Raw genomic sequence first — 288,358 nt, 5'->3', positions numbered from 1 at the left:
AAAACTGAGGGTTTTGTTTGATTTTTCTTAGGAACAAAACTGAACTCTGGGGGAAAAAAAAAAAAAAACTTCCTGTAAAATACTCTAATTTAAATCATATTTTTCATCGGAAATAAACTAAAAGTGTACTCAGAAATCCAGATTTTTTAATTTGTTTAATTAAAAGACAACCTCACAGGTGGTGCCATAAATCTTAAGAAATGAACCTTGAAATATTCTTTAATTTTTTTATCCTTGGTTTTGTAGTAGTTCATTACTGTATTTGCCTCGATGTTATTGTGGATTTTCTGTACACATCCTGTTTCTGAAATCTTGCTTCTCACTGGGGAAATTTTTTACAGGTTTTCCTTGATCTTCCACCGTACTACATGTAAATACCATTTAGTCAAGAGAAAGCATAGTTCTTGATGACTTTTGTCAAGATTTTTCTTACCATGCATTGATAACTTTCTGCTTAGAGACAGAGTTATGTGAAGCTCCCAATATGTTTTTTTTTCACTGAAAGATAATAAATCTGTAAAATCTTTACTGTAAAGTTGAAACTTGTTAATTATCTTATGTCACTTATTCTATGTTAAATCTTTTGCAGAAGCAATAAGAATATGTTTGAATTACTTGCGCTTCGCCAAACCATTGAAGGACTGCAAGGAATAGAACATCCACAAGGCTTTCTTGTCACCATAAACGCCAAAGCAATTCTACATAATTTGGGAGTGGCATAAATGCCTAGCAGTATCTTTCAATCAAATTGTTGTTCTGGGTGAGGTATGCCAACTCTCTTTTGTTCTTGAAAAAGTGTTTATTTGTTTTAGTGTTTTCAATAAATTTGTTGACCAAACCCTCTGTATTCTGTAAGTTACTTTGTATCATGTAGAATCGTACTGGTATTTCCCTCATTCACGAATAGGTGTGGTGGTTTTACCGTGCTGGGCAGCTAAACCCCACAACTGCTCTCTCACCCCCCCCCTCCTTTAGATGAGGAGGGGGAGAAGTAAAGCAAAGAACAACTCACAGGTTGAGATAAGGATAATTTAATTAAAGGGAAATAATAATTAAATAAAGATTATTATGAACTAAACAATTTAACTAAGGGGAAATAAAAAGGGAAAGGGGAAAAGGGAGGGGGAAAGGGAAAAATAAAAAGAAGGGAGGAAAACAAACAAATAAAATAAATGAAGGCTATGTGGAAGTGCAGAGGAAAGAAATTACTCTCTGCTTCCCACAAATGAGCCATGATTGACCACGTCCTTGAAGCAAGGCCTCAGCGCACGCAGCCGGTGTTCAAGAGGAGGACCGACGTTTTCCCAAGGAGAGCCCACCCCTCCCCTCTTCTTCCTGTTTCCACCTTTTATTGCTGAGTGTGACGTGATATGGAATATCCCTTTGATTGGTTTAGGTCAGCTGCCCTAGTGATGTTTTTCTCCTCACTTTTTGCCCGCCCCCTAGGAGAGTTAGAGTAAGGCCCAATGCTGTGCCACTGCTGCTCAGCAGTAGACACGACACTGGTGTGATAACACTGCTGTTCCAGCTACGAGTACAGAGTACGGCACTGTATGGGCTGCTGCCGGGAAAGTTAACATTCCAGCCAGACCCAGTACAACCTCCACCCCTTATTCCATAACATTTGTGTCACACTCAGATCCCCATATTTTAGCATACAAGCATTCTCATCATTATTCCTGGTCCTTTAACAGGACAGGAATAATAGGCAGGCGAATCTTTTCATTCCATAGGTCTTTCCTGGAAAATGTTCATAAGAACTGTTGATGATTAGGTCTTCATCTGCCAAAGTGGCCACTCAAGGCAGGTGGAGTTGGATGTCTGGACGCCAGCACCAGCTTAGCTCAAGTCCTTGTTGCACTGCCCGGCTCCTTGCAACGTTGACCTGTCGTTGATCCTACAGCATCTTCCTACAACATATAACTTAGATTACAGATTAGTTTTCTCTCAGTGTCAAATCTCCTTGAGGCACACACTTGATATCCCCATTCTTTTGCATGACCCACCAGGTGTACCCTGGTCCTTGGGCGAAGACAATCCCACGAGTGGGTTTGCCTTTTCCCGAGGCAGGAGCAACCCCCACTGCCTTCCCCATCCACCTTCCTACATGCACTACGGGAACTTTAGCTCCTTTCACAGTGTGTAGGGGTTTTGTTTCGGCAGGACCAGCACGGCTGTCAGACCCCCTATTGTTAACTAGCCAAGTGGCTTCTGGTAGATTTGTGTCCCATTGTTTCCATGTCCCAGCACCTAATGCTCGTAACATAGTCTTTAACAGTCCATTGTACCTCTCAACCTTCCCAGAGGCTTGTGGGTGATAAGGGATGTGGTACACCCACTCAATACCATGCCTGTTTGCCCAGGAGGTAACAAGATTGTTTTGGAAATGACTCCCATTGTCAGACTCAATTCTCTCTGGTGTACCATGACGCCACAATACTTGTCTTTCCAGGCCCAAGATAGTGTTTCGGGCCGTGGCATGGTTTACAGGGTATGTTTCCAGCCACCCAGTAGTTGCTTCTACCATGGTGAGTATGTACCGTTTGCCTTGGCGGGTTTTTGGAAGTGGTCCAATATAGCCAATTTGCCAGGCCTCACCATATTGAAACCCTAGCCATCTCCCCCTGTTCCAGGGAGATTTTACCTTCATGGCTTTCTTGATTGCAGCACAGGTCTCACACTCATGGGTAACCTGTGTGATAGCTTCAATGGTCAAGTCCACCCCTCGATCACGAGCCCATCTCTAAGTGGCATCCCTCCCCAGATGTCCTGATGTTTCATGGGCCCATCGAGCTACAAACAGCTCACCCTTACGTTCCCAGTCTAGGTCCACCTGAGCCACTTCAATTTTCGAAGCTCGATCCACTTCTTCGTTGTTCCGATGTTCTACAGTAGCGCGACTCTTGGGCATGTGGGCATCTACATGACGTACTTTAACATCCAGGTTTCCTACCCGGGCAGCAATATCTTTCCACAGGGTAGCAGCCCAGATAGGTTTACCTCTGCGCTGCCAGTTGCTCTCTTTCCATTGCTGCAGCCACCCCCACAGAGCATTTGCCACCATCCATGACTCAGTATAAAGATACTATACTGGCCAATTTTCTCTTTCGGCGATATCTAGGGCTAGTTGTATGGCTTTTACTTCTGCATGCTGACTCGACTCACCTTCCCCTTCCATGGCCTCCACAACTCGTCGTATGGGATTCCACACAGCAGCTTTCCATTTCCGATGACTCCCTATCACACGGCAGGATCCGTCAGTAAACAACGCATACCGCTTTCTGTCTTCTGGCAACTCATTGTATGGTGGTGCCTCTTCAGCACGGGTTACCTCTTCTGTTGGTACTCCGAAATCTCTGCCTTCCGGCCAGTCCATAATCTCTTCCAGGATTCCTGGGCGATTGGGTTTTCCCATTCGAGCCCGCTGTGTAATTAGCGCTATCCACTTACTCCATGTAGCATCAGTTGCATGGTGTGTAGTGGGAATTTTCTCTTTGAACATCCAATGGAACACAGGTAACCGCGGTGCCAAGAGGAGCTGTGCCTCTGTACCCACAACTTCTGAAGCAGCTCGAACACCCTCATATGCTGTGATTATTTCTTTTTCAGTTGGGGTGTAATTGGCTTCTGATCCTCGATAGCCCCGACTCCAGAAGCCCAGAGGTCGGCCTCGAGTTTCTTCTGGGGTTTTCTGCCAAAGGCTCCAGGTGAGGCCATGCTCCCCAGCTGCAGTGTACAGTATATTTTGCACAGCTGGTCCAGTACGGACAGGCCCAAGGGCTACTGCACGAGCTATTTCTTGTTTGATTTTTTCAAATGCCTGCTGTTGCTCAGGGCCCCACTCGAAATAGTTTCTCTTTCGAGTCACTCGATACAGAGGACTCACAAGCTGACTATAGCCTGGCACATGCATTCTCCAGAATCCCACGAGGCCTAGGAAAGCTTGCGTTTCTTTTTTGCTAGTTGGAGGAGACATTGCTGTTATTTTATTGATCACATCCATTGGAATATGGCGACGTCCATCCTGCCATTTTACCCCCAAGAACTGGATTTCCTGTGCAGGCCCCTTGACCTTGCTCTGTTTAATGGCAAAACCAGCTTTCAGGAGAATTTGGATTATTTTCTTCCCTTTCTCGAAAACTTCTTCTGCTGTGTTGCCCCACACGAGGATGTCGTCAATGTACTGAAGGTGCTCAGGGGCTCCCCCTTGCTCCAGTGCAGACTGGATCAGTCCATGGCAAATGGTAGGGCTGTGTTTCCACCCCTGGGGCAGCCGATTCCAGGTGTATTGGATGCCCCTCCAAGTGAAAGCAAACTGCGGCCTGCATGCTGCTGCCAAAGGGATGGAGAAAAATGCATTAGCAATATCAATTGTGGCATACCACTTGGCTGCCTTTGACTCTAGTTCGTACTGAAGTTCTAGCATGTCCAGCACTGCAGCACTCAGTGGTGGCGTGACTTCATTCAGGCCGCGGTAGTCCACTGTTAGCCTCCACTCGCCATTAGACTTTCGTACTGGCCATATAGGACTATTAAAGGGTGAGCGAGTCTTGCTGATTACTCCCTGACTCTCCAGTCGGTGAATCAACTCATGGATGGGAATCAGGGAGTCTCGGTTGGTGCGATATTGCCGTCGGTGCACCGTTGTAGTAGCAATTGGTACCTGTTGTTTTTCAACCTTCAGCAATCCTACAACAGAAGGGTCTTCTGAAAGGCCAGGCAAGGTAGACAGCTGCCTAATCTTCTCTGTGCTCAAAGCAGCTATGCCAAAAGCCCACCGGTATCCTTTTGGATCCTTGAAGTACCCTCTCTTGAGATAGTCTATGCCAAGGATACATGGAGCCTCTGGGCCAGTCACAATGGGATGCTTTTGCCACTCATTCCCAGTTAGACTCACTTCAGCTTCCAGTACAGATAGTTGTTGGGATCCCCCTGTCACTCCAGAGATACAGGTGAGTTCTGTCCCTTGCTAGCCTGATGGCATTAAGGTACATTGTGCGCCAGTGTCCACTAGAGCTTGGTATTCTTGTGGTTCTGATGTGCCAGGCCATCGGATCCACACAGTCCAATAAATCCGGTTATCCCTCTCCTCTACCTGGCCAGAGGCAGGGCCCCTCTAGTCCTGGCTGGAGTGTCTGCCACTTAATTCTTGCAAATGAGAGGCAGAGGTCCCTTCATCAGGGTCAAGAATAACATCAGCTCTTCTACTGCCTCTGGGGTACTGCCCAATAGAAACCGGAGCAGCATTTCTCTTAGGAGCCCCTCTTCTTGCTGCTGTATTTCCTTTCAGTTCACGTACCCGAGCAGCTAGGGTTGAAGTAGGTACACCATCCCATTTCCTCATATCTTCCCCATGGTCACACAGATAAAACCACAAGGTGCCACATGGTGTACGTCTTGGGTACTCTCTCTCTTGAGCAGGCAAATGCTGATTCTTAGTGGCTGAAGTATCACTCTGTCTAAATGAGGGGGAATATACTTGTTCCACGAGCTGGTCAAGTCCTTTAGACAGTTTCTCCACAGCTGAGACACAGGACTGTAGCGGAGCAGAGAGATTGTCTTCATATTTTTGAAGCTGGCAGGACAGACAGATCATACATTCTTGGTCCCATCCCCTCATCCCAGTTAATTACTGCCAGGGTACTGGCATGTGCTGGTGGTGCACTCCGCACAAATTTATGCCACATGGATGTTGTGCACTGGACTTCATCGGGGTCTTGATGTGTCTGGGCATTGTCCGAATCACTATACATCATCTCCCGCACAGCTAATTCCCGCAGATGCTGGAGACCTTTATCCATAGTGGTCCACTTGCCTACGTGATTATACAATATCTTCCTTATGGGGATATCTTTCTCTCACAGCTGCCAGGAGTCGTCTCCAGAGCCTGAGGGCCTGTGCTCGTCTCCCGATTACCTTGTCAATTACCCTTTCTCTAGAGAGAGATCCCAGCTCTTAAAAACGAAAGATTCACTTTCTTTTTTATTTGCCAGGTTTACAGGTTTCTCATCATCTGCTGGTAAACTCTGCCCTATATGAATGTTGCCTGTGGTGGAATCTCGCTTCACATCAGCTGATGGAGCTGGTACTTCTTTAATGGCAGGGACTAAATCGGTAGAGCTGGTAACTTCATCGTCCTGAGAAGTTGAATAAAGAGTAAATTAATTAAAAAATCAGCAACAACTTACCTGTTAACGGAGCTTCATGAAGATTTTGTGCTCTCTGATAGCTCTCTGACCTAGAGTCTGCTCCATAGCTTTCACCAGGCCAGCGATGAGATGATACATTCCAGTTGGAATTATTGCGTTGCATTTTTTGCATCTCATTCTATTAAGACAGTGTTTCAATTAAGAGAATGTAACTGCATATACAGGCATTTGTAGAAGAAAGCATAAGGAGCAATACCTACACTAATTACAATCGTGTTCAAGCTCTGAAAAAAAAATCAAGAGGTGGCTGCTGGAATAACCCAAGATCTGTTTATGCTATACAATATGCTGGGAGTGTTTCCTAAAGCCAGAAACAAAAATCCCAGAACCAACTGGATGATACCCAAGCTGATGAGAAAAGAACTTTCTGCACACACAGTCCTTGGAAGGTTTGCCTCCATACCCCTGACTGAGTCCCAAATCGGGGTTTTTAGGCAACAAGTGCACTCATTTTGCACTCATTTTAGGTAGATGTTTACCGAAGATATTGTCACTGAGTTACGTGGTGGCCTAGCAAGCAAGCATTAGTTCATGCTAGGATCACTGAGTCCGAACAGCATCCCACCAGGCTCTTTGCTTTTCAGTATAGAGCTGTTTGCACACTGGCAACGGTAAGAACTGAGGCTGATGTGCACTGTAGAGAGCGTTAAACTTCTCTTGCAATTTTAAGTTGCTAGTGAATACCACTCCAAGCAGAAATACCTATTTTTGTAAAATTAAAAGATAAACAAATAAAAGGTATTAGATAATAAAAACTCTTAAACTGCATAGTACATCTAAGAACTGGGAAAATTTACTTACTGCAAGATCTAACAGGCAAATGGATTCAGGAGCATCTGTCTCTAGTCTTGATGTTTCTTGGGGCAAGTGAAAAATTTGTTTTAGCCATCTGCGCACTGGGGGGAATGCTGACATCAAGATCCACTGCAAACAAAGCCACACGAGGTGCTGGAGACTACCATTGTGCATTCGAACGGCACCTATGCAAAAACAAAGTTGTAGGAAGTTAATACCTGCATCCTAGTTGGGAAGACTTGTATCTGATCGAAGCCAGATTTCGTTAAATGAAAAGTAGAGTTTTAGTATATATATCACACTGAAGGAGCTTCCTAGCAGTCTCTTCCCATCTTTTTGCCTCCATCTAAGCTGGAAATAAGCATTTTAAAAATAAGACATAGCACAAAGTGATTTCAGCATCTATTTATATTATATAAATATCTTCTGAAGAAGCAGCATCCACTTCATGGAGTGCACAAGCTAAGTGTATTATGGAGATAACATTTCCACTGAAATGCATAAGGATTTTAAATTTTAGCCTCTTCATTTCGAGGCAGCAGATTAAACTAATGTATTAAACCGGAGTACTGCAGTTTTTCTAGTTCTGTAATGCTCGTGAAATCTCTGTCTTCAGCAAAGTTAAAATAACTTGAACACAGTTTCTAACTTAAAGCCAGACTTTTTTTTGGCAATTATGTTTTTGCACTTATTTCCTTATCAGGGAAGATCTGCAGAGGCTGCATGCAATACACACAGACTTTCGTTGTTTTAAAACACATAACAAAAAATACCATAAATAAACTGCTTATGAGAGGTTGTGGTAGTATAAGCTTTTAGTTATTTAAGATAAAGGACTGTAAGCCTTATTGTCTAAAATTACCTAAGAGAGTTAGGTAGTATGCACAACAGATTTAACAGCCTAAAAGTTTCTAAAAATTATCAGCCAGGTAAAAAACTACTAGTACTCTAACCTTATTACACCAAAATTCAAAGCCAGACTTCATCATCAAGTCAAGTTCCAAAAAGGAGAAGTTTTTACTAGTTTGCAACTCCTCCTAAAGTTACTTTTTTTGTGTGCTCATAAGCCTGTATTCATAGGTCGCATAGGAAGACAGACCTGCCTTCCCATTGACGCTTACCGATGTCCAAACACAAAGAGCTAAACAGGCAGCAGCAAATGAAAATGGATCAGAACAGACTAGAGAACACAGAAAGGATAGAAGTAGGGAAGTATGTGACAGATTCTTAAGAACCAAGCATAACAATACTGCTTCTCAGCAACATGTTACAGCATAAATTGGAACTCCTTACATATTCACTCCTCTTTTGGAGTGATTAGGGCCATACTAGCTGTTCAGTGTTGCTATCTGTCTTCTTACTGCAATACGAAGTATTTCTAGAAGAACCTCTGGTACAGACAGTCATGTTTATGCTGAGTTTCAGAGAGTAACACCTCTTACCAACATCATATTTATGAAGTTCCGCTAGCGCTGGTGCTTGCGTACTGACATTTCCGATATCCTCTGTACCAAGGAAAGACCTCTCTCTGGAAACTCCACTCTTGAAGAGATGATCAAACAGTGCAGATGAACCACTTTTGTTTGCCAAAGATTCCACTACCTTTGTCAGGAAGTCTTCCTTGCCGTGGCTCAATTTCAGCAGCATATGACCTAGAAAACAGAAACATCACATAGATAAAGAGTGAACTTCACTAAGGAAAGTAATATTTGATACAGTGGGCTGTATCAAATATTACTTTCAGAAATTCAGAAATTACTTACAGAAATACCTATTTTATCACTGAGTCCTTACTATAACAAAAAGATGAGCTGATCTGCATTGAACGTGGCGACAAAGTTGTTTACCTTTAAAGCTTCCACTTGCTGACAGATCATTTGGAGTAGAGATCTCTGATCTTCCGCCCACTGAGGGGGAGTTTTAGGAGAAAACTGGGGAGTGGAAGAAAAGTTCATTTAATCTTTTGAATTTTTATTCAAATCTAACACTTCCCTAAAATAATATCTGGCTAATGTACCTTGTAGCTCTTAGTCGGTGAGACAGAGAACTTATCAGACAACGGAGTGGAATGTTTCACTTCTGATACTACAGCTGGTGACAGATCGTTTCTGAAGGCAAGACTTCCCTCTTCATCATTCTCTCCGAGTTCCTGACTCACTGCATCCAACATTTCCCTCACGGTTTCAACAGATACCGGCAGCTAGAAAGTTATTTGAAAGGCAAGTCATGATTGCATTCTTCCTCAGAGGAGGAGACTACGTTTTGATCTCTGGTTGAACAATTCACAAGGTTTTCATTACAGAAACACTGTTTTCTCAGCAAAGCTCTAAATTTTTTCGGGATTTCGGAATGGATGCCTCAGCTCTGCCCCCTTCTTACTTGTCCTGGTTTCGGTTAGAACAGAATTAATTTTCTTCCTAGTAGCTGGTGGAATGCTGTGTTTTGGCTTAGGATGAGAAGAGTGCTGATAACACCCCGATGCTTTAATTGTTGCAGAGCAGTGCTTATACTAAGCCAAGGACATCTCAGCCTTTTGCTCTGTCCTGCCAACGGGCAGGCTGGGGGTGCAGTAAGAGCTGGGAGGGGACAGACCCAGGACAGGTGACCCAAACTAGCCAAAGGGGTATTCCATACCATCTGACGTCATGCTAAACAATATATAGGGGTGGCTAGCCGGGGGGAGGGGGCCGGACTGCTCGGGGTGAGGCTGGGCATCGGTCAGCGAGTGGTGAGCAATTGCATTGTGCATCACTTGTTTGTACATATTATTATTATTTCCCTATTATCACCATTGTATTATTATTGTTATTATTGTTATTATTATTTTGTTATTATTATTTTCCTGTCTTATTAAACTGTCTTTATCTCAACTCACGGGCTTCACTTTCCATTTCTCTCTCCCGTCCCAGAGAGGGAGGGGGGAGGGTGAGCGAATGGTGTTTAACTGCCGGCCGGGTTAAACCACGACAGTCTTTTTGGCGCCCAACGTGGGGCCCGAAAGGTTGAGATAACGGCAGATCTGACCAGAGTGTGTTAAACTAAAACTGGTGTAAGGATTAGACCTGCATAATAGTCACTTGTCATAATGCTGATTGCTTTAATCTCAACTCTGCTGCGCCTGTTTTCCAAATTGAGTATTATAGTACATTATTTTCCATATTTGCTCTCTGTCGTGTTGTTTATCCTCTCCGGGCCCTGGTTTCAGATCATTATGGTACTGTGTGTTGTAGCAATGGCTTATGAGACGATGAAATATGTGGTCATGACTCTAACTTGTTATTTGTATTCAGTAACATCGTCGACTCTGTACTTTGGAAACTGTATCTTGGAAACTATTAGCAATTATTCCTATTGTTTTTTTCCATTAGGGAGTCAATCTGTGGAGGGGAAAGGGGAGGATATTTTTCCTTACTTGCTTACTCTCCCTTTCTCCTTCACCACCCCTGTATCCTCCTGGATCACTTTGCCTTCCTCCTTCACCACCCTCTTATCCCCTGAGCTTGTCACAATAGCTCTCCAAGATACTGAATATTCTTGGGATACTCAGACCACCATAGTCTTGTTGTTCTGCCTCCTGAATGCACTTCAGGTTCTGCTTAAAGTTAAACAATTACTTAGGAAGCTCATCCGGAGATCTGCCCGGAGGCAGTATAGTTGTGGGTGGCAGGGAGTATGGGTGGATATGGGCAGGCATCTAGAGCAGTTGGCACCCCCAGTGTGTTGGAAATTCACCCCTGAACAATGGCAAAATCCTCAAAAACTGGCAGAATGCTTGAAAAAAAGGTGTCATGATTCTGGCAGTTCCAAAGTAACACAAATCATTGTAACGTGCTGGGGCCTGGCTCATGCCTATCGAGCTGCCATTGATACTGCTATCAACTTAGTGACAGACCCTGCGGCCACTCCAATCCCTGTGACAGATCCAATGGCCACTGTGACCCCTACGGTGGACTCTGCAGCCGCTCCAGTCCCAGTTCCTGCAGCCACTCCAGTCCCAGCTCCTGCAGCCGCTCCAGTCCCAGCTCCTGCAGCCGCTCCAGTTCCAGCTCCGGCTGCTACTCCAGTCCCAGTTCCTGCAACTGCTCCAGTTCCAGCTCCTGCAGCCGCTCCAGTCCCAGTTCCTGCAACTGCTCCAGCTCCAGCTCCTGAAGCCGCTCCAGCTCCAGCTCCTGCAACTGCTCCAGCTACAGCTCCTGAAGCCGCTACAGCTCCTGTGGCCGTGTCAGAGAAACGAGCTGTAGCAGTGCAAGTTGACCCTGCAGAGGGTATTCCAACCTCTGTGGCAGACCCTGTAACAAAGTCAGAGAAACGAGCAGTAGCAGTGCAAGCTGCCCCTGTAGAGAAGGTGAAAAAATGGTATAGAGAGTCAGGTCGTTTAGAACGCAGAGAGTCTTCTGCCAATCCAGGTGAGGCTTCTGCCAAAACTAGGTATAGAGATGACGAAGATGACGACGATGCTGGGCCATCAAGGATTCAGGAGGAGGAAGATGAGGATGTCGAAAAATCAACAGTAACTACCCGAAGCCTAAAAGAGCGCGAGCTACGAGATGTGCGAAAAGATTTTGGTCGCTGTATAGGTGAGCAGCTTGTCACCTGGCTGCTCCGGTGCTGGGACTCTGGAGCCAATTGTGTGGAATTAGACGGCAGGGAAGCCAAGCGGCTGGGATCCCTTGCTCGAGACGCCGGCATTGACAAAGCAATTGCAGATGGAGCACAATCCACCAGCCTCTGGAGGCGTCTCCTCTCAGCTGTGAGGGAAAGGTATCCCTTCAAGGAAGAACTTTTATGTCTACCAGGCAAGTGGACCACTATGGAGAAGGGAATCCAGTACCTGAGGGAATTAGCCGTACGGGAAGTGATTTATGAGGATCCAGACCTCAGACAAACATCCAAAGACCCAGATGAAGTCAAGTGTACACGACCCATGTGGCGGAAGTTTGTACGGAGTGCACCATCATCATATGCCAGCTCATTGGCAATAATGGCCTGGAAAGAGGATGAGGAACCCACAGTGGATGAAGTGGCTAAACAACTCCGGCAGTACGAAGAAAGTCTCTCCTCTTCCTTACAGGCCTGCGTCTCAGCTGTGGAGAAACTTTCTGAAAAGGTTCACCAACTTGAAGAGAATCTATCTTCCTCCCCACCTGAACCAACCAGTGTCCAACGACCGAAAGAGAACACCTGGGAGAAAACACTTTCTGAAAAGGTTCACCAACTTGAAGAGAGATTATTCTCCTCTGTACCTGTACAGAGCAGTGTCTCAGCTATCAGGGGTAGGCGTTCATCTACACAAGGAAGACAATATGGTGGGTACTCACCCCGTGCCACCCTGTGGTTTTACTTACGAGACCATGGAGAGGACATGAGAAAATGGGATGGAAATTCTACCGCGACCCTAGAGGCACGGGTACGTGAGTTGCAAAAGAAAACAATCAGGAAAAAGGGATTCTCTGAAAAGTTTGCTGCTCCAACTTCCAGCAGACAGTCCTTCAAACACAGAAACGAAGAAGATTCTGACCAGGATTAGGGGGGCCCTGCCTCCAGCCAGGGGGAGGAAAGGGACAATCGAGTTTATTGGACTGTGTGGATTCGATGGCCTGGCACGTCACACGCACAGAAGTATAAGGCTTTAGTAGACACCGGTGCACAATGTACTATAATGCCATCAAGCTATAAAGGACCAGAGCCCATCTATATTTGTGGAGTGACAGGGGGATCTCAGCAATTGACTGTATTGGAGGCTGAAGTAAGTCTGACTGGGAATGAGTGGGAAAAGCACCGCATTGTGACTGGCCCGGAGGCTCCATGTATCCTTGGCATAGACTATCTTAGAAGAGGATATTGCAAGGACCCAAAAGGGTTCCGGTGGGCTTTTGGTATAGCTGCCTTAGAGACAGAGGGCATTAAACAATTATCTACCTTGCCTGGTCTCTCAGAGGACCCTTCTGTTGTGGGGTTGCTGAGGGTCGAAGAACAGCAAATGCCAATCGCTACCACAACTGTGCACCGGCGGCAATATCGCACTAACCGAGACTCCCTGATTCCCATCCATAAGCTAATTCGTCAATTGGAGAGCCAAGGAGTGATCAGCAAGACCCATTCACCTTTCAATAGTCCCATATGGCCAGTGCGAAAGTCTAATGGCGAGTGGAGACTAACAGTGGACTATCGTGGCCTGAACGAAGTCACACCACCACTGAGTGCTGCAGTGCCGGACATGCTGGAACTTCAGTACGAACTTGAGTCGAAGGCAGCCAAGTGGTACGCCACAATTAATATCGCTAATGCATTTTTCTCCATCCCTCTAGCAGCAGAGTGCAGGCCACAATTTGCCTTCACTTGGAGGGGAGTCCAATATACTTGGAATCGGCTGCCCCAGGGGTGGAAACACAGCCCTATCATTTGCCATGGGCTGATCCAGTCTGCGCTAGAGCAGGGGGAAGCTCCTGAACACCTGCAGTACATCGATGACATTATTGTGTGGGGTGACACAGCAGAAGAAGTTTTCGAGAAAGGGAAGAAAATAATCCAAATTCTCCTGAAAGCTGGTTTTGCCATTAAACAGAGCAAGGTCAAGGGGCCTGCACGAGAGATCCAGTTTTTAGGAATAAAACGGCAAGATGGACGTCGTCAAATCCCAATGGATGTGATCAACAAAATAACAGCTATGTCTCCACCAACTAACAAAAAAGAAACACAGACTTTTCTAGGTGTTGTGGGGTTTTGGAGAATGCACATCCCAAATTACAGTCTGATTGTAAACCCGCTCTACCAAGTAACCCGTAAGAAGAATGAGTTTGAATGGGGCCCTGAACAACGACAAGCCTTTGAACAAATCAAGCAGGAAATAGTCCATGCAGTAGCCCTTGGGCCAGTTCGAACAGGACCAGATGTAAAGAATGTGCTCTACACTGCAGCTGGGGAGAATGGCCCCACCTGGAGCCTCTGGCAGAAAGAACCTGGGGAAACTCGAGGTCGGCCTCTGGGGTTTTGGAGTCGGGGATACAGAGGATCTGAGGCCCGCTATACTCCAACTGAAAAGGAGATATTGGCAGCATATGAAGGAGTTCGATCTGCTTCGGAGGTGGTCGGTACTGAAGCGCAGCTCCTCCTAGCACCCCGATTGCCAGTACTAGGCTGGATGTTCAAGGGAAGGGTCCCCTCTACGCATCATGCAACTGATGCTACATGGAGCAAGTGGGTTGCACTGATTACTCAGCGGGCTCGAATAGGAAACCCCAGTCGCCCAGGAATATTGGAAGTGATCATGGACTGGCCAGAAGGCAAATACTTTGGGATATCATCAGAGGAGGAGGTGGGTCGTGCTGAAGAAGCCCCGCTGTACAACCAGTTACCAGAGAATGAAAAGAAATATGCCCTGTTCACTGATGGGTCCTGTCGTATTGTGGGGAAGCATCGGAGATGGAAGGCTGCTGTATGGAGTCCTACGCGACGAGTTGCAGAAGCTGCTGAGGGAGAAGGTGAATCGAGTCAGTTTGCAGAAGTGAAAGCCATTCAGCTGGCTTTAGACATTGCTGAACGAGAAAAATGGCCAGTTCTCTATCTCTACACTGATTCATGGATGGTAGCAAATGCCCTGTGGGGATGGTTACAGCAATGGAAGCAAAACAACTGGCAGCGTAGGGGCAAACCCATCTGGGCTGCTGCATTGTGGCAAGATATTGCTGCTCGGGTAGAGAACCTGGCTGTGAAAGTACGCCACGTAGATGCTCATGTGCCCAAGAATCGGGCTACTGAAGAACATCAAAACAACCAGCAGGTGGATCAGGCTGCTAAGATTGAAGTAGCTCAGGTGGACCTGGATTGGCAGCATAAAGGTGAGTTATTTATAGCCCGATGGGCCCATGACACCTCAGGCCATCAAGGTAGAGATGCAACATACAGATGGGCTCGTGATCAAGGGGTGGACCTGACCATGGACGCTATAGCACAGGTTATTCATGACTATGAAACATGTGCTGCAGTCAAGCAAGCCAAACGGTCAAAGCCTCTTTGGTATGGAGGACGGTGGCTGAAATATAAATATGGAGAGGCCTGGCAGATTGATTACATCACACTCCCTCAAACTCGCAATGGCAAGCACCACGTACTTACAATGGTGGAAGCAACCACCGGATGGCTGGAAACATATCCTGTGCCTCATGCCACCGCCCGGAACACCATCCTGGGCCTTGAAAAGCAAGTCCTATGGCGACATGGCACCCCAGAAAGAATAGAGTCAGACAATGGGACTCACTTCCGAAACAACCTTATAGACACTTGGGCCAAAGAACATGGTATTGAATGGGTGTATCACATCCCCTATCATGCACCAGCCTCCGGGAAAGTTGAACGATACAATGGCCTGTTAAAGACTACCTTGAAAGCAATGGGCGCTGGGACGTTCAAAAACTGGGATACGCATTTGGCAAAGGCCACCTGGTTAGTCAATACTAGGGGATCTACCAACCGAGCTGGACCTGCCCAATCAAACCTGTTACGTACTGTAGATGGGGATAAAGTGCCTGTAGTGCATGTAAAAAATATGCTGGGTAAAACAGTCTGGGCTACTCCTGCCTCAGGAAAAGGCAAACCTATTCGTGGAATTGTTTTCGCTCAGGGACCGGGATACACTTGGTGGGTGATGCAAAAGAACGGAGAGGTCCGGTGTGTACCTCAAGGAGATATAATACTGGGTGAGAATAGCCCATGAACTGAATTGTACCATGTTAATTAGTATATTATACTGTATGTTATCACTACCATGATTACTATAGGTGACTAATTAGAATGTATGGAAAAGAGTGTAACCTGAGCATGACATAAATGGTATGGAATAAGGGGTGGATAGATGTCCTGGTTTCAGTTAGCACAGAATTAATTTTCTTCCTAGTAGCTGGTGGAATGCTGTGTTTTGGCTTAGGATGAGAAGAGTGCTGATAACACCCCGATGCTTTAATTGTTGCAGAGCAGTGCTTATACTAAGCCAAGGACATCTCAGCCTTTTGCTCTGTCCTGCCAACGGGCAGGCTGGGGGTGCAGTAAGAGCTGGGAGGGGACAGACCCAGGACAGGTGACCCAAACTAGCCAAAGGGGTATTCCATACCATCTGACGTCATGCTAAACAATATATAGGGGTGGCTAGCCGGGGGGAGGGGGCCGGACTGCTCGGGGTGAGGCTGGGCATTGGTCAGCGAGTGGTGAGCAATTGCATTGTGCATCACTTGTTTGTACATATTATTATTATTTCCCTATTATCACCATTGTATTATTATTGTTATTATTATTTTGTTATTATTATTTTCCTGTCTTATTAAACTGTCTTTATCTCAACTCACGGGCTTCACTTTCCATTTCTCTCCCCCGTCCCAGAGAGGGAGGGGGGAGGGTGAGCGAACGGCTGCGTGGTGTTTAACTGCCGGCCGGGTTAAACCACGACATTACTTTTACACTGTGAGTGTAAATATATGTGGTTTGATCCTGCTAGGATCTATTTCTTTAGTCATCCTCAAGAACTGAGTTCACAAGTCATCAGAATTCCTTATAACATACACCTGATTGTTTTATACCATTGAGTTCTGTTCATGCACACCTGTTTTATTTTTCCCTTTTCTATTGAAAATGCAGTTGCTCAGGAATTCCTGATGGTACTGTGTTACCAACTACACGTGTTTGTTTTTTCCTTTTTATACTAGTGACTTACACAGATTTTATGTAATTACATCATAGCAAGCAAAATTTCCTTTCCTGTTTATGGAAAACTGGTTGCTTCAAAACATCTTTCCAGTGTCATCAATAAAGGCTATGTTATTAAGACTTGTATCAGCTCTCTTCAATGAGTGTTTGAGATGGATGGAAAAGCAGCAAGGCAGCCTTTCTTCCCTATGCTTCTACCTGTGCCTATGTAAATACTTCCTTATCCTGATTTAAAGGAGACACACACCTAACCTATGTATGCACTTTAGTTATTAGGTTTAAGACAGAAACTGCAGTTTGCTTCGTAATGAACAACTTGGTTCTTCTGGCTGTTTTCTGAATCGGCACAGTCAGGAGGTTTTCCTAAAGAAAATACCTTGTCTGAGTTTAAAATGCGTACCTTCCTACCACATCTTTCTCTCTTGTTTTCAATGTAATGCGGCTTTCACCTCAAGCCTATAGTTTAGTGCTAGGTAAGGTCTTTTTGATTGTTATTATTTGTTATTATTGTATGTAGTTATTCAGTGCAGTAACAGTTCAGTAGCTGAATGCAGTCCTTACTGTGTTCATGACGAGAAGCCCTCTTCCCCCCCAAAAAAAAGTTTATATAACTAGCCTGATAACACCGTTGGGATTTCGGACTGTGCCATGGGTTCGGGAGACCACTCTCAGCAATACTTCCTTTAAATTGTAATTCAGTTCTTCTAGTTTTTTCATGCTCCGCTGACCGTATGCGCAGCCCTACTGTGGGTGGAAACAGCCCCTGACCCCAAGGGGTATGGCCTGCCTTGTGTGGTTATATCCCAGAACGTGGCAGCCTCGTTTGCACCTCCTCCAGGCTCCGCAGTAACCCTGTGGCCCGAACTCCATGGTTTTTGCTGTGTTTCCACGTTCTTGATCATGAAGACTGCGCTATCGTGCAGTAGCACCAAGGTGGTGGTCTCTGTGTCATTAACAGGAGTGTAAGTGTTTCAGACCCCACTACGTAGCACTAAGAGCATCCAAGGGTTCCGGGGTTCAAAGCCTGCTCCGTCACAGAAATATTTCAGAAGGATGGGGCTGCTACAGGCCAGGTAGTCCAAACATTTGCTCAAGGCAGGTCTACCTTCAAAGCTGCCCCAACAGCAAAAGTCATACCCAGCCAAGTTTTGAGTATCTCCAAGGGAGATCTCACAAGCCTCTGTAGGCAATATGTCACAGTGTTCAATCACCCTCCAGGTGTTGGTGGTTTGTTTTTTTTTTCTGTATTCTTATTATTGCAGTCCTGTCTCCAGTGGTGGGTTGCCCAAATTCACACTGCTCCCTCGGGAGTTGTCTTCAGAGTGGACTATCATTGAAATAATACCCATGGAGTTTGTCATCAAGGGCATTATGAAAAGCAGCGCAAAACAGGGAGGGAGCTAGCAATTAGACAATTAACCTGGACAATTGCCGGTCTAGTGTTGAAGCTGACTTCCTGGCCTGTCAGCATTATAAATATTTCACCTAGCTGGACATGCTTTCTTTAAAGAGGCTGAGTTTATTATTGTTGTTTGAACCGTGACCCCTACTAGGTCTCTCAAAGAAGGCTGTGGGCCTGGGATTTCGGAATGGATGCCTCAGCTTTGCCCCCTTCTTACTGCATGGGATCAATCATGCACGAGGAAGAGAGATTCCTTTTGAAGCTCCTGCTTAGAATAACAGTAGGGAGCGCTTCAGAAAGCCCAATGGATGTAGCTGTAGGGGGAAGGAGCTGAGCCTAAAGCCTTCCTGCCTCCAGCAGCGGCAAATCCTGAGCTCAGTTCCCACCAAGGTATCAAAACATGTAGTGAGCTAAGCTGAGTGTGGTCTGGTTGTAAGGTTAGCAATGAATATGGTCAACTGCTGTCCTGCCGGGCGGGCTACCCTCCTGGTGCTGCAACCACTGGGGACAACACGGTGCCAGTTCCACAGAGATGCTGACCAGCGTCAAGGCGCTTGACCTGGTCTGCATGAAGGCAATTTCACATCACGAAAAGCAAAGATTTCCTCCAGTGACTCCCGAGCCAGCTCTCAGGTTCTCCTCTGCACCAGCGCTAAGACTTTTAATCCTCAGCCTGGCAGGTGTTGACAAACTTTGTAATCCTCATCATTTAAAAAGAAGAGGGGAAAAAAATGCTGTTTCTTCTTATGGAATTAAAGCCAATGTGTAAAGAAATCCCCATTAATAGGGCAAATAATAAAACAGAGGGTTAACTCCGGCAGGGTGTCAGGTGGCTGCTGCTTACAGAAATAAGGTGGATACTTTATTATTATTTTTTTTTTTTATAAAGGCGGGAGGAGTTGTGGAGATGTGGGTAGTGCTTAGGTCCAGCAGGAAACTTGTGCATGTCAGTGGGACGCTAGAGACTGAGGAGGGGATGAATTTTTAACGCAGCCTGTCCACAGAGATATCACACCATTTGGGGACAGCCCAGTGGCCTCCATTTGAGCAAAGTGCCTGGAACTTGCAGAAAAGCGAGAGGGGCACACCTCCAGCAAGCCGCGGGGCAACCGCCTTACGGCTTACAAAATTAAATCAATCAATCCAAAAGAATAAGTTACAGCTCGTGTCTCAAACTCTGCAGCCTGCGCGTCTTCAGGGCTGCTCCCAGCTACTTTCTGAGGGACCCTTTGCAAACTCAGTTCCTAAAGCCCTGTCAGGGAGCCCCAGCGGCCGCCCCGCGCATGCGTCACAGCCTCGCCCCTCCCCTCCCCGCACTGTGGCAACGGCTCCTGCGCATTCAGCGGGGGTGTGCGCAGTGTGCGCAGTGTGCGTAGCGCGCTGCGTGCGCGGCGTTCCTAGGGCGCGGCCTGTGCCCCGCCTGGAGCTGTTTGTTTGTGCCGCTGCGGCGGCGCGGCGCGGCACGGGAGCGGAGCGGAGCGGAGCGGAGCCCGGCCGGGCTCGGCGCTGCTGCGGTCGCCATGTTGAGGCGCAGCAAGGCCGAGGTGGAGCGCTGTGTCGCCTCCGTGCAGGCCTCTGCGGCTTCTCGGAGAGAGGTGAGCGAGGCCTCGCCGCTTCCCTTGGCCGGCGGGGGGGGAGGCGGAGGGGGTCCCGATGGGGTCCCGGTGGGGTCCCGGTGGGGTCCCGGGTGGGGTGGGGGGCTAGGGGGGTGGCCGGCGTCGTGAGGGGAGGGTTGGGGCTGCCCCTGCCCCTGCCCCTGCCCCTGCCCCTGCCCCGCGGCGCCTCACGGACAGGAGGGGTTTTATAGCAGGGCTTTCCTCGGGGCCGGAGCGAGGGAGAGGTACTTTCCTTCACAAACGAAGCACCGCGCCGCCTTCAAGTTTCAGTGTCCTTTCCGTGCGGCGCCGTGGAGGTTTCTGGCCGGCCGCTCGCTGAAGCGACAGCGCCGAGCGAGGGGGGCTGGGGGCGCACAGCTCCGCTCCCTGTCAGCCAGCGGGCCCGGGGGTGACAAACGCCACCCGTGCCCATTTTAGCTGGGAAACGCTCAGCCGCCTGATGCGATTCAGCGGGCCCTAATCCTGAAAGATCCCGGCCTGCCGCTCGGAGTTGCTTTGAAGCGGCGTGAATGTGCCCGAGCTAAGCGTGATCCGGTAGGGACTGCGTGCAGGGGCTGTGCCTTTGGTTGGTGCCTTTCCCAGCAGCAGCAGCAGCAGCAAAGCTGTCCTGTGACTTTGTGGGTTCGACTTGGGCACTGCTTGGGCTAGACAGCGTCAAGTGCATCGCCGCCAGGTGCACAGATACGTTCCCACAGTGTTGATACTCCCCGGTGGCCTCGACACAAAATATTTCCTCTCCTCTTCTTGTGCTCAAGGCCACCGGACGCGTTTAGTTTTGACTTTCGAGCGATGCTTACAGCTGACTGTGTAGCACAGTCCACCGAGGGAATAGTTACTGGTTTCCTTGTTGTGTTGATTTCGGAGGGAAGGGTCTGCCAAGGCTGCAAGCGTTTCTTTTGAGGTTGCTTTTCATCCCTGTCCGCAAGGTGTCAAGCGTGAGTCCGCTCTGGCGTGTCAGTGATACCTGAAAAGATGGACCGAAAACGCGGAGGCCTGTTTTCATTAAAATTCACTTAAAGTTTTACATAGATCACTTGGGGGTGGGGGAGGGGTGGGGAGTAGCAATTTGAGTGTATTTCGAATGCAGACCGTTGATTCATGTTTTGCGTCGTTGGGCCTAACTACCTCCAGTAGTTTGGAGTTCACAGACCTGCTTTTTGATCCGATGTTGGGAGCTCGGATTTTAAATACATATTTAAAAATAGCTTCTACCTTGAAGTTTTTGCTTGTGACTTTGTAGTTCTCTAGCTCTTTCCTTTGACTCATTTCCTCCTGCCCGTGCTTCTCCCATCTTGCCCTCTTGCTTGCTCAGTTTTCTGTTTTGCTTTTTCTCGCTTTCGTTTCCTTGTTTTATTCCTCCTTAAATACCTTTCGTCTTTCATCCCCAGAACAAGTGTGTTCAAGCTATCTCAGACTGATGACATCAGAAATAAATTACTGTATTGATGCATTTTGTATATAAACTGAGAGTAGGTGGGATTTCTTAGGTGGGAAGAAAACATTTTACCTATATTGAAACAGTTGTGAGTGATATGTACTAGACCAGGACTAAGTACCATCTTTTTTGTTTACTCTGTCAGATTTTAGGGGTTCTTTTTGCAACATTGTTACATTGGGGGAAAAAAACAGGCTGTACTTTAAATGTAGCAGACTCTCTTCTACTTCTTCTACACTCTTCAGTAAGAAGTGGTTGTGAAATGTCACAAGTATTAAGGCTTGTTGCTTGCTTCACCAGTAACCTCAATTTCACGTTTGTAGCCTTGGCCAGTTACAGGAAAAACATTGTTTTCCAAATCCCACATCTTTCAAAAACAAAACTTTGGTTATGAGGAGCGGACTGGAGCTGATAACTAGTTATCAAATTCAGTCTCTCAAAAAGTATCAGAAGGGTCTTCCTATGCAATTACTTTGAAAGTGTTGTACATCTAAAATGTGCTTGTTGTGTGTTTTCCATTCAGAAATCGTTGAAAGGATTCCAGTTCGCTAAGCTGTATTTTGAAATAAAGGAATATGAACTTGCTAAAAGGTAATACGCGTTGCTGTATTCTGCTATTCTGTTCTCTAAAGTACTTTAGAAAAGCTAAGTGAATATGAAGTAGACTGGAGAAATCAAGATCGCTATCATGCTGCTTTACAGTAGCAGTAGATGTGGGTATCAAGTGCTGTTTAAATCTTTATAAAACAGCAACTTAGATAATTAGTTACGTGATATTGAAAAACTTGCTGTTTGAAATGGCTTTTATTCCATTGTATTATGAAGCAATTACAGTTACAGTTTCTTTCTCTTTTTTTTTTTTTTTTTTTTTTTTTAATAAATACCAATACTTGGTGGCAAATAAGTAGCGTCTGTACATGTAAAAATAATGTTCTGTACTTTAAGGTCCAGACCAGGTATCTGGAACCAACCATGACTGCATTTCCTGTATCACATGTTAAATTCCTGCCCCGCTTCCGTGGACACTGGGGGGGGGCGGGGGAGGACAGAGGGACTCGTATTATTGAGGAATATTGATCCTTTTTTTCCTGCTCCATAGGTATATATTTACATACCTCAGTGTGCAAAAGAGAGATGCGAGAGCACACAGATTTCTTGGACAAATTTATGAAGCTGAGGACAACATAGAAGAAGCTTTTGGATGTTACAGGGTAAGTACTCCACCGACCTCCGATGTCCTGCTTTAATCCATTGTAAAGGGACTTTTAAAATCATTCTGTTCTGGACTTTTCTTAAATGCATAGAAGAAAACATGTTTGTGGAAAAAGTGTAATATGTATGCTTTCTGTTGCCAAAGGTGTATATGACGTACTGCAGAGGGGATTCTTCATTTGATGTGTTTTGCTTCATCAGTATTTTTTTTTTAAGATGATTCTTTTGTGACCTAGACTGGGTCTTTGTGCTAGCTGCTACTAAATTCTTTCCATATCTTACATTGCCCTTTGGATTAGGGAATTTGACAGCAGTGACAGATTCTTAGCAAGGGCTCAGGTGACAGCAGTAATCTAGTTGCTACTGGAAGACTAGACCTAGGGTGTTTTCTAGTTGTTCGTATTTATTGCTTTTTTGGGGGGTTTTGTTTGGGGGGGTGTGAGATGGGGCAGGGCGAACATAATTGACATTTATTTATATGATTGCCCAATGAAAAATTCACCATCAGAATGCCTTTGTTCAGGTTTTGGGGAGGGAGAGGATGTGCTCAAAAGTTTTGCTGCCAATACATCCCAGCTTGTCGTAGGGTGTGACTTAATTATATATTTCTTCAAAAATGTCTATATGGAGTTAGACTAAAGGTACGTAAGAGTCCAGCTGCCTGCGTATAGCTGGTGGTGGGGGCAGAGTAGCTGGCTTCTGCGTTTTTTCCCTTGGAAATTCTTTCTTTTCTGAATTTTTGCTCTTTTGAGTTGCAGCAGATGTATCTGGGTGCTGTAGACTAGTGATGCATTTAGCAACTGAGGTCTTTCTTAACTCATTCAAAAAGTATTTACTAATAGATCTGTCTAATTTGAATACCTGTGTCTTTTCAATGACTGTTATAATTTTCTTTCCCATTCTGTGTGGATTGCAAGATCAAGTTACCTTTTTTTTCCTGCCTTTTTTTCCGGTGTGCGTGCATGGGGAAAACTAGCGTTCTGTGGAGTTGAACCCAATGCAGAAAGATCTAGTACTGAAGATAGCGGAGTTACTGTGCAATAATGCCGTCACTGATGAAAGAGCAAAATACTGGGTTGAAAAATCTGCTAAGTTGTTTCCTGGAAGCCCTGCTGTTTACAAGTTGAAGGTAAATGCCAATTTCCAACCTCTGTTCTGTGACGTTCAGAAGCTTCTAGCGTCTGACTGGAGGAGCACTTTTCCCGTGTCATCTTCTGTAAAACTTCCTGGCTAAATTATTTTAGAATCTTGAGTATTAAATCTAATGGAATTAATATTCTTTAGATGTAATTCTTCTAGAATTTATTCTATTTTTCTAGATTTCCTATTCTTCTATTTAAAGAAATGTTAATTTCTCTGCCATTTGACACTTCGGTCTAGCTTTCAAGAAAACTGCAACTGCAGGCTTTCGTACACTTGTCAAGGTTTCAGGGTTGACAGTCTTCAAAAATGCAGGAAAATCATGCTAGTAGTCACATCCAAGAAGTTAAGACTAGGTAGGCAGTTCTCTATTTATTGTGTGACTGGCAGGAAGGTATCAGGCCTGAGAACTCAGACTTCCTTGCCCTCTATGCTGCTTGTTTGTTTTCTAAATTTGGATTAAATAGAGCAGAAAGTAAGGAATGCTCTAACTCTCGATGGCTGCGTAAAAGCCTTCAGTCGCACAGTCTGACTTTTGCACAGGTATTAGTTTTGTGTAACACAGCAGCAATGACACTTAGTCTTAAGATGTTTGTTTTAGACAGGCTATTCTGTGGCAGGGTATGCTGCCTTTGAACCAAATGGTTTCACAAGCTGAACATGCCATCCATAAGAGACAAATTCTGATTTTTTTTCCCTATTTTAAATGTTTGAGTGTTTCATTAAGCTTCGTAATAACTGGAAGCTTTTCAGCTTTAATAGTGTAAGTAATGTAGTTTGTGTGGTGGAGGCAAGAGTTGTCTGTTAATGTAGTTGTTGAAAAGGCCCACATGCAAGATGAAATATTAATGCGTTGCCTTCATGTTCAATAGGAGCAGTTGCTGGATTGTAAAGCACCATCGCTAGCGGAACTTCATAAATATGATGTTGGTAAGAGGCGTTACTCTCTGAAACTCAGCATAAACATGACTGTCTGTACCAGAGGTTCTTCTAGAAATACTTCGTATTGCAGTAAGAAGACAGATAGCAACACTGAACAGCTAGTATGGCCCTAATCACTCCAAAAGAGGAGTGAATATGTAAGGAGTTTCAATTTATGCTGTAACATGTTGCTGAGAAGCAGTATTGTTATGCTTGGTTCTTAAGAATCTGTCACATACTTCCCTACTTCTATCCTTTCTGTGTTCTCTAGTCTGTTCTGATCCGTTTTCATTTGCTGCTGCCTGTTTAGCTCTTTGTGTTTGGACATCGGTAAGCGTCAATGGGAAGGCAGGTCTGTCTTCCTATGTGACCTATGAATACAGGCTCCGAATATGTTTCTAACCATCTAAGAATGAATTCAGCTCTGTAATAATGGCAGTGTCGGACTAATACTGGTTTGGAACAATGGGCAGTAATGTTTGTGTTATCGTCATTTGTGCCAAAGATGTACACTTGGGTCTTCAAGACAGAACAAGGGAGGACCAGGAATGACAAAAAGGAATTTGCATTGGGGCTATATGGGTGCTCATGCTCATTGCTAATGTAGTCGGTTAGGTAGGACTAAATATTCGAGCAAGAGGCGTATCTATTAGTATTTTTAGAGTCGAGTGTGAGGCAGCCTTTATCAGAAATGAAAGTGCTCAGGTTCCCTAAATGGTGGACTGGCTTCTCTTTATTCTAAACTAAATTCTTAACAGAGAAACTGTGACTATTGTACATCAACTCTCATTGTATACAACTAAATTCCTCTTAATTTACTCAGTAGCAATTTGTTAAATTGCAGTTCTGAAGTGTTTCACTCAACGGGAAATAGGAGAGGTCCGGGTCTATTCAGCAGTTAATCACTTTCCTGAAGCCATAACAAAAAGGAAACTTTGGCTACCTCATGTTTCAGTCCGTGCATAGATTGATTCAAACAAGTCATGGAACAAAACTTTGAGCATTTCTCCGTAATTCTTTAGGAGATTACTTTTTCATTTCAATATGTCTTGCTTTATGCTGGTCGCTGTAAACGCTTAAAATACACTTTCGCTGGTTTGGATAAGCAGTCTTTATTTATTTAAGACTATATTTTTAATGTAAAGTGTGTTCTTTTTCTCCACAGATAACACCTTACCATCCCATTTAGGTAAAAGTCAGAGTAATAGCGAACTGCAAGTCGCCCGTCAGAATCTCCAGGTAGGAACTGTAATGGCCTCAGACATTTTGTAATGATCAGTAATGTTACAAAGATTCTCACTTTTGACAGAGAATTCAGAAATTACTAACTATATCACTGTCATCATCCACCTCTTCCCCTAAATTAGTTCACTGACTTGGTAATGACATGGGTAGTGGTTAGATCAGATATTTGCTCTGCTGAAGGGAGTTTGAACACAGTGCTATTATTCCAAGAGTTGTGTCTTGTGATGCGGTGTTGGCATGGAGAGAAACACCTGCAAGCACTGCTTTTCCTGACAGCACCTGAAACTATGCTCTTCACTCTGGGCATTCAAGAGCACTTGCCCTCTTGACTTGATCTTCTGTGAAGACCATCCCTTCTGCCTTTACTTTTCTGCTGCTGGTGACTCCCAATAGTTTATCCACCAGCAGGCTTGGGCCACTAACTAAAGAGCTCCCAAACCTGCATTGGTTTTATTCTGTAACAGCTTCTGTGCTTCTGCTAGATTTCCTGCTGGGACTGTCTTTTGCACCATCCAAGATCAAAAGAATTGTGCGTATCTTTTTTCTCACCACTTTCCTAGAGGTGCTTTCCACTAACTGAAGAAACAATACAGCAATCTAGTGTTTAGGGCACTGGACTCTTTTGTCTTACAGATAATAGCATTATCCAAAACTTCTGGAAACAAAATCCTACTTTTAATTGTCTATGCTGTTACTTGAACAGCCATGCAGAGTTGAATTCTGCATTTTGGAAGGCCAAGCAGTCCTGCCGCAAATCCAATTGAATGTAGATGGCCATTAGGATACTTCTAATTAGTCAGCTATTGTGTAACACTATAATTAAAAACAAAACCTAAGCATATCTGCAGAGGAAAGAATTCTAGTTCACTATAAATCGGTAATTTCATGTGTTTCGAAGGCGTTTCAACATTTTTTTTCCTTGGTATAGAGGGAGCGTTCAGCACAGGAGAAATATGCACTGGAACTTGAGAGACGAGAACGTGCTCTAGTTGAGCGAGAAGAATTGCTTCACAGATGTGAAGCAGCTTTCGCTGCAATAAAAGATGCTGATGAAGACGTTTAGGCAGTACTTGGAACTATGAAAAAAGTACAATAACTTACTTAGTGATTCTTATTGCTCCCCATACATTTTAACTTGCTTGTAGTTTTCTTAAGCCATCATATGTTTGCTGGATATAATGCTTATTTCTTTAAAGTGTTTGAAACCCCCAAATGAAAGATTTAGCATAAAAAGTGCCAAACTGTTGTTAGTGAGTTTGGTGTGGTTTCCAGTTCAGAATGGTGCAATGAATTGTGGGATGTGTAGGTACAGATTACTGTTGAAATTTGGGAAAACTAGATTAAAATGAAGCAGTTAACCACTGGGTTAGAGAGGTCAGTAAGACTGGTGCTTCCAGTATTTGCAGGTCTTCGGAACAGACTAGACAAACATTTGGCAGGAATGAAGTGATGCACTTTATTATGATACAGATGGTACCCGATTTGATAATGGAATTGGATGGTTTAGACATCCTGGCACCACCTACAACAGCCCTGTGGTCTGTGAAATTATTGCCAAATCCCTGAAGAACTGTGAAATTATTGTCAAAACCCCAAATATGCAAGCCTTATAAAGCATTGTGTAATGTGGTTTGGAGAAATTGAGAATATTAATTCTTTTTTATTTCCTCTCAAAACCTTTCACTTATAATTCTGCTGTCCCTGACTGTTTTGAAACTTTATGGTCAATTTCAAGCCACCTTGCTCCTGTTCCATCCCAAGCTGGGCAAGCTTTTCCTAGGCTTGGTTAACTCTAAAGGTTTGGCCTTTTCAATGGAAGTAATTGAGCACTCCGTTTGGAGCCTATCTGTAGCATTTTCTTTGTTGATGAGATCATTTCTATATTTACCGCTTAAGTCCTTTTTGCAGCATGATAACAGTCTGAGAGTGAGGCTTAAGAAAATGTAGTGGATGGTTCAATTCCTAGTGCAGAAGACAACACTTCTGAACAAAAAGCTATTTTCACATAGAAGATTCTCACGGTTTCTGAGAAATGGAATGTTACTTTCTGAAAACATTTGTTTTATACTCGGCTTCAAAGCCTCAGTGTTGGTTTTTTTTTCAGAATCTGCTGGAAAATATTTAATTATATTTCAAATTTCCAGTGAAGGGGAAAAAAGACACATTCCTTGGTTTCTTTTTCAAGGCACGCAGGTTTTTGACTGTTACAAGTAATTGTCGCTTCAATTTTCCTTTGTTGCAGTTTCTTTTGTCTGTTTTTGCTTATATTTTAATGGTATGTACTGGTATTAAATTATATTGTGGACTAATAATAACAACAAATATTAAAAGATTACTATCTTGAGTTTCACAATTATTTTTTTCCAATTCGATGAAATGTAGCACGTATTGGATACATTCCTGGACATTGCAGGACAGGTGTTTAAGTACAGGTGAACTAAAGCGTCTTAACTATCAGCAGTGAATAGTTAGAATATTTGAAAGATTCAAAAAAGGGAGAATTGGGCATATTTGTGGTTAAAATGGATGCTAAAAAAAAAAAAAAGAGCTAAGTGTAAACAAAAGCTTTGACATTTGTTTTCATTCACAATTCTTTCCCACACCTGACTTAACTGAGGAATGTACAAGAGGATCAATGAGAAGATCTAGGTATTTTCTGGAAAAAAAAAAAAAGATCCATAGGCTGTACACCATGGCTCCCATTTTCTTTATATTTCTTCTTAATATGTGGTGTGGATGTTGCTTTCTTCACTACTGGTGGTATGTGCAGATTGGACCATGAAGAATTACAAATTTGATCTTTGAAAGTTTGTCCTGTTTTTTAACACTGAAATGGAACTTAGTTGAGAATTATTTCTAAAAAGACTCTCTTGTTAATCACGTTTTAAAATTTGATATTTCTCTAGCAGCATGAGACAAAAATGAGCCAACTGAGAGAAACCTTGAGAAAAATGACTGATGAAAATAACGAACTGAGGTCATCGCTTAACTCTCTGAGGGAAAATAACGAATTGCTAAAAACCCAGGCAAGATTAATTATTTCCTGTTACTAGCTTTACGAGTTACAGTCAAGTAGTCAAGCAGTACAGTCAAGTTTATAAGTAGCTTTGCAAGTTACAGTCAACAATTTTAAATGTTTGAACAAGTTGTTTGCAAAATTGCTGATTTTGTTTCTTTAAGACAAGAATTGTGTGAATGGTTGTAAATACTTTCTGCTTCGTTTTCTAGTACATGAAATTTAGTCTCTCAGAGCTTTTGCAGTATTAAAGACTTTAGAGTTAGTTATTTTTGAAAGTGTTAATTAAAGGAGTATTTTCTCTGTTCTTAAAGGCACGCTGAGACAGTGGTTCACAAGAATACAACGTTAAAGTTTTCTTCTCACTTGACTTAAATCTGACCTAAATGCTGACAAGCAAATTGCTGCCTAAACTCTTTTGACCGTTGCTCCTTCAGTGAATTGCAGTTCTGATGCTCTTGAGTATGATTAAAATCATCTGCTTCCTAGTCTCAGTAAAATCTTTCTTTCTCTTTCTCTTTTGTGCAAACTGAAGTATTCATAGAGGACTTACATGATGATCAGGATGCTTGTTGTATCCATAGAGTATGCTACTTATATTTAAATGGCGGTTATAGTTTGCCCCATATTGTTTTCTCACAGGTCATGCTCAGTAACAGTGTTATTTTCTGAAAACATTGTTTTATACTCAGCTTCAAAGCCTCAGTGTTGTTTTTTTTTTCAGAATCTGCTGGAAAATATTTAATTATATTTCAAATTTCCAGTGAAGGGGAAAAAAGACACATTCCTTGGTTTCTTTTTCAAGGCACGCAGGTTTTTGACTGTTACAAGTAATTGTCGCTTCAATTTTCCTTTGTTGCAGTTTCTTTTGTCTGTTTTTGCTTATATTTTAATGGTATGTACTGGTATTAAATTATATTGTGGACTAATAATAACAACAAATATTAAAAGATTACTATCTTGAGTTTCACAATTACTTTTTTCCAATTCGATGAAATGTAGCACGTATTGGATACATTGCTGGACATTGCAGGACAGGTGCTTAAGTACAGGTGAACTAAAGCGTCTTAACTATCAGCAGTGAATAGTTAGAATATTTGAAAGATTCAAAAAAGGGAGAATTGGGCATATTTGTGGTTAAAATGGATGCTAAAAAAAAAAAAGAGCTAAGTGTAAACAAAAGCTTTGACATTTGTTTTCATTCACAATTCTTTCCCACACCTGACTTAACTGAGGAATGTACAAGAGGATCAATGAGAAGATCTAGGTATTTTCTGGAAAAAAAAAAAAAAAAAAAAGATCCATAGACTGTACACCATGGCTCCCATTTTCTTTATATTTCTTCTTAATATGTGGTGTGGATGTTGCTTTCTTCACTACTGGTGGTATGTGCAGATTGGACCATGAAGAATTACAAATTTGATCTTTGAAAGTTTGTCCTGTTTTTTAACACTGAAATGGAACTTAGTTGAGAATTATTTCTAAAAAGCCTCTCTTGTTAATCACGTTTTAAAATTTGATATTTCTCTAGCAGCATGAGACAAAAATGAGCCAACTGAGAGAAACCTTGAGAAAAATGACTGATGAAAATAAGCAGCATGAGACAAAAATGAGCCAACTGAGAGAAACCTTGAGAAAAATGACTGATGAAAATAACGAACTGAGGTCATCGCTTAACTCTCTGAGGGAAAATAACGAATTGCTAAAAACCCAGGCAAGATTAATTATTTCCTGTTACTAGCTTTACGAGTTACAGTCAAGTAGTCAAGCAGTACAGTCAAGTTTATAAGTAGCTTTGCAAGTTACAGTCAACAATTTTAAATGTTTGAACAAGTTGTTTGCAAAATTGCTGATTTTGTTTCTTTAAGACAAGAATTGTGTGAATGGTTGTAAATACTTTCTGCTTCGTTTTCTAGTACATGAAATTTAGTCTCTCAGAGCTTTTGCAGTATTAAAGACTTCAGAGTTAGTTATTTTTGAAAGTGTTAATTAAAGGAGTATTTTCTCTGTTCTTAAAGGCACGCTGAGACAGTGGTTCACAAGAATACAAAGTTAAAGTTTTCTTCTCACTTGACTTAAATCTGACCTAAATGCTGACAAGCAAATTGCTGCCTAAACTCTTTTGACCGTTGCTCCTTCAGTGAATTGCAGTTCTGATGCTCTTGAGTATGATTAAAATCATCTGCTTCCTAGTCTCAGTAAAATCTTTCTTTCTCTTTCTCTTTTGTGCAAACTGAAGTATTCATAGAGGACTTACATGATGATCAGGATGCTTGTTGTATCCATAGAGTATGCTACTTATATTTAAATGGCGGTTATAGTTTGCCCCATATTGTTTTCTCACAGGTCATGCTCAGTAACAGTGTTATTTTCTGAAAACATTTGTTTTACACTCAGCTTCAAAGCCTCAGTGTTGTTTTTTTTTTCAGAATCTGCTGGAAAATATTTAATTATATTTCAAATTTCCAGTGAAGGGGAAAAAAGACACATTCCTTGGTTTCTTTTTCAAGGCACGCAGGTTTTTGACTGTTACAAGTAATTGTCGCTTCAATTTTCCTTTGTTGCAGTTTCTTTTGTCTGTTTTTGCTTATATTTTAATGGTATGTACTGGTATTAAATTATATTATGGACTAATAATAACAACAAATATTAAAAGATTACTATCTTGAGTTTCACAATTAATTTTTTCCAATTCGATGAAATGTAGCACGTATTGGATACATTGCTGGACATTGCAGGACAGGTGTTTAAGTACAGGTGAACTAAAGCGTCTTAACTATCAGCAGTGAATAGTTAGAATATTTGAAAGATTCAAAAAAGGGAGAATTGGGCATATTTGTGGTTAAAATGGATGCTAAAAAAAAAAAAAGAGCTAAGTGTAAACAAAAGCTTTGACATTTGTTTTCATTCACAATTCTTTCCCACACCTGACTTAACTGAGGAATGTACAAGAGGATCAATGAGAAGATCTAGGTATTTTCTGGAAAAAAAAAAAAAAAAGATCCATAGGCTGTACACCATGGCTCCCATTTTCTTTATATTTCTTCTTAATATGTGGTGTGGATGTTGCTTTCTTCACTACTGGTGGTATGTGCAGATTGGACCATGAAGAATTACAAATTTGATCTTTGAAAGTTTGTCCTGTTTTTTAACACTGAAATGGAACTTAGTTGAGAATTATTTCTAAAAAGACTCTCTTGTTAATCACGTTTTAAAATTTGATATTTCTCTAGCAGCATGAGACAAAAATGAGCCAACTGAGAGAAACCTTGAGAAAAATGACTGATGAAAATAAGCAGCATGAGACAAAAATGAGCCAACTGAGAGAAACCTTGAGAAAAATGACTGATGAAAATAACGAACTGAGGTCATCGCTTAACTCTCTGAGGGAAAATAACGAATTGCTAAAAACCCAGGCAAGATTAATTATTTCCTGTTACTAGCTTTACGAGTTACAGTCAAGTAGTCAAGCAGTACAGTCAAGTTTATAAGTAGCTTTGCAAGTTACAGTCAACAATTTTAAATGTTTGAACAAGTTGTTTGCAAAATTGCTGATTTTGTTTCTTTAAGACAAGAATTGTGTGAATGGTTGTAAATACTTTCTGCTTCGTTTTCTAGTACATGAAATTTAGTCTCTCAGAGCTTTTGCAGTATTAAAGACTTCAGAGTTAGTTATTTTTGAAAGTGTTAATTAAAGGAGTATTTTCTCTGTTCTTAAAGGCACGCTGAGACAGTGGTTCACAAGAATACAAAGTTAAAGTTTTCTTCTCACTTGACTTAAATCTGACCTAAATGCTGACAAGCAAATTGCTGCCTAAACTCTTTTGACCGTTGCTCCTTCAGTGAATTGCAGTTCTGATGCTCTTGAGTATGATTAAAATCATCTGCTTCCTAGTCTCAGTAAAATCTTTCTTTCTCTTTCTCTTTTGTGCAAACTGAAGTATTCATAGAGGACTTACATGATGATCAGGATGCTTGTTGTATCCATAGAGTATGCTACTTATATCTAAATGGCGGTTATAGTTTGCCCCATATTGTTTTCTCACAGGTCATGCTCAGTAACAGTGTTATTTTCTGAAAACATTTGTTTTACACTCAGCTTCAAAGCCTCAGTGTTGTTTTTTTTTTCAGAATCTGCTGGAAAATATTTAATTATATTTCAAATTTCCAGTGAAGGGGAAAAAAGACACATTCCTTGGTTTCTTTTTCAAGGCACGCAGGTTTTTGACTGTTACAAGTAATTGTCGCTTCAATTTTCCTTTGTTGCAGTTTCTTTTGTCTGTTTTTGCTTATATTTTAATGGTATGTACTGGTATTAAATTATATTATGGACTAATAATAACAACAAATATTAAAAGATTACTATCTTGAGTTTCACAATTAATTTTTTCCAATTCGATGAAATGTAGCACGTATTGGATACATTGCTGGACATTGCAGGACAGGTGTTTAAGTACAGGTGAACTAAAGCGTCTTAACTATCAGCAGTGAATAGTTAGAATATTTGAAAGATTCAAAAAAGGGAGAATTGGGCATATTTGTGGTTAAAATGGATGCTAAAAAAAAAAAAGAGCTAAGTGTAAACAAAAGCTTTGACATTTGTTTTCATTCACAATTCTTTCCCACACCTGACTTAACTGAGGAATGTACAAGAGGATCAATGAGAAGATCTAGGTATTTTCTGGAAAAAAAAAAAAAAAAAGATCCATAGGCTGTACACCATGGCTCCCATTTTCTTTATATTTCTTCTTAATATGTGGTGTGGATGTTGCTTTCTTCACTACTGGTGGTATGTGCAGATTGGACCATGAAGAATTACAAATTTGATCTTTGAAAGTTTGTCCTGTTTTTTAACACTGAAATGGAACTTAGTTGAGAATTATTTCTAAAAAGACTCTCTTGTTAATCACGTTTTAAAATTTGATATTTCTCTAGCAGCATGAGACAAAAATGAGCCAACTGAGAGAAACCTTGAGAAAAATGACTGATGAAAATAAGCAGCATGAGACAAAAATGAGCCAACTGAGAGAAACCTTGAGAAAAATGACTGATGAAAATAACGAACTGAGGTCATCGCTTAACTCTCTGAGGGAAAATAACGAATTGCTAAAAACCCAGGCAAGATTAATTATTTCCTGTTACTAGCTTTACGAGTTACAGTCAAGTAGTCAAGCAGTACAGTCAAGTTTATAAGTAGCTTTGCAAGTTACAGTCAACAATTTTAAATGTTTGAACAAGTTGTTTGCAAAATTGCTGATTTTGTTTCTTTAAGACAAGAATTGTGTGAATGGTTGTAAATACTTTCTGCTTCGTTTTCTAGTACATGAAATTTAGTCTCTCAGAGCTTTTGCAGTATTAAAGACTTTCGAGTTAGTTATTTTTGAAAGTGTTAATTAAAGGAGTATTTTCTCTGTTCTTAAAGGCACGCTGAGACAGTGGTTCACAAGAATACAAAGTTAAAGTTTTCTTCTCACTTGACTTAAATCTGACCTAAGTGCTGACAAGCAAATTGCTGCCTAAACTCTTTTGACCGTTGCTCCTTCAGTGAATTGCAGTTCTGATGCTCTTGAGTATGATTAAAATCATCTGCTTCCTAGTCTCAGTAAAATCTTTCTTTCTCTTTCTCTTTTGTGCAAACTGAAGTATTCATAGAGGACTTACATGATGATCAGGATGCTTGTTGTATCCATAGAGTATGCTACTTATATCTAAATGGCGGTTATAGTTTGCCCCATATTGTTTTCTCACAGGTTATGCTCAGTAACAGTGTTATTTTCTGAAAACATTTTTTTTATACTCAGCTTCAAAGCCTCAGTGTTGTTTTTTTTTTCAGAATCTGCTGGAAAATATTTAATTATATTTCAAATTTCCAGTGAAGGGGAAAAAAGACATATTCCTTGGTTTCTTTTTCAAGGCACGCAGGTTTTTGACTGTTACAAGTAATTGTCGCTTCAATTTTCCTTTGTTGCAGTTTCTTTTGTCTGTTTTTGCTTATATTTTAATGGTATGTACTGGTATTAAATTATATTGTGGACTAATAATAACAACAAATATTAAAAGATTACTATCTTGAGTTTCACAATTATTTTTTTCCAATTCAATGAAATGTAGCACGTATTGGATACATTGCTGGACACTGCAGGACAGGTGTTTAAGTACAGGTGAACTAAAGCATCTTAACTATCAGCAGTGAATAGTTAGAATATTTGAAAGATTCAAAAAAGGGAGAATTGGGCATATTTGTGGTTAAAATGGATGCTAAAAAAAAAAAAGAGCTAAGTGTAAACAAAAGCTTTGACATTTGTTTTCATTCACAATTCTTTCCCACACCTGACTTAACTGAGGAATGTACAAGAGGATCAATGAGAAGATCTAGGTATTTTCTGGAAAAAAAAAAAAAAGATCCATAGGCTGTACACCATGGCTCCCATTTTCTTTATTTCTTCTTAATATGTGGTGTGGATGTTGCTTTCTTCACTACTGGTGGTATGTGCAGATTGGACCATGAAGAATTACAAATTTGATCTTTGAAAGTTTGTCCTGTTTTTTAACACTGAAATGGAACTTAGTTGGGAATTATTTCTAAAAAGACTCTCTTGTTAATCACGTTTTAAAATTTGATATTTCTCTAGCAGCATGGGACAAAAAGGAGCCAACTGAGACAACCCTTTAGAAAAATGACTGATGAAAATAATGAACTGAGGTCATCGCTTAACTCTCTGAGGGAAAATAACGAATTGCTAAAAACCCAGGCAAGATTAATTATTTCCTGTTACTAGCTTTACGAGTTACAGTCAAGTAGTCAAGCAGTACAGTCAAGTTTATAAGTAGCTTTGCAAGTTACAGTCAACAATTTTAAATGTTTGAACAAGTTGTTTGCAAAATTGCTGATTTTGTTTCTTTAAGACAAGAATTGTGTGAATGGTTGTAAATACTTTCTGCTTCGTTTTCTAGTACATGAAATTTAGTCTCTCAGAGCTTTTGCAGTATTAAAGACTTTAGAGTTAGTTATTTTTGAAAGTGTTAATTAAAGGAGTATTTTCTCTGTTCTTAAAGGCACGCTGAGACAGTGGTTCACAAGAATACAAAGTTAAAGTTTTCTTCTCACTTGACTTAAATCTGACCTAAATGCTGACAAGCAAATTGCTGCCTAAACTCTTTTGACCGTTGCTCCTTCAGTGAATTGCAGTTCTGATGCTCTTGAGTATGATTAAAATCATCTGCTTCCTAGTCTCAGTAAAATCTTTCTTTCTCTTTCTCTTTTGTGCAAACTGAAGTATTCATAGAGGACTTACATGATGATCAGGATGCTTGTTGTATCCATAGAGTATGCTACTTATATCTAAATGGCGGTTATAGTTTGCCCCATATTGTTTTCTCACAGGTTATGCTCAGTAACAGTGTTATTTTCTGAAAACATTTTTTTTATACTCAGCTTCAAAGCCTCAGTGTTGTTTTTTTTTTCAGAATCTGCTGGAAAATATTTAATTATATTTCAAATTTCCAGTGAAGGGGAAAAAAGACACATTCCTTGGTTTCTTTTTCAAGGCACGCAGGTTTTTGACTGTTACAAGTAATTGTCGCTTCAATTTTCCTTTGTTGCAGTTTCTTTTGTCTGTTTTTGCTTATATTTTAATGGTATGTACTGGTATTAAATTATATTGTGGACTAATAATAACAACAAATATTAAAAGATTACTATCTTGAGTTTCACAATTTTTTTCCAATTCGATGAAATATAGCACGTATTGGATACATTGCTGGACATTGCAGGACAGGTGTTTAAGTACAGGTGAACTAAAGCGTCTTAACTATCAGCAGTGAATAGTTAGAATATTTGAAAGATTCAAAAAAGGGAGAATTGGGCATATTTGTGGTTAAAATGGATGCTAAAAGAAAAAAGAGCTAAGTGTAAACAAAAGCTTTGACATTTGTTTTCATTCACAATTCTTTCCCACACCTGACTTAACTGAGGAATGTACAAGAGGATCAATGAGAAGATCTAGGTATTTTCTGGAAAAAAAAAAAAAAGATCCATAGGCTGTACACCATGGCTCCCATTTTCTTTATATTTCTTCTTAATATGTGGTGTGGATGTTGCTTTCTTCACTACTGGTGGTATGTGCAGATTGGACCATGAAGAATTACAAATTTGATCTTTGAAAGTTTGTCCTGTTTTTTAACACTGAAATGGAACTTAGTTGAGAATTATTTCTAAAAAGCCTCTCTTGTTAATCACGTTTTAAAATTTGATATTTCTCTAGCAGCATGAGACAAAAATGAGCCAACTGAGAGAAACCTTGAGAAAAATGACTGATGAAAATAAGCAGCATGAGACAAAAATGAGCCAACTGAGAGAAACCTTGAGAAAAATGACTGATGAAAATAACGAACTGAGGTCATCGCTTAACTCTCTGAGGGAAAATAACGAATTGCTAAAAACCCAGGCAAGATTAATTATTTCCTGTTACTAGCTTTACGAGTTACAGTCAAGTAGTCAAGCAGTACAGTCAAGTTTATAAGTAGCTTTGCAAGTTGATTCAAAGATCGAAGCTGAAATTCCTTTAAGTGGTATATTCTTTATTGCAGCGCTGGATGCACGGGGGATCTCTCCACCTATCGTGCATACCCAAAGCGGAAAGCAGTCTTGAATTTATACAATCAATCTATCAATATTCTACAAGCGCCTATACATATGCATTACCTATCCCCGCCTTCCCTCGCTTCTCATGCTAATTAGCCTTTTGGCACCTTGCGCCTGCGTAGAGCCTCCCAAGAATTGTGGGCAGGGGTCTTTGGGACGTGGGCAGGGCTCTTTGGGAGGAAGACCCCGAGTCTTCCTCACAGTGTACTTTTCACCTTTGGTCAGGAATCTGCTGAATTGGCACGTTTCTTAATTGCGAGAGCTGGTTGTTGCCAATTCTTCCGTTTGTTGTATCTTTATAATGAATTCCAATGTCCAATTTTGAGATTTATAGTCCTTACATTTGTTTCTCTGTCCGTCTGCCGCTTCCTTATCATGAGTTCCAGTGTCTTGTTTTGAGATATACTGTCCATGTCTGGGGATTGTCCTTGCCTCCCCAATGCCTCCCCAATACCTCCTTAATCAATCCCCCCTTTTCTTTTCCCATGCAAATTCTTTTGCATCAGATACTTTCATTATTTACAGTAACACAATAAAGCAGGCATCTAAACAACATGCACACAAATATTCCTAACACTACTAATGTGATAAGAGCAATGAACACTTGTTCCAACCATTGGAAGTTGGGCAACCAGGAGGTTAACTTATTCCATATTTCACTAAAACTCCATGAAAGATCATCTTTACTGATCTCATGTAGGACCCTTGTCTGCTTCCATATTTCTTCCAGGTCGGTAGAGATCCTTCCACTCTGATCTACATACATACAACAACTTGTATTTATTACTGTACAGACTCCCCCTTGAGCGGCCAGTAACAAGTCTAGGGCCATCCGATTTTGTAATACTACCTGTGATAAACTAGATATCTCTTCTTGTTGAGCCTTTATAGCATCCAGAGTTTTGTTTTCTAACTTCTCTATAATTGCAGAAATATTAACTATTGCCTTTTCCAATTCATTCACTCCTAACCATGGGATAAACCATCGAACAAAACTATGAAAAGCGGTGTGTCTCTCTATCAATGGATTGTTAATTTTTCGTCTAATTCTCCAGATATGATTTCTCAAGTAACCTCGAGGCACTACATCATGTACTGTCATACTGGGGACTACTGCTCCAAGAGTGCAAGTTCCCTTCCAGTTCTCGGGCAAGACCTTACGAGCTGTATCATTGCATAGCCAATACCACCCTTTTCCTTCTGGAACTGGCCAGCTGGTTGAATTTGCCCAACTGCTAGTTGTACTAATATCAATTGTTTGATTACAAGATGTCTGATTTCCCACATAAGTAGTACCCGTATTTATACAATCCTGTTTTCCCATACCCTTAGGCGGGTTACACCTTTGTACACATACATAGTAAGATTCCAATGGCACGAAGCTACTAACTTCTAGTTCCAAAACTTCTTCATATTTTTGACCCCAAGATGTGTTTTCCCACAAATTAGTCCAAGGTAAGTTTGCAGGCAAGGGAATCCTGATTAACGATACACCCTTATTCCCATGCTGTGGCAGATGGGTGCATACCCAACAGTTCGTCTTATTAATTACTTGAGAAATTGTTTGTATCAGGGACAGGTGTAAGTTCTCATCCCAAACTGCCCACCCCGAATCTGAGAACCACACCCCTGCAATCATTAGGATCTGGAAAACCATAATTTTGTTGGTCCAATTGGAGTGGTGGTCCATATCCTTGCCAGGGCCTTCTTCACCCTTGAATCGTGGATCCAAGCTGCTTGCTCCTTAATCTTAATGGCGGTGCGTGTTGTCAGTAATACCTGGTATGGTCCCGTCCACTTTCCTTCCGTTTTTCCTCTAGGGGTTGTCCTGAAAAAGTCTTTATATATATAATCCCTGAGCTTAAAAGGGTGGATTGGTTGATCCAACCATCTAGCCCAGGTCCTGAGAACAAATTTATGTACTTTATTTAATTATTTCTGAAGTTCAGTTATATATGCATATAAATATTCTAATCCTAGCTGCATTAGATCCTCTCCACTAAATATAAAATGATATGGCCTTCCATATAAAATTTCAAAGGGACTCAAATTCCCTTATATTCTAGGTTTAACTCAAATTCTAAGTAATGCTAAAGGGAGGGATTGAGGTCATGACAAATTAGATTCTTGTCCGATTTTAGCTATTTGTTGTTTAATTAAATGTTTCATTTTTTCTACCTGTCCACTTGCCTGCGGTCTATAAAGAGTATGCAGTTGTCTTTAGAATATCTTTAGAATCTTATTTATCTGTTGTACCACTTGCACACAAAAATGTGAAACTCTATCAGAAGACATTGCTACTAGAATCCCAAAGCATGGTATTATTTCATTTAACAAGACTTTAACCACTTCTTCTTGCTTTGTTTGTTTGACAGGGAAAGGCTTCAGGCCTTCCTGAAATCATGTCAGTCAGAACCAGTAAATAACAATACGCCCCTTTTCTAGGGAGTTCTGAAAAATCAATTTGCCACAGTTGCCCCGAATAATTCCCTTTATCAATGACACCAAATGTCACCCTATTTCCTGTATTGGGATTATGACGCATACAGGTGTCACATTGTTGGGTTACCTGCCTTATTGTGGTATACAGATTTCTTGCTACCAATACTCGATTTAATAGTTTATACAGGGCATCGGCTCCCCAGTGGGTTTTGTTGTGTTCCCCCAAAACCATAGGCCACACCAAATTAGAGGGCATAACAACCCTGTTGTCCTTCAAATGAGCCCACCCATCAACATTCAGCTTCCCTTTTAGATCCTCGATCAACTTTAAATCTTCTTTTGAATATTTAGGAGCCTGTCCTTTCTCTAATGTCTGAATTTTACTGTCTGGTATTAAAGCAAGCACTTCCACTTGACCTCTTTCCGGCTCCCTTCTTGCCTCTTTATCAGCCAATCTGTTCCCAATCTCGAAGTCAGTGGATCCTCTTTGATGCCCTCGGCAATGCATAATAGCCACTTTTTCTGGTTGTTTTACAGCCTCTAACAATTTTAAAATTTCTTCAGCATGTTTTATCTGTTTTCCCTGAGCAGTCAGTAATCCACGTTCTTTCCAAATCGCTCCATGAGCATGTACCATGCCGAATGCATATTTAGAATCTGTCCAAATATTTACCCTTCTTTTTCCAGCTGCCAGTTCCAATGCTCTCGTGAGAGCAACTATCTCCGCCTTTTGAGCTGATGTTCCAGGGGGTAAAGGCTTAGACTCAATTACCTGCTGAGTAGTTGTTATAGCATATCCAGCTTTACGTTGTCCTTGTGTAACAAAACTGCTCCCATCCGTGAACCAAGTTTCTTCTGCATCTTCCATGGGCTCCTCCTTAAGGTCTGGTTGGCTGGAATACACAGTCTCCATAGTTTCTAAACAATCGTGAATCACAGGTTCCGCCGGAGCATCACTAAGAAAAGAGGCTGGATTCACAATATTAGTTATCACAATTTCCACATCGTCCTGTTCTACCAATATTGCTTGATATTTCAAAAATCTCTGAGGAGATAACCAATGAGCCCCCTTTTGTTCTAAAACTGCTGACACAGTGTGTGAGACAAACACTGTTATCTTCTGCCCCATTGTAAATTTCCGGGCTTCTTGTATATTCATAATTACGGCTGCCACTGCTCGCAGGCAGCCTGGCCATCCTTTACTTACTTCATCCAATTGTTTAGAGAAATAAGCCACTGCCCTTTTGTAAGGTCCCAACTTTTGTGCTAGTACCCCTAAGGCCATACCCTGTCTTTCATAGGAGTATAACCAAAAGGGTTTAGACAAATCTGGTAAACCAAGAGCTGGGGCTCGCATCAACTCCATCTTAAACTTCTTAAAGGCTGCTCGGGCTTCTCCTGTCCATATTAGTCTTATGCAGTTATCTTTAATTAAATCATACAAAGGCCTTACAATTAATCCATAATTGTTGATCCATAATCTGCACCAACCTGTCATTCCTAGGAAAGTTCGTAATTCTTTAACAGTCTGTGGTTCTGGGGTACGACAGATTGCTTCCTTGCGTTCCGTCCCCAATTCACGTTGTCCTCCTGAGATCTCAAATCCTAGGTATGTCACGTGGGTTTGAACCAATTGTGCCTTCTGTTGTGAAACCCGGTATCCATTCATTCCTAGGAAATTAAGGAGGCTCACCGTCCACTGTATGCAGCTTCCCCTGTCTTCGGTAGCAATCAAGAGATCATCAACATATTGCAGCAGGACCCCTGCAGAATTGGGGGCTTCCCAGGATTCAAGTTCCTTTGCAAGTTGATTACCAAAAATCGTAGGGCTATTTTTAAACCCCTGAGGAAGCACTGTCCATGTCAACTGGACTTTTCGTCCTGAGTCAGGATTTTCCCATTCAAAGGCAAAGAGGTTTCGGCTTTCTGGGGCCAAGGTTAAACAAAAGAAGGCATCCTTTAAATCCAGTACGGTAAACCAGACCAACTTGTCCCTTAACTTGGTCAATAGCGTATAAGGGTTTGCTACCACAGGGTGTATGTCTTCAGTGATCCTGTTTATTGCTCTCAAGTCCTGTACTAACCTATAACTCTTCCCATCCGGTTTCTTAATTGGTAAGATGGGAGTATTATATTCTGATTCACACTCGACCAGTAACCCATATTTCAAAAACTTATCTATTGTATCTTTTATTCCTCTTCTATCTTCTATTCTAAGGGGGTACTGCTTAACCTTTACTGGCTTCTCTCCTGGTTTTAATTTTACCATTATTGGTGCAGCATTCTTTGCTTTCCCAGGGACATCAGATTCCCACACCCCTGGATAAACCTGATCCTGGATTTCCGGAAGGGTTTCATTAAAAGAATCAGTTTGGATCAATACCAAACTTAGTGCACTTATAAGTCGGTCTTCTTTTACTCTTAACTCTACCCTTCCCTTTTCAAAAACAATTTCAGCTTCTAATTGCTCTAATAAATCCCGTCCCAATAAAGATCTAGGAGATCCCGGCAAATACAAAAACCTATGTATTCCCATTTGCTTCCCCAATTCATATTCTAATGGCTTTAAAAAGAAAGCTTTTTCGTGTCTACCCATTGCCCCCACCACTGTCACAAAATCTTTATCTTCTGGCATCAACTTCTGATTTAACACTGAATATGTAGCTCCTGTATCTACTAAAAATTCTACTTCCCGACCCAATTTCCCTAGCTTAATTTTAACCAGTGGATCTGCTAGGGTAGAGTCCCCCGGTCTCCTTCATTGTTTTGTAGCCATTAATAGCTTATTTTCCTCTTGCCGCTTCGGGCATTCCCTTTTCCAGTGTCCTATCTCTTTACAGTAGGCACACTGTTCAGCCCGCAAGGGGAGTCGAATTACCTTCCCCCCCCCTTCTCCTGCCTCGAAAAGATTCTTCCTGCTTTCGCAGGGCTGCCACAGTGGCTGCTGCAATCGTCTCACCTAACTTTTGCCTTTCATTCCCCTCACGATTTCTAAACACTCTCCAGGCTTCTTCTACTAATCTTTCCAAATCCCTTACGTCTGGTTCTTTCATTTTCTGAAGTTTTCGTCTAATATCTTCCGCCGATTGACCCAAAAATAGAGATACTAATTGAAGTCTACCCCCCCTCAGAGGAAGGGTCTATAGTGGTAAACTTCTGCATTGCTGCCCTCACCCTTTCAAGAAATTCGGATGGGGTTTCTTTTAGACCTTGTTGGAAGCATATTCTCAATTCCCAATTCATCCAGATTTTAGTATTTACTTAGCCGTTCATAATTTTAGGGATGATTAGGGTCTCAGTGGGGTCGGTCAGGGGAATGCAGTTGTCCACAGTTCCCTGAGCGGTCCCATCGGTAATCTGAGCTCGCACATGAACTCAGGTTGTTTTAAGAGTTAACTGTTTTTCTGTTTCCATAACAACTCTCTCTCGGACCCATCATGATCCATTTGCCCCAAAGGGCTAACACCCATGATTTTAAGATCTCTGCCTAGAGCAGAGACAGAACTATTAACATTCCTACATCCTCTTTCCCTGCTCATTCAACTTCAAACACCTTTAACACTTTCAACAACCCTTTTAACACTTCCTTTATCTTTCTCCAGCCTGTACTTCTCTAATGCCAACATCAAAGGCTCAGTCAGGGGCCAACTTAATTCCGTACCTTTTCCCACCAAGATGCTGAAACAACATCAGTATACAACATTTCATCCTATTCTCCTTCTCAAAACCAACATTAACTGTAGCAAAACATTAGAGTTTAAAGTTCCATTTAGGGGCCACTTTTCTCCACATTCCAGCTTATAAAGCGGCCACCATTGATTACAATATTTTATCAATGTTTTCCTGTTCACACTTCCACCGGCAGATCCTCCAATATCCTTCCAGTGACTCAAAACACATCCTAACGCACTTTTCTTAGGAATTTCACTGCTTACTCGCCCCCCCATTTTCCAGTTTACACTTTCAGAATACACGTGTTACTTACAAAAGTGTATCACAAAAACGTATCACTCACAAAATTACAGGCATGCAATATCTTTCAGTAGCGATGTCACAAAGCTACTATTACCAGCAATATTGCTAAAATCACAATAACAATAGTCAGAGTCAAATTCCACATGCGATAAGTCAGAAAACCGAACTGTGTAACACCATAACGATATCTTTCTTATAACAATGCCACGAACCTACTATTACCACCAGAAAAATAGCCAAAATCACAGTAACAATAACCAGAGTTAAATACCGTACTCCATGAGTCAGAAAACCGAAATAAACAACACAATTCCAGATGGACCTTAAAGCGAGCTCTTTCCTTAAGGTCCCCAAATATACTTATGGTGCTTACCACAAAGTATATACCAAACACTGCCTCGCAGAAGATCACCTTCTGACTTACAGACAGTTCCAGATACAGATGGACCTCAGGTCCCCAGATATACTTGTGGTACTAACCACAAAGTATATACCAAATACTGTCCTGCAGAAGTCACCTTCCGACTTACTGGACAGTCCCAGATGACCGGTCTACCAGAAAACCAAACCAGAATAAAGAATATACTCACTTACAATGATGGGGTCCTTGTCTGCCTCCGCAGTGATCCGGTGAGTCGAGGAGTCCCTCCAGGAAATCCCGGGGGTACCCTAGGGAGTCCTGTCCCCAGCGGGTCCTGCGGACCGGCAGAGAGGTAGTCCCATCTGGGGTGCCAGATTGATTCAAAGATCGAAGCTGAAATTCCTTTAAGTGGTATATTCTTTATTGCAGCGCTGGATGCACGGGGGATCTCTCCACCTATCGTGCATACCCAAAGCGGAAAGCAGTCTTGAATTTATACAATCAATCTATCAATATTCTACAAGCGCCTATACATATGCATTACCTATCCCCGCCTTCCCTCGCTTCTCATGCTAATTAGCCTTTTGGCACCTTGCGCCTGCGTAGAGCCTCCCAAGAATTGTGGGCAGGGGTCTTTGGGAGGAAGACCCCGAGTCTTCCTCACAGTGTACTTTTCACCTTTGGTCAGGAATCTGCTGAATTGGCACGTTTCTTAATTGCGAGAGCTGGTTGTTGCCAATTCTTCCGTTTGTTGTATCTTTATAATGAATTCCAATGTCCAATTTTGAGATTTATAGTCCTTACATTTGTTTCTCTGTCCATCTGCCGCTTCCTTATCATGAGTTCCAGTGTCTTGTTTTGAGATATACTGTCCATGTCTGGGGATTGTCCTTGCCTCCCCAATACCTCCCCAATACCTCCTTAATCAAAGTTACAGTCAACAATTTTAAATGTTTGAACAAATTGTTTGCAAAATTGCTGATTTTGTTTCTTTAAGACAAGAATTGTGTGAATGGTTGTAAATACTTTCTGCTTCGTTTTCTAGTACATGAAATTTAGTCTCTCAGAGCTTTTGCAGTATTAAAGACTTTAGAGTTAGTTATTTTTGAAAGTGTTAATTAAAGGAGTATTTTCTCTGTTCTTAAAGGCACGCTGAGACAGTGGTTCACAAGAATACAAAGTTAAAGTTTTCTTCTCACTTGACTTAAATCTGACCTAAATGCTGACAAGCAAATTGCTGCCTAAACTCTTTTGACCGTTGCTCCTTCAGTGAATTGCAGTTCTGATGCTCTTGAGTATGATTAAAATCATCTGCTTCCTAGTCTCAGTAAAATCCTTCTTTCTCTTTCTCTTTTGTGCAAACTGAAGTATTCATAGAGGACTTACATGATGATCAGGATGCTTGTTGTATCCATAGAGTATGCTACTTATATTTAAATGGCGGTTATAGTTTGCCCCATATTGTTTTCTCACAGGTCATGCTCAGTAACAGTGTTATTTTCTGAAAACATTTGTTTTATGCTCAGCTTCAAAGCCTCAGTGTTGGTTTTTTTTTCAGAATCTGCTGGAAAATATTTAATTATATTACAAATTTCCAGTGAAGGGGAAAAAAGACACATTCCTTTGGTTCTTTTTCAAGGCACGCAGGTTTTTGACTGTTACAAGTAATTGTCGCTTCAATTTTCCTTTGTTGCAGTTTCTTTTGTCTGTTTTTGCTTATATTTTAATGGTATGTACTGGTATTAAATTATATTATGGACTAATAATAACAACAAATATTAAAAGATTACTATCTTGAGTTTCACAATTATTTTTTTCCAATTCAATGAAATGTAGCACGTATTGGATACATTCCTGGACATTGCAGGACAGGTGTTTAAGTACAGGTGAACTAAAGCGTCTTAACTATCAGCAGTGAATAGTTAGAATATTTGAAAGATTCAAAAAAGGGAGAATTGGGCATATTTGTGGTTAAAATGGATGCTAAAAAAAAAAAAAAGAGCTAAGTGTAAACAAAAGCTTTGACATTTGTTTTCATTCACAATTCTTTCCCACAACTGACTTAACTGAGGAATGTACAAGAGGATCAATGAGAAGATCTAGGTATTTTCTGGAAAAAAAAAAAAGATCGATAGGCTGTACACCATGGCTCCCATTTTCTTTATATTTCTTCTTAATATGTGGTGTGGATGTTGCTTTCTTCACTACTGGTGGTATGTGCAGATTGGACCATGAAGAATTACAAATTTGATCTTTGAAAGTTTGTCCTATTTTTTAACACTGAAATGGAACTTAGTTGAGAATTATTTCTAAAAAGACTCTCTTGTTAATCACGTTTTAAAATTTGATATTTCTCTAGCAGCATGAGACAAAAATGAGCCAACTGAGAGAAACCTTGAGAAAAATGACTGATGAAAATAAGCAGCATGAGACAAAAATGAGCCAACTGAGAGAAACCTTGAGAAAAATGACTGATGAAAATAACGAACTGAGGTCATCGCTTAACTCTCTGAGGGAAAATATCGAATTGCTAAAAACCCAGGCAAGATTAATTATTTCCTGTTACTAGCTTTACGAGTTACAGTCAAGTAGTCAAGCAGTACAGTCAAGTTTATAAGTAGCTTTGCAAGTTACAGTCAACAATTTTAAATGTTTGAACAAGTTGTTTGCAAAATTGCTGATTTTGTTTCCTTAAGACAAGAATTGTGTGAATGGTTGTAAATACTTTCTGCTTCGTTTTCTAGTACATGAAATTTAGTCTCTCAGAGCTTTTGCAGTATTAAAGACTTTAGAGTTAGTTATTTTTGAAAGTGTTAATTAAAGGAGTATTTTCTCTGTTCTTAAAGGCACGCTGAGACAGTGGTTCACAAGAATACAAAGTTAAAGTTTTCTTCTCACTTGACTTAAATCTGACCTAAATGCTGACAAGCAAATTGCTGCCTAAACTCTTTTGACCGTTGCTCCTTCAGTGAATTGCAGTTCTGATGCTCTTGAGTATGATTAAAATCATCTGCTTCCTAGTCTCAGTAAAATCCTTCTTTCTCTTTCTCTTTTGTGCAAACTGAAGTATTCATAGAGGACTTACATGATGATCAGGATGCTTGTTGTATCCATAGAGTATGCTACTTATATTTAAATGGCGGTTATAGTTTGCCCCATATTGTTTTCTCACAGGTCATGCTCAGTAACAGTGTTATTTTCTGAAAACATTTGTTTTATGCTCAGCTTCAAAGCCTCAGTGTTGTTTTTTTTTTCAGAATCTGCTGGAAAATATTTAATTATATTACAAATTTCCAGTGAAGGGGAAAAAAGACACATTCCTTTGGTTCTTTTTCAAGGCACGCAGGTTTTTGACTGTTACAAGTAATTGTCGCTTCAATTTTCCTTTGTTGCAGTTTCTTTTGTCTGTTTTTGCTTATATTTTAATGGTATGTACTGGTATTAAATTATATTATGGACTAATAATAACAACAAATATTAAAAGATTACTATCTTGAGTTTCACAATTATTTTTTTCCAATTCAATGAAATGTAGCACGTATTGGATACATTGCTGGACATTGCAGGACAGGTGTTTAAGTACAGGTGAACTAAAGCGTCTTAACTATCAGCAGTGAATAGTTAGAATATTTGAAAGATTCAAAAAAGGGAGAATTGGGCATATTTGTGGTTAAAATGGATGCTAAAAAAAAAAAAAGAGCTAAGTGTAAACAAAAGCTTTGACATTTGTTTTCATTCACAATTCTTTCCCACACCTGACTTAACTGAGGAATGTACAAGAGGATCAATGAGAAGATCTAGGTATTTTCTGGAAAAAAAAAAAAGATCGATAGGCTGTACACCATGGCTCCCATTTTCTTTATATTTCTTCTTAATATGTGGTGTGGATGTTGCTTTCTTCACTACTGGTGGTATGTGCAGATTGGACCATAAAGAATTACAAATTTGATCTTTGAAAGTTTGTCCTATTTTTTAACACTGAAATGGAACTTAGTTGAGAATTATTTCTAAAAAGACTCTCTTGTTAATCACGTTTTAAAATTTGATATTTCTCTAGCAGCATAAGACAAAAATGAGCCAACTGAGAGAAACCTTGAGAAAAATGACTGATGAAACTAACGAACTGAGGTCATCGCTTAACTCTCTGAGGGAAAATATCGAATTGCTAAAAACCCAGGCAAGATTAATTATTTCCTGTTACTAGCTTTACGAGTTACAGTCAAGTAGTCAAGCAGTACAGTCAAGTTTATAAGTAGCTTTGCAAGTTACAGTCAACAATTTTAAATGTTTGAACAAGTTGTTTGCAAAATTGCTGATTTTGTTTCCTTAAGACAAGAATTGTGTGAATGGTTGTAAATACTTTCTGCTTCGTTTTCTAGTACATGAAATTTAGTCTCTCAGAGCTTTTGCAGTATTAAAGACTTTAGAGTTAGTTATTTTTGAAAGTGTTAATTAAAGGAGTATTTTCTCTGTTCTTAAAGGCACGCTGAGACAGTGGTTCACAAGAATACAAAGTTAAAGTTTTCTTCTCACTTGACTTAAATCTGACCTAAATGCTGACAAGCAAATTGCTGCCTAAACTCTTTTGACCATTGCTCCTTCAGTGAATTGCAGTTCTGATGCTCTTGAGTATGATTAAAATCATCTGCTTCCTAGTCTCAGTAAAATCCTTCTTTCTCTTTCTCTTTTGTGCAAACTGAAGTATTCATAGAGGACTTACATGATGATCAGGATGCTTGTTGTATCCATAGAGTATGCTACTTATATTTAAATGGCGGTTATAGTTTGCCCCATATTGTTTTCTCACAGATCATGCTCAGTAACAGTGTTATTTTCTGAAAACATTTGTTTTATGCTCAGCTTCAAAGCCTCAGTGTTGGCTTTTTTTTTCAGAATCTGCTGGAAAATATTTAATTATATTACAAATTTCCAGTGAAGGGGAAAAAAGACACGTTCCTTTGGTTCTTTTTCAAGGCACGCAGGTTTTTGACTGTTACAAGTAATTGTCGCTTCAATTTTCCTTTGTTGCAGTTTCTTTTGTCCGTTTTTGCTTATATTTCAATGGTATGTACTGGTATTAAATTATATTGTGGACTAATAATAATAACAAATATTAAAAGATTACTATCTTGAGTTTCACAATTATTTTTTTCCAATTCAATGAAATGTAGCACGTATTGGATACATTGCTGGACATTGCAGGACAGGTGTTTAAGTACAGGTGAACTAAAGCGTCTTAACTATCAGCAGTGAATAGTTAGAATATTTGAAAGATTCAAAAAAGGGAGAATTGGGCATATTTGTGGTTAAAATGGATGCTAAAAAAAAAAAAAGAGCTAAGTGTAAACAAAAGCTTTGACATTTGTTTTCATTCACAATTCTTTCCCACACCTGACTTAACTGAGGAATGTACAAGAGGATCAATGAGAAGATCTAGGTATTTTCTGGAAAAAAAAAAAAAGATCCATAGGCTGTACACCATGGCTCCCATTTTCTTTATATTTCTTCTTAATATGTGGTGTGGATGTTGCTTTCTTCACTACTGGTGGTATGTGCAGATTGGACCATGAAGAATTACAAATTTGATCTTTGAAAGTTTGTCCTGTTTTTTAACACTGAAATGGAACTTAGTTGAGAATTATTTCTAAAAAGACTCTCTTGTTAATCACGTTTTAAAATTTGATATTTCTCTAGCAGCATGAGACAAAAATGAGCCAACTGAGAGAAACCTTGAGAAAAATGACTGATGAAAATAAGCAGCATGAGACAAAAATGAGCCAACTGAGAGAAACCTTGAGAAAAATGACTGATGAAAATAACGAACTGAGGTCATCGCTTAACTCTCTGAGGGAAAATAACGAATTGCTAAAAACCCAGGCAAGATTAATTATTTCCTGTTACTAGCTTTACGAGTTACAGTCAAGTAGTCAAGCAGTACAGTCAAGTTTATAAGTAGCTTTGCAAGTTACAGTCAACAATTTTAAATGTTTGAACAAGTTGTTTGCAAAATTGCTGATTTTGTTTCTTTAAGACAAGAATTGTGTGAATGGTTGTAAATACTTTCTGCTTCGTTTTCTAGTACATGAAATTTAGTCTCTCAGAGCTTTTGCAGTATTAAAGACTTTAGAGTTAGTTATTTTTGAAAGTGTTAATTAAAGGAGTATTTTCTCTGTTCTTAAAGGCACGCTGAGACAGTGGTTCACAAGAATACAACGTTAAAGTTTTCTTCTCACTTGACTTAAATCTGACCTAAGTGCTGACAAGCAAATTGCTGCCTAAACTCTTTTGACCGTTGCTCCTTCGGTGAATTGCAGTTCTGATGCTCTTGAGTATGATTAAAATCATCTGCTTCCTAGTCTCAGTAAAATCTTTCTTTCTCTTTCTCTTTTGTGCAAACTGAAGTATTCATAGAGGACTTACATGATGATCAGGATGCTTGTTGTATCCATAGAGTATGCTACTTATATTTAAATGGTGGTTATAGTTTGCCCCATATTCTTTTCTCACAGTCGCAAGTGATATATGAGCAGTATCAGTAGTTAGAATTCTGAGTGAAGAGAAGAACAGTTGTCTGAAGGTAGATACAAGAAAACTTGTGAAGGTTTTAGAGAGATGTTCGTGTAGTTTGTCTTCAGGAACGTCTGGATACCTTTCACAGAGCTTTTCTGTACAGTTGTAGCAGAGGGACAGAATGACAATTTCACGAAATCTTTATTCTTCCAACAATGCTAGTTACACAGTTAAAATTTAGCCTAAGTAGATTGTATGAAATAAAGCAAAGGAGTGTATTAAATGTATTAAAATGAGGATCATGCACAGATCATTAAATATTTTCTTTCTCCTATGATCCATTTAGTTAGAATTATAAAATAGAGTGATTTTGTATGTGAAAATCTCTTCCCAAGGCTTTCATAAACATTTGTTTAAGCACAAAATAAAGCATGTGCGTATTACTAATGTACTCGTATATTTTAGTCTATTGGTATTGTGGTTTAGAAAATCATAGACTTGAAAACTGAAATAACTGATGTTGTGGATGTGTTACAGTTACTACGGATTTCAAAAGTTTACGACCCCTTAACTATTCTTATGGACTGGATCTCAGACCAACACCTTAGCAAAATAGAAATACAAGAAGAGAGAGAGGGCAGTGAGAAAGCTCAGTGTGCTAAAGAAAACTACACTCTAGAAAATTGTATGAAGGTAAAGGCATTTGAATTTGTTTAGGTTGAAATGTTAAGATTCTTTGTATTATTTCTGAGTGTAACAGGTCTGCCTGTTTTACACACGCTTTGAATACATGAATTAAAAGAAAACAGCAGTTAATCCTTCAGTATTAATTCCAACAGTGAGATGTAATAGATAATTTTTCATACAGATATTTATACAGATCATTTTTAAGGAAATGTGTAGTGTGCAGTCTGACCTTGAGATTCCACCTGTCTTTCTATTTTAAGTCACTTTTCTCAGCTGATAATTTATCTCGTGTTTTATCTGTAATACTGTATGTAATTCCTTTTTCCTAAGGAGATACACACGTCTAATTTAAAGTATTTTAGTGCTGATACTAGGTATTAAAAGTTCAAGTTATGTCTTATAAAAGATGATACCGTGCTATACTTGTAACGCTTTTTTGGGATACCGAGGCTTGGAAATCAGTGAAGCGTTCAGGAAATCTGCTTTTTCTGTTTGTTTGTTTGTTTGTTTAATTATTATTCTATCTAAAATTTGTAGCCCTTGGTATTAGACTTCAGAGCTTGAGCTCACACAATGTCTTTCCACTTTTTGTGTAAACCTGTGTAAAATGTAAATTCAGTATATAATTCTGTTACCTGTACCAGATCTGCCCAGTGAGTATTTGTACATGTAGTCTGTTAAACTCCGGGAATACGTTGATTTTAGTTTGGTTTAGTTTTGCTTAGTTTGCTTTTTACTTGTGGTTAGCTTGTACTGTAAGTTCGTATACTGCACGTAACTTTGCCATTCTGTATTTTTACAGCTTTTGCCTATGGTCACTGGACAGCTCCAGTGGATGCCATTTGTGGATCCTAAACTACATATGTCTGTGATTCAATTTATCTACTGGTCTCTAAGGCAGATAGACACTGGTAGTCAGGTAAATTCCCAAGAGATATTTTGCATTATAAATGAGTATGAAAAGTAGATATTTTCAGGGAGTATATATAAAAGAAACTTTGCTGTCTTTGCAAAGCATAAATGCCTACCACAGATACATAGCAAATGAAAAACTAATTCTCACCAAATTAACTTTCTCACATTCGTTGTAATATTTTGCACCGTGTCTGTAAACATATTTTTGCACACATATGTGATCTTTGTTGCAGTAGTGTGTAGCATCTCAGAAATGGTATTTTCCATATGTGCTTACAAAACGTGTGAACTAGGAAAAGAAATATATTTTTGTTCGCTTTATGCATGAGATTTGTTGAAATTGATGGCAACGTGTGGCAAAGTAGCAAAGGTATTTTGATTTCTTTGTTCTCTACTCAGTGTCTAACTGAATAGAACTAAGCTGGTGGTTCCAGTGCTAATGAGAAGGTATTTTAAATGAGCTTGTTATTAAGTTTGATTCTGAAGTAATATTTCTGCACCGGTTTTTGAAAAGTCCAATACATCTTACCTGTACAGTATTCTTAAGGGTCATGTTTAGACCTTAGTTCTGTAAACGCTTTTGTAGGACCTAGCTTCAGGCATCTTCACAAAAGAGGGTAGTGTAGTAGGCAGCACTGATTAAAGCTGAGTTTGAACTGACTTTATTCTGGAACCAGAGGCAAATTAAATAATGTCAGCATATCAGGGGCCCTGACTACCTTGTTTCTTTGTGAAGTGTGTGTTGACTAGGCCCTGTGCTAATGTTGTTCAACTGCTTGTGGAACGCAAAGTAGTATCCCATGTACAGACTATATTGCAATACACGGTCACGACATCTGCTATTTAATATTTAATCCTTAGGGGAACATACGTACTTAGCAGACAGGATTTTCATGTATTTTAATGTTTACGCTAAATGTGCACGTTGTTTGAAACAGGATGCAAGCATGACAGCAACAATGGAGAGACTTGCAGAAGTTATTCTCAAAGGCGCAGTACAAAAGGGAAGCATGCAAAAATGGACTAAAAAGTCTACACGGAGTAAACCAAAAGCTGCACATTTCTTTAAAAGCTCCTCTATGCCTTTGAGGTTTCTGTCAACTTTAGTTGTGCTTAGAACAGCAAAACGAAGTAAGTTCTGGTTTTTATTATGTCTTTTTTAAATTATCTTTTTCTTTTTCTTTTTTTTTTTTTTTTTAAATCTTATTTTCAGGTATGTGCCCAGACAAAAAAACAAATGTACAAAATGCAGCAGTTCAATGATACTGTAGCATCTGTAATGCTTTAGTAGTAAAGGATGTTTTATTTGAATTTTACCACCTGATGAAGCATAATATAGGGAAGCAAGTATGAACCTTGCTATTATTCATGTCATAATTTGTGTGGTCATTTTAATATGCTTTATTTATGTCAGTGAGATCAACGTATTTTGTGACAAAGGGGAAAAGAGATGTTGGTAATTCTCTCAAGCAATCACCGTAGCAGTGATTTGTTTGTCAAGATCTGCACTGCATATAATGGTACAGCTAATTGCTCCTCAGTAAACTGAAATCAGTAGCAAATTCAGAACAGTTCTAGAATTTCATTGCTTTGTCAAAGTTTAATGTAAAGCTCATACTCTATCTAGCTCTTACCTCTCTGCTATCTCCCCTTTTCTCCTACCAAGTCTGTCACTGCAAGTGGCTACCCATAAACATTATCAGCATTGAAGAATGCTACCATATGCTGATGCAGTATAGTAATGTATTTTGTTAACAGGCAAAAGCAAATGAGGTCGTACTTGTCTGGAGATATCGCAGTTCTTAGTGACTTTTGCTTCAGTTCATGAGAGTTACTCCGCTTGTGCAATTTCCAGGATGCCGTAGTATCTCTTCTCAGCAGCAGTTTCTTTAAAAACAAACAGGGCCTGAAAAGACAAAAAACGTTTTCTTTGAAGTGATGACAAAAATACTGACCTGTGCAGTATTTATACTGGTAGTACTTAGAATAAGTAGGATTTAAACATTCTGGAAGACCACCCTGTCACCATTAATAAACAAATACAGTATTTCAGCTGTTGGAGGGAAGAATCAGTGTATTTTCAATTTCAGTATCATATAGTTTCAGTCAGAATATTTTGGTGAAGCATGATTACCCTGAAATTGAAACTCACATTTCTAGAAATGTTTGATGAAAATGATGCAAATGAATTACAATACAAAAAAAGTACTTATTGCAGAGATTAACTATAAGCAGATGAAAGCTGTTGATCAGAATGAATCAGTTTAGCTTCTCATGGTCGGTTTTTACTGCGAGCCTATAGAACATGGAAAAAAATTACCTGTTAAATTTATGTTGAAACTTACCGTGTATGAATTTTCATCACTGACCACATGTCTAATGATCTAGCGATGACAAAGCAGCACATTCAGTTTAAACATATATATCCTGTTCCCTTCAAGATGCTAATATCCAGCAGATGGCACTGTAATTAAACTTTTGCTATGTGATAAATTTTTCCCTTACTCTTAATTTTCTGTGCTCCAGATGATCAATGCTATTCCAAGATATTGAGGAAGATTTGACATCATGAAATTAAGAAAACTGAATTGATTCACTTAATCTAAATTCTCTGAATAATTTAGTGTTCTCCAAAATGGATGCATATATAACGTGGATGCATATATAACGTGGATGCATATATAACTTAAACTACAGCTTTTTATGGAAAGGAATGTGAATAGTTGCTGTCATGGCAGTAATTGCAGTTATTCAGATGAATGAGCCTTTTACTCCTTTATTAGAGGCTTCCCAGATGTTGAAACCAATATAGTCCCAAACTATGCAGCTTGTGATTTCTTTTCTCTCTTAAGGAAGAGATTAGAAAGGTGTTATATTGGCAAATATATTTTGCTCAATTTGTGAGTTGTAACTTGTCTTTTTTTCCACTCACAACAATTTTTGTAAGGAATAAAAATAGGCAGAAGATGCATTTAAACAAATAAGTCAATTAATATTTTCAGCCATTTAATTTTTTTTTTTAATTAGTATATATCTGCAACAGTAACTCTTAGGATAAATATTCATGTATTTGTGATCATCTAATGGAACTGTGATTACATAATTTTTATTCCCTGTTTTCTGTTATCTTTCAGTGGATTACCTGACTCAGGCATTTCATTCCCTTTGCGTGGACTTGAAGACAGATGAAGGAAAGATCTTATTTTTGCAATACCGATGTGTGCCTATCATACTAAGCCACTTAACTATATCCAAAAAATGTCTCCTTTTTATTGCACTTAATGCATTAGTTGAGATGGCCATGAACAACGATAAAAGTGAGTAATTGAAAAAAATACATACAAAGTTATGATGAAAGTAGGTGAGGTAAGCATAAATAGCAAATCAAAAATAACGTGCTGCTTCTCTATAAATAACCTGATCTAGCATTAGCATTCATTTGTGTCATTTAAATTCATTAGAGATATAAAGTATGTTTCTGAATTGTCCGTCTCTTCTCACTGTCAGCATCCAAGCTTTACATCTTGTCCTGGTTGCTTTCTTAGTGGTGTGATTTTTTTTGATGTTTAGTTTAGCTTTTCTGTTTATTCCACTGGTTTACCTTGCTGATGTTTTGCCAATGAGTAATTTTCTTTTGAAGTAAGGCTGTGCCAGGGCAGCCATTTCATGAAATCCTGTTAGCAGGTGGAGATAAAATAAATAAATAAATAAATAAACTTTTATCTTTTTTTACCCCCCTAATGTGAACAGCTCACCCCTAGCCATTTTTCACTTTAAAGTAATTGGAAATGGCACATCTGTAAGGGATGGTTATGTTTCAATGAGTTGTACTGTGGTGTGGTCCTATAAAAGGGTTAATAGTCTCCTTCACAGTGGTTTTCCAGGTGACACAGGCAAAGAATCAGTTGATAACAATCTGGATGAACACACAAGTAGTGAGCCATTCCAGTGTCATGTGGAACAATCCTTGTTAATTTTCTTAAAATAAAAAGTATTCATTGTTTTTTGGAACAGAAAAGGGAAGGAGAAGGGACTGCTGCTATTTGTGAAATGTATATTGTTGGCTTGGGGTATTTTGTTACCATGTACTATAGGGGCAAAAACAGAAAGCGTGTTTGACTTGGGATGGAACAACGTTGAGTTAGAAGGCATTTTGTAGTGAGATAAGTGGCAGAAAGATTTACCTGATGTTGTTTTCATCCTTTTTAAGACCGTGTGGTTAGTTTATCTATTTATTTTTTTTACACTAAAGTATTTCTAATCATCATAATTTTGATCGGTATAGTAACTGGGAAAGAAAAACCTAAGCAGGGTTGATGGTATCTGACATTACTTTGAAGAAAAATTCCACTAACAGTACATGTTCTGTTATCTAGTAGTAGTCATTTCGATCTGCTGGATGCCTAGATTTGGAAGAATAATGGAGATAAATTGTGACAAGTTCACATTTTGCCATGTTGCTTGTAACCTTGTTGCATGTCAAATGTAACCGTTCAGGTATTGGTACCATCTGTTTCCTATCTATACGTAGTATCTTAATGACAAATTAGAATTAATAGTCTTATTGCTGTTCATCTTTACTGGCACGCAGCTTTTCATGTACCACATCCCTGTTTGGTTCAGGTGTTTCACATCCAGAATCCTGTCAATCTGTCTTGTTATAAAGGTAGTTCCTGGCTTCCAAGGTGTAGGTTTTTGTTCTGGTCTTTTCTGATCTTTGTAAACTTCTGTTCAGTCCAACTTACTTCTGTGACATAAGGAATCCTGTTCTGTTTTTAACCTTTTTTATTGCTTTTTTTTGTGTGTGTATGTTTGTGATGGTCATTTAAGAATGATGGTGGCCTCCCGTACATCCTGTGTCATAGCTGCGTGAAGGTCTTGCACATCTAGGAAGCTGAAGAACAATTGATACCATCCTGAGGTCAACATGTACTGGGTGATGGGCTGGACCTGTCCTTGGGCTCTCTTAACTCGGGGTCACCCACGAAGGCATCCACACTCGAGGGGCCTTGCACTGACTGTTACCTCGCCTGCCCTCCGTTGTGCTATAACCACTGGCTCTTACCAGGCCCAGCTGTTGACGACGAGAATCAGTTAAACTCAGCAAATGGTTCCAATCTTGCCAGTGACTGTGTAAGAGACAGCAGCTCATCAGCAAGCTGTTCAGTGTAGTTACTGGTTCTTTTTCTGTGGTCCTTATGTAACTTTTCCACGAGCTAACTCTCCATCACTCTGTTGGGTTGGTCCGCTCTCCTGGCAGATCCACATGCAATTAGAAACGAGGCAAAACCGTAATGGTTAATTTGTTAAAACATGAACTTCAAGCTGGTGTTCCTGACAGTCTTCATTTTCTGAGGTGACAGAGCTTTAGCTATAAAACAGAAATTTCTGAATGACAATAGCTGGTGAGACTTGATGCTGTGAGTGACTGATCACTTTGAGGGTAAATTTCAGATGAGTTCTGTCAACAGTGATAAATTGCTCATTGTTCATTACAGTCTACCAATGAAGTTAAGTTAATGTAACTACCAAATGCTGCAATTTTTTATGGCTCCTATGGGAGGCTTTTGCAGATTATTTAAAATTGTGTCAAATCCTGACCGGATAGATTCCAAGTTAGTTTTTCTACAGTAGTTAATAAAAACAAAATCTGTGCAGAGATGATGCAGAAAAATATGTAAAAATACACAGTTTTTATTCTTCTAGTTCATCAGATAGACAGGCATTTAAATTATATGCTTATTTTGTACATTTGTGATGATTTAAAATCTATTCTGCAAAAGCTTATTTGAAATGAATATATAAAATGAATAGATAAACAATGTAGGAAAAATCTCTTTAAATGCATGTCTTTATCAGTTTGCTTTCATGTGATTGAACTTTGTGAAACTTGAGGTATTATTTCCACTTTGGCTCTTCTGCTTTATGGTAAAATTCCCTCAGCGTATTTTTTATATTGTTTTATAAACCTCACAGTTAAAACATTTTACAGTGTATCTGTATGTATATGTGTGTGTATATATATTAATAAAGTTTTTTTAAGATACCTTAAGACCGGTATTTTTAATAATAAAATAATACAGTATTATTGAGACCAGTAAGAACAAGCCAGCAAAGAAATGCCCAAGTAAGCAGAATATGGTATTTGTTTACACCTACAAAAAGGAATTTAAGGCATTTTTAGATATTTAAGGATATTTATAGGAATAAATTGTAGGACCTCCTTCTTCTACAGTAAAAGTAGAATAATATTACAATAACTATTAATTTAATGGCATATTCGAAGTAACTATATCCTGGGGCATACCAAGTGTGTTTATACGCTAAGGGCAGAGTGCAGTGAATAGTGACTTGTTTTGTTGGATTCCTAACAAATGTGTTCAGTTCTGTGACCTATTAAATCGGTACTTATGTTCTTTATGGTGTTGCTCTAAATCAGTCTGTACTATTAGAATCAAGAGTGAAATAACACAAGGGAACAGATTTTACTTTATTCTGAATTGACTAAGTTTTGGGGAGCAGGATAAATAGAAAAGATTATACTATATGGCCATGTTTAAAAATTATCCAGCATTTTACAGGAATTGTTTTGATATTCAGGTGTTCTTATCCAACTCTGACCTCTCAATTACGATTCTGCCTGTCTTGAAACGGTACGGTGACAGTTTTGATAATGAAAAGCTGTCTAGTCATCAGTGTCTACATGTACTATTTCCGTACGTCATTTTGCAGCAGCTTAAAATATTTCCTTGTCAGTTTTTTTAGCATAGCTTAGTGTTCTCCTCATGTCATCATAAGAAAAGGAGCATTGAATAAACATGTTGAAGATGAGATTTTTTTATCTGAGTTTAAAATTGCTCAGTGTCCTGTTTTCCTTTGTTCTCAAGGGAATAGGCCTTGTTTTAATACCACAAGTGCTGGTAATATCAGAATTCTTAGGAACTTGGGTGAGTTTTGTTCGCGGTTTTACCTGATTTTTGCATCACATGCCTAGAATATACCCAGTTAGTACATTGTTCTCATGGTTGCACAGCATGAGGCGCATATAAAACCCTCAAAAGCTATAAATCAATGATTTAGTTTTCCATGAGCCAAGTGCTGTGATTAAACTTTTTAACTATTTTCTTTTACAGTTTACTTAAAGATTTTCCTGGAAGACTGCAGTAATGAACGCTTTTTCCATACTTTGGCTGCATTGCTTCAGAATCGCGAGCTAGACATTTCGATTTTGGAAAGGATTTGTTTTATATTACAGAAAGTCTCTGAAATAAAGTAATCCTTTACTACCGTTTTTCTGTTAATTGCCATTAGATCACTGAACTTGGGGACCTTTCTCTTTTTTTAAAAGCGCATCTCTGTTTTGACGTTCATTTGCTCCAATACAAATAATGCTGGACTTTCATTGTTAGCAATTATGTTTAAAATGTTTGTCACAGATATGTAAGATGAATCTCTCAATTTGCCTATATATCTGTGTAGTTCAGAATATGAACTAAAAAATAACTAGCCTAAAGAACATATATTCCTCATTTATTTAGATGACGAGAATGCTTAGAAGAAAACCCTTCTTTTCTTCCCCCGACCTTCGGTTTTACTGAGTTACTTGGTAAAAATGTCCTCTGAAAATTGTTTTGTATGTGACTTAAATTTCAGTTTTGTCAATTTTCATCTCTATCAAAACAAACAAACAAAACAAACAAAAAAACAACACACGGTTTAAAGTCTTGAGCCATTTAAGACTTTGGGGGAATGTTAACCTTTACAGAATAGGTTTCTGTTGCTTACTGGTTACTAATTTATTATAACAAAGACCTTCAGCATGTCAGTGGTAGAATGCTGCTGAGTTCCGTTGATGTGCATTATTTAATGGGATTGTTTCATTTATAAAAGCAGGTATTTACACTAAACTGTTGCTTACATTAGAGTTAGTTATTTACAAAACTGAGGGTTTTGTTTGATTTTTCTTAGGAACAAAATTGAACTCTGGGGGAAAAAAAAAAAAAACTTCCTGTAAAATACTCTAATTTAAATCATATTTTTCATCGGAAATAAACTAAAAGTGTACTCAGAAATCCAGATTTTTTAATTTGTTTAATTAAAAGACAACCTCACAGGTGGTGCCATAAATCTTAAGAAATGAACCTTGAAATATTCTTTAATTTTTTTATCCTTGGTTTTGTAGTAGTTCATTACTGTATTTGCCTCGATGTTATTGTGGATTTTCTGTACACATCCTGTTTCTGAAATCTTGCTTCTCACTGGGGAAATCCTTTTACAGGTTTTCCTTGATCTTCCACTGTACTACATGTAAATACCATTTAGTCAAGAGAAAGCATAGTTCTTGATGTGAGGAATGTTTTAAGAACTCCAATTCGTGTCCATAAATTCGTGTCCATAAAGAATAATTCTGTTTGAATCCTGTCTGCCTCTGGGCCCTGCACTGGCAATTTAGTTCTTGAACCACAGATGAGTGTGTCCCAGTCTCCCCCTCATTCTAGTCAATTTATCACGTCTTCAGAAAACACTCCTTAAATTTGTGAACCTGTTTGCTTTTGTTATTCCTGACTTCTAGTTCTAACAGTTACGGGTTTTTTTTCTGTCTTCTTCGAGATTGATTTAACACTGCTATAGATGTTATGTAGATGACTGTAAATAGCTGGGAAAGAATGTTTTAATTGCTCGTGAGTCGTCAACCTGTTTGGGAGTTTCAGAACAACTGATAATAACTGGTGACTGCTGGTGACTGTTATGAGATCCTTGGTATCTGGCCAGGGGGGCCAAGAGATTAAGAGGAAGAGAAAAGAAGCTGAAGGACGGTTGGGAGACAAGACCTGTGGAGAGTGTACAGAGAGTGTTCCATAAACTTGGAATAGTGCCGAGTAAGTACAAAGGGTGAGAGGAAGACTACAAGCCTTCAGCATGAAAGACCCCTAGAGACCCCCAGAGGAGACTGATGCGCATGCTCCAGTAGGAGGAACTGGACCCCGGAAGCTAATTATAATAATCTATTTTTTTTTAGAAGTAGTAATGAATATGTATTAGTCTAGGCGCATGAAAATCAGCTGCTTGATGTAACTGGTGTGCGTCCTGGTGGAGCAGAGACTCCCGGTGCACCCAGCGCTGTTTGCTTACCTCTATTCCTTTATATTCTTTTAATAAATCCTATTTTTTTATTTAATCCTAATTTGAATCCTGAGCCATTTATAACAATTTGGGGGCTCGTCCGGGATGGTTATAGTTCCTGAATTCTGATTTAATCTAGGAGAGGTGCCCCACCATTTGGTGGCTCCTGTTTGAGTCAGATCGGGACTAATGCCATCCTGAACCTGAATAAAGGTAAGCAAAGAATTTGATTTTTTTTGAGCTCCCTTGTTGCCGGCTATTTTTTGCCCGTAATTCTGCGCGCGAAGATTCGGACGAAGACGACAGAGTCGTTTGGATACCGTTCGGTTGGATTCCGGTGCCCGGAATCGAACCGGATGAAGACGACAGTCGTTTGGATACCGTCTGGTTCGATCCCAGACGAAGACAGCAGAGACGCTGGTGGATACCGTCCGATTGGAGTCTGGACGAAGACGACTGATTCGTAAGATACCGTCCGGTTGGGTAAGGGTACGGTTGCCAGTTTTTGTGTGTGAGAGTGTAACTGAGACTTCTAAAGTCAGCGTGGAGGTCTTTTTGTTTTCTCACTGGTTCTAATCTCCTGTCGGGGGGGCTGGACTGGTGAGAAGAGGGATACGTGGGTGGGTGATAGGTCCTAAACCCCCTGCAAGACACTCTCACTGGGCAACCAAGGGCTGTGCCACTAGTAAAATTCCCGGATGGGTCAGATAAAATCGAAGACCAAGGACCAGAAAGGGAGCAAATTACCAGATATATGACCAAAAAGTCCAATATGAATAATGATTAGAAATTGGAACAATAGGGGCCCCAGAAAATTAAAGAGTAAATTAAAAATGATCCAGTATTTTATGACAGAATGACCAAAAGAACCCTTAAGACCCCCTGTATTTTGATCCATGGAGGACGGGGTCTGTCAGGCTTTGAACATTAATAGTAGAATACCCGTGGATCCAGAAAAGAGCAAGCTGAAACATTGGAATTAGAAATTAGAGAGCAATTGATTAAGAATGAATATGTGCTCCATTTGTGCCTGTGCTGCGCTTATACCACCAGATAACAGGAGCCTCTCGGACCCCGAGAACCAGATCAAAAACAACCTCATGGTTCAGACTTTAACCAAGGGGCCTAAGATAAGGAGGAGTGTTCACAAAGGGACAGGTTATGTGTGTGTATAGGAATGTTTATGTATATGTAACTTTTTACTAAAGCAACGTTAGGCCTGCACGACTTTGGGGGGGACTACCCGCCCCGTGCTGCACAGCACTGAGTAAACATACCTACTTTACAATCCTACTGATTGTGGAGTCAGCTTTCTGAGAGTCATTTTGGTGAGCCAGGCAGGAGACACTCTGCTCGGCTGCGGGATCGGCTGCAGCATGGACGCCCCTAGGTGCACCCTGAGTGTTTTTGCTCGGAGGGGACTCCACTCTCAGCTGCTCACCGCAGGAGCAGAGATCTCCTGAAACTGCAGACAAACGGTATGTTTTCGGCTGCTGGAGGGATACTAACTGGAGTGTTAATAATTGTATGTGTTTTTATGTATGTATTTTGTGTTGAAAGTATTTGTGTAAATGTAAGGGTTTGAAACTGATTCAAAGATCGAAGCCGAAATTCCTTTAAGTGGTATATTCTTTATTGCAGCGCTGGATGCACGGGGGATCTCTCCACCTATCGTGCATACCCAAAGCGGAAAGCAGTCTTGAATTTATACAATCAATCTATCAATATTCTACAAGCGCCTATACATATGCATTACCTATCCCCGCCTTCCCTCGCTTCTCATGCTAATTAGCCTTTTGGCACCTTGCACCTGCGTAGAGCCTCCCAAGAATTGTGGGCAGGGGTCTTTGGGACGTGGGCAGGGGTCTTTGGGAGGAAGACCCCGAGTCTTCCTCACAGTGTACTTTTCACCTTTGGTCAGGAATCTGCTGAATTGGCACGTTTCTTAATTGCGAGAGCTGGTTGTTGCCAATTCTTCCGTTTGTTGTATCTTTATAATGAATTCCAATGTCCAATTTTGAGATTTATAGTCCTTACATTTGTTTCTCTGTCCGTCTGCCGCTTCCTTATCATGAGTTCCAGTGTCTTGTTTTGAGATATACAGTCCATGTCTGGGGATTGTCCTTGCCTCCCCAATGCCTCCCCAATACCTCCTTAATCAAAACAAAGTGTTACAAGTCACTTCACGAAGAACACAGTCAGAGACAATACTTGTTTGGTTGGTTATCATTCTAAATTATATTCCTGTGGTATGAATGAGATGTGCTGGAGGCCTCCATGTGCGATTGTGCTGTGTGAGTGAGACGCAGCGTTGCTGCAAAGCGAGTGCAGAGTTCCGATCTGTTGTTCCGTACTCTCCGCAAGGGGAGTGGGCAGAGACGAACGAAGTGCTTGACAGACTGAAAAGAAGTGCTGTTTTATCCAAGTTTTGAGTGGTGGTGCCTAATATATGGGCCCGGTGTATCTTGTGTATCCTATTTTTGCTCTTAAATGTTTTGACTGTGACAAGAAAAAGGCAGGAGCATGACATGACATGCTTCCTGCAACATATGAGGCCCGCACAGGGCGAGACCTGGACTCGCTGAGACCTGAACAGGCCGAGACCAGAGCAGTGCTGGGAGACCCGAGACACTACGGAGGGACTACCGCTGGACGGAGAGAGCCCTGAGAGACGCTGCGGAGCCACAGATGGCTCTGAGAGACACAGAATAGACCTGACAGAAGCTGCAAAACGCGGGGAAATTGAAGTAATTGCGGAACATCCGAGATCGAGTTGCTATGGGAGACCAGAGGCGTCAGTGGACACCGGTAGCTGACCCTCACCGTGTGGCGAGTCGGCACAGAGCAGAGGGGCGGACATCAGGACCCTGCAGCCTGTCTGACATAACCATGGAGGCAGCGGCAGCAGCGGCTGTGCTGCTTCACTCTAGCATTCTTTTTATATAAGGTTTATCTTGCAATGCAAAAAAGACTATTCGTCCCCAGATCGGTGTTATAACTATTGCTAATGACGACTTAGCTCTATTGCAGGGCAGGAGTGCAGAGACGCAGATTACACTGCCAAATGACCACCGGCAGGCTCTTTCACAAACCTAAGGTTGCAGCTGGCACTGCCTGCAGCCGTATAGCAGACGTTCCACTCTCTTTCCTAACTAGTAATCATGTGTCTCATCCATTTGTGGTGAATGGTCAGTGGCAAAAAGAAAAGGAGGATGCCACTGACACTAACAGCATGGGTAATAGGAGTAGTATAAGTGACACAGGTGACGGTGCGGGGTGCTGGGTGCTCTGCCTGCTGCTCGCCTTCGCCTGACTGTGCACTGCTGCCGACGGTGCTAGAGTAAAATGTGAAGACTGCTCAGATGGCAGTGATGAGAGTGCTTGTGTGAAGAAGATGTGTACTGAATCTGACTTTGTGTGCATAGATATCAATAAAGTGTGTAACCAACAGAGAGACTGCAAGGACTGGGGTGATGAGCCCCTGAAGGAATGCAACAAAAATGAATGTGACTGTCCAGCTGGGAAACTGTGGAGATAGTGATGAATGCCAAAACCCTGGTATCTGTAGTCAAATCTGTATCAACCTGAAAGGCTATCAGATGAATCCTGCTACAGGAACCTGGAAAGGGCCATACGGCAAAGCAAATTAGATAACTGTTATTTAACTTGTCAGAAGATAAAAAAGAAAGTGTTTCAACAAGCAGCCACGGGAGGGAAGAATCACTGAACCCTCGGTGTGAGGGACTGTACCTTGTTTTACTGACTACTGAAACAGCTGTGAGAACCGCAGAAAGGGACCCATGCATCCAGAATAAAAGGACCAGTAACTACTGAAACTTGGAGGGTTGAGTCTGCTCCTGGGAAACTGAAACTCAAGCTAAGGAAGAACTAATATTCTGGCAACGAGGCTCTGCAGGCTCTGCATGAATTAAGGATGCCAAATAAAGGGGACAAGCCTGAAGGGAGGAAAGGGAGAAGGCAAGACCAGGGCAGGACCCTCCACTGTGGTGTGTATGGTCTACCGAGGGAGGCAACCCCTATGGGTATTGACTGCCGAGTGAGAGGGCCTCGACTGGACTTCTCCCACACTAAGGTCAGGTTGTCCTGAGAAAATAACATAAGAACCTTTTTTTTAACCTATATAAAATTGTGATTAATTTTCCAGGAGCTGGATCACCCTGACAGGCCGAACGGTAACACAAGCCTGAATCAACCCTGAAGGTGTTTGCCTATTATGATCCAGATACGTGGGCAGAAGACAGATCGTGGGACTATAGGACCCCAGTATATATACTTAATAGAATAATTAGGTTATTAGCTGTAATAGAAATAGTTATAAATGATGAGAACTGCTTTGTATCAAAATTGCCTAGCTTTGGATTATTTACTAGCACAAGAAGGAGAAGTCTGTGGAAAATTTAGCTTTAGTAATTGCTGTTTAAAGATTGATAAAAAGGGTGTTTCTTCCTAGTAGCTGATAGAATGTTATGTTCTGGTTTAGGATGAGAAGAATGTTAATAATATGCTGATGTTTTAATTGTTTTTAATTGTTACAGAGCAGTGCTTACACCAAGCCAAGGACCAAGCCAAATTCAGCTTCTCACTGTCCTGCCAGCAGGCAGGCTGGGAGGAGGGCCGGACTGCTCGGGGTTGGGTTGGGCATCGGACAGCAGGTGGTGAGCAGTTGCATTGTGCATCACTTGTTTCGTATACATTATTACTAGTAGTAATATTATCATCATTATTATTGTTATTATTATTATTATTATTTTCTTGTTAACTCATAGGCTTCACTTTCCCATTTCTCTCTCCCATCCCAGAGAAGGAGAGGGGGGAGGTGAACGAGCAAACACAAACCTGGAAGGATATGGAATGGGATTTATTTTCATGGCTGCCTGGTGGACCATGGGTTAAAAGAGTGTTATTTTTATTGTTATGTGGTGTAATGACGTTATTATTTGTACCTTGTATGATACCTTGTTTTACATTATCAATACGCCGGGTGATAAATAGTACATTGGTAATAACTTCATTAAAAAAGGAAGGGAATATGTCAATTATGATGCTTAAGGATTGGACCCTCCAAGAACAAACTGATGAAATCCAATTATTAATAACAGAAGAGACACGAATTGGGGATAGTAAAAAGAAGATAAGGGATTGTGAGGAATGTTTTAACAATTCCAATTCGTGTCCATAAATTCGTGTCCATAAATTTGTGTCCAGAAAGAACAATTCTGTTTGAATCCTGTCTGCCTCTGGGCCCTGCACTGGCAGTTTAATTCTTGAACCACAGATGCAGTGTGTCCCAGTCTCCCCCTCATTCCAGTCAATTTATCACGTCTTCAGAAAACACTCCTTAAATTTGTGAACCTGTTTGCTTTTGTTATTCCGGACTTCTATTTCTAACAGTTACAGCCTTTTTTCCTGTCTTCTTCGAGATTAACTTAACACTGCTATAGATGTGTCTGTGAATGGCTGGGGAAGAATGTTTTAATTACTCGTGAAGCGTCAAATAAGAAAGCTGTTTGTGTTTGATGTCTGGGAGTTTCAGAACAACTGATAACAACTAGTGACTGTTATGAGATCCTTGGTATCTGGCCAGGGGGTCCAAGAGATTAAGAGGAAGAAAAAAGAAGCTGAAGGACGGTTGGGAGACAAGACCTGTGGAGAGTGTACAGAGAGTGTTCCATAAACTTGGAATAGTGCCGAGTAAGTACAAAGGGTGAGAGGAAGACTACGAGCCTTCAGCATGAAAGACCCCTAGAGACCCCCAGAGGAGACTGGTGCGCATGCTCCAGTAGGAGGAACTGGACCCCGGAAGCTAATTATAATAATCTATTTTTTTTAGAAGTAGTAATGAATATGTATTAGTCTAGGTGCATAAAAATCAGCTGCTTGATGTAACTGGTGTGCGTCCTGGTGGAGCAGAGACTCCCGGTGCACCCAGCGCTGTTTGCTTACCTCTATTCCTTTATATTCTTTTAATAAATCCTATTTTTTTATTTAATCCTAATTTGAATCCTGAGCCATTTATAACAATATTTTCTGCTTTTTAAAAGAAAGTTGCTTGCATAGAACTCTCCTCAAGTTTTCTGTTGATCAATAGCACAAAAGACAGATCTATCAGCTCCTCCAAAGGGGAAAAAAAAAAAAAAAAACGCATCAGATTTTGAAGGACAGGTTTTGGTCAGGAAAAAAGGTGTTCCTGAAGCCAAACGCTATTCCTCTTCAAAGAGAAGTTACCTTCTGTCCTGTATTTCAGTTATTTACAAACTGATTTTTTTTTTTTTTAAATAAATGCCTTTAGAGGTTGATGGTACTTTACATTCAGACGTCTGGTGCTTAGCTTAACAGCTGCATGCAGAAACATCCTCAAGTCTGTTTCCTGTGGCAGCCAGCACCTTCTGTTCTCCCTAGATCAGCAGGAGCTAGAGGCCTGCAGCACTTACAGAATCAGATCTTTAAGATAGCAGGGACTAACAGTCATAATTAGAACACGCAATCTATTATGTCAAACAATAAAAAAGGATCAGGAAGCAAATCATTGATACATCACTACAATATGGCAGTTAAACCTTAGTCATTTAGTGAGAATTAGAAGTTAAAAGCAAGTGTCACCCAGTAACACCTTCAAGTGTGGATGTTTACACCCATTTTCCAACTGGCAGGGTTTGTGGCTGGTAAAGTGCTGAACAATTTCCAATTAGCAATTCAGTAGTATTGCCTTACCCTGATGCTTTAATGCATTCTTCTCCATGGCTCATACAATTTGTATACAAGGGAAAATGCAAAGGAAAATTTTACAAAAAACAAACAATAAAAACCAGACTTTATAAAGAACAAATCGAGATGCTAAGTTCCCACTCTTACCTTTTGTACAAGACTACACCGGTTATCAAAATCACATTCTTCTTTGCAAAAGAAGCCCTTAGGGGAAAAAACAAACACACAGAGTTTTACCTTTGCTGATGGTAGGTATGTGGTACCAGCAGGTAAGGCGGTTTGACCTCTGATACAGTAATGCCCTGTACGATCAGTAGATATAAGACTCCAAATATGTGGCAGCTCTAGGGAGAGAACCCACGGGGAGAACAAGGCCCTGCAAACCCCTAACGAAATAGTCAAGCAAAAAATAGCAGCAGCTCCTGTGTGCTCCTCCATGGAGCGCCACCCAGTTCCTACAGTCCAGGTATCAGCAGAAGCTGAAAACTTGTAGATGATGGACCACCTAAGGAACATTTCCATTCTGGTATCTATACTGAAAATATTTGCTCTTCCTTATGATTTTGTCTGTCTCGTTGCATCATGCCACATTTTGCACAGTTACGTAGTTAAGTATTAAAACAAAACAAAACAAAACAAAACAAAACAAAAAAAACTTTCTAAAAAGCAGCAGTATTAAAAAACAGGTATGTGAATGAATGACAGATACCGGTATCTTTACAGATTAAAGCTTTAGAAACACATCCCACTGGTGACAACTGCCAATCACCCAATCACAGGATACTGGCATGGGATCAGATCCAATTTTTTCAAATACCACACTACCCCCATGACATTTTGGGTGAATTACAAATAATACATTTGTATTTGTAATTTGGGGTGAAATACAATAATTCCACTTAAACATTTTTAACTTATGATATAACGTAAGTTTAAGTAACTTGTCTTTAAGTAACTTTATGTTTGTGACCAAACCTAAAGTAGTGATAGAATAAAACACGTAAACCTGTTTCAGTTCCTTGCTCTGACCATTATAATGCCTCTTGAAAGAAGTAAAAGCTGCTCAGTAAAGAAAACAAAGCGAGCTCCCTACAGTACAGACAGCTCCGCACTTGCCCTAAGATTCTCCATGTAGTTATGTACAAACTACTATGTGTTGATCACAGAAGACAGCTTTGTGATCTTGGTTCTGTTCAAGGAGATGCATTGCTGCCCTTACCAATGTAGAGAGACATTACTTTGAGATAAAGTACATGCATTCCAGATTTCCTGACACTTACTAAAGCTACTGAAGGGTCCAAATTCATGATCTTCATTCTATGTGGGGCTTCCTGGCAGTGGAAACTCTCATCGTCAACCGTGCCATTTTCTTCTGAATCTACAAAGCTTTGAGTGGTGTGAGGGTCCAGATAGATCAGCTCATTGCCTGGATGGGTAAAAGCCATATGTTAAAAATAAGCAAGTGACATTAATAAGCACTTGGTCCAGAACTGTAAAATAGAAATTAGATTGCCATCGCAGTCAGTATAATCTAGACTTTCCAGCTAGGGATTCTTTAAGAGAATCGGAAGGTTTAGACACAACGTTTCCCACAGGGTATTTAGTATAACTTCCTATTGTGACCTATTACTGTAATTTTTTGGTTGGTTATGTTCTATCTTTGTCACATACTTTTATTTTTCCATGTGAGATCCAGTACTTTTTTTTTTTTTTTTTTTTTTAAATCTCAAGTGTTGTAAACACTAACATTTGACAGATTAAAAGGTACAGGATGTTCACAGATGCAATCTGTAATCCCATTAGGCATTCATTCAGAAATTGGAACAAAAAAGCCTAACTAAAACAGGTTAGGTTTTACAAAAGGACAAAATAGGGTTGCAAAATTTTGGCCCAAAGTGGGGTGAAATCTGAAGGAATGCATTTTAAATTAATTAGAGCAATACTTAATAACAGAAGGTATGCAAAAGGTGAAAAAGATACTGCTATCAGAAACAGTTTTGAAATACAAGAAAATAAAAGTGACATTTGACCAATACACTTGTCAAATGCTATCAGCTATTCTTAGTATGCTGCTCTTGTTGATGTCATCACTTATTTTTACACCTAGCTTTGCTGTTAACTTTCTGCTCCTGTTAAGGATCATCTCATACTGTTTCTAAACTCTTTTAGATATGCTTCTTCATTTATTTTATTCTATTCTCATCTTTCTTTACTTCTAGAGGTTCACGCTTAGACTCCTTACTATTTCCCCTTCAAAAAATGTTCTCTTTTGATCATCTGCACATTTGGAATAAGTTTCTTTTTTCCTTACCTAAAAATCCTATGGAATAATAGGCATTCTTTGGTTTCCCTCCTAATGCTCCCAAAGACTGTGGCATCTTAAAGCATTCCTAGGAGTTCAAAAGGAATAAAGGAAATTGTAATTCATTTCTTTACTGACATCACAGATACCCAAACTTATTTGACAGTAACGAGCAATGAATCGAAAGAAAACCTTACTTTAAATGCATCAATATATACGGGATTTATGTGATTTATCCCTAGTCGTAGAGGTATAATAAGCAAGAGGGGTTTCCAGCCTGTGCAGAGTCCTCCTGCGTTCTTGCTTCGGCCAAGAGCACTTCCGTGCAAATGTGCACTGCTGTGGGACGCGCTGCTGCTCTGAGGAGGGCACCAGCACATTTTTTCTGCGGGAATAAAACTAGAAATCAGTCAACGCACAGAGGAACACAAAGCAGATCTTCCTCTCAGTAGTGAATTAAGCTAGTTTGCCTGGGATCTTTATAGGGCACCCAAGACAAAACGAGCCGGGCATGGCAATTACAGCTATTTAGTAGAAGTGATTCTAGCAGACAGTATGTGCTGGCACGTCCAAGTGAGACGTTAGATAAATGATTGGGGGATGACAATTTAAGACTGCAGTGACATGTACTATTAATGTTATTAATAGTGTCAAGCTTTGCCTATAAAACGGCAGAGAAATGAAATGGCAGCAATGATGACAGTAGAAATTCTTCAAGGAGCTCTTCACATCCAGTGATGTGAGCACGAAGTTGGCATCAGGGATCAAAAAAACACAACTGAGTTTGTATGTCCTTCTTCCCTCTTCTTACCCTTGCAAGACAGAGCCATGGCCCCCCAAGTATTTGTTCATGTTTAGATACATGCTGGCAAATGGAGTCAAATCAGAAACTGTTACCAGAAAACTGATGAGGTGTCACTTCCTGATGTCTTCAATGACCACCGTATTGCCCATAGATACATAAACTGCTAATGAATTCCATTCATCAAATAAAGCAAGCTTCCTAGAAAACATTAAGGTACTAATTAATATAAACTAGTTGGATCAAAAGGGTAGCTTTACACTCAGAACCATTTGATTTATTTATTTTTTTTTCTTAAAAAAAAATTTCTTTCTGCATTTTTTAAAGTCTCCATGTAAGAAAAAGAAAACTTTAAACATTAAATGTTTAATATCTTTAGAAAAATAGGTACTGAGTGGTACCAGGAAAAACATATGCGCTGCACCATGTGCAAACTGTTTTGTCTTACTGCTAAGTGCAGTGACAGTAACAGTCCAACCACATCAAGTTTATTACTTTTTATTGCACTCGACAGTCTCTGCAATGGGTTCTTGCCCAGTTGTGTCTTTTCTCATCTGGAAAAGAAAAAAATTCCTATGCCAGTTTTGCAGATTACTTTTTGCTTAAGAAATTCCACTGAATTCAGTGGAATTACTTCTGCCTGAGCCTGCGTGCACAGCAGAAATGGGGCATTAAAAGCTAAATCAGCTAAGGGTTTGGGGCACCAAAACTTCAGTGGGAGACAGCAGCACACAGTTTTATGTCCACTTCTGCAAAATCCAAACCTTTGGGGAAGGGAGCTACACTCTTAAGCTGCACTGGCAGAATTAGCTGTTTCAAATAAGCCAGAAAGAAATGGGGGTGAGCGTTTCACCATGAAAAACTTGGCCATGAAAGATCTGGAGTCCAGGGCATGCTTCAGCTCCCCTCCCTCTTCAGATCATGTGCCTGTTCCAGGGTGTCAAAGACTTGCTGCTGAGCTCGCAGGACCTGTAGCCTAGCCCCTGCCTGAGGTAAGACACCTCCACGTACCCCTGGAGAACTGAGCAGCCTCAGTTCCTTTAAGTGTGGCTCCCAGACTATGAGGAGCTGCCCATCTTTATCCAGTAGCCTTGCTGGCAGAACTGCTGCTCAGAAAGGGAGGAATTGCAGCTCAGTTCCCTCCTCAGCCGAGATGGCTTCTCTCTGATGTTTCACACCACCACTCCGACCTACACGGTGGCACTCTCGACCTGCCAGAGCTGTGCCACTGTGCAGAAAGGAATATACATCTGTGGTGTGACTGGTGAGGGCATGCAGACGGCATAGCAGGAGACTTTCCTGCAGTTTCTTCTCCTCAGGCTCTTCCTTTATTAAAATTTAGAGGTCACCCATTCCCAACTCAGTACCTGCACACCGAGCTGTGGCATGACATTCCATGCTGCACTTGTAAATAGATGGCAAGTACATTCCTGACTGTGGGACAGGGGGAGATGCAGCCTTCAAAACTCTGCCTGGGCCTTCTCTTGGCTGCCCCAGGGGAGTACGTTCTGAATGAGACTGGTATGATCTCACTTACTTTAGTACTTGAGCAACTGTATTTGGTCCAAACCATTCTCCAATTGACTTCCCCTCTCCAACACACACCTGTGCTGTTTTCACAATGAAAAAAAGACACACGTACACAAAATCAAAGAAAAATGAGACCATAAAGAATGTGGGAACAATATACAGTAAATACCGTGACTGTCAAACATTCTAGAGTAACTGCAATCTGTATTTAGCAATAACAATTATTTTCTCAATCTATGCTCTTTTCAAAACTTAGGGAGTGCCAGTTTCTTTAATAAACAAAAGGCTTCTAAACTATAATGAGAATTACAAGTTAACAAATGTTAGTGCCCCTTATTACAAATTACAGCAATAAGCTACAAGACTGTCTATTCTAGCATTACTGACTCTGGTACCCAAGGCTTACAGAGTTTATCAAGAGCTAGATTCTAGTACATGGCTTTATTTAGGTCTCAGGGAATGTTTCTGTACTACTAGTCTTTGCGCCCATCTGCATACCTTTTTATTTTTGTATAAGCATACACATTGTCTTCACATCCACTTCTTAAAATTATGAATTAACATACTGCAAATTAGTGATTCAACACAGTAGAAATTTCAGTGGAAAAAACCTGAAAGTTTATGTTTGTTCTTACCCATCTGGTGGATTGAATAACAGCAAGCCTTCCTGTCGAGAAAGCATCGTAGGATTCTGTGATATTCTTCTGGTTGTTTTTTGTGTTTTTCCCATTGCCAATCTGAAAGGAAAAATTGATATAGAATAAAAAATGGTGACGTTTTCATTACACTGATCAAATGTCTAGACAGCAGAAAGCTTTATAATGAGATGTTAAAAGACATTTCAATTCATCTCGAATATTTACATTTTGTGTAGAGCTCCTAGAATTCCAAGCTTGTTATTTATCATCAAGCTGCACTTTATCATCATAGGCTAGATTGTAAAAACAGGGAAAATAAAACAAAACAAAAACATCAACTGCAAACATATTCTGACGGATCATGCTGCGTGTTGATAGCCATTCCAGTATCTCTGAGCTTCCAAGATTATTTAAAACTACAGGCTGTGTTTAGACCTTGTTGGATTTCTAAGCACCCATTAAATAACAACATAAGATCCATACAGAAAGTCCAAACACTCCACTGGCAGCATCCTGGGATGTGACATGCATGCTTAAGAGCTTGCACCAGGGGGGTTTGGACCTCGTGCTGCTGACAAGTGAGTAGTGAAGAGAAGGGTAAGAGCACTGTCCCACGGTGGCAGGTTTTCCCTTGGCCTCAACTTGGGTGTTACACTAAAAGGTTTATAAAATAATGGCGACAGGATTCCCCATTTGTTCTCCTTCTATGCCTATTTCTCTGCTTCAGGCTGGGATGATTACACCCAGCTGAATATGAATCGATTCATTAGGAACTGTTACCAGGGCATCAAAGAAAGTCTCACTAATAAATTCAGGGTTTGTGCTTTTAATGGAGTACTTACGAAGAAGCGTCTGCAGACAATACCGAAGTTCCCTCAGGACCAGCACTCACCTCTCCCTAAGTGTCTGCAGATCAGTGCTTGGGCCAGCATCATCTGCCCGCATCGCAGCATACATCCCCAGCCAGCGTCCGACGAAGGACCCGTGCCTCCTGTTAGGAAAGTTCAGCACAATCAGTGCAGGCTTTCAACTGGGTGCAGCACCACAGAGGACATTTCAGAGTGCTAGAAAACAGATAGGGCTGCTGAAGCCTCCATGAACTGTCCTACAGATAAAAGGCACACAGCAAGACTTTGGTTCCATGCTGTTGGTCTAATTCTAATCTCTGCATTGCACAAATGAACAAAATTCATTTATTCCTTGTGGAGCTGACTTACTCTTTTCATTCTTCAAGCAGCATTCACAAACCATTTACTGCATGCTATACAACATGATCACCTGTTTACATACAGACCTAAATAAACACTGATTTTAATAATCTTCATGTTTGCATAAACAGTTAAAATGATGCTCAAAATGCGCTAATACTCTAGAAATATTTTCCCAGCCTACGATGCCATCACTTATCTTGCTATTTAATTTAGAACAATGCAGCAAATCTGCAGTATACTCACCAATAGGCGAAAACTTTCTTCTATACGTAAACCACACGTAAACCACAGTAAACCACACGTGAACACACCTTGGCTTATTGTCTGACTTTGGCTTATGGTGCGTCTGTTGCTGTGTCCAGCACAGTGCAGCCCCTAAATTGCTACCAAAACCTTGCCACAAACCTCAATCCCCCTGTTAAAAGAGACCCTCTTGTTTGTTGCCCTTCTTTCGACACTCTCTAACAGTTTTATGTCTTCATACATAAATATACAACAAAACATCAAAGAGCTCAGCAAGGTCCACCAAGAAGAGGAAGCAATGCAGGAGAAAGAAGACAGGACAACAGGGAGAATGGGCAGCATAAGGGAGGAGGCAGCCAGTGGCCTTAAAAACAAAGCCTAAAAAATAACTTCCACTAGTGGGACATAGTGAATTGGAGCTCTGGGGTCTGCATCTAGAGATGTCTTTTCTATTTATCGTGTTGTTGCGGAGATGGGTCCTCTGGCTTTGGTTGTGTTTTTTCATGTTGGGCAATTATCTCCCAAGAAGAACCCCCTGTTGGACAGAAAGGTAGAGGTGTGCTCCAGAAACACAGTGATGGCAAGGAGTCCTCCACTTCATTCTGGCATTTTTTTCCAGCTGGAAGCATTCCCAGTTGTCAACGGAATTGGTTTTGAGGAGTAGGAAAGACAGCATTGCTGGATTTCTGCTTTCTCCTCCATCCTATCAGACCACATCATGAGAGTTGTCTTTGTTTGATGTTCTTATGTCGCGTTCTGTTATTCTATATTTTTTTCTCTCCTATGTGATTTTATGTTCTTCTGTTATGTTATGTTCTTATGTTCACAACAGGACTCCTTGCCAACACCGCCTCACAGACACCTGGGCCAAAGAGCAGGGCCTTGAGCGGCTAGCTCACCATGACAGAGCTCATTTCCTTCCCAGTAGCTGACAGGTGCCCTCTGGGGGCATTTCGGGGCTACAGCATGGGAAGACTTCCTTGGGGTGGGAAGCCATTGGGCTAGGAAATGGGCAATGTTCCCTAGGAAGGAAATCCCTGGGAAGCAAAAGCCTTGGGATGGGAAGTCTTGAATGGGGTGGGTACCATTCCCTGGGGAAGGAAGTGCTTGGAGAAGTCCTCCAAGAGAGAGGACTCTCTTTGGGACGAGGTCTCTTTGGCTGAAGAAACGCTTCGTGTTGATGGGGCAGATTTCGTCTGGGTTGCTGGGAATGTGCCATGCGGTGAAATGGCAAGGATGGGCACTGCCGCTGAGGCCGAGAAGCTGGTCCTGGGCTGGGCAAGCCTTGGGCCGGGCAAGTGGTGGTGTGGAAGCGTCCTGGGCATGGCAAGTGCTGCGTGGGAGGGAAAGCCTGCTGGGGATGGCCAAGTCTTGCGCTGGGCAGCCTGCTTGGCTCCAAAGCCTGCAGTCCTCCCCAAGATGTCGGCGAGGGGCTGGTCAGCCGTTGGGACGGAACCCCCGTTGCCCGCGTTCCCCAAGCAACCGCCCCACTCTCCAGCCACCATGGCAGGTCCAGCAGCCGGCTCCCGCTCCTCCCGGGGCTGCGGCCCTGCTGGCGAGCCCAGCGCCCCAGAGCTCAGCCCAGCGCCCTTTTTCCCACAGAGGGTTTCCCCAGACGGCTTCTGCGGGTTGCGCAGACGCAAAACTCCCCCTTCGTCGTCCCAGCCGTGCCGCCAACGGTGGCTGCCTGGCTGCTTCCCTCCCTCCCCGGAGCGATGGCGCTGCCCTTGCAGCCCCCCCAGGTACCCACCCTCCCCTCCGCACTGCCCCAGGCCACCGTCTGGCACGTGGTGCCGGGGGTCCAGGGGCAGGTGCTGCAGCTCCCCGCCAGGGTGCAGCTGCCACCTGGGGGGCACCTCCCAGCCCAGGGGCACCACCTGCAGCTTAGGCAGCTCCCCGCCGCCGCCGTGGGGCAGCTCCCTGCTGTGGGGCAGCTCCCCCACAGCGCTCCTGTGGGTGCCCCCAGTGTCTCCCAGCCCCTGCTGATGTGGACGGGGACGCTGGTGCCCCAGGATGGTGCTCCCCTCTGCTTGGGGCCCAGGGCCGTGCTCCATGGGGAGCTCCTGCACCCCGCAGGCACCTGCCTGCTGCAGGCCCCTGCCTACTCCGGCCCCCCACCACTCCTCATGACAGGGCCTCCGCTGCGGGGGCAGGCGCTCCCCGCGCCCCGCACCCTCAGCAGCAGCCGGGGGCAGCTGCCGGAGCCCTGCTTGCATGCCGTGGGGCTCAGCGAGGACCAGGGGCCCCCGCTGCCCGGCCCCACTCCCCCCGAGCCTGCCCAGGCTCCAGCGACTGCCAGCACCCAGACGGCGACGCCCGACGGTGAGTTTGGGGCTGGCCCAGCCGGCCGCTGGGCGCCCCACACCCAGGAGCCATGGCAAAGCTGGCAGCGGGGGATGCTTGGGGGATTGCATTGGCTTGCTTTTTCCTCAGCGGCGACACTTGCAGAGGTGCCTGAGGAGCCCCTGGAGCTGCTGGAGCTGGGCCCCGATGCCTTCGCCGAGGCCTTTCCCCAGCTGGCAGGGGACAGCCAGCAGCTGCAGCACCTGCAGGACCAGCTCCCGGCCGACCTGGACAGCTCCGGCTTGGAGGAGCTGCTCAGCTGCCTCGATGCCGTGGATGCCTTCGCCGCTGTCCCCAGCAGTCCTGTCCTCAAGCACTTCCTCTCACAGCTGCCCGACCTCTGCGAGGACATCGAGGAGCCCAGCACACAGGGACTGGCAGCCACCAGAGCGCTGGGTGAGGTCCCCTCAAGCCCTGGGCTGCACCCCGACAAGGTGCAGGCTGGGCGGGCGCTGCAGCCCCCTGCAGCTGCTGTGCCGCCACTCAGCTCCCCCCTCAAGCCTGCAGCCCGGCCCCAGCTCAGGAGAGCCCTGCCCAAAAGGCCCCCCCAGCAGGAATTCATCCCTGCCCGCAGGAGAACCCTGCCCCAGCCTCCCTTGGCTCCCCTCAAGAGGCGCCCCGACCCTGACTGCCTCCCTGCCCGCAAGAGACCCCTGCCCCAGCCTCCCCAGGCTCCCGTCCAGAGCCCCCCCGACCCTGATTTCCTCACTGCCCTCAGGAGAGCCCTGCCCAAGCCTCGCCTGAGTCCCCTCCAGAGCCCCCCCGACCCTGCCCGCAGGAGACCCATGCCCAAGCCTCTCCCCAAAAGGCCCCCCCAGCAGGAATTCATCCCTGCCCACAAGAGAACCCTGCCCCAGCCTCCCTTGGCTCCCCTCAAGAGGCCTCAACTTCTCCCAGCCCTCAGGAGAGCCCTGCCCAGTCCCCCTCGCAGTCCCCTCCAGAGCCCCCCGCTCTGGAGGGGACTGCCCACGGCTCTGCCCACGCAGCCGCGCACGCTGCAGCGTCCGGCGCAGCCCCGCGGGGACTACGTGCCCTGCGTGGGGCCCTGGGCGGGCGGCGACGCAGCGCCCACACCGCTGGAGGAGCAGGAGTCGTCGGTGCCCATCACGCCGCAGCAGCGTCCCGAGCGGGAGCGCCTCAAGAAGCTGGCCCAGGAGGAGCGGCAGCGGGCGACCCACCACATGAGGATCGGCCCCGGGCAATTCTTCGAGCAGCGGCAGAAGGACCACGCCAGAGCCTACTCTTACGGCTACCCGTGACCGACCTCGGGCTTCTCCTCGACGGCCCCCGCAGCACCCAGGCAGGCACAGAGACCTCTGCAGGCGCCTGCTCCAGCTTCAGCCACGCTCCTCAGCCCTTGCCCCTCTCGCTTGCCCTCTCCCCTCTCTCGTGCTGGACCTACGCACTGCTTGCCACTCTCAGGGATGGGCAACGGCAAATGCCAATGGCAAATGCGCGCGCGCCTCACCCAGGAAGGTGGCAATGGCAAGCTGGGGGGATGCTGGCAGCAGCTGGGCTGGGAAAGCTTGCCCATGGCAACTGCTGCTTGGGACACCAAAGGGCTGAGAGACAAGACTTAGCTCTTTTTTCGGGGCATTGCTCTTCTTTGCTGCCTTCTGGATTACATTCCTCTCCTTAGGTGCTCACTCAGCAAGGCCTCTGCCTGCAGCTCTTCTTGCACTGGGACACCGAGGGGATCAGAACTGGGACGTTGTTGGGATAGGAAATGATCAGTGGGATGGGAAGTGATGATGGGGATAGGAACTCATTGGCACGGGAAAAATGGGTTTTATTTGTATTAAATTTACATTTTTAAATTTTATTTAATTTACTGGGTTTTATTTGTATTAAATTTACATTTTTAAATTTTATTTAAATTACTGAGTTTTATTTTTATTAAATTTACATTTTTAAATTTTATTTAATTTACTGAGTTTTATTTTTATTAAATTTACATTTTAAAATTTTATTTAATTTACTGGTTGTATTATTTATTTCATTAAATCCACTTTATTGACTGTGTTGTACAGTATGGCATTGTTTCATTATTAGAAAATGATAAGTATTTACTATTATTAATTAAACAATATTTACATATTTTATACATTATAAATTATCAATATTCTCATTTCTAATTTTGTTTGTTTTTATTCCTTTTCTACCCTATTAAACTCTCTTTATCCCAGTGCACTGCTTTGGACTTTAGTTTTCCTTCCGAGTCGTTGTGGATTCACTCCGGATGGGGGGACATTAGTGAATGCCTGTGTGCTTCAGATCCAAGGTCACCTTTGCCCTCAACTCAAGATCCATGTTTGCATCTGTTGTCATGAAGCAATGTTAACAACAGCAACAATTAAGTTACCTTATTTATTATTTCATGTTATTTCATAATTTCATGTTCAGTTATTTCATGCAGCCCGCTTCCGCTGCCCATGCTCAGGCCGGGCATGGATGTGGGCATGGCCAGCACGGACGGCAGAAAATGGGTGCATGGCTGGATGGATGGCTGGGTGGGAGTTGGGAATTCAGCCTTGGGATCAGAACTGGGAGGTTATTGGGATAGGAAATGATCAGTGGGATGGGAAGTGATGATGGGGATAGGAACTCATTGGGATGGGAAAAATGGGTTTTATTTGTATTAAATTTACATTTTTAAATTTTATTTAATTTCCTGGGTTTTATTATTTATTTAATTAAATCCACTTTATTGACTGTGTTGTACAGTATGGCATTGTTTCATTATTATAAAATGATAAGTATTTAATATTATTAATTAAACAATATTTATATATTTTATACTCGTAAGGGGGTGTCGAGAGGCAGGAGACCTTTTCTCCATTAACACCAGCGACAGGACCCACGGGAACGGGGTTAAGCTGAGGCAGGGGAAATTTAGGCTTGACATCAGGAGGGGGTTCTTCACAGAGAGGGTGGTTGCACACTGGAACGGGCTCCCCAGGGAAGTGGTCACTGCACCGAGCCTGTCTGAATTTAAGAAGAGATTGGACTGTGCACTTAGTCACATGGGCTGAACTTTTGGGTAGACCTGTGCGGTGTCAAGAGTTGGACTTGATGATCCTTAAGGGTCCCTTCCAACTCAGGATATTCTATGCTTCTATGATTCTATGATACATTATAAATTATCAATATTCTCATTTCTTATTTTGTTTGTTTTTATTCCTTTTGTACCCTATTAAACTCTCTTTATCACAGTGCACTGGTTTGTTCTTATACTTTTTCTTATACTGTGGAGCCCAAAACTGCACTCAGTACTCAGTACATGGAATAACAAGACAGACTGCCTGTCATTTTCTCTTCTCTGCAGAAGCTCTGTTGCTAACACTGTCCAGAAATCACCACTGTCACAGACAGTAGTAGCATTCCCTCCTCCCACAGTTGGTTCTTCCCCCCCAAGACTTAGACACCATCCAGAAAAATAAGAAGAATAATAGTAATAAAGTAAATAAAATAATAAAATAAAATAAAATAAAATAAAATAAAATAAAATAAAATAAAATAAAATAAAATAAAATAAAATAAAATAAAATAAAATAAAATAAAATAAAATAAAATAATAAAATTAATTAAAATAGTCAAAAGCCGTCAGGAAGGCAGTGGTGCAGACTGTGGAGAGCCTGGCTTCAAATCCTTCTTCTGTGAGGCTCTGAACCTATGTCTCTGCTAATTTATGGCAGGGAAAGGAGGAAGAAAGAACATATCTCCTGCACTTTCCATTTATTGTTGACTGACAATTCTGTAGAGTTATAAAGCCTCAATCAGTGAGATACAGGGTTCTTCTCACATTGTCTCACTGTGCCCTAAGCGGAACAGCTCTCATTTAATAGATGCTTCACCACAAAATCATGAGTCATCTGCAGTTTTGAACTTTTCTGGGATCAAGTCCCTTCAGATGGTTGAGGAATCTGCTCCAGCACCTATGTAAACTGGTGCTCTACTAAGCTAGTGAGTGAACAAGAGAGAAATCCTCTGCTAGATGACTTTACAAATTGGGTCTGAAAATAGTGTTGAGGCAGAATAGTCCACGATTTTTGCCTTGGGTGCACAGAGGGATTGGGTGTTGTAGACTTCTTTTATTCTTCATTAAGATAAACATTTTCAAAAATGTGCTTGTTCAACCTTGCTCCCACTGTGTGCATGGGAGGGAGATAACTGAAGGTGGGGAGCGTTGCTTGGATCCTGCAAGTGGCTGAGGTCCAGTGGGGTTGGAGGCTTTCTTCCTCCTTTTGGAAATGCAAAGCAACCCTGCACCTCCCCTGCACTTGCAGGAGGATCATGACAGCCCAAAGCACAGCGGCTTTGTAATTGCTGCATACACTTCGATCGGATTTACGTGGCAAGGGTTTGGTAGCAGGGGCCTGCAGGGATGGCGTCTGTGAGAACAGTCCAGACAACAGCCAGCTCCAGATAGCTCCAAAAGGGCCCCGGCGCCCTTTTGTTCTGTCTGTCTGTCTGTCTGTCTCTCTTTCTCTGGGAGAAAAGCTCTTTTTTCTTTAGGAAGGCTGGGTTTCACTAGAACATTACTAGCCTGTAAGCCTCATGGCATCACCTTCCATCTTGACTGCTAAACCTCCTTGCTCCCTACTATGTTCTTTGCCAAGATACAGCTGTCCACGTTTACTTTTCCTACTTGGCTGGACTGAATATAAGAAGCGATCTTGCAACTCTTCCTCTTGTTGGACACTTAATCATCACACCAAATGAAAACTATTTGCCTTTCACCTCTTTATTTCAGGCCTTCTTTCCTAGTGGTCATGCAAAACTGGGAAAAAAATAGTCTACCAAGTCGGGTTTTTTTTGGATTTGATAATAAACCTGCAGACTGTTAAGTCATCAAGCACTTCAAGACTGTTTGAAATAATCTCTACATTAATAGAAAAGGAGTACTCCAAACTTCTGCTCAGGAAGAAAATCACGGAAAATGTAAACTTTGATTTTAGATGTTGAATTTGTTGCAGATACATCTTCCTCATCGCATGATTCTATTTGGATTTAAACCATAGTATCTATGGACAGACCAAGAGTAGGACAAGAACAGCACAGAGTTCAGCATGAAGCCCATCAGGAGCTCAAGTTTGTATTCTTTGTATTCAAGTTGATCCTTCTCTTGCTGGAAGGACCTGCTTTTTGACTCTCCTTCTCTTCACTAGGAGCATGTTCCCTCTTGCTTTGGTAATGCTCTTTCTCAGTGTTTTTAGTCTTGTCCTTTCTACCTTGGCATCTCTCTGCAATAGATGAGGAGGAAAGCTTTTTAGAGCTACATTCAGTGTCACACTTGAGAGAGGAAGTTTGCCGCAATTTCTCACCAGGCTCAGAAGACTCTTTGCCGTACAAAACGTTTTCTTTTGAAATGAGGTCACCTTCTTTTGATCTTCTTGGTTTCTCCTTGTCTCCACCGTCATCAAATCGGTACTCTGCGAGGTATTCATCATTCCCAGTAGATTTCAGAGGGTCCGTGACACTGCACAAAATAAAATCACATTTCTCACTTCTGCTGAAGGACGTGAAGATTAACAGTAAAACCTTCCAAAGGCAAACAAACAAACAAAAACCTCCGGACTACAGGAACACTCGCAAAGAAAGATATGCCATGTAGAAACCTCTCCTGCGATTAGGACACCTTCTCCAGCTCCCAGAGAAAGTGTTTTTTCCCCTCTTGCTTCTGAAGCCATTGCACTAAAAAAGCAAACGCATCTGTCTCCCTCCACATGCTGCTGCTCTGAATAAGAGCCAGAAGATTCAAAACCACCCTATTTGGTCTCCCAACATAGCCGAAAAAGACACCAGTTGAAACAGAGTTTTCTACCTCTCTCCCAAGAATTTACATTCACATATCCTGTGACTGCAAAAATAGAAGGCGGGGCTCAGGAAGAACAGCCAGTGTTGGAAATGAAAAAAAGCAGCCTCTTTCTTCAGAGTCTTAAGCCTATGCTACTAGGAAAACAGAACAAAACAAAACAAGAGGAGAGGAGAACAACAGCGGGAAATTTACCTATTCTCCAGGTGTTCAATTGCAAAGCCTCCTCTGGAGGATCAACAGCTGTGAATTCAGCGTGCTTAGGAGAAATCAGATCTACGTCTGAACCACAACTATTTCAGTAGCATCACTAACTTATGTTACTCTGAAGAAGCAGTCAGCACCGTTTCTATGTTAGGAAATAGCTGAACACAGTCTGTTATTCACAGGAATTATTCAGGCAGGCTTCTTTAGGAAGGCTGGGTTTCACTAGAACATTACTAGCCTGTAAGCCTCATGGCATCACCTTCCATCTTGACTGCTAAACCTCCTTGCTCCCTACTATGTTCTTTGCCAAGATACAGCTGTCCACGTTTACTTTTCCTACTTGGCTGGACTGAATATAAGAAGCGATCTTGCAACTCTTCCTCTTGTTGGACACTTAATCATCACACCAAATGAAAACTATTTGCCTTTCACCTCTTTATTTCAGGCCTTCTTTCCTAGTGGTCATGCAAAACTGGGAAAAAAATAGTCTACCAAGTCGGGTTTTTTTTGGATTTGATAATAAACCTGCAGACTGTTAAGTCATCAAGCACTTCAAGACTGTTTGAAATAATCTCTACATTAATAGAAAAGGAGTACTCCAAACTTCTGCTCAGGAAGAAAATCACGGAAAATGTAAACTTTGATTTTAGATGTTGAATTTGTTGCAGATACATCTTCCTCATCGCATGATTCTATTTGGATTTAAACCATAGTATCTATGGACAGACCAAGAGTAGGACAAGAACAGCACAGAGTTCAGCATGAAGCCCATCAGGAGCTCAAGTTTGTATTCTTTGTATTCAAGTTGATCCTTCTCTTGCTGGAAGGACCTGCTTTTTGACTCTCCTTCTCTTCACTAGGAGCATGTTCCCTCTTGCTTTGGTAATGCTCTTTCTCAGTGTTTTTAGTCTTGTCCTTTCTACCTTGGCATCTCTCTGCAATAGATGAGGAGGAAAGCTTTTTAGAGCTACATTCAGTGTCACACTTGAGAGAGGAAGTTTGCCGCAATTTCTCACCAGGCTCAGAAGACTCTTTGCCGTACAAAACGTTTTCTTTTGAAATGAGGTCACCTTCTTTTGATCTTCTTGGTTTCTCCTTGTCTCCACCGTCATCAAATCGGTACTCTGCGAGGTATTCATCATTCCCAGTAGATTTCAGAGGGTCCGTGACACTGCACAAAATAAAATCACATTTCTCACTTCTGCTGAAGGACGTGAAGATTAACAGTAAAACCTTCCAAAGGCAAACAAACAAACAAAAACCTCCGGACTACAGGAACACTCGCAAAGAAAGATATGCCATGTAGAAACCTCTCCTGCGATTAGGACACCTTCTCCAGCTCCCAGAGAAAGTGTTTTTTCCCCTCTTGCTTCTGAAGCCATTGCACTAAAAAAGCAAACGCATCTGTCTCCCTCCACATGCTGCTGCTCTGAATAAGAGCCAGAAGATTCAAAACCACCCTATTTGGTCTCCCAACATAGCCGAAAAAGACACCAGTTGAAACAGAGTTTTCTACCTCTCTCCCAAGAATTTACATTCACATATCCTGTGACTGCAAAAATAGAAGGCGGGGCTCAGGAAGAACAGCCAGTGTTGGAAATGAAAAAAAGCAGCCTCTTTCTTCAGAGTCTTAAGCCTATGCTACTAGGAAAACAGAACAAAACAAAACAAGAGGAGAGGAGAACAACAGCGGGAAATTTACCTATTCTCCAGGTGTTCAATTGCAAAGCCTCCTCTGGAGGATCAACAGCTGTGAATTCAGCGTGCTTAGGAGAAATCAGATCTACGTCTGAACCACAACTATTTCAGTAGCATCACTAACTTATGTTACTCTGAAGAAGCAGTCAGCACCGTTTCTATGTTAGGAAATAGCTGAACACAGTCTGTTATTCACAGGAATTATTCAGGCAGGCTTCTTTAGGAAGGCTGGGTTTCACTAGAACATTACTAGCCTGTAAGCCTCATGGCATCACCTTCCATCTTGACTGCTAAACCTCCTTGCTCCCTACTATGTTCTTTGCCAAGATACAGCTGTCCACGTTTACTTTTCCTACTTGGCTGGACTGAATTTAAGAAGGGATCCTGCAACTCTTCCTCTTGTTTGCCACTTAATCATCACACCAAATGAAAACTATTTGCCTTTCACCTCTTTATTTCAGGCCTTCTTTCCTAGTGGTCATTTAAAAACGGAAAGAAAAAGTCCATCAACTTTTTTTTTTTTTTAATATTCAGCAGACTCTTAAGTCATCAAGCACTTCAAGACTGTTTGAAATAATCTCTACATTAATAGAAAAGGAATTCCTCAGACACACTGCGGCCGCTTACCTTTAATACACTCGTTGGATGAGACGGAGCTGTATTTTTTGCTTTCGCCTGCACTGGAAGGCTTCCCTTCCTTGTAAGGTTGTTTACTGCTCTCACTTGTGCATTGCTCACATGAAGAGCCATCTGGAGGATGGGATTCTTCCTTCTTCTCCCGCGTTATCTTCTGGAAACGAGGATCTAAGTGTTCCAAGGAGCCCTTCACTTTCCTGGTGTTTCTCTTTTTTCTTCTTTTTCTTCTCCTTTTTCTTCTTTTTTTACGCTTGCGTTTGGCACTGTCAAAGTGGAGCGCACAGAAACACAAATCGTGAAGTCTGAAAGAAACATGCAAGTTTAAAAGAGAAAAAAAGATGTGGCACTTGTTGCCTATATGAAACTTTATTTATTTTACCACAGGTGATGATTTGCAGCATGTCAGCTATTTTGTGGTGCTTTGTGCACACGCAACTTACTTTAGATGTAGCAAACTTAAGCCCTCAGATTGAAGGACCATAGGTCCTGGTTTGTACACAGATCATTAACAATGGCTAGCTCTGGAATACGTGCAAGCAGAAAAAAACTTTTAACCTAATCCAGAATGGTGTACGGATGTGTTTCCAACTATGTGGTCCAAAGCTAGTGCTCTGACACAATTCAGCAATAGCTTTCCTATCTTCACCGATCAACCTAACAACATGATCCCCAGCCAGCTGATGCTATCTAAGTAACTTAGAAACTACCAGAACAAAAAAAAAAAAAAAAAAAAAAGAAGAAGAAAATAGAGAAGAAAAAAAAAGGAGAAAAAAAAAAGGAGAAAAAAAAAAAGGAATACATGAGAAGCACCCAGAAAAGAATTAGGATAAAAAATGCGGAGTATGCTGGAATCCTTGCTTACTTGGAATCCTTCTCTCCATGTTTATCCTTAGACTTCTTTTTCTTCTAGAACCTGTGATATTTTTGCATTTTTTTCACCACCTAAAAGCTCCTTTTCTATCTTTCTGTCTTTCCTTTCTATTTCACTTTCACTACCTTCTGCACGGGTACATTTTCTTTTTCTGTTTCCTTCTGTTTCATTTTTCTGGCGACAGTTCTCCAAATGAGCTGACACAGGTGGAAGCGCATGTCTTTCACGAGAATGTCTTCCAGAATGTTGCTGAGATACCGAGCAACGATGCAAGTCTGCTCGGGGTGTGCTAAAGCGACGTACATCTTCATCTCTCAAGAGGGAACCGTGAGGCCATCCACTTTTGTAATGATAATGCTTATGTGACCTGCCGTAGTAAGTTGCAGTCCATTTGTCAAAGGCTGCATCGCCGTGAGAGAACTTTCTCTCTCTACTGTCTCCTGTCGCATGAGGTGAATAGTAATCATTGGAATAGCTACATCTTTCCCATCTCCGTGCTTCATCTCGATAGTATCTTTCTCTGCTCCAACTTCTTTCCCCTTTGGATCGGTAATATCTATTGCTACCTTGTTCTGATCTTCCTCCGCTGCCAGATCTGGACTTTGAATATTTGACTGCTCTTCTGCCATTCTCAGGGCTGTTTCTTTCACCAGGGAAAGATCTGCACCTGCTTCCCTCCCAGTGCTCCTGCTTGTGACGCTTTTGCTCAACAACTTCCACGCTCTGAGAACACCTCCTCTTGCTGGAAGGACCTGCTTTTTGACTCTCCTTCTCTTCACTAGGAGCATGTTCCCTCTTGCTTTGGTAATGCTCTTTCTCAGTGTTTTTAGTCTTGTCCTTTCTACCTTGGCATCTCTCTGCAATAGATGAGGAGGAAAGCTTTTTAGAGCTACATTCAGTGTCACACTTGAGAGAGGAAGTTTGCCGCAATTTCTCACCACGCTCTTTGGCGTACAAAACGTTTTCTTTTGAAATGAGGTCACTTTCTTTTGATCTTCTTGGTTTCTCCTTGTCTCCACCGTCATCAAATCGGTACTCTGCGAGGTATTCATCATTCCCAGTAGATTTCGGAGGGTCCGCGACACTGCACAAAATAAAATCACATTTCTCACTTCTGCTGAAGGATGTGAAGATTAACAGTAAAACCTTCCAAAGGCAAACAAACAAACAAAAACCTCCGGACTACAGGAACACTTGCAAAGATATGCCATTTAGAAACCTCTCCTGTGATTAGGACACCTTCTCCAGCTCCCAGAGAAAGTGTTTTTTCCCCTCGTGCTTCTGAAGCCATTGCACTAAAAAAGCAAATACATCTGTCTCCCTCCACATGCTGCTGCTCTGAATAAGAGCCAGAAGGTTCAAAACCACTCGATTTGGTCTCCCCACATAGCCGAAAAAACCACCAGTTGAAACAGAGTTTTCTACCTCTCTCCCACAAATTTACATTCACATATCCTATGACTGCAAAAATAGAAGGCGGGGCTCAGGAAGAACAGCCAGTGTTGGAAATGAAAAAAAGCAGCCTCTTTCTTCAGAGTCTTAAGCCCTCGCAAAGATATGCCATTTAGAAACCTCTCCTGCGATTAGGACACCTTCTCCAGCTCCCAGAGAAAGTGCTTTTTCCCCTCTTGCTTCTGAAGCCATTGCACTAAAAAAGCAAACACATCCGTCTCCTTATACCTGCTGCTCTGAGAAAAAAGGCATAGGGGCAAGCGGGGAACAGCCAATGTTTCTCTAGACAGTGGAGAAAAATGGAAAAACATTCTATGAAGGAACACGAGTTCTCCTTGAGGCACCAACCTGCATCAGAGTGATATGCTCAGTGCTGATCATTAGTTCTGTTCGTAACGCTGGACATACAGTATGGAATTGTACTAATTTCAATCCTTCCATTAAATACTATTAGTAGACAGATAAAACCGTAACGAACTTCCAAAAGGTCTTGTCTTAATCAGACTGTGCTCATTTTACCTCGTTTCCTCTGACAAGCTGTTCAGCTGGCTGGCTGTGAGGGACTCCGTGATGACTTCTCGATTGACTGAAGGCATAGCTCCAGGCATCTGCAATCAAAACGCACAAGTCAGCAGACAAAAAAATACTATTTGTAGTAGTACTGAGGACCAGTCTTGTCAGAATTTCTCCATTAAATGGTAAGCAAGACCGTTTTGAGTTGTATGCATTATCTACACTTCAAAGATAACCCCAACTCACCTCCCAAAATCTACTTTATGAAACTTAGGAATTTTTATCTCAGCTGAGCTTAAGTTGGCAAGTTCTAATGTAAGCTCAGGTCTGCAAATTCTAATGGGATAATACCACAAAGTCTTACAATCACATTTGTGCTGTGTTTTCTCAGTATTTCACCTGAATTAGGAACACACTAAACACTCCCGAATACATCATAGGTGAGAAATTCTCGATGGAGCGAATCTATGTTTCAAGCAATCCGTTTGTTTTGGAAAAGAACATCTCAGAAGGTTTAACAGGTTCAACTCGGCAAGTGGAATCATCAAGTTTCAGTGCGTTTTCTTTAGATTCATTAACTAACCTAATAGCACCATTTAGTGAATTGGTTTTTGGCAGCTCATGCTGGGATCTTCCTTCGTCAGCATTCTGACAGGAAGAACTGGAATGCTGCAATGTACGGACTACCTTTCCAACCAAAATTCCATTAGAGGACATTGCATTGCAATTCCTTTTAAATAAGCCCTTTGACTCCTCCTCAGATTTTCCTGAAGATTCTGCACCGTAAGGGACTGTGTTATCAGAGCTGAGTTTAGGATTTTCATTCACTGTTGGCTCCACAAAAATCTCATCAGAAACTTTTTTGCTTGTTTGCATTTGCTTCATTTGCATTACCGAATTTGTAATTGTGGATGAAGGAACAGCCTGGTAGAGATCTTCATCCTCCGCAGCACTGCTAAGACAGTCAGGCTGTGACACAGTCCGACGAGCAGGCAATTTATTGTGAATACTGGTGGTGATCTTCTGTTTTCTTGACGGATCAGTAATTGAAGGCCTGGTAATTGTCTGGTTTTGAACACAGGCCATTGGTGGTGCTGAAGATGGCCTTTTTAGGGTGACACCAGTGGTCTTTGCGTCCTCTTTTATGGATCCATTTCCATTTAAACGGCTTGAATTCTGTATTTAAAAAGAAGAAATGGCAAGATGGATTAACGCAAACACTGCATTTAACATTTTGAAACACACAACTCTCCTACTGAGTATTTCTACAAATGGTCTTAACACCTACAAAGAAAAACACACTGCCCTTTAAAGATAAATGCAAGTCCAATAAGCGTATTCAATTCCTGCTTTTGGTTTACAGCCGATTGGAATCAAATTAACATCATCTTTGAAAACCAGCCAAACAACTTAACATTACCTGCTGCTATTCCCAAATATATTTATTTTCCCCTTTAAACATACCCTGAAAAGCCTGAAGTAATTGTTCTGGTGCTCAGGAATAAGACAATTAGTTTTCCCTGTCTTAGCTAAAGTGACAACGATAGGAAAAACAAGTCCTCTTTTAAATGATTCGAGGATTAGTACACTCTGCTTAAATTGTCAAAGAGCGTAGCTCTCTGTGCTTTAGAAAGCTGTCTTGGAGGTATTAAGTAATGGAGTCGCATGGCTGCACAATTTAGCAGTAACCACTGTTTGAATGACTCTGGCTGTAGCATGAGGGCTGTGGAGAAAGCTGCAGCATGGGAAGGAAAACAAAACTAAGATGCCGAAAACCAAACTAAAAACCCCACACCAAACCCCAAACCCACTAGCAGTTTGGTGCCGTTACCTGCCCTCCCACTTCCCTGAATTACCTTAATCATATGAGAAAGAAGTCGTGGTCCCATAAATCCAGCCTGCTTACTATTAGCCCCCTGCTGACCAGGAGGGAATGAACAGGGATAAGATGGTGCTGGCAAGTAAAACGCACGTTCTCCAAGTGTCAAATCATAGCGCCTTCAGAAAAGAGCAGTGATCGGAGTTTAGTTTTTCTTTCAGCCTACTCTTGGATTAAATCCCATCCTATAATTTTAGAGGAACAGTTCATACGATATGGAAGCCTTCTCTACAGAAGGCTTCGCCAAGACTACAAAGTGAAAAGGAGAGAACAGTCTTCCTACTAAGACTATCACTTTCAGAGCAATAATTCATTCTTACACCACAGATGACCTTCATTTCTCTCCTTCTCTAAATTAGCCAGCTACAGGTAACACATAGATAGCAATTTACACAAGTGCTGCAGTTTCAGGCCAAGCAACAAAAGATAATAAATGACACAGAGAATTTCAGGTTAGACAGAACTGAATTAGACAAATAATAATCTTTCCCTGGGATAGCAAGAAAAACACTTGCAAAACAGAAAAATATCAATAACAAGAAAGTAAATCTCTTCTGAACACATGTTAAGATTTGTTATTACCTGATATAAAAAAGTATGTAAGCTTGCTGACCAAGAACTCTCTTAATGTCAGTATGGACTACTTTAGCATCATTCATCTGATACCAAAGTCCATTACCAGCCTGCAAATAAAGACAACCATTTCTTTAGGTGAATTGCACGTGTTCCAAATGAAATCACGGATAGGAACAAAATACACACGTGTCAAATAAAAATATAATGAAATCTTTTTCCCTAGAAACAGTAGCTGCTAGTCACGCTTTCATTGGTTTGCCAGCACAACCTTTACCCTGTTAGAAATGCTGTTGACTTCTACCTTTACATAGCATATATAGTGTCCTGAGTGACAGCTGACACCGTGATGTACCAGCACCGCGTATAAGGCATAGAGCACTGGTTCTCCCATTGACTGTGACATGTAGGCTCTCAGGTCCAAATACTCCGGGTATTTCACCTCCTAAAGAGAGACCAAGAAGATAGAAAAATTATCCCAGAGTACTTCGTGGACTAGCCAGAGAAAAACACTTCCAAAAAACACAGACTAGAATTTATTTCTAGAATATATTTCTAGAAGATATTTCTTGATTCACTACAAATAAGTCTTCCCATAAACAATGTTTAAGACTAGAAGTTGCAGAGAACTGTTTCCTGATGAATCAGCCTTCTCAGAGGAAAGCATATGCTTCTTGTCAAGCGGGAACTTTATTGATAGTAAGAGAAAGAATAAGCCATAGTCGTTAGTCTACAATTATTGTCTGAAAATATTAACAACTTTCAGCTTTGGGGGATGTCCCATTACACGATGATATAGTTGCATTACAGTGGTAAATATACCTTGTTGATCTTTCCACCTGTGAAATCTGCAAATCTTTTCAGTGATATTGTGAGAACCTTGGAAGAACGGTGTATGGTAAATCTCTTGGATGCAGGAACCATCTTTTTACACCTTAAAAACAAGCAGAGATAAGTGTTTGAAGGCATCTTCTTTTTTCGCCCCCAAAACAAACTCGTTTTAATGTCTCACGCATGCCTATGCTATTTGAATGACATTTACTTGCATAATAGGTTGGTCTTTTTTCTTTTCATAAACCCATGCACTGCGTGTCAGGTTTGTTAATACAGTGAAGAAGGTAAATTCTCCCAAAACCCCGGGCATAGCGGGAACAGGAATCTCTCACGAAAGGGTATTACCAGGTTGGATGGCAAGGTACCATTTCTTGGTCTACAAAAGTGGCTATTTGAACTCCAATCCTGAATACATTCTTTCAGCTTTCAAGGGAAATACAAATAATGAAAGTGGAACAAGAAGGCCTTGGTCCCCAGGACTAGAAATTGCAAATAATCTCCAACATGGGTCGTCTATCAACATCAAAAATACAACAGAAGCACGTGGTCATTCTACAGGAGGGAGACATTTAACAGTAGGAAGTCTTCATGTACTGAGCTTGTCTGGAAAGACACTGAAACTGTCTGCCATCCTTTGAAACACAATAGTTCAGTTTGATACATTGCCCGCTCCAAGGTAGGACCTACAGCGTAAGCAGTGAAAATTAGCCGCTAGCCCAGAGAACAACGGAAACTGGGCAGTTTACATCAAGAAAAGTACTGTCGAGAGCTAATAAATAGAAAGAACAAAAGTATCTCTTTTTGAATTCTGATGGCAAAATACGAGCCAGAGAATTGCAAACCCATAGGGAATGCCTCTGAACAAGACTTCCCCCCTCCAAAGAAACAAAAATCCAAGTGTTTTATAAACTTCCACAAAACTCGTAAGTAGATCCAAAGTTTAGAGGTAGTCCAACAGAGTCATGCAACATATAAAACTGACATCTAGGATTAAGACCTAATTCGTCAAAATCTTACTCGCTACATTTATAGCAATTCTCTCCACCCAGCTCTTCAGGTTTCACAAAGAGTTCCAGAGCTCTGGTAACAGATGAAACCGCCTAGAGGAGCGAGAAAGAAGAGCGTAAAGTCACCGTAAATTCAAAATTCCAGAGACGTACTAGTGGTTTATAAGAGAATCTTACTAACATACTCAAGCGATCTACTATGAGCACTGTGAAGAAGGAGGCAGAAAGAGCATGCTCAGCATTGACCTCACCTGGAAGTCATTTGACTTCGGAACAAATACTTTTCCAGTAGCCTAGACAGCATCTATAGTGTGCTTTGTCATCAATACTGGGGACAAATTCATCAGTCTAACAATTAGATGTACATTGGGGTAGAACAACAGAGAAGTATGACAGCATTATAATTTTTGCAGAAAGAGAATTCTTTGCCCTTAAACCCAATGCAAATGTGGAGACTATTTACATGGGTTCCACAGACGGACAAAGTCCAATCCACTTCCTTAGCACCACCAAGCTCTTACGTTTTAACGTTATATGTGGTTTGGTTTTTTAAGGTAAACAAGTTTAATTTAGAAAGTTATGCATGTACTTAAACATCATGAATTATATTTAGAAAACATCTTACCTTTATATCCAAAGCGATATCAAGAAATGCCTCATACGTATCCGAAACTGCTTTGCAATTCAAGCACTTCACTGGAAGCAAAATATAAATGCTTAACCTTATGTGAAGGAGACTAACTGTCCAAATTCAAGTTGTTGACAGATACTATTTTAGACAAACTACAGACTGCTTTACTACCGACAAAAGACACAGATCAGTTCTAAGGACAGGAATATTTTTTAAAGTACCTCTCGATCTTAGAAATCCTCCAAATATTTGATGAATGATGGTGGTAGCTTGAGAAGATCTGTCCAATCTGGAAATAAATTAGAATCAGACCTCAGAAGATTTAAGGCGCACAGTTAACTCTTCAAAGAGTTTTATGAAAACTAAGGATGATGTAGACTTTCGTTGCTGATTGTAAATAAGGCACTAAAAGGTGCTAGAGATCATTTTTGATAGTAAATAAAGGACTAGAAGGTGCTAGAGAATGTATGAAAGTGAACTTGTTTATGCTTACTCGGTGCTTCCATTCAAGCACGCTTCCTGCATAGCATCAACAGTATAGCGCAAGAACTCGTGTGCGTCTTCTTGACTGCCAAAACGGAAATGTTGTCCTATTCCTAAAGAAGAAGATGATAGTATTCACCTCATTTAAAAATGAAATCATTCTTCTATTTCTAAAATCTCTCTTCTTTCTAGTGTTAAAACCACTTATACACATCAAATAAGTATTTGAAGATTACAAGCTATCGAAAAGAAACACATCTGAAGCCACTTACGACTGAGATTACTGATAACATGCGTAGGCTCGATGGCATCAACAGTGCAACGCAGGGCCTGGTTAATGTGAGTCTCCATTGTGCACATCATGCAAAAATCTTGTTCACGACCTGAAGAGTGAAAGAAGAAAGCATCCCAGTCCAGCAAAATATCCATAACTACAAACAAACATCTAAGTAAAATTTAAACTATAGATACGATATCCACTCTCCTTGCTACATTCTATTCTCCCAAGATGCCAATGTCCCAACAGTCTTGTAACATTTCATTTCACACAACTTTACAGAATAAAAATATCCACTAAGCCTGTATTCAAATGCATTTTGTGATGAGAAATCTAAAAGACTACTGCAAAGTCACATTTGTAAAGGCTGACAGGAATGTGAACTCCACAGGCTGAAAAATGTATTACTCTCTAAAATTACTACTAAATGCATTACTGTCCAATGCACTTCATTATTCCCACGAAGCAATAAATGATCCTTTAATAAATACATAAATAAATAAATACATAAATAAATTCATTAAACAAACATAGTGCATTAATTGCACTCCATATGCTATTCGGAGCCCACTGCTAATACAGTGCTCAAAGCCAGCTTCTACAGGTAAAATCAGGCAAATAAGTTTGTCTCAGAATCACTGCTGTTCTTTCACCTTCACAGCTGTCCAACAGATTCGAAATACTGTTAGAAAGTACTCACATGACTGGCCGTGCTCGAGAGAAAGCATGTAATTGGCAAGTGGGGGTGTGTAGGTCAAACACTGTAGAGTAGCATTAAGAAAACATGTGTTGCCAAGATTGTACAGGCCAACTCCAACACTTTGTGTTTCTCGCCAATCCATACAAATCTTCTCAGGTGGAAAAAGAATGCTCTGTGGTGGAGCAATTCCATCATTAACGACTGCAAGAAAGTTAAATTTAAAAAGAGATTTTGTTTGTTTGTTTCTAAGAAAGGTATTTAAAAAAATACTATTCTGCAGGAGCACCTAGAGGAGCTAGCTACAATCGCAGCCAGAAAAACTTATTGCAGACAGCTTTAATACCGCCAAATTCAAATTGGCTGGTCAACACAATGTTTTGGGGAAAAAAAAAACAAAACAAACAACTTTCGTCAACCATTTTAATTTTTCTAAGGCAAGGCTAACTGCCATTCTGTTTGTAGTACCTAATGCCAAGTTCCTCTCCATCTATAATCTTTAACCTGATTAACTCAACTACTGTTTTTTTCCTTATTATAACTTAAACCACAAGCTTAGACTTGAAATTATACGGAAAAAAGGTAAAAAGTAGTAACTAGGAATGACGGTACCCCTACAGATACCAGATCTTTTCCTGAGCAATGTTATCATTCAAAAAACGTGTGAAAAATGGAAGCTGTGAATAGCAACAATCAAACACTTTTCTTTGCAAAACGGAAAAGACATGGATGAATCTGTGCATTACACAAAGCTCCCCAGATTTCTCTGTTGACTGTAAATATATCAAAATTAATTTCTGTAACATCAGTCACTTCAGCTGCCTCAGGGGATTTGCTTTTGAAGTCTTTGTTCACACTAGTCCCCTTCTCTATCAGTGCAACAAGTAAGAACTGCATTTTCTACTTTTGCTTTGAAGAAAATGGAGTCAGGATAAAGCTCACACTTACTTAGATCTCTTGGGGCAAAAGCCTTAGATTTTTCAGATGATCTACAGTAAAAAGCACCTCCACGTCCTTGGGCCACAGAGACTTGGCTTGAATCTTCTGCAGGCGGTATCTGGCCCCAGTTTGCGGTGCGTGACATCAGTATTTTAGTACTTGGTTTCTTGGATTTGCCAGACCGCCTTGAAGAGGGCTTTTTAGACTTTGAAGATTTGGGCTTCTTAACTACGGTCATTGTTGACATCTGCGACAGAGACAGAAGTTCTGGTTGACGTAAGAATATCAAGAAGCATTCCAAGAAGAAAAGAGTAGCAGAAGTCCTGTCACTTAATCTCAAAGAAACAGCCTTAAGAACTAAATCGCTGGTATGAATGATTTAAAAAGAATCCCCAAACTAAACACACAAAGTGAAAATTTCCATCTAAACTCTATCGGTATTACTTTTAGCTTCTGCAGAACTAGTGGCTGATGCCATTTCTTTCACTTCCGTAGGATTTTAATCCATTACAACTCTGGAGTCTTTTTAATATAAAAATGTAGAAGACATTCTCTGAGGGGAATCAGTTATTTATTGATTTCCAGAGTTGCACAATTATCTGTTAATTATTACCTATGATCTAATAGATAATTGTTGCAATTATCTATTGCTGGCGTTAGTAACGGAACACTATTACTTCACTGCCTGCGTTTTTCTGTTTCGTGTGCACAAAGGTACCCAGAACTCACTGCTCCTTTTCTTCTGTCTTTCCAGGGATCGCCCTCTACCTCACTGTCTACTGCACCAATCATGAGGGGGTTGTTGTTATTCTATAATGAGCCTAGCTTTTAAATACACCTTTTCTGGGCGTCACTTTGTGATAGCAAGTTAATTTGTGAGAGCTCCTCAGTCTACATCATGTGGTCGCTTTTTCCAGGTGAAAAAGCGGAGCCGTAAGTGGCAGTACACTAAAGCCCTGGCATGTTGAGATCCAAGAAGAGAGATGTTTGGCCTTCCTTCTCACTCCTGGGAACCATATACCTCAAAACCCACAGAGGATGGGCTATATCTCAGAGAAATCTTGGGAAAGGAGAGCATGAAGAGCACGTTTGCAAATTTATTTCTCCCTGGGCTTCTTCTGCTTCTCCAAGAAATACAAGTTTGAATAGAACTTTGGCAGCAGTACTTCTGGTGTTTTACTCCTACCACATTTAAAACTCCTACAAAAAACTGAAACGTTAGACTAAAAAGCAGCTCTTTCCGTTCTGCTTTCTAAAGTTGCACGTTTTCCTCATGCAAAACAACAGGGGAATGTAAGCTAGAAACGGAAATGCTGAATGTAAAACAAAACAAAACAAACCTCAGCCCTCCAGGACAAAAGCCAATAACTGCTACAAAGTCCTTTTTAAAATGCTGATTAGGTTTCAAGGTGATACCGCTTTAAATAAGCATAATTGTGTGTCCGTAGGCAGAAGCTGAATAATGACAGGATGAACTTCTATACTTCATGTTTTGTTACTGTCTTACTGTAGCACACAGGGACTTGTTACCTGTAGGGAAACCACTAACCTAATGGAGGGTTTAAAACATAAGCTAGTTTGTTATACCAAAATGACTGAGAGAACAAAGCATAAAGTGCTTTCAGATTTCTAGCACGCCTTGATTGCTATCCATTAAACTTCACACACGTTAAACAAAACACAGTAAATAAGAAAACTCCTAGTCCCACAGCTGGCAAATTGTGTGCAGAGGTTGTAACTAGAACTTTTTTCCCTTGACATTTTACATTTAAGATTGATTTTAAATCCATTCTATACACACTTCCCGTTCCTGAAAAAACAATACGCAAACCTGAAAAATGCATTTACACGAGAAATGAAGTCGTCCTTGTCCGATTGGAAGACTAAGGTGACAGCTCCTGGGCTCAGGGATTTTCAGATAAGCTCCGATCTTCACCAGTGACAGCTCCTTTTTTCGGATTGAAAGAGAAAATGTTTCAGCAACACACTGAAAACACATTTAAGGGACAAGAAACAAAATCAAGACTGCAGTGAGAAGGAGAAAAGAAAAACAATACTGGGGAAGAAGAAAGGAAAAGGAAAAGGAAAAGGAAAAGGAAAAGGAAAAGGAAAAGGAAAAGGAAAAGGAAAAGGAAAAGGAAAAGGAAAAGGAAAAGGAAAAGGAAAAGGAAAAGGAAAAGGAAGAGGAAGAGGAAGAGGAAGAGGAAGAGGAAGAGGAAGAGGAAGAGGAAGAGGAAGAGGAAGAGGAAGAGGAAGAGGAAGAGGAAGAGGAAGAGGAAGAGGAAGAGGAAGAGGAAGAGGAAGAGGAAGAGGAAGAGGAAGAGGAAGAGGAAAAGGAAAAGGAAAAGGAAAAGGAAAAAAGGAAAGGCCTTGATCTTTATACTGACCAATGAGATAAGCCTTACACATTTTTAAGTTTATTTTTGACAACTGATTGAGGCATTACCAGGTATTAAGTACGATTCAAGAGCAAATATTAACACTAGAAAGAAGAAATCCGATCCACCACCACTTTTTCAAAATACATCCATTTCTAATGTGGAGATAACGTCTCTCTGACAAGGTAGTAGAAAAACTGTAAATACCGACAGAGCTTCCTCTCCCGATGTTCCATATACATACCGATGCTGTTCCTACACCTACGCTCTGAGCATAAATTTATGTTGACATGAGTATCGGGTGTTACTCCTCTCTTTGTTTGTCTTGAGAGACACACCTCTTGTCCACTGAAAAGTAAACTCAAGATTCCAGATCAGTTAAGACAGTTGCTATCCCCCCATTCAGAGTTCTGCAGCAGCACTGTTCAGATGTGTTTAGCAGTCTCTTTAGAAAACGTTATCACTTAGGACCTGCTTCTCAGTAGGTACGCGTTTGGCCTCCGCTTAGCGGAGAGTCAATCCCAGCTTAAGCTTTCGTACAAGAGCCCCTTCACGAAACGGACTTGGGCCCTGACATAACTGAGCTTAACCTTTAACCTTGAAGCTTCCTTAAAGAAGGAAGCAGCACCCAGGCCAGGAAATAGAAATTAATCGTCACTTTACCCTGAAACGCAGTGAGCTATTCTGTGCTGGCAGGATTGCTGCCGGGCTGGCCGACGAGGCGGCGGGCAGCTCCCCGGGGCCACAGGGCCTGTCACAGGGAGCCACCGGGGGTCTCCAAGGTCCGGGAACAGTGGCAACAGCGGGGACAGAGGGGACAGCAGCGACAGCAGCAGCCACCTCAGCCAGGGCCGTCTCCACAACCGCCACAACGGCCTCGGAACGCCGCCGAACTCGGAGCTCCAGCGTGACGCCTTTTGAACCTGGCCGCTGGAAGGACCTGCTTTTTGACTCTCCTTCTCTTCACTAGGAGCATGTTCCCTCTTGCTTTGGTAATGCTCTTTCTCAGTGTTTTTAGTCTTGTCCTTTCTACCTTGGCATCTCTCTGCAATAGATGAGGAGGAAAGCTTTTTAGAGCTACATTCAGTGTCACACTTGAGAGAGGAAGTTTGCCGCAATTTCTCACCAGGCTCAGAAGACTCTTTGCCGTACAAAACGTTTTCTTTTGAAATGAGGTCACGTTCTTTTGATCTTCTTGGTTTCTCCTTGTCTCCACCGTCATCACATTGGTACTGTGCGAGGTATTCATCCTTCCCAGTAGATTTCAGAGGGTCCGTGACACTGCACAAAATAAAATCACATTTCTCACTTCTGCTGAAGGATGTGAAGATTAACAGTAAAACCTTCCAAAGGCAAACAAACAAACAAAAACCTCCGGACTACAGGAACACTCGCAAAGATATGCCATTTAGAAACCTCTCCTGCGATTAGGACACCTTCTCCAGCTCCCAGAAAAAGTGTTTTTTCCCCTCGTGCTTCTGAACCCATTGCACTAAAAATGCAAACGCATCTGTCTCCCTCCACATGCTGCTGCTCTGAATAAGAGCCAGAAGATTCAAAACCACCCTATTTGGTCTCCCCACATAGCCGAAAAAAACACCAGTTGAAACAGAGTTTTCTACCTCTCTCCCAAGAATTTACATTCACATATCCTGTGACTGCAAAAATAGAAGGCGGGGCTCAGGAAGAACAGCCAGTGTTGGAAATGAAAAAAAGCAGCCTCTTTCTTCAGAGTCTTAAGCCTATGCTACTAAGAAAAACAAAACAAAACAAAACAAAACAAGAGGAGAGGAGAACAGCAGTGGGAAATTTACCTGTTCTCCAGGTGTTCAATTGCAAAGCCTCCTCTGGAGGATCAACAGCTGTGAATTCAGCGTGCTTAGGAGAAATTAGATCTACGTCTGAACCACAACTATTTCAGTAGCATCACTAACTTATGTTACTCTGAAGAAGCAGTCAGCACCCTTTCTATGTTAGGAAATAGCTGAACACAGTCTGTTATTCACAGGAATTATTCAGGCAGGCTTCTTTAGGAAGGCTGGGTTTCACTAGAACATTACTCCGCAAGTCCCTTCTATTCCTTTTCCCCTTAGAATCTGGGGATGTTTCAGCTAAAAAGGAGGGCAGAAACACTCTCCGTAGGTCTCCACCATGTAGTAAAACAGCGCTGCGTACCTGGTTAACCTCTGCAGCCAGCAAAGCATTGCTATTTGCAGCAGTGCCCTGACCCCAGCCTCTTGCTGAGCTCCGTCCTGTGCTGCTCGGATGCTCCCGCTGCTCAGACACGGGGGCTTAGAGAGCCACCGGGCCAGCACAAGCCCCCGAGCTCACTGTCAAACTTCACTTTTGGCATCTTTCACTTCACCAGCGCCGCCGGACGAGGAGCCCAGCAATGCCTGACGCCGCTCCGGGCTCACCTAAACGCGGGGCAGGAAATTCGGATTCAAAGCTGCGAAGGTTTTTCTTAGTGAAAGCATGGAATGAGTGGCCATCGGTGACTAACCTTACAGGAAGGCATTCACTTTGTGAATGCTGCAGTGAGTGAAGACTGAAGGCGTTTTCTGAGTGACCTAAGGAGAGCCCTCCCCGAAAAGCAGGACGTTTTATTGTCTATGTAACATCTCCTTTGAAGGCTCGAGCACGAGATCCACCAGGTTTAAAGTCTCAAGACACGGATCTGCCACCACAGAAGCAATACATTTCATCTATGTGAGGAATGTTTTAACAATTCCAATTCGTGTCCATAAATTTGTGTCCATAAAGAATAATTCTGTTTGAATCCTGTCTGCCTCTGGGCCCTGCACTGGCAATTTAATTCTTGAACCACAGATGCAGTGTGCCCCAGCCTCCCCCTCATTCCAGTCAATTTATCACGTCTTCAGAAAACACTCCTTAAATTTATGAATCTGTTTGCTTTTGTTATTCCTGACTTCTAGTTCTAACAGTTACAGGGTTTTTTTTCTGTCTTCTTCGAGATTGATTTAACACTGCTATAGATGTTATGTAGATGACTGTAAATAGCTGGGAAAGAATGTTTTAATTGCTCGTGGTCGTCAACCTGTTTGGGAGTTTCAGAACAACTGATAATAACTGGTGACTGCTGGTGACTGTTATGAGATACTATGTAGATCCTTGGTATCTGGCCAGGGGGGGCCAAGAGATTAAGAGGAAGGAAAAAGAAGCTGAAGGACGGTTGGGAGACAAGACCTGTGGAGAGTGTACAGAGAGTGTTCCATAAACTTGGAATAGTGCCGAGTAAGTACAAAGGGTGAGAGGAAGACTACGAGCCTTCAGCATGAAAGACCCCTAGAGACCCCCAGAGGAGACTGATGCGCATGCTCCAGTAGGAGGAACTGGACCCCGGAAGCTAATTATAATAATCTACTTTTTTAGAAGTAGTAATGAATATGTATTAGTCTAGGCGCATAAAAATCAGCTGCTTGATGGAACTGGTGTGTGTCCTGGTGGAGCAGAGACTCCCGGTGCACCCAGCGCTGTTTGCTTACCTCTATTCCTTTATATTCTTTTAATAAATCCTATTTTTTTATTTAATCCTAATTTGAATCCTGAGCCATTTATAACATCTACTAAGCCTAAATACCGTATTTTGCCTCCTCTGTAGGTTTAAAAAAACACGGCCACGCTTGAAGGAATGCATTCTCAGATATTCTACGTATTTACAGTGCTTTAATTAATACCACAGACATGTTGTGCTGTTTAGGGGAATTTGCAATTACATTTTCATTTCCAACCAAACGCAGCCTGACACAAATTGGGAGCAACAGGAACTAATCATCTGGAAGCCGGGATATGCATCATTCGCCATTTTCTAAGAAAATGACAAAAATATAAAACCCCAGCAGTCTGAGAACGTGAGCACTGAGGTAAAGGCCTGATCAAACAAACGCGCACAACTATGATTTGTCCTTTTAACTCAGCAAAAGTCTGCAAACTGCCATGGTAGCAAATGAGGAGAAGGAGCTGGTATTTACAGAAGTTGCAGCTGAAGATTCAGATAAACCATTCGGGTCGATGCTCCCTTCCTGCAGGTTTAAGCTGCGGTCACATCGCCTATTTCAAACCCTTTTGATTTCTACCAGTCACCCCACCTATTTTGCACGTTTTCCAATCAATGAATTCGCTACATGATTTCTGGGGCACAAGAGCAGGCCTGGTGAAGAGGAGCATGCCTGGGGCCATCATTCAATCAAATCAAAAGCGTCCAGGAGAAGCCCGGGGTGTGGTACTCACAGGGAATGTTTGCGAGCGGCCAAGTTCAGCAGAAGAGAAAAGGCAGGACTGGAAGCCCAGGGGAACGAGATGCATCTGTTGCTGCAGGCAGCCCCAGCAAAATGTTACAGCTTCACTAGCCTGGGGCATGATTCCCCCCTTCCCTTTTCGCAGCCAAGTACAATATTAGCTTGCCTTTTCTTTTTTTTTTTTTTTATTATTATTATTTTTATTTCTTTTTGCCATCGTCAGGCTGAGGCCGGCTGAGAATATTCTGTGTCTAGACTAATAAATGTTTGTGCGGATTTTGCAAGAGCGGCTTATGGGAACAGAATCCACTTTTTGTTTTCTGCTGGAGGAAAAAAAATAAAATAAAAATAAAGGAGGAGCATTAAAAGCAATCAAGCACCCCCGTGCATTTGTTTGAAATTGCATATTACGGTGCTTCTATTTTATGTGCAATCAATACATAATTTGGAAGAAAAAAATGCTTTTAAAATTCAGAGCTATCCCTGAGCAGCTAAGGTTCTCTTGGAAACTGAAGGAGGAGTCTGAAATGATTGTTCTTGTGTTTGCATCCCCCAGTGGGAAAGGCAGCACACAAGTAGAAGCCACTGTGCTTTGAGGCGGCATGAATCATTAAGAATAAAGATCCCCCCCCATTTAAACATGAGATATTAAAACTGAATCTAGGACAAAGGTAAACTAAACAGACTCCTTCCTTCCCGGGCAGTCAGTGGGTTAAATCAAATATCAAAGGGGCAACATCAACCTTACAACTTCCTCTGCCGAAATTAAAAAAAAAAATAAAGGTAACTTCTATTTTGCCTGCCCCGACCCCAATCGCATCGCCCAAATGGGTGCAAACTGCTGGGATATGTGAGGGCCCAAGCCTACATTTTCCCTTTTTCGTATTTGTTGGAGGAGGGCGGGGTATCTCCAGATGAAATGGCTGACCGAGCTTTTTATTTCCTCGCTTTGGGTGGAAATGACTGAATCTTTCCAGGCAGCGGAGCAGTGCTCGACCGACTCCCTCGGCCTCCCCGCGTGGGAAGAGCCCTGCCGGGGGCAGCCCGCGTAACCCTCAGATGCCAGCCCCATCAGGATTAGGTCCGGCAATGGGATGTTGGCTCCTCTAAGTGAGGATGCATCCTCTCGAAACACATACACAGAGATTTAAATGAGATATTCCCAAGAACACCTGCCTATTCTTTCAGCACATGTGCAAAGAGTAAATTCATTTTACTTCATTCCTCTTTTTCTCAACTCTCCCCTCCTTCCTCCGGAAGGAAACAGCCAAGCAATATTAGCAGGGCCTTCCTTTTCCCCTGGTGGAGTCCAAGAAGGCGAGAATTGAGAAAAGCGACTTGTCAGGAATCAAGTTTAAGAAGAGTGTTTGTGGACTGCGAGGTAAAATACCGGAAGCTGTAATCAGAAACACAACTTTTAACTAAAAAAAGCTTCTTTCCATTGTAAATTATTCCAGTTATTGAAATAACAAATTAGTTCTCTGCTCAGCCACAGCCTCCTCCACCAAATTTAAGTAGAACCTGCAAAGAAGTTGAAGTTGTAAAACATTTGTCAGATGCAAGGGGCAGCGCTGCGTGGGTTAGCATCACGCTCAGATGCCCACAGTACCAACAGGTGCTTTCTTTCCAGAGGCACCAGCTCCTCCAAGAGTTCCCCGCACGAAGAACTGAAGAAGCTGCAGGCAGGGTGAGCCTTCCTCAGTCCTCATCCTCACAGCGAGGAGTACTGGGGACGGGGAGCTGTGTTTCGGCTTGCTAATGTGAGGAATGTTTTAACAATTCCAATTCGTGTCCATAAATTCGTGTCCATAAAGAATAATTCTGTTTGAATCCTGTCTGCCTGGGCCCTGCACTGGCAATTTAGTTCTTGAACCACAGATGCAGTGTGTCCCAGTCTCCCCCTCATTCCAGTCAATTTATCACGTCTTCAGAAAACACTCCTTAAATTTATGAACCTGTTTGCTTTTGTTATTCCTGACTTCTAGTTCTAACAGTTACAATTTTTCTTTTCTGTCTTCTTCGAGATTGATTTAACACTGCTATAGATGTTATGTAGATGACTGTGAATAGCTGGGAAAGAATGTTTTAATTGCTCGTGAGTCGCCAACCTGTTTGGGAGTTTCAGAACAACTGATAATAACCGGTGACTGCTGGTGACTGTTATGGGATCCTTGGTATCTGGCCAGGGGGGCCAAGAGATTAAGAGGAAGAGAAAAGAAGCTGAAGGACGGTTGGGAGACAAGACCTGTGGAGAGTGTACAGAGAGTGTTCCATAAACTTGGAATAGTGCCGAGTAAGTACAAAGGGTGAGAGGAAGACTACGAGCCTTCAGCATGAAAGACCCCTAGAGACCCCCAGAGGAGACTGATGCGCATGCTCCAGTAGGAGGAACTGGACCCCGGAAGCTAATTATAATAATCTACTTTTTTAGAAGTAGTAATGAATATGTATTAGTCTAGGTGCATAAAAATCAGCTGCTTGATGTAACTGGTGTGCGTCCTGGTGGAGCGGAGACTCCCAGTGCAACCAGCGCTGTTTGCTTACCTCTATTCCTTTATATTCTTCTAATAAATCCTATTTTTTTTATTTAATCCTAATTTGAATCCTGAGCCATTTATAACACTAAGAAGCAGTAACCCCCCGAGTTTTCAGGCGGGCTCCGCTCAGCTCCCCTTGTGACTGCTGCTCGGGACACGACCCTGCCTTGCTCAGCACCCTCGACTCCAGCAGGTGCTGCTGCTGGCAGCTGCCCTATGTATACAAAAAAAAAAGAAACCAACACAGTATTTTCCTGCTTTTAAAGTATATCCCGAAGATTTACTAGGCATTGTGACGTTCTGCAGAAGCCCACAGCTGTAACTAAGGTTTGTGGGGTGTAGAGGGGCTGGGGGCTAAACAAGGCCAACAAGAGCCACATCTCCTCCCCGGTTGTCTCCCCTGTACTCTTTTTAGGACATCCAACATTCCCAGATCTCGTTTTGTCCCAGTGACCAAACAGGAGCCTGGCACTCATGCACTACGCCTTAAAACCTCTACAAACCGTGCGCCTAAGTCACAGCACTCATTATAAGTCTGTTGAGGGATTTCTTGAAACAGCAAAAATCCCATGGCTTGCTGTAGCTGAGCAAACCAAGCTACCAGGGCAACTATGAGAAGTTCCCATGACAGTGTTCCCACATCGCCCAATTGAGGAATTCAGAAAAATATTGTTACCAGTAGCTGGCTTCAAGGACAAGGTCTATGTGACTGCTAATCACAAGGGGGTTGTTTTCTTGCAGGTGGGGTTGTTTTCTTGCAGTTGTTTGTCTGAGTGCTTTTGACCAATAATCTTGTGTGAAACACTGTCCACCCCTGTTAAGTTCTCTATAAAAGTTAGGCTATTCGGGCAATAAAATGGAGCATGATCTGACTCTACTGTGTGTCTGTCGTGCTTTCGGCCGTGCTTCCTGCAACATAAGCCGGCAGCTCTTTCTGGTCTCACAAACTATATGTGGCTTGAGAGATGCTCTCCAGATTCAGGGCGCTGAACACCTGCAGCCTTTGCCATAACCATGACAAAGTTCAGGAGCTCCCTGCTGGCTCCAAGGCTGGCTCCAGCAGCGGCTTCAAGCTGTGGGTCAAGAAGGCCAAGGCACCCAACGAGAACCTGCAACACCAAGTGGCTTTCTGGAACGGCTCCAAACACAACTGGAAGCCTGTTGGTTTTTTTGGAAGTGAGCTCTTCTGGACCTGTTAGGTGCAAGCAGAAGTCAAACTTTCAAAGCATGTTTGCATCATTAAGCTCTCCATGATCCATCTCCAAGGTCTTCTAAGAGCTAGTAGCAACGTGGTCAGAGTTCTTGCCTGTTTTTCCCTTCACGTTCTCCCACGTCAGCAGCCGTGTGCTCCCTTTGGGCTGACTTCCAGAGCTGGGTAGAAAGGATCCCCTGGAAGCAGAGATGCTGCTTTATGCAACACCTTGCAGCTCACTGCACTCTGAAGGGTACACGAAAAGAGGTGAGTGGTCCTGGTGTGGTTCCTTCCAGCTCTCAGAAAGGCAAGAGAACTGGAAATGAACCATCAGCCAAAGGGAGGCATGGCGCAGCGTTACGAAATGCCATCTGGCTGCTACAGGATAAGGAAAGGAGGCATTTTTGGTGGCTCCCATCTCCACAGAAAAAGAAACAACTATTTATGCAGCAGAGTGGTTGGAGTATTTCAGGAGGCCCTGAGCTACCCCAAAAACCAACAACGAAACCACAAACCAAACCGAAACCAAACCAAACTAACATGATGGACTGCAATAAAAGATGAACATCAGAATTAATACTACCAATGACAATAAAGATGTTGAAAACTTGAGTCATCACATCCCTTGTGTAGACTGCAGGAGGAAGCACCTTTAGTGCCTGATGTGACAGTGTCAGAAAGTTAATTAACAACACCACAAAACTGGATTCCTGTGAGCACACACTCGGCAAAGGTGATACAACCGACAGCCGGACTTGAACACTGATACTGGTACCTGACTGGGAAATAGCGAGGAAACAAAGGGAGGAGGGGAAACCGTGCTATCCTGAAAATTGCATCACTTGTTTACAAGTCACCGGCAACTCCGAGGCAAACCATCTCAGGCATTTATGGATCAGTGACCTCACGTCTCTGGCACAGGACGGAGAGGGAATACCGACCGTGAGTTCACAGAAGGGAACAGCGCGTCCAGGCCCTCCTGCACTGCGCCAAATGTGGTCAGAATGTCCCCTCCCCTCATCACCCCAAAACTTATCACGTAGGACTTCTATTAAACAGACCCCAAAGAGCTCGTTCTGTCAATTTTGCAACAGGCTCAGGATTTCTCAGAATTAGAGAGGCTAATTTCATAATATACAAAAAGACTGCATCTGGCACAGGGGAATTCTCAGCTAGACTTCAGCCTTGAGACACAAAGCGAAACTGACCATAGAAATAGAGATTGGCCAGAGCTCAGCCACAAGCGAGTATGCCTCGGTTATATTTATTACCTGCAAGCAGAACTAGAAAAACAGTTTACACTGACTTGCTGCTTTAGAAGTTAGTTCCATAAAGACGGAAGAAATTCTCAACTCAAACTTGAAGAAAGCATCAGACTTCAAAACCAGTCGTAGATCTTTGAAGTAAGACTGTTATGAATTCAGAAGTCACATCCAAACAAAAAGATCATTTATATTAATGGTAACTAGATTAAAAAAAAATTAATCCTGTCCCTCAGGCTTTGTAAGTGACTGGGGAGAAAACAGCGCAAGGATAGTAATAAGCCTAAGTGAAACACCACAAACTGCTAAGGGAAGCAAAAGACCCAAGGAAACAGCCTTTTTGGTACATTAGGAACAAAAGGAATCCTAACAACAGCACAAAGTCCATCACTTGACAGAAATTCTTCAGCGTAGAGAAATTTACAAAAGGCAGAACCGTTCAAAAGCCAGCTCTAACAGGCTCCAGGGACGCGTGGACACACAGCGATAAACATCGGTTTTCCCAGTAATAACCAGCAGAGATAAATGACGACAATTACGGCTAGCAAATGGAGCGCTGGATGCAGCTGAAGCAGGCACAGGTCATCGAGGGCTTGGCAAGAGAAGAGAGAGCCCAGGAGAGCCACAAGAAGCATTCAAGGAGTAGGAAAGCCTCACAAAGAGAATGCGTGCCCTACCTCCAAGTGTTATGTCTCAAACTTGTCTTTGTTAAACAAGCACAGTGCACAGGTGCTTTACGGAAATGCAGAGGGCTTTTTGGCCGAGGAAAGCTAGTAGGACTGCCAGCCTGAAGTTAGCAGTCACCTCGTTTAGAAAAAATGGCACCTCCTTCTAACGAGCTCCGGGGAACCCAATTAACAGCGTAACTGGAAGAGGCTGCCTTGCTGGCAATGTTTCAAGACGGTAACAAATGGGTTTTCTACTTAATGTCTGCTTGTTCGGGGAGGTTTGGACTTACAGCCTATGGCATTTGGGTCCTGGGGTTTGCCTCATACAGGTTGTTCTCCACAGCTGGACCAGGTTCCTCAGAGCACCCACCAGCTCCTCGTGCGTGAAACCCCTCTGAGCAAACACCAACACAGCACAGGCTGCTGCTTAACACCAGCAGCGCAGCTTTCCAAACTCCCCTCTCCTTTCCCCCTCCAGCGGGCTGCTCGTGTTCACCTCAGGCCTTCCACAACAAAGCCCCCTTTGCACGGATCGCCGTGCACTTTGACAGCCCCAAGGCGCTCTCTGGGGCGCCTGTCCCGGCTGGGACCGCCACCTCAGCCTTGACTCACCCTTCAACGAAGCCAAACTCCTCCGTCAAGCCTGATGGGGAGCCCCAGCACCTACCGGGCAGCGCTGACAGCCGCAGCCTCTCCGCTCCCTCAGCGCCCCGCCGCCGCCTCCATTAGGCGCCTCGCCCCGCCGGCTGCCGATCTCCAGCGCCGCGCAGCACCTGGGGGACAGCCGGGCGTCAGGGCGGCCCCCGGCACCGCAAAACCCCCCGGCAGGGCTGGGGACATGGCCCCGCTCCCCTCCCACCGCCACACCGAGCGCGTGTGTGTATATATAGAGGGGGGGGAGCCCGGTCTCGGCTGGCTCCGTCCCGGTTCAAGGCACGGAAAGCGAAGTTGCTCGCCCTGCCCGAGTGCCCCCCATACCCCCGGCTCTGTCACAGCCCAACCGCGCCCCGTTCCCCCCTCACAGAGCCGGGGAAGGGGTGCTCGCAGCCGCCCCTCTCCTCAGGGCCGGCCGGGGGAGCGCCTCGCCTTCTCCCCGGGGGTCTCCCGTGGCCGCTTGGGGTCGCCTCCCGCAGCCGCCTCGCCCCCCTCTCCTCTCAGCCCCGCCGCCTGCCTCCTCCTCCGCCGCCGCCGTTTTGTGTCTCTGGGAGTCGTCCGCTGCCGGCGGGGCGGGCGCTGAGCCGTCGCCGAGTCCCAGCTCCGCCGGCCGCCCGGGCCCTCGCCTCGCAGCCCGCGGCGCCCACTCGCATCCTCCCGGCGCCTCGCAGCCTCCCCGCCCCGTCCCCGGGAGGGTTTGAGAGCCGGGCAGGGCCGGGCAGGGCCGGGCAGCGGCGGGCAGCGGCGGGCCGCGGTGCCTCAGCCTCCCCCGGCAGGGAGCGGGGCGGAGCCGCTCCGCCCGGCAGGCGGCGGCCGGCCCGGCCCGGCTCGGCTCGCCTCGGCTCAGGGCATAAAGGCGCTGAGGGCGCCCGGCTCCCCGACCTCGGCTTCTTCTCCAGCCCCGAGTTCCCCTCAGGTGCCCGGTGCTGAGGGAGGAATGTCCTCCGGGGCTGGCTGGGACACCCCCAAAACCTTTGGAGAAAAAACAAACAAACAGCGAACAAACAAAAAACCCACCCCCAACCTCCTTTTTTTCCACCTCCAAGTTGAATAAAGAGGAGCTCTTCCTTCAATACGTGTCCAGATATCTTAGTCTACGTTTTGCTTTAACTCCCACTACGTACTTCTCTTCAATACGCTGTGTTTCCACATACCGCTGCTTTTAGCAATGTTTTTACCTCAGACGCTAAAAGTTGATCTTTTCCCCAAGTCAGAAAAACCAGAATGGGGCTTCTGGGAACCCTTAGTTGTGACAGCTGTTCATGTACAACCGAGATTTACGCCTTTATATATATTTAACTGTGAAGGTCTTCTTCTCTCCCGACTAATAACGGGGAGAAGTTTGCCCAAAACTTCAAAGAGCAAAAGTTTTGATGCCAGGAACGCTCCTGCTTCCTCATTGCCTGTCATTCCCTTTTAAGTATGAAATTTTCCAGTTGCAATGCAATGAGCTGACTGTGGTTCCATAGGTAAAGATGCATTTAGGATACCAGGTTTTCAACATCGTCTTGAAGTGGATAAGAAGAAACACATTTTTGCCTCAGTGATATGTTTTTTTCCTCTCCTTTGCCTGGAGATGCAATGAAAGCTTCCTGTTGTCCGCTCAACACAGGCATCTTCTTCACGGTAGCTTTTTAAATACAGTGCTAATAACACAGCTCTTTGTTCCCTTCTGTACATCTACTGAAACGCAGATTAGGTGCCAGGCGTAGGTCAGTCTTGGAAAAAGCTGCCACCCCTAATGTTATAAGTTAGACCACACAATTTTCTGGTCTATTGAAATTATTTTATTAATCAAGTAAGCAGACACAAGCAAAACAGTGCTGGGTGGCTGGGGAGTCTCCGCTCCACCACAGCACGCAACTTCCCCTTTCCAGTGTCGCTGTTTTAGAGCATTCAAGTTCTGGCTTGTCGAGACTTGACCTGTCGACTTGTCGACTTGTCGAGACTTGTTCTGAGGCTGCGCAGTCTGTTGTTGGGGGTCGTTATTCTTCCTCCGGTGATCATGCGTTGTGCTTGTGTTCAGGTGGGGGCAAAATAGGATGTCTTGAGGTGGGTGGGTGGTATCTTACAAAATCCTTGTTTTAACAAGGATGTTTACCCAACCCCCCTTCCCCATTTGTCCCCATGTTACAATGCTGTGAGTTGTGAAACCTTATCTCCTCAGTAGATTCTTTAAATTCTCAAGGACAATGAACAAGCCCCTACTAATTTATCACAATCCCTCCTTTTTCTTTTTCTAACATATTTTGTTCATTGAATTTTTGCAATATTTTCTTGCTGAGCATCAAAGTTTCTGCGTCGTCCTCCTCCTGCTCAAGAGATTCATACTTAGCATACACAAGCATAAGATGAGCAGCTTCCAATTGTCTTTTCACAATTGCAATTACTCGATTGAATATACATGGTCCAAAAGTCAGTGTTAATATAAGTAACAACAAGGGCCCCGCTATGGTTGTTAGCAGTGTAGTAAGCTAAGGTGAGTAATTAAACCAGGATTCATACCAATTCTGAGGAGCCTCATTTTCCCTTTTGCGTTTTTCTGATCCTTCCCGCAATTTAGTCATTGTATCTCTTACCACCCCAGTATGATGTTTACCAGATGGTATTCAGCCACTGTGTGATGGGTATACATATACTCTTCAGTGTGGTATAGAATCCTTGGTATAATGACCACCTGTACACAAAAATTGTGAGATGTGTTAAACAATTTTAAAGATAGGCAAGGAGTGACTCTCAACAATGAACATACCCACCTAGTGTTATTTGCAGGAATTAATCATTTGTGTGTTTGGTACTTTTTTTTTTTTTTTTTTTTTCAGTGGCATGGCACAGATCATTTTTATCTCTTGGAACTGTGCCGATACATCTACCTTTTCCCATAACTTGAGTCAAAGTTATCCCAATTTCCTGACCCCAACTGCACTTGGAAGGATTTGACTCGTTTGAATATTCAGACCTCCCCATATCTCCTATAGCTTCATAATATGGGGGCTTAACACTTACACATAGCCAGCACCCTTCAGTTATCTCAAGATTAGTTCGATTTAGTACCTGGAAACTAGCATTTATAACTTTCCACATACTACTCTCGGGTACAACCCCTTTCTTTTTTTTTTTTTTTTTTTTTTTCACAATGCTTGGAAGCAGTGTGGGTAAGGATAACTCTGTTGACTTATTAGAAAACACTGTAGTAGGTTGGGCAGTCCCAGGTATCTTTACAGTCTGGACAACCAAACCTTCCCCTAATAACTCTTTATTAGGCCCGACTACCTTGGAAGTCTCGGGTTTTTCCTTCTTTATTGGTATGAGTCCTCCCCTATCTGTTCCATGTTAGTAAAATCTGACATTTTTCCCTAGTACCCAGCTAGTATCGTCTGAGTTTGTTATATTTATATACAGAACCTTGCAAATTTCTTTATTTCCGTGGAAGGTTCCTGTATACCCTATACCATGCCCTCGCCACCTGTAACAAGGATCCAATTGTCGGTTACAACCTTGCAGCCCATATCCCACTTGTAAGAATTTATCCTGACCAGCCCCGAGTGTCCAGTCTGTAGCAATGGTTTCACACCCCCGGTATGCACAATAATACACATTCAGGCATTTACAGTACCCCTTTCCCAGGTTAGAACTTGGGCAGAAATAAAATCCCATATATTCCCAGCATCAGGGCCTCGAGATCAGCTGACATAGTGTAGAAGTAAAGCTTGGCCCCCCCCGATGTTATCTGGGTTGCAATAACCTGTTGATCTTCGAATCGACTTAAAGTCCATTTAAAAGGTTGGTGGGGGTGGTGTTGAGTCACTATGCAGGATGAAATCACTGCGAGAACCCCCAAATACCGATAGGAATGGCTGAGGCCCATTTCTTTCCCCACTTATTCACTCCTCTGCCTCACTCGTCAGTTGGGTTGCAGCCAACTACGAGGTTTTAGTTCTTCTCGGCAGCAGTAGTGTTCTTCAGGGGAGAGCCTCTACCTTAACCCACGGTACCTATCGAGTTCGTTGCAATGTGAGCTTCAGGTCTTTGTTTCCTGGAGCGATCTCCCACTTCTTGTCACAGATGGGTCCTTTAACACGGATGGCATGTGTCCATCCTTTCTCTGCAGTCCGGACGACTGTTTCTGTAGTAAGCAAAACAACATAGGGGCCTTCCCCATCGTGGTGTTAAAAAAAGTCTCTTTCCAAGTCTTAATTAGAATTGAGGGTGATCAAGTGGCAATTCCAAGTCATAGGGCATACCATACAGCATTTCAAAAGGAGAAATTCCTACATCAGTTCTGGGCTGTGTCCATATGTTTAACAGTGCAAGGGGTAAACATTTTACCCAAGAAGACTTAGTTTCCAGCATAAGTTTTGTTAGTTGTTTCTTAATTTCACCATTCATTCGCTCTACATTTCCAGAAGAGAAGGGGTGCCAGGGGCTGTGAAAATCCCACTCAATCTCTAAGGCCTGCTTTAATCCTTGCAGTAAAGCTTTACACCCATTCAGTCACGTGGTCAATTAGGACAAACAAGTAACTCAGTAAAGTCTACCTGTATACTTAGGAAAGGTCAAAGCCCTGGCTCCCGTCCCCCTCTAGATGGGTTACAGAAGACCTTTTTATTTACCTTTTGACATATAGTACATCCTCTGCATGTGTGTTTCCCTAAAGTATATATTCCTACACAGACATGCTTTCTTAGAACAACATCACACATTGCTTGCACCTCCCAATGACTCTTCTGATGTAAAACAGTTAATATTTGCCTCATTATCACTTTATTCAGCATTTCTCTCCCATCAGGGAGTATCGATTTTCCTTAAAATGATCCACATATTTGTAACATTAATACCTCCTTGGGAGGTTGTAATTGCTCCAAAATCTTTTTTTAGAATTTACCCAAATAGATAGGTGGCCCTGTATAGCCCTGAGGTAAAATTGTCCACCTATATTGTTGCTTCTGCCCCCATTTCAGGGTCTTTCCAGTCAGAGGTGAATATACATGTATGTTTGCTCTCAGGGCCAGAGAGCACTCCATTAATAACACTGTTATTCCAGTCTAACAATTTACTATTTGAATGCCCAATTTAATCATCAAATCCCTTCCCATCAAGTTAGTCCCTGCCTTGGATACATACAATAATTGTCCAGTGATCATTTTATCCCCTGGTCTCAGCTTAGTATTCCCCAAAAGTGGCACTGTTATCCCAGTCCCTTCTACCCCCATCACATTTAGGGTTTCATTAGTTAATTTAATCCCTGATACTTTACAAGTCAGTAATCACTTAGCTGCTCCAGTGTATTGGGTTTGATGGCAAGGTTCTGGGGGGGGGGGGGGGGGTGATGGGTGTGGGGGTGGGAAACTGCAGTGGCAGCCCCCGTGAGAAAAACCCAGAAACCTCCCCGTGATAGATAAGGGACAATTTCATCTGGCCCCAAAGGGGCCCACTGCTGCCCAGAGCCAAGCCATAAGCAACACAGTCCGTGACTCTGTGAGAGCACATCCACGAAAACAAACAAAGAAACAAACAAAAGCCTGCTGCTCAACAGCAGTTGGGAGAGCGAGAAACCCTCCCGCAGACACCAAAGTCAGTGCAGAAGGAGGGGGAGGAGGCGCTCCAGGCGCTGGAGCCGAAGCCCCCCTGCGGCCGCTGGAGAGGCCCCTGGTGGAGCAGGCTGTTCCCCCCTCCCCAATGCTTGGGAAACTGACCAAACACCACAGCAAATATACCAAAACTTCTAGACTGTTACTTTTTATAATGCCTACATCACCTTTCCCTGCTCATTCAATTTCAAATAGCTCTGTTAAATACTGCATGCCACACCTTTAACACCTTCAGCAACCCTTTTAACACTTCCTTTATCTTTCTCCAGCCTGTACTTTTCTAATACCAGCACCAAAGGCTCAGTCAGAGTCCAACTTAATTCCATACCTTTTCCCTCCAAGATACTGAAACAACATATCAATCAATATACCATATTTCATCCCATTTTTCTTCTTTCCACAAAAACAACATTGACTGTAATATGGTGTTATAATTAATAGTTCCATTTAGGGGCCACTCTGCTCCATCCTCTAGTTTATAAAGTGGCCATCACTGATTACAATATTTGATAAGAGTTCTTTTACTTTCTGTACCCTTTCACCCCACTATATCCCTCCAATGTGTTAGTATACATCCTAGAGGGCTTTTCCTCGGGATTTCTTTGCTTTGAACTTTTCCTATTGTAATCTACAGTGGTCAATATTCCACTGTTTTCCTAGAAGCTCTTTAGTAGTCAATCCCAATCCCTCCAAAATCCACAATATATAGATACACAAGTAAAATCAGACCACTGTAAATTAACTGCCTCTTGACAATTACACTGAGGACATTTAAACCTGATGAGCCGATAATATGCCTGGGCAAATTTTGTTCCCTTAGACATACACCTCAATGGCAGTCCTTATATTTACATATTTACATATTAACATATGTATAAAAGTGTACTTTAACAAAAATGCCTGGGCTTTTATATATATACAATATACAATGTACAGTTATTATTCCAGTTAGAATTATTCCTCAGCAGCTGCAAACATGCCAGTTGCCATTAAAGCTCGCTTACCCTCCTCCTGTCCTTTTCTTAAAATCTCAGACATCCCCAGAGTTAATGGGGATGGCCACATATTCCATTCCTGGCTGGGATCCCCCCATCACTATTTCTCGTAGGGGATATAATCCCTCCCTTAAAGCAGATTTCTGATTTCTTGCCCTGCTTCTGGTTACCGGCCCCTGTGTTTCATGATCCGATTCCGATTCTCCTGGATTAGCTAATTCGGGGAGTCCATTAAGGACAGGAGCTGTTAGTGCGGGCGGTGGAATATAGAGTGGGGGCGGTGTTAGGACTTCTAAGTCCTTTCTCTTTTTATCCTGCCCTCCTTTTTCTTTTAGAGATGTAGATGCGTCCTCATATCTGAATTTATCCAGAGGTGCGCATACTCACTTTCGGACAATCTTTTCTACAAATTTCGGACAATCTTTTACTACTAACCAATCTATCACATCAATGGTTGTAATTGCAAGTCGACTGCTCCCAAAGCAGCAGGGAATGACACGATCCTCTTTGTAGGACAGCTGCTGCCACAGCAAAGCCACTGTTGCATTTCATTAGAGAAGCATTGCAGCAGCGCGGGGCACTGTAAAAAGGCTGCAGATCTTGTAGATACAGCTGTGCCAGCTGGAAAAGGAAGCACCCTTAGGTGATTACCTTTACCCACGTGTGCCATGCCTACAACTCTGCTGGCAGAACAGATTGCTCAAACGCCCAGAGCAAAGGTGGATTAGTTTGCTCAATCCTACCTTTAAATTCAGGGGTGGGTAAATAGCAAAGCGACTGCTTGTAGCAATCACCTCTCTCTCACACAGTCATTTCTATTACCAAAGATGCAGAGATGATAATCTCTGGCACAGCAACAGTGACAAGCTAGTGGCAGCACCTTCTTCCACTGCCACAGCTGTCCATTACCTGTGTGAGCCTGCAAGCATGTAGCTTTAGGGAGCAGCCATACCAAATGGAAATACTGCTGCCCCCTGGAAATAATGCTGCTTATCATCTTATCAGCAAACTCTGCCTCCCTCATGTATATATATATATATATACACACACACACACAATATAAGAAATTCTAATACTGCACTTTCAAGGAATTTCAGAAAAGTAGTCACTTCTCCATGGCTAGCTAGTTTACGTCAACCTGCTAACTTCAGGTTTAATATCATCACTGCAAGAAATAAAGATCCTTTTCAGGTTCTTAATACATCAAAGCATGAAAAAAAATCCCCAAATAAAAGCCCTCAAACCCATCATAAGAATTATGAATCATTAAAATGATATCCATAATAGTACTAGCAGGTTGTCAGTGTGGTATTTTAAAATTCAGCAAGGCCTTTTGTCTTAAACATTAGGCAAAGAATCTGTCTCCTAAACTACAGATGACCAGAAGCAAATGGTAGCCTACAGAAATCTCCATGAGGTGTGGAAACTAAACAGTCACAGTGCATTACAGGCTGAATTATTTCACTATCTGTATGTCCTTCCAATTAATTGTTTTAATTGGCATTGGTGAACAATGGGCTTAATTTGCAATTTTACATGACGCAGGAATATGTCCTATTTGAGCATTAAAAAAAAGCTGAAATTAGACATACTTTGAGCTCATAGCGATCCACAATAACTATGTAGTCTGTCTCTGTAGGGACTTGTACAGTGTTCTCATCACTTACCTGTTGTTGGTCTTCTTCCCAAGAACGTTCAGGAGTCACCGCTTGAAATGCCCAGGAATCTGGAAGGACACAGATTTCTTCAGTCAGGTTTTCTGTTTATCTAGAATACAGTCTCAGTGAAGTATCCTGTACCTGCCAAACAGTCTCTTTCTACAAATACAGAGACAGAATTGTTATCGTCTTCACTGAGAAATACTTGGCTTCTCCCTTCTTTCCAGCTAAAGTCACTGCTCCATAAAAATCAGAAACTAAGACAAAAAAAAACAAACAAAAATACCCACAAACAAACCAAAAGCACTAATGAAAAGCTTAATAGTGGAAAAAAATAGTCATGTTGCCAATTCAGGGCTCAGAGTCTCAGAGCGCGTGGTGAAAGGTGACCCCCAGCTGGCTGCTGGAGGAAGCTGAGGCAGCGTTCAGCTCTAACCTTTGCCTTCTTGGCTGGCATCTTTGCACTCCTGCTGTCAGTGGGTGTTGAGTGTCCTTCCCCCCAGCCTCAGCACGTGCCCTCAGATGTAGGCAGCGTTTAGCAGCTAGAATTCACTCCAATATAAAGAGTACAAATCATGCGTTTTCTGCTTTTGCTTTGGAACTCTTAGCTTGAGGTTTTCCTGCAGGCCATGAGGTTTCTTGCAGCAGCAGGGATGAGTTCTGTTAGCAAGAGGCTGTTCTGTGCTTCGACTGTGGGAAGACAAATGGTTACCTGTGCACCGTGAAATAGAACTTGACACCTAGCACACCGCACTTGCAGCCTGTGGGGTGCTTTAACAAGCAGGTAAATCAGCAGAGGCTGTTTTGCAGCCGGGGTGATGCTGGGTGATTAAAAAGCAGGGGCAGAACAAGGAGTTTCTAGTGTTTGTTCTTGCTTGTCATCCGACTCTCCACTTCCACTGTTCGTTAGAAAAAAAAACAAAAAACAAACAACAAAAAACAAGGGGTAAGCATCTTAATATCTTTATTGTAAATGGAAGGCACAAAACAGACCAGCAACAGAGACTGTCCAAGAGAAATACTTGGTGCTTTATAAACAAACAAGGAAGTACCCTTAGGTAGGTGTGATAATCCTCCTCTAACGCGTTTTTGGAGTGCAAAAATAGATTTGTTCCTTTCTTGCTCTTCTCTCCAGGACAAAGGCAGAATAGCCAACTGCAAAGTTAGACCAGGGAGGTCAGTTTGTTCCATACTGAGAAAGACAAGCCTGTAAAACAAACTAGACAGATTTTCTTTGTGTTATTTATCTTCCTTCAGCAAAGGCAAAGCTTATGCCACTTCTTGGTGTGTATTTCCAGAATTTGGGAAAAAGGCTTTGCTCTCTTTGAGAGACTGATAACTTGATTTGATTAACTGAAGAAAGCTGGAAAACTGTTCGTTCCTCATTATTTTTCACTTGTTACTTTCTTTAGGGTTACTTTTAAAAAGAAGATTTCACTGATCACAAGCCAGTAGAAGACTTTCAGCCCAAGCAAGGGTGAAGACAGCTCTCTCCAAGAGCAGAGGAAGTCCCTGTGGAGAGAAGCCGAGCTTGTTAGCAGAACTCGTCGTCATGTCTAAACAAGGAGACGATTGCTACTTCTATTTCTATTCTACCTGTACCAAGGTATGGCTGGCTTTCCTTTGCTTTGCTTTTTTTCCCCATTTTTTTCAGGAAGGAGTAGATTAGGAGGAGGAAGCACGCTGGTCTTTGGTTAACTTGAGAACCAGATAGATTCTGAATTCAGTTGTAGCAACATTAGGCAGCAGCATGGCCATTTTTGAGGCTGTACTCTGTTTTCCTTGTTGGTTTCCTTTTGGTTCCAGGGAGACAAATGTGCCTACCGCCACTGCGAAGCTGCTCTGGGCAATGAGACGGTCTGCAAGCTGTGGCAGGAGGGTCGTTGTTTCAGGAACGTCTGCCGATTCAGACACATGGAAATTGACGTGAGTGCCTAACGATGTGTTCTCAAAATCAATCAACAAAAGCATTTTTCAGTGCCGTAGGTGTACTGATTGTGCTTTTGCAGGATAGATTCGTTTGCTTCAAAATCATACTGGTTTCTGTTACCAAGAGAGGGGGTGGGAGGAAGCAGAGGAAAATAAAATCAATGCCTTAGGTATGTCTTAGCAAGATATATATATATTTTTATTAGATGCTGACAGTTTTCCCAACAGATGCAGAATAGCTGTTAAATAGACTGCTAAAACCTGCTGGAGCAGGGGGGTAATAAACAGGCTGTTCTATCCTCATGGGAGCAGGCTTGATAAGGAACTCTCAGGTCTCTTCTGACCCACAGTCCTTCCGATAACGCTGTTCTAGCTGCCTGGGGTAGGAAGTGGGGAAAGTTAAAGGTGCAGAAGAACTAAGTCTCCAAGAAGTAGTTCTAGACAGGGTTAACCTAGGCAATTTCAGATGTTCTTTTTCCCTCTGAATAATGCTAGTATAATCCTAGGTGTATTAGTTTAACCCACCCTCAACTGGTGTCTGAGAGTGCCTGTCTTCTCTAACTGAATGATGACAAATCTAAATGTGCATCGTGGTTGCAGCTTATGCAAACTTTGTGAATATGCCCAGAAATACTCCACTTAACTGAGAACCTGATCTTTGGAATGATGTTTCAGCACTGTGTTGTGACAGCTGTCATGATCTGGAGCTGTGCATCTCTTTGCAAGCCTCACGTGCATGTTATCACGAGCTTTTCTTTCTTTCTGTCTTCAGAAAAAGCGCAGTGAGATTCCTTGCTACTGGGAGAAGCAGCCGGGAGGCTGTCAGAAAGCCAACTGTGCTTTTCATCATGCAAAGGGACGTTACATCGATGGACAATTCTTCCCACCAAGCAAGAGTGAGTTTAGGTCCTTTTTCTTGAAGCGCTGAAGACTTAATTTGGAGTATTACTTAGTGGGTGCCAATCCTGTAGGGGCCATCAGGTAACTGTTCATTTGTGAGTGCAGGAAAAGGTCTGCAGTCATAGGTGTACTGCACCGAGTGTACTGCTGGTGTTTGTTTTCTGCTTTCGTGCTCAGCTTCTCTTGGCTTTGTGTGATGTTTGCCTTGCAGTTTGCTTCCTGTTGTTTCATCTTTTGCTGGGTGGTAGGGAGATGTGTTGCTGTTCGAAGGGAAGTCATTGTTGACGGTGTAAACAGTGATGGGATGGGCAAAAGGAGATGATGAATTCATTGTCTGTGCGGGTTATCTGCCTTTCCTACCACCTCTTTGCTAAATTGTGGTCAAAGTTTTAAACTGCCATATTACCGATGATCCTCCTCTTCCTCTAGCTACACTGCCAAGTCCGCCTGAGTCCGCGGACGATGATTTGAAAGTGGCTCAGATGTCACTGCAGCAAAAGAAACTTTCTGTCCAGTCAAATCCCTCTCCACAGCTAAGGGGGTGATGAAAGTGGAAAACTCTGAAAATGTCCCAAGCCCTACACACCCTTCAGTTGTAATCAATGCTGCAGATGATGATGAAGATGATGATGGTGAGCATGTTTTGGTTCTTGGAAGGAATTTGTGCTGTAAATGATTGTGTAAATCTTTGGTTCTTGAAGGAATCTGTGCTGTAAAGGAATGTAGAAATCACAGATGACCTGAGGTCTGACTAGCGATAGGGCAGGCAGTGTGGCCAGGTCACTGGTGGCTTTGTCCGGCAGTCAGTGGACAGAACCTGAAACGTTGGAGGAAAGCTTAGAACCACTCCTGGCTTTAGCTGGTCTGTTGTGTAAAGTTCTATGTGAAACTAGGAAGGAAATTTCTTTTTTCTGTCTGAAGAGCAATGTGTTGTGTAATAGTTAAAGCTGCAGAGAGAATCTAGAGAGTCCTAGATGTTTTGTCCTAGTGTATTCTACTTAGGAGTCCATCAGGTCAATGTAGCTCTTTAAAAAACAAAACAAAACAAAAGAGCAACAAAGTTTTTTATATGAAGCATGGGCTGAAGTGTCACTGCATGAGCTACGTAATCATGAACAATCTTGTCTATGCATAACTGAATAGATTTTTCCCCTTCAGACCAACTTTCTGAGGAAAAAGAAACTAAAACTCCCGTCCAGCAACCAGCTGCGGAAGGCAAAAATGGATTACGGGTGATTTCCACTCGCAAAGGCAGTTCTACTGCTACTAAACAAGGTATTCCAGCACCTTAGTAGGATAAATCAGAAGAACTTGACAGTTAACTCAAAAGCAGTGTGGTGTAAAAACACAACAAAATGTAGGGGTGCTGAATGGACTCGGTTATTTCCATGATCTCATTTCTGCCATGAATACCATCATGTGCCCATTGGGTCAGAAAGGTGAACTCCTTTTCTTTACTTTTGGAGAACAAAACAGGGCCACAGCATGGAGTTGAAATGGCTGCACATGCAGCCTTGCAACCACTGTTGATAAGCCATATCTAACGATAGAGGGATCTAATATCGTGTAAATGGATTAAAATTAAAACTACATTTTTAAGCCTGAAGGATGAAAGGAGGGGCAAAATGCCCTTGGTTCTCTGGCTCTTTCACTTGTGAGGAGTGTTGACAGGCTTTATTCTAAATACTTCAGAAAGTTGCTGAGCGCTAAGAAGCCTGAGGAGCTGTGGTCCTCAGTGAGTGCCTCTAAGCCAGTCTCATGAACTGTTTCCTATTTTCAGAGGGCAATCTAAATTTTGGAATAAAAACACTTGAGGAAATCAAATCTCAGAAGATGAAGGAAAAAAATAAGAGACACAGTGGTGAGTTAGTACAGTCAGTACTTTAGGTGTTAGCTGAGCACGTGTTTCGATGATAGATGGTGGCAAATAAGCATGTTAGTAATAGACACAAGGAGACAGCGTGTGGGAAGATGCTCTTTTCAAAGTTCTTGGAAATCTGTGGCTTTATTAGTTTAGTTGAAGATGGAAGTGGTTCAAGAGGAACTGAGTTGTGTTTTTGGGCTATTCAGCGTATTTTCCTTGAAACAGTAGATCACCGTATTTAAAGCTATGTGGTTATTCCACAAATGCTTGAAAGTCTGCTCCTAATGTCAGCCTAGAGTCCTAAATTGTGATGTGCTGCTCATTTCTTTGTGGTGTTTGAACATTTGCCAGTTAACTGTAAATTCATGCATGTATACAAAGCTGTACGCAGACCAGGAAGCTGCTGATGCTCCAACTGAGTTTCTGGGTGTGCATTACGCTCCTCTTAACATGTGTGTTGGGGGCTTACAGCAGTGCTTACAGTAGAGCTATTTGACCTGCAGTGTGGGTTAAGGTGGGTAACATAGAAAAGGGATTCGGTGTTACTGAAACACTGGATATGTTACTTTTATCATAGTTAGCTTTGTTACATCATGTCTAAAACTAGACTGAAGCTCTTCAGGGCATTGTCCTGTCTTCTGTTTCTGAGAAGTACTTAAATGCTTTAGGGAACTGAAGCTAGAAATACACCCTTTTGTTTCAGTCATTTCACAGTTTAGCTTTCTAAATGTCTCTTTGTTTATCAAGTCTTTAGGGTGGAGTAAGCTCTGTGTACTTACAAATTGCTGCATCAGACATGCTAAAGCAGTGTTCCATGTCATTAGTGGGACCGACTGACTTGTCTTATCTGTTGTTTTAATATAAAAATCTGAAATAATCCATTCACGTATGCTGACATGATTTGTAGAAAAGCATGACCTACAAATGAGTAAAGCACTAAATAAATAAATAAATAAATTACTACTTGCTAGAAATAACCATTGCTATAATGTTTCCTTAAAATTATATGGTACATGTATATAATGCTCATCTTCTGTTGGTGATGCATGAATCTGAGTAACAGGTACTTTTGGCTGCAGGAGCTGTGTTCACAACTCTTACTGCTTGGAGCAGACTGCACAGAGAGTTGCACTAACAGCCTGCTAGTGATATGCAGATCAGAACGTTTGGGAACTGGGTCATTTATGGGAGCTGTCAATCCATGCCATGATGGTGTTGCAAGTTGGATTATTGAGGGATCTTTTTGTAACGGGGTTACTTACTTCCTTGACACATTAGTGAAAGCCTTCTCTCAAGACTATGGCTCTTGCTAATACATGACACAAATGGAAACAATTTCAAATACTTGCCAGCAGGCTTTGCTTCCTTTTACCTTCATGCGGATTTTTCCTGTAGCCTATGTAGTAGGGAATATTGTGTTCAGATAAATAGGGTTTGGGCAACAGGCTGTTATTTACTTCCAATATTTTACCGCACTTCAAAACTCTTCCTTGAAAACTACTGTAGAAGTTGAAATGATGCTTCAGGTCATAGTTTGATCTGTGGAATTATGAAACTCCTTGTGGTATTTGATTAAGGAGGCATTGGGGAGGCATTGGGGAGGCAAGGACAATCCCCAGACAAGGACTGTATATCTCGAAACAAGACGCTGCAACTCAGGATAAGGAAGCGGTAGACAGACAGAGAAACAAATGGAAGGACTATAAATCTCAAAACTGGACATTGGAATTCATTATAAAGATACAACAACTGGAAGAATTAGCAACAACCAGCGCTTGCAATTAAGAAAAATGCCAACTCAGCAGATTCCTGACCAAAGGTGAAAAGTACACTGTGAGGAAGACTCGGGGTCTTCCTCCCAAAGACCCCTGCCCACATCCCAAAGACCCCTGCCCACAATTCTTGGGAGGCTCTACGCAGGTGCAAGGTGCCAAAAGGCTAATTAGCATGAGAAGCGAGGGAAGGGGGGGATAGGTAAGGAATATGTATAGGCGCTTGTAGAATATTGAGAGATTGATTGTATAAATTCAAGACTGCTTTCCGCCTTGGGTATGCACGATAGGTGGAGAGATCCCCTGTGCATCATCCAGCGCTGCAATAAAGACTATACCACTTAAAGGAATTCCGGCTTTGATCTTTGAATCATATTTGAACACTTTCTTTCTGTGATCAAAAAGCTTCCTTAAACACAGCCTCAAGCTCAATTACACCAGTGTGTTTTTAATTTTCTACGGCTGGTTATTTCTATAGCAATACAGAATAACACTGCTCATAATTCCTGAGGTGGGGGGAACTATACCAGCCTCTGAAAGGGTGCTAGCAAGCACCTCTAATTAGCTGAAAGCTTTTGAGGTATCAGCCCATTGTTTTTTCAGGGAGGGGGGAATGGGAGCCATACTTTGAAACTGAAGTGCTAGGTGCTTAATAAAATGGGTCTGCCAGAATTGTAGGTGTGGTGCTAAAATATGAAGCCTGGCATGGTGGTAGGCCTTGGTGAATCACTGGATCCATCTTTAGGTGTTGCAGAAGTGGGATAATTTGATCCTGCTGTAATATGAATAGTATTGAAATGTCCTACCAACTGAATTAGCAATGTTAACAACTATCTGCGACTCAACTAGAAAATAACCTGCAATCTCATGTATTTGCAATTCACTTTATAAACTCATTGCCATCCATGATGATGATGATGATGTAGAAACACCGAATTCAGGAATAAGGTTTTGTAAATTGATATCATGTTGTCACTGTAGTATTTCAGTGAATTGGAACAGCAGAATTCCATGGGTAGTACTTGTTAAATGTACTTGTCAGCTGGGCTCTTAATTGCATGCCAACTACGATAAGACAGCAAAGGTATACTTACTGGTGTATTTATATTGCTGTATTTATAGACGAAAGAAGGGAGTTTGCAGCCACTTTATGTACCTGTGTAGAGGTTCAGCTACGTGTAATTGTTTTCAGATTGTATGTGCAAAAAGAAGGATTTGGCAGCATTAGCCACTGCTGCCACTGTACAAATAAAGACTGTTGTGCCGTTGTACTGTTTACATTAACTATAAATACACCACAGTAGAGAGAGACTAGAAATTCCAAGCTTTTACTGAAGAGTCATACTATAGTTCTTTTTTTTTTTTTTCTTAAGCCAAGCACAGCAGGGAGTCTGCAGACAAAACTTTGAGTGTTGTCTGCTTTAGAGCAACATCCAGCATCATAAGTTCTTGTGGAACATGACTGAGCACTTTTATCTGGTGCTTTTTCTTGCTGTAAAGATGCACCTGTAATCTTTTCTCTGAGCTTCAAGTTTCAACATATTTCGTGTCCAGCTAGTAAGAGCATGAAGTCTCTCAACTTTAACTGATTTCCTCAGCTGGTTAACTATATAGTTATTTAGCATTAAAATATTTGTCAATGTATGCACACGTGTGCATATGTGCACAGTCTTGTCTGCACAAAGATCCAAATGTATCCTGTTCTGTCATTTAAAGAGTGACAAATATGAATTACTTATGATGTAGATATGATTGACCTGTATTTTCTAGATACATAGTTGTGGTCTGATCAGCTAATCTGAATATCAGCATCAAGTAGATTCACAGCTCAATGGCCGTTTTCTCCTAAGATGACCAGCTTCATTTTCTCTTCTTTTGAGAGAAATGGAGTTGAGTAACTTTGTGTGACGAGAATGCTCTTTTCTGTAACCTTTTTGTCTCCTGTAAACTTAAGAGTAGAGCATGGTTCTTTCATCTCTGAAAAGTGAAATGACATATTCCTTTTAAATCATTATTTTGGGGAATGGTCTCTGCCATGCTATTGTTGCATGTTGACATACCTGAGTATATATGGAGCACCTATACAATTTTGGACTGGAGAAATTCTGGAGTTAAGTGGTAAAGAGAGCCTGTGGAAACTTCTGCAGAGTCTCATGTTCTTTTGTAATAGTACTTAATAAGGAACAGATTTGTAGGTTATCTAAGCAGATAACTCAAGAACTTGTTTCAAACTCTAAAGATCCCTTTTGAACAGTAATTTCAAGAAGTATGTATTATCTCACTACACCTCTGTCATAATATGTCAGCATATCTAGATGTCTGTTTTCTATGAAATTTGTAATCAGAGATGGATATCATCACTTTCAATACTCTGCTAATTGACCAAACTCTGCATGGAAAAACTGCAGTTGGACAAACATAGATATACCCAGGATCTAGCTTTAATGTTAGGTAAATGATTTGATCTTTAGAATGGTGTCCCAGGGATGTACATGTTGCTTTTAGCTACAGGCAACAACAGAAGGCATAAGTGTTGCTTAGTTCCGTCTCCCCCCAGCGTATCCTCTGTGTCTTGCTGTAAGAACAGGTGAACTTGATGTTTGTGGACGGTACCAGCTGAAATGCTGGGTTCACCTCCCTGTGGAGAAAACTGCTTGCTGAATCTCCAGTGCATTGCAAACAAAATTAAACTCCTTGTAAAAGAAGAGATAAGGCTGCTTACCCCAAACTGGAGCTTGCGTATGTGTATTATCTACTTCATTTTTAAATTGTGTTTGTCAGGCTCTGGGGATGGCATCTGAAATAGTTTTTAAGCACTAAATTATTCTATTCTATTCTATTGTGTCTTTTTCCGCCCAGAACATGAAGACCAGCTTCTTTTAGAGCCACCTTTTTTTTCCACAAAATCTCTCAAGAGCGAATGTATTAGCCTAAAATGTGTTTGGTAGATTGTTTTTTTTTTTTTTTTTTTTTTTTTTTATGTAATTCTTCTTTATTTACCTAAGGTAATACAGTGTAGTCAGTTACAATATAAATAAATTATACTGTATCTTTTTGATTTCTCCCTCATTCCCCCAATTCCAGCCCTGTCTTATGCTTTTTGAGCCAAAAAAAAAAAAACACTTCTGTGGTTTAATGATATGAATTATTGCTTGTTTGATCAAACAATGTTTTCATTCTACCTTCTGTGCTACTTTCCCAGGAAACTGATAATTAAAAGAAGCCAGCTCCCTAGAATTTCAGACATGGCAATGGAATCTGCTCTAATCAGTTCAGTCCCTACCACTGCATCTCGTTTTGCCTTACTACAACTGGAAAGTGATACTGATTCAGAGCCTGGAAAAGGCAGAAGTGGCCGACGTGCTGGTAAATCTCTAGCTTCAGAGTGTAGATCTATAAATGTGAAGAAAAGAGAGAAAAGAAGAAAAAAGAGAGAACAGCAGCAGAGTGAGGCCAATGATGTAAAGGGATTATATTTTCAACAGTGAGTAAGGTTGTTGTCTCATCAAGAGTTTTTGCTGTCCCTGAAAAGTCATTGGTTTTGGTTTTCCCTGTGAAAGAAGAACTACTTAATCACAGATTACATCTTTACATTGTCCTGTCTTCTGTTTCTGAAAAGTACTTGCATGCTTTAGGGAACTGAAGCTGGAAATACACCCTTTTGTTTCAGTCATTTCACAGCTTAGCTTTCTAAATGTCTCTTTGTTTATCAAGTCTTTAGGGTGGAGTAAGCTCTGTGCACTTACAAATTGCTAAAGCAGTGTTCCATGTCATGAATGGGACCGACTCGGTCTTATCAGTTGTTTTTCATATACAAATCGGACAGAATCCGTTCGCGTTTTGCTCCTTGAGCTCTGTCGGCATTGTGTCTACAGATGTGTCTGTGTGTGGACGTGTGCCTGGGCACTCCCGGCGGCTGCTGGGCCAGCAGCTGCGAGCAGTTGTGAGCGTGGCTCGCCTACTTGGAGACCGCTTGTGTTTGAGGGAAAACTCAGCCTTTACCGCTGAGCTCCACCGGAGCCGTGAGGAGACGCTCTCCTCCATGACGAGCGCGGCGATGGAAGCCGCATTTCGCACCCCTGCTTTGACCACAAGCAGACGGCCCCCTCCACCCTCCCCAGGACTCGAGGGCGAGCTGTGCGCGTCCCTGGGGGCCGGGGGCTGCCCCCCGGTGTCCCCTCACACCCACCCCTCAACCCCCGCTCCGCCCGCGCCCTCCTGCCGCGGGGGGCCGCTGTGCGCGGCGGGGCGGCGCCGCCGAAGGTTGCGGCCGTTGCCTAGCGAGGCGCTGTCACCAGCAGCGCGGGCGGCCCAGGCGCGGCCCGCCGGCCCCTCAGCCCGCCCGGAGGCTGCCTCCCGCCGCCCGGAGCAGGTTTGGAGCGGGGAGCGACGGGGCCGGGGCCGGGGCTGGGGCTGGGGGGAGCCGCCCCACAGCGCCGCTGAGCCGGCATTTTGCTTGGTGTTTGTTTGAGGAAGTAGGAAATGGGATCTCTCCCCTCCTCCGCCCCTCCCCTCCCGCGACTGGTTTGGGTGTCATTTTGGGAGGGGGGGGGAGTCAGTAAGTTTTCAGTATCTGCTCGTGATTGCCGTGCCCTTTCTGAAATGAGCAGGATTTCAGGCTCTTGCAAAGCCTCCTTGACTGAGAATCAGCAAGAGAAGAGCAGAAGATGTGTTTGGGATCCGGCAGCATTTGATACCCATCGAGGCTTTGGAGTGTTTCTGGTAGACATTTGTAAAGAAATCCTATTCGATGCTTCTTCTTGTGCTTCAGAATTAATCCGTGGGGGGCAGTATAAGGAGCCATGGTTGCTGAAATATATAACTAATAAAAAATAGTTCCATATGGGCATAAAGAGACGGATTAAAATCAGAGGAATGCTTGGTGTGTAGTAATCACAACTATTTAAAATCATACCCCCCATGTAAGCAACACGACAGCTTTCTGTGCTTCTGAAATTCTAAATACTTGGCCCTTGTAAGCAGAAGATGGCTTTCAAGCACGTGTGTGTCTATAGGTATTAATTCCGGATAAAAAGGTTTTTTTGAATAATTTCTGTTGCCTATGCATCGGTACTGTAGCAGTGAGAAAATAAGGTTCATTGTAAGTCTATGCTTTATCAAGAGTTCATTAACAAGATCTTACAATATTGTTGCTTCATCCGGCAGTATAACGTCCAAACAGAAAGTCTGACCACTTTCAGACCAAAGGTTAAGTCTGCTAGCTTAGAAGGTAATAGAAGCAAAATTAGTTTCTGCACTGGTTTAACAGTTGTTAACATATCTGCTTTTTTATCACAGTTCCTTTCCAGGGTGTAATGTTGCTTATGTGCATCACTCTTCATGCTGATAAATATTTTAAATTACAAACAAACTTTGATTATCATACTTATCCACTTATCCAAAGCATAGAGAAGCATAACTAGAAACATGGGAAAATGATATGCATAAAAGCAACAGACAAATGCAGCAAGCATAATTTAGGTGATTTAAAATGTAAGGATTTGGACCTAAGAAATATTCTGCCAAAAGTCTGTAAAAGTTGGTTTTATTATTTACTGAACTATAAAATACAAAGTTTAGAAATGTAAATTTTGCACAGTGCAGATGACACACGATGTGAAAGTAAGCAAGTCACTATCACATTCCTTCAGAGACTGATGACGTCTAGTTGCATGATAAATGTGCCTTAGGGAGGCTGTGGTAAGCTCTCATAGGACTAACATGAAGATCAGTGTTTGCCTTGTGGCAAGCAGGTGTTGGAATAATTCGTTAAGTTTTCCTTTAAGAGCACTGTGTAAAAACAATAAGGCTATGCAAAGGAATAGTAAATGTTGTGAAATAAAAGGAAGCTGATTATGCTAGGTGAAAGGCCACAATCTCCTTTAAGCACCTGCAAGAACAACTGCAAAAATGGTGATGTTTATAAAGTAGCCTGCTGGGACTATAATGAAGATGTCAAAACCTCAGGCGGGCAGCCTTTCTTTAGTCCCCTTAAACCATCTGTGGATAATGTGTGGAGGGGGGGATGATCTCACAAACCATGTAATCACAAATTTCGTGTCTTTTAGTCTCTTAAAACAAATATAAAAACAAAGATCAAAGCCACCATCTAGACTGTGCTGATTGACTTTTTGAAGAACAGCCCAAAGCTAGCATAAGCAAGCATTCAGAGTTCTAAACAATCAGTATCAAAAAAGACTAAACAAGAACATGTTTATCTACCAAATATCTTCTTGTATCCTTTTTCTGTTTAAATCTTCAGCCAGCTGGACATTCAATTTATTGAAAGCATGCCTTCATTTACTAAGAACATGAGTATATTCTTATGGATATGAAAATATATATTTATAGACAAAGTAGAGAGAAAATACATATTAAGCTGTACATAAAATGAGGCAAATGGCTGAGAAAATATGTACTCAGGCAATGCATCAGCTGGTTATCTTTATTTTTTCTTTTTTTTCTTTCTTTTTTTTTTTTTTAAATGGGAAGTTTTTATTACAACTTATTACATAGCTTGTAAAGTAATGTAAAATCTCTGATGTAAAGTCTTATATTTCATATTGAAATGCAAAGAACCTGGAATTAAAACTACCACTTAAAGATGATATTTTTATGGAAACTTGAATCCTATCACTGTTTTTGATTCGAAGTGTTCTGAATCATTATTTCTCATAATTACATGCAAATTAACATCTCATATGAACACATGGATTTCTATTTTATTTCATTAAGAGACAGAAAATAGCAATCACAAACAAAAAGTAACTGAACTCTTTCCAAAGTCTGAAAGTCTACAGACAAAATTTGCTTTGGTCTTTCAATAACCCAAGCACTTGCCCAAATTTTTAATCTTTCTGGATCCTGCTTCTCTGCAAGTCTTCCAATGTTTTTGCTAGACATAGCCTGATTTCATATGGCAATAAATATTTAAAACAAGAACAGACCCAAAAGCACAGATTTCCTGCAACAGACACCGAGATTTAACTCTGAGTTTTTCACTAATCCAGGAGCTCCAATCGTCAAAAATAATTTACAGCCTTTTTTGTCTTGGTCCCTCATTAGCTATGCTAAATGTCCTTGGCATCAAGAAATGAAGTAGCCATTTGCTCACTGTAGTATCCTTTGAATGGCTGTAAACCAGTAACATCAGGAAAGGTACTGCTTTGCCTCATTAGATTTATTGAACTAGCAGGGAACCATTCTGTTGCATGACTGAAGTCACTATTTGACTAAGTAAACATTTAATGTATTTTAACTAATGTTTCATGCCTACTCACAGCTTACAACTATTGCAACTATATATTTCAGCCATTTTCCTTTTTTTTCCATAACTGCCTCTGATTTTCTTCAGTCTAAACAAGACAAACTATAAAAAGGTCTTGCTCTGCCAAACTGCCAACCTGCATTGGTAATTTACATATTAATAATTACATACATAAAAGAGTAAAGCATTACTTAGCACAATTCATTAACAAAAAGCAGTTTGCATGTTGCCAGAGTTGAACATCACACAAGAATTGCAAGACCTGTCGCCTTTACATTAATATGCAATGCAGGACTTCAGCAGGTGCTCTACCTCCTGAAATCATTTTCATGAACAATTCGTCATGAAAAGTACTCTGATGGAAATATAATTTGCAATAGAGACCAGTGAAAAAATCAGATGTTGTCTCTGGCAACTGTACCAAAATTTCCAGTCACTTGTATGGGTCAAAAAAAAAATTAAATCCAGTTCCATACCCTCACGTCAAATAAAAAGATAAACTTATTAAGTACTGTCCATAAGGATATGAGTGTTTTTATCTGCTTTTCATGAAAAACAAAGAAAGAAAAACACACGCACCCTATCCCAAAGTATCACCTCTCCTAAGGCTTGAAATTTGCTTTTACTTGAAGTTTTAACACATCTGTGCTCCATTCCTACCTCATCTCTGTGTGCCAATGGTGTCCATACAGAAATACATACTTCATAAGAGAAAAAGAAAGATGATGACAGTTCCCTTGATCAATTTTTAGCAGGCTCCTCTAGGCAGCTGTAGCTTTAATCCCAGAGTCAGAAATTAAGACTAAATCTGTGAAGAAGTGCATTAAACAAATTTCACCCACTATGAGGGTGGTGAGGCAGTGGTACAGGCTGCCCAGAGGAGCTGTGGGTGCCCCATCCCTGGAAGTGCCCAAGGCCAGGCTGGATGGGACTTTGAGCAACCTGGTCTGGTGGGAGGTATCCCTGCCCATGGCAGAAGGGGTGGAACCAGGTGGTTTTAAGGGCCCTTCCAATGCAAACCATTCTGTGATTCTATGAATTGTTGGAACTGTACTGTAGCATTCCAGCCAAGCTTTGTGTACTGGGTACACATGGTAAGGGTTTGGCTGCAGGGGTGAGCAGAGCCCAGCAGCTGCCTCATGTCAGAGCAGAGCTAGCTCCGGCCGGCTCCAAAAGGTTCTGGCTGCTGGCCAGAGCTGAGCCAGAAAGTTTAAATCACGAATTTAAACTTTCCACTTACCACAGCAAACTTCTATGTATGTCACCTGTTGGTTGCTTAGATCTCTTCCTGATGCACAGTAGCGCAAGGCTCAATTTTAAAAAGTCCCTTATTAGGAAACCAGGATGAATGTGACAAGGAGGGAACAGTTTATCACTTCATTCTTTCTCTAACTATCTCCCATTCTTCACTTCTAGGGCGGGACGCTCAATTCACTATAAGCAGTAAAAAAAAAAAAAAAAAAGGCAACAGGCTGTAGCCACCAGGAAAAAAACAGCTATGATGGAAAGCCTTCAAGGTAAATCATTAGCTCCTAGACCTTTTTAAGTCCAGTCAACTGATCTCGTCATAAAATGAAGATGAAAGACATGGTCAATACAAATTCAGAAAATGGTAGAACAATCTGTTTCTTCAGACACAGAACGTCTGCATCCAGCTAGTTTGCAAGTAATCCAATGTGCACAGGAGGATCAGGTGGAGCAGTCAGTTTACTGCAATACTACTTTTCTCAACTTATAACTTTGTAAGTGCCTTGTTTTATCTCTGCTTGTCAAGCCTTTTGTACCAGGTATGTTTTTGTACCGTGCCTTCTGCCTATTCAGGAGAAAGCAGAATGATAAGGACAATATGCTTGCTTGCCTACTGCATGCTACAGTAGACAAATCATGGAAACCTTAAACATGGAAGTTAAAATTTTCATGAACGTCTTAAAAACAATAATAGGAAACTTCTTTAATAGTTGCTATGATCAATCTAAGCACAACTTTTAATTTCCAGACCACTTGTTTTCAATTTTTCATTTCTAGACTATGTCTTTCTAACTGTGGGATGGGAAGTGGACAATAAAATTAAAAAGAATCATGGATGGATTGAAGATAAATTAATACTGATGAAGATATATTTGTATTAACAGGCTATGAGCTGTGTCTATTTTCAGATTAAAGTTTGCTATAAAAATACGAAGCCAGCATAAGTTTAAAGCCTTCAAATATATTTTGGGTATTTGCATAATTACACTTGCAAATTAAAATTCCACTATTAAATACATATATATACAAGCACACCTTTTTATTACTTTTTTTTTTTTTTTAATGGGTTGGCACTGGACATTTTCTGTAACAAATCTTTAAATGACGTTTAGATGTAGAGCTTAGTGATATGGTTTAGTGGAGGACTTGTTAGTGTTAGGTCAGAGGTTGGAATAGGTGATACTGGAGTCCTCTTCCAACCTAGATGATTCTGTGATTTTGTAAAATATGAATGACCGTGATTTTACCACACTTATTACAAACAATTAAATATCATGCCAAGTTTATTACATCAAGGCACATATCTTTGTTGAAGAAGATAACCACAATGCAATTTTAACATTTAAATGATAGTACCCAGCACCTCAATTAACCTAGTGCTCATGGCACTGAAAGGAAAAAAGAAAGACAAAGAACTCCATATGCATCTGCACATTTCTTAGCAAACAGCAAATTAATTCTGAGTGAGCAGTTTTGAAGTTAGATACATCATGCATTTGTGTCTCTTGGTAAGAAGTCAGTTTCTCTCGTATGCACGGTTGAGCTACAAAATAAGGAATTACCAAGCACCTGACCTGTTGTATGTCCACACAGATATGGAAATCAAGCTGAATTGTTTGCAGTTTCTATCTTTTCTAGAAACCCTAACAGAACGCAATGAGGATAACACAGGTTTAATTCCTATTTTCCAGACAAATGGCAGTCCTCCCTCTAACATAGTCTATACTTACGGGTTTAGCTTTAGACAAGTGTACTTCAGAGAACTGAAAGGATTGGCCATCTTAATGGTAACAAAGGAATTTCTCAGAATTACTGACCACAGAGATTCATAGGAGCAAAGAGTAAGAAAAGATTTTGTAAAGGTTTGTGTACTCTAGGAGACCACAATCTCTTTGTCCCCTCCCCCCCCCCCACCGCTATAGCCAGAATTGCAAATGGCTCTGTAAATGTTATGGAGAGCTTTTCTGAAATCAATTCTAATAGCTTTGAATATAACTATAATCAGATTTTGTTTAAAGCTCTTGATATGTTCTTTGCACAGGATGGCTATCGGGCACATATAATTGAACATTATATAATAAAGAAAAAATACATTGGCTTTTTGTTCTAGGCACTAGTTTCCATGGACTACTTCTCATTGTATATTACCATTTTCATAAAAGCAGCTCCAAACAGTTGCAAAGACTTATATATGTAGTCATTTTTTTGCAACGCCCACAAGCTTTAACATTTCAGTTGTTCAGAATCTTACTGGCCTATGCCCCTTTCCCCAACAAAGGAAATAAGGGCACAAAAATAATTTCTCTTCTTGTTTTCTAATGTCTTAGAACAACACATATTCTACCTACACCTGAAGAGGCAACAAGTCACCAAATTTCAGGAAGCATAAAGCATTTAAGCAGGGAAGTCATGCATACACTATTTGGCATGTGTGAAAACCATTCAATTTCAAACATTCTTATCTGTATGGAGAATTTAGGCACTTCAGCAATTCCATGCAAATGGTCCAATACTGCTTTCACCATGTTCTCTCTTAAATAATGTTAACCTCATTCATCTCCAGAATCACAAAATTGGTGCAGTTTACTAAAATTTTGAATGAATTCTCCACCTATTTCCAACACTTGCTTGGAAACAGAGCTGAGAGTGACACCTTACCAAATATGTTTCATTTAGAAAAGATTAGAAGACAAAACGTAAGTTTACTGCAAGGAAGTACATAAATTTTAAATTAGTTAGAAATATTAGTACACACAAAAAGCAATATACTATTTTGAATAAATTCCTGGTGCATTACTAAGTAACTTTAGGTAAAATAATGTTTATCTAAGAGAAACACGGAATTGCTTTACAGGCAAGGAGTAACCTAAAGAGGGGAGGCTTAGTTTAGATATAAAGAAGAAATTATTTGCTCTGAGGGCGGAGAGGTACAGCAACAGGTTGCCCAGAGAAGCTGTGGATGCACTTACCCACAGAGAAGATGTGGAACACTTCCCCACCCCTGGAAGTATTCAAGGCCAGGCTGGATGGGTCCTTGGGCAACCTGGTCCTTGGGCACCAGGGAGGTGTCCCTGCCCTTGTCAGGGGGCTTGGAACTCAATTATCTTTAAGGTACCTTCCAAACCAAACCATTCTATGATTCTGGGATTCTCACATCCTCTTTCCTTACTACCCTTTTGGAAGTCAGTACTCCTCAGACAGCTGCAGGCCCTCTTTCAACTTACATTTCTGGGAACAAAAACAAATTTTCATGTTGAATTTATGTCTCACTTTTGAGTATTTGGGCTCCTCAGTGTTGTATTTGTAAATATTTCATTTCTCTGAGTTTGCCCTTTAAAAACCAAGGGCATTAAAGATCTCTTCCTGTTTACCCATTTAAGTTAAAGCAAATCAATGAAGAATCATAGGATCTAAAGTTCTTTTGTTTTTTCCTAAAATTTTTCTTAATCCTCAATATCAGATTTATCATGGCAAAGAAATCAATGAAGATACTGGTTGAATGTCAGTACCTAGGCTCTTGGATTATTACTACCATTTTTTTCCCCATAATCCATATTTAGAAAGCTAAAATGTCATATATGACTAGAGTGAACACTCCTATCTACTTTTTTCCCTTTAATACTGTTAGAGAGATCTACAGTTTCCAAAAACTACCTCATCAGAAATTCCTTAGTATCTCTTCCAGACTTCACTGACTCAAGAAACAATGTTATTGACCACACATCTTAGCTTCCTTTCTATTTTCTCTGAACATCATCTTAATTTTTGTAATTACTTTCATTAGTTAACCTATAGAGCTGGGGTTCAAGCAGATCAAGTTCCTATGTCTAGACATATGTTCCTATGTCTATGAGACTTCCCCCATTCCACACGAACACCTCTATAGTGGCATGCTGACCACAACTAATTAATAATCAAATCCATTCTTCAATGGAGTTACATATCTGGTTATCCCTATTATCAGTATTTATATCTTCCTTTTTCCCTTGCCATTTCTCCTATTACTCTTTTGCTATTTTTACTACATTTGCCATTTTCTTTTTTTAATTCTTCTTAAGTACTAAGTTAGTTTAAAAGAATTCATTATTTCTTCCGAAGTCTCATTTTTGACACTTTCTTTTACTATTTTTCCACTCTCAATTTGAAGATTACACTATTGCAGTGGAATCTATCCATCATGAAGAGCTTGATTTCGTTGAATGTTACCTTGTAGTCAGGTATTCTAAATGAATCTTGAAGTGATTTTTGTTTCTTTTTTAACTTTTATTTATTTATTTATTTATTAAGGGGATTAAAATAATTTCACCCATATAGCCCCAGCACCTTTCCTAATCTTGGGCAATTACTCGTTAGAGCAAATAATTGTCATTTGTTCCAAGTACCAGTCTTTGCTAGTAGTGACATTGTTACCAGCTTACCGTCCCCCTCCATACTAGACACCCCAAATTTTCTTTTTAAGTGAAAGAATGTCCTTCTAGAGAATGGAAGTTTTTACCCTGACATCTTTTAAGGCACTGATCCTTTATTTCCGTCTTACTATTCTAATCTTACTAATTACTATTTAACCCCCAAACTACTCTTTCCCATTATGTTTTTGTTTGTTTGTTTGTTTTTTTAACATAATTTGCAAATTGCTTTCAGCAAAGCATTAAAGATAATGTTATTTCATTAATTTAAAATTAGTCAAGGTGATTCTCATGATATTTTCTGTTGTTCTTATGCACAAATTGCAAAACACAACTTTTATTAGCCTCACACTGAATTACTTAATTACAGGATGAAATCATATTCAGTAATAACAACTAAAGCACTTAGCCGTGTTCAAGAATGAAGTGAAAATCATTTAGATTCTTGCAAGTGGGTTCTCAGAGTTCCAATACATTTTTAAAGATACTTTTATATCACATAAAACGCATTCTTTTATATGATAGGACAATCCATAACAGAAGAAAATGAAGATCTTCATCCACTACAGCACTCTTTACTCTGAAAGAGAATGTCATGCTATAACCATTACAAAGAATTTCATTATTCTCTCAACCACAGCAGCCACCCAGTGGCTACTCTTTTTAATACTCAGACACGCATAAAACCAGGAATTTAGGAAATGGTCAGAACCTGCAATTTTCAGTGATAGCCTCTTGCATTAAATATTGCTTTTATGTGAAAGAGGAAATAAAGCCATCAACATTTTTTCTGTGGAAGCAGACTCTACACAAACATTCAGAAGAAGAGGAAGAAGAAAAAAACAAAGATATGGATGTAAATGTTGTGAGGCTCTTTTGTCATTACTGTTTTTATATATAGATATAGATATAGATATATAGATATATAGATATATAGATATATATCTATATATCTATAGACACTATATATATATATATAAACATATTTATAAACATATATATATAGTGTCTGTTTGCTTTTCTTTAAATAAGAGACTGTTAATAAGAAGATATATTGTTAATAAAGTTTTAATAGGAAAATATTTCTGTGATAGGCTATTTTTTTCTTTAAACTATAAATCTAGAGAGAAAAAAAAAGTTATTAAATGGAAAAAAAGTTATTAATGGATGTTAAAAGTATCAAGAAATTTAGACCAACAGCACTGACAGATGTTTCTGAACTACATTATAACTCGTTATGAAAGTTTTGCAACAGTTCTCAATCTTGCAGGAACATAAGAGAATTTATTTCATGCCTTATTTAAGTGTCTTTTTGCGTAGGTGCCAGAAAATGGCTTCATATCCAAAAGCTTGCCTGTTTTTTTTTTAACTGTATTGGTCTAGCTAAAAATGTTACTCTCCCTGCCATTTTTGCCTTGAAGATATCTGTAAACCTTCACAGTTTCAATATTAGTGATTATTAGACACTTTAATATTTATAAAGCAATTATATACAGCCAAAGAGGAACTTAAATAATAAAATTCATTTAAGATGACAAGAAGCATGAAGTTCTTCATCCACATTCTTATGATCTTCCAAATACTCTACTTGAAACCACTTCTTTCCATTTTCTAAGTTCCAAGTTTAACAAAATCTGTGTACATAATGTTTCAATAATGAGGAAAACCTCTATAAAATTCAAAAACTATAACAAATATAAATTATTATCAATGAATAATGCATGTTACTACCAGACAAGAAGTGACAGACGATTACAAAGAAAAGAACCAATACACTTTGTTGTAAATGGCATCGGTTTCTGCTGTGCATACCTAAGTATGTTGGAAGATATATACTTCTTGTTACAGGAGTTCCCTCCAGCAATCTTAATATTTGGAAACTGCTATAGTGCACTCTCATTTCAATTGAATGAATGCCATTCTTTGATATTCCTGTATAAGAAACAGAATCAGGAATGATTCTTTGAAATATAAACTTGTGTAATAATTTTGCATTCTTTCACGTTATTACTAGCCTCTACAACTGTATTACTTGTGCTTTCAGTAAACTGATAAAAATTTTTGCCATTTCATCTATAATGATAATGATCTCTAGGAAACAAAATACATAATTAAAAAATCATAAGCTGACCTTCAATGTATGTTTGACCAAAGTCTGGAATTTCTCTTTGAACTGAATCTGATAATTGTGTTCTGTGCTAGAGACGATCACGTACAGTCAGGACTATGCTGCAGCTTCCTTGACACAAAGCTACACAGTCAGTGTCACCAGTCTTCCATACATGTGTAGGACAAGCCCACTTTCTGCATCAAGCTGAGTGAAGGTCTGTTGCGAAGCACAGACGAAAGCACAACAGACACCAGCAGAGTCAGATCATGCTTCACCATTTTATTGCCCGAATAGCCCAACTTTTATAGTGAATTTTACAGGGGTGGACAGTGTTTCACACAAGATTATTGGTCAAAAGCACCCGGACAAACTGTTAAGAAAATAACACCACCTTTTGATTAGAAGTTAGGAAAACAACCCCCTTTGTGCTTAACGGTCACGTAGGCCTAGTCCTTGAGGCCAGCTGCTGATAACAATATTTTCTGAGTTCCTTAATTGGGTGATGTGGGAGTCATTGCCGTGGGAGCTTCTCACAGTTACTCTGGCAGCTTGGTTTGCTCAGCTACAGCAGGCCCTGAGATTTCTAAGGCCTACCCCTGGTTGCTTAAAGCAAGCTTAGATCGAACAATTATGCCAATTCCCAACAATTCCCCCGTTTTCTTTTTGTACAGGCAGTGCTTGGTTTTACAGCAGGCGTCAAATATACAACATAACACAAGTATATAACTTAACCCTAATAATACTATAATTACTGTAAGCATTTAATGGTAACACAATCTAATAGTAAGTAACACAACTTAATAGTAACACACTTAAACCTAATCACTTGATGGTGATCAAAGGCTGTTCTTGACAGTCCTTGAGGTGTCACAGCCCACGTCATTGTCAGAATGATTATCAGGAACCTCTTCATGGTCGTCTTCAGCGTGTGCAGATTCTAAAACTGCTTCAGTCCACTTTACAGTGATCCACTGGATACCTGTTCCCGGCACCACTTCAAAATCCCACATTTATCACAATACTACGTGTAATGATGATTGACACCACAATGAACAGAATCCTTAATGCCCCTTTGACTAATCCCAGTAACCATCTATGTATTGTTTCAAACAAATCAGTGAACCATTGATTGAAAGGATTGATATCATATTGAATCTTTTTAATAAATCCATTTTTCTATGATTTTTGCTGGCACCAATTACCTATGCTTTTAGCCTGCACTGTGGTTATATCCCAGGATCCTACACTGTGGCAACAATAACCTGTACTAAGGCTATATTCCAGAATCCTGCACTATGGCAACGATAACCTGGACTATGGCTATATGCACTCTCACTCACACAGTACACAGTACAATCACACATACAGAGCACAATCGTACACCCAGAGGCCTCTGGCACATCTCACTCTCAATCATACCATAACCTCAATCATACCACAAGAATATAATTTAGAATGATAAGCAAACAAACAAGTATTGTGTCTCATTGTGTTCCTCGTGAAGTGACTTGCAACACTTTGTTTTAAAACCTTACCCTTACACAAATACTTTCAACACAAAATACCTGGACATTTAAGAATAACACATATAATTATTAATACTCCAGTTAGTATCCCTCCAGCAGCTGAAAACCTACTGTATGTCTGCAGCTACAGGAGATCTTTGTCTGCTCCTGCGGTGAGCAGCTGAGAGTGGAGTCCCCTCCGAACAAAACGCTCAGGGTGCACCTAGGGGCGTCCACACCGCAGCTGATCCCCGCAGCCGAGCAGTTGTTACGTGTGGCCACAGATGCCACTCCAAGCACTAAAATTGCCAATGCCGCTCTAGCTGCAACCCCGCACAATTCAACATTATCATTGCTATCCGGTGCAAGCAATGCCCATTTATGTCTGGTGATTTCATGCAACTGCAACAAGCTAGAAGCGAATACAATGAGTTTATCTAAGTAACATGGACTTCTGATAGCATTGCAGTGATACCTTGCCAGGCCCTATCCCCACAAATCAGAAAAACATCAGGAGGTAAGGCCAAAGCTGTACAATTGTTCCAAACACTGTAGTTGTTACCCCTTGTCTCCATGCTATGAACCCCTAAACCCTGCTTAGCAGCGTCATTGTAATCACAGGTGTTATTTGTATTTTTGTACCGGTATGGCCTTTTCCAGGTTCCTGTAGCAGGAATCATCTGATATCCACGGCTACATTCACATTTGTAGCCACCTTTCAGGTTGATACAGATTTGACTACAGATACCAGGGTTTTGACATTCATCAAAATCTCCACAGTTTCTCTTGTCTACAAACTCAAACCCAGATGGACAGTCACATTCATTTATGTTGCATTCCTTCAGGGGCTCATCACCCCAGTCCTTGCAGTCTCTCTGCTGGTTACACACTTTATTGGTATCTATGCATTCTCCACTTTTGCACTTGAATTTGCCAGGTCCAGAGCACTGAATAACATTGTTACAGTTTGCTTCATCAGTGCCCTCCAGACAGTCTCTCACACCACTGCACTGCCTACTCACATGGACACAGTTCCCATCTTCACATCTGAACTGGTCTGGCCTGCAAGTCTGAGAAGGGCAGTTAATTTCATCACTTCCATCCTTGCAACCAGGATCTCTGTCACAGTCTTTTTCACCTGAGCCGCACTGCACCTCACTCACATAACACTTCACCAGAGGTGCAGGCTGGCGGCCACACTGCTCCAAAGATTCATCCGAGTGGTCGGAGCAGTCACCTTGACCATTGCAGACAAAGCTTTTGGAAATACATTGTCCACTACTGCATGTGAACTCTGCTGCACTACAAGTCACATTGCCACAATTCTCTTCATCTTCTCCACTGTCACAGTCTCTTTCACCATCACATTTCCACGACACTGGGATACACTGGGTCGACTGAGGACCACAGCTGATTTCATTTACCCGGCATGTTCTCATATGACACAGCTCAGCACTCTCATCAGACCCATCTTCACAGTCCGGATCCCCATCACACTGCCATCTGTTTGGCACACACTGACCACTGTTGCACACAAAGTCAGATTCAGCACATGTCTTCTTCACACAAGCACTCTCATCACTGCCATCTGAGCAGTCTTCATCACCATCACATTTCCAGGACACTGGTGCCCGCCGCCCCGCACCTGTGTCACTTATACTACTGCTATTACCCGTGCCGTCAGTGTCAGTGGCATCCTCCTGGTACCATTTCTGTCTTTGCCGCCCCTTACTCTCCCCCTTTTCTTTTTGCCACTGACCATTCACCACAAATGGATGAGACACATGATTACTAGTTAGGAAAGAGCGTGTAACATCTGCTATACGGCTGCAGGTGACCTGCTGGTTTTGGTAATACTCCAGCTGCCTCTCTGCCAGGTCCACGCGCTGCAGCAGGTTTTCAATGAAGTGCTGGAGCCTGGCTTTTCCCCGCAATTCTTTTTCTGCCTCCTCCTCGAACTTGCTGAGGCGCTGCTTCAAGGCTGCGATCATCTCCACCGCCACGTTCACCTGCCTGCTGAGCACCCGCTCCCTTCGCTGCACCTCCTGCTGCTTCTGCGAGAGCTGCACGAAGGCCTCCCGCACCTCCAACAGCTCCGCCGTCTTCTGGGCCAGCTCCCCGGTCAGCCTGTCGAGCCGCTTCTCCTTTGTCTTGTCCACGGCCTCCACCATCCTGCTGAACTTCGCCCTGACATGCGCGCCACGGCCGAACCGACCGCGCTCCCCGCAGCGCGGGCAGCGGGACGGCAGCGCCGGGCCGGCCACGGGCAGCGGCTCCGGCCACGGGAAGCCGCCCTGCTCCGCGCCGTCCTGCTGCATCCTCCGCCTCGGCGGGGCGGGCTTGGGAAACTTCGGGCACAGGGACCGGGACCGGCCCCAGCCGAGAGGTGGCCGCCCGCGGCCGCGCTGCCCCGGCCGGTGCCGGCGCCGGGGCCAGGGCCGGGAGCGGAGCGGCCACGGGAGGCGTTTGCGACTCTTGCCGCTGTTCCGGCCGTTTCCCGGCATGTTGCGTCGACATGCCGCTTCCTTGTGATTGTTCGACTGACAATTTGAGCACCATACTGCCCCAGCCCTGCAGTTTCGTCTCACGTGTCCAAAAGCACCACAACGATAACATCGGCAGCGGTGTGGTAACTGGTTACTAGGGGGTGGTACTTGACCACCGGCGGTTTGCAAAGGAGCAAGAGCTGCAAGGACCTGACTCTGTGTAAACTCAGCATGCTCTTTCACAGCCTGTGCCTGTTCTCGCATGCTGTCACCTAATTGCTTTACTGCCTCTACTAACATAGCCTGTGGGCCTACTGGTACCTGAGCCATTCTTTCCAACTCTTCCTCGATTGTCCATGTCCCGGGCAAGGAAGCCAATATATTGCGAGTAGAGGGGTTGCTATTCTGAATTGCGCACTGTTTTAATATCATGCCCTGGAGGTAATCAGGCACCCCTGCCGCCTGTATTGCATTTGCAACGCGATCAATAAAAAGCCCAAATGGTTCCTCTCTACCCTGTTTGATTCCCATGTAGGAAGGTATTCCCCCTGGCTCCTTTATCCGATCCAATGCTCTTCTGGCCGTTCTCATTGATTCCTTGGCTTTATCAGGTCCCAGCAATGCCTGTGCTTCTGTCCTAAAATACGGTCCTATCCCCATCAACTCTTCCAGCGTGACCCCATGTAAAGGGTCCCCCAGTGGTCTTATCACTGCGACTGATTCTTGACAAGCAGCCTGCCAATGGGCATTAAATAAAAGCTGCTGGTGTTGGGTCAAAACTAACTTCATTATGTTGCGTATGTCTCCTGGAAGCAAAATATTTGTTCCCCAAATGTAGTCCAGCATGTGTCTCGTAGGTTCACCTTTCAGACCTGAGTCATTTACTGTGGACCGCAGCTGAGTTAACAATTTCCAGTCCAAATTCACTAGATTAACCATAACATTACCCTGGGCGTCCGGTGGTGAGTATATTACTGGGAAGGCCTCTGGAATCAATTGTGCAGCTATCTCGTGTTCACCCTCACGTAGGGCCTCATTTGCTATTTGGTTCCACATCCTCTGCCTCTGTTGAACACCGTCTGTAAACGGGCTGGTGTTTTTTCTGTCTGGTTTTTGCTCTCTTATTTCCTCGTCCATCTGAGGGTTAACACTACCAGCTCTTCCCGGCAATCCCAGTCGCTCTGTAGCGGCAGCAGCGACTCTCTGCTCAGCCTGATGTATAGCTAAGGCGTTAGTGACTGTTTTCCAAGGCTTCGATAATTTTTTAGCAGTCTTATTGTCATTAATAACTTCATCAAACAATTTGTCCCCAAATTTGCGCCACTCTGCTTGTTCAAAAACTGTATCCGGATTGATAAAACAACCCTTTGTTACTCCATATGCTAATAATCCTGGTAAATCCTTTTTGCAGTCTATACCCTGCGTGCCTCATTTTTCTAAGAAACATTTGAGCAAATCATAGGCCGCTTGTCTCTCCATGCCTTTGTTTATACTGTTACAACCTTTGCAAGACAAGTGACTGGCAGGGACCGTCTATAGGTGCTCCCGGGCGCTCCCGGGTGCGGGGATTGCGCGTTTACGTCCCGTTCACCTGTCAGAGTGCAGGTGCGGGGATTATCGTCCCTTTTACCTCTACCGCAATTACTTCAGTGTCCCGCGATTACTTCAATGTCCTGCGCGGTTCCGTACCCCGCGTCTCTCACCGGGAGTAGCGCGTCTCACCGTGAGTCCTGTGTACAGCGTTTGCGGCTCGGTGTCTGGTCAGCTGCAGCGCCGGTCCGATGTCCGCTCCGAAGTTCCGGCGGCGCTCCGATGTCCCGCGCCGCTCCGATGTCTCAGTCTCGGCGCTGTGACCCCGGCGCTGGTCCCCGGCGGCACTGGTCCCGGCGCCGCTGGTCCCGACGCCACTGGTCCCCTGGTCTACCTGCGTTCGGATGTGCCGGCGCCGCTGGTGTCCCGCTGCGCTGCGATGTTTGCCCCAGCGCCGCTGCGATGTCCGTGCTCGGCTGCGATGTCTGCTCCGGTGCTGCGATGTCCTGCTCCGGTGCGATGTCTGTTCAGGTCCTGTTCAGGTCTCCCGCTGCGATGTCCTGTTCAGGCCCTGTTCAGGTCTCAGCCTGTTCGGGCGCCATTTGTTGCGAAGCACAGACGAAAGCACAACAGACACCAGCAGAGTCAGATCATGCTTCACCATTTTATTGCCCAAATAGCCCAACTTTTATAGTGAATTTTACAGGGGTGGACAGTGTTTCACACAAGATTATTGGTCAAAAGCACCCAGACAAACTGTTAAGAAAATAACACCACCTTTTGATTAGAAGTTAGGAAAACAACCCCCTTTGTGCTTAACGGTCACGTAGGCCTAGTCCTTGAGGCCAGCTGCTGATAACAATATTTTCTGAGTTCCTTAATTGGGTGATGTGGGAGTCATTGCCGTGGGAGCTTCTCACAGTTACTCTGGCAGCTTGGTTTGCTCAGCTACAGCAGGCCCTGAGATTTCTAAGGCCTACCCCTGGTTGCTTAAAGCAAGCTTAGATCGAACAATTATGCCAATTCCCAACAAAGGTCTACATGAAGTCTTTTAGCAGCACCTACAGATTCCTGTTTTTTTTTTTTGTTTGTTTTGTTTTGTTTTTCTCTCAGAGATAGCCACTTCTTTTTGTCACATTTTCTGCTTACTTAAATTTCTTTTTCTTCTCCATCATTATTAGTCCCCAACTTCAAGATGACCCATTTATTTCTGCCCATTTTTCTTTGTAGAGGGTTCAGAACCTCTAACTGAGAACCCAGGAATCAAACATTCTGACACATCTACTTGTTGGTTTGACACCTGGAATTTGATATATAAGTTCAGGTTGAGGAACTGGTATGTTCTCCAAAGCAGACTGCAGGCAACACACAAAAAGTTAATGGAAATATGTAATTTCTTCATACATCATCCCTTCTCATGGAGGAAAGTAGTTACTAACTTATCTTTGTTCAACTCCTTAACCTGAAACTATTTGCTCTCAATAATTTATATTTGACTTTAATTACGTTTCAGTTCTAAGTTCCAATGAATTCTGATAGACCATATTACTGAAAACATTTGCTTAGTGTTTGCATCATTTAACCAAGGCTAGGGTCGATAAATATTAGCTAGCAGTAGGCCTACAGTCCTAATTTTTATTTTTTTTTAAATTCCTTCTGCTGGACTACAGTACTACCTGAAGCTATGACTTCAGTTTTTCCACTGCAACATGCTTAGCCACTGACAGACTAGGCTGTTGTATGGATAATACCCTTGCCAGAATTTTAAACCCTGCCCAGTGAGATTCAATTTTTATTGGACATTGGAATTAATAATGAAATCAGTTCTTAACTGAATTTAGCAAATCCCAAAGACCTTAAATTCTCTAATACTTGATTTTTTATTTTCCACTTGGAGTTTCTGAAACAAAATGAGAATAATATTAATAAAGTAGTGGAAGTAAACAAAACCAAGCACTAATATTGGATTAATATTAATGATCCAATTAATGGAGCAGTTTGTCATTCACTGATGGATCATCAGATTAGCCATAAAACATGCAACATGTTACAAAGAAGGGTTCAACATATCCACTATTTAGAATAAACAACTGATGTAGTGTATGCCTCTGTACCTGATGTACGTAGTGTATAAGTGAATGAGAAATTTGGAAGAAGCACTAAAGTAGAGTGAGCCAGAGCACAAGACGGTATGAGAGATGAAGAGGGACAATGTGACTGTGTAAGAAAAAGACTTGGGCAACACACAAGACTAAGCATGAAGAAGCACGTGTGAGAAAGACAGAGCAAGAGAGCACGTGCCCATGACTGAACACAAAGGAGCATACAGAAGACTGACGAACAGCAAGTGAAAGGGCAAGAGCCAAGACAATGAGAGACAGCAAGTGAGCCAGAGGTAAAACGAAGAGAGTGCGTAACAGAGGGCACACGGGGGAAGGGGTGCACACCCAATGATGGCATGAGAGCACAACAGAGATACAGAGCACAAGGTCTCTTCTCTGGTATCTCTTTTAAAAATCAGCACATTATAGCATCCAGATATTTTCTCATATTAGGAAAAATCAGGCAATGTTACCCACATGAGTGATCACCACTCAAACACTGTAACTTCACATAGCATTTGGCATGAAAGGCAAATTACTGGTTTGGAAGGTGGGGGGGTTAAATCTGACAGGGAGCTAACACACACACACAAGTGAAAGAGGAACTCTTCACACGCTACTTTCGTGTACAAACAAGAATTTCATCACAGTGGAGCAAAAACATATAGTAGCAATAGCACAGGTGTCCTATGATCAGCAATATCAACAATAAAACCACAATCTCACCAAAGACAGGAGAGAATATTTAAGGTTTTAAAAACAGAGTCAAAAGTTAGTAATTATTTAAAAAAAAATGACTCACCCACTCACCTAGTGCATTTTAAATTGGAGAGCAAAGTTAGGAGAAAGACAGCAGCTGTCTCTTTCACCAATTACCTGCCAGTGCTAAAGTACTACATTTGCATCCACAAAATGCAATGCAAAACTAAATTTTACTGCATTAAGAGAACTGCTTAGTCTATCGCTTCACAGTTCAGAGAAAACATAGAAGACCCAGAACAGAATCTTGATGCACTTCTGTTTTAAAATGCAAGTCCTGACAACCTGACAATGTTTCATGTAGCCCCTTTATCTCAAAAAATATATAATAATAATAAAAATTAAAATTAAAAATCTCTCTCTCATATGAAACTTGAGCTATCCCAGAATGTATTGTTTCATTTCCAGCACACATGAAATGTAACAAGATATTGCACTTTGGTTGCCTTTTAAAAACAGAAGCACAGCAGAACTCAACATTATCCATAATCCTTTCATTCACATATTTCCTCTCACCTCTTTCATTTTTTAATCAGAGAATTGAATTATTATTGGCCTTAAAAGGCTGATACTTTACCACATCTTGCAAAGTACAAAAGCAACTTTACCTTTTCCCTGCTGCAGCCTGCCTTTTGTTCTTCTTAATCTTTAGATTAGTCATTTTTAAAATCTTCTCCACTGTGAAATCAAATAAATACAATTAGATAACATTTCATTTACTGGGGCTAGCATCCTTTATTATATTAACATCATGCTCAAATTTTTATTCTAAAGTTTATTTTAAAAAATCCATTATTTCTAATGATAAAAGAACATAAAGTGAAGGCATCCAGTATCTACCACACTGTGTTGGGTTTATGAGGCAAGGTTTTGGCAGAGATTGCCCTCCAGACTGTGGAGAAGACCACAGTGAAGCAGTCCTCCTGCAGACCACGGAGGCCCCTGCAGCAGTTGGTTGCGCTCTGAAAAATGCTGCTGCCCATGGAGAGCCCACACAGGTGTTTTTTTGGCAGAACTGTGGCCCAAGTTGGGCCCATGCCTGAGCAGTCTGCTGCTGGAGGACTGCACCCCACTGGAGCGTTCTTGAAGAATGGCAGCCAGGGAGAAAGGGGAACTTGTTAGGAGGAAGGAGTGACAGAGGCTACCTGTTACGAAGAGACCACAACCTCCACTGCCAGCCTCTCACACCATTCAGGGCTCAGGGTGCTGAGGTGGAAGAGTTGGGAGTGAAGTTGAGCCTGGGAAGAAGGAGCAGGTGAGGGGCAGCTGTTTTTGTTTTGTTTCTCACCACGCTTCTCTATTTTTACTTGACAATAAACTATAATAAATTTCCCCTAGTCAAGGGTTTTTTGGCCATGATGGTAATTGGTGATTTCCATGTTCTTATCACAGGTTAGGAGCTTTTCCACCCTGCCCTGTCAAGGACAGGGTGTGGGAGGCTGGAGGAGGCTAGGTGGGCACCTGGCAGTTGCCACGGTCAAGCTGTTTTACTGGTAAATAATATTCATGGTGTATTTGGGTGACCCCTGAAGAGACACTCCAGAATACAGACCCAGGTCTGTATTTCCATGAAAAATACATGCCAAAACAAGCTCATTTTAAAAATCTTACCCCCTTTGCAGAAACATACCTGTCTCTAAAGGGAAAGAGGAAAAAAAGAAAGAATTAAATGAAGCATTTGCCCTGCCAATAACCATTATTTATTAATGGCAACACCTCACACATAGTCCGAATTAATCATATTGCTTACAGAGTTTGCATTTACTGCAAGGTAAGTTTTAAATTTTTATAGATGGTTAAAATATAAATGTATCCTAAATTCTCAGAAAGTTGCAAGCATAGAGGAGTAATGACTCTAAATTTCTTTACGAGCATTACGTGGGCAAAAATATATGCTGGGTTTTGACTGCGGATTGGATTCTCGTTAGAGAGAATACTTTTCTTCTTTTTTTTTTTTTTTTTTTTTTGAGCAGAATAATAAGGGTGTATTCTTATAGCTCCCTTTCTACCTCTACAATTACTTTAAAATGTTGTGAAGACTCAGCTTCTCAGCACAAGCTAAATAGGCAGTTCTTTGCCAAGATCCCTGTCCATTGTGCATTCATGAAAGCAAACATGAATGCCATTGATCCCAGCAGGAAGGCTTGCAGGCTTGACACACTCTGTGCCAAAGCAAGGGCTCTAATTAGTGATCCTTCCAGCTGGACAGTAAAGGCCTTACCCTTCCTTAGGGAATAATAAGACAGGCCATGTCTGAAGTCCCCAAATAAGCTTTATAGAATAGGGAGCATGCAGAGAACTGCATTAAAGGCACTAAACCAGCCGACACAGGTGACCGAACAGTGAACTGTGCACTTGGCAATGAACAGAAAAATGCCTGCTACACAAGCATCATCTGGTCTTTGGTTCCTCCTGTTTGCCTGAATTACTGTCAGAATTCAAAGGACTGTAATGGATGGCGCAACTATTTAAAAGAAAGCAATAGATTTGTTGCAACAGTGATAGTTTTGAATATCTTCAAACCTTTTCTTCAAAAACAATGCTTGTTGACAATATAACATACCAATTCATAACATCACCATTCTTTGCAGAATAATGATAAAAAACTCATTAGCAGTAACAGGCTTTGAAAAATAGGCAGCATGTGTAATTTCAGCACTTCAAAACTGTTCGCAATAAAGTCACTTTTAATTATATTTCTTTATAAAGAAAAATTATCTAAAGGATTAAAAATAGAAAGTCCTTTCATAGTAAAGATTACTAGCACTAGACTGCAAACACTGTAACCAGAGAAAAGCACTTGTACATATATGCAAAGTGTACATCTAGGTTTCTGTATATAAAAGATCTTATACAACTTCTTTTATTGCATTGCTGCTTCAGAATTCTGACAACCACAATATTCAAAACGAGAGTTTCACTGAAAAAGCAGGATCTACTGAAAACAGTGGCTTATTTAAACATACTTTACATATAAGCGCATGAAATGTATAAAGAAGCATTGACATCTTGGAAGATTACAATGCCAAAAATTGCGTGAAGCTACAGTAGAAAAAAAATCCAAATGGTATATGCATATCCATTGTATACATCAATTATCTATTAACAAATTCCCAACGTAGATAAATTCCTCCTCTGTTAAAAAATAAAAATAAAAAAATCATAAGTTAACACTTTTAAAAATAAACTAGAACGTACAAGTTTACACCCTTCTAATCCAACCACATTTGCTTTTTGAAAGCAAATGCAAATTCTAAAAGTGAAATATTAAAAGTATTTAAAAACGAAAATTTTTCACTTAGAATTATTATCCTACCTTGAGAACTGCAGTTTCTTTAGCCAAGCAAAATGCTTGGTCCTTCTGATGTTTGTTCCATTTTCACATCAAGTGGATATTAATTTTAACTACTAGCTTTCACTGAGAATCTTTCATTCTTGAAGAGAAATAAGAAAATTACTTATTGAAAACAAACAAGTCTCATTTCAAGATAGCAGCTTTTAGCCAATAGTTTTCTGATTTTCTACCTTTTGTTTAATACTGGTTATTCTTACTTGCCTGAAAGACTGCTACATTTCTCTTATCAGCAACATTATTATATTTTTTCTAAAAATAAGATTGAAAAAAGAGAGGAAGAAAGGCTGTAAACAAAAAGCTGTAGAATACAAAGGCAGTTAAAAGTTGGCTTCACAGCTCCTCAAAATAAATACTGAAGGATTATGATTCTGTAACCACAATCAGGATCTTTTTTACATCAAAGCTAGAGAAAAAGTAATGATATTAGTGCTTTGGACTCTAAATGGAACATACTGTTATTGCTGGGCAATAACTGTCCTTGTGCTGAGTGACAAAAAAAAAAGGGGAAAAGGCGCACTTCCCCTCCCACATTCCCTGTATATCTCTAAAAATAAAGGACAGGTGAATATTCAAGGTGAAAATCAATATAATTTTTAAGATAGCCAGGAAGCCTTTAAATTACCTGAAGCACATTCTGTGCTCATTTAAAGAACATTCTGTATGCAGGCTGTAGTAAGAAAAGTATCTGTAGAATTAAGCAAAAGATCAATGAACAAATTTTCAGTGTACCACAAACACAAAGAATTCATAATGTAATAGTTATAAAACAATTGACTTTATGATTGTTTAATATTATCACAGGCTCATAGAGATGTATATTCAAGGTATTATAAGGTTGCATTAAAGAAGGTCACATTAAAGTGAGGACAATAGCTCTGAATCTCAAAGGATTTGGTCTAAGAATGTATTGGAAAACGAGAGATTCATAATAGTTTTTTCAGCCTGTTTTAGCATGTTTTCTAATACCATGAAGTCTTATGACATATTTAAAGTCAGTTTAAAGCTTATTTTTCTTCATTAAGACAATAAAGTGTGTTTTTCCTACATTCATGCTATCTCTAGCACTTTGGTTTGCACTTCCGGATGCAGCCCAGCTAGTATGCATTTTCTTCTACATTCACTAATGAGGTGGTACAAAAATAAAAATAAAAATCAGGGAATAAATTAGGAGACTAAAATGCAACCTACAGTGAGATGCAATCTACAGGTGGAAAAACATAAAAATTGAGAAGTATGTCAGCATAAATTCATAGAATCATAGAATATCCTGAGTTGGAAGGGACCCTTAAGGATCATCAAGTCCAACTCTTGACACCGCACAGGTCTACCCAAAAGTTCAGCCCATGTGACTAAGTGCACAGTCCAATCTCTTCTTAAATTCAGACAGGCTCGGTGCAGTGACCACTTCCCTGGGGAGCCTGTTCCAGTGTGCAACCACCCTCTCTGTGAAGAACCCCCTCCTGATGTCAAGCCTAAACTTCCCCTGCCTCAGCTTAACCCCGTTCCCGCGGGTCCTGTCGCTGGTGTTAATGGAGAAAAGGTCTCCTTCCTCTCGACACCCCCTTACTAGGAAGTTGTAGACTGCGATGAGGTCGATTGTTAATTGATTGTTAAGTGATTGTTATGCTCTGGTAAAAGACGTATTCAAGTGGAGAGAATATCTGTCCAGGCTTGGAGTCAATCATATGCAGTCAGTAGAACCTGGCTCAAATAACAAAACCAGTTTCTGACACTAGGTCCTTACTGCTTCAAAAATGAGCAGCTAGGTTCATTTGATGCTAGACACTGCCCCTCTGGTAGTCTACCCAGGGCCTAGAAGGGACATACCTCCAATCTCTAATGACCTAATAGGTGGGCTGGCAGGAAACTGGCCATCCAGAAAATGACAGGTCCAAGTTTGAGGTTTGATAGGAAGGTTTTGAGAGCTCTCGCTTTGTCACAGCCTGCCAGTTTTCTATGCCCAGGAGAGAGCTCTACTCTTTTTCTTCTCATGGTTTTATTCTCCATCTGAACACATAGAAACTGGCTTCAAAGTCTCAATTCTCCCCACACTGTGATCAAATAAATGAAGTAGTATCGAGGCTCATTCTGATCTCTCCACTCTAATTTATGTACCAGAGCTCTCTAAATGGCATCTGACAGACAAACTCCCTCTGCACCCATGTCTCTGGCTGGACAGCAATTCAAATAATAATAATAATAATAATAATAATAATAATAATAATAATAATAATAATAATAATAAAAGCTCTCTGTCTTTCCTTCCTTTTTTGAAAACTAAGCAGTTATCACAATGACAAAGAAAAATGACTGCCCTCCTTAAGACATATGCAAACAACAGATGATTGATGATTATAGAATTTGGCTTACAGAACCTTAGTAACCAGTCAGAAGAACTGCCAATGGCATATACATGTATACAATTTTACCACATGGCATCAACTTGTACCCACCTCTGACTGCCACACACCTTAAGTTAGCACCACTCAGTCTGCAGGAAGGGGCTGTTACCTGCCTTTAATGTTAAATGTTTAATGTCTAAAAAACACACTACTGTCTATAGAACTTGTTGGAAGTCTCTCACCAAACATAAGAAACTTAACTAGCTTAGCAAACGAGCCAACCTTTCAGACTTTATGTTTATCCCTACTACTGAGAGCAGTACCACCACGATGAGGCAGAGCTGAGAAGCCTGCATGTGTGGAAAGAAACCTCACTAATGTACTGCACAAGCACTAAGCTTTACATACTGCTCAACATGAGCATTAAAATAATGGTGTGCTTTGCAAGCCCTATAGTTTTTAACAAATAAAAGAATCTGAAAAGCTGAATTAGTAAGTATTTTAGGAAAGACTTAAGTGTTAAATATTCTGTATCACTGAATTAAAGCTGAAAGGTTCCCATGTTATCCACTCTAAAAATATCCACTACCCTGCTTTACAGCCTTTTGGAGGCTGTTTTCAGCTACGATGGGGGAATAGACCCCAGCTAGACCTCACACGTATCAGACAAGCCTCAACTCCAATGCAAACGGAGCTGTCTGACCACCAACTAAGGCTCATGAAGTGACTAAACACTTCCTTGACAAGTGCCAAATGCTGATCTAAAATTCCAGATATAAACATGTAGGTAACATAGAGCCACCACTGTGGGCTCTTTATACATACAGCAATTACTTTTTTTTTTTTTTTTTTTTTTTTACTAATTCAGACACCTTAGCAATTACCTAAACTATAAACTTTAACGCTCCCACAATCTATTCCCTTTAGGTTTATTACTAATTTTCATTTGAAACGGAACACCTGAAGCAATAAAACTGCTAAGCATTCATATCTATCTTGAGAACAGTAGTTTCCTAAAACTACTATGAAAGAGCCCACTATATGAACTGCACTGTTCAAACCTTACACTAACCTACAGCTTTTGGGGATTTATAAAACTCCTTGCAGAAGAGAATGTGCAGCATTTGTACACTTGGCATGGATTCTGCTATTCATTAGAAAAACTTTATAAACACTGAGTTTTTTCTGACACCACAATGATCATTCATGTACATACACATATACATGCATGCATATAAAATGGGTGAAACCTATAATGCTTAAAAATACAAAAAATTGAATGTACTTATGTGTATTCTTCATGATGTCAGCCAGGTCCTTAGAAGTATACTGACCAGTCAAAAATAACAGTATTTTTTACAGTGCTTATTAACAGTTACATCAGTACAGACTTCTAGAGAAGTTTCATGGTTAAACTTCTGACTTTAAGATCACATTTTGTTCATTTTGTTTTTTGCTTTTTTGTTTGTTTGAACTGTTCGTCTGTTCATGCTGAAATTTAAGATCTGATTTCACAAATTCAACTTTCCAGATGCCTTAAGAGCCAAGAATTAAATTCTGGATAGCCTTACTGTCCACTATATTATGCATATATTGAAACAGCCAGCCTCTTAATTAGCTGATTATACAGGGAGTTAACATCCCCTTTTTTTGCATGGAGTTACCTCATTTGGATACTCACGTTGCAGTCACATATTCCTCATGTTTCTAGCAGAAATACTTTATAGACTAGTCCATATAGGCAGCTTGTAAGAAGGACTACACGAGGACCTACATGAGAAACCAGAAAATAATTTCTCTGCCATGCCATCTTGCAGGACGGAGGGGGAAGGAACCACCACCAAAAAACACTTCAGTTTCATCTCCTGTTTTCTAAAACACTGCCGCCCCCCAGAGGCAGCGGTTCGCGAGCTGCAGCTCTGTCAGCTAAAATTTGCAAAATTCGAGCAAAATTTGAGCGCCTGAGAAACATTGCTGGGCGTTTTCGCGTTAACCGGTGCAGACAGAGGTAACCGTGATAACATATAATGGAAAACCAGCCTCCGTGAGCAACATCACACCGCAGGTTAGACATGATTTGTTCCCAGGTATTGCTACCTAACCACACACGGATGGGATGGCTGCAGCTGTATTTCTGCCTCTTTGGGCCCCGGTATTAGTTATGGCAATAACGGGGTGTCACGGCGAAGAAACGTGTCCGCCCCGGGACTCGAACCCGCAACCCCCGGGTCTGGAACCGCCCCGCCCCGCCCCACTGCCCTCTGCGTGCGCACCGAGCGGGGCTGCCAGGCGCATGCGCACTGGGAGCCTCCACCCCCCCCCCACCCTCATGGCCGAGGGTGGTGGCCGCGCATGCGCAGTTGCAGCCGGGGGCAGCGCTCTGGGTGTCTGGTGCCGTGGGTGGTGTTCCCACTGGATCGGTCTGGGCAGATACACATGCAACCCCATTAACTCTTTTAGAGTAGAGCGAGGGGTTAAGCCATCACCTTAAGGCTTATTCTGTCTCGATTCGTAGAGGCTTGTTTTGTCTCTATTTTGAGTTGTAAGTGACTTTGCTACCGGCTCGGTATGCGAAGATACATCGGAGGACACGCGTCTCTATGTAGCTGCCAGGACCCAAAACAGGCTCCGCCGGTAGGGCGAGGTAGGGGAGAGGGGGGCGTGCGCATGCGCGGTGCGTCCGCGTGAGGCCGGCCAGCCCTGTGAGGGGGGTGCGGGCGTGGCCGCCATGGGGAAGCTGAACGTGGCCGTGCTGCGGTACCTCAGCGGGCAGCAGTTCAGGGTGCTCACCGCGGTGAGACGGGACGGGGACAGGGGAAGGGAAGGGAAGGGAAGGGAAGGGAAGGGAAGGGAAGGGAACGAAGGGAAGGGAAGGGAAGGGAAGGGAAGGCGCAGCTCCCCCCCCTCCCCTCCCGTCCCCTCCCCGCTGATGCCGCCGACCGTTCCCTCTCGCCCCCCGGCAGGTGGAGATGGGCATGAAGAACCACGAGATCGTGCCTGGCAGCCTGGTGGCGCCCATCGCCAGCCTGAAGCACGGCGGCTGCAACAAGGTGCTGCGGGAGCTGGCCAAGCACAAGCTCCTGGCCTACGAGCGGACCAAAAGTGAGTGTGGGGCCTGCGCTGGGAGCCTCCTCCCGGCCCTCCCGGTTCTTCAGCGCCACAGAAGTGCGGTAGCTTGGTCATTCGGGTATCCGGGGCGTTTGTGAGCCCCGTCTCGCCTTGGGGCTAGCTGGGGAATGTGAACTCCTTCAGCAACAAATGGTGTTGGTGATTTCTGAAATTCATGGATTCGTTCGTCCAAATTCGTGGATAAAATAAATAATTGTTAGCTAAGGTAGTATTTAAGTTCACATAGGGATCAGCCCAAATGTGTTACAGTCTTACAGCAGACAAACTGGAGCGGACTGCAAAAGCCTTATACCTTCAGCCAGTCAGGAACAATCACTAAAGTAGTATTTATTCTGTCCCATTCTGTTAGTAGTGTTGGATTTCCTTTAGTCTTGCACTTGCATCTGGCTTTGCAAGCACAATGTGGGAGTCTTCATGAAATTCATCTCCTTTTTGTCTCCGTTTTTCAGACCATTAAGGTTTGGTTTAGGTCTTTGAAACAATCCTGAATCCTTGCCGTGTCTCCTAAGTAATCATCTTTCAAAGTAATCCTATGCAATTTGAACCATTGTCACTGCCTGCGTTACCAAGGGGCTAACAAAATGTCTGCTTTTTATCCAGTTAGTTTTCAAAAGGCTTGCACGAATTTAAACTTACTGTCAAGTTGGGTTGATACTAGCCAACAGTGAAAATACTATTTGAGTGTTGTGTACCATAAGCAGGAAAAAAAAAAAAGAGACCAAAATGAAACTTCTTTTAAAAGAAACACATGCATAATATGGAATGAAATGTTGTGTAATTTATTTTTTCCTAGCTGTCCAGGGCTATCGGTTAACTAATGCAGGATATGATTACCTTGCCTTGAGAACTCTGTCTTCCCGGCAAGTCATCAGTTCTGTTGGAAACCAGATGGGTGTTGGCAAAGAATCAGGTAATTTAAAAAAGTGTTTTCAGTATATAATTTTTTTTTTTAGAAGAAATGGGTCTGTATTTTTGTTAATTTGTTGGAAACTTGGTGAATTTACCTTTGGATAGTCATATCAGTTAATCTGTCAAACACCAAAATTTATGGTCACTTCAAGTTCTGTGTGAGTCTTGACTACATCTGATTTTTTTCACAAGTGTTGTTCCACTTTGACCATTTTGTACAATTCTTGGATGGTTCCTTAAAAGGTATTTTGCAAACAGGTGACAGTTGTCTTGTGACTTGCAAAGAATTTTGAAGCCTTCTGTCAAAAAGATTAACATCAAATGTTTCATCCCACCTAAAAAAAAAAAAAAAAGTAATATACAGTCCAAACTATTGGAGTGCTATCTTGGTTTCTCATGCTCATATGTTGATTGTAATTTGGCACAGCATGTCTTTTGTCATTAAAAAAGGACGAAAAAAAAAAAGAGGATTATTGGGGACAAATGGTAAAAATGAAACATAGCCAATTGCTAACACTGTTTTAAAGTAAGAGGTACCTTGAGTTTTCTGTCCAGTCAAGAGAAGTCTTTTCTAGTGTGCCATTAAGTTACTTCTTATCCCCTAGTCTGAAATATGTTTCAGATCAGATGGATGGTTCAACCAGATGATCTTGGAGGTCTTTTCCAACCGTAATGATTCTATGATATTCTACTAGTGGAGCAGCATAATCTCTTCACCAATGACTTCTTCTTGTTCAGATTTGTAATACATAATATACAAATTTGGTTGTCTTTTCTGTTAAAAGAAGTGTAGTAGACTTTGCTATTCCAGAAATAGCAGTTACAAGAAGTCAAGTAACCGATTTCTCACTGCACTGTTGCATTATATACCTGTCAGATACCATTTCTCAGATCTGTGCTGCTGTTTTTTCTCCTAGATATTTATATTGTTGCAAATGAAGACGAGCAGCAGTTTGCAATGAAATTGCACAGGCTTGGAAGAACTTCCTTTCGCAGCCTGAAAAATAAGCGTGACTACCATAAGCACAGGCACAAAATGTCATGGCTGTATTTATCCCGGCTAGCAGCAATGAAAGAGTTTGCCTACATGAAGGTAGGTGGTTGTTTGCACCATATTAACAACGATGTAATAGTCTGGAATGTACTTCTCAGATTATCTTCTCATCACTTCATATTTGCAGTATATGTTAGGATGTATGCTTTTTATTTGTTTTTTTTAGTGGACTTAAAGTATACATTTCAGAGAATGACAGTGCTGATGCATTTTGTATACTTTCAAGTGACAAAATCAAACTTTGCCATGGAAGTCGTATGGAACTGAAGCAATTTCCATAAAATTTCAGGTGAAGCTGTCCAGTCATCTGAGTCTTAATAAAGGCAGTGAATAAACTATCGCCATTTCACTTAACCTTGTCTTAGGAAAGACTATATGCTAGGGAAAATTCGTGAAGTATCTACTAGTATTTTAGTCTTGTCAATTTGGATCACTTCCACAAACATAATTACAGAGTATTTGTTAGGTCTGTAAGCGATGAGTTTCAAACTGGGAGGAGAGCACACTGAGAGCAGCCCTGCAGAGAAGGACTTGGATGTTCTGGTGGATGAAAAGCTTGACATAAGCCAGAAGTATTTGTTTGCATACCTGAAGGCCAGCAGCCTCCTGAGCTGCATCAACAGAGGAGTGGCCAGCAGGTGGAGAGAGGTGATTGTCTCCCTCTGCTCTGCCCTTGTGAGGCCCCACTTGGAGTGCTGCATCCAGGTTTGGGGCCCCCAGCACAAGAAGTATGTGGAGCTGTTAGAGTGGGCCCAGAGGAGGACCACAAAGGTGATCAGAGAGGTGAAGCACCTCTCCTGTGAAGAAAAGCTGAGAGTCAGGGTTATTTAGCTTGGAGAAGAGAAGGCTTAAGGGAATGCTAATAGCAGCCTGCAGTACTTAAGGGGGCCTACTGGTAAGCTGGGGAGGGACTCTTTCAGGGAGTGTTGTGATAGGACAAGGAGTAACAGTTTTAAATTAAAATAATGGTAGATTGAGATTAGATACTAGGAGGAAATTCTGTGCTCAAGATGGTGAGGCACTGGCATAGGCTGCCCAGAGAAGCTGTGGATGCCCCATCCCTGGAGGTGTTCAAGGCCAGGATGGATGGGGCTTTCAGCAGCCTGGTCTAGTGGAGGTGTCCCTGCCCATGGCAGAAGGGGTGGAACCGGGTGGTCTTTAAGGTTCCTTCCAACCTGAGCCATTCTGTGAATCAAGTGAATGATTTGGTAAATATGGTTAGAGCAAGCTAACAGAGCTACAAAATACTATGGCCTACCTTTAGTTAATCTTTAATGTAGTGTAATACTGGATATTAATATTTAAGAAGAAACTTTTGCCTTACTGAGACTGAGTGTGGATTACCTGACCAGGCCAAACTGTATTTACAAGAACTGTTGACCCTTTTTCTAACACCGTATTCCCAATTATCTGCTGGTGGTTTCTTAAGCTAACAGACCAGATACGATTCTGCTGTTTTTCTATCCCGTTGTGTTTTCCTGCCACCTGCAGGGTAACTAAACTCTGGAAAATACAGAAGCATAGTTAGTAGTGAAAGTTCAGATTGCTCTTCCTCCTTAAGCACATGATTTGACTTTTACAGTTAGCAGTTGAATAATGTGTAGGATGCTGCTTCCGCAATGGTGCTTAACTGCTTATCTTATATTTGTAGTTTGTCAGGTATGTAATGTTTTCTTAATGGTTATCTTTTATTTTTTCAATATGTTGTCTCTTTCCAGGCTTTGTATGACAGAGGATTTCCTGTTCCAAAACCTGTAGACTACAACAGGCACGCAGTTATTATGGAACTCCTTGATGGCTACCCTTAGTAAGTTTGGAAGCTTGAAGTCTGTTTTACAGAAACCCTAACAACGATAGGTTCAGTAAGACAGCAGGGATGACATTTTTCCTTATTGTGTGAGTCAGTTCTGATCATGCTGAATAAAGCATGAATAAAGTCAGGCCCAGAATGGCTAGGGTTCTGCTTCATTATATTTGGAGAAATTTGTGAGAGAAGGAAAACTAAAAACATACTCTCTTTGTCCAAAAAGACTGGTGGAAAGACTTTTTTTTTTTAAGTACGGAATACATCAGAGGAGCAATGTGATACAGAGGTTAGTGCTACAACCATTTTCTACACAGAAATTTTATGTTCTATATGTTATTTATTCAATGATATTCAATATTGATATATTCAGTATATCAAATATTCAGTATTGAGTTGTGTATCCTCCACGTTCTGAGCTCCAGTTCATGATCCATGTTGTGGTAAAGATTCAGGTAGGATTACAACTTGTACAGTTGCCATTGTAGAACTTCTGTGTTGATTTTTTTGGGGGGTGTTTGTTTTTTGTTTGTTTTATTTTTTATTTTATGTATTTGTGTGCATTGAACGCTGTTTTTTGCTCAAGGAAGATTACTTTTCTTCAGTTTTTCAACATCCAGAAACATGAAAAAATGTTGAATTTTGTATGTGAATGAATGGCTTGTTTTGTTTCCATAGCAGAATGCAAAATAGCTATTTGATACTCTATATAATGTACAGTAACAAAGGTTCAGTGTAATTAATCCCAAAGTATACAGTTGAAGAGTTACATTGAAGAAGTGCCTTTTAAGACTTTATTCTATCCCGTTTCCCCGCCTTTGTTAAATAGTTCCACATCTGTCCTGTAGACAGAAAGCTTTAAAGTTACATGTGGGCATTGCAGGTGAGGCTTACCATGCTATCCCAGTTCTGCAATTTTAACTAAGCATTTCCTGAAGGAGATGCTGTACTAGATGAGAAATTATTTCAGGTGATCAGCATCTCAGAAGATACCAGTTTAGATGACTTCCAGATTCAAAGAACAAATGATATATTTTATGATACAGACCTCTGGCTATAAGAAATGTCACCAATTAATTTTGCTGTTAATATGAAAATATTCAACAGCAGCCTATTACAGAGCTGCTTGAATTCCATTGTGTTTTGTTTGTATGTGCAACTGATATGTTCTCATAACACTACAGTGTTGCATTCAGGCCAAAATATATCACAAATTAGCTGTAAATGACGGCTTCTTGACAGCTCCTGGTATAATAAGACAGCTGCCTATTTATTCTGCTTGTAAAAATAAGGTGATGTCTATTCTGCGCACTTTTGGGGCAAAACATATACTTTGCTTTTATTCTGGAGTTTATGCTGGAGTATATTCTGGAGTGCTTTAAGCTTTTTTTTTTTTTTTTTTTTGGCTTTGCCTTATCCCCAGCTTAGTCTTGAAAACACTTTTTTGTGAGACATTTGAATGGCATTTGAATACAAGAAGACCTAAGTTACCTAAAACAATCCAGACATAAAAATTCGCTGATCCATTGTTTAAATTAGGCAGCATAACCATCGTGTTTGATAGGAGTACAAGAGACAAAGGGCTTTAGTTAAAACGAGGGATTTAACTTGGAGATAGGAGAAGCTTTCTCCCCATGAGGGCAGTGTGGTGGAGATTGCACAGTATGTTTCCATCCCTGGAAACTTTCAAGCCCGCATTGGTAGAGCTCTGATTAGTCTCATCTAATCTCAGAATTGACATAGCTATGAGCAGAGTATTGGACTAGTAACCTCTGGAGATCCCTTACGACTCAAATTGTGACCCTGTCATTCTCTCAGATGTAACTCATATGCCTTGTCTATATTTTTAAATTAATTCCTTCAGGGTTCAGGATATTTTCTTTTTTATTTAACTTTCCAGATGCCAAGTACACCACATCGAAGACCCTGCTGCTGTCTACAGTGAATTAATGGATCTAATTGTAAAACTTGGCAATCATGGTTTGATTCATGGGGATTTCAATGAAGTTAATCTCATACTGGATAATGATGATCATGTCACTAAGATTGATTTCCCTCAGATGATATCAACATCACATCCAAATGCTGAATGGTACGTACAAATGATGTATGCAAAATAAACCAGTTAAGTGCTGATAACAACAAATAGTCAACCATGATTTGTTTTCATAAGCCTGCTTCAAATTCTTTTTCTACTGTTTTCACCATACATTACAAATGCAATTTGTTTCATGAATGAGTAGAAATCTCCTTAGGATAAATGTGTAATTAATTGCTTCTCAGTTAATATTATTTCTTTCAATTAAGAAATGAATAGAAATAATCTGCATTTATGTATGTATACCTACACGTGTACTTTCTCACTTCGAGTCACTGATGGTTATTAATATTCAAATAAAAGGCAAGAAAGTAGAGTAAAAGTTTGTCATACCAGTAGACTTAATTTCCTTGATTATTGCATTTTTACAATTCTGTATTTTTTAAACAGGTATTTTGACAGGGATGTTAACTGCATTAAGGAGTTTTTTAAGAAACGCTTCAACTATGAGAGTGAGCTCTTCCCATCATTCCAAGATATCAGGTAAAAAATGCCAGCTGACTCGTAATTCCCCCATGTTATGGTAGTTACGTTGGTTTTCTGAGAAAAATGGATGCCTCTGAGAGATGATTTTAGAAGTGAACAGGGGGAAAAAGAGCCAATTTGAAATATTTTTGTCATTCTTACAGTAAAAAGGATCCATACTGTCTTCACTGGCAGTTACTAAAAGTGGTTTCCAAAAACTGAAGCACGTCTTAAAATCTGCTGTCTCCTTTGTCTTACCTCTTGCAGCTAGGGGAAAGAGATACATCCAAATGCCGTAAATGTTACGGTGACGCAGAATTAGTTTCTCTGACTCTTAAAACCATATTTAACAGTCCTGGGGGATCAAGTATTAACTTAGTTTTTAATTTTAAATTTAATTTTCAAAATGCTAGTACATGTGGTGACCGCCTCTTCAAATATTATCTTCAAAATTTTCCTACTGTAGTTTGTCCCTTTTGAAAAGCAAACAATTTTCTCACATATTTTAAGAGCAAAGCTGATTCAGTTAAAAGGGTTTTATATCACTCTGAGCCCTTTCTCAAAGGGGAATTGTCTGTGTGTGTGTCAACATGTCCTTCATCGTTCTGTTTGCACAAGCATAATTTAAGTATTATATTTGTTAAAATCAAATTGTTTGCTTTCAGTAAGTGCTGATTATGAAGATGGAATCATCTTGTATGAAAGTCTGGTTCTGTCAGGCTACATTCTGCTAACTACCCAAAGCCCTGCACTGTATTATGTTACCTATGTTCCAATGGAGTATACTCTTTTTGTTAATAGCATGGTAATTATAGTCTAACTTGATAGTATTTTTAATCCAAAATACAGCATAATGATTTGATATATTAAAAGAAAGCTCACTTCTATTTCTTTCAGGAGAGAGAGTTCTCTTGACATAGAGATTGCTGCCAGTGGTTATACAAAGGAAATGCAGGAAGATGATGAGCTGCTTTTCCCAGAGTGCTCTGATGAGGATGATCATACAACAGAGGAGAGGGAATTTGTAGAAGATGCTGAAAGTAACGCCAACTTCCTCAGCCAAGATAAAGAAAACAATGCAGACTTCATATATGAAGTGGTTTCTGAAAGCAGAACCTCTGAAGACTTGTTATCACAGTGAAGATGCTGAAGCCACAGAAAGTAGTGAAAATTCACAAGGACTGAGTATGTCAGAGTTGAGTTCAGCCTTAGAAAAGGTTGAAGGGCAGCCTGTGCTTTCGAAGTCCAGTGAAGATGCAGAGAGTTGTGCACTTGGTTTTTCTGAGCACAAAAGAATACCTGACAATGCTGCTGAAAATCAGACAGAGGGCAGCAGTGATAAGGACAACGATGAATGCCCTGATCTGGTTGACTTGTCAACTTTAAATAAGGAATTGAGACCTTACAGGTAAATACTTATATTTACTGTCTAGTGGTGTGGTGAAATTTTCTTCTTTTTTCTTTATTTCTAGTAATAATGTGAGTAAAAGTTTTTTTTTATATTAAAACGCTGCTGCTGCTAAGTAGCTTTGACAAGTGAGTTTATAATTAGAGTGCTCTTTCTCAGCCTCTGCCCCTCATTCGGCTGAAATTAGCAAGAACAAGCTCTTTGGAATATATTATTCAAATATATTTTACTGAACGTCATACCATGTGGCTTTTAATGCCTTTACTGACACACTTGGAAATTCCTTCTTACCTTTAAGCTAACCCCTTCTTATATAAAATTCAAACTATTAGTTTGCAAGCTCCCCATGTACCTGAATGCATATATAAAGTTCATATACCCTGTTTTCTTTTTGAATTTTTCCTTTTTCATGAAATTCTACGCCTAGGCAATGTACAGAATCTGAATTAATCTTTTTAGTGTTCTGAAGCTTCTTTTTCTTACACTACTTTGTGTAGTATGTATGTGGCTATTGCACTATAATCCTTCCTGTCATAAAATGTGTTTTTTGAACTAGTGTTAATATTTCAAATGTAAATGTTCTTTCTGTAGTACTCAAATGTTCTGCTAGCACTTTTGATTGTATATCAAAAAAATGACTGAAACATGATGCTCACTGAATGGAATAAAACATTAATTTACATATTTTAGAAATGAAGACAGTATGGTTCATATTGCGGAGCACAGAACAAGAACTAAAAGTACGTCAGCCAGCAGTGTTGGGAGCTGTTCAACCATTCCACCGGTAATTATTACTGCTACTGTCTAGTTTACTCTGATACCATCTTAGGACGTAGCTGTTGAAGATATTTTTACAAATACGTAGTTAGCAGTAACTGTCTTTAATTGATTACTACTATGTACATCTTTGGTTTGTAGTTCCATGTTCACAGAAAATAGGTCTGATGCTTTCTACATGTTTACAAGTGAATTATATCCAGTGCTGTACTTCATGTGTTGTTCTTTGCTCTTTCACAAAAGCTCTACTCCGGCATTAGCAACTTTAATTTCATTTCTGTTGCTAGAAATCAATTCTGTTGCCCATAATTAATGTTTTTGTATTTTAAATTTGCATGCGTGAGTAAAGATTTAACTTGGCCTTTTTTCATCTGTCTTTTTAACACATCTCTTACCACATTTCTGAAACATAGATATGAATTCATTGTAGTCATGGTGTCTTTGGCAATATGAATTTGACTTTCAGCATTACATAAATCAATACTTTGTGGCAGAATTTTACATCTTTCTTCATCCCTACTCAGTATACTATCCAGTATGGCTACCTCTATCACATTTTAAAGAGTGTGTCTAAATTTTAAATGGAAGAAAGGCCAGTTTTATGCATAAATAAATGTGTTAGGGAACAGCATGTTTGCAAGTTGTGTAAGACTTTTACAGGACTTCGTGTGAAGGAAAGAGAGACTTTTGTTAGTCATCCCTGTTCTTACTGTAGGACATGGCCTGGTGCCTTATTAAGGAGAAAAAGAATTAGCCTTGAATTATGAAATGAAGTAAAGAAGAGCTAGGATAAATGCTAGGATAAATGCTAGGAATCGCCTGGCTTCTGATCCATGCGATACATATTTTTTCCCTTTCAGTTTGCTAACCTAAACGTGTAGGATTTCTTTTGGAATCGCCTATAGATCCCTATTTGAAATTATATTTCTGTACACCAGTAGGTGGTAGCAGTGGTCACTCACTGTAGAAACCTTCCTGATTGTTTAGCGAACACATGTTTTTTCTGTAGGCAGACACATCGAACTTGTTAAAATATTCAAATGGCATTTAAGTACCTAATATTCTGTTCTAAAAGAAAGATAAAAGCAGAAGCAGCTTTCAAGAGATTCAGCCACATAAACATCCTGTGTCAATTTACTTTGTGTAATCTTTCCATTTATATGCTCTTACGCTAAGTAAAATGTTTCTGCCCATTGTTAAATCTTATTTGAACTTTTGAATACTAGAACTAAAGAAAGGATATGCATGATGAGCTATTTGTAACATCAGAACGTGATTGCAAAACGAAAAACACAAAAGGCACTGCAGTAAGACCCACTGAGCTGCTTAGAGCCAATGCCTGTTACTGCTTCTAGCACTTCTCTGTTGTTTATATAGCTTTCTCAATGAAGAAACACATTAAAACATAAGCAGGTTTCCAGATTAAACACACAGAAGGAATTCATATGGGCATGTATAAACAATAGCAGTAATAGCAGTAGGTGCAGTCATAGCTGGGTGACTGTGCCAAAAAGAAAGCCTTATGAGTTACAGACAATAAACTATTCCAGACAAAATAAAATGTCTTGTTGTGCTTGTACAAATCTTTGTAGGGACTGCTGCAATTTAATTATAGGAAATAATGTAAACTATGCAAAAATTTAAATAATAAATGATAGATTTGTTTATTCATTTTGCTGACAGTCAGGCTTAGGATGATGGAGAGACTAGTGAGACTTGCATGCTGTGGTTGAGCAGTAGTATTTTGTGAATTTACATTTTTGCATAGTGAAAATATCTGGTATTTGTATTGCAAAGTTTCTTCTAGCGAGCCTTGTATGAACTGTGAAGGAAGTCATCTGTCCACTGAAGTGGGAGAAGTAGAGAAGCCTTCTTTCAGAGCTCTGCCTATAAAAAGCAGAGGATGACAATTGTCTTACTGACAGAAGAAAAACATCAGTGGCCCAGTTTAAACTAGTTCTTACCAGCTTTCCTCTTACCAGCTTTTCCTTTTGGAATATTTTTAAAGAGCATTCACAGATTTAATTTCCAAAATGCTCTTGTTTAAATACTGAGTTCTGCTAAGCTTCCGAGGAAAGAAAGACAGATCTTATACTACTCTTTTTATTCACATTTTTGATAGTCAACCTGCATGTGGTAAAGCTTAGGAAACTACTATTCAGGTGAATACTATGTAATTACTACAGCATTCTTACTGAAATCAGCATTGGGTACCTGGATTTATTTACTACCTTGTATTTGCATAATTTAGTTGTATTAGTCACAGCAGTTTTTAAACAGTGCCAAAAGAATTCTTTCTGGTTCCTGACTTAACTACCAACTTACTACTTAATGTGCTGACAGTATCATAAACAAAAAACAAGGCAAGAGAAATTGGGGTAAATGCAAAAGAAATGTTACTAGATTGTGGGGTAATTTTGCACCAGCAGGTACCTCAGCTCCTCCATGCTTCTCTTAGCCCTGTCCTCAGGTGGAAAAAGGGGGAGAAAACATGATGACGTAAAAAATATTCATGGGTTGTGATAAGGACAAGGAGATCTCTCCTTGTGCTGGAGCAAACTCTCTTGGTCCTTTTTCTACTTACAAGATGTTTGTCAAATCTCCAAGCACAGGACATTATCATTTTTGCTGAAGGCATATGTTTTGCACTGAAAAGTACTGGTTCATTATGATTCCTGAATGAAAGGCACCTAAACTCTGCAAGATATCACCTAAGATGCTTTTTATTAGAGCTAATGCTAAAAGAAAAAAAAAATAGCACAGGTGATCGTACACCCCTTCAAATGCTAGAGCCCTGACCCTGACTCCAAACCACATAGCTATACTGTAGACCTTGTCTGTAGCAGAGGTTCTCCCCTTTCACTCAGTTGAGATAATTACATGATTTTCTTACAAAGAAACAACTCTGCTTGCTCAATTTCTGCTGTTGAGAAGAGGTGAAGTTCTTATTATAACTTCTTTCTGCTCTGTTAGATAAAGGCAAGACCACAGAGCAGTGGTAATCACTGGAACCAGGCGGAAGCTGCCTGCAGGCTCCTCTGTCCCAAGAAGCTGGCTGAGTTTGCCCCAGGCCAAGGGATTTGTGCAGCCCCACAGGGGGTTCTGGGGCCACACAGTATGGGCAGCACAGCACAGGGCAGGCCTGGGCAAACTCGAGTTAACCCTGGTGTGGATCACCAGCTGCTCAGCGCATGGTGGTCTTCTCGACAGGTTCACTACCACATGTTCATGTTAGTACTGAGAATACAGTATCATTATGGTAATGTTAGTACTAAGTGATGTTCAAAAACTTCTGATACTGAATTGTTTATTTATTTGTAGGAACTGGTGAAAAGGAAGATAAAACGTCAGCTGACAAAACAGCAGAAGTCTGCTCTGAGGCGACGACTACAGAAAGGAGAGGCAAACGTTTATACCAAACAACGTCGAGAAAATATGCACAACATTAAGTCAAGCTTGGATGCAGCTAGTTTCTGGGGATAATTTATCATAGCTGCCACCGAACATGAGAAAACTCACAGTACATACAGCTAAAACAGTTACCTAATAACCAAGCATCCTTTTATACAGTGGAGGAAAAAGTTCTTAACAATACCGTGTATTTTTGGAAACTAATAAACATCACGCTGGTTCCTCTGGTTTTGTTTGCATGATTTTATTTTGTGTTCCTAGTTAAAAATATCGACTGTGATTTAAAATAAATTAGTAGTACTAGGTACGATCATTTAAGTACAGTATTTCCAACAGTATCTTGTTTTAGGTCAATTTTACTGTTTTTGTATAGATTAAGAATCTTCTGGTGTGCAGAGGATTCCTCTTTAAAAATTTTCCTTTGTTCCTACAACATAAAATTTAAATGTGAAATTCTGCCCTCAGGTTACAAACAGATATTTGTTTGATTTAATTAAAAATCAAAAGGAAATAAAAACTGATAGCTTTTAACACTCTAAAATTTCTTTTGAACCTGTACAAGGATCATCAAACAACATGATAATGTACATTCTTTGAACCAAGCAATTCTTACTTGTTTTTCCTTTCACTCCAGGATCTTGTATAGATCTTGAAAAGATCTATAGATAAGAGAAAAGGAATAAATCAGTGCTGTAGAGATCTGGCAGTCACTCAGGTTTTGAATTTGGCTGTGCAGTTACCAATAAATCTAATTCATTTAACAATTTACATAAAGTGGTGAGCATTCTGAACTTCTCTTTTTAAAAAATATTACCATGTTTTTTTTTATGTTATTTTGGGTCTCTGAAGACCTAGAAAAACAAGTATCTTGATGTATCTGTGATTTAGGTGAAGAGCCTTCCTAGAGACGTATGACATGATAAAGTTTGTCATCAACCCATAGTTTGCAACGTTTTAAATCTTTTACTTGGCTGGGGAAATTAGGAAGTTTGGATTTGAGGTTGATTTTTTACTCACACCTGATACTATCTATATTCTACTTTACCCTAACTGAAAATCAGCTTTTAGTCTATTGAGAATTACAGCCTCTGTCCTGTCTTGCAGCATGCTCTGCTTTGAAAGTTTTCAACTTCTGTCTTTTTGCTCTTACAATAAAAAACCTAGTCTTAGCTAGCAGCGGTATACATTCTTAAAAGCATGGCAGGCCGGAGCAGAGATGTAATAGATAAGTGTTTCTTTTAGCATCAAAGCTGCAGGAAGGTCTGGTGACAGAAGTAAGGAAGTCCAATTAAATCTTAAATGTGATTGTTATCAAGGTATGTAGGGCTGTTTCCTGATGCAAATAGCTCTTTTTAGCACGGGCAGAAAAGCAGCCTAATTGAATTTAATTTTATTTCCATTTTAAATGTAAAGGGAAAAAACATATTTTTATGTTTCTACACTCTTATCTGTTAAGGGGTTGTTTCAGTGACTGCTTAATAAGATTTCAGTTGAAGCTCTTTGCATAAGATGTGCACGCACTTTTTGGCTTCTAATTTAGAGCTTTTCACAGTGGGTGAGTTCTTTCTGGTGCATGACCTTAAGTCTGTCTTGGTAATGGGTTCCAAAAATATACAAAGCCTGTCCCGTTTGATTGTGCTCCATGAGAATAGAAAGGATGGAATGATGGAAATCCATGCTGTTTATTTTCAAAATGTTCCTTTAAAGCATCCATTAACTCTTTTAAAGGTATTCTAATGGATGGCTGTAAGTTATCATTTTCATTTACTCTGCCAGACGAGACTTTTCAGAGAGTAGAGTAAGTGAGGGAGTTACAGCTTAATATATCTTTATTAAGCCTTTTTTTTTTTTTTTTTCAAAGCAGCAGAATTCCTGAAATATCTGAAGTCATCAAAGGTCGCCACAAAGTTTACACATGGGATGAAGTTTAGAGTTCTCTTAGAGTGAACTTGGGAAAATGCAGAGGTTAAGACAATAGCATTATTGATTATCTTAGCGAATTCACCTAGCAAGGAATGTGCGGGTAATAACAAAATGGGTTTTAAATGTTTTAGTAAACAAACACAATGTTAGTTCATTAATTTGTAAACAAAACATGAAGATAAAGAGTAGATACACCTTGTGCAATGCACACTCTATAAATGAAACAGTATGTACTGAAACTTGCAAGTGATGGAGATAAAAGGTTGCCCAGCAGTTTTCCACTGCTGCATCTTTAAAAAGAAAAAAAGAAAAAAATATTTTTTCTTTGGGAAAGACTGTACAGTAATTAAAGAACACACATCCTTACTTTGGGATTTTTTCCAAATTAAAAAGAAGACTTTACTGGAATTGAAATAAAAGTAAGCTGAGCAAAGCAACTATTTTGTACAGTTTATGACTCTTACACAAATGTGTGTGACAGCAATGTATTTACATTCGTGCTTCAAGCTTTTGCCACTGCATCTGTGTTTGCCTTGATTGGAGTGCCTCTTCAGACCTCTGCATATCCCACAGGTCCTTTGAGATGTAAACAGTTTAATTCACTGGTATTTTAATACATTTATTGTATAGGGAGTAAGGAAACTGCTTTTCAGGAAACCAGATTCAAATTGGGTTAACCTAATATATCACAAGTTTAATTTTGCTAATCGGATTAATTTTCTATTTGCCATTAATATCCTTCTTCTCCAGTTACATAGTTACAGGAAGAAAAAAAAAAAAAACACCATACTTTTTATCGAATTTGTTGTTTTTAAACAAGAGCCTGCATGCTGCTTTCAGGCTATCACGTTTAGTATAGCTTTACATAAGTATTTCCTTATATTTGCAATCTTTTCCATAATTTGAGGGTTTGGGTGAGCAAGAGAGTCTCTTTATTCATTTGGTATGAACCAGAGGTCTTTGCCTCAGCACATCGCCAATAAACCGATGAAACAAACTTCTTTCTGGTGATTAGCTTCTCTCCCTGGCCTGTAGGTGGGTGTGTTTAACAGAAGGAAGGAGTAGGAATGCGCCTGTCAGCCTGCCTTTGCAGCTAATTAGCTCAGCATACAGCAAAGATAAGCAGTCCGGGGAGGTGGACCCTGCGGAGGGTCGTGGGGTTTGAGGCAATGCCTGATTGGGAGACGTGGGGAGATTCCTCAGGAATCCAGAGTTGGTACAGGACTTGCCTGACTCAGGCATGAGGGCAGCTTGTGGCTGCTTTCTGGAAAAGCAGAGCAGAGATGGACAGAACCTTGGAGTCTCTGCAACTTGTAATTGCCCAAGTTCTGCCTCATCGAGACCCTGCCCTGGTTTTTAAAGACTGTAAGTACCAAAGATAATGATTTTATTTCCCTGATAGTGAGTGTATTTAATTCAAATGTCTGTTGTACCCAACAAATTAAGAGAGAGAAGTAATTAACATGCTTGTACATGTATTCGTGTGCATACCACAAACTATCATTATTTTATCTTGCCTATTTGAAGGCAGTGTTGCTGCTTATTTTTTAAGTTTGCATTTCAGAAAACTGATTCACAACTTTTACCTAGGATATTTAATTACATTCTAATAACATGGTAAAAACTTTACTGCTTGACAATTTTGGAAAACTTTATGCCAACTCTCTTTCTGTGGTTAGTTTGTCCTATAAATTACCTTTCTTGACTGTAGTACTGCAAAATATCAAATATTGCAATCTTAAAACATAAGATGTTTTCCTGCAAGTATATGGAATGTGATTTCCCTCCCCCCCCCCATATCAGACTTGACTATGGATGCACTTTTTAAACCTGGCCAAAACACTTATTTATTCTCTCTTTCTCTCTCATTTTACAAACTATCCCTTGTGAAATGTTCTGAAGTACCTTTCAGTAGATGGCACATAATAAACTGGCCTGATGCATCCCTTGAAACAGAGTTCAATGCAACTCACATCACGGAAATAAGAGTATTTAAATTTGAATTTATGATTTGAGTGGGGCTATGCATGGAACAAAGTGCTATTTAATTAGTAATTTCTTAGAAAATACATCCACAGATTTCATACAATGGAAAAAACCCTCTTCAACAGATCAAATGAAACAATAGTTAAATTCCATTGTTCTCAGTTTTCTTCACAGGTGAATGAGATCTCTTGATGTCATGCCCCCAAATCCGGTCCTACATAAACAATTTGATTGTAAAATTAGTATTTTGCTGGGTGTCATTTCAGTCTGAATCACCTAGTCAATCATTTAACATGCAAACAATGCTGGAACAATGTTAGATTTTTAGAAGGGAGTTTTATTTATTTATTTATTTAACATTCATTTCTAATTGTAATCTCCCGTGTGACCTGAGGCACACTGCAGAGACATTTATTTAATCTCCACTTCATTCTTTTGTCAACAGCTCTGTTAGAGTTAATAAAATCAGTCTCATACAGTCAACTGTTGCCTTCTAAACTTGCTGTAAAAGGAATAAAGACTTAAAGACATGGCTAGTGATGGACCTAGGGGAAAAACCCATGTACATCTGCATTAAACAACTCCACTTGCCAGATTCTTATGCTCATAGCCACACTGAAAAGTCAGAGGCTGACCCAGTAGTTCCCTGGGACTAAGTTGGATTTACTCTTGTAGAAGGATGCTACTCTTGTGTGAATGTAGCATAAGATCTGTCCCAGAGCTTAGGAGTCTGACATCTGTTTCTCAGGCCACCCTGCAGGAGGTTTGTATGCTGCTGGGTAGGTTTGTATTACTGTTGCAGTCTTGGGACCTCGTGGAGCAGTCTGTGAATGTACACACATCACAGGAACAAAGAATTTGATCGGGGTGCAGTGTGGGGGGTGGGCTCGAGGAGAGGGGCATTCCCTTTCATAAGTTTCCACTGGTAACCAGTTCCTGCAGGTCTACTGACAAGGCTTTTATTGAAAGTGTATGTACAAGCTGCTTGGACAATGCATTTGTGACCACCCACAGATCTAAGGGAGGGAGAGATGATTAAATAGAAACAAAAGTGCGAGTGGATTCGAGTAGTTTTTTTTTTTTTTTTTTTTTTCTACTTTAGATTTTCTGAGGTATGAAAAGAATTTTGAAGGCATTCTAATATAAATTTAACCTATACAGGCTTGAAGTTGCTGTGAGTGTGTGCCACTAATTCTGACTGGTGACAGACATTCATAGTGCTTTGTCTGTAAGTCAGATGAGAATTTACATGCATTCTTTTTATCTTCAGCAAAAAGTCATCTTTAGATCTAGATGGTGTCCATCTCTGACTTTTAATCAGATTTAAATACAGCAAGCAAGTATTAGACTAGAAAGAACATAGTGTCTCATGTTTCCCCATGGGACCACATCCACATCTCTTACAAACGCATTACTTTCAGACCTTATTGGAAAGAACAAAGTAAGAATGAAGTCCATTCAGGATCTACTTTGTTGCAGCAGCATCTACCCTTTTCACAATGTGGTGTGACTCAGTATGTCAACAGGACTGAGTTTTGCTAGGGCAAGATGTCAGAGCAAGTCTGCTCATCACTGCTCAGCACCACATACACTTTTTGTTCCCATTCCAACCTAGAGGTCTTGGCTTGCACTGTCCCAACACTTTGTTCTGTTGGGAATGTCTCACAGAGGGCTTTCTTCAACAGCAGCAGGGAGAGACAAGATGTTCAAAAGTCCCTGCCCTCCTGGGTGCAGCTTGCAGGAGCAAATACAGTGAGTGGTGCTGTGCCTGCTGCAGCAGTGCTCCTTCTGGGCTAGCATCTGCCCAGCAGAGGCAGAGATGATGGGATTTGGGAAAGATGCAAGATCATGGCTGGGTGCCCTGGCAACAAGACAGCAGGGATAATTTGTTTCTCACAAGTTCCTCCCTGCCATGAGAATGCTTTATCCTTATAGTGGTAGACAATCTTTGGCAGAGAGCAGGGGTCTGAGCAAGGCCCCGTGGTGCAGGCCTGTCACCAGCCCACCGATGGGGGACGGGGAACAGTGGGCTGCAGAGGGGCTGGCAGCTCCAGCAAGAATGGGACAGGCAAAGACATGGAGGAGGAAGGCAAGAAGAAGGAGCCCAGTGCTCAACTCATGCTACTGCAAGAGTTGTGTTTGCTTTTTGGTGTGTGTGTTTCCCTGAACTGTGCGCTGTATGTAGCTTCCATCCCAGATAACATGATAAAAAGATAATGCTTTCTACCATGCAGACCTAATTAACCCCAGCACTGGTCTAATCCATATGCTGACCTTATTACGACTTCGTTTTCATATCAAAAAATATTATGGTATCAGGTAGGAGTTATGATAAAGCTTGGAAAAAAGCTAAGTACTTCCAGAAAGTCTTTTTAAGCCCTGACTTGAATTCATGGTTCCTAGCTGGATTGCTACTTGGTTGGTTTGTGAACATTTAGCAAAGTGATTTTACATCAGCTGAACAGCACTGTGTCTCCATTTCTTTTTACTGGTAGCAACAAATCGCACGTTTTCCTTTGCACGTTTTGCCAGCAAAGATTTCAGGTCAGCAATAGATGGACAGGTTAGACTGTAGAGTTTTTAATAAGAAAGTATGTTAATTTATGGGGATCTGCCCATAATTTTTGGTAGAATCAGCCCAGCTCACTTTTCTTCATTTAACATTGAAATAGATTTGTCAGTGGGTACCATACTAGCTCTCTGATACAAGCTTTTAAATTGAAGTGCACTATAGCCAGAGTAAGTCAGTTGCCTTGGAGAAATATTACAAGATTAAAAGTTTTATCAAACAAACAGTCTTTTCCTTTCTAGATTAATGTTATTATTACTATACTATTCCTGTGCGAATCAGTTATACTTCTGATTATCACAGGAGATTGACCAATTTATAATTCTTTATTGCTATATTCAGATGCTGAAATTATACCAAAGTTCTTATCATTTTCCCATGTAATGCTACATAAGAATGTAGACCAATCCAAGCTGTTCGGCAATGATTAACAGTTGTCTTCAGACTATCAGCTTAAAAACACCTGACTTTAGTATGTCTACTCATTCTGTTCCAAGTGATAACCTGCTTACTCAATTCATAACGCTGCAGGGATTGACTTTTTGCCTCAGTCCAACGGTGGTGTCAGTGAAACCCTCCCAGTCTCTACCCTTCCTTTCCCTAGCTGCATCTAAATCTGCTGTGACTACAAACATACCAATGGTTCACAAAGCCTACACCATTCTCTGAGCTGCTTGCCTCCAACATCTTCTTCTTTCTTCCTTTACTTGGTAACATGTTCAGAATGGCTCTTGAGGAGGCCATCCAGTTCATTTATTTAATTTTATTTTGTTCTTTTTCCAAATCCTTGAAGTCTAGGAACTGTCAGTCAGTGCTGGATTTAAGGTAGTCATTGCCAATTAAAGATGTTGCTTCTCACAAGTGGAATCTCACCCCACAATCAGATCTTCTTTTCCTGAAACAACATCTTGCTACTTCTTGTGCTTTTTAAGGGTTTTAGACAGAATCACCTAGTAGTCCACTGCTAGATCAGCTCACTCATATAGCATCCAAATCCATCATGGAGAAGGAAAAATGCCCCTGAAGTCCTCTCAGCATATTGTTGGTGTCCCAGTACATGATACTTGATAATGTTTTTATATATATTTAACAATATACCTAATTTCATTAGGTTTAGTAAGGATATGGGGCTTTTTATTTTTGTACATATACATGGAGAACAGAATAGTATGGACCAGAATATCCTAACAAAATCACTGCTAACATGCTAATACATAACATAATATATATGATAAATGCATAGTAAGATCATGGGAAAATTAATTGATATTGCCTACTCACATTTGTACCTTTTTTTTCCTAATGCTATTATTTATATGTTTAAAAATATGCAAAATAAATCAAAAGAGAAGCAATAAAACCTTCCCTCAAAACAGCTGGATCCCACTCCAGTTGCTGCCTTTTTTTTTTTTTTTTTTCTAGAGATTTAAACAGTATCTCTTTGCTAGCCTGAGCCCAATTTAACAGCTTCCCTAAGATGTATGCATTAAGTTACAAGCCTTAATAGGCTGCAGCTGGGGAAGGGTGCACTTGTAACTTATGAACTTTGTTTAAACGATATAGTTTTACTGATTATGTGCCATGGCTTGATTTAAGACATGTAAGGGAACTTTACTAGCCTCTCACTGAAGAATCTTCTTTAATAGATTTCATATTACATATTTCTTTCATTCAAAAAGCTTGTATTTTTCTTCTGCATTCACGTATTAAATTAAATCCACGAAGGCAGTTAAAAGGACTTTTAGAAACAGCTGTTTTAAGTTTTAAAATGACAAAGTAGGTGGTTATCTTGTGTGTGTGTTCTTTATACTCCACTCTCTCGGCAGTGAGACGTTGTCAAGTATATGACTCCATTCCACTTCAGTGGCAGAGTCACTTGGCTCCCACTCCGATTTGCCCTTCCAGTCTTGGCCAAAACACCCCCCTCCCAGTTGGCCAGCCTCCTGTTTATGGCATTGTTTGTTTGCCTTGGTTGAGGTGAATGCCTAGCCAGTATTTTTAGCAGTAATTCACAGAAACCTGGAGCTATTTTTTTTCTGGCATCAATGCAGTGCAAACTTACTGACATAATCCAAGTTGGAGAGTTCTGTTTCCCACTTAGAATGATATTTAATTTGACTCACAGACTTCTTTGAGCAGAGGCAAGACAGTTGCTACTGAAAGGTGAGAAATTGTCTGGAAAACAATGTTGTGTTATAATAAATGTGTTATCATTTAATCCTCTTTCAAACACAGTTCACATCAAACTGTATTTCTGAACTCTCAAAAGAGCTCAGGGTTCCTTTAGGGTAAATGCAGCTGTATAACCCACATATTTGTTGTTCCACAGAACTCGCAGCCTGTCCTAAATTCAAATATATATATATATATATATATAAATAAATAAATAATAAAAAGTCCTTAGAGTCTAGGAAAACTTCAAGAACTCTACCAGGATTTGCACTTGGGGACAGCTTCATTTGGTACAATGCTCAGCCCCTGGGCAAGAGGCTTTTCCAGCTGAGTAAAAAGCAAAGTAGAGAAGAAAAATCATCTTCTCACCTCGTAACTAGGCATTACAGCCAGCATCAAATAGACTGTTGTGGAACCATTAATATTCACAGATGGGAGAGTACTAAAGGAGGGTATATGGAATTCTTGCTCTTGAACTTGGTGATGCACGTACTACTATGAAACTCTAACTGAGAAAGATCTGAGGTATAAAGTGGATAAAATATTGTCTGAATGGGGTCTTGGCATTGCCTACAACAAAATCAATACTGTTAACTAATTCAGCAACTGACAGTGTACAAAATAAATTGTTTTAAAGCATGGATGATTTAATCCTGAAGAAAATTGTTTGTCATTGCATACAAATACTATAAGCATTATCTTAAAAACTCAACCACATCATAGGCATCTTTCAAAATACGAAAGTCAATTACAATGAGAATGTCCTTTCAAAATGAGACATAAATTACAGTATTTTGCTGCATTAAACCATGAATCTTGTTGTTTCATTTATGTACTTCTGAAAATTCTCATTGTTTTCCATACTGCATTTTTAGACTTAAGCCAGTTGGATGCCAAATACTGATATACAGCATAGAGACTGAACAACATTCTGCCTGGAATGTTTAGAAATGAAGGCAAACAATGCATGTGATTGCAGGAAAAATGAATATTGAGAGATCTTAATACAACATTAGTAATCATCATATTAGTAATCATTAGTTACTATCTTAGAATAGTAACTTAGTATATTTGATTGTGCATCTGATCATATGTATACATTTTTCACATCTTCCTAAACTACTACAAATCCATGTGATACATAATGAAGGAAAAAAAAAATAATAGTGGCTGTAGTGGCTGTTAGGCATAAATAAAATCTTTTTTTTTTTTTTTTTTAGTAGAGAACTGTTTTCACACACACCGAATTTTTACAAGTTTAGCTGAAATTGTTTTAATTATATATTTGAAATTGATATGCTGTTTTAATTTAATGATGATAAACATACTGATTCAAGCTAAACAGTTGAGTAAAATAAAATTAATTAAATCAAAACATAAAGAATTCTTGGGGAAAAAAAAGTTTGAGGCTTTGATATCACGGCTGCATTCTGTAGTTTAACCTGATGCATCTTCATGTTCATCACTGTTTTGAGGTGCTAGTTTTGGCTAGGATTGAAAAAATCACAGCAAAAACTGCAGTGATAATTTGATGCTGCCACTACATATATACCACCAAGTATTTCCTGCTACCATCCTCACAGCTAAGCCAGGTTTTATGTTTATCCGATTCAGTACAAACCCAGGCACTTTTAATTACTTAATTACAGAGATATCCAGCTGCACTGTGGGATAGGCACATAGCTTTCATTTGACAGAAATTCTAAACAGAATAAAAATGATGCTGCTCAGCTACTGTTTCTGTGTTAGTCATACACGTATTAGTTTAATCTGTAGCAGCTACTCACTGCTTACTAGTCCTCTGGTAAAATATTGCTTTATCTGTAAAATTTGAGACAGCTTAAAGCATGTTTCAGGATTTCAGGAAAAGAAGGGAAATATATTTCTGTTGGTGTATTGCAGTGAAAGTAGATACCTCTCTATAGCTCTAAAAAGTCTTTTGAATATTAGTTTTCAGAGTGGAAACTTTCAGCCAAGTGAGAGATGCAGGCTGTCTAAATGCTGAATTACCATCGAAAGGACTCATGAACAAGAATGGAAATTTCAGATAGCTTTCTTCTTTACGGTGAAGCAATATTCCAATGCCATGAGAGTTCTGCAGCTTTAAATGCCCAAAATGCCAGAACTGGTAGGAGCCAACACTGCTGCTGCATCCGTGACACCATCCAGTGGCAGACAGCAGTGTGCTCCAAACACCCTGCCTCGCCTCCCCAGAGCTCAGACCACGTCACCCGCACTTCCTCATGGCTTGAGCACAGCAAAAAGGGAACTGGTGATGACCACACTCTGTGTGTCTGCCCTTGTCATGGCTAAATGCCAAGAAAAGCTGTTGTCTGTGAGAGCAGTGCAGCTGCCAGAAGTCAGGAAACAGGCGGTGACAATATTGGAGCTCACATTGCTCACCCTGCAGCAAACAGAGCAATGCCCTGTCCATAGATTGCATGTGAGCTACCACCAGGGTGACACTGTCTCAAAATGGATCACTTCTACATTATTCCACTACTAACAAGGTCAGACGAGATGAAGAAAGAGGAAAATTATACATGTACATGTATGAGGAAAATTATCTCTGCCACTGATTCCTGTATGCACTAATACTTGATACTGAACCAGTATCAGTACTCTGAAGGACCCATACTGCTGCCTAGGGCTTCCATACTTCCACTGGAAGATCCAAATTAAGAAACATACTTCTTACCTTCTGAATTTAAATTTTCAAGTGAGAAATGATGAACATCATACACAGCTGTTTTTTTTTTTGTTTGTTTGTTCATTTGTTTGTTTTTGCATAGTGTTGTGGTTTAACCTATCAGGCAGCTAAGCACCACGCAGCCATTTGCTTACCCTCCTCCCTCCCTCTGTGGGATGGGGGAGAGAATCAGGAAAAAGAAAAAAAAAAAAAAAAAAGGAAAGAAAGAAAGCCTGTAGGTTGAGATAAAGACAGCTTATTTGGAGAGAGGAAAAAAAAAAAAAAAAAAGAAGAAGAAAAAAAAGGAAAATAATAATAATGATGATAAGAGTATTAATACCACTAATGTGTACAAAACAAGTGATGCACAATGCAATTGCTCACCACCTGCTGAACGATGCCCAGAAAGAAAGAAAATTATCTCTAAGCTACACATGGCTCTGTAAAAGGAGTCTAGATAAACTATACTAAAATTCTTTTCGAGTCCAAGCCGAAAAGTGTTGAGAAAACCCCAACACAGAACGTAAAACTTTGGAGTACTGGCTCAATAGTCATAATGTCAATTGGATTTCTGGTTTTCACATTTCTATTTTCACATTAGCCTGCAACTATTATCATCATAATATACAACACCTTTTTTTCCAGCTACTTCATAAAGTTTTGCATTAAAAGTCAGCTGCTTTCCTTGCATGACCATGTGTTTTTGTTTTTGTTTTTGTTTTTTTTGAGAATGGAAAAGAGGAATCTGAGTATAACATTTTCTCATGTTTGAAAGTGAGCAGCTTAATGGCTGCTGTGATATCAAAGTTCCAACACATTGACTTAATAGTACAATATTGCTGACCTGCAATTTATGTACTACAGTAGCCTGCAATCCCAGAAAGTCCAAAATTGCCACAAAATCATATTTTTCACACCAGCAGAGATAATCACAGACATTTTATTATCAATAATAAATGTATCAAGCTCATATGTCTGCATTTCTTGTGTAACACAGAAAACACTAAGATCAAGGACATGTATGCATCCTACATTCAGCATTTTTATGTCTTTGACAGTGAATGTTGTAGCAATATTGCAGGAGTTCTGGGAAAGCAAACAGAAGCAGAAGGCCATATTCCCAAGCGAAGGCATCATTGCGTATGAATCACTGAGCTCCCTGGGCCCACCATTTGTGAGCTATGTTACCTTGCCGGGAGGAAGTTGCTTTGGTAACTTTCAGGTAAGTGTCAGCTTCCAATCTTTGCCAGGGGAATTTTATCTATTTATTTATATATTTATTCAGGAAAATTCTTTTGCCATGGAAGATACAGGACAACTACTTCTGTAACAATGAATACTACACTTGACTTTTCCAATCTCATTCTGTCCCAGCCCTCACCGACTTGAGAGACAAGGTACCTGAAGGAAAACAACACAGAGTTCTAGGAATGATTTTACCAGTCTTGTCTCTGGTTTCCAGTCATATATACAATGAAGTGAAACATTATGAGTAACTCAAGCATTTCTGTCAGTTGAATCTAAGACCAAGGTGTTTGTAGTTTCTTTCTTTCAGAAAACAATAATCTATTTTATGGTGGAGAAATAGCTTAGTATTTTATTTTATTTTATTTTATTTTATTTTATTTTATTTTATTTTATTTTAATTTTATTTTAATTTTATTTTATTATGTTTTCCTTCAAAACAAGGGTCTGATTTGCCATCCGTAAAGTAGAATGACACTGAATTTCTTGCTGGTTCTGTGCTTCGTTTCTTTTAAACCAAATATACTGTGAGGAATTTTGAGGAGGTTTGACCACTGGAAAGGACAACTTGAAACAAGGTTGTCACCCACTGTTGTTCATTCCACCTTGCTGCAGAGCTGCTTAAGCTGGCAGTTGCTTGTGCTAACAGCTGCTGGTAGCTGCTGTCCTTGCACAGCTTACAGGGGGCTACTCACCAATTACATGTAAGTCTAACCTTCAGAAGCTCCATCTCGTGTTAAATTTCTTTGTTTTTGTAATAAGTTATGAACAATTCTTAGCTTTTTCAACAAGCAATGCTCTCCATGGGCCGCAGCCTCCTCCAGGCCACATCCACCTGCTCCACCGGGGGCTCCTCCACCCATGGGGGGGCTGCAGCGTGGAGATCTGCTCCATGGGGGACCCATGGGCTGCAGGGGGACAGCCTGCTCCACCAGGGGCCTCTCCCTGCACAGCCCGCAGGGGAACTGCTGCTGCCTGCCTGCAGCACCTCCTGCCCTCCTGCGGCGCTCACCTGGGGGGCTGCAGGGCTGCTTCTCTCACACTTTCACAATCCTCTCTCCCAGCTGCTGTTGCACAGCAGTATTTTCCCCCCTTCCTTAAATCTGCTCCCCCGAAGCCCACCCAGCAGCACTCCCTGCCTCGGCTCTGGCTAGCAGCAGCTCCTTTTTGGAGCCATCTGGAGCTGGCTCTGCTCTGATGCTGACAAGATGGGGCTGCATTCATTTCCAAACTGCCTGTCAGAAAGGCCTTCACCTTTGCATTACATTGAGGCAGCGGTGATCTCAGCCTTATTGTATTGCTCTGCATAATGTAGCTCCCAAAAGAGATCCCAAGGTCCAGAACAGACATGGAAATAACTGGGGGGTTGTAAGGAAAACAATTGCATTCCATCTACATGGTTGGGTGTTATTAACAGAGCTTTGTATACTGAGCTGGTGCTTGGTAGGAGAAAAACCATAAATCTTCCCTGGGAAACTTGGACCCCCTCAGCTACATACTGCTATGAGGAAACTCAGATGTAAGAACACACTTAAATAACACATCAGCAGAGCTGTTGTGCTCCTGACCACCAAAGGCACCTTTTTCCAACACCGTCGTACTGGAAGTTGATGCAGCTGGTTCCATCCGTAACGTGGGACTGTACAGTGCTGTAAAAGAAATATTTTCTCACAGCTTTGGAGAAAGTGAAGCAGAGAAAACCACGCATAACCACTGGTACCTGGACCCCAAACTGCCACAGACTGACAGTGATGCCCACTGGATATCTCCTGCTGCCTTCTGACTGCTCCAGCAGAAGTCCCGTTTGAATTAGCCAGCAGGTCCCTCTGAGTGGCTTTGCTGAAACTCCTGCCGTAGGAAGTATCCTACGGGAGCCAAGTTGCTAAACTGATGTGTGGTTTTCCCTTAACCCCCTCAGCCCTGACTTTGCAGCTCCTGACGACACTGCCAACGTGTGCAGTGTCACCGTGTGCCAACTAGGTGCCAGCTGCCATGGTTTATAGATTGTAAAATGAGTGATTTGGGACTCGTGAGCACTGAGAACAGGTTAGCAATTGCTTAAGAGCTTTACTTGTGTCGCTCTGGGGCAGGGAGATGGGTGAAACATCTTAGGCTTGAAAGTGATTCCCTGCAGAGGGACGTTCTCAGATCTGCACAACAGATCTGTCGTTCTGGTCACCTTATTAGATCCCTGCTTGAGAGGGTGCTTGCAAGAATCAATTCCTCTTCACCTTGATGTGTCAAGCTAAAGAGAAATCTGTGCTGCAGCACTGTCTGATCAGACGAGTGCCTCGGTTCAGGATTGTTCTTTGACAGCTGCAGAAACACCAGGACGATCAGCGCCTTCAGAACAGATTGATTTGATCTTGAGGCTGTCATAAAACAGGTCCCTGAAGTTTGAAGACTCTTCAAATAGTTTGGGCCAGCAAGGAGCAGCTGTACCTGGCGGCTGCGGTAACTCGGGGCTCAGAGTCTCAGAGAGCGTGCTGAAAGGTGACCCCCAGCTGGCTGCTGGAGGAAGCTGAGGCAGCGTTCAGCTCTAACCTTTGCCTTCTTGGCTGGCATCTTTGCACTCCTGCTGTCAGTGGGTGTTGAGTGTCCTTCCTCCCAGCCTCAGCACGTGCCCTCAGATGTAGGCAGCGTTTAGCAGCTAGAATTCACTCCAATATAAAGAGTACAAATCATGCGTTTTCTGCTTTTGCTTTGGAACTCTTAGCTTGAGGTTTTCCTGCAGGCCATGAGGTTTCTTGCAGCAGCAGGGATGAGTTCTGTTAGCAAGAGGCTGTTCTGTGCTTCGACTGTGGGAAGACGAATGGTTACCTGTGCACCGTGAAATAGAACTTGACACCTAGCACACCGCACTTGCAGCCTGTGGGGTGCTTTAACAAGCAGGTAAATCAGCAGAGGCTGTTTTGCAGCCGGGGTGATGCTGGGTGATTAAAAAGCAGGGGCAGAACAAGGAGTTTCTGGTGTTTGTTCTTGCTTGTCATCTGACTCTCCACTTCCACTGTTCTTTAAAAAAAAACAAAAAACAAAAAACAAAAACCCAAGGGGTAAGCATCTTGAATATCTTTATTATAAATGGAAGGCACAAAACAAGCCAGCAACAGAGACTGTCCAAGAGAAATACTTGGTGCTTTATAAACAAACAAGGAAGTACCCATAGGTAGGTGTGATAATCCTCCTCTAACCCGTTTTTGGAGTGCAAAAATAGATTTGTTCCTTTCTTGCTCTTCTCTCCAGGACAGAGGCAGAATAGCCAACTGCAAAGTTAGACCAGGGAGGTCAGTTTGTTCCATACTGAGAAAGACAAGCCTGTAAAACAAACTAGACAGATTTTCTTTGTGTTATTTATCTTCCTTCAGCAAAGGCAAAGCTTATGACACTTGTTGGTGTGTATTTCCAGACCCCCAGCTACTGGCACTGTAGCGCATCTCTAATTCTTTGGTACAAAAGGTTCAAAATCTCTGAATGCAAACATTTTACCAGCACCCTGGAGCAAAAAAAAGAAATCTAAAAATCTTACCAACTTCTATTACAGACCTGCTGAGTGCACCAGAGTTACTCATTTTTATTCAGGCTTTCAGGGGCAACTTCAGTTGGTTTAGCGCCCGGATTGCCGTGTTAGCAGGTGTCAGTTTAAAAAAAAAAAAAAGCTTTTGAGGTCCTTTTTAAAATGAGATTGCTTTTTTGGAATTTAGGGCTGTGAGGTATGCTTGGTTTTGCTTTCTTCCCATTCCTTAGACCAGATCCATTCAGATTCTGAACAGCGTTCCCAGTCTGTTCAGGAAACTGGAAGGCAACAAGCAAAATGATGAGCTCCTTGGGCAGTCAAAAGAGCTAAATCTGGAGAGTGTTTTGAGTCAAACTTCCATGCTAAGGAGCACCAGTAATTGTTAGAAGTAGATGCAGAGGAACCTGCATGGCACTGGGTGTGTTTCTGAAGGTGCTAAAGGTGCGAAGTGCCGATTCCTATCCATAGTAAAGAAGAGAAGGAAAGCTTGCACTTAACTACTGTTTTTATTCCCTTTGCCCAGCAGTCAAAAGCAGTAACTAATATGAGAAGCCAACTTTTCCTCTCTTTATTTTAGATGTGGGAAAATTCCCTGCCAAAAAAATATTTCCTGGAAAATTCACTAGTGTTTGTGTGAGTAAAAGGTTCCAACCTTTTATTATTAATTTGTAAGAACTATTTCATCCACTTTTGTCCAGAAGAGTCAGAAATAATTTGCACAGAAATGTGCAGCGTTTTAATGAAAGGATTCAGAATCACTCTAATTTGAACTTTATCTGGTCTGGTTGCAGGTTTTATGTTTAGTGTCTTTAAAAAAAATAATAATTAAAATTTCTGACTTCATCTCAGAAAAAAGAAAAAAAAAATGCTTGTGGCTAAATAAAATCTGTTGCAGCTCTGCTCATCGAAAAATCATTGGCTGTTAAATTGGACCTAAGTCGTCTTCTCTAACCTTTCATGATCCTGCAGCAATGGATGAGGATGGATATATGGATTAGGGAACAGCACGTGGTGGCAAACCTGTGGTATTTGCTACAGCGCAGAAAGAAAAACCCAATTGCTTCCAAAAAATCCAACTAATTCAAAATCCTTGGCATCACGCAGTCATACCACTGGCAAAGTGAGCATTCCTCTGCCTCTCAAAGCTTGCTGTACCCTTGATCTGCTGTCTTCCTGCTGTTAATTGATTGCAACTCTACGTGTCTGATCAGGGCTACGAGTTGTTCTCGCTATGGAGATCATACAACATACACTGTGCACGCTTGTGTGTATAGATCTGTTTATCCTGTATGCATGTACATACGTCTGCATATTTGTGTGCTGGCCCCCAGATCACTCATGTTACAAAGCATCGGCCTCGAAGGCATACTCATCAAAATCTTTTGTAGAGCCTCCATTTTTTTCTAGTTCCCTCAAAATGAGAGAATTTTTATGCGCTCTCTGTGTCGAAAAGGCAAAAATTCTGATTTTCACTGTCGCTCTCGCTAACTTTCTCTCACTCCCTCCTCGTGTGTGTATAAACACAGATGTGTGTATGCGTATGCACATCTGTGGATTTATATGCACTGGTATGTTTTTTGCTGTACAGGTAATAAAGACGGGGAAAGGTTTTTGTGTTTTCTTAATAGGTGAAGAAATCTTGAAGACCAGAGATTGGAACATACTGAATTTTAAATTAAAAAAAAAAAAAAAAGTTAAATTGTCCGGCTGTGGAAGATGGAGCCTCATTTTTGCAGCCACTTTGAATCACGAGTTCATCTCTAAATGCGCTGGGTTTTTTGTTTTTGTTTTGTTTTGTTTTTTGGTTTTTATTTTTTTGAAGAGCTAACTAACCCTGGCTGTCTCCAGTCTGAGAGAGCATTCAAATGGACTTGCTTCCTCTATTAGTTATAAGCTGTTTAAAAGCACATCCTATGTTTGAATTGTGGATGAGAGGTTCCCTTGGCAAAGTGAGGAGGAAAATTCTTCCTACCCCTTTATTATTAATTCACGGATTCAGTCTTGGTTTGGCCTACAGGAGAAGTTAACTGGAAGTCTTTGAAGATCTATAACTTTGCTGAGGTTGTCCAGGTAGGTGAAATGGAAGACCCACAGTGCCTGGAAAGTGCTGTTTAATGCGTCCTAACTGTGTTCTAGAGAAGTTATTTGTAGCCAGAGTTGATTATTGACTTGCATGTATGATCAGGTGGATTTTTAAGGAGTGACTCCGTTTTCAGGCTTCCAGATGTGCTCCAAGTCATCTTATTGAGGATGTGGAAGAGAACGTTTGCTGACAAAGCTCCTGGCAGCTTTACGGAACTTTCATATTTAGTTAGTTCATGTAACAGCTGATTTCAAGGCTTTGCTCTCTTCGAGAGACTGATAACTTGATTTGATGAACTGAAGAAAGCTGGAAAAATGTTGGTTCCTCATTATTTTTCACTTGTTACTTTCTTTAGGGTTACTTTTCAAAAGAAGATTTCCCTGCTCACAAGCCAGTAGAAGACTTTCAGCCCAAGCAAGGGTGAAGACAGCTCTCTCCAAGAGCAGAGGAAGGCCCTGTGGAGAGAAGCCGAGCTTGTTAGCAGAACTCGTCGGCATGTCTAAACAAGGAGACGATTGCTACTTCTATTTCTATTCTACCTGTACCAAGGTATGGCTGGCTTTCCTTTGCTTTGCTTTTTTTCCCCATTTTTTTCAGGAAGGAGTAGATTAGGAGGAGGAAGCACGCTGGTCTTTGGTTAACTTGAGAACCAGATAGATTCTGAATTCAGTTGTAGCAACATTAGGCAGCAGCATGGCCATTTTTGAGGCTGTACTCTGTTTTCCTTGTTGGTTTCCTTTTGGTTCCAGGGAGACAAATGTGCCTACCGCCACTGCGAAGCTGCTCTGGGCAATGAGACGGTCTGCAAGCTGTGGCAGGAGGGTCGTTGTTTCAGGAACGTCTGCCGATTCAGACACATGGAAATTGACGTGAGTGCCTAACGATGTGTTCTCAAAATCAATCAACAAAAGCATTTTTCAGTGCCGTAGGTGTACTGATTGTGCTTTTGCAGGATAGATTCGTTTGCTTCAAAATCATACTGGTTTCTGTTACCAAGAGAGGGGGTGGGAGGAAGCAGAGGAAAATAAAATCAATGCCTTAGGTATGTCTTAGCAAGATATATATATATTTTTATTAGATGCTGACAGTTTTCTCAACAGATGCAGAATAGCTGTTAAATAGACTGCTAAAACCTGCTGGAGCAGGGGGGTAATAAACAGGCTGTTCTATCGTCATGGGAGCAGGCTTGATAATGAACTCTCAGGTCTCTTCTGACCCACAGTCCTTCCGATAACGCTGTTCTAGCTGCCTGGGGTAGGAAGTGGGGAAAGTTAAAGGTGCAGAAGAACTAAGTCTCCAAGAAGTAGTTCTAGACAGGGTTAACCTAGGCAATTTCAGATGTTCTTTTTCCCTCTGAATAATGCTAGTATAATCCTAGGTGTATTAGTTTAACCCACCCTCAACTGATGCCTGAGAGTGCCTGTCTTCTCAAACTGAATGATGACAAATCTAAATGTGCATAGTGGTTGCAGCTTATGCAAACTTTGTGAATATGCCCAGAAATACTCCACTGAACTGAGAAACTGACCTTTGGAATGATGTTTCAGCACTGTGTTGTGACAGCTGTCATGATCTGGAGCTGCGCATCTCTTTGCAAGCCTCAGGTGCATGTTATCACGAGCTTTTCTTTCTTTCTGTCTTCAGAAAAAGCGCAGTGAGATTCCTTGCTACTGGGAGAAGCAGCCGGGAGGCTGTCAGAAAGCCAACTGTGCTTTTCATCATGCAAAGGGATGTTACATCGATGGACAATTCTTCCCACCAAGCAAGAGTGAGTTTAGGTCCTTTTTCTTGAAGCGCTGAAGACTTAATTTGGAGTATTACTTAGTGGGTGCCAATCCTGTAGGGGGCATCAGGTAACTGTTCATTTGTGAGTGCAGGAAAAGGTCTGCAGTCATAGGTGTACTGCACCGAGTGTACTGCTGGTGTTTGTTTTCTGCTTTCGTGCTCAGCTTCTCTTGGCTTTGTGTGATGTTTGCCTTGCAGTTTGCTTCCTGTTGTTTCATCTTTTGCTGGGTGGTAGGGAGATGTGTTGCTGTTCGAAGGGAAGTCATTGTTGACGGTGTAAACAGTGATGGGATGGGCAAAAGGAGATGATGAATTCATTGTCTATGCGGGTTATCTGCCTTTCCTACCACCTCTTTGCTAAATTGTGGTCAAAGTTTTAAACTGCCATATTACCGATGATCCTCCTCTTCCTCTAGCTACACTGCCAAGTCCGCCTGAGTCCGCGGACGATGATTTGAAAGTGGCTCAGATGTCACTGCAGCAAAACAAATTTTCTGTCCAGTCAAATCCCTCTCCACAGCTAAGGGGGTGATGAAAGTGGAAAACTCTGAAAATGTCCCAAGCCCTACACACCCTCCAGTTGTAATCAATGCTGCAGATGATGATGAAGATGATGATGGTGAGCATGTTATGGTTCTTGGAAGGAATTTGTGCTGTAAATGAATGTGTAGATCTTTGGTTCTTGAAGGAATTTGTGCTGTAAATGAATGTGTTAAATCTTTGGTTCTTGAAGGAATTCATGCTGTAAATGAATGTGTTAAATCTTTGGTTCTTGAAGGAATCTGTGCTGTAAATGAATGTAGAAATCACAGATGACCTGAGGTCTGACTAGCGATAGGGCAGGCAGTGTGGCCAGGTCACTGGTGGCTTTGTCTGGCAGTCAGTGGACAGAACCTGAAACGTTGGAGGAAAGCTTAGAACCACTCCTGGCTTTAGCTGGTCTGTTGTGTAAAGTTCTGTGTGAAACTAGGAAGGAAATTTCTTTTTTCTGTCTGAAGAGCAATGTGTTGTGTAGTAGTTAAAGCTGCAGAGAGAATCTAGAGTCCTAGATGTTTTGTCCTAGTGTATTCTACTTAGGAGTTTATCAGGTCAGTGTAGCTCTTTAAAAAACAAAACAAAACAAAAGAGCAACAAAGTTTTTTATATGAAGCATGGGCTGAAGTGTCACTGCATGAGCTACGTAATCATGAACAATCTGGTCTATGCATAACTGAATAGATTTTTCCCCTTCAGACCAGCTTTCTGAGGAAGGAGAAGAAACTAGAACTCCCGTCCAGCAACCAGCTGCGGAAGGCAAAAATGGATTACGGGTGATTTCCACTCGCAAAGGCAGTTCTACTACTACTAAACAAGGTATTCCAGCACCTTAGTAGGATAAATCAGAAGAACTTGACAGTTAACTCAAAAGCAGTGTGGTGTAAAAACACAACAAAATGTAGGGGTGCTGAATGGACTCGGTTATTTCCATGATCTCATTTCTGCCATTCATACCATCACGTGCCCATTGGGTCAGAAAGGTGAACTCCTTTTCTTTACTTTTGGAGAACAAACAAGGGCCACAGCACGGAGTTGAAATGGCTGCACGTGCAGCCTTGCAACCACTGTTGATAAGCCATATCTAACGATAGAGGGATCTAATATCGTGTAAATGGATTAAAATTAAAACTACATTTTTAAGCCTGAAGGATGATAGGGGGGGCAAAATGCCCTTGGTTCTCTGGCTCTTTCACTTGTGAGGAGTGTTGACAGGCTTTATTCTAAATACCTCAGAAAGTTCCTGAGCGCTAAGAAGCCTGAGGACCTGTGGTCCCTCAGTTAGTGCCTCTAAGCCAGTCTCATGAACTGTTTCCTGTTTTCAGAGGGCAATCTGAATTTTGGAATAAAAACACTTGAGGAAATCAAATCTCAGAAGATGAAGGAAAAAAATAAGAGACACGGTGGTGAGTTAATATGCCCTACTTTCTGATCCTGTTCACGGCAGGTGATGGTGCGTGGGAGCTGCTTGAGGGACAGACTTCCATTTTTAGCTGGGGGCATCAAGCAACCTGATTCTCAGCCAGCTGGTATTCTAAATGGGAGTTCAAAGGGCAACCAGAGGCAAATTAGTCACCTCTCTTATTTACATGCTCTTCTTGCTGTATTTTGGACAGTAACAAATAATTTAAAGTTTTTTGTTTTTTGTGATAGTTTTTTATGTTGGGTAAACTTCCTTATGTTTTGGTTGCTCTGAACAGAAGGTTCTTCAAGATCTTCTCTTCGTCCCGTTGATTCTATGATTTTTCCTGCTCCAGAAAAGGAAAATGTCCGGACAGTGGTGAGAACTGTGACACTGTCTTCCAAGAAAGGTAGTAAGGAATGCTTTTGTTTTGATTTCATTACTCCCAAACTGGAGGGTTAAGCAATAATTAAAACAATTCACCCATGTTAGCCTTCTGGTGCTGCCTTCTGTTCAAAACGTGCTTTTATGTTTCAAGTCCCTGGTTGTACTGGCAAGATTTGGTGCTCAGGTTAAGTGCAGTGGCAGGAGAAAAAAAAAAAGTGTCAGTATGCAAATAGGGGGGTAACTGAAAAACAGAAGAGTAACGAGAAGAAAGAGCTGTAGAAGACAGTGCTATATAAGACGCAATTTCTGAAGCATTAAAGAGGCTGACAGTGGCAGGTGTGGACACAGTCTGACAGGAGTTTGTGTATACATTGTTTAGAGCTGTGCAAATGCCTTTGAAAGGGAAAAAAGTGTGGAAGTACTTTTACTCGTAGACATTCACCTTCGAAAGGACTATTTGTCAGCATTTGTACCTAATAATATTCTGCTTGCTTATGCAGCTTTGTTCTGCACAAAGTATAGCTGTCAAGCAGACTCAGATTCACTCTCTACTATCTCAGCTGGAATTTGAAGCAAGCACTGAGACTATTAATATTTTTTTTCTATGTTAATTATAGTTAAAATATGAGTTTATGTGGTTTAGCTGTCAAAACAGTGTCTGACATGGTGGAGATGGGCTAACAGGATAATATTTCTGTTGGCTACTGGTTTCTGTGAAATAGAAAAAAAAATCCCTTTTGTTTTAGGAGAGGAACCTGTGGTTCGACTAGATCTTGCTGCTAGACAAGGAAAACGGAAAGCCTCCGCGGGTAAGAACTTTTTATGAGCTGTTACGTAGGTGCTGCCTTCTATATATGACTGCATTAAAGAGTATTTTTGATGTATGAAAGGCAAATACGTTGCAGTGGAGATCTGTGTTGACTGCAGAAATGGCCAAAAAAAAAAATCATTTATCAGCTGAAAGGCAATTCTATGAAAATATGCTTGAAAAATAGAAGCTTATTGTTGACTGTTCTCAAAGCTTCCTGCAAAGAAAAGTTCTTACAATATTCCTTGTTTTCTCTGAAGACGATGTAAGCACCCTTCCAGTGAAGCGCCGCCTTGCTGAAAGGCTGGGGAAGAAGGTAGAGGCTCCGGGAAATGCTGACAAAGCACCCAAGAGAGATCCAGGTACTAAACAGGCATCTGGATTGGATTCCTGGGTTTTGTATTTAGTCTTTCTGTTTGTCCTTTTCCAGTGATGTTTCTTTTTGCATGTTGGCTGAGGTGGTAATCACTGGGATTCAAAGTTCCCTTTCCTGTCTTGTTTTGCAATGTGAACCTGAAGTTGACATTATGCAGCCTCCCTAATTCGTTCTGTTTCTGTTTTGCAGTTCAAGTTGCCAAGTCTCTGAAGGACAGGCTGGAATTACCTCCTAAACAGACCAGTACTGAGAGAGGTAACAGCTAGATATTAAATATGCTTTCTCCTCCTTCCTTTCCATGAACTTGGACTGTTTTCATCCATCCCCAAAAACTAATTGAAATGAAAACAAAGAACTGATGCCTCTTTCTTGAGTGCTGAAGCTCTTCTGACAGCCACTATCAGAAATCTGGCTCTAGGTGTGTGTTTCTTTTCTACTTGTGCCTTGTCAAGGTTTTTAGCTGCTTCTGTGAACCGTTCCGTACAATTAGAATAGAACCACTGCCAGGAGCAGGAATTTGAAATGCAGTCTGAAAAAGTACTAAAGTAAAGCAGCATTTCTGTGTAGCAGTTCTCTCTGGATAGGGCTGGTCTTCAAAATACAAGTGGCTCAGAGGAGGAGGAGAATGTTGTTCTAAGGATATTGTTCTAAGATGCATTATTGGGAACACTCCAGATTAGTTTTCCTTAGTGCTCTGACAAATGTTGGAGACTGAAACTATTGCTGGACTCTCTTTAAATGTTGGTGCTTCTCCTCATTTCTTGATGATGACAGGGAAGGCTGCTAAGCTGATGGGAGAGATCCATGTGAAAACACTGGAGGAAATCCGTCGTGAGAAAGCTCTTCAGAGACGCGAAACTCAAGCCAAAGCCGAGGCTGAAGGGCATGGTAAAACTGAAGATTCCAGCGCAGGGGCAAGACCTGCTCGTGCAGCTCCCTCAGCACAACCCGGACCTGCCCCAGCAGAGCAGAAATCTTTATGGAGCACAAAACTAACAGGTGCTCCATAAACAGATGCTTTAATGCCTGCCCCAGTGAGGTGCTTTCCATCTTGAGCAAGTTCAGTTTGCTCAGGATCTGCTTCATGGATAATTGCTGAATGGATTGCACGTTGTAGCCTTTCTCTCTCTCTCTCATGGGGCACAAGGAAATAAATGCACAAAGGAAACAAGTACCCAGCTTTCTTTATTTCTGCCGTTGACCAAACTTTTTTTGGTCTTCTTTTTCAGGTGCTTTAAAAAAAGAAAAGAAGGCAGTGGAATTGAACCAGCCTTGTCCTAAACTTTCCTCTGTACCTGATGTACAGGTGAGTCCTCTGTGAAGACACACATACATTCGTACAATTTCTGATCATTCTGACAAGTTTGGTTACTCACCGTGTGCCACCCTCTTGAGTGTGTTCTTACCCTTCAGCACCTGGTAGGAGCTGCAGTGCAGTCTAAATCCTATCGCCAGCAGCATTTCCAGACAACTCTGTACTCCTCAAACTTGGAATCAGTCTGTTTATACCACAGCAACAAAGAAACCCTGTTAGCACCAGCTGAAATCTACACAGTTAACGTGGAGGGAATTCTTTTTGTTCTTACTGACTTGATCTGTCAGACATGAAGGATTTAATACAGAAGGCCAGAGTTCTGTGTTGAAGGAAATCAATCTGTCTGTGGGTACTGTCTAGGGGAACTTGTATGACTTTCTGCTGCTTAAAAAGAATGGGATAAATAGATGTACAGCAGAACACCCTAGCTGTTTAAAGAAGCTTGCCATAGTGGATATTGCAGATATGTGAGACTGTGTCCATAGTAAAGCATGGCTCTTGTTACAGGCAGAATTTTAGGGAAAAAAAGACACAACAGTAACCTGAACGATATTAATATGCTGTTCCACATCAAGACCATTTTGGAGGGATTGCTGATCAGATTTTCTTAACGAAATCTCCACGCACGGATTTTTTTTTTTTTGTCCTATTCATGCACTACTTTTCTTTCCTTCTAGCCCACTCAGCAGAGTGGAACTCGTAAATGTCCAGAGAAGAGCTTTGAAGAGAGACGGTGGGAGAAGTGGCAACAGCGAGAACAACAAGAGAAGCTTGGGAAGGAGGAAGCTGCTGTCAAATCTACTGCTGGCTTCTTTCATACTGAACCAGCAGGGAAAGTGGCAGCTCAATTTCAGGGCCGGGAAGCTAAAAGTAAGTGTTGAAGGTTAAGAGTTACTTAGGTTGTCTTCTGAAATACAGACAGAAGATGACAATTCTCATGCTGTAACTCTGGCTGGGTGCATTTTGCCACGCAATGCTACGAAGCGAAGTGTGGACTTTCTTTTTCTTAGTTTGTTTCTTTTCCTGCCAGCCAGATGTTAGGTAAGGAACGGGAGACTAGAAAATGACACTACAAATTTGGACTTTGTAGAACAACTTAACTGTGGGACATCACTGCAAGGGAGAGGAAGCTGGTACAACAGTTGCATACGCTCTTGTCCTACTCTAACTGCTGCTTTTCCCTTTCCTAGAGGGAGCAGGACTTGAAATATAAAAGCTGTCTATATTTGTGAACCTAGCTTGCACTTAGGATTGCTATGTGTCTGAGGTTTCCCTTGTCCTGGATTCTTATTTACTGTAGCTATTCGGTTTCTTGGTTCCTTTGTATGGATTATTGGTAGACAGAGTTTACTATGTGGAAAACATTCCTGAGAATCCAGGCAATGGTGGTGCAATTCTGCTGGCCAAATGCATTTAACTGTGTAGAAGGACTGTGGAAATGATGAAGAGAACCTGGATTTTTCCTGAGGCAGAGCAAGACTGTATCAGTTCTCTCTTCCTTTTACTCTAGCCAACTTGATGACATCTGCGAAGCCTTCGGGTGGGAAAGTCACTTTCCCCAAGAAGAAGGCACTGAAACGTAAGGCACCTGGGAGTTATCCCTCTGCCATAGCAGCTGTGGAACTACGGACTGCCTTGGATGCTGACATGATGGGACCTCCAGCCAAAAAAGCAGCCATGGTAAGGCCAGGAGCTAACGCAGAGATGGATCCCTTGTTAAATTCCTACCCTCCTCTAGGAGAAAAGGTGGAAAAGGCAAACGTTCTGCAGGCCTTCTGTTTCCTTGGAAATCCAGTAGCTGTCTACAGGATGCTTGTAGAACCCTTCTGTATTTATGAGCTGAATGGCACTCTTTAACCGGTACTCTGATGCTGTGATTTCTCTGGTGGGGGGGATTTTGTCCATGAATGCCACGTTCTTAAAAGACACAAGATCATGAGTAACCTCCAGGTGAATGTGAACTTTCTTCAGGAGCACCTTGGTTTTGTATTTTGGCCACGGCTCCGCAATGCCAGAGGAGAAGCAGTGTGGAGGAAAAAGCTATTAAGGAATCTTTTACCCATGTGTCATAAATACTGTTTTGCTGCTTTCTAGGGTGTTTCAGACGTGCCGGAGCACTCCCCAGCCATCAGACTTGAAGAAAATCCCCCAAACAGGTGACAACCCCAACTTGTTCTTTCTCTTAATCAGTGTATATCCCCAGGGAAACATAAGTTCTGTCACATGTGGGAAAAAAGGAGGGTTCTGAGATAATTAAAGCCAAAATCCATCAAAGGAATAAGTCACCTGAAACCACTTTCTAGCAGGAAATCTAGCAGGATTGCTTAATTAGGCTTTCTTTAAATGCTGCAAGTCAGCACAGCTTTCCAGTGACTTCTTGGGTTGTCTGAATACCTGAACGAGGAGGAGGTGAAGTTCTACTTCCTCGTGAGGTGATAGATGAGGAGTAGTGTCCTCTGCCTTTTGGTCCTCAAGAATGCCACCTCAACTCCAGGTGCCCTGGCTTCACAGATAAAGCCCCAGACTGAAAAATGTAGCTGGTAACACATCGGGCTCTAAATGTAGCCCTGGGTTGATTGATAACAATCCCTGTGTAAGATTGAAGCGTAGGAGGGCTTGCCTACAGTTTTAAGAGCCGGTTTGCAGAAAAGGGATTTCCTGTTAAGAAATGGCATATCCTGATTGTTCTTTCTTGCTCTCCCAAGACCTGAAGTGCGTCTTGGAAGCCCGGCAAGATTTGAGGAGCAGATGGAGATCGATCTCGAGACCTCAACCTCAGCTTCTTCCCAGCTAGAAGAGGCACGCACATGCCGGCTGAGTTCCACGGGGAACGCGCCCTTATCTGCAGATGAAGATTTTGAGAAGCTACTTTGGGAAATCTCAGGAGGCAGACTGGAAGCCGAAATCGACTTAGACCCAGGGAAGGACGAGGATGACCTCCTCCTTGAACTCTCTGAGATGATTGACAGTTGAACCGCGTAGTCCTATGGTATACTTAAAAAAAAAAAAAAAAAATTAAAACTGTTCTTCTTGTTGGTGTACTGGGTCTGGCTGGAATGTTAACTTTCCCGGCAGCAGCCCATACACTGCCGTACTCTGTACTTGTAGCTGGAACAACAGATTTATCACACCAGTGTTGTGTCTATTGCTGAGCTGCGGTGGCACAGTATTGGGCCTTTCTCTAACCCTCCTAGGGGATGGGCAAAAAGTGAGGAGAGAAACATCACTAGGGCAGCTGACCTAAACCAATCAAAGGGATATTCCATACCATGTGATATCACACTCAGCAATAAAAGGTGGAAACGGGAAGAAGAGGGGAAGGGTGGGCTCTCGTTGAGAAGACGTCGGTCCTCCTCTTGAACACCGGCTGCATGCGTTGAGGCCTTGCTTCAAGGACATGGTCAATCAGCGCTCATTTTTGGGATGTAGAGAGTAATTTCTTTCCTCTGCACTTCCATATAGCCTTCATTTATTTTGTTTGTTTGTTTTCCTCCCTTCTTTTTATTTTCCCTTTTCCCCTCCCTTTTCCCCTTTCCCTTTTTATTTCCCCTTAGTTAAATTGTTTAGTTCATGGTAGTCTTTATTTAATTATTATAATTATTTCCCTTTAATTAAATTATCCTTATCTCAACCCGTGAGTTGTTCTTTGCTTTACTTCTCCCCCTCCTCATCTAAAGGAGGGGGAGTGAGAGAGCGGTTGTGGGGTTTAGCTGCCCAGCACGGTAAAATCACCACAGTTGGATACCCCGAGGTGATCCTTTTTCTAACTGAGGCTTTGCAATGAGACTTAAAGCACAGTCCGAAGTGGTAGAAATTGGCAGGATCTGCACTCAGTTGTCCTAAATTTCCCTGCTGGTCAGAGTTAAGGTCTTGTGCATCCGTTCTGTAACTATAGGTGGCTACCTTCACTATCGAGAGGACAAAGCACTTCTTTTGGCACAGAAAGATCTCCATTGGCACGCCACGGTGGCTGCAAATCGATCTTCTGATGGAGCGATGCTCTGAAGGCTTAAAGGTAAAGCTTCTTCCTTCCTCCCCCCTTGGCACAACTCGATGTTGGGCACATTGTGAAGCTTCGGTGTTCTGATTTCTCGGACAGTTGATACCCAAATCCTGGAGTTACTATGTCAACTCTTGACTTTTACTCGTGTATGCCATTGTTTTGACTATACCTGTGTCAGATGATGAAGCTGTAGGGGTGGGAGGGAGCAGAATCGTTATTCCAGTGTGTTGTGGACCAAACTTGCTGCCAGGAGTGGGGGTGGGGGTCAGCCCACCCAGCCTTACTTTCAATTATCAGGGATGATCAACTGGTGAAAAGCAGCAGCTCTGCCATGTGGCTCCGCTACCCCCACTCCCTTCTCTTGTGCTGTACCAAAGTTCCCCCAGGCTTTGGTTGGTGCTTTTTGTTGGTGTGAGGAATCCGGGGCGAGCAGTCGGGACTCTGCCGCAGTCACGGGGTTGATGAAGGGTTGTTTAAGTGCCTCTTGGTTTTAAAAGTTGCTCCCCTGAGCCACTGGCTCTGCTGCCTGCTACAGCAAATGTTCGGGTGCCATCAGCATCGCGCTTGGGCGTGGGCACTGACCCCGAGGAGGACAGAGCTGAGATTCGGGTGTATTGTGTACCCTGCCACCAGCCATCGATTTTTATTTTTTTTTTCCCCTAGCAGATCAATTTTGAATTATTTTCCGAACGTTTCGCGGCACGGTAGGCTCTTCCCTCTATGATTTGTGAAGCTGTGGGGGCCCTCAGGTGTTTGCTGCTGGCAGAGGAAAAGCGCTTGTCGAATTTGTTGTAAATACTTAATGTTGGGACAAAACCACGCGTCTCTGTGCGTGTGTGTGTGTGCTGTGATGCCCCGGCCCCACCAGGGAAAACCTCCACCAACGAAACTGCTGCTGGAGCTCAAGCAGGCCTTCATCGTGCCGAAGGACTTCACAGGGACTTCTGCCGGCTCCGGGAAAAAAAAACAAAAATCAGGACAAGGAGAGCTCAGAGGCTGCGCCCACCTGCCCTCGCTTTCCCCTCACCCCAAGCCCTGTTCTACCATGATTCAAAGATCGAAGCTGAAATTCCTTGAAGTGGTATAGTATTTATTGCAGCGCTGGATGATGCACAGGGGATCTCTCCACCTATCGTGCATACCCAAGGTGGAAAGCAGTCTTGAATTTATACAATCAATCTCTCAATATTCTACAAGCGCCTATACATATTCCTTACCTATCCCCCCCTTCCCTCGCTTCTCATGCTAATTAGCCTTTTGGCACCCTGCACCTGCGTAGAGCCTCCCAAGAATTGTGGGCAGGGGTCTTTGGGACGTGGGCAGGGGTCTTTGGGAGGAAGACCCCGAGTCTTCCTCACAGTGTACTTTTCACCTTTGGTCAGGAATCTGCTGAGTTGGCATGTTTCTTAATTGCAAGCGCTGGTTGTTGCTAATTCTTCCAGTTGTTGTATCTTTATAATGAATTCCAATGTCCAGTTTTGAGATTTATAGTCCTTATGTTTGTTTCTCTGTCCGTCTGCCGCTTCCTTATCATGAGTTCCAGTGTCTTGTTTCGAGATATACAGTCCTTGTCTGGGGATTGTCCTTGCCTCCCCAATGCCTCCCCAATGCCTCCTTAATCAATCCCCCCTTTTCTTTTCCCATGCAAATTCTTTTGCATCAGATGCTTCTATCATTTGCAGTAACACAACAAAGCAGGCATCTAAACAACATGCACACAAATATTCCTAACACTACTACTGCGATTAGAGCAATGAAATCTTGTTTCAACCATTAGAAATTGGGCAACCAGGAGGTTAACTTATTCCATATTTCACTAAAACTAAACTAAATATGAAAGATCATCTTTACTGATCTCATGTAGGATCCTTGTCTGCTTCCATATTTCTTCCAGGTCAGTAGAGATCCTTCCACTCTGATCTACATACATACAACAACTTGTGTTTATTACTGTACAGACTCCCCCTTGAGTGGCCAATAACAAGTCTAGGGCCATCCGATTTTGTAATACTACCTGTGATAAACTAGATATCTCTTCTTGTTGAGCCTTTATAGCATCCGAAATTTTGTTTTCTAACTTCTCTATAATTGCAGAAATATTAACTATTGCCTTTTCCAATTCACTCACTCCTAACCATGTGATAAACCATCGAACAAAACTATGAAAAGCGGTGTGTCTCTCTATCAATGGATTGCTAATTTTTTGCCTGATTCTCCGGATATGATTTCTCAAGTAACCTCGAGGCACTACATCATGTACTGTCATATTGGGGACTACTGCTCCAAGAGTGCAAGTTCCCTTCCAGTTCTCGGGCAAGACCTTACGGGCTGTATCATTGCATAGCCAATACCACCCTTTTCCTTCTGGAACTGGCCAGCTGGTTGAATTTGCCCAACTGCTAGTTGTACTAATATCAATTGTTTGATTACAAGATGTCTGATTTCCCACATAAGTAGTACCCGTATTTATACAATCCTGTTTACCCATACCCTTAGGCGGGTTACGCCTTTGTACACATACATAGTAAGATTCCAATGGCACGAAGCTACTAACTTCTAGTTCCAAAACTTCTTCATATTTTTGCCCCCAAGATGTGTTTTCCCACAAATCAGTCCAAGATAAGTTTGCAGGCAAGGGAATGCCGATTGTGCTGTACCAAAATTCCCCCAGGCTTTGGTTGGTGCTTTTTGTTGGTGTGAGGAATCCGGGGCGAGCAGTCGGGACTCTGCCGCAGTCACGGGGTTGATGAAGGGTTGTTTAAGTGCCTCTTGGTTTTAAAAGTTGCTCCCCTGAGCCACTGGCTCTGCTGCCTGCTACAGCAAATGTTCGGGTGCCATCAGCATCGCGCTTGGGCGTGGGCACTGACCCTGCGGAGGACAGAGCTGAGACTCGGGTGTGTTGTGTACCCTGCCACCAGCCATCGATTTTTATTTTTTTTTTCCCCTAGCAGATCAATTTTGAATTATTTTCCGAACGTTTCGCGGCACGGTAGGCTCTTCCCTCTATGATTTGTGAAGCTGTGGGGGCCCTCAGGTGTTTGCTGCTGGCAGAGGAAAAGCGCTTGTCGAATTTGTTGTAAATACTTAATGTTGGGACAAAACCACGCGTCTCTGTGTTGAGGGATGGGGATCAAGAAGCAAGCCCACTGCTATGACAGAGTCCCTATAGGCAGTGTGGGTTTTCTCTCTATGCAAGCCTCATTATTCAGAGGCAGAGTATGGCTTCGTCCATTCAAGGTCCAGAATCAGTTGTCAAATGCTAGCCAAAGCCAGTGGCTCCTGGGCTATGTGACAAACTAACCCTAGAGCAAAAACCCTCCTTGTCCTCTTACCTGGTGCCCTTTCTGCGATTCCTTTAGGGTGAGTCAAGGCTATGATCTCCACCTTCTGGGGCTGGTGTTTGAGCTATGTCCTACCTCAGTGCTGAGACTCTTTTGCCTCTGTAGAGGCCCTTTGCCATGACACGAGTGACGATGAGAACTAAAATCAACTAGACTCTGAAACGTTCTTGTTCCCAAGCACAGCTTTTTCACTGGATTGCTTGAACTCCTAGTTTTTGGCCGAGAAGCTATTGTTTCTCTGTGCCTTTAATAAGAGGCTTTCTCTGGAGCCAAGTCAGGATGGCAAGATTGAGCTGGGCAAGGCTATCGAGGAGGAAATTCAATCTTCCCAGCTGGGTGTCTGACCCTTGGAGCCCGGGCCAACTGATCTGAAGCGGCTATAAAAGCTTTATTTCGCAGCATCGCTGTCTTCCCTGCTCGCATTCTAGGCACGGTGTTTCTGCTGACAGCATCTTCCACCTCCTCAGCAGAAGCTGCTTCTTTCTTTAAACGTAGTACAGGCTGGACGCAAAGAAAGAAACTGTTAGCGGTGCTTTTAGCTATTTAAATGGGGAGAAAACCAGCCAATGTTTATTTCTTTGTCCAGGGCAGCCACGAATGCTTGCGTGACGTGGGCTCCTCTCCCACGTCCTTAATTGCCAAGCCGGTAGCGGCTCTGGTGACGTGTCCCGTGGGTGTCTGTGCAGTGACGGGGCTGCCTCACCCCTGTGTACCCCAGGACAGACCTTTGGGGGGCTCTTTGCTGCTACCACAGGGCGCAACCTGCGGGTCCTGGGGCAGGCAGGATGAGTGCTGCTGGGCCCGGAGGGTAGGCCTGGCCTGAGAGGAGACAGTAAAGGAGGCAGGTTTGGGGCTTAAAGCAGGCTTGTCCTGCCCCAGCCTTCTCCAGAACCTGTGTGCCTGGCTCTGGAAAGCCGTGACAAGCCATAAAATGACTCGCAGCTTGCCACGAGAGAGCTGCGGTGGTGGAGGAATGGCCGCCTCAAGGGGCTGAGGCCAGGCACCATCACGGGCAGGACTCGAGAGACGAGGCATGATCTTGGCACAGACAGAGAAGGGAAGGGGAAGCACTGCTCTGCTGGCCCTGAGCGGTGCAGCCCCAGGAGAAAAGAAAAATCTGTGTTTCCTTCCGCTGATGTCCACACTGAAGGTGCAGAAGGGTTCCGTGCTGTTGCTTGGGTCAGCCTTGTTGCCAGGTTGGGAATGTTTAGCCTCCCGGTGCTTCGGTGCTGTTGGGCTGCACTCAGAGTGTGAGCTCTGGGCGTTATTTCTCAACTACTGCGTTATTGGAGCGTACGGAGCCGAGATATTCTGCGGATAGGTGATTTAAGCCACGTCAGAAACACCGCTGTGGCATGTGCCAGCGTCGGACGCCCGTTCGACTGATCGGGTGGAGCAGGTGAATTGAATTTGGTGCTGGGTGGCGAGGTGGTGTTGGGGGAAGAGCTAGTCTAAGGAGAGCTTCCTCTTGCTCTGCTCCTTCCCATCTCAAATGGCCGCTTCCTGGGGAGATGGGTTCGTTGGGAAGTTAACTACAACGTTACAGTGAGGATGAGGAATCCTCTTTAGTCCCGTAGGTATTTGCTGCCAGGCCGCAGCGTTGATTTCAGAAATTGTATTTAAAAAAGGAAAAAGAAAGGAAATCCGTATTCTTTAACATACTCTCTTTTCTCGGAGAGTAGATGTAGGAGCTTCAGCAGTGCCCTTCCTCCCGAAATGATTCCCAGTGTCTGCTCAGACACTGAGGAGGAAAATAGAGGAGAGCCACCCAATATAAATAAAGGCAAGAAGGGCTCATGGATTAAGGGAGAACCACTACTTAAAAAATTGGTGCTCTCTACAAACCGGTTAAGGGTTTGGGACCTGCAGGTGCTGCCTACACCTGTGTGCGTTGCAGTCGTGCCTGTTGCCACTGAGCAAAACGGGGAGAGCTGCTTTGTCGAACGCGGCGTGTTAAAGCACGTGCCACTGCCTGGAAGAAAAGCACGGACTTCTTCCCTCGTGTGGGACTTCTTCCCTAGCGATCTGTGGTTTACCTGATGGTTTCCCATAAGCTGTGAATGTTTAAAAGAAAAAAAACAACAAAACCCAACCCCAGCGTTGAGAGTGGTGAGGCAGATCCTCACCTGGGGACTCAGAATCAGCGGTGACATCACCATGCGAAGCATTGTGTGCGCTTCGGGTCGGGGCTGCTGCGAGCCTCGCAGCGGGGAGGGAGAGCGGATCCAAGGTGCCTCTGTGTCAGGCCTGTGCCCTGGTGGCTTTGTGAGCACTGAGAGTTTGACTCCTGTGTTCCCAGCTTTCGCTTGCGCACCTGCAATGTGGCAGAGCCAGCGAGCTGCTTCCTCAGCTGGAGGAGGAAGAGGAGTGACCTCAACATTGCCGAGGTAAAGCACAATTATTGAAAAGATTTGGCAAAGATGTGGGTTGTAGCAGCGCGGCTGCTGCAGCTGCAGCAGATCCTGGAGTATTGGAGAAGATAGAGAGGGGTTTCTTGGTGAAAAGAATGCTGTTAAAAGTGTTTTCATGCCAGAAATTAGGAGAAACGCCTCTGTTGTTTGACATCCTCTATTGACTTGGCACATTGGCATTACAGCGTACCCTGGCACGCTGTTTGTATGGAAAAAAAAGGTCTTTTAGTCAGGGCAGGCCAGAAACCTGCCTTGGCACTTCCACATCGCAGCAATGCTTACAGATCCTGCATCCTGGCTGCCAGGCCAGGATCTAAATCCGATGGTGCTGTTGGTAAACTGAAGCTCAGGAAGCGCTTCTGGGTTTTTCTGTACTTCCATGTGAATTTTTACCCTCTGAAGATGGTGTATTAAGCTATTTTTGTAACAACAACTAGGTTTAAAAGCAGTTTCAGTTTAACATCTACATGCTTGGGTGTTATTAACAGAGCTTTGTATACTGAGCTGGTGCTTGGTAGGAGAAAAAACATAAACCTTCCCTGGGAAACTTGGACCCCCTCAGCTACATACTGCTATGAGGAAACTCAGATGTAAGAACACACTTAAATGACACATCAGCAGAGCTGTTGTGCTCCTGACCACCAAAGGCACCTTTTTCCAACACCGTCGTACTGGAAGTTGATGCAGCTGGTTCCATCCGTAACGTGGGACTGTACAGTGCTGTAAAAGAAATATTTTCTCACAGCTTTGGAGAAAGTGAAGCAGAGAAAACCACGCATAACCACTGGTACCTGGACCCCAAACTGCCACAGACTGACAGTGATGCCCACTGGATATCTCCTGCTGCCTTCTGACTGCTCCAGCAGAAGTCCCGTTTGAATTAGCCAGCAGGTCCCTCTGAGTGGCTTTGCTGAAACTCCTGCCGTAGGAAGTATCCTACGGGAGCCAAGTTGCTAAACTGATGTGTGGTTTTCCCTTAACCCCCTCAGCCCTGACTTTGCAGCTCCTGACGACACTGCCAACGTGTGCAGTGTCACCGTGTGCCAACTAGGTGCCAGCTGCCATGGTTTATAGATTGTAAAATGAGTGATTTGGGACTCGTGAGCACTGAGAACAGGTTAGCAATTGCTTAAGAGCTTTACTTGTGTCGCTCTGGGGCAGGGAGATGGGTGAAACATCTTAGGCTTGAAAGTGATTCCCTGCAGAGGGACGTTCTCAGATCTGCACAACAGATCTGTCGTTCTGGTCACCTTATTAGATCCCTGCTTGAGAGGGTGCTTGCAAGAATCAATTCCTCTTCACCTTGATGTGTCAAGCTAAAGAGAAATCTGTGCTGCAGCACTGTCTGATCAGACGAGTGCCTCGGTTCAGGATTGTTCTTTGACAGCTGCAGAAACACCAGGACGATCAGCGCCTTCAGAACAGATTGATTTGATCTTGAGGCTGTCATAAAACAGGTCCCTGAAGTTTGAAGACTCTTCAAATAGTTTGGGCCAGCAAGGAGCAGCTGTACCTGGCGGCTGCGGTAACTCGGGGCTCAGAGTCTCAGAGAGCGTGCTGAAAGGTGACCCCCAGCTGGCTGCTGGAGGAAGCTGAGGCAGCGTTCAGCTCTAACCTTTGCCTTCTTGGCTGGCATCTTTGCACTCCTGCTGTCAGTGGGTGTTGAGTGTCCTTCCTCCCAGCCTCAGCACGTGCCCTCAGATGTAGGCAGCGTTTAGCAGCTAGAATTCACTCCAATATAAAGAGTACAAATCATGCGTTTTCTGCTTTTGCTTTGGAACTCTTAGCTTGAGGTTTTCCTGCAGGCCATGAGGTTTCTTGCAGCAGCAGGGATGAGTTCTGTTAGCAAGAGGCTGTTCTGTGCTTCGACTGTGGGAAGACGAATGGTTACCTGTGCACCGTGAAATAGAACTTGACACCTAGCACACCGCACTTGCAGCCTGTGGGGTGCTTTAACAAGCAGGTAAATCAGCAGAGGCTGTTTTGCAGCCGGGGTGATGCTGGGTGATTAAAAAGCAGGGGCAGAACAAGGAGTTTCTGGTGTTTGTTCTTGCTTGTCATCTGACTCTCCACTTCCACTGTTCTTTAAAAAAAAACAAAAAACAAAAAACAAAAACCCAAGGGGTAAGCATCTTGAATATCTTTATTATAAATGGAAGGCACAAAACAAGCCAGCAACAGAGACTGTCCAAGAGAAATACTTGGTGCTTTATAAACAAACAAGGAAGTACCCATAGGTAGGTGTGATAATCCTCCTCTAACCCGTTTTTGGAGTGCAAAAATAGATTTGTTCCTTTCTTGCTCTTCTCTCCAGGACAGAGGCAGAATAGCCAACTGCAAAGTTAGACCAGGGAGGTCAGTTTGTTCCATACTGAGAAAGACAAGCCTGTAAAACAAACTAGACAGATTTTCTTTGTGTTATTTATCTTCCTTCAGCAAAGGCAAAGTTTATGACACTTGTTGGTGTGTGTATATATATTTATCCAGTGCTCTCACAACAAAATTTTGATTTGAAGAGGGCACACAGATCTGATTTTTTTTTTTCCAGTAACTAGTATAATAAGCACTGGTATTTTTGTATAAAAACAGAAAAATACAAAACAAAAGACTGAATATTATGTGGTATGCATGACATTAAAAAAAAAAAATGGTGGTTTCAAAGCAATATGTACCCTGGTGTGTTTCCCAAATCCTAGAGTCCAGCTTAAAGTGCACCTGATCTGTATTGCATTTTGATATTAATCTCTATGTACAATGTTTTGCATGTAAAATATATGGGTTTTGGAAGAAATAAAATAAAAAAAATTAAAAAAAATTTCAAAGTCCACTCCCAACCACCATAAAACCCATTAGGAACTCAACGAAATGCAACGGAAACCACAAAACTCTTCAAAAACACCCCAAAAGCGAACCGGATCAGAAGAAAAAAAGTGATTTAACCCACCAAAAAACCTTAAACCTACCTGATGTTCTGCTAAATGTACAATACACTCCCAACCACCATAAAACCCAATGGAAACCCAACAAAACCCAACGGTGACCCCAAAACACGTCAAAAACACCCCAAGAAATAAATGGATCAGAAGAAAAAAAAACAAAAACTATGAATTTCCCCCCAAAACCACCCGAAACTCACCTGATCTTCTCCAAATCCCACATTTCACTCCCATTCACCATAATGACCAACAAGAACCCAACGAAACCCAATGAAGACCCCAAAACACCTCAAAACCACCCCAAAATAAACCCAAATCCTAAAATAACCCAAAATGCCATGATTTCACCCCAAAAAACCCTTAAACCTACCTGATGTTCTCCAAAACCCACAATTTACCATTTTCCACCATGATGACCAACGACAACCCAACAAAACCCAACGGTGACCCCCAAACACCTCAAAAACTTCCCAAAAATGAATGGGACCACCCCAAAAAACAGAAGAAAACCCCAAAAACCATGAATCTGTCCAAAAGTCCCCCTAAACCTACCTGATGTTCTCCAAAATCCACAATTTACCATTTTCCACCATAATTACCACGGAAAACCCAACGAAACCCAACGGAGACCCCAAAACACGTCAAAAACACCCCAAAAAAGAACGGGATCACCCCCAAAACTGGAAGAAAATCCCCCAAATGCATAGATCCACCCCAAAACCACCCTAAACCTTCCTGATGTTCTCCAAAACCCACAATGTACCCTTTTCCGCCACGATGACCACGGAAAACCCAACGAAAACCAATGCAGACCCCAAAACACGTCAAAACCCCCCAAAAAAGAACGGGATCACCCCAAAAACAGAAGAAAATCCTAAAAATCAGAAGAAAATCCCAAAACCATAGATCCACCCCAAAACCACCCTAAATCTACCTGATGTTCTCCAAATCCCAAGGTCCACTCCCAACCAACATAAAAACCATTAGGAACTCAACGAAACGCAACGGAAACCCCAAAACACATCAAAAACATCCCAAAAAATAACAGGATCAGAAGAAAAAACGTGCTTTAACCCCCAAAAAAAACCTTAAACGCACCTGATGTTCTCCAAAACCCACAATTTACCATTTTCCACCATGATGACCAACGAGAACCCAACGGAGACCTCAAAACATGTCAAAAACACCCCAAACAAAAACAGGATCAACCCCAAAAATGAAAGAAAACCCCAAAAACCATAGATCCACCCCAAAAGTCCCCCTAAACCTACCTGATGTTCTCCAAAACCCACGATTTACCCTTTTGCACCATGATGACCAACAAGAACCCAACTAAAACCCAGCGGAAACCCAAAAACACATCAAAAACACCCCAAAAAAGAACAGGATCACCCCCAAAAATGAAAGAAAACCCCAAATACCATGAATCCACCCCAAAAGTCCCCCGAAACCTACCTGATGTTCTCCAAAACCTGCAATTTACCCTTTTCTACAATGATGACCAACAAGAACCCAACTAAAACCCAACGGAAACCCCATAACACGTCAAAAACACCCCAAAAGCGAACCGGATTAGAAGAAAAAACGTGATTTAACCCCCAAAAAAACCTTAAACCTACCTGAAGTTCTCCTAAATGTACAGTCCACTACCAACCACCATAAAACCCAACGGAAACCCAACAAAACCCACCTCAAAACCACCCCAAAATCAACCCAGATCCTAAAAAAAAAAAAAAAAAAAAACCAAATGATAAAAAAAGAAATTATGATAGTTGATAGAAGTAATGGGCAAAATACGTGCAGGATGATTGTTAGGAATATATTAGTTGTGAAGAATTTAAGAAAGCACAAAAGCTGCCCACCTGAGTAAAACCACGACAGTCCTTTTTGGCGCCCAACGTGGGGCTCGAGGAATTTCAGATAAGGATGATAGTTGATAGAAGTAATGGGCAAAATATGTGCAGGATGATTGTTAGGAATGCATTAGTTGTGAAGAATTTAAGAAAGCACAAAAGGACTGTGGTGGTTTTACTCAGGTGGGCAGCCGAGCTCCACCACAGCCACTCTGTCACTCCCCCTCCTCAAAGAGGAATGGGGAGAAAATGGGGAACGGGGAAATGGGTATATGGTCAGTCTACAGCGCTTCTTCTCTGCCGCTCCTTCTCGGTCACTCTCGTCCCCTGTGCTGTGGGGTCCCTCCCACGGGATGCAGTCCTTGATGAACTGATCCGGCGTGGGCTTCCCACAGGCAGCAGCTCTTCCAGAGCTGCTCCAGATATGGGTCCGTACCACGGGCTCCATCCCTCAGGAGAAAACTGCTCCAACCTGGCTCCCCCACGGGCAGCAGCTCCTGCCAGGTCACCTGCTCCTGCGTGGGCTCCTCTCCACGGGCTACAGGTCCGGCCCGGAATCTGCTCCGGCAGGGGTCTTCCACAGGCGGCAGCCTCCGTCGGTGCAGGGCCACCTGCTCCACCGTGGTCTCCTCCACGGGCTGCAGCGTGGAACCCTGCTCCACCGTGGTACTCCATGGGCTGCAGGGGGACATCCTGCTTCACCATGGTCCTCACCACAGGCCGCAGGGGACTTCTGCTCCGGCGCCTGGAGCACCTCTCCCCCTCCTTCTACACTGACCTTGGCACCTGCAAGGCTGTTTCTCACTCCCTTGACTCTCCCGGCTGCTGTGTGGCGCAGCGTTTTTTTCCCTGTCTTAAATATGCTCTCACAGAGGCGCAAAACAACATCGCTTATTGGCTCAGCTCTGGAAAACAATGGGGCCCTTCCCAAACATGGGGCGGCTTCTAGATCTTTCTCACAGAAACCACCCTTATGGCCCCCTGCTACCAAAACTTTGCCATGTAAACCCACTACAGATGGTCTTGGTAAGTAGCAGCCATGGATGAACCACTTAATGCCCTTTAGTTCTTCTGGTCATGATCAAATCATGAGGTGCTTGTGATGTTCACACAGTTTGAGTGAATCTGAGATGGATTGTAATTAATTCAGTATCTATGGACATATCATTCAAAGACCTTTTAACATTGAAGAAGTAATTTATATTGTTTACTTGGTTTTATTTCACTAACTTCAAATATTTTCCAAAAATTGCACTGTGAAGTGCACTGTACCTGTGTAATTTAGGTTTTCTGAAAGAACATTCTGCTTCATTTCATTGGGTCAGAAACAATAACAAACTACATAATTTATTTCACTATATAGCTAGAAAAATACAGTTTCCAGAATCTTACCTGGTATTGATAATGACTGACCTCTGACTTCTCTTTTCTAAATACTTCGTACATTTTATACGAGCCATGCTTGATATTAAAATAGCCTAAAGACCAATTTGTTATTGAAAAGGAACGTGAAAGTACTTTAAAAAATATCACATCTAAAATTACTTTGTGTCCTATTGCACGACCTAGAAGTTTTTTGTTTCTCCACAAAAAAAACCAAAACAAACAAACAAACAAAAAAAAGTCAAAATAATTGTTATGGTTGTTATGGTCTGGTTGTGAAATTAAGGGAACTGCTTATTTCACTTGAAGGTTTTGTTTGTTGGGGCTTTAAAAAAATTGCACTTTGGGAATATCGAAGCGTGTTGTTTGTTTCTGTAACATTACTGTAGAAAACAAACAAACAAACAAACCAAGCAAAACAGAGGATCAAATTCAGCATTTTCTAGGTAAGCTAGATGGGCAAGTACAGTATTTTCTTTGTACTAATTACTCATGTCTTTTTTTAGAAGATAGATAATTCTTTTGAATTCCCAATCTGCAAGGGCTACATGTATCCTTTGATTGACTTCTGTTGGTAATCAGTTGAGGATGAAAAGCAAACCTTTTTTGTAAGAGTACAGTACTCACTGAAAAGCATACACTTAATAGCTGCACAAACTTGAATGCAGAGAGCAGAATGTCCGCACTTAACTGAATCTAACTTTTATCCATAACTCTCTCCAACATATCAAAAAAGGCACTTTTGAAAGTGAGGTTAGTTTTATGTTAGTGGTGGACTACAAGTGGGCATATTTGAAAGTGTTGTTGTGGATTATTAGATGTACTTAGCAAAGGGATTTTTACTCTGCTGTCATCTGGGCAAGTAGTGTATAACATGTGTGGCTGTAGATATGAAAGGACTGCATTTTTCCTTGCTGCAAGCACAGAATAAATTTGTCCACATCATGAGGCGGCTGTTACAACAGGATAAATGGGCCTATTGTCTTGTGGCACATTTACAATTTTTCTGAGTAGATTGCAAAATACTATATTCTAAACGGTTAGGTAAACCATACTTCATTATTCTATGTTGTTCATCTCAATTGTGAGATAAGAATCGTCATCTTTTTGTTGGATTATTTCTACTTGCATGGAAGTAACAAGTCTTGCTAATGTTAAGTTTAATATTAGTGTCTCTATTATTCACTCCATGTTTGTTGTCAAAGAGCAATAAACAAACAAGTAAATACAGTTTAAAATGTGCACTTATTTACTATTCTTTATGAGGTGAAAGAATTGCCAAAGGCATTTCTTCTTCGGATGACACTGTGTATTATCAAATACCTGTCACTACTCTACAACTAAGGATGAATTCCTCTTGAGGTCTGCATAAATGGAAATTCTGTTCTTCATGGATGAAAAATAAGCAAGAAGTAATGTAGGAAACATACAACTCAATTGGTAGGAGATGTCTGCTGATGCTCCGCAGGTTTCTGCAGCTGTGACACTACAGATTAGGTAGTCATTCAAACATTAGATTCTGTATGCCATATGTATCCATTTCCAGACATAAGTACAATGTCCTGTAGCACTACAGGAGGTAAATACATTGGGTACATTTGTGATCTTTGAGAACTGGATGAAGTGTTGACCATGAATAGGAGCTAACAATTCCAATACACAAACAGAACAATGTGAGAGAGAGGACAGCAAGTCAATCATATGGGGAAGAGGGAAGAAGAAAAAAGAAAAAGAAAGAAAGAAAAACGGGGAAGAAAAAAAAGAACATCTCTCTCTCCCCCCCCCCCCCCCCCCAGCAAACTAACAAACAAAAACCACAGACCCACAGATAAAATACTGCATACGCAGCAAGGGAAGTCTCATGTTTGCTACCCTTGTTCTCATGGGGGACTTCAGCTTGCCAGGTGTCTGCTTGAAATACAGTGCAGGAAGGAGGAAATGGTCTGAGAGACTCCTGGGGTGTGTGGACACAGGTGGTGAGGGAAGCAGCAAGGGAAGGTGCCCCACTTGACCTGTTGTTTGCAATCAGGGAAGGACCTGTGGGTGACATGATGGTTGGAGGTCTCTTTGGGCACAGCCATCATGAAGCGATAGGCTTTTTTCATCTTTGGCGAAGTAAGGAAGGCAGTTTGCAGAACCGCTGCCGTGGATTTCCAGAGGGCAGACACTGGCCTGTTTAGAGACCTGGCTGACAGAGTCCTCGGGGAGGCAGTTCTAAAGGCAGGGCGCTCCAGGAAGGCTGAACTTTCTTCAAACAGGAGATCCTCGTTTGAATCAGAGAGTGGGAGTTCTATCCTGCACAGTGTTATTAGCAGGCAGCAGTGGGGGAACTCTGCTGCTCGGGCCCGCTGTGCTGACTGCGCGGGTTATTCCCCGCTGGGCTTCCAGCGAATCACCAAGCACAAGGGCAACGTGCGGTGCGCCACTTCAGCGAGCACGCTGCTTCCAAAACTAATTTTGACCATGGATAGCCCAGCAACCATTTCTGTTTGTTCACCACCTGCCCTGCCCTGCCCTGGGGAGAGGTGAATAAAAAGCTCCCGGCCGCGAGCAGCGCTCGGAGTTGCCCCGGGACGTGCCTCGGCTGGGCTGCCTCGGCTCGCTGCCGCCGGGCGTTGGGCGGCTCCTGGGGCAGGAGGTCGGCTGTGAGCTGGAAAACGCCGTCAGGCAGCAGCTGCGAGCTTAAGAAATGCCCTTTAAGCTTTGGTTTTTTTTTTAGGGGTGGGAGGGCTTCAAGGGGGGTTCGTGGGTCAGCCAGCAAACCGGTGGCTGTTACATTTTAACAGTGCACCTCAACTGTGCTTTTGTTTGTTTGTTTGTTTGTTTGTTTTTTTCCTGAAGTTCTTCCTCAAAAAAAAAAAAAAAAAAAAAAGTTATTTTTTCTGGTGAATTCACTCACAACCTGTTCGCCCTCTAAACCGCCAGGATCGCTGCCTGCCATGTGCTCGCCGCTGCTGCGGGTTGAAGCGGGTTCCCGAGGCAGGGTGCGTGGGGCTGGGAAGCTGCTCCTGGAGCTCGGGGGCGAGCTGGTGGCTTGATCCTAAGTGATTTTAAGGATTTAGAGCGTTTTAAATAGAGTATCTTGATAGCCTTTGATCAGATGGCTTAAATAAACAAAGGTTATTAAAAGTGAGAAAGCTGATCCCGCTGGGTGGATCAAAGCTTCCTGTAAACGCGCTGATAAGGAATAAATAGTAGATGGGGCTTGCCGTGATAAAGTGTACAAACTGCCAAAATCAATACTGTCGTGTGCAGGCAGCGCCAAGGTTGGTCGGTGCCAGCAGAGGATGGACGTGCTCCTTCAGTTATTGTGTATCTTGGTGGTGTTTTAGGTTTAGCAGCGAGTGCTGGGATCAGTCAGTACTTTAGGTGTTAGCTGAGCACGTGTTTCGATGATAGATGGTGGCAAATAAGCATGTTAGTAATAGACACAAGGAGACAGCGTGTGGGAAGATGCTCTTTTCAAAGTTCTTGGAAATCTGTGGCTTTATTAGTTTAGTTGAAGATGGAAGTGGTTCTAGAGGAACTGAGATGTGTTTTTGGGCTATTCAGCATATTTTCCTTGAAACAGTAGATCACCGCATTTAAAGCTATGTGGTTATTCCACAAATGCTTGAAAGTCTGCTCCTAACGTCAGCCTAGAGTCCTAAATTGTGATGTGCTGCTCATTTCTTTGTGGTGTTTGAACATTTGCCAGTTAACTGTAAATTCATGCATGTATACTGATTTAAAGATCAAAGCCAAAATTTCTTTAAGTGGTATATTCTTTATTGCAGCGCTGGATGCACTAATATCAATAAAACAATAATTGGGTGACTCAATGTGTTCAAAATCCCAGTTACAGTTGGCGACCATCCAAAAAGTGTATCCCACCAGTTGTGACTTGTGTCTCGTTTTACTCTTTGCAAAACTCTGCTTATTTCCTTTGTATCATGATGGACAGTAATTAGAGTCTTCTCTCCATTTTCCTGAATGCCTTTTAAAATTCTAATCAGGTCTTGGTGTTTAACTAGTTGCTTCACTAGTGTGAGGTTCATCCCAATAGGTGTAGGTAGTAACTTATGATACATTGTGTTGTTAGACTTGATCAGCTGGTGGGATACCACTGGTGCCAAATATAGAATATCACACCCGACGATTCTAACAAAGTTACAAATACAGAAATTAGAATGATGTTTGCTATGGAGAGTTATGTTCTCTTTATCTACTTCTACAAAATCACAAACAGTTCTTAAACACACACACCCTTGACCAACATATACAAGCACATTCTTTTGGCTAGTATTTGGATGAATTTCAAAGTGACAGATACCTTGCTCCGTGTCAAAACATACATCCTGAGCCTCAATTGTATTGCTTTCACAAATAAATCCTCGTTGTTCCCCGGTAACACATGATTCTAGATTTACAGACTGCCATTTCCCATTCTCCATCCGTATAGTAAGCACGAAGGCAGTAGCCATGTTAATAATGGGCATAAGTACAATTTACCAGGGTCCACGAGGACTGGAACTTCTCAAAATCATTGGCATTGTCCCAGACTGCCTTTTGGACTTCAGCCGGAAAAATGCCTTTACTTCCTTCCCTAATGATCAAGGCAGCCGTTGCCTGCAACCATAACTGTGCTTGCATACAACTAAGAGCTCAGGATACATTATCTTGTGTCCACTCTTCTCCTAATTTTCACCATTCTGATGGTTTATATAAATAATTACCATTTGTTCGCCAGATGACCATAACTGATAACTTTCCATTAAAGTTCTTATCCTCTGTTGTTACAGCTTTAGTTCAAGGCCACCCACCATTCTCTATTATCACAGAGGCACCTTCTTGAATCACAATTACAACTATAAGCCATAAAAACAAAACAATTCGATGAACAAATTTTCTACCAACCATATTACCAAATACTCCCGACCATAATGTCCTCATCTTGATCGACTAAGCTTTAGTTTCAGTTCATTGTCACCTAGTGTTACTTTCCAGGGAGCTCCTGGAGCCTTCTTCACTCGGGAATAGTGGATCCAAGCGGCTTGTTCTCTAATCTTGATAGCAGTGTGAGTTGTCAGCAACACTTGATACAGTCCATTCCATTTTTCCTGTAGGGGTTGTCCTGAAAAAGTCTTTATACATATATTCCGCAGGCTTAAAGGGGTGGATTGGTTGATCCAACCCTCTAGCCCTGGTCCCTAACACAAATTTATGTACTTTATTTAATTGTTTTTGAAGTTCAGTTATATAAGTATATAAATATTCTGATCCCAGCTGCATTAGATCCTCTCCACTAAATATAAATTGATATGGCCTTCCATATAAAATTTCAAAGGGGCTCAAATTCTTCTTTACTCTAGGTTTAACTCTAATTCTAAGTAATGCTAAAGGGAGGGATTGAGGCCATGACAAATTAGCCTCTTGTCCGATTTTAGCTATTTGTTGTTTAATTAAATGGTTCATTTTTCTACCTGTCCACTTGCCTGCAGTCTATAAGGAGTATGCAGTTGCCAATCTATCTTTAGAATCTTACTTATCTGTTGTACCACTTGCACACAAAAATGTGAACCTCTCTCAGAAGACATTGCTACTGGAATCCCAAAGCATGGTATTATTTCATTTAACAAGACTTTAACCACTTCTCTTGCTTTGTTTGTTCGACAAGGAAAAGCTTCGGGCCATCCTGGAAACATGTCAGTCAGAACCAGTAAATAACAAAACCCCCCTTTTCTAGGGAGTTCTGAAAAAATCAATTTACCACTGTTGTCCCAGATAATTTCCTTTACCAATTATTCCAAATTTTATTCTATTCCTGGTATTGGGGTTATTACGTAAACAGATGCTACATTGTTAAGTTACTTGTTTTATTGTTGTGTATAAATTTCATCCCACTAATGTCTGACTCATGCTCTTATGCAATGTGTCAGCTCCCCGATGTGTTTTATTGTGTTCTGTAAAAACTATGGGCCATATCAAATTAGAGGGTATTATTACACAGTTATCTTTTAAATATACTCATCTATCTGGTTTCCTTTTACCTTTCAAATCTTCAATTAATTTTAAGTCTTCTTTTGTATAATTTGGCTTTTTGGTTCATGTATATAGTTTGGATTTTACCGTCTGGTATTAAAGACAATGCCTTCACCTCAGTTATTTCAGCTGCCTGTTTAGCCTCCTGATCTGCCAATCGATTTCCAATTTCAAAATCAGCGTTTCCCTTTTGGAGTCCTTGACAATGCATGATAGCTACCTTTTCTGATTGTTTTACAGCCTCTAACAATTTTAAAATTTCTTCAGCATGTTTTTTTTTTGTTTTCCCTGAGCAGTCAGTAATCCACGTTCTTTCCAAATCGCTCCATGAGCATGTATCATGCCGAATGCATATTTAGAGTCTGTCCAAATACTTATTTTCCTTCCTGCTGCTAGTTCCAGTGCTCGTGTAAGAGCAATTATCTCTGCTTTCTGGGTGGACGTCCCAGGGGGTAATGGTTTGGACTTGATTACCTGTTGAGTGGTTGTAATGGCGTACCCTGCCTTACGTTGTCCTTGTTTCACAAAGCTGCTCCCATCAGTATACCAAGATTCATCAGCATCTTCTAAAGGTTCTTCCTTAAGATCGGGTCGACTAGAATACACAGTCTCCATTGTTTCTATACAATCATGAGTTATAGGTTCATCCAGAGTTCCGCTAAGGAAAGAAGCTGGATTTACGACGTTAGTGACCACAATTTCCACATCATCTTGTTCTACTAATATTGCTTGATATTTTAAAATCTCTGTGGTGAAAGCCAATGGTTTCCTTTTTGTTCCAAAACTGTTGAGACCGTATGGGAGACTAACACTGTCATTTTCTGTCCCATTGTAAACTTCCGAGCTTCTTGTATATTGATAACAACAGCTGCAACAGCTCGAAGGCATCCGGGCCATCCTTTACTTACTTCATCTAATTGTTTAGAGAAGTAAGCTACTGCTCGTTTATAGGGACCCAATCTTTGTGCTAGTACTCCCAAAGCTATCCCTTGTCTCTCATGAGAAAACAGCCAGAAGGGTTTCAAAAGATCCGGTAATCCCAAACCTGGAGCTTGCAGCAATTCTCGTTTAAGTTGTTTCAAGGCGTTTTGTGCTTCTCCAGTCCAGACTAACTTTGACTGATTACTCTTTATCAATTCATATAGAGGCTTTACCATTAGTCCATAATTATAAATCCAAAGGCGACACCAACCTGTCATTCCTAAAAAGGTTCGTAGCTCCTTTACCGTTTGGGGTTCTGGAGTCCGGCAAATGACTTCCTTACGTTCAGTTCCTAGTTCTCGCTGACCTCCCGAAATTCCAAATCCCAAGTAGGTCACGTGTTGTTGAACCAGCTGGACTTTCTGTTGAGAGACTCGTTATCCATTTAAACCCAGAAAATTAAGGAGACTTATAGTCCATTGAATACAACTCTCTTTAGTCTCGGTAGCTATTAAGAGATCATCTACGTATTGTAACAAAGCCCCTTCAGTGTCCGGAGGTATCCAAGTTTCAAGTTCCTTTGCTAATTGGTTTCCAAAAATAGTGGGGCTATTCTTGAATCCTTGTGGTAGCACTGTCCACGTTAACTGTGTCTTTCTGCCTGAGTCAGGGTTTTCCCATTCAAAGGCAAATAGGTTTTGGCTTTCAGTGGCTAAAGGTAGGCAGAAGAAGGCATCTTTTAAATCCAGTACGGTAAATCAGACTTGACTATTCCTTAATTTAGTCAGCAAAGTATAAGGGTTTGCCACTACTGGATGTATATCCTCAGTGATCTTATTTATGGCCCTCAGATCCTGAACTAGCCTATATCTTTTTCCATCTGCCTTTTTAATTGGCAATATGGGTGTATTGTATTCTGATTCACATTCAATCAATAATCCATACTGTATAAATCTATCAATTATCTCTTTAATTCCTTTCCTATCTTCTATCCTCAAAGGATATTGCTTAACCTTAATGGGTTTCTCTCCTGGCTTTAATTTAATAATTATTGGGGTCACATTTTTAGCTCTTCCAGAGACTTCAGTGGCCCAAACTCCTGGATATACTTGATTTATGATCTCTAAGGGTATTTCACTTTTAGGGTCGGTTTGTATTAGTGCCAGGCTTAACACATTTATTAGTTGTTCTTCTCCTATCCTTAATTCCATTTTCCTTTTTTCGAAGATAATTTCTGCTTCTAGTTGTTCTAACAGATCTCAACCTAATAGAGATTTTGGAGATCCAGGTAGATATAAAAACCTATGTATCCCCATTTGTTTCCTGTTATAAATGAGGTCTGAATTTTGTAATATTTATGAAACAAATATTTCTAAAGGTATATAAAAGTCAAGTAAACAGCGCTGGGTGTGCAGGGAGTCTACGCTCCACCAACACGCACACACAAACATCAAACGTTCTAAATACATGTATACAGAACATTGCTTTACATAATAACCCGAGTATGCCTGTTATAAATGGCTCAGGATTCAAATTAGGATTAAATAAAAAAATAGGATTTATTAAAAGAATATAAAGGAATAGAGGTAAGCAAACAGCGCTGGCTGCACCGGGAGTCTCTGCTCCACCAAGACGCACACCAGTTACATCAAGCAGCTGATTTTTATGCTCCTAGACTAATACATATTCATTACTACTTCTAAAAAAAATAGATTATTATAATTAGCTTCCGGGGTCCAGTTCCTCCTACTGGAGCATGCGCATCAGTCTCCTCTGGGGGTCTCTAGGGGTCTTTCATGCTGAAGGCTCGTAGTCTTCCTCTCACCCTTTGTACTTACTCGGCACTATTCCAAGTTTATGGAACACTCTCTGTACACTCTCCACAGGTCTTGTCTCCCAACCGTCCTTCAGCTTCTTTTCTCTTCCTCTTAATCTCTTGGCCCCCCTGGCCAGATACCAAGGATCTCATAACAGTCACCAGCAGTCACCAGTTATTATCAGTTGTTCTGAAACTCCCAAACAGGTTGACGACTCACGAGCAATTAAAACATTCTTTCCCAGCTATTTACAGTCATCTACATAACATCTATAGCAGTGTTAAATCAATCTCGAAGAAGACAGAAAAAAAAAACTGTAACTGTTAGAACTAGAAGTCAGGAATAACAAAAGCAAACAGGTTCATAAATTTAAGGAGTGTTTTCTGAAGACGTGATAAATTGACTGGAATGAGGGGGAGACTGGGACACACTGCATCTGTGGTTCAAGAACTAAATTGCCAGTGCAGGGCCCAGAGGCAGACAGGATTCAAACAGAATTATTCTTTATGGACACGAATTTATGGACACGAATTGGAATTGTTAAAACATTCCTCACATCAAGAACTATGCTTTCTCTTGACTAAATGGTATTTACATGTAGTACAGTGGAAGATCAAGGAAAACCTGTAAAAAGATTTCCCCAGTGAGAAGCAAGATTTCAGAAACAGGACGTGTACAGAAAATCCACAATAACATCGAGGCAAATACAGTAATGAACTACTACAAAACCAAGGATAAAAAAATTAAAGAATATTTCAAGGTTCATTTCTTAAGATTTATGGCACCACCTGTGAGGTTGCCTTTTAATTAAACAAATTAAAAAATCTGGATTTCTGAGTACACTTTTAGTTTATTTCCGATGAAAAATATGATTTAAATTAGAGTATTTTACAGGAAGTTTTTTGTTGTTTTTTTTTCCCCCAGAGTTCAATTTTGTTCCTAAGAAAAATCAAACAAAACCCTCAGTTTTGTAAATAACTAACTCTAATGTAAGCAACAGTTTAGTGTAAATACCTGCTTTTATAAATGAAACAATCCCATTAAATAATGTACATCAACGGAACTCAGCAGCATTCTACCACTGACATGCTGAAGCTCTTTGTTATAATAAATTAGTAACCAGTAAGCAACAGAAACCTATTCTGTAAAGGTTAACATTCCCCCAAAGTCTTAAATGGCTCAAGACTTTAAACCGTGTGTTGTTTTTTTGTTTGTTTTGTTTGTTTGTTTTGATAGAGATGAAAATTGACAAAACTGAAATTTAAGTCACATACAAAACAATTTTCAGAGGACATTTTTACCAAGTAACTCAGTAAAACTGAAGGTCAGGGGAAGAAAAGAAGGGTTTTCTTCTAAGCATTCTCGTCATCTAAATAAATGAGGAATATATGTTCTTTAGGCTAGTTATTTTTTAGTTCATATTCTGAACTACACAGATATATAGGCAAATTGAGAGATTCATCTTACATATCTGTGACAAACATTTTAAACATAATTGCTAACAATGAAAGTCCAGCATTATTTGTATTGGAGCAAACGAACGTCAAAACAGAGATGAGCTTTTAAAAAAAGAGAAAGGTCCCCAAGTTCAGTGATCTAATGGCAATTAACAGAAAAACGGTAGTAAAGGATTACTTTATTTCGGAGAGTTTCTGTAATATAAAACAAATCCTTTCCAAAATCGAAATGTCTAGCTCGCGATTCTGAAGCAATGCAGCCAAAGTATGGAAAAAGCGTTCATTACTGCAGTCTTCCAGGAAAATCTTTAAGTAAACTGTAAAAGAAAATAGTTAAAAAGTTTAATCACAGCACTTGGCTCATGGAAAACTAAATCATTGATTTATAGCTTTTGAGGGTTTTATATGCGCCTCATGCTGTGCAACCATGAGAACAATGTACTAACTGGGTATATTCTAGGCATGTGATGCAAAAATCAGGTAAAACCGCGAACAAAACTCACCCAAGTTCCTAAGAATTCTGATATTACCAGCACTTGTGGTATTAAAACAAGGCCTATTCCCTTGAGAACAAAGGAAAACAGGACACTGAGCAATTTTAAACTCAGATAAAAAAATCTCATCTTCAACATGTTTATTCAATGCTCCTTTTCTTATGATGACATGAGGAGAACACTAAGCTATGCTAAAAAAACTGACAAGGAAATATTTTAAGCTGCTGCAAAATGACGTACGGAAATAGTACATGTAGACACTGATGACTAGACAGCTTTTCATTATCAAAACTGTCACCGTACCGTTTCAAGACAGGCAGAATCGTAATTGAGAGGTCAGAGTTGGATAAGAACACCTGAATATCAAAACAATTCCTGTAAAATGCTGGATAATTTTTAAACATGGCCATATAGTATAATCTTTTCTATTTATCCTGCTCCCCAAAACTTAGTCAATTCAGAATAAAGTAAAATCTGTTCCCTTGTGTTATTTCACTCTTGATTCTAATAGTACAGACTGATTTAGAGCAACACCATAAAGAACATAAGTACCGATTTAATAGGTCACAGAACTGAACACATTTGTTAGGAATCCAACAAAACAAGTCACTATTCACTGCACTCTGCCCTTAGCGTATAAACACACTTGGTATGCCCCAGGATATAGTTACTTAGAATATGCCATTAAATTAATAGTTATTGTAATATTATTCTACTTTTACTGTAGAAGAAGGAGGTCCTACAATTTATTCCTATAAATATCTAAAAATGCCTTAAATTCCTTTTTGTAGGTGTAAACAAATACCATATTCTGCTTACTTGGGCATTTCTTTGCTGGCTTGTTCTTACTGGTCTCAATAATACTGTATTATTTTATTATTAAAAATACCGGTCTTAAGGTATCTGAAGAAAACTTTATTAATATATATACACACACATATACATACAGATACACTGTAAAATGTTTTAACTGTGAGGTTTATAAAACAATATAAAAAATACGCTGAGGGAATTTTACCATAAAGCAGAAGAGCCAAAGTGGAAATAATACCTCAAGTTTCACAAAGTTCAATCACATGAAAGCAAACTGATAAAGACATGCATTTAAAGAGATTTTTCCTACATTGTTTATCTATTCATTTTATATATTCATTTCAAATAAGCTTTTGCAGAATAGATTTTAAATCATCACAAATGTACAAAATAAGCATATAATTTAAATGCCTGTCTATCTGATGAACTAGAAGAATAAAAACTGTGTATTTTTACATATTTTTCTGCATCATCTCTGCACAGATTTTGTTTTTATTAACTACTGTAGAAAAACTAACTTGGAATCTATCCGGTCAGGATTTGACACAATTTTAAATAATCTGCAAAAGCCTCCCATAGGAGCCATAAAAAATTGCAGCATTTGGTAGTTACATTAACTTAACTTCATTGGTAGACTGTAATGAACAATGAGCAATTTATCACTGTTGACAGAACTCATCTGAAATTTACCCTCAAAGTGATCAGTCACTCACAGCATCAAGTCTCACCAGCTATTGTCATTCAGAAATTTCTGTTTTATAGCTAAAGCTCTGTCACCTCAGAAAATGAAGACTGTCAGGAACACCAGCTTGAAGTTCATGTTTTAACAAATTAACCATTACGGTTTTGCCTCGTTTCTAATTGCATGTGGATCTGCCAGGAGAGCGGACCAACCCAACAGAGTGATGGAGAGTTAGCTCGTGGAAAAGTTACATAAGGACCACAGAAAAAGAACCAGTAACTACACTGAACAGCTTGCTGATGAGCTGCTGTCTCTTACACAGTCACTGGCAAGATTGGAACCATTTGCTGAGTTTAACTGATTCTCGTCGTCAACAGCTGGGCCTGGTAAGAGCCAGTGGTTATAGCACAACGGAGGGCAGGCGAGGTAACAGTCAGTGCAAGGCCCCTCGAGTGTGGATGCCTTCGTGGGTGACCCCGAGTTAAGAGAGCCCAAGGACAGGTCCAGCCCATCACCCAGTACATGTTGACCTCAGGATGGTATCAATTGTTCTTCAGCTTCCTAGATGTGCAAGACCTTCACGCAGCTATGACACAGGATGTACGGGAGGCCACCATCATTCTTAAATGACCATCACAAACACACACACACAAAAAAAAGCAATAAAAAAGGTTAAAAATAGAACAGGATTCCTTATGTCACAGAAGTAAGTTGGACTGAACAGAAGTTTACAAAGATCAGAAAAGACCAGAACAAAAACCTACACCTTGGAGGCCAGGAACTACCTTTATAACAAGACAGACTGACAGGATTCTGGATGTGAAACACCTGAACCAAACAGGGATGGGGTACATGAAAAGCTGCGTGCCAGTAAAGATGAACAGCAATAAGACTATTAATTCTAATTTGTCATTAAGATACTACGTATAGATAGGAAACAGATGGTACCAATACCTGAACGGTTACATTTGACATGCAACAAGGTTACAAGCAACATGGCAAAATGTGAACTTGTCACAATTTATCTCCATTATTCTTCCAAATCTAGGCATCCAGCAGATCGAAATGACTACTACTAGATAACAGAACATGTACTGTTAGTGGAATTTTTCTTCAAAGTAATGTCAGATACCATCAACCCTGCTTAGGTTTTTCTTTCCCAGTTACTATACCGATCAAAATTATGATGATTAGAAATACTTTAGTGTAAAAAAAACAAATAGATAAACTAACCACACGGTCTGAAAGGATGAAAACAACATCAGGTAAATCTTTCTGCCACTTATCTCACTACAAAATGCCTTCTAACTCAACGTTGTTCCATCCCAAGTCAAACACGCTTTCTGTTTTTGCCCCTATAGTACATGGTAACAAAATACCCCAAGCCAACAATATACATTTCACAAATAGCAGCAGTCCCTTCTCCTTCCCTTTTCTGTTCCAAAAAACAATGAATACTTTTTATTTTAAGAAAATTAACAAGGATTGTTCCACATGACACTGGAATGGCTCACTACTTGTGTGTTCATCCAGATTGTTATCAACTGATTCTTTGCCTGTGTCACCTGGAAAACCACTGTGAAGGAGACTATTAACCCTTTTATAGGACCACACCACAGTACAACTCATTGAAACATAACCATCCCTTACAGATGTGCCATTTCCAATTACTTTAAAGTGAAAAATGGCTACGGGTGAGCTGTTCACATTAGGGGGGTAAAAAAAGATAAAAGTTTATTTATTTATTTATTTATTTTATCTCCACCTGCTAACAGGATTTCATGAAATGGCTGCCCTGGCACAGCCTTACTTCAAAAGAAAATTACTCATTGGCAAAACATCAGCAAGGTAAACCAGTGGAATAAACAGAAAAGCTAAACTAAACATCAAAAAAAATCACACCACTAAGAAAGCAACCAGGACAAGATGTAAAGCTTGGATGCTGACAGTGAGAAGAGACGGACAATTCAGAAACATACTTTATATCTCTAATGAATTTAAATGACACAAATGAATGCTAATGCTAGATCAGGTTATTTATAGAGAAGCAGCACGTTATTTTTGATTTGCTATTTATGCTTACCTCACCTACTTTCATCATAACTTTGTATGTATTTTTTTCAATTACTCACTTTTATCGTTGTTCATGGCCATCTCAACTAATGCATTAAGTGCAATAAAAAGGAGACATTTTTTGGATATAGTTAAGTGGCTTAGTATGATAGGCACACATCGGTATTGCAAAAATAAGATCTTTCCTTCATCTGTCTTCAAGTCCACGCAAAGGGAACGAAATGCCTGAGTCAGGTAATTCACTGAAAGATAACAGAAAACAGGGAATAAAAATTATGTAATCACAGTTCCATTAGATGATCACAAATACATGAATATTTATCCTAAGAGTTACTGTTGCAGATATATACTAATTAAAAAAAAAAAAATTAAATGGCTGAAAATATTAATTTACTTATTTGTTTAAATGCATCTTCTGCCTATTTTTATTCCTTACAAAAATTGTTGTGAGTGGAAAAAAAGACAAGTTACAACTCACAAATTGAGCAAAATATATTTGCAAATATAACACCTTTCTAATCTCTTCCTTAAGAGAGAAAAGAAATCACAAGCTGCATAGTTTGGGACTATATTGGTTTCAACATCTGGGAAGCCTCTAATAAAGGAGTAAAAGGCTCATTCATCTGAATAACTGCAATTACTGTCATGACAGCAACTATTCACATTCCTTTCCATAAAAAGCTGTAGTTTAAGTTATATATGCATCCACGTTATATATGCATCCACGTTATATATGCATCCATTTTGGAGAACACTAAATTATTCAGAGAATTTAGATTAAGTGAATCAATTCAGTTTTCTTAATTTCATGATGTCAAATCTTCCTCAATATCTTGGAATAGCATTGATCATCTGGAGCACAGAAAATTAAGAGTAAGGGAAAAATTTATCACATAGCAAAAGTTTAATTACAGTGCCATCTGCTGGATATTAGCATCTTGAAGGGAACAGGATATATATGTTTAAACTGAATGTGCTGCTTTGTCATCGCTAGATCATTAGACATGTGGTCAGTGATGAAAATTCATACACGGTAAGTTTCAACATAAATTTAACAGGTAATTTTTTTCCATGTTCTATAGGCTCGCAGTAAAAACCAACCATGAGAAGCTAAACTGATTCATTCTGATCAACAGCTTTCATCTGCTTATAGTTAATCTCTGCAATAAGTACTTTTTTTGTATTGTAATTCATTTGCATCATTTTCAAACATTTCTAGAAATGTGAGTTTCAATTTCAGGGTAATCATGCTTCACCAAAATATTCTGACTGAAACTATATGATACTGAAATTGAAAATACACTGATTCTTCCCTCCAACAGCTGAAATACTGTATTTGTTTATTAATGGTGACAGGGTGGTCTTCCAGAATGTTTAAATCCTACTTATTCTAAGTACTACCAGTATAAATACTGCACAGGTCAGTATTTTTGTCATCACTTCAAAGAAAACGTTTTTTGTCTTTTCAGGCCCTGTTTGTTTTTAAAGAAACTGCTGCTGAGAAGAGATACTACAGCATCCTGGAAATTGCACAAGTGGAGTAACTCTCATGAACTGAAGCAAAAGTCACTAAGAACTGCGATATCTCCAGACAAGTACGACCTCGTTTGCTTTTGCCTGTTAACAAAATACATTACTATACTGCATCAGCATATGGTAGCATTCTTCAATGCTGATAATGTTTATGGGTAGCCACTTGCAGTGACAGACTTGGTAGGAGAAAAGGGGAGATAGCAGAGAGGTAAGAGCTAGATAGAGTATGAGCTTTACATTAAACTTTGACAAAGCAATGAAATTCTAGAACTGTTCTGAATTTGCTACTGATTTCAGTTTACTGAGGAGCAATTAGCTGTACCATTATATGCAGTGCAGATCTTGACAAACAAATCACTGCTACGGTGATTGCTTGAGAGAATTACCAACATCTCTTTTCCCCTTTGTCACAAAATACGTTGATCTCACTGACATAAATAAAGCATATTAAAATGACCACACAAATTATGACATGAATAATAGCAAGGTTCATACTTGCTTCCCTATATTATGCTTCATCAGGTGGTAAAATTCAAATAAAACATCCTTTACTACTAAAGCATTACAGATGCTACAGTATCATTGAACTGCTGCATTTTGTACATTTGTTTTTTTGTCTGGGCACATACCTGAAAATAAGATTTAAAAAAAAAAAAAAAAGAAAAAGAAAAAGATAATTTAAAAAAGACATAATAAAAACCAGAACTTACTTCGTTTTGCTGTTCTAAGCACAACTAAAGTTGACAGAAACCTCAAAGGCATAGAGGAGCTTTTAAAGAAATGTGCAGCTTTTGGTTTACTCCGTGTAGACTTTTTAGTCCATTTTTGCATGCTTCCCTTTTGTACTGCGCCTTTGAGAATAACTTCTGCAAGTCTCTCCATTGTTGCTGTCATGCTTGCATCCTGTTTCAAACAACGTGCACATTTAGCGTAAACATTAAAATACATGAAAATCCTGTCTGCTAAGTACGTATGTTCCCCTAAGGATTAAATATTAAATAGCAGATGTCGTGACCGCGTATTGCAATATAGTCTGTACATGGGATACTACTTTGCGTTCCACAAGCAGTTGAACAACATTAGCACAGGGCCTAGTCAACACACACTTCACAAAGAAACAAGGTAGTCAGGGCCCCTGATATGCTGACATTATTTAATTTGCCTCTGGTTCCAGAATAAAGTCAGTTCAAACTCAGCTTTAATCAGTGCTGCCTACTACACTACCCTCTTTTGTGAAGATGCCTGAAGCTAGGTCCTACAAAAGCGTTTACAGAACTAAGGTCTAAACATGACCCTTAAGAATACTGTACAGGTAAGATGTATTGGACTTTTCAAAAACCGGTGCAGAAATATTACTTCAGAATCAAACTTAATAACAAGCTCATTTAAAATACCTTCTCATTAGCACTGGAACCACCAGCTTAGTTCTATTCAGTTAGACACTGAGTAGAGAACAAAGAAATCAAAATACCTTTGCTACTTTGCCACACGTTGCCATCAATTTCAACAAATCTCATGCATAAAGCGAACAAAAATATATTTCTTTTCCTAGTTCACACGTTTTGTAAGCACATATGGAAAATACCATTTCTGAGATGCTACACACTACTGCAACAAAGATCACATATGTGTGCAAAAATATGTTTACAGACACGGTGCAAAATATTACAACGAATGTGAGAAAGTTAATTTGGTGAGAATTAGTTTTTCATTTGCTATGTATCTGTGGTAGGCATTTATGCTTTGCAAAGACAGCAAAGTTTCTTTTATATATACTCCCTGAAAATATCTACTTTTCATACTCATTTATAATGCAAAATATCTCTTGGGAATTTACCTGACTACCAGTGTCTATCTGCCTTAGAGACCAGTAGATAAATTGAATCACAGACATATGTAGTTTAGGATCCACAAATGGCATCCACTGGAGCTGTCCAGTGACCATAGGCAAAAGCTGTAAAAATACAGAATGGCAAAGTTACGTGCAGTATACGAACTTACAGTACAAGCTAACCACAAGTAAAAAGCAAACTAAGCAAAACTAAACCAAACTAAAATCAACGTATTCCCGGAGTTTAACAGACTACATGTACAAATACTCACTGGGCAGATCTGGTACAGGTAACAGAATTATATACTGAATTTACATTTTACACAGGTTTACACAAAAAGTGGAAAGACATTGTGTGAGCTCAAGCTCTGAAGTCTAATACCAAGGGCTACAAATTTTAGATAGAATAATAATTAAACAAACAAACAAACAAACAGAAAAAGCAGATTTCCTGAACGCTTCACTGATTTCCAAGCCTCGGTATCCCAAAAAAGCGTTACAAGTATAGCACGGTATCATCTTTTATAAGACATAACTTGAACTTTTAATACCTAGTATCAGCACTAAAATACTTTAAATTAGACGTGTGTGTCTCCTTAGGAAAAAGGAATTACATACAGTATTACAGATAAAACACGAGATAAATTATCAGCTGAGAAAAGTGACTTAAAATAGAAAGACAGGTGGAATCTCAAGGTCAGACTGCACACTACACATTTCCTTAAAAATGATCTGTATAAATATCTGTATGAAAAATTATCTATTACATCTCACTGTTGGAATTAATACTGAAGGATTAACTGCTGTTTTCTTTTAATTCATGTATTCAAAGCGTGTGTAAAACAGGCAGACCTGTTACACTCAGAAATAATACAAAGAATCTTAACATTTCAACCTAAACAAATTCAAATGCCTTTACCTTCATACAATTTTCTAGAGTGTAGTTTTCTTTAGCACACTGAGCTTTCTCACTGCCCTCTCTCTCTTCTTGTATTTCTATTTTGCTAAGGTGTTGGTCTGAGATCCAGTCCATAAGAATAGTTAAGGGGTCGTAAACTTTTGAAATCCGTAGTAACTGTAACACATCCACAACATCAGTTATTTCAGTTTTCAAGTCTATGATTTTCTAAACCACAATACCAATAGACTAAAATATACGAGTACATTAGTAATACGCACATGCTTTATTTTGTGCTTAAACAAATGTTTATGAAAGCCTTGGGAAGAGATTTTCACATACAAAATCACTCTATTTTATAATTCTAACTAAATGGATCATAGGAGAAAGAAAATATTTAATGATCTGTGCATGATCCTCATTTTAATACATTTAATACACTCCTTTGCTTTATTTCATACAATCTACTTAGGCTAAATTTTAACTGTGTAACTAGCATTGTTGGAAGAATAAAGATTTCGTGAAATTGTCATTCTGTCCCTCTGCTACAACTGTACAGAAAAGCTCTGTGAAAGGTATCCAGACGTTCCTGAAGACAAACTACACGAACATCTCTCTAAAACCTTCACAAGTTTTCTTGTATCTACCTTCAGACAACTGTTCTTCTCTTCACTCAGAATTCTAACTACTGATACTGCTCATATATCACTTGCGACTGTGAGAAAAGAATATGGGGCAAACTATAACCACCATTTAAATATAAGTAGCATACTCTATGGATACAACAAGCATCCTGATCATCATGTAAGTCCTCTATGAATACTTCAGTTTGCACAAAAGAGAAAGAGAAAGAAAGATTTTACTGAGACTAGGAAGCAGATGATTTTAATCATACTCAAGAGCATCAGAACTGCAATTCACCGAAGGAGCAACGGTCAAAAGAGTTTAGGCAGCAATTTGCTTGTCAGCACTTAGGTCAGATTTAAGTCAAGTGAGAAGAAAACTTTAACGTTGTATTCTTGTGAACCACTGTCTCAGCATGCCTTTAAGAACAGAGAAAATACTCCTTTAATTAACACTTTCAAAAATAACTAACTCTAAAGTCTTTAATACTGCAAAAGCTCTGAGAGACTAAATTTCATGTACTAGAAAACGAAGCAGAAAGTATTTACAACCATTCACACAATTCTTGTCTTAAAGAAACAAAATCAGCAATTTTGCAAACAACTTGTTCAAACATTTAAAATTGTTGACTGTAACTTGCAAAGCTACTTATAAACTTGACTGTACTGCTTGACTACTTGACTGTAACTCGTAAAGCTAGTAACAGGAAATAATTAATCTTGCCTGGGTTTTTAGCAATTCGTTATTTTCCCTCAGAGAGTTAAGCGATGACCTCAGTTCGTTATTTTCATCAGTCATTTTTCTCAAGGTTTCTCTCAGTTGGCTCATTTTTGTCTCATGCTGCTAGAGAAATATCAAATTTTAAAACGTGATTAACAAGAGAGTCTTTTTAGAAATAATTCTCAACTAAGTTCCATTTCAGTGTTAAAAGATAGGACAAACTTTCAAAGATCAAATTTGTAATTCTTCATGGTCCAATCTGCACATACCACCAGTAGTGAAGAAAGCAACATCCACACCACATATTAAGAAGAAATATAAAGAAAATGGGAGCCATGGTGTACAGCCTATGGATCTTTTTTTTTTTTTTTCCAGAAAATACCTAGATCTTCTCATTGATCCTCTTGTACATTCCTCAGTTAAGTCAGGTGTGGGAAAGAATTGTGAATGAAAACAAATGTCAAAGCTTTTGTTTACACTTAGCTCTTTTTTCTTTTAGCATCCATTTTAACCACAAATATGCCCAATTCTCCCTTTTTTGAATCTTTCAAATATTCTAACTATTCACTGCTGATAGTTAAGACGCTTTAGTTCACCTGTACTTAAACACCTGTCCTGCAATGTCCAGGAATGTATCCAATACGTGCTACATTTCATTGAATTGGAAAAAAATAATTGTGAAACTCAAGATAGTAATCTTTTAATATTTGTTATTATTATTAGTCCACAATATAATTTAATACCAGTACATACCATTAAAATATAAGCAAAAACAGACAAAAGAAACTGCAACAAAGGAAAATTGAAGCGACAATTACTTGTAACAGTCAAAAACCTGCGTGCCTTGAAAAAGAAACCAAGGAATGTGTCTTTTTTCCCCTTCACTGGAAATTTGAAATATAATTAAATATTTTCCAGCAGATTCTGGAAAAAAAAAAAACAACACTGAGGCTTTGAAGCCGAGTATAAAACAAATGTTTTCAGAAAGTAACATTCCATTTCTCAGAAACCGTGAGAATCTTCTATGTGAAAATAGCTTTTTGTTCAGAAGTGTTGTCTTCTGCACTAGGAATTCAACCATCCACTACATTTTCTTAAGCCTCACTCTCAGACTGTTATCATGCTGCAAAAAGGACTTAAGCGGTAAATATAGAAATGATCTCATCAACAAAGAAAATGCTACAGATAGGCTCCAAACGGAGTGCTCAATTACTTCCATTGAAAAGGCCAAACCTTTAGAGTTAACCAAGCCTAGGAAAAGCTTGCCCAGCTTGGGATGGAACAGGAGCAAGGTGGCTTGAAATTGACCATAAACTTTCAAAACAGTCAGGGACAGCAGAATTATAAGTGAAAGGTTTTGAGAGGAAAAAAAAAGAATTAATATTCTCAATTTCTCCAAACCACATTACACAATGCTTTATAAGGCTTGCATATTTGGGGTTTTGACAATAATTTCACAGTTCTTCAGGGATTTGGCAATAATTTCACAGACCACAGGGCTGTTGTAGGTGGTGCCAGGATGTCTAAACCATCCAATTCCATTATCAAATCGGGTACCATCTGTATCATAATAAAGTGCATCACTTCATTCCTGCCAAATGTTTGTCTAGTCTGTTCCGAAGACCTGCAAATACTGGAAGCACCAGTCTTACTGACCTCTCTAACCCAGTGGTTAACTGCTTCATTTTAATCTAGTTTTCCCAAATTTCAACAGTAATCTGTACCTACACATCCCACAATTCATTGCACCATTCTGAACTGGAAACCACACCAAACTCACTAACAACAGTTTGGCACTTTTTATGCTAAATCTTTCATTTGGGGGTTTCAAACACTTTAAAGAAATAAGCATTATATCCAGCAAACATATGATGGCTTAAGAAAACTATAAGCAAGTTAAAATGTATGGGGAGCAATAAGAATCACTAAGTAAGTTATTGTACTTTTTTCATAGTTCCAAGTACTGCCTAAACGTCTTCATCAGCATCTTTTATTGCAGCGAAAGCTGCTTCACATCTGTGAAGCAATTCTTCTCGCTCAACTAGAGCACGTTCTCGTCTCTCAAGTTCCAGTGCATATTTCTCCTGTGCTGAACGCTCCCTCTATACCAAGGAAAAAAAATGTTGAAACGCCTTCGAAACACATGAAATTACCGATTTATAGTGAACTAGAATTCTTTCCTCTGCAGATATGCTTAGGTTTTGTTTTTAATTATAGTGTTACACAATAGCTGACTAATTAGAAGTATCCTAATGGCCATCTACATTCAATTGGATTTGCGGCAGGACTGCTTGGCCTTCCAAAATGCAGAATTCAACTCTGCATGGCTGTTCAAGTAACAGCATAGACAATTAAAAGTAGGATTTTGTTTCCAGAAGTTTTGGATAATGCTATTATCTGTAAGACAAAAGAGTCCAGTGCCCTAAACACTAGATTGCTGTATTGTTTCTTCAGTTAGTGGAAAGCACCTCTAGGAAAGTGGTGAGAAAAAAGATACGCACAATTCTTTTCATCTTGGATGGTGCAAAAGACAGTCCCAGCAGGAAATCTAGCAGAAGCACAGAAGCTGTTACAGAATAAAACCAATGCAGGTTTGGGAGCTCTTTAGTTAGTGGCCCAAGCCTGCTGGTGGATAAACTATTGGGAGTCACCAGCAGCAGAAAAGTAAAGGCAGAAGGGATGGTCTTCACAGAAGATCAAGTCAAGAGGGCAAGTGCTCTTGAATACCCAGAGTGAAGAGCATAGTTTCAGGTGCTGTCAGGAAAAGCAGTGCTTGCAGGTGTTTCTCTCCATGCCAACACCGCATCACAAGACACAACTCTTGGAATAATAGCACTGTGTTCAAACTCCCTTCAGCAGAGCAAATATCTGATCTAACCACTACCCATGTCATTACCAAGTCAGTGAACTAATTTAGGGGAAGAGGTGGATGATGACAGTGATATAGTTAGTAATTTCTGAATTCTCTGTCAAAAGTGAGAATCTTTGTAACATTACTGATCATTACAAAATGTCTGAGGCCATTACAGTTCCTACCTGGAGATTCTGACGGGCGACTTGCAGTTCGCTATTACTCTGACTTTTACCCAAATGGGATGGTAAGGTGTTATCTGTGGAGAAAAAGAACACACTTTACATTAAAAATATAGTCTTAAATAAATAAAGACTGCTTATCCAAACCAGCGAAAGTGTATTTTAAGCGTTTACAGCGACCAGCATAAAGCAAGACATATTGAAATGAAAAAGTAATCTCCTAAAGAATTACGGAGAAATGCTCAAAGTTTTGTTCCATGACTTGTTTGAATCAATCTATGCACGGACTGAAACATGAGGTAGCCAAAGTTTCCTTTTTGTTATGGCTTCAGGAAAGTGATTAACTGCTGAATAGACCCGGACCTCTCCTATTTCCCGTTGAGTGAAACACTTCAGAACTGCAATTTAACAAATTGCTACTGAGTAAATTAAGAGGAATTTAGTTGTATACAATGAGAATTGATGTACAATAGTCACAGTTTCTCTGTTAAGAATTTAGTTTAGAATAAAGAGAAGCCAGTCCACCATTTAGGGAACCTGAGCACTTTCATTTCTGATAAAGGCTGCCTCACACTCGACTCTAAAAATACTAATAGATACGCCTCTTGCTCGAATATTTAGTCCTACCTAACCGACTACATTAGCAATGAGCGTGAGCACCCATATAGCCCCAATGCAAATTCCTTTTTGTCATTCCTGGTCCTCCCTTGTTCTGTCTTGAAGACCCAAGTGTACATCTTTGGCACAAATGACGATAACACAAACATTACTGCCCATTGTTCCAAACCAGTATTAGTCCGACACTGCCATTATTACAGAGCTGAATTCATTCTTAGGTGGTTAGAAACATATTCGGAGCCTATATTCATAGGTCACATAGGAAGACAGACCTGCCTTCCCATTGACGCTTACCGATGTCCAAACACAAAGAGCTAAACAGGCAGCAGCAAATGAAAATGGATCAGAACAGACTAGAGAACACAGAAAGGATAGAAGTAGGGAAGTATGTGACAGATTCTTAAGAACCAAGCATAACAATACTGCTTCTCAGCAACATGTTACAGCATAAATTGAAACTCCTTACATATTCACTCTTTTGGAGTGATTAGGGCCATACTAGCTGTTCAGTGTTGCTATCTGTCTCTTACTGCAATACGAAGTATTTCTAGAAGAACCTCTGGTACAGACAGTCATGTTTATGCTGAGTTTCAGAGAGTAACGCCTCTTACCAACATCGTATTTATGAAGTTCCGCTAGCGATGGTGCTTTACAATCCAGCAACTGCTCCTATTGAACATGAAGGCAACACATTAATATTTCATCTTGCATGTGGGCCTTTTCAACAACTACATTAACAGACAACTCTTGCCTCCACCACACAAACTACATTACTTAAACTATTAAAGCTGAAAAGCTTCCAGTTATTACGAAGCTTAATGAAACACTCAAACATTTAAAATAGGGAAAAAGAATCAGAATTTGTCTCTTATGGATGGCATGTTCAGCTTGTGAAACCATTTGGTTCAAAGGCAGCATACCCTGCCACAGAATAGCCTGTCTAAAACAAACATCTTAAGACTAAGTGTCATTGCTGCTGTGTTACACAAAACTAATACCTGTGCAAAAGTCAGACTGTGCGACTGAAGGCTTTTACGCAGCAATCGAGAGTTAGAGCATTCCTTACTTTCTGCTCTATTTAATCCAAATTTAGAAAACAAACAAGCAGCATAGAGGGCAAGGAAGTCTGAGTTCTCAGGCCTGATACCTTCCTGCCAGTCACACAATAAATAGAGAACTGCCTACCTAGTCTTAACTTCTTGGATGTGACTACTAACATGATTTTCCTGCATTTTTGAAGACTGTCAACCCTGAAACCTTGACAAGTGTACGAAAGCCTGCAGTTGCAGTTTTCTTGAAAGCTAGACCGAAGTGTCAAATGGCAGAGAAATTAACATTTCTTTAAATAGAAGAATAGGAAATCTAGAAAAATAGAATACATTCTAGAAGAATTACATCTAAAGAATATTAATTCCATTAGATTTAATACTCAAGATTCTAAAATAATTTAGCCAGGAAGTTTTACAGAAGATGACACAGGAAAAGTACTCCTCCAGTCAGACGCTAGAAGCTTCTGAACGTCACAGAACAGAGGTTGGAAATTGGCATTTACCTTCAACTTGTAAACAGCAGGGCTTCCAGGAAACAACTTAGCAGATTTTTCAACCCAGTATTTTGCTCTTTCATCAGTGACGGCATTATTGCACAGTAACTCCGCTATCTTCAGTACTAGATCTTTCTGCATTGGGTTCAACTCCACAGAACGCTAGTTTTCCCCATGCACGCACACTGGAAAAAAAGGCAGGAAAAAAAAGGTAACCTGATCTTGCAATCCACACAGAATGGGAAAGAAAATTATAACTGTCATTGAAAAGACACAGGTATTCAAATTAGACAGATCTATTAGTAAATACTTTTTGAATGAGTTAAGAAAGACCTCAGTTGCTAAATGCATCACTAGTCTACAGCACCCAGATACATCTGCTGCAACTCAAAAGAGCAAAAATTCAGAAAAGAAAGAATTTCCAAGGGAAAAAACGCAGAAGCCAGCTACTCTGCCCCCACCACCAGCTATACGCAGGCAGCTGGACTCTTACGTACCTTTAGTCTAACTCCATATAGACATTTTTGAAGAAATATATAATTAAGTCACACCCTACGACAAGCTGGGATGTATTGGCAGCAAAACTTTTGAGCACATCCTCTCCCTCCCCAAAACCTGAACAAAGGCATTCTGATGGTGAATTTTTCATTGGGCAATCATACAAATAAATGTCAATTATGTTCGCCCTGCCCCATCTCACACCCCCCCAAACAAAACCCCCCAAAAAAGCAATAAATACGAACAACTAGAAAACACCCTAGGTCTAGTCTTCCAGTAGCAACTAGATTACTGCTGTCACCTGAGCCCTTGCTAAGAATCTGTCACTGCTGTCAAATTCCCTAATCCAAAGGGCAATGTAAGATATGGAAAGAATTTAGTAGCAGCTAGCACAAAGACCCAGTCTAGGTCACAAAAGAATCATCTTAAAAAAAAAATACTGATGAAGCAAAACACATCAAATGAAGAATCCCCTCTGCAGTACGTCATATACACCTTTGGCAACAGAAAGCATACATATTACACTTTTTCCACAAACATGTTTTCTTCTATGCATTTAAGAAAAGTCCAGAACAGAATGATTTTAAAAGTCCCTTTACAATGGATTAAAGCAGGACATCGGAGGTCGGTGGAGTACTTACCCTGTAACATCCAAAAGCTTTTTCTATGTTGTCCTCAGCTTCATAAATTTGTCCAAGAAATCTGTGTGCTCTCGCATCTCTCTTTTGCACACTGAGGTATGTAGATATATACCTATGGAGAAGGAAAAAAAGGATCAATATTCCTCAATAATACGAGTCCCTCTGTCCTCCCCCGCCCCCCCCCAGTGTCCACGGAAGCGGGGCAGGAATTTAACATGTGATACAGGAAATGCAGTCATGGTTGGTTCCAGATACCTGGTCTGGACCTTAAAGTACAGAACAACATTATTTTTACATGTACAGACGCTACTTATTTGCCACCAAGTATTGGTATTTACTAAAAAAAAAAAAAAAAAAAAAAAAAAAAAAAAAGAGAAAGAAACTGTAACTGTAATTACTTCATAATACAATGGAATAAAAGCCATTTCAAACAGCAAGTTTTTCAATATCACGCAACTAATTATCTAAGTTGCTGTTTTATAAAGATTTAAACAGCACTTGATACCCACATCTACTGCTACTGTAAAGCAGCATGATAGTGATCTTGATTTCTCCAGTCTACTTCATATTCACTTAGCTTTTCTAAAGTACTTTAGAGAACAGAATAGCAGAATACAGCAACGCGTATTACCTTTTAGCAAGTTCATACTCCTTTACTTCAAAATACAGCTTAGCGAACTGGAATCCTTTCAACGATTTCTGAACGGAAAACACACAACAAGCACATTTTAGATGTACAACACTTTCAAAGTAATTGCATAGGAAGACCCTTCTGATACTTTTTGAGAGACTGAATTTGATAACTAGTTATCAGCTCCAGTCCGCTCCTCATACCCAAAGTTTTGTTTCTGAAAGATGTGGGATTTGGAAAACAATGCTTTTCCAGTAACTGGCCAAGGCTACCAACATGAAATCGAGGCGGCCGCTGCGCTGAGGGACCGGGGCGGGCGGAGGGGGTTAACGGGAACAATGGCGGGGCCTCGTCCCGTGCTGTGGAGCTGAAACGGGGACGAGCAGGGGAGAGGCTCGCTGTTGGGTTACAGCTCCGTGTAACGCAGGCACGGGTCGAATCTGTGCGCTAGGGGCGTGCAGGGTAATGCTTGTGTAAGCAGCGTTCCCTGGAGAGGCTGAGGGAAGGGTTGCTCTCGCTAGCCTCAGAAGTAAAGCATGATATGAAGATATAGCGCGTGACAGAAACATGTGATGTCTATAGTCATCTCTAACTGCATATATGAACAGCAAGTCGGCTGTTCTGAAAAAAATACTGATAGTCCTGGCGCCGAGCTGTAAGAGAGAAGTTAAAAAGAACTTACCCATGCACGTTCCCCCTCTGCACCACAGCTTCCCAGATAACACTCCAGGAGATGGTTGTCACGAAAAGTTACCAGCCACTTTAACATACCATGTACAAAAACAACGTGGGTCTGGAAGGTAATCTCCCGAGCAAGTATGAACTAAATCCTGTGGCAGACTGCACATAAGAACTGCTCTTTACCTTTCAAAGTACTCAAGTGCCCAAGAGCCTGCAGACAGCACAAAACAGCATCCACCTGACCAGCACCTGCCCAGCTGCCTCAGCTTCCTCACTGCTCATCAGAGGAAGAATGACATTTCAAAGGCCTTCCGTCTACTGACCATCAACATCAATTAGCACGTTCAAAATAAGTACACAACGCGATGCAAATTGCTCTTCAGCAAGCCAAAGTGAAGACAATAGTTATTTTGACAAGACTAAGATTTAATTTGTAAAATTTGACATTCCATACAAATATGTCATAACACAAATACACCCAAAATATGCCAGTGTCTGAACTTATTTAACATGCAAAAAAAATCAATTAGAACACATAAAAAACAACCATAAGCTGCAATTTTACATTTATACATCAGAAGTGTCCTTTTTAAGGAAGTGGAAATAATTAATCAATAACATCTAAATACTGATTTATACTGCTAGAACATCTGTATACTCAAAAGCCAGAATTCTCTATTTGCCCACAGTCTGTAATGACAACTCTTCCACTTACTAACCCGTTGGGAGAACCAAAGGATTCGAGCTTTTTCACAACATCCGTTCCATCTGTCACAAAACCAAACACCACGTGTTTAAAGTCCAAGGCTTCTACTGTTTTGAGTGTTGTGAAGAACTGAGAGTTATTCGTAGCCCGACCCCTATTTGCCATCGACAGCAATCCAGGACCCGTGTGCTTCACTTCAAAGCTCTCTTCTTCAAATGCATCTCCATAAATTGACCGTCCACCTGTTCCATCATGGTTAGTTACATCACCTCCCTTAAAAAAAAAGCACAGCGTTTACTTTCAAGTCCCAAAGAACAAGATCATCACGAACATCGTGATGTTCAAGAACATCGACCAATAGCACAGTTACATTCTTTCCAAAATAAGAGGTTTTGTTCAAAAAACACAGGTAAAACCTCATTCTTAGTTATCACAAGTACTATAGTTACTTGGATATAAGGCTTTCCACCTTCAGCAGATTTGCTCGTGGTAACAAAGCATTACTGGAATGTTCCTCGTTTATCCTGAACACAGCATTTTATCTTTGTTCCACATGGCAACTACTCTAAGCGGGTCATTCCCACTTTCTGCTTCCTGCTTCACTCGGCCCTTACAACTGGCAACCACGATTATCTCTATTCTCACTTAGTCCCTGCAGGCACAAAACTGACCACCCAGAAAAAGTCATGGTACCACTGATCAGAACTTTCCTGCTTTTGTGCAGAAAGTTTAAAGAAAAGAACAACGAGAGTCATACTTCAGATTCACTTAATACCCAGTCAAGACTGGAGAGTTTTTCACTCTGATGACAAGCCATTTGTATATTGCTATCCATTTCTGAATTTGGAAACGATTGTGCCCTGCCTTGAGGGATGTAGCATTATGCAAAAGCATTCTTGTAGCATGTAAGGAATTCAGTTTATTTTACCTGTTTTAAGTCATTATACCTCCTACTGAATATTTGGAAGACTTTTAGGAACGAAGGGAAGGTATACGTGAGCAGATACCGATCTCCTATGCCTTCAGAAATTATGGGTGATACTTTTTGAGAGACTGAATTTGATAACTAGTTATCAGCTCCAGTCCGCTCCTCATAACCAAAGTTTTGTTTTTGAAAGATGTGGGATTTGGAAAACAATGCTTTTCCTGTAACTGGCCAAGGCTACAAACGTGAAATTGAGGTTACTGGTGAAGCAAGCAACAAGCCTTAATACTTGTGACATTTCACAACCACTTCTTACTGAAGAGTGTAGAAGAAGTAGAAGAAGAGAGTCTGCTACATTTAAAGTACAGCCTGTTTTTTTCCCCCAATGTAACAATGTTGCAAAAAGAACCCCTAAAATCTGACAGAGTAAACAAAAAAGATGGTACTTAGTCCTGGTCTAGTACATATCACTCACAACTGTTTCAATATAGGTAAAATGTTTTCTTCCCACCTAAGAAATCCCACCTACTCTCAGTTTAGAGCGTGGAAGCACAGCAAAAACCATGGAGTTCGGGCCACAGGGTTACTGCGGAGCCTGGAGGAGGTGCAAACGAGGCTGCCACGTTCTGGGATATAACCACACAAGGCAGGCCATACCCCTTGGGGTCAGGGGCTGTTTCCACCCACAGTAGGGCTGCGCATACGGTCAGCGGAGCATGAAAAAACTAGAAGAACTGAATTACAATTTAAAGGAAGTATTGCTGAGAGTGGTCTCCCGAACCCATGGCACAGTCCGAAATCCCAACGGTGTTATCAGGCTAGTTATATAAACTTTTTTTGGGGGGGGAAGAGGGCTTCTCGTCATGAACACAGTAAGGACTGCATTCAGCTACTGAACTGTTACTGCACTGAATAACTACATACAATAATAACAAATAATAACAATCAAAAAGACCTTACCTAGCACTAAACTATAGGCTTGAGGTGAAAGCCGCATTACATTGAAAACAAGAGAGAAAGATGTGGTAGGAAGGTACGCATTTTAAACTCAGACAAGGTATTTTCTTTAGGAAAACCTCCTGACTGTGCCGATTCAGAAAACAGCCAGAAGAACCAAGTTGTTCATTACGAAGCAAACTGCAGTTTCTGTCTTAAACCTAATAACTAAAGTGCATACATAGGTTAGGTGTGTGTCTCCTTTAAATCAGGATAAGGAAATATTTACATAGGCACAGGTAGAAGCATAGGGAAGAAAGGCTGCCTTGCTGCTTTTCCATCCATCTCAAACACTCATTGAAGAGAGCTGATACAAGTCTTAATAACATAGCCTTTATTGATGACACTGGAAAGATGTTTTGAAGCAACCAGTTTTCCATAAACAGGAAAGGAAATTTTGCTTGCTATGATGTAATTACATAAAATCTGTGTAAGTCACTCGTATAAAAAGGAAAAAACAAACACGTGTAGTTGGTAACACAGTACCATCAGGAATTCCTGAGCAACTGCATTTTCAATAGAAAAGGGAAAAATAAAACAGGTGTGCATGAACAGAACTCAACGGTATAAAACAATCAGGTGTATGTTATAAGGAATTCTGATGACTTGTGAACTCAGTTCTTGAGGATGACTAAAGAAATAGATCCTAGCAGGATCAAACCACATATATTTACACTCACAGTGTAAAAGTAATATTGCCAGTTAATTGAAATATGCATTTCCATTACTGTTCTAGACGTTAAAGAAGCTAAATTTAAACCTCAGGTGTTCACATTTGTAACAAAATTCCTCTTGCATCCTGAATAATTAAGGCAAAGTATGTTATCTTTTGAAAATACCTTGTATATAGTTTCTGCATAAAAATATGAAATAAAAATAAAACTATATATATATATTTAATGGAACACTGTTATGTATGGTCCAGCAGAACAAGGCACAAAAAGTGAATACAATGCAAAAGCATATATAAAAGTTAATGAGTTACTCTGAATGGAATATAGCAAAATTCAAGTAGTTCTGAGCATGCTCATTTCCTGCAGTAGGAATATAGACTTCATACAGATATTTCATGCTAAGTCCGATGTACAGATTCATCATGTAAGCACAAACGATCAGAAGCAGGTCATTTGTACAGTGACTGTATCTAGAAATAAGATACTTTTCAAACCATCTGAAACCAGGCTCCTTAATGAGACTATTTGACCTGAAATCTGGGCATGTTTGTTTTGTTTTGTTTTTCCATGAGGTGAGGTATGTTTGGTTTCTTGCCCTAGACACTTGAAGTTTTATATTCATGCTTAATCTGCACATCAATACTTTCATTAATATAAATGACACTCTGTGTCCGTAACATTGGACACATTTGCAAAGTGTGTCTTTGCCGGTATTCACAAGCATATTCTCCATCTAAAATTCCACAGAGATTACTGTGCACAGTGGCACACTTGTACCAATTCTACTGCATTATCAGGGTCTGAAACCTTTCTGGTGAGCTGATATTTAATTTAGTCTATAAGTGTGGTCTATTTATCAACAAATAAGTATACATGTACACGTACAGAGAATGGAAAATTTCAAAATATCTCAGTCTGATTGAAAGGCATGCATCATAATCTATTATCTCATTGCAGCCTCAAAGTCCCTCCCCACGAGTAAGATGTATAACATTTCCATAAAGAACAGGGAGAGCAGAAAAGTCTTCACTTCCTTCCCAAAGTTTCAGCTAGTTTCTTCAGTCTTTTCTTCAGCTCTAGAGGAAGCTTCTCATAGCAGGTTTTGCAGACAGGCTTCATATCAAATTCTCATATCAAACTAGAAGCTACTTTTAAATATGTATTTAAAATCCGAGCTCCCAACATCGGATCAAAAAGCAGGTTTTGTCTGTGAACTCCAAACTACTGGAGGTAGTTAGGCCCAACGACGCAAAACATGAATCAACGGTCTGCATTCGAAATACACTCAAATTGCTACTCCCCACCCCTCCCCCACCCCCAAGTGATCTATGTAAAACTTTAAGCGAATTTCAATGAAAACAGGCCTCCGCGTTTTCGGTCCATCTTTTCAGGTATCACTGACACGCCAGAGCGGACTCACGCTTGACACCTTGCGGACAGGGATGAAAAGCAACCTCAAAAGAAATGCTTGCAGCCTTGGCAGACCCTTCCCTCCGAAATCAACACAACAAGGAAACCAGTAACTATTCCCTCGGTGGACTGTGCTACACAGTCAGCTGTAAGCATCGCTCGAAAGTCAAAACTAAACGCGTCCGGTGGCCTTGAGCACAAGAAGAGGAGAGGAAATATTTTGTGTCGAGGCCACCGGGGAGTATCAACACTGTGGGAACGTATCTGTGCACCTGGCGGCGATGCACTTGACGCTGTCTAGCCCAAACAGTGCCCAAGTCGAACCCACAAAGTCACAGGACAGCTTTGCTGCTGCTGCTGCTGCTGCTGGGAAAGGCACCAACCAAAGGCACAGCCCCTGCACGCAGTCCCTACCGGATCACGCTTAGCTCGGGCACATTCACGCCGCTTCAAAGCAACTCCGAGCGGCAGGCCGGGATCTTTCAGGATTAGGGCCCGCTGAATCGCATCAGGCGGCTGAGCGTTTCCCAGCTAAAATGGGCACGGGTGGCGTTTGTCACCCCCGGGCCCGCTGGCTGACAGGGAGCGGAGCTGTGCGCCCCCAGCCCCCCTCGCTCGGCGCTGTCGCTTCAGCGAGCGGCCGGCCAGAAACCTCCACGGCGCCGCACGGAAAGGACACTGAAACTTGAAGGCGGCGCGGTGCTTCGTTTGTGAAGGAAAGTACCTCTCCCTCGCTCCGGCCCCGAGGAAAGCCCTGCTATAAAACCCCTCCTGTCCGTGAGGCGCCGCGGGGCAGGGGCAGGGGCAGGGGCAGGGGCAGGGGCAGCCCCAACCCTCCCCTCACGACGCCGGCCACCCCCCTAGCCCCCCACCCCACCCGGGACCCCACCGGGACCCCACCGGGACCCCACCGGGACCCCCTCCGCCTCCCCCCCCGCCGGCCAAGGGAAGCGGCGAGGCCTCGCTCACCTCTCTCCGAGAAGCCGCAGAGGCCTGCACGGAGGCGACACAGCGCTCCACCTCGGCCTTGCTGCGCCTCAACATGGCGACCGCAGCAGCGCCGAGCCCGGCCGGGCTCCGCTCCGCTCCGCTCCCGTGCCGCGCCGCGCCGCGCCGCCGCAGCGGCACAAACAAACAGCTCCAGGCGGGGCACCGGCCGCGCCCTAGGAACGCCGCGCACGCAGCGCGCTACGCACACTGCGCACGCCCCCGCTGAATGCGCAGGAGCCGTTGCCACAGTGCGGGGAGGGGAGGGGCGAGGCTGTGACGCATGCGCGGGGCGGCCGCTGGGGCTCCCTGACAGGGCTTTAGGAACTGAGTTTGCAAAGGGTCCCTCAGAAAGTAGCTGGGAGCAGCCCTGAAGACGCGCAGGCTGCAGAGTTTGAGACACGAGCTGTAACTTATTCTTTTGGATTGATTGATTTAATTTTGTAAGCCGTAAGGCGGTTGCCCCGCGGCTTGCTGGAGGTGTGCCCCTCTCGCTTTTCTGCAAGTTCCAGGCACTTTGCTCAAATGGAGGCCACTGGGCTGTCCCCAAATGGTGTGATATCTCTGTGGACAGGCTGCGTTAAAAATTCATCCCCTCCTCAGTCTCTAGCGTCCCACTGACATGCACAAGTTTCCTGCTGGACCTAAGCACTACCCACATCTCCACAACTCCTCCCGCCTTTATAAAAAAAAAATAATAATAAAGTATTGATTCAAAGATCGAAGCCGAAATTCCTTTAAGTGGTATATTCTTTATTGCAGCGCTGGATGCACGGGGGATCTCTCCACCTATCGTGCATACCCAAGGCGGAAAGCAGTCTTGAATTTATACAATCAATCTCTCAATATTCTACAAGCGCCTATACATATGCATTACCTATCCCCGCCTTCCCTCGCTTCTCATGCTAATTAGCCTTTTGGCACCTTGCGCCTGCGTAGAGCCTCCCAAGAATTGTGGGCAGGGGTCTTTGGGACGTGGGCAGGGGTCTTTGGGAGGAAGACCCCGAGTCTTCCTCACAGTGTACTTTTCACCTTTGGTCAGGAATCTGCTGAATTGGCACGTTTCTTAATTGCGAGAGCTGGTTGTTGCCAATTCTTCCGTTTGTTGTATCTTTATAATGAATTCCAATGCCCAATTTTGAGATTTATAGTCCTTACGTTTGTTTCTCTGTCCGTCTGCCGCTTCCTTATCATGAGTTCCAGTGTCTTGTTTCGAGATATACAGTCCTTGTCTGGGGATTGTCCTTGCCTCCCCAATGCCTCCCCAATACCTCCTTAATCAATCCCCCCTTTTCTTTTCCCATGCAAATTCTTTTGCATCAGATACTTTCATTATTTACAGTAACAAAACAAAGCAGGCATCTAAACAACATGCACACAAATATTCCTAACACTACTAATGTTATAGAGCAATGAACACTTGTTTCAAACATTGGAAATTGGGCAACCAGGAGGTTAACTTATTCCATATTTCACTAAAACTCCATGAAAGATCATCTTTACTGATCTCATGTAGGACCCTTGTCTGCTTCCATATTTCTTCCAGGTCGGTAGAGATCCTTCCACTCTGATCTACATACATACAACAACTTGTATTTATTACTGTACAGACTCCCCCTTGAGCGGCCAGTAACAAGTCTAGGGCCATCCGATTTTGTAATACTACCTGTGATAAACTAGATATCTCTTCTTGTTGAGCCTTTATAGCATCCAGAGTTTTGTTTTCTAACTTCTCTATAATTGCAGAAATATTAACTATCGCCTTTTCCAATTCACTCACTCCTAACCATGGGATAAACCATCAAACAAAACTATGAAAAGCAGTGTGTCTCTCTATCAATGGATTGTTAATTTTTTGTCTAATTCTCCGGATATGATTTCTCAAATAACCTCGAGGCGCTACATCATGTATGGTCAAATTGGGGACTACTGCTCCAAGAGTGCAAGTTCCCTTCCAATTCTCGGGCAAGACCTTACAGGCTGTATCATTGCATAACCAATACCACCCTTTTCCTTCTGGAACCGTCCAGCTGGTTGAATTTGCCCAACTGCTAGTTGTACTAATATCAATTGTTTGATCACAAGATGTCTGATTTCCCACATAAGTAGTACCCGTATTTATACAATCCTGTTTTCCCATACCCTTAGGCAGGTTACACCTTTGTACACATACATAGTAAGATTCCAATGGCACGAAGCTACTAACTTCTAGTTCCAAAACTTCTTCATATTTTTGCCCCCAAGATGTGTTTTCCCACAAATTAGTCCAAGGTAAGTTTGCAGGCAAGGGAATCCTGATTAACGATACACCCTTATTCCCATGCTGTGGCAGATGGGTGCATACCCAACAGTTCGTCTTATTAATCACTTGAGATACAGTTTGTATTAAGGTCAGGTGTAAGTTCTCGTCCCAAACTGCCCACCCCGAATCTGAGAACCACACCCCTGCAATCATTAGGATCTGGAAAACCATAATTTTGTTGGTCCAATTGGAGTGGTGGTCCATATCCTCGCCAGGGCCTTCTTCACCCTTGAATCGTGGATCCAAGCTGCTTGCTCCTTAATCTTAATGGCGGTGTGTGTTGTCAGTAATACCTGGTATGGTCCCGTCCACTTTCCTTCCGTTTTTCCTCTAGGGGTTGTCCTGAAAAAGTCTTTATATATATAATCCCTGAGCTTAAAAGGGTGGATTGGTTGATCCAACCGTCTAGCCCAGGTCCTGAGAACAAATTTATGTACTTTATTTAATTATTTCTGAAGTTCAGTTATATATGCATATAAATATTCTAATCCTAACTGCGTTCGATCCTCTCCACTAAATAGAAATGGATACGGCCTTCCATACAAGATTTCAAAGGGACTCAAATTCCCTTATATTCTAGGTTTAACTCAAATTCTAAGTAATGCTAAAGGGAGGGATTGAGGTCATGACAAATTAGATTCTTGTCCGATTTTAGTGTTTAATTAAATGTTTCATTTTTTCTACCTGTCCACTTGCCTGCGGTCTATAAAGAGTATGCAGTTGTCTTTAGAATATCTTTAGAATCTTACTTATCTGTTGTACCACTTGCACACAAAAATGTGAACCTCTCTCAGAAGACATTGCTACTAGAATCCCAAAGCATGGTATTATTTCATTTAACAAGACTTTAACCACTTCTTCTTGCTTTGTTTGTTCGACAGGGAAAGGCTTCAGGCCTTCCTGAAATCATGTCAGTCAGAACCAGTAAATAACAATACCCCCCTTTTCTAGGGAGTTCTGAAAAATCAATTTGCCACAGTTGCCCCGAATAATTTCCTTTACTGATTATTCCAAATTTTATTCTATTCTTGGTATTGGGGTTATTGTGTAAGCAAATGCTACATTGTTGAGTTACTTGTTTTATTGTTGTATATAAATTTTGTTCCACTAATGTCTGACTCAGGCTCTTATGCAATGTGTCAGCTCCCCGATGTGTTTTATTGTGTTCTGTAAGAAGTATGGGCCATATCAAATTAGAGGGTATTATTACACAGTTATCTTTTAAATATACTCATCTATCTGGTTTCATTTTACCTTTCAAATCTTCAATTAATTTTAAGTCTTCTTTTGTATAATTTGGCTTTTTGGTTCATATATATAGTTTGGATTTTACCGTCTGGTATTAAAGACAATGCCTTCACCTCAGTTATTTCAGCTGCCTGTTTAGCCTCCTGATCTGCCAATCGATTTCCAATTTCAAAATCAGCGTTTCCCTTTTGGTGTCCTTGATAATGCATCATAGCTACCTTTTCTGATTGTTTTACAGCCTGTAACAATTTTAAAATTTCTTCAGCATGTTTTCTTTTTGTTTTCCCTGAGCAGTCAGCAATCCACGTTCTTTCCATATCGCTCCATGAGCATGTACCACGCCGAATGCATATTTAGAGTCTGTCCAAATACTTATTTTCCTTCCTGCTGCTAGTTCCAGTGCTTGTGTAAGAGCAATTTATCTCTGCTTTCTGGGTGGACGTCCCAGGGGGTAATGGTTTGGACTTGATTACCTGTTGAGTGGTTGTAATGGCGTACCCTGCCTTACGTTGTCCTTGTTTCACAAAGCTGCTCCCATCAGTATACCAAGATTCGTCAGCATCTTCTAAAGGTTCTTCCTTAAGATCGGGTCGACTAGAATACACAGTCTCTATTGTTTCTATACAATCATGAGTTATAGGTTCATCCAGAGTTCCGCTAAGGAAAGAAGCTGGATTTACGACGTTAGTGACCACAATTTCCACATCATCTTGTTCTACTAATATTGCTTGATATTTTAAAAATCTTTGTGGTGAAAGCCAATGATTTCCTTTTTGTTCCAAAACTGTTGAGACCGTATGGGAGACTAACACTGTCATTTTCTGTCCCATTGTAAACTTCCGAGCTTCTTGTATATTGATAACAACAGCTGCAACAGCTCGAAGGCATCCGGGCCATCCTTTACTTACTTCATCTAATTGTTTAGAGAAGTAAGCTACTGCTCGTTTATAGGGACCCAATCTTTGTGCTAGTACTCCCAAAGCTATCCCTTGTCTCTCATGAGAAAACAACCAAAAGGGTTTCGAGAGATCCGGTAATCCCAAAGCTGGAGCTTGCATCAATTCTTGTTTAAGTTTTTTTAAAGGCGTTTCGTGCTTCTCCAGTCCAGACTAACTTTGACTGATTACTCTTTATTAATTCATATAGAGGCTTTACCAATCGTCCATAATTATAAATCCAAAGGCGACACCAACCTGTCATTCCTAAAAAGGTTTGTAGCTCCTTTACCGTTTGAGGTTCTGGAGTCCGGCAAATGACTTCCTTATGTTCAGTTCCTAGTTCTCGTTGTCCTCCCGAAATTTCAAATCCCAGATAGGTCACACTTTGTTGAGCCAGCTGGACTTTCTGTCAAGAGACTTGATATCCATTTTAAACCCAGAAAATTAAGAAAACTTATAGTCCATTGAATACAGCTCCCTTTAGTCTCGGTAGCTATTAAGAGATCATCTACATATTGTAACAAAGCATCTTCAGTGTCCAGAGGCATCCATGTTTCGAGTTCCCTTGCTAATTGGTTTCCAAAAATAGTGGGGCTATTCTTGAATCCTTGATGTCCACGTAAGCTGCGTCTTTCTGCCTGAATTGGGATTTTCCCATTCAAAGGCAAATAGGTTTTGGCTTTCTGTGGCTAAGCCTAGGCAGAAGAAGGCGTCTTTTAAATCCAGTACGGTAAACCAGACTTGACTATTCTTTAATTTAGTCGGCAAAGTATAAGGGTTTGCCACTACTGGATGTATATCCTCAGTGATTTTACTTATGGCCCTCAAATCCTGAACTAACCTATAGCTTTTTTCATCTGCCTTTTTAATTGGCAATATGGGTGTATTGTATTCTGATTCACATTCAATCAATAATCCATACTGTAAAAATTTATCAATTATCTCTTTAATTCCTTTCCTATCTTCTATCCTCAAAGGATATTACTTAACCTTAACGGGTTTCTCTCCTGGCTTTAATTTAATAATTATTAAGGTCACATTTTTTTGCTCTTCCAGGGACTTCGGTAGCCCAAACTCCTGGACATATTGATCTGTGATCTCTAAAGGTATTTCACTTTTAGGGTCAGTTTGTATGAGTGCCAAGCTTAACACATTTGTTAGATGTTCTTCTCCTATTCTTAACTTCATTTTCCCTTTTTCAACGACAATTTCTGCTCCTAATTGCTCTAATAAATCTCTACCTAAGAGTGCCCATGAAGAGTTAGGCGTATATAAAAATCTGTGTATGCCCCATTGTTTCCCTAACTTGTACTTCAAAGGTTCACAAAAATAAGCCTTTTCGGTTACACCTTGTCCTGGTTTCAGTTAGAATAGAGTTAATTTTTTTCTTAGGATGAGAAGAGTGCTGATAACACCCCGATGTTTTAATTGTTGCAGAGCAGTGCTTATACCAAGCCAAGGACATCTCAGCCTTTTGCTCTGTCCTGCCAACGGGCAGGCTGGGGGTGCAGTAAGAGCTGGGAGGGGACAGACCCAGGACAGGTGACCCAAACTAGCCAAAGGGGTATTCCATACCATCTGACGTCATGCTAAACAATATATAGGGGTGGCTAGCCGGGGGGAGGGGGCCGGACTGCTCGGGGTTAGGCTGGGCATTGGTCAGCGGGTGGTAAGCAATTGCATTGTGCATCACTTGTTTGTACATATTATTAGTAGTGGTACTATTATCATCATTGTACTATTACTATTACTATTATTATTATTATTATTATTATTATTATTATTATTATTATTATTATTTTGTCTTATTAAACTGTCTTTATCTCAACTCACGGGCTTCACTTTCCATTTCTCTCCCCCGTCTCAGAGAGGGAGGGGGAGGGTGAGCGAACGGCTGCGTGGTGTTTAGCTGCCAGCCGGGTTAAACCACAACACACCTTTTACCCTAATATAATAATTCTGTGAAGGCATTAATGCTTGATTTAGAACTGAATACGTTGCCCCATATCAATAAGAAATTTCACTTCCATTCCTCCCCTAGCTTCATTATAATCAGTGGAGGATCCGCTAGGGTAGATTCCCCAGGTCCCCGTTATTCCTGTTGAAATCAGGGACCAATGATTACCCTAGAAAAAGGCTAGTCAATTTGTCCTCCGAAGCCAGGTCCAAACCGTTTTGTTTTATTTATTTATTTATTTATTTTCATTACATTTCAGAGTTGGTCCAAAAATTCCATAGGGGTTTCTTTTAGACCTTGTTGGAAGCATATTCTCAATTCCCAATTCATCCAGATTTTAGTATTTACTTAGCCGCTCATAATTTTAGGGATGATTAGGGTCTCAGTGGGGTCGGTCAGGGGAATGCAGTTGTCCACAGTTCCCTGAGCGGTCCCATCGGTAATCTGAGCTCGCACATGAACTCAGGTTGTTTTAAGAGTTAACTGTTTTTCTGTTTCCATAACAACTCTCTCTCGGACCCATCATGATCCCTTTGCCCCAAAGGGCTAACACCCATGATTTTAAGATCTCTGCCTAGAGCAGAGGCAGAACTATTAACATTCCTACATCCTCTTTCCCTGCTCATTCAACTTCAAACACCTTTAACACTTTCAACAACCCTTTTAACACTTCCTTTATCTTTCTCCAGCCTGTACTTCTCTAATGCCAACATCAAAGGCTCAGTCAGGGGCCAACTTAATTCCGTACCTTTTCCCACCAAGATGCTGAAACAACATCAGTATACAACATTTCATCCTATTCTCCTTCTCAAAACCAACATTAACTGTAGCAAAACATTAGAGTTTAAAGTTCCATTTAGGGGCCACTTTTCTCCACATTCCAGCTTATAAAGCGGCCACCATTGATTACAATATTTTATCAATGTTTTCCTGTTCACACTTCCACCGGCAGATCCTCCAATATCCTTCCAGTGACTCAAAACACATCCTAACGCACTTTTCTTAGGAATTTCACTGCTTACTCGCCCCCCCATTTTCCAGTTTACACTTTCAGAATACACGTGTTACTTACAAAAGCGTATCACAAAAACGTATCACTCACAAAATTACAGGCACGCAATATCTTTCAGTAGCGATGTCACAAAGCTACTATTACCAGCAATATTGCTAAAATCACAATAACAATAGTCAGAGTCAAATTCCACATGCGATAAGTCAGAAAACCGAACTGTGTAACACCATAACGATATCTTTCTTATAACAATGCCACGAACCTACTATTACCACCAGAAAAATAGCCAAAATCACAGTAACAATAACCAGAGTTAAATACCATACTCCATGAGTCAGAAAACCGAAATAAACAACACAATTCCAGATGGACCTTAAAGCGAGCTCTTTCCTTAAGGTCCCCAAATATACTTATGGTGCTTACCACAAAGTATATACCAAACACTGCCTCGCAGAAGATCACCTTCCGACTTACAGACAGTTCCAGATACAGATGGACCTCAAGGTCCCCAGATATACTTGTGGTACTAACCACAAAGTATATACCAAATACTGTCCTGCAGAAGTCACCTTCCGACTTACTGGACAGTCCCAGATGACCGGTCTACCAGAAAACCAAACCAGAATAAAGAATATACTCACTTACAATGATGGGGTCCTTGTCTGCCTCCGCAGTGATCCGGTGAGTCGAGGAGTCCCTCCGGGAAATCCCGGGGGTACCCTAGGGAGTCCTGTCCCCAGCGGGCCTGCGGTCCGGCAGAGAGGTAGTCCCATCTGGGGTGCCAGATTGATTCAAAGATCGAAGCTGAAATTCCTTTAAGTGGTATATTCTTTATTGCAGCGCTGGATGCACGGGGGATCTCTCCACCTATCGTGCATACCCAAAGCGGAAAGCAGTCTTGAATTTATACAATCAATCTATCAATATTCTACAAGCGCCTATACATATGCATTACCTATCCCCGCCTTCCCTCGCTTCTCATGCTAATTAGCCTTTTGGCACCTTGCGCCTGCGTAGAGCCTCCCAAGAATTGTGGGCAGGGGTCTTTGGGACGTGGGCAGGGGTCTTTGGGAGGAAGACCCCGAGTCTTCCTCACAGTGTACTTTTCACCTTTGGTCAGGAATCTGCTGAATTGGCACATTTCTTAATTGCGAGAGCTGGTTGTTGCCAATTCTTCCATTTGTTGTATCTTTATAATGAATTCCAATGTCCAGTTTTGAGATTTATAGTCCTTCCATTTGTTTCTCTGTCCGTCTGCCGCTTCCTTATCATGAGTTCCAGTGTCTTGTTTCGAGATATACAGTCCTTGTCTGGGGATTGTCCTTGCCTCCCCAATGCCTCCCCAATACCTCCTTAATCAGTATCCACCTTGTTTCTGTAAGCAGCAGCCACCTGACACCCTGCCGGAGTTAACCCTCTGTTTTATTATTTGCCCTATTAATGGGGATTTCTTTACACATTGGCTTTAATTCCATACGAAGAAACAGCATTTTTTTCCCCTCTTCTTTTTAAATGATGAGGATTACAAAGTTTGTCAACACCTGCCAGGCTGAGGATTAAAAGTCTTAGCGCTGGTGCAGAGGAGAACCTGAGAGCTGGCTCGGGAGTCACTGGAGGAAATCTTTGCTTTTCGTGATGTGAAATTGCCTTCATGCAGACCAGGTCAAGCGCCTTGACGCTGGTCAGCATCTCTGTGGAACTGGCACCGTGTTGTCCCCAGTGGTTGCAGCACCAGGAGGGTAGCCCGCCCGGCAGGACAGCAGTTGACCATATTCATTGCTAACCTTACAACCAGACCACACTCAGCTTGGCTCACTACATGTTTTGATACCTTGGTGGGAACTGAGCTCAGGATTTGCCGCTGCTGGAGGCAGGAAGGCTTTAGGCTCAGCTCCTTCCCCCTACAGCTACATCCATTGGGCTTTCTGAAGCGCTCCCTACTGTTATTCTAAGCAGGAGCTTCAAAAGGAATCTCTCTTCCTCGTGCATGATTGATCCCATGCAGTAAGAAGGGGGCAAAGCTGAGGCATCCATTCCGAAATCCCAGGCCCACAGCCTTCTTTGAGAGACCTAGTAGGGGTCACGGTTCAAACAACAATAATAAACTCAGCCTCTTTAAAGAAAGCATGTCCAGCTAGGTGAAATATTTATAATGCTGACAGGCCAGGAAGTCAGCTTCAACACTAGACCGGCAATTGTCCAGGTTAATTGTCTAATTGCTAGCTCCCTCCCTGTTTTGCGCTGCTTTTCATAATGCCCTTGATGACAAACTCCATGGGTATTATTTCAATGATAGTCCACTCTGAAGACAACTCCCGAGGGAGCAGTGTGAATTTGGGCAACCCACCACTGGAGACAGGACTGCAATAATAAGAATACAGAAAAAAAAAAACAAACCACCAACACCTGGAGGGTGATTGAACACTGTGACATATTGCCTACAGAGGCTTGTGAGATCTCCCTTGGAGATACTCAAAACTTGGCTGGGTATGACTTTTGCTGTTGGGGCAGCTTTGAAGGTAGACCTGCCTTGAGCAAATGTTTGGACTACCTGGCCTGTAGCAGTCCCATCCTTCTGAAATATTTCTGTGACGGAGCAGGCTTTGAACCCCGGAACCCTTGGATGCTCTTAGTGCTACGTAGTGGGGTCTGAAACACTTACACTCCTGTTAATGACACAGAGACCACCACCTTGGTGCTACTGCACGATAGCGCAGTCTTCATGATGAAGAACGTGGAAACACAGCAAAAACCATGGAGTTCGGGCCACAGGGTTACTGCGGAGCCTGGAGGAGGTGCAAACGAGGCTGCCACGTTCTGGGATATAACCACACAAGGCAGGCCATACCCCTTGGGGTCAGGGGCTGTTTCCACCCACAGTAGGGCTGCGCATACGGTCAGCGGAGCATGAAAAAACTAGAAGAACTGAATTACAATTTAAAGGAAGTATTGCTGAGAGTGGTCTCCCGAACCCATGGCACAGTCCGAAATCCCAACGGTGTTATCAGGCTAGTTATATAAACTTTTTTTGGGGGGGGAAGAGGGCTTCTCGTCATGAACACAGTAAGGACTGCATTCAGCTACTGAACTGTTACTGCACTGAATAACTACATACAATAATAACAAATAATAACAATCAAAAAGACCTTACCTAGCACTAAACTATAGGCTTGAGGTGAAAGCCGCATTACATTGAAAACAAGAGAGAAAGATGTGGTAGGAAGGTACGCATTTTAAACTCAGACAAGGTATTTTCTTTAGGAAAACCTCCTGACTGTGCCGATTCAGAAAACAGCCAGAAGAACCAAGTTGTTCATTACGAAGCAAACTGCAGTTTCTGTCTTAAACCTAATAACTAAAGTGCATACATAGGTTAGGTGTGTGTCTCCTTTAAATCAGGATAAGGAAGTATTTACATAGGCACAGGTAGAAGCATAGGGAAGAAAGGCTGCCTTGCTGCTTTTCCATCCATCTCAAACACTCATTGAAGAGAGCTGATACAAGTCTTAATAACATAGCCTTTATTGATGACACTGGAAAGATGTTTTGAAGCAACCAGTTTTCCATAAACAGGAAAGGAAATTTTGCTTGCTATGATGTAATTACATAAAATCTGTGTAAGTCACTAGTATAAAAAGGAAAAAACAAACACGTGTAGTTGGTAACACAGTACCATCAGGAATTCCTGAGCAACTGCATTTTCAATAGAAAAGGGAAAAATAAAACAGGTGTGCATGAACAGAACTCAACGGTATAAAACAATCAGGTGTATGTTATAAGGAATTCTGATGACTTGTGAACTCAGTTCTTGAGGATGACTAAAGAAATAGATCCTAGCAGGATCAAACCACATATATTTACACTCACAGTGTAAAAGTAATGTCGTGGTTTAACCCGGCCGGCAGTTAAACACCACGCAGCCGTTCGCTCACCCTCCCCCCTCCCTCTCTGGGACGGGGGAGAGAAATGGAAAGTGAAGCCCGTGAGTTGAGATAAAGACAGTTTAATAAGACAGGAAAATAATAATAACAAAATAATAATAACAATAATAATACAATGGTGATAATAGGGAAATAATAATAATATGTACAAACAAGTGATGCACAATGCAATTGCTCACCACTCGCTGACCAATGCCCAGCCTCACCCCGAGCAGTCCGGCCCCCTCCCCCCGGCTAGCCACCCCTATATATTGTTTAGCATGACGTCAGATGGTATGGAATACCCCTTTGGCTAGTTTGGGTCACCTGTCCTGGGTCTGTCCCCTCCCAGCTCTTACTGCACCCCCAGCCTGCCCGTTGGCAGGACAGAGCAAAAGGCTGAGATGTCCTTGGCTTGGTATAAGCACTGCTCTGCAACAATTAAAGCATCGGGGTGTTATCAGCACTCTTCTCATCCTAAGCCAAAACACAGCATTCCACCAGCTACTAGGAAGAAAATTAATTCTGTGCTAACTGAAACCAGGACATCTATCCACCCCTTATTCCATACCATTTATGTCATGCTCAGGTTACACTCTTTTCCATACATTCTAATTAGTCACCTATAGTAATCATGGTAGTGATAACATACAGTATATTATACTAATTAACATGGTACAATTCAGCTCATGGGCTATTCTCACCCAGTATTAAATCTCCTTGAGGTACACACCGGACCTCTCCGTTCTTTTGCATCACCCACCAAGTGTATCCCGGTCCCTGAGCGAAAACAATTCCACGAATAGGTTTGCCTTTTCCTGAGGCAGGAGTAGCCCAGACTGTTTTACCCAGCATATTTTTTACATGCACTACTGGCACTTTATCCCCATCTACAGTACGTAACAGGTTTGATTGGGCAGGTCCAGCTCGGTTGGCAGATCCCCTAGTATTGACTAACCAGGTGGCCTTTGCCAAATGCGTATCCCAGTTTTTGAACGTCCCAGCGCCCATTGCTTTCAAGGTAGTCTTTAACAGGCCATTGTATCGTTCAACTTTCCCGGAGGCTGGTGCATGATAGGGGATGTGATACACCCATTCAATACCATGTTCTTTGGCCCAAGTGTCTATAAGGTTGTTTCGGAAGTGAGTCCCATTGTCTGACTCTATTCTTTCTGGGGTGCCATGTCGCCATAGGACTTGCTTTTCAAGGCCCAGGATGGTGTTCCGGGCGGTGGCATGAGGCACAGGATATGTTTCCAGCCATCCGGTGGTTGCTTCCACCATTGTAAGTACGTGGCGCTTGCCATTGCGAGTTTGAGGGAGTGTGATGTAATCAATCTGCCAGGCCTCTCCATATTTATATTTCAGCCACCGTCCGCCATACCAAAGAGGCTTTGACCGTTTGGCTTGCTTGATTGCAGCACATGTTTCACAGTCATGAATAACCTGTGCTATAGCGTCCATGGTCAGGTCCACCCCTTGATCACGAGCCCATCTGTATGTTGCATCTCTACCTTGATGGCCTGAGGTGTCATGGGCCCATCGGGCTATAAATAATTCACCTTTATGCTGCCAATCCAGGTCCACCTGAGCTACTTCAATCTTAGCAGCCTGATCTACCTGCTGGTTGTTTTGATGTTCTTCAGTAGCCCGATTCTTGGGCACATGAGCATCTACGTGGCGTACTTTCACAGCCAGGTTCTCTACCCGAGCAGCAATATCTTGCCACAATGCCGCAGCCCAGATGGGTTTGCCCCTACGCTGCCAGTTGTTTTGCTTCCATTACTGTAACCATCCCCACAGGGCATTTGCTACCATCCATGAATCGGTGTAGAGATAGAGAACTGGCCATTTTTCTCGTTCAGCAATGTCTAAAGCCAGCTGAATGGCTTTCACTTCTGCAAACTGACTTGATTCACCTTCTCCCTCAGCAGCTTCTGCAACTCGTCGCGTAGGACTCCATACAGCAGCCTTCCATCTTCGATGCTTCCCCACAATACGACAGGACCCATCAGTGAACAGGGCATATTTCTTTTCATTCTCTGGTAACTGGTTGTACAGCGGGGCTTCTTCAGCACGACCCACCTCCTCCTCTGATGATATCCCAAAGTATTTGCCTTCTGGCCAGTCCATGATCACTTCCAATATTCCTGGGCGACTGGGGTTTCCTATTCGAGCCCGCTGAGTAATCAGTGCAACCCACTTGCTCCATGTAGCATCAGTTGCATGATGCGTAGAGGGGACCCTTCCCTTGAACATCCAGCCTAGTACTGGCAATCGGGGTGCTAGGAGGAGCTGCACTTCAGTACCGACCACCTCCGAAGCAGATCGAACTCCTTCATATGCTGCCAATATCTCCTTTTCAGTTGGAGTATAGCGGGCCTCAGATCCTCTGTATCCCCGACTCCAAAACCCCAGAGGCCGACCTCGAGTTTCCCCAGGTTCTTTCTGCCAGAGGCTCCAGGTGGGGCCATTCTCCCCGGCTGCAGTGTAGAGCACATTCTTTACATCTAGTCCTGTTCGAACTGGCCCAAGGGCTACTGCATGGACTATTTCCTGCTTGATTTGTTCAAAGGCTTGTCGTTGTTCAGGGCCCCATTCAAACTCATTCTTCTTACGGGTTACTTGGTAGAGCGGGTTTACAATCAGACTGTAATTTGGGATGTGCATTCTCCAAAACCCCACAACACCTAGAAAAGTCTGTGTTTCTTTTTTGTTAGTTGGTGGAGACATAGCTGTTCTTTTGTTGATCACATCCATTGGGATTTGACGACGTCCATCTTGCCATTTTATTCCTAAAAACTGGATCTCTCGTGCAGGTCCTTTGACTTTATTTTGTTTTATGGCAAAACCGGCTTTCAGAAGGATTTGGACTATTTTCTTCCCTTTCTCGAAAACTTCCTCTGCTGTGTCACCCCACACAATAATGTCATCGATGTACTGCAGGTGTTCAGGAGCTTCCCCCTGCTCTAGCGCAGACTGGATCAGCCCATGGCAAATGATAGGGCTGTGTTTCCACCCCTGGGGCAGCCGATTCCAAGTATATTGGACTCCCCTCCAAGTGAAGGCAAATTGTGGCCTGCACTCTGCTGCTAGAGGGATGGAGAAAAATGCATTAGCGATATCAATTGTGGCGTACCACTTGGCTGCCTTCGACTCAAGTTCGTACTGAAGTTCCAGCATGTCCGGCACTGCAGCACTCAGTGGTGGCGTGACTTCGTTCAGGCCACGATAGTCCACTGTTAGTCTCCACTCGCCATTAGACTTTCGCACTGGCCATATGGGACTATTGAAAGGTGAATGGGTCTTGCTGATCACTCCTTGGCTCTCCAATTGACGAATTAGCTTATGGATGGGAATCAGGGAGTCTCGGTTAGTGCGATATTGCCGCCGGTGCACAGTTGTGGTAGCGATTGGCATTTGCTGTTCTTCGACCCTCAGCAACCCCACAACAGAAGGGTCCTCTGAGAGACCAGGCAAGGTAGATAATTGTTTAATGCCCTCTGTCTCTAAGGCAGCTATACCAAAAGCCCACCGGAACCCTTTTGGGTCCTTGCAATATCCTCTTCTAAGATAGTCTATGCCAAGGATACATGGAGCCTCCGGGCCAGTCACAATGCGGTGCTTTTCCCACTCATTCCCAGTCAGACTCACTTCAGCCTCCAATACAGTCAACTGCTGAGATCCCCCTGTCACTCCACAAATATAGATGGGCTCTGGTCCTTTATAGCTCGATGGCATTATAGTACATTGTGCACCAGTGTCTACTAAAGCCTTATACTTCTGTGCGTGTGACGTGCCAGGCCATCGAATCCACACAGTCCAATAAACTCGATTGTCCCTTTCCTCCCCCTGGCTGGAGGCAGGGCCCCCCTAATCCTGGTCAGAATCTTCTTCGTTTCTGTGTTTGAAGGACTGTCTGCTGGAAGTTGGAGCAGCAAACTTTTCAGAGAATCCCTTTTTCCTGATTGTTTTCTTTTGCAACTCACGTACCCGTGCCTCTAGGGTCGCGGTAGAATTTCCATCCCATTTTCTCATGTCCTCTCCATGGTCTCGTAAGTAAAACCACAGGGTGGCACGGGGTGAGTACCCACCATACCGTCTTCCTTGTGTAGATGAACGCCTACCCCTGATAGCTGAGACACTGCTCTGTACAGGTACAGAGGAGAATAATCTCTCTTCAAGTTGGTGAACCTTTTCAGAAAGTGTTTTCTCCCAGGTGTTCTCTTTCGGTCGTTGGACACTGGTTGGTTCAGGTGGGGAGGAAGATAGATTCTCTTCAAGTTGGTGAACCTTTTCAGAAAGTTTCTCCACAGCTGAGACGCAGGCCTGTAAGGAAGAGGAGAGACTTTCTTCGTACTGCCGGAGTTGTTTAGCCACTTCATCCACTGTGGGTTCCTCATCCTCTTTCCAGGCCATTATTGCCAATGAGCTGGCATATGATGATGGTGCACTCCGTACAAACTTCCGCCACATGGGTCGTGTACACTTGACTTCATCTGGGTCTTTGGATGTTTGTCTGAGGTCTGGATCCTCATAAATCACTTCCCGTACGGCTAATTCCCTCAGGTACTGGATTCCCTTCTCCATAGTGGTCCACTTGCCTGGTAGACATAAAAGTTCTTCCTTGAAGGGATACCTTTCCCTCACAGCTGAGAGGAGACGCCTCCAGAGGCTGGTGGATTGTGCTCCATCTGCAATTGCTTTGTCAATGCCGGCGTCTCGAGCAAGGGATCCCAGCCGCTTGGCTTCCCTGCCGTCTAATTCCACACAATTGGCTCCAGAGTCCCAGCACCGGAGCAGCCAGGTGACAAGCTGCTCACCTATACAGCGACCAAAATCTTTTCGCACATCTCGTAGCTCGCGCTCGTTTAGGCTTCGGGTAGTTACTGTTGATTTTTCGACATCCTCATCTTCCTCCTCCTGAATCCTTGATGGCCCAGCATCGTCGTCATCCTCGTCATCTCTATACCTAGTTTTGGCAGAAGCCTCACCTGGATTGGCAGAAGACTCTCTGCGTTCTAAACGACCTGACTCTCTATACCATTTTTTCACCTTCTCTACAGGGGCAGCTTGCACTGCTACTGCTCGTTTCTCTGACTTTGTTACAGGGTCTGCCACAGAGGTTGGAATACCCTCTGCAGGGTCAACTTGCACTGCTACAGCTCGTTTCTCTGACACAGCCACAGGAGCTGGAGTGGCTGCAGGAGCTGGAGCTGGAGCGGCTGCAGGAACTGGGACTGGAGTAGCAGCCGGAGCTGGAACTGGAGCGGGTGCAGGAGCTGGAGCCGGAGCGGGTGCAGGAGCTGGGACTGGAGCAGTTGCAGGAACTGGGACTGGAGCAGCTGCAGAGTCCACCGTAGGGGTCACAGTGGCCGTTGGATCTGTCACAGGGCTTGGAGTGGCCGCAGGGTCTGTCACTAAGTTGATAGCAGTATCAATGGCAGCTCGATAGGCATGAGCCAGGCCCCAGCACGTTACAATGATTTGTGTTACTTTGGAACTGCCAGAATCATGACACCTTTTTTTCAAGCATTCTGCCAGTTTTTGAGGATTTTGCCATTGTTCAGGGGTGAATTTCCAACACACTGGGGGTGCCAACTGCTCTAGATGCCTGCCCATATCCACCCATACTCCCTGCCACCCACAACTATACTGCCTCCGGGCAGATCTCCAAAAATATTCAATATCTTGGAGAGCTATTGTGACAAGCTCAGGGGATAAGAGGGTGGTGAAGGAGGAAGGCAGAGTGATCCAGGAGGATACAGGGGTGGTGAAGGAGAAAGGGAGAGTAAGCAAGTAAGGAAAAATATCCTCCCCTTTCCCCTCCACAGATTGACTCCCTAATGGAAAAAAACAATAGGTATAATTGCTAATAGTTTCCAAGATACAGTTTCCAAAGTACAGAGTCGACGATGTTACTGAATACAAATAAAGAGTTAGAGTCATGACCAGATATCTTATCGTCTCATAAGCCATTGCTACAACACACAGTACCATAATGATCTGAAACCAGGGCCCGGAGAGGATAAACAACACGACAGAGAGCAAATACGGAAAATAATGTACTATAATACTCAATTTGGAAAACAGGCGCAGCAGAGTTGAGATTAAAGCAATCAGCATTATGACAAGTGACTATTAAGCAGGTCTAATCCTTACACCAATTTTAGTTTAACACACTCTGGTCAGATCTGCCGTTATCTCAACCTTTCGGGCCCCACGTTGGGCGCCAAAAAGACTGTCGTGGTTTAACCCGGCCGGCAGCTAAACACCACGCAGCCGTTCGCTCACCCTCCCCCCTCCCTCTCTGGGACGGGGGAGAGAAATGGAAAGTGAAGCCCGTGAGTTGAGATAAAGACAGTTTAATAAGACGGAAAATAACAATAACAATAATAATAATAATAACAATAATAATGATACAATAGTGATAATACGAAAGTAATAATAGTATGTACAAACAAGTGATGCACAATGCAATTGCTCACCACCCGCTGACCGATGCCCAGCCTCACCCCGAGCAGTCCGGCCCCCTCCCCCGGCTAGCCACCCCTATATATTGTTTAGCATGACGTCAGATGGTATGGAATACCCCTTTGGCTAGTTTGGGTCACCTGTCCGGGGTCTGTCCCCTCCAAGCTCTTACTGCACCCCCAGCCTGCCCGTTGGCAGGACAGAGCAAAAGGCTGAGATGTCCTTGGCTTAGTATAAGCACTGCTCTGCAAAATTAAAGCATTGTGGTGTGATCAGCACTCTTCTCATCCTAAGCCAAAACACAGCATTCCACCAGCTACTATGAAAAAAATTAATTCTGTTCTAACTGAAACCAGGACACCTCAGAAATAGGACCTCAGCAATAGGACCTCAGAAATAGGTCCTCAGTAATAGGACCTCAGCAATGTGACCTCAGCAATAGGACCTCAGCAATAGGAACTCAGAAATAGGACCTCAGCATTGTGACCTCAGCATTGTGACATCAGCAATAGGACCTCAGCATTGTGACCTCAGCAATACGACCTCAGCATTGTGACCTCAGCATTGCGACCTCAGCAATACGACCTCAGCATTGTGACCTCAGCATTGCGACCTCAGCAACAGGACCTCAGCATTGTGACCTCAGCAATAGGACCTCAGCATTGTGACCTCAGCAATACGACCTCAGCATTGTGACCTCAGCAATAGGACCTCAGCAATAGGACCTCAACATTGTGACCTCAGCAATAGGACCTGAGCATTGTGACCTCAGCAATAGGACCTCAGCAATAGGACATCAGCATTGTGACCTCAGCAATAGGACCTCAGCATTGTGACCACAGCAATACGACCTCAGCATTGTGACCTCAGCAATAGGACCTCAGCAATAGGACCTCAACATTGTGACCTCAGCAATAGGACCTGAGCATTGTGACCTCAGCAATAGGACCTCAGCAATAGGACCTCAGAAATAGGACCTCATCATTGCGACCTCAGCAATAGGACCTCAGCATTGTGACCTCAGCAATAGGACCTCAGCAATAGGACCTCAGCAATAGGACCTCAGCAATAGGACCTCAGCATTGTCACATCAGCAATAGGACCTCAGCAATAGGACCTCAGCAATAGGACCTCAGCATTGTGACCTCAGCAATAGGACCTCAGCAAAAGGACCTCAACATTGTGACCTCAACAATAGGACCTCAGCATTGTGACCTCAGCAATAGGACCTCAGCAATAGGACCTCAGCATTGTGACCTCAGCAATAGGACCTCAGCAATAGGACATCAGCAATAGGACCTCAGCAATAGGACCTCAGCATTGTCACATCAGCAATAGGACCACAGCAATAGGACCTCAGCAATAGGACCTCAGCAATAGGACCTCAGCATTGTGACCTCAGCAATAGGACCTCAGCAATAGGACCTCAGCAAGACCATCTCAGCAATAGGACCTCAGCAATAGGACCTCAGCATTGTGACCACAGCAATAGGACCTCAGCATTGTGACCTCAGCATTGTGACCTCAGCAATAGGACCTCAGTATTGTGACCTCAGCATTGTGACCTCAGTAATAGGACCTCAGCAATAGGACCTCAGCATTGTGTCCTCAGCAATAGGACCTCAGCAATAGGACCTCAACATTGTGACCTCAGCATTGTGACCTCAGCAATAGGACCTCAGCATTGTGAACTCAGCAATAGGACCTCAGCAATAGGACCTCAGCAATAGGATCTCAGCAATAAGACCTCAGCAATAGGACCTCAGCATTGTGACCTCAGCAATAGGACCTCAGCAATAGGACCTCAGCATTGTGACCTCAGTAATAGGACCTCAGCAATAGGACCTCAGCAATAGGAACACAGCAATAAGACCTCAGAATTGTGACCTGTGCATTGTGACCTGAGCATTCTGACCTCAGCAATAGGACCTCAGCATTGTGACCTCAGCATTGTGACCTGAGCATTGTGACCTCAGCAATAGGACCTCAGCAATAGGACCTCTGCATTGTGACCTCAGCAATAGGACATCAGCATTGTGACCTCAGCAATAGCACCTCAGCATTGTGACCTCAGCAATAGGACCTCAGAATTGTGACCTCAGCATTGTGACCTCAGCATTGTGACCTCAGCAATAAGACCTCAGCAATAGGACCTCAGCATTGTGACCTCAGCATTGTGACCTCAGCATTGTGACCTCAGAAATAGGACCAGAGCAAAAGGACCTCAGCATTGTGACCTAAGGAATAGGACCTCAGCATTGTGACCTCAGCAATAGGACCTCAGCAATAGGACCTCAGCATTGTGACCTCAGCATTGTGACCTCAGCAATAGGACCTCAGCAATAGGACCTCTGCATTGTGACCTCAGCAATAGGACATCAGCAATAGGACCTCAGCAATAGGACCTCAGCATTGTGACCTCAGCATTGTGACCTCAGCAATAGGACCTCAGCAATAGGACCTCAGCAATAGGACCTCAGCAATAGGAGATCAGCATTGTAACCTAAGCATTGTGACCTCAGCAATAGGACCTCAGCATTATGACCTCAGCATTGTGACCTCAGCATTATGACCTCAGCAACAGGACCTCAGAAATAGGACCTCAGCAATAGGACCTCAGCATTGTGTCCTCAGCATTGTGACCTCAGCATTGTGACCTCAGCAATAAGACCTCAGCAATAGGACCTCAGCATTGTGACCTCAGCAATAGGACCTCAGCAATAGGACCTCAGCAATAGGACCTCAGCATTGTCACATCAGCAATAGGACCTCAGCAATAGGACCTCAGCAATAGGACCTCAGCATTGTCACATCAGCAATAGGACCACAGCAATAGGACCTCAGCAATAGGACCTCAGCAATAGGACCTCAGCATTGTGACCTCAGCAATAGGACCTCAGCAAAAGGACCTCAACATTGTGACCTCAACAATAGGACCTCAGCATTGTGACCTCAGCAATAGGACCTCAGCAATAGGACCTCAGCATTGTGACCTCAGCAATAGGACCTCAGCAATAGGACATCAGCAATAGGACCTCAGCAATAGGACCTCAGCATTGTCACATCAGCAATAGGACCACAGCAATAGGACCTCAGCAATAGGACCTCAGCAATAGGACCTCAGCATTGTGACCTCAGCAATAGGACCTCAGCAATAGGACCTCAGCAAGACCATCTCAGCAATAGGACCTCAGCAATAGGACCTCAGCATTGTGACCACAGCAATAGGACCTCAGCATTGTGACCTCAGCATTGTGACCTCAGCAATAGGACCTCAGTATTGTGACCTCAGCATTGTGACCTCAGTAATAGGACCTCAGCAATAGGACCTCAGCATTGTGTCCTCAGCAATAGGACCTCAGCAATAGGACCTCAACATTGTGACCTCAGCATTGTGACCTCAGCAATAGGACCTCAGCATTGTGAACTCAGCAATAGGACCTCAGCAATAGGACCTCAGCAATAGGATCTCAGCAATAAGACCTCAGCAATAGGACCTCAGCATTGTGACCTCAGCAATAGGACCTCAGCAATAGGACCTCAGCATTGTGACCTCAGTAATAGGACCTCAGCAATAGGACCTCAGCAATAGGAACACAGCAATAAGACCTCAGAATTGTGACCTGTGCATTGTGACCTGAGCATTCTGACCTCAGCAATAGGACCTCAGCATTGTGACCTCAGCATTGTGACCTGAGCATTGTGACCTCAGCAATAGGACCTCAGCAATAGGACCTCTGCATTGTGACCTCAGCAATAGGACATCAGCATTGTGACCTCAGCAATAGCACCTCAGCATTGTGACCTCAGCAATAGGACCTCAGAATTGTGACCTCAGCATTGTGACCTCAGCATTGTGACCTCAGCAATAAGACCTCAGCAATAGGACCTCAGCATTGTGACCTCAGCATTGTGACCTCAGCATTGTGACCTCAGAAATAGGACCAGAGCAAAAGGACCTCAGCATTGTGACCTAAGGAATAGGACCTCAGCATTGTGACCTCAGCAATAGGACCTCAGCAATAGGACCTCAGCATTGTGACCTCAGCATTGTGACCTCAGCAATAGGACCTCAGCAATAGGACCTCTGCATTGTGACCTCAGCAATAGGACATCAGCATTGTGACCTCAGCATTTTGAACTCAGCAATAGCACCTCAGCATTGTGACCTCAGTAATAGGACATCAGCAATAGGACCTCAGCAATAGGACCTCAGCATTGTGACCTCAGCATTGTGACCTCAGCAATAGGACCTCAGCAATAGGACCTCAGCAATAGGACCTCAGCAATAGGAGATCAGCATTGTAACCTAAGCATTGTGACCTCAGCAATAGGACCTCAGCATTATGACCTCAGCATTGTGACCTCAGCATTATGACCTCAGCAACAGGACCTCAGAAATAGGACCTCAGCATTGTGACCTCAGCATTGTGTCCTCAGCAATAGGACCTCAGCAATAGGACCTCAGAATTGTGACCTCAGCATTGTGACTTCAGCAATAGGACCTCAGCACTGTGAACTCAGCAATAGGACCTCAGCAATAGGACCTCAGCAATAGGACCTCAGCAATAGGACCTCAGCATTGTGTCCTCAGCAATAGGACCTCAGCAATAGGACCTCAGCAATAGGACCTCTGCATTGTGACCTCAGCAATAGGACATCAGCATTGTGTCCTCAGCATTTTGACGTCAGAAATAGCACCTCAGCATTGTGACCTCAGCAATAGGACCTCAGAAATAGGACCTCAGCAATAGGACCTCAGCATTGTGACCTCAGCATTGTGACCTCAGCATTGTGACCTCAGCAATAAGACCTCAGCAATAGGACCTCAGCATTGTGACCTCAGCAATAGGACCTCAGCAATAGGACCTCAGCAATAGGACCTCAGCATTGTCACATCAGCAATAGGACCTCAGCAATAGGACCTCAGCAATAGGACCTCAGCATTGTCACATCAGCAATAGGACCACAGCAATAGGACCTCAGCAATAGGACCTCAGCAATAGGACCTCAGCATTGTGACCTCAGCAATAGGACCTCAGCAATAGGACCTCAGCAAGACCATCTCAGCAATAGGACCTCAGCAATAGGACCTCAGCATTGTGACCACAGCAATAGGACCTCAGTATTGTGAAATCAGCATTGTGACCTCAGCAATAGGATCTCAGCTATAGGACATCAGCAATAGGACCTCAGCAATAGGACCTCAGTAATATGACCTGTGCATTGTGACCTCAGCAATAGGACATCAGCATTGTGACCTCAGCAATAGGACATCAGCAATAGTACCTCAGCAATAGGACCTCAGCATTGTGACCTCAGCAATGTGACCTCAGCATTGTGACCTCAGCAATAAGACCACAGCTATAGGACCTCAGCATTGTGACCTCAGCATTGTGACCTCAGCATTGTGACCTCAGCATTGTGACCTCAGCAATAGGACCTCAGAAATAGGACCACAGCATTGTGACCTCAGCATTGTGACCTCAGCAATAGGACATCAGCATTGTGACCTCAGCAATAGGACCTCAGCATTGTGACCTCAGCATTGTGACTTCAGCAATAGGACCTCAGCAATAGTACCTCAGCAATAGGACCTCAGCATTGTGACCTCAGCATTGTGACCTCAGCATTGTGACCTCAGCAATAGGACCTCAGCATTGTGACCTCAGCATTGTGACCTCTGCAATAGGACCTCAGCATTGTGACCTCAGCATTGTGACCTCAGCATTGTGTCCTCAGCAATAGGACCTCAGCAATAGGACTTCTGCATTGTGACCTCAGCAATAGGACATCAGCATTGTGACCTCAGCATTTTGACCTCAGCAATAGCACCTCAGCATTGTGACCTCAGCAATAGGACCTCAGCAATAGGACCTCAGCAACAGGACCTCAGCATTGTGACCTCAGCATTGTGACCTCAGCATTGTGACCTCAGCAATAAGACCTCAGCAATAAGACCTCAGCATTCTGACCTCAGCATTGTGACCTCAGCAATAGGACCTCAGCATTGTGACCTCAGCATTGTGACCTCAGCAATAGGACCTCAGCAATAGGACCTCAGCAATAGGACCTCTGCATTGTGACCTCAGCAATAGGACATCGGCATTGTGACCTCAGCATTGTGACCTCAGCAATAGGACCTCAGCATTGTGACCTCAGCATTGTGACCTCAGCAATATGACCACAGAAATAGGACCTCAGAAATAGGACCACAGCAAAAGGACCTCAGCATTGTGACCTCAGCAATAGGACCTCAGCATTGTGACCTCAGCATTGTGACCTCAGCAATAGGACCTCAGTATTGTGACCTCAGCATTGTGACCTCAGTAATAGGACCTCAGCAATAGGACCTCAGCATTGTGTCCTCAGCAATAGGACCTCAGCAATAGGAGCTCAACATTGTGACCTCAGCATTGTGACCTCAGCAATAGGACCTCAGCATTGTGAACTCAGCAATAGGACCTCAGCAATAGGACCTCAGCAATAGGACCTCAGCAATAAGACCTCAGCAATAGGACCTCAGCATTGTGACCTCAGCAATAGGACCTCAGTAATAGGACCTCAGCAATAGGACCTCAGCATTGTGACCTCAGTAATAGGACCTCAGCAATAGGACCTCAGCAATAGGAACACAGCAATAAGACCTCAGAATTGTGACCTGTGCATTGTGACCTGAGCATTGTGACCTCAGCAATAGGACCTCAGCATTGTGACCTCAGCATTGTGACCTGAGCATTGTGACCTCAGCAATAGGACCTCAGCAATAGGACCTCTGCATTGTGACCTCAGCAATAGGACATCAGCATTGTGACCTCAGCATTTTGACCTCAGCAATAGCACCTCAGCATTGTGACCTCAGCAATAGGACCTCAGAATTGTGACCTCAGCATTGTGACCTCAGCATTGTGACCTCAGCATTGTGACCTCAGCAATAAGACCTCAGCAATAGGACCTCAGCATTGTGACCTCAGCATTGTGACCTCAGCATTGTGACCTCAGAAATAGGACCAGAGCAAAAGGACCTCAGCATTGTGACCTAAGGAATAGGACCTCAGCATTGTGACCTCAGCAATAGGACCTCAGCAATAGGACCTCAGCATTGTGACCTCAGCATTGTGACCTCAGCAATAGGACCTCAGCAATAGGACCTCTGCATTGTGACCTCAGCAATAGGACATCAGCATTGTGACCTCAGCATTTTGAACTCAGCAATAGCACCTCAGCATTGTGACCTCAGTAATAGGACATCAGTAATAGGACCTCAGCAATAGGACCTCAGCATTGTGACCTCAGCATTGTGACCTAAGCAATAGGACCTCAGCAATAGGACCTCAGCAATAGGACCTCAGCAATAGGACCTCAGCATTGTAACCTAAGCATTGTGACCTCAGCAATAGGACCTCAGCATTGTGACCTCAGCATTGTGACCTCAGCATTATGACCTCAGCAACAGGACCTCAGAAATAGGACCTCAGCATTGTGACCTCAGCATTGTGTCCTCAGCAATAGGACCTCAGCAATAGGACCTCAGAATTGTGACCTCAGCATTGTGACTTCAGCAATAGGACCTCAGCACTGTGAACTCAGCAATAGGACCTCAGCAATAGGACCTCAGCAATAGGACCTCAGCATTGTGTCCTCAGCAATAGGACCTCAGCAATAGGACCTCAGCAATAGGACCTCTGCATTGTGACCTCAGCAATAGGACATCAGCATTGTGTCCTCAGCATTTTGACGTCAGAAATAGCACCTCAGCATTGTGACCTCAGCAATAGGACCTCAGAAATAGGACCTCAGCAATAGGACCTCAGCATTGTGACCTCAGCATTGTGACCTCAGCATTGTGACCTCAGCAATAAGACCTCAGCAATAGGACATCAGCATTGTGACCTCAGCATGGTGACCTCAGCAATTGGACCTCAGAAATAGGACCAGAGCAAAAGGACCTCAGCATTGTGACCTCAGCAATAGGACCTCAGCATTGTGACCTCAGCATTGTGACCTCAGCAATAGGACCTCAGCAATAGGACCTCAGCAATAGGACCTCTGCATTGTGACCTCAGCAACAGGACATCAGCATTGTGACCTTAGCATTTTGAACTCAGCAATAGGACCTCAGCATTGTGACCTCAGCAATAGGACCTCAGCATTGTGACCTCAGCAATAGGACCTCAGCATTGTGACCTCAGCATTGTGACCTCAGTAATAGGACCTCAGCAATAGGACCTCAGCATTGTGTCCTCAGCAATAGGACCTCAGCAATAGGACCTCAGAATTGTGACCTCAGCATTGTGACCTCAGCAATAGGACCTCAGCATTGTGACCTCAGCAATAGGACCTCAGCAACAGGACATCAGCAATAGGACCACAGCAATAGGACTTCAGAATTGTGACCTGTGCATTGTGACCTCAGCAATAGGACCTCAGCAATAGGACCTCAGCATAGTGACCTCAGCAATAGGACCTCAGCAATAGGACCTCAGCATTGTAACCTCAGCAATAGGACCTCAGCAATAGGACCTCAGCAATATGACCTCAGCAATAGGACCTGAGCAAAAGGACCTCAACATTGTGACCTCAGCAATAGGACCTCAGCATTGTGACCTCAGCAATAGGACCTCAGCATTGTCACATCAGCAATAGGACCACAGCAATAGGACCTCAGCAATAGGACCTCAGCAATAGGACCTCAGCATTGTGACCTCAGCAATAGGACCTCAGAAATAGGACCTCAGCAAGACCATCGCAGCAATAGGACCTCAGAAATAGGACCTCAGCAATAGGACGTCAGCATTGTGACCTCAGCATTGTGACCTCAGCAATAGGACCTCAGTATTGTGAAATCAGCATTGTGACCTCAGCAATAGGATCTCAGCTATAGGACATCAGCAATAGGACCTCAGCATTGTGACTTCAGCAATAGGACCTCAGCAATAGGACCTCAGTAATAGGACCTCTGCATTGTGACCTCAGCAATAGGACATCAGCATTGTGACCTCAGCAATAGGACTTCAGCATTGTGACCTCAGCATTGTGACTTCAGCAATAGGACCTCAGCAATAGGACCTCAGCAATAGGACCTCAGCATTGTGACCTCAGCATTGTGATCTCAGCATTGTGACCTCAGCAATAGGACCTCAGAAATAGGACCACAGCAAAAGGACCACAGCAAAAGGACCTCAGCATTGTGACCTCAGCATTGTGACCTCAGCAATAGGACCTCAGCATTGTGACCTCAGCATTGTGACCTGTGCATTGTGACCTCAGCAATAGGACCTCAGCAATAGTACCTCAGCAATAGGACCTCTGCATTGTGACCTCAGCAATAGGACATCAGCATTGTGACCTCAGCATTTTGACGTCAGCAATAGCAACTCAGCATTGTGACCTCAGCATTGTGACCTCAGCAATAGGACCTCAGCAATAGGACCTCTGCATTGTGACCTCAGCAATAGGACATCAGCATTGTGACCTCAGCATTTTGACCTCAGCAATAGCACCTCAGCATTGTGACCTCAGCAATAGGACCTCAGCAATAGGACCGCAGCAATAGGACCTCAGCATTGTAACCTAAGCATTGTGACCTCAGCAATAGGACCTCAGCATTGTGACCTCAGCATTGTGACCTCAGAATTATGACCTCAGCAACAGGACCTCAGAAATAGGACCTCAGCATTGTGACCTCAGCATTGTGACCTCAGCAGTAGGACCTCAGCAATAGGACCTCAGCATTGTGTCCTCAGCAATAGGACCTCAGCAATATGACTTCAGCATAGTGACCTCAGCAATAGGACCTCAGCATTGTGAACTCAGCAATAGGACCTCAGCAATAGGACCTCAGCAATAGGACCTCAGCAATAGGACCTCAGCATTGTGACCTCAGCAATAGGACCTCGGCAATAGAACCTCAGCAATAGGACCTCAGCAATAGGACCTCAGTAATAGGACCTCAGCAATAGGACCTCAGCAATATGACCACAGCAATAGGACCTCAGAATTGTGACCTGTGCTTTGTGACCTCAGCAATAGGACCTCAGCAATAGGACCTCAGAATTGTGACCTCAGCAATAGGACCTCAGCAGTGTGACTTCAGCAATAGGACCTCAGCAATAGGGCCTCAGCAATAGGACCTCAGCAATAGGAATTTAGCATTGTGACCTCAGCAATAGGACCTCAGCAATAGGGCCTCAGCAATAGGACCTCAGCATTATGACCTCCGCAATAGGACCACAGCCATAGGACCTCAGCAATAGGACCTCAGAAATAGGACCTCAGCATTGTGACCTCAGCAATAGGACCTCAGCAATACGACCTCAGCAATAGGACCTCAGCATTGTGACCTCAGCAATAGGACCTCAGCAATAGGACCTCAGCAATAGGACCTCAGCATTGTGACCTCAGCAATAGGACCTCAGCAATAGGACCTCAGCAATAGGACCTCAGCAATAGAACCTCAGCAATAGGACCTCATCTTTGTGACCTCAGCAATAGGACCTCATCTTTGTGACCTCAGCAATAGGACCTCAGCAACAGGAACTAAGCATTGTGACCTCAGAAATAGGACCTCAGCAATAGGACCTCAGCAATAGGATCTCAGCAATAGGACCTCAGCATTGTGACCTCAGCAATAGGACCTCAGCAATAGGACCTCAGCAATAGGACCTCAGCATTGTGACCTCAGCAATAGGACCTCGGCAATAAAACCTCAGCATTGTGACCTCAGCAATAGGACCTCAGCATTGTGACCTCAGCATTGTGACCTCAGCAATAGGACCTCAGAAATAGGACCACAGCAAAAGGACCACAGCAAAAGGACCTCAGCATTGTGACCTCAGCAATAGGACCTCAGCATTGTGACCTCAGTAATAGGACCTCAGCAATAGGACCTCAGCAATAGGAACACAGCAATACGACCTCAGAATTGTGACCTGTGCATTGTGACCTCAGCAATAGGACCTCAGCAATAGGACCTCAGCATTGTGACCTCAGCATTGTGACCTGAGCATTGTGACCTCAGCAATAGGACCTCAGCAATAGGACCTCTGCATTGTGACCTCAGCAATAGGACATCAGCATTGTGACCTCAGCATTTTGACCTCAGCATTGTGACCTCAGCAATAAGACCTCAGCAATAGGACCTCAGCATTGTGACCTCAGCATTGTGACCTCAGCAATAGGACCTCAGAAATAGGACCAGAGCAAAAGGACCTCAGCATTGTGACCTAAGGAATAGGACCTCAGCATTGTGACCTCAGCAATAGGACCTCAGCAATAGGACCTCAGCATTGTGACCTCAGCAATAGGACCTCAGCAATAGGACCTCAGCAATAGGACCTCTGCATTGTGACCTCAGCAATAGGACATCAGGATTGTGACCTCAGCATTTTGAACTCAGCAATAGCACCTCAGCATTGTGACCTCAGTAATAGGACATCAGCAATAGGACCTCAGCAATAGGACCTCAGCATTGTGACCTCAGCATTGTGACCTCAGCATTGTGACCTCAGCATTGTGTCCTCAGCAATAGGACCTCAGCAATAGGACCTCAGAATTGTGACCTCAGCATTGTGACTTCAGCAATAGGACCTCAGCACTGTGAACTCAGCAATAGGACCTCAGCAATAGGACCTCAGCAATAGGACCTCTGCATTGTGACCTCAGCAATAGGACATCAGCATTGTGTCCTCAGCATTTTGACGTCAGAAATAGCACCTCAGCATTGTGACCTCAGCAATAGGACCTCAGCAATAGGACCTCAGCAATAGGACCTCAGCATTGTGACCTCAGCATTGTGACCTCAGCATTGTGACCTCAGCAATAAGACCTCAGCAATAGGACCTCAGCATTGTGACCTCAGCATTGTGACCTCAGCAATAGGACCTCAGAAATAGGACCAGAGCAAAAGGACCTCAGCATTGTGACCTCAGCAATAGGACCTCAGCATTGTGACCTCAGCATTGTGACCTCAGCAATAGGACCTCAGCAATAGGACCTCAGCAATAGGACCTCAGCAATAGGACCTCAGCAACAGGACATCAGCATTGTGACCTTAGCATTTTGAACTCAGCAATAGCACCTCAGCATTGTGACCTCAGCAATAGGACCTCAGCATTGTGACCTCAGCAATAGGACCTCAGCATTGTGACCTCAGCATTGTGACCTCAGCAATAGGACCTCAGCATTGTGACCTCAGCATTGTGACCTCAGCATTATGACCTCAGCAATAGGACCTCAGAAATAGGACCACAGCAAAAGGACCTCAGCATTGTGACCTCAGCATTGTGACCTCAGTAATAGGACCTCAGCAATAGGACCTCAGCATTGTGTCCTCAGCAATAGGACCTCAGCAATAGGACCTCAGAATTGTGACCTCAGCATTGTGACCTCAGCAATAGGACCTCAGCATTGTGACCTCAGCAATAGGACCTCAGCAACAGGACATCAGCAATAGGACCACAGCAATAGGACTTCAGAATTGTGACCTGTGCATTGTGACCTCAGCAATAGGACCTCAGCAATAGGACCTCAGCATAGTGACCTCAGCAATAGGACCTCAGCAATAGGACCTCAGCATTGTAACCTCAGCAATAGGACCTCAGCAATAGGACCTCAGCAATAGGACCTCAGCAATAGGACCTCAGCAATAGGACCTCAACATTGTGACCTCAGCAATAGGACCTCAGCATTGTGACCTCAGCAATAGGACCTCAGCATTGTCACATCAGCAATAGGACCACAGCAATAGGACCTCAGTAATAGGACCTCAGCAATAGGACCTCAGCATTGTGACCTCAGCAATAGGACCTCAGAAATAGGACCTCAGCAAGACCATCGCAGCAATAGGACCTCAGAAATAGGACCTCAGCAATAGGACGTCAGCATTGTGACCTCAGCATTGTGACCTCAGCAATAGGACCTCAGTATTGTGAAATCAGCATTGTGACCTCAGCAATAGGATCTCAGCTATAGGACATCAGCAATAGGACCTCAGCATTGTGACTTCAGCAATAGGACCTCAGCAATAGGACCTCAGTAATAGGACCTCTGCATTGTTACCTCAGCAATAGGACATCAGCATTGTGACCTCAGCAATAGGACTTCAGCATTGTGACCTCAGCATTGTGACTTCAGCAATAGGACCTCAGCAATAGGACCTCAGCAATAGGACCTCAGCATTGTGACCTCAGCATTGTGATCTCAGCATTGTGACCTCAGCAATAGGACCTCAGAAATAGGACCACAGCAAAAGGACCACAGCAAAAGGACCTCAGCATTGTGACCTCAGCATTGTGACCTCAGCAGTAGGACCTCAGCATTGTGACCTCAGCATTGTGACCTGTGCATTGTGACCTCAGCATTGTGACCTCAGCAATAGTACCTCAGCAATAGGACCTCTGCATTGTGACCTCAGCAATAGGACCTCAGCATTGTGACCTCAGCATTTTGACCTCAGCAATAGGACCTCAGCAATAGGACCTCAGCAATAGGACCTCAGCAATAGGACCTCTGCATTGTGACCTCAGCAATAGGACATCAGCATTGTGACCTCAGCATTTTGAACTCAGCAATAGCACCTCAGCATTGTGACCTCAGCAATAGGACCTCAGCAATAGGACCTCAGCATTGTAACCTAAGCATTGTGACCTCAGCAATAGGACCTCAGCATTGTGACCTCAGCATTGTGACCTCCCCATTATGACCTCAGCAACAGGACCTCAGAAATAGGACCTCAGCATTGTGACCTCAGCATTGTGACCTCAGCAATAGGACCTCAGCATTGTGAACTCAGCATTGTGACCTCAGCAATAGGACCTCAGCATTGTGACCTCAGCATTGTGACCTCAGCAGTAGGACCTCAGCAATAGGACCTAAGCATTGTGTCCTCAGGAATAGGACCTCAGCAATAGGACATCAGAATTGTGACCTCAGCAATAGGACCTCAGCATTGTGAACTCAGCAATAGGACCTCAGCAATAGGACCTCAGCAATAGGACCTCAGCAATAGGACCTCAGCATTGTGACCTCAGCAATAGGACCTCGGCAATAGAACCTCAGCAATAGGACCTCAGCAATAGGACCTCAGCATTGTGACCTCAGCAATAGGACCTCAGCAATATGACCTCAGAATTGTGACCTGTGCTTTGTGACCTCAGCAATAGGACCTCAGAATTGTGACCTCAGCAATAGGACCTCAGCAGTGTGACTTCAGCAATAGGACCTCAGCAATAGGGCCTCTGCAATAGGACCTCAGCAATAGGAATTCAGCATTGTGACCTCAGCAATAGGACCTCAGCAATAGGGCCTCAGCAATAGGACCTCAGCATTATGACCTCCGCAATAGGACCACAGCCATAGGACCTCAGCAAGAGGACCTCAGAAATAGGACCTCAGCATTGTGACCTCAGCAATAGGACCTCAGCAATACGACCTCAGCAATCGTACCTCAGCAATAGGACCTCAGCATTGTGACCTCAGCAATAGGACCTCAGCAATAGAACCTCAGCATTGTGACCTCAGCATTGTGACCTCAGCAATAGGACCTCAGCAATAGGACCTCAGCAATAGAACCTCAGCAATAGGACCTCATCTTTGTGACCTCAGCAATAGGACCTCAGCAATAGGACCTAAGCATTGTGACCTCAGAAATAGGACCTCAGCAATAGGACCTCAGCAATAGGATCTCAGCAATAGGACCTCAGCATTTTGACCTCAGCAATAGGACCTCAGCAATAGGACCTCAGAATTGTGACCTCAGCATTGTGACCTCAGCAATAGGACCTCAGCATTGTGAACTCAGCAATAGGACCTCAGCAATAGGACCTCAGCAACAGGACCTCAGCAATAGGACCTCAGCATTGTGACCTCAGCAATAGGACCTCGGCAATAAAACCTCAGCATTGTGACCTCAGCAAAAGGACCAGAGCAAAAGGACCTCAGCATTGTGACCTCAGCATTGTGACCTCAGCAATAGGACCTCAGCATTGTGACCTCAGCATTGTGACCTCAGCATTGTGACCTCAGCATTGTGACCTCAGCAATAGGACCTCAGCATTGTGACCTCAGCATTGTGACCTCAGCATTGTGACCTCAGCAATAGGACCTCAGCAATAGTACCTCAGCAATAGGACCTCTGCATTGTGACCTCAGCAATAGGACATCAGCATTGTTACCTCAGCATTTTGACGTCAGCAATAGCACCTCAGCATTGTGACCTCAGCATTGTGACCTCAGCAATAGGACCTCAGCAATAGGACCTCTGCATTGTGACCTCAGCATTGTGACCTCAGCAATAGGACCTCGGAAATAGGACCACAGCAAAAGGACCTCAGCATTGTGACGTCAGCAATAGGACCTCAGCATTGTGACCTCAGCAATAGGACCTCAGCAATAGGACCTCAGCATTGTGACTTCAGCAATAGGACCTCGGCAATAAAACCTCAGCATTGTGACCTCAGCAATAGGACCTCAGCATTGTGACCTCAGCATTGTGACCTCAGCATTTTGAACTCAGCATTGTGACCACAGCAATAGGACCTCTGCAATAGGACCTCAGCAATAGGACCTCAGCATTGTAACCTAAGCATTGTGACCTCAGCAATAGGACCTCAGCATTGTGACCTCAGCATTGTGACCTCAGCATTATGACCTCAGCAACAGGACCTCAGAAATAGGACCTCAGCATTGTGACCTCAGCATTGTGACCTCAGCAATAGGACCTCAGCATTGTGACCTCAGCATTGTGACCTCAGCAATAGGACCTCAGCATTGTGACCTCAGCATTGTGACCTCAGCAGTAGGACCTCAGCAATAGGACCTCAGCATTGTGTCCTCAGCAATAGGACCTCAGCAATAGGACATCAGAATTGTGACCTCAGCAATAGGACCTCAGCATTGTGAACTCAGCATTTTGACCTCAGCAATAGGACCTCAGCATTGTGACCTCAGCAATAGGACCTCAGCAATAGGACCTCAGCAACAGGACCTCAGCATTGTGACCTCAGCATTGTCACCTCAGCATTGTGACCTCAGCAATAAGACCTCAGCAATAGGACCTCAGCATTGTGACCTCAGCATTGTGACCTCAGCAATAGGACCAGAGCAAAAGGACCTCAGCATTGTGACCTCAGCAATAGGACCTCAGCATTGTGAACTCAGCATTGTGACCTCAGCAATAGGACCTCAGCAATAGGACCTCAGCAATAGGACCTCTGCATTGTGACCTCAGCAATAGGACATGGGCATTGTGACCTCAGCATTGTGACCTCAGCAATAGGACCTCAGCATTGTGACCTCAGCATTGTGACTTCAGCATTGTGACCACAGCAATAGGACCTCAGAAATAGGACCACAGCAATAGGACCTCAGCACTGTTACCTCAGCAATAGGACCTCAGTAATAGGACCTCAGAAATAGGACCTCAGCATTGTGACATCAGCATTGTTACCTCAGCAATAGGACCTCAGCATTGTGACCTCAGCATTGTGACCTCAGCATTGTGATCTCAGCATTGTGACCTCAGCAATAGGACCTCAGCAATAGGACCTCAGCAATAGGACCTCAGCAATAGGACCTCAGCGTTGTGACCTCAGCATTGTGACCTCAGCAATAGGACCTCAGCATTGTGACCTCAGCATTGTGACCTCAGCATTGTGACCTCAGCATTGTGACCTCAGCAATAGGACCTCAGCAATAGGACCTCAGCATTGTGACCTCAGCAATAGGACCTCAGTATTGTGAAATCAGCATTGTGACCTCAGCAATAGGATCTCAGCTATAGGACATCAGCAATAGGACCTCAGCAATAGGACCTCAGCAATAGGACCTCAGTAAAATGACCTGTGCATTGTGACATCAGCAATAGTACATCAGCATTGTGACCTCAGCAATAGGACATCAGCAATAGTACCTCAGCAATAGGACCTCAGCATTGTGACCTCAGCATTGGGACTTCAGCAATAGGACCTCAGCAATAGTACCTCAGAAATAGGACGTCAGCATTGTGACCTCAGCAATGTGACCTCAGCATTGTGACCTCAGCAATAAGACCACAGCTATAGGACCTCAGCATTGTGACCTCAGCATTGTGACCTCAGCAATAGGACCTCAGAAATAGGACCACAGCATTGTGACCTCAGCATTGTGACCTCAGCAATAGGAAATCAGCATTGTGACCTCAGCAATAGGACCTCAGCATTGTGACCTCAGCATTGTGACTTCAGCAATAGGACCTCAGCAATAGTACCTCAGCAATAGGACCTCAGCATTGTGACCTCAGCATTGTGACCTCAGCAATAGGACCTCAGAAATAGGACCACAGCAAAAGGACCTCAGCATTGTGACCTCATCAATAGGACCTCAGCCTTGTGACCTCAGCATTGTGTCCTCAGCAATAGGACCTCAGCAATAGGACCTCAGCAATAGGACTTCTTCATTGTGACCTCAGCAATAGGACCTCAGCATTGTGACCTCAGCATTTTGACCTCAGCAATAGGACCTCAGCATTGTGACCTCAGCAATAGGACCTCAGCAATAGGACCTCAGCAACAGGACCTCAGCATTGTGACCTCAGCATTGTCACCTCAACATTGTGACCTCAGCAATAAGACCTCAGCAATAGGACCTCAGCATTGTGACCTCAGCATTGTGACCTCAGGAATAGGACCAGAGCAAAAGGACCTCAGCATTGTGACCTCAGCAATAGGACCTCAGCATTGTGACCTCAGCAATAGGACCTCAGAATTGTGACCTCAGCATTGTGACCTCAGCAATAGGACCTCAGCAATAGGACCTCAGCAATAGGACCTCTGCATTGTGACCTCAGCAATAGGACCTCAGCATTGTGACCTCAGCATTGTGACTTCAGCATTGTGACCACAGCAATAGGACCTCAGAAATAGGACCACAGCAAAAGGACCTCAGCATTGTGACCTCAGCAATAGAACCTCAGCATTGTGACCTCAGCATTGTGACCTCAGTAATAGGACCTCAGCAATACGACCTCAGCATTGTGTCCTCAGCAATAGGACCTCAGCAATAGGACCTCAGCATTGTGACCTCAGCATTGTGAGCTCAGCAATAGGACCTCAGCATTGTGAACTCAGCAATAGGACCTCAGCAATAGGACCTCAGCATTGTGACCTCAGTAATAGGACCTCAGCAATAGGACCTCAGCAATAGGAACACAGCAATAGGACCTCAGAATTGTGACTTGTGTATTGTGACCTCAGCAATAGGACCTCAGCAATTGGACCTCAGCATTGTGACCTCAGCATTGTGACCTGAGCATTGTGACCTCAGCAATAGGACCTCAGCAATAGGACCTCTGCATTGTGTCCTCAGCAATAGGACATCAGCATTGTGACCTCAGCATTTTGACCTCAGCAATAGCACCTCAGCATTGTGACCTCAGCAATAGGACCTCAGCAATAGGACCTCAGCATTGTGACCTCAGCATTGTGACCTCAGCAATAGGACCTCAGCAATAAGACCTCAGCAATAGGACCTCAGCATTGTGACCTCAGCATTGTGACCTCAGAAATAGGACCTCAGAAATAGGACCAGAGCAAAAGGACCTCAGCATTGTGACCTAAGCAATAGGACCTCAGCATTCTGACCTCAGCAACAGGACCTCAGCAATAGGACCTCAGCATTGTGACCTCAGCAATAGGACCTCAGCAATAGGACCTCTGCATTGTGACCTCAGCAATAGGACATCAGCATTGTGACCTCAGCATTTTGAATTCAGCAATAGCACCTCAGCATTGTGACCTCAGTAATAGGACATCAGCAATAGGACCTCAGCAATAGGACCTCAGCATTGTGACCTCAGCATTGTGACCTCAGCAATAGGACCTCTGCAATAGGACCTCAGCAATAGGACCTCAGCAATAGGACCTCAGCAATAGGACATCAGCATTGTAACCTAAGCATTGTGATCTCAGCAATAGGACCTCAGCAACAGGACCTCAGCATTGTGACCTCAGCATTGTGACCTCAGCATTGTGACCTCAGCAATAAGACCTCAGCAATAGGACCTCAGCATTGTGACCTCAGCATTGTGACCTCAGCAATAGGACCTCAGAAATAGGACCAGAGCAAAAGGACCTCAGCATTGTGACCTCAGCAATAGGACCTCAGCAATAGGACCTCAGCATTGTGACCTCAGCAATAGGACCTCAGCAATAGGACCTCAGCAATAGGACCTCTGCATTGTGACCTCAGCAATAGGACATCAGCATTGTGACCTCAGCATTTTGAACTCAGCAATAGTACCTCAGCATTGTGACCTCAGCAATAGGACCTCAGCAATAGGACCTCAGCATTGTGACCTCAGCATTGTGACCTCAGCATTGTGACCTCAGCAATAAGACCTCAGCAATAGGACCTCAGCATTGTGACCTCAGCATTGTGACCTCAGCAATAGGACCTCAGAAATAGGACCAGAGCAAAAGGACCTCAGCATTGTGACCTCAGCAATAGGACCTCAGCATTGCGACCTCAGCAATAGGACCTCAGCAATAGGACCTCAGCATTGTGACCTCAGCAATAAGACCTCAGCAATAGGACCTCAGGAACAGGACATCAGCATTGTAACCTAAGCATTGTGACCTCAGCAACAGGACCTCAGCATTGTGACCTCAGCATTGTGACCTCAGCATTGTGACCTCAGCAATAAGACCTCAGCAATAGGACCTCAGCATTGTGACCTCAGCATTGTGACCTCAGCAATAGGACCTCAGAAATAGGACCAGAGCAAAAGGACCTCAGCATTGTGACCTCAGCAATAGGACCTCAGCATTGTGACCTCAGCATTGTGACCTCAGTATTGGGACCTCAGCAATAGGACCTCAGCAATAGGACCTCTGCATTGTGACCTCAGCAATAGGACATCAGCATTGTGACCTCAGAATTTTGACCTCAGCAATAGCACCTCAGCATTGTGACCTCAGCAATAGGACCTCGGCAACAGAACCTCAGCAATAGGACCTCAGCAATAGGACCTCAGCATTGTGACCACAGTAATAGGACCTGAGCAATAGGACCTCAGCAATAGGAACACAGCAATAGGACCTCAGAATTGTGACCTGTGCATTGTGACCTCAGCAATAGGACCTCAGCATTGTGACCTCAGCATTGTGACCTCAGCATTGTGACCTCAGCAATAAGACCTCAGCAATAGGACCTCAGCATTGTGACCTCAGCATTTTGACCTCAGCAATAGGACCTCAGCAATAGGACCTCAGCATTGTGACCTCAGCAATAGGACCTCAGAAATAGGACCTCAGCATTGTGACCTCAGCAATAGGACCTCAAAACTGTGACCTCAGCAATAGGACATCAGCAATAGGACCTCAGCATTGTGACCTCAGCAATAGGACCTCAGCAATAGGACCTCAGCAACAGGACCTCCGCATTGTGACCTCAGCAGTAGGACCTCAGCACTGTGACCTCAGCACTGTGACCTCAGCACTGTGACCTCAGCACTGTGACCTCAGCAATAGGACCTCAGCAATAGGACCTCAGCATTGTGATCTTAATAATAGGACCTAAGCAGTAGGACCTCAGCAATAGGACCTCAGCATTGTGACCTCAGCAATAGGACCTCGGCAACAGAACCTCAGCAATAGGACCTCAGCAATAGGACCTCAGCATTGTGACCTCAGTAATAGGACCTCAGCAATAGGACCTCAGCAATAGGAACACAGCAATAGGACCTCAGAATTGTGACCTGTGCATTGTGACCTCAGCAATAGGACCTCAGCAATAGGACCTCAGCATTGTGACCTCAGCATTGTGACCTGAGCATTGTGACCTCAGCAATAGGACATCAGCATTGTGACCTCAGCATTTTGACCTCAGCAATAGCACCTCAGCATTGTGACCTCAGCAATAGGACCTCAGCAATAAGACCTCAGCATTGTGACCTCAGCATTGTGACCTCAGCATTGTGACCTCAGCAATAAGACCTCAGCAATAGGACCTCAGCATTGTGACCTCAGCATTGTGACCTAAGCAATAGGACCTCAGCATTGTGACCTCAGCAATAGGACCTCAGAAATAGGACCACAGCATTGTGACCTCAGCATTGTGACCTCAGCAATAGGAAATCAGCATTGTGACCTCAGCAATAGGACCTCAGCATTGTGACCTCAGCATTGTGACTTCAGCAATAGGACCTCAGCAATAGTACCTCAGCAATAGGACCTCAGCATTGTGACCTCAGCATTGTGACCTCAGCAATAGGACCTCAGAAATAGGACCACAGCAAAAGGACCTCAGCATTGTGACCTCATCAATAGGACCTCAGCCTTGTGACCTCAGCATTGTGTCCTCAGCAATAGGACCTCAGCAATAGGACCTCAGCAATAGGACTTCTTCATTGTGACCTCAGCAATAGGACATCAGCATTGTGACCTCAGCATTTTGACCTCAGCTATAGGACCTCAGCATTGTGACCTCAGCAATAGGACCTCAGCAATAGGACCTCAGCAACAGGACCTCAGCATTGTGACCTCAGCATTGTCACCTCAACATTGTGACCTCAGCAATAAGACCTCAGCAATAGGACCTCAGCATTGTGACCTCAGCATTGTGACCTCAGGAATAGGACCAGAGCAAAAGGACCTCAGCATTGTGACCTCAGCAATAGGACCTCAGCATTGTGACCTCAGCAATAGGACCTCAGAATTGTGACCTCAGCATTGTGACCTCAGCAATAGGACCTCAGCAATAGGACCTCAGCAATAGGACCTCTGCATTGTGACCTCAGCAATAGGACCTCAGCATTGTGACCTCAGCATTGTGACTTCAGCATTGTGACCACAGCAATAGGACCTCAGAAATAGGACCACAGCAAAAGGACCTCAGCATTGTGACCTCAGCAATAGAACCTCAGCATTGTGACCTCAGCATTGTGACCTCAGTAATAGGACCTCAGCAATACGACCTCAGCATTGTGTCCTCAGCAATAGGACCTCAGCAATAGGACCTCAGCATTGTGACCTCAGCATTGTGAGCTCAGCAATAGGACCTCAGCATTGTGAACTCAGCAATAGGACCTCAGCAATAGGACCTCAGCATTGTGACCTCAGTAATAGGACCTCAGCAATAGGACCTCAGCAATAGGAACACAGCAATAGGACCTCAGAATTGTGACTTGTGTATTGTGACCTCAGCAATAGGACCTCAGCAATTGGACCTCAGCATTGTGACCTCAGCATTGTGACCTGAGCATTGTGACCTCAGCAATAGGACCTCAGCAATAGGACCTCTGCATTGTGTCCTCAGCAATAGGACATCAGCATTGTGACCTCAGCATTTTGACCTCAGCAATAGCACCTCAGCATTGTGACCTCAGCAATAGGACCTCAGCAATAGGACCTCAGCATTGTGACCTCAGCATTGTGACCTCAGCAATAGGACCTCAGCAATAAGACCTCAGCAATAGGACCTCAGCATTGTGACCTCAGCATTGTGACCTCAGAAATAGGACCTCAGAAATAGGACCAGAGCAAAAGGACCTCAGCATTGTGACCTAAGCAATAGGACCTCAGCATTCTGACCTCAGCAACAGGACCTCAGCAATAGGACCTCAGCATTGTGACCTCAGCAATAGGACCTCAGCAATAGGACCTCTGCATTGTGACCTCAGCAATAGGACATCAGCATTGTGACCTCAGCATTTTGAATTCAGCAATAGCACCTCAGCATTGTGACCTCAGTAATAGGACATCAGCAATAGGACCTCAGCAATAGGACCTCAGCATTGTGACCTCAGCATTGTGACCTCAGCAATAGGACCTCTGCAATAGGACCTCAGCAATAGGACCTCAGCAATAGGACCTCAGCAATAGGACATCAGCATTGTAACCTAAGCATTGTGATCTCAGCAATAGGACCTCAGCAACAGGACCTCAGCATTGTGACCTCAGCATTGTGACCTCAGCATTGTGACCTCAGCAATAAGACCTCAGCAATAGGACCTCAGCATTGTGACCTCAGCATTGTGACCTCAGCAATAGGACCTCAGAAATAGGACCAGAGCAAAAGGACCTCAGCATTGTGACCTCAGCAATAGGACCTCAGCAATAGGACCTCAGCATTGTGACCTCAGCAATAGGACCTCAGCAATAGGACCTCAGCAATAGGACCTCTGCATTGTGACCTCAGCAATAGGACATCAGCATTGTGACCTCAGCATTTTGAACTCAGCAATAGTACCTCAGCATTGTGACCTCAGCAATAGGACCTCAGCAATAGGACCTCAGCATTGTGACCTCAGCATTGTGACCTCAGCAATAAGACCTCAGCAATAGGACCTCAGCATTGTGACCTCAGCATTGTGACCTCAGCAATAGGACCTCAGAAATAGGACCAGAGCAAAAGGACCTCAGCATTGTGACCTCAGCAATAGGACCTCAGCATTGCGACCTCAGCAATAGGACCTCAGCAATAGGACCTCAGCATTGTGACCTCAGCAATAAGACCTCAGCAATAGGACCTCAGGAACAGGACATCAGCATTGTAACCTAAGCATTGTGACCTCAGCAACAGGACCTCAGCATTGTGACCTCAGCATTGTGACCTCAGCATTGTGACCTCAGCAATAAGACCTCAGCAATAGGACCTCAGCATTGTGACCTCAGCATTGTGACCTCAGCAATAGGACCTCAGAAATAGGACCAGAGCAAAAGGACCTCAGCATTGTGACCTCAGCAATAGGACCTCAGCATTGTGACCTCAGCATTGTGACCTCAGTATTGGGACCTCAGCAATAGGACCTCAGCAATAGGACCTCTGCATTGTGACCTCAGCAATAGGACATCAGCATTGTGACCTCAGAATTTTGACCTCAGCAATAGCACCTCAGCATTGTGACCTCAGCAATAGGACCTCGGCAACAGAACCTCAGCAATAGGACCTCAGCAATAGGACCTCAGCATTGTGACCACAGTAATAGGACCTGAGCAATAGGACCTCAGCAATAGGAACACAGCAATAGGACCTCAGAATTGTGACCTGTGCATTGTGACCTCAGCAATAGGACCTCAGCATTGTGACCTCAGCATTGTGACCTCAGCATTGTGACCTCAGCAATAAGACCTCAGCAATAGGACCTCAGCATTGTGACCTCAGCATTTTGACCTCAGCAATAGGACCTCAGCAATAGGACCTCAGCATTGTGACCTCAGCAATAGGACCTCAGAAATAGGACCTCAGCATTGTGACCTCAGCAATAGGACCTCAAAACTGTGACCTCAGCAATAGGACATCAGCAATAGGACCTCAGCATTGTGACCTCAGCAATAGGACCTCAGGAATAGGACCTCAGCAACAGGACCTCCGCATTGTGACCTTAGCAGTAGGACCTCAGCACTGTGACCTCAGCACTGTGACCTCAGCACTGTGACCTCAGCACTGTGACCTCAGGAATAGGACCTCAGCAATAGGACCTCAGCATTGTGATCTTAATAATAGGACCTAAGCAGTAGGACCTCAGCAATAGGACCTCAGCATTGTGACCTCAGCAATAGGACCTCGGCAACAGAACCTCAGCAATAGGACCTCAGCAATAGGACCTCAGCATTGTGACCTCAGTAATAGGACCTCAGCAATAGGACCTCAGCAATAGGAACACAGCAATAGGACCTCAGAATTGTGACCTGTGCATTGTGACCTCAGCAATAGGACCTCAGCAATAGGACCTCAGCATTGTGACCTCAGCATTGTGACCTGAGCATTGTGACCTCAGCAATAGGACATCAGCATTGTGACCTCAGCATTTTGACCTCAGCAATAGCACCTCAGCATTGTGACCTCAGCAATAGGACCTCAGCAATAAGACCTCAGCATTGTGACCTCAGCATTGTGACCTCAGCATTGTGACCTCAGCAATAAGACCTCAGCAATAGGACCTCAGCATTGTGACCTCAGCATTGTGACCTAAGCAATAGGACCTCAGCATTGTGACCTCAGCAATAGGACCTCAGCAATAGGACCTCAGCATTGTGACCTCAGCAATAGGACCTCAGCAATAGGACCTCAGCAATAGGACCTCAGCATTGTGATCTCAGCAATACGACCTCAGCAATAGGACCTCGGCAACAGAACCTCAGCAACAGGACCTCAGCAATAGGACCTCAGCATTGTGACCTCAGTAATAGGACCTCAGCAATAGGACCTCAGCAATAGGAACACAGCAATAGGACCTCAGAATTGTGACCTGTGCATTGTGACCTCAGCAATAGGACCTCAGCAATAGGACCTCAGCATTGTGACCTCAGCATTGTGACCTGAGCATTGTGACCTCAGCAATAGGACATCAGCATTGTGACCTCAGCATTTTGACCTCAGCAATAGCACCTCAGCATTGTGACCTCAGCAATAGGACCTCAGCAATAAGACCTCAGCATTGTGACCTCAGCATTGTGACCTCAGCATTGTGACCTCAGCAATAAGACCTCAGCAATAGGACCTCAGCATTGTGACCTCAGCATTGTGACCTAAGCAATAGGACCTCAGCATTGTGACCTCAGCAATAGGACCTCAGCATTGTGACCTCAGCAATAGGACCTCAGCAATAGGACCTCAGCAATAGGACCTCAGCATTGTGACCTCAGTAATAGGACATCAGCAATAGGACCTCAGCAATAGGACCTCAGCATTGTGACCTCAGCATTGTGACCTCAGCAATAGGACCTCAGCAATAGGACCTCAGCAATAGGACCTCAGCAATATGACATCAGCATTGTAACCTAAGCATTGTGACCTCAGCAATAGGACCTCAGCATTGTGACCTCAGCATTGTGACCTCAGCATTGTGACCTCAGCAACAGGACCTCAGAAATAGGACCTCAGCATTGTGACCTCAGCATTGTGTCCTCAGCAATAGGACCTCAGCAATAGGACCTCAGAATTGTGACCTCAGCATTGTGACCTCAGCAATAGGACCTCAGCACTGTGAACTCAGCAATAGGACCTCAGCAATAGGACCTCAGCAATAGGACCTCAGCAATAGGACCTCAGCATTGTGTCCTCAGCAATAGGACCTCAGCAATAGGACCTCAGCAATAGGACCTCTGCATTGTGACCTCAGCAATAGGACATCAGCATTGTGACCTCAGCAATAAGACCTCAGCAATAGGACCTCAGCATTGTGACCTCAGCATTGTGACCTCAGCAATAGGACCTCAGCAATAGGACCTCAGCAATAGGACCTCTGCATTGTGACCTCAGCAACAGGACATCAGCATTGTGACCTCAGCAATAAGACCTCAGCAATAGGACCTCAGCATTGTGACCTCAGCATTGTGACCTCAGCATTATAACCTCAGCAACAGGACCTCAGAAATAGGACCTCAGCATTGTGACCTCAGCATTGTGTCCTCAGCAATAGGACCTCAGCAATAGGACCTCAGAATTGTGACCTCAGCATTGTGACTCAGCAATAGGACCTCAGCACTGTGAACTCAGCAATAGGACCTCAGCAATAGGACCTCAGCAATAGGACTTCAGCAATAGGACCTCAGCATTGTGTCCTCAGCAATAGGACCTCAGCAATAGGACCTCTGCATTGTGACCTCAGCAGTAGGACATCAGCATTGTGTCCTCAGCATTTTGACGTCAGAAATAGCACCTCAGCATTGTGTCCTCAGCAATAGGACCTCAGCAATAGGACCTCAGCAATAGGACCTCAGCATTGTGACCTCAGCAATAAGACCTCAGCAATAGGACCTCAGCATTGTGACCTCAGCATTGTGACCTCAGCAATAGGACCTCAGAATTGTGACCTCAGCATTGTGACTTAGCAATAGGACCTCAGCACTGTGAACTCAGCAATAGGACCTCAGCAATAGGACCTCAGCAATAGGACTTCAGCAATAGGACCTCAGCATTGTGTCCTCAGCAATAGGACCTCAGCAATAGGACCTCTGCATTGTGACCTCATCAGTAGGACATCAGCATTGTGTCCTCAGCATTTTGACGTCAGAAATAGCACCTCAGCATTGTGACCTCTGCAATAGGACCTCCGCAACAGAACCTCAGCAATAGGACCTCAGCAATAGGACCTCAGCATAGTGACCTCAGCAATAGGACCTCAGCAATAGGACCTGTCCTGGTTTCAGTTAGAACAGAATTAATTTTCTTCCTAGTATCTGGTGGAATGCTGTGTTTTGGCTTAGGATGAGAAGAGTGCTGATAACACCCCAATGCTTTAATTGTTGCAGAGCAGTGCTTATACCAATCAAGGACATCTCAGCCTTTTGCTCTGTCCTGCCAACGGGCAGGCTGGGGGTGCAGTAAGAGCTGGGAGGGGACAGACCCAGGACAGGTGACCCAAACTAGCCAAAGGTGTATTCCATACCATCTGACGTCATGCTAAACAATATATAGGGGTGGCTAGCCGGGGGGAGGGGGCCGGACTGCTCGGGGTTAGGCTGGGCATCGGTCAGCGGGTGGTGAGCAATTGCATTGTGCATCACTTGTTTGTACATACTATTATTACTTTCATATTATCACTATTGTATCATTATTATTATTATTGTTATTATTATTTTTGTTATTATTATTTTCCCTGTCTTATTAAACTGTCTTTATCTCAACTCACGGGCTTCACTTTCCATTTCTCTCCCCCGTCCCAGAGAGGGAGGGGGGAGGGTGAGCGAACGGCTGCGTGGTGTTTGGCTGCCGGCCGGGTTAAACCACGACAGGACCTCAGCATTGTGACCTCAGCAATAGGACCTCAGCAATAGGACCTGAGCAAAAGGACCTCAACATTGTGACCTCAGCAATAGGACCTCAGCATTGTGACCTCAGCAATAGGACCTCAGAAATAGGACCTCAGCAAGACCATCTCAGCAATAGGACCTCAGAAATAGGACCTCAGCAATAGGACGTCAGCATTGTGACCTCAGCATTGTGACCTCAGCAATAGGACCTCAGTATTGTAAAATCAGCATTGTGACCTCAGCAATAGGATCTCAGCTATAGGACATCAGCAATAGGACCTCAGCATTGTGACTTCAGCAATAGGACCTCAGCAATAGGACCTCAGTAATAGGACCTCTGCATTGTGACCTCAGCAATAGGACATCAGCATTGTGACCTCAACAATAGGACATCAGCATTGTGACCTCAGAATTGTGACTTCAGCAATAGGACCTCAGCAATAGGACCTCAGCATTGTGACCTCAGCATTGTGATCTCAGCATTGTGACCTCAGCAATAGGACCTCAGAAATAGGACCACAGCAAAAGGACCACAGCAAAAGGACCTCAGCATTGTGACCTCAGCATTGTGACCTCAGCAATAGGACCTCAGCATTGTGACCTCAGCATTGTGACCTCAGCATTGTGACCTCAGCAATAGGACCTCAGCAATAGGACCTCTGCATTGTGACCTCAGCAATAGGACATCAGCATTGTGACCTCAGCATTTTGACGTCAGCAATAGCACCTCAGCAATAGGACCTCAGCATTGTGACCTCAGCATTGTTACCTCAGTAGTAGGACCTCAGCAATAGGACCTCAGCATTGTGACCTCAGCAATAGGACCTCGGAAATAGGACCACAGCAAAAGGACCTCAGCATTGTGACGTCAGCAATAGGACCTCAGCATTGTGACCTCAGCAATAGGACCTCAGCATTGTGACCTCAGCATTGTGACCTCAGCAATAGGACCTCAGCAATAGGACCTCAGCAATAGGACCTCTGCATTGTGACTTCAGCAATAGGACATCAGCATTGTGACCTCAGCATTTTGAACTCAGCAATAGCACCTCAGCATTGTGACCTCAGCAATAGGACCTCAGCAATAGGACCTCAGCAATAGGACCTCAGCAATAAGACCTCAGCAATAGGACCTCAGCATTGTGACCTCAGTAACAGAACCTCAGCAATACGACCTCAGCAATACGACCTCAGCAATAGGACCTCAATAGTGTGACCTCAGCAATAGGACCTAAGCATTGTGACCTCAGCAATAGGACCTCAGCAATAGGACCTCAGCATTCTGACCTCAGCTTTGTGACCTCAGCATTGTGACCTCAGCAATAGGACCTCAGGACTGTGACCTCAGCAATAGGACCT

General features: G+C 42.2%; 8 protein-coding genes, 3 long non-coding RNA genes and 2 pseudogenes across 23 annotated transcripts; 8 read left to right on the top strand and 5 right to left on the bottom strand.

Annotated features, from left to right (window-relative positions):
• The first annotated feature begins 19,433 nt into the window (after positions 1–19,433).
• LOC113842089 (RANBP2-like and GRIP domain-containing protein 8) lies at positions 19,434–35,466 on the top strand. Its single transcript, XM_072027871.1, has 7 exons — positions 19,434–19,697; positions 21,677–21,744; positions 22,253–22,364; positions 23,342–23,494; positions 24,378–24,435; positions 25,592–25,665; positions 35,323–35,466. Exons 1-7 carry the CDS (start codon positions 19,623–19,625, stop codon positions 35,464–35,466), a joined length of 684 nt encoding a protein of 227 aa, XP_071883972.1. The 5' UTR covers positions 19,434–19,622.
• A 1,420-nt stretch (positions 35,467–36,886) lies between these two features.
• Positions 36,887–61,221, top strand: LOC113841755 (coiled-coil domain-containing protein 138). 3 transcript variants are annotated; one of them, XM_072027971.1, is made up of 8 exons: positions 36,887–37,134; positions 48,170–48,286; positions 49,804–49,986; positions 51,157–51,312; positions 52,109–52,225; positions 53,160–53,352; positions 55,356–55,538; positions 59,355–61,221. In XM_072027971.1, exons 1-8 carry the CDS (start codon positions 36,967–36,969, stop codon positions 59,495–59,497), a joined length of 1,260 nt encoding a protein of 419 aa, XP_071884072.1. In that variant the 5' UTR covers positions 36,887–36,966; the 3' UTR covers positions 59,498–61,221. The 3 variants fall into 3 exon arrangements, with proteins under 3 accessions (XP_071884072.1, XP_071884073.1, XP_071884074.1); XM_072027972.1 differs by having other exon boundaries at positions 36,894–37,134; positions 49,807–49,986; positions 59,355–61,219; XM_072027973.1 differs by lacking the exon at positions 59,355–61,221 and adding an exon at positions 57,052–58,273 and having other exon boundaries at positions 36,898–37,134.
• A 10,048-nt stretch (positions 61,222–71,269) lies between these two features.
• On the bottom strand, positions 71,270–74,434 carry LOC139999447 (cysteine protease ATG4A-like). Its single transcript, XM_072027819.1, has 4 exons — positions 74,235–74,434; positions 73,340–73,441; positions 72,712–72,784; positions 71,270–71,375 (listed from the first exon to the last, which is right to left on the bottom strand). The coding sequence occupies exons 1-4, from the start codon at positions 74,293–74,295 to the stop codon at positions 71,288–71,290; spliced, it is 324 nt and encodes a 107-aa protein (XP_071883920.1). The 5' UTR covers positions 74,296–74,434; the 3' UTR covers positions 71,270–71,287.
• Positions 74,435–80,859: 6,425 nt separating this feature from the next.
• On the bottom strand, positions 80,860–109,388 carry LOC139999529 (ubiquitin carboxyl-terminal hydrolase 42-like). Of its 4 annotated transcripts, none has more exons than XM_072027999.1 (20): positions 109,119–109,388; positions 108,615–108,720; positions 97,483–99,310; positions 95,661–95,898; positions 94,716–94,916; positions 94,011–94,121; positions 93,749–93,851; positions 93,477–93,544; positions 93,250–93,320; positions 92,635–92,717; positions 91,606–91,717; positions 91,088–91,228; positions 90,793–90,893; positions 90,188–90,329; positions 89,226–89,507; positions 88,338–88,426; positions 86,358–87,450; positions 85,487–85,797; positions 83,150–84,332; positions 80,860–82,618 (listed from the first exon to the last, which is right to left on the bottom strand). In XM_072027999.1, exons 3-17 carry the CDS (start codon positions 97,648–97,650, stop codon positions 86,385–86,387), a joined length of 2,976 nt encoding a protein of 991 aa, XP_071884100.1. In that variant the 5' UTR covers positions 97,651–99,310; positions 108,615–108,720; positions 109,119–109,388; the 3' UTR covers positions 80,860–82,618; positions 83,150–84,332; positions 85,487–85,797; positions 86,358–86,384. The 4 variants fall into 4 exon arrangements, with proteins under 4 accessions (XP_071884100.1, XP_071884101.1, XP_071884099.1 ...); XM_072028000.1 differs by having other exon boundaries at positions 85,487–85,758; positions 86,492–87,450; XM_072027998.1 differs by having other exon boundaries at positions 85,487–85,758; positions 109,119–109,387.
• A 9,172-nt stretch (positions 109,389–118,560) lies between these two features.
• LOC139999539 (uncharacterized) lies at positions 118,561–122,356 on the top strand. Its single transcript, XR_011805003.1, has 3 exons — positions 118,561–118,771; positions 119,547–119,670; positions 120,104–122,356. It is a non-coding gene; the product is annotated as an uncharacterized lncRNA (long non-coding RNA).
• Positions 122,357–123,492: 1,136 nt separating this feature from the next.
• LOC139999501 (uncharacterized) lies at positions 123,493–129,171 on the top strand. The gene is made up of 2 exons (XR_011804977.1): positions 123,493–127,682; positions 127,921–129,171. It is a non-coding gene; the product is annotated as an uncharacterized lncRNA (long non-coding RNA).
• A 4,090-nt stretch (positions 129,172–133,261) lies between these two features.
• On the bottom strand, positions 133,262–155,054 carry LOC139999499 (uncharacterized). Of its 7 annotated transcripts, XM_072027908.1 has the most exons (6): positions 154,518–155,054; positions 154,102–154,190; positions 150,701–150,763; positions 150,040–150,157; positions 147,332–147,401; positions 138,119–144,449 (listed from the first exon to the last, which is right to left on the bottom strand). In XM_072027908.1, the coding sequence occupies exon 6, from the start codon at positions 143,467–143,469 to the stop codon at positions 140,284–140,286; it is 3,186 nt and encodes a 1,061-aa protein (XP_071884009.1). In that variant the 5' UTR covers positions 143,470–144,449; positions 147,332–147,401; positions 150,040–150,157; positions 150,701–150,763; positions 154,102–154,190; positions 154,518–155,054; the 3' UTR covers positions 138,119–140,283. The 7 variants fall into 7 exon arrangements, 3 of the variants coding, with proteins under 3 accessions (XP_071884009.1, XP_071884008.1, XP_071884010.1); XR_011804974.1 differs by lacking the exon at positions 138,119–144,449 and adding an exon at positions 133,262–136,811 and having other exon boundaries at positions 154,102–155,054; XM_072027907.1 differs by having other exon boundaries at positions 154,102–155,054.
• A 29-nt stretch (positions 155,055–155,083) lies between these two features.
• Positions 155,084–167,703, top strand: LOC139999500 (serine/threonine-protein kinase RIO2-like; annotated as a pseudogene).
• A 2,589-nt stretch (positions 167,704–170,292) lies between these two features.
• Positions 170,293–191,136, top strand: LOC139999556 (zinc finger CCCH domain-containing protein 11A-like; annotated as a pseudogene).
• A 579-nt stretch (positions 191,137–191,715) lies between these two features.
• On the top strand, positions 191,716–194,423 carry LOC139999487 (zinc finger CCCH domain-containing protein 11A-like). The gene is made up of 5 exons (XM_072027870.1): positions 191,716–191,947; positions 192,178–192,254; positions 192,941–193,133; positions 193,774–193,943; positions 194,358–194,423. Exons 1-5 carry the CDS (start codon positions 191,716–191,718, stop codon positions 194,421–194,423), a joined length of 738 nt encoding a protein of 245 aa, XP_071883971.1.
• Positions 194,424–194,522: 99 nt separating this feature from the next.
• LOC139999557 (uncharacterized) lies at positions 194,523–195,894 on the top strand. The gene is made up of 2 exons (XR_011805017.1): positions 194,523–194,757; positions 194,969–195,894. It is a non-coding gene; the product is annotated as an uncharacterized lncRNA (long non-coding RNA).
• A 23,900-nt stretch (positions 195,895–219,794) lies between these two features.
• On the bottom strand, positions 219,795–227,641 carry LOC139999497 (coiled-coil domain-containing protein 138-like). 2 transcript variants are annotated; one of them, XM_072027906.1, is made up of 5 exons: positions 226,752–227,641; positions 225,839–225,955; positions 224,712–224,904; positions 222,528–222,710; positions 219,795–221,016 (listed from the first exon to the last, which is right to left on the bottom strand). In XM_072027906.1, exons 1-5 carry the CDS (start codon positions 226,863–226,865, stop codon positions 221,012–221,014), a joined length of 612 nt encoding a protein of 203 aa, XP_071884007.1. In that variant the 5' UTR covers positions 226,866–227,641; the 3' UTR covers positions 219,795–221,011. The 2 variants fall into 2 exon arrangements, with proteins under 2 accessions (XP_071884007.1, XP_071884006.1); XM_072027905.1 differs by having other exon boundaries at positions 219,795–222,710; positions 226,752–227,638.
• An 8,483-nt stretch (positions 227,642–236,124) lies between these two features.
• Positions 236,125–241,551, bottom strand: LOC139999496 (peptidyl-prolyl cis-trans isomerase-like). The gene is made up of 2 exons (XM_072027904.1): positions 241,400–241,551; positions 236,125–236,698 (listed from the first exon to the last, which is right to left on the bottom strand). The coding sequence occupies exons 1-2, from the start codon at positions 241,472–241,474 to the stop codon at positions 236,378–236,380; spliced, it is 396 nt and encodes a 131-aa protein (XP_071884005.1). The 5' UTR covers positions 241,475–241,551; the 3' UTR covers positions 236,125–236,377.
• Between the last annotated feature and the right edge of the window lie 46,807 nt (positions 241,552–288,358).

Source organism: Anas platyrhynchos, chromosome 26 (genome assembly GCF_047663525.1).
Source record: "Anas platyrhynchos isolate ZD024472 breed Pekin duck chromosome 26, IASCAAS_PekinDuck_T2T, whole genome shotgun sequence".
Classification (NCBI taxonomy): domain Eukaryota; kingdom Metazoa; phylum Chordata; class Aves; order Anseriformes; family Anatidae; genus Anas; species Anas platyrhynchos.
This window is presented reverse-complemented; position numbering and strand designations above follow the sequence as displayed.

Coding starts and splice junctions, on each gene's coding strand:
- LOC113842089 (XM_072027871.1), top strand. CDS start 19,623: ATGTTGAGGCGCAGCAAGGCCGAGGTGGAGCGCTGTGTCGCCTCCGTG. Junction 22,365..23,341: donor AAGCTTTTGGATGTTACAGG/GTAAGTACTCCA, acceptor GGGGAAAACTAG/CGTTCTGTGGAGTTGAACCC. Junction 23,495..24,377: donor CTGCTGTTTACAAGTTGAAG/GTAAATGCCAAT, acceptor CATGTTCAATAG/GAGCAGTTGCTGGATTGTAA.
- LOC113841755 (XM_072027971.1), top strand. CDS start 36,967: ATGAGCCAACTGAGAGAAACCTTGAGAAAAATGACTGATGAAAATAAG. Junction 49,987..51,156: donor ACGAATTGCTAAAAACCCAG/GCAAGATTAATT, acceptor GATGTGTTACAG/TTACTACGGATTTCAAAAGT. Junction 53,353..55,355: donor GCTTAGAACAGCAAAACGAA/GTAAGTTCTGGT, acceptor GTTATCTTTCAG/TGGATTACCTGACTCAGGCA.
- LOC139999447 (XM_072027819.1), bottom strand. CDS start 74,295: ATGCTGCGATGCGGGCAGATGATGCTGGCCCAAGCACTGATCTGCAGA. Junction 72,785..73,339: donor TTATTCAATCCACCAGATGG/GTAAGAACAAAC, acceptor TTGTGAAAACAG/CACAGGTGTGTGTTGGAGAG. Junction 71,376..72,711: donor ACAGTTGCTCAAGTACTAAA/GTAAGTGAGATC, acceptor AATGTTTTCTAG/GAAGCTTGCTTTATTTGATG.
- LOC139999529 (XM_072027999.1), bottom strand. CDS start 97,650: ATGTGTTTTCAGTGTGTTGCTGAAACATTTTCTCTTTCAATCCGAAAA. Junction 91,229..91,605: donor CAGGTGGAAAGATCAACAAG/GTATATTTACCA, acceptor GTCTCTCTTTAG/GAGGTGAAATACCCGGAGTA. Junction 87,451..88,337: donor AGCTTGTCAGAGGAAACGAG/GTAAAATGAGCA, acceptor TATTTTGTGCAG/TGTCGCGGACCCTCCGAAAT.
- LOC139999499 (XM_072027907.1), bottom strand. CDS start 143,469: ATGGACGAGGAAATAAGAGAGCAAAAACCAGACAGAAAAAACACCAGC.
- LOC139999487 (XM_072027870.1), top strand. CDS start 191,716: ATGACAGGGAAGGCTGCTAAGCTGATGGGAGAGATCCATGTGAAAACA. Junction 192,255..192,940: donor CCTCTGTACCTGATGTACAG/GTGAGTCCTCTG, acceptor CTTTCCTTCTAG/CCCACTCAGCAGAGTGGAAC. Junction 193,944..194,357: donor CAGCCAAAAAAGCAGCCATG/GTAAGGCCAGGA, acceptor GCTGCTTTCTAG/GGTGTTTCAGACGTGCCGGA.
- LOC139999497 (XM_072027905.1), bottom strand. CDS start 226,865: ATGGACTGGATCTCAGACCAACACCTTAGCAAAATAGAAATACAAGAA. Junction 225,956..226,751: donor CTCTAGAAAATTGTATGAAG/GTAAAGGCATTT, acceptor GTATTTTTACAG/CTTTTGCCTATGGTCACTGG. Junction 222,711..224,711: donor GCTTAGAACAGCAAAACGAA/GTAAGTTCTGGT, acceptor GTTATCTTTCAG/TGAATTACCTGACTCAGGCA.
- LOC139999496 (XM_072027904.1), bottom strand. CDS start 241,474: ATGTTGAGGCGCAGCAAGGCCGAGGTGGAGCGCTGTGTCGCCTCCGTG. Junction 236,699..241,399: donor CTGCGGCTTCTCGGAGAGAG/GTGAGCGAGGCC, acceptor TTTTTTTTTAAG/GGAGGTGATGTAACTAACCA.